This window comes from Desmodus rotundus, chromosome 3 (assembly GCF_022682495.2).
Source record: "Desmodus rotundus isolate HL8 chromosome 3, HLdesRot8A.1, whole genome shotgun sequence".
Taxonomy (NCBI): domain Eukaryota; kingdom Metazoa; phylum Chordata; class Mammalia; order Chiroptera; family Phyllostomidae; genus Desmodus; species Desmodus rotundus.
Window position 1 is genome coordinate 5,576,594 of NC_071389.1, and position 202,868 is coordinate 5,779,461.

General features: G+C 42.9%; 4 protein-coding genes across 11 annotated transcripts; all 4 read left to right on the plus strand.

Annotated features, from left to right (window-relative positions):
• Positions 1-11,490: 11,490 nt before the first annotated feature.
• Positions 11,491-150,493, plus strand: KIF1B (kinesin family member 1B). 8 transcript variants are annotated; one of them, XM_053920162.2, is made up of 49 exons: positions 11,617-12,011; positions 25,968-26,152; positions 45,843-45,919; positions 46,676-46,855; positions 50,277-50,342; positions 52,114-52,292; positions 54,767-54,878; positions 56,685-56,762; positions 57,454-57,519; positions 58,221-58,238; positions 61,199-61,274; positions 62,500-62,578; positions 63,357-63,499; positions 64,362-64,403; positions 67,086-67,297; positions 75,893-75,972; positions 77,092-77,167; positions 80,707-80,786; positions 81,297-81,403; positions 82,174-82,257; positions 82,483-82,663; positions 82,776-82,848; positions 103,750-103,843; positions 104,822-104,970; positions 105,597-105,775; positions 106,446-106,583; positions 107,757-108,005; positions 112,922-113,040; positions 114,013-114,098; positions 114,428-114,557; positions 114,739-114,901; positions 117,526-117,616; positions 119,858-119,976; positions 120,602-120,657; positions 122,690-122,798; positions 124,706-124,772; positions 125,425-125,509; positions 126,835-126,940; positions 135,597-135,711; positions 136,430-136,563; positions 137,395-137,456; positions 139,382-139,527; positions 139,710-139,949; positions 141,006-141,077; positions 142,919-143,040; positions 144,498-144,647; positions 145,016-145,208; positions 145,407-145,525; positions 146,069-150,493. In XM_053920162.2, the coding sequence occupies exons 2-49, from the start codon at positions 26,047-26,049 to the stop codon at positions 146,109-146,111; spliced, it is 5,451 nt and encodes a 1,816-aa protein (XP_053776137.1). In that variant the 5' UTR covers positions 11,617-12,011; positions 25,968-26,046; the 3' UTR covers positions 146,112-150,493. The 8 variants fall into 8 exon arrangements, with proteins under 8 accessions (XP_053776145.1, XP_053776137.1, XP_053776140.1 ...); XM_053920165.2 differs by having other exon boundaries at positions 11,618-12,011; positions 67,164-67,297; XM_053920163.2 differs by lacking the exon at positions 58,221-58,238 and having other exon boundaries at positions 11,618-12,011.
• A 9,269-nt stretch (positions 150,494-159,762) lies between these two features.
• Positions 159,763-175,066, plus strand: PGD (phosphogluconate dehydrogenase). The gene is made up of 13 exons (XM_024554213.3): positions 159,763-159,886; positions 160,553-160,628; positions 161,449-161,628; positions 164,302-164,367; positions 165,157-165,275; positions 166,748-166,817; positions 169,120-169,254; positions 170,684-170,873; positions 172,724-172,854; positions 173,080-173,213; positions 174,123-174,222; positions 174,323-174,445; positions 174,547-175,066. The coding sequence occupies exons 1-13, from the start codon at positions 159,879-159,881 to the stop codon at positions 174,664-174,666; spliced, it is 1,452 nt and encodes a 483-aa protein (XP_024409981.2). The 5' UTR covers positions 159,763-159,878; the 3' UTR covers positions 174,667-175,066.
• Positions 175,067-182,358: 7,292 nt separating this feature from the next.
• CENPS (centromere protein S) lies at positions 182,359-192,353 on the plus strand. Its single transcript, XM_024554214.4, has 5 exons — positions 182,359-182,498; positions 185,183-185,306; positions 185,962-185,995; positions 189,948-190,014; positions 191,894-192,353. Exons 1-5 carry the CDS (start codon positions 182,445-182,447, stop codon positions 192,032-192,034), a joined length of 420 nt encoding a protein of 139 aa, XP_024409982.1. The 5' UTR covers positions 182,359-182,444; the 3' UTR covers positions 192,035-192,353.
• Positions 192,354-196,524: 4,171 nt separating this feature from the next.
• CORT (cortistatin) lies at positions 196,525-198,168 on the plus strand. The gene is made up of 2 exons (XM_024554215.3): positions 196,525-196,944; positions 197,950-198,168. Exons 1-2 carry the CDS (start codon positions 196,687-196,689, stop codon positions 198,166-198,168), a joined length of 477 nt encoding a protein of 158 aa, XP_024409983.3. The 5' UTR covers positions 196,525-196,686.
• The last annotated feature ends 4,700 nt before the right edge of the window (positions 198,169-202,868 follow it).

The following is a 202,868-nucleotide window of genomic DNA, read 5'->3' on the forward strand; positions in this document are numbered from 1 at the left end:
TTTTTATTTGAGGCTGTAAATATGGTAAATTACACTGATTATATTTTGAATGTTAACCCTTTTAACCCTGGGAGAAATCTTACTAGGCAGGACATCACATATTATTCTTTTTATATATTGCTTGAGTCAATTTGCTAAAATTTTGTTAAGAATAGTTGCATCTATTTATATCTAATATTTGCATTGTAATGGATACTGGTTTCTGGTTTTCATTTCTTATAATATCTTTCTCTGGTTTTAGTAACTTCCCACTTGGTCTCTATATTTAAGATGCCAATTTCAAAGTCACTTCATCTCATGATTCAGTGATACGGCATTATAATTTATGATGCTCTTCATATATATATATATGAACACACACACATGTATTTCTTTTTAAAAATGTTTTCCCTCATTGTCTCTTCTTGGCATCTTCTGGCCAAGTTTCTCAATCTGGTCCTTAGTTCACAAATTCCTTCTTTGAATGCATTTTCCTGTTCAACCCTGTATTTCCAATTGGTTTTTCTAAACAACTGCTTATTCTATGCCTGTTCCCAATGGTCTCTCTTTGAAGATATTGATTATGCTAATTTGAAATATTTGTTCTGTCTAGTCCATTACTTCCACTTCCTCTAAGGTGTTTGCGTGACTGTCTCTGATTTATAGCTGTTTTGCTCCTTCGGCGTGTAGATGTGTAGTTGTTTTCCCATGAGCTCGTATTCCCCTGGCCGTTATAAACCACCTGGATGATAATGGTAATGTGGTGGGAGCCCTGAAGCTCAGACCCTAGTTTGTACCCTTCTGGAGAGTGTACACATGTGCACACGTGTGTGTGTGTGTGTGTGTGTGTTTGGGTTGGGAGCGTCTCAGAGTGCAGAGTTCCTGGCATTCAATTACAGGTCTCTGATGTCCCCATTTGCCTCTCACAGGTTACCCTGCCCTCCAAGAAACCTGTTCGCCTTCCCCAGCGCTGCTCTTTGCCTAAAACCTTGTACCTTGGTTGTAATGCCCTGGCCCTCAGGGAATGGAGGAAGGGAAGGGAAAACTTGGGGTGAGGCCGTCTGCTCCTCCCAACACTGCTCCTGCACAGCATGTTGCAGAGCCAGGGAGTGGTCACCGTGGGGAGGGAGAGGAACACAACTAACTCAAGAACTCATCTCTGGCCTCCCCGCCACCGACAACACACCCTGTCTGCTCCAAGTGGCCACTAGCTCTGTCCCAGAGACCAAGGACCTTCTGTCCCAAAGTCTGTAAGGTGCTCTCTGGAGAATTTTTGTCTCAGAGAATAAAGAGATGTGGGGCAGAGCTTCACTTCAGTCATTTCCAAATCCCACTCGATGCAGGGATGGACAAAGGGGGGGGTGGTGGTGTTGTTTCCAGAAGACAGACTCTGTCCTTTTGTATCATGTATCACTTTTTATGGTGGTTTAAATTATTTACATTGTTTTGTTGAAAGCTAAGCATGCTGGATAAATTGCCACCAATGGAAAGGTAGAAAATGGACAGACAAATGGATACAATGGGTTTTTTTTTTTTTTAGCACAATCCAGTCAATCTCCAAAATCTCCTCCCTATGATACCTAGAAACTCTTTTCATGTAGTATTGGGGGGAGACCTGGGTGGGCGGGGGGAGAGAGAGAGAGAGAGAGAGAGAGATGGTTGCCTGTCACCAGGTCTCTGCACACTCTGGAGATCATTTCTGTACCTCTAGGTCATTTATAAAATGAGCCTGTTACCCGTCAACCTTACATGGGTGGAAGGAAATTGCTGATGTATTGGCTTTAAAAAACCAAAACTTTGAGCTCTTATACAGAAAAACACATAAATAAATAGGCTTAGTTCTTAGCTACAAGCACAGTCAGCTATTTATATAAATATTATAGACTGAGATGCTGCGCTTCTCCCCTGCCTTAGAAGGCTGTGCTTCATCGTCCTTTCAAACCACAACCTCCTGAGGCCGCCCATGGTATGAACACAGACTTTATTTCCACTTGACTCCTTCAGGGTGATGAGAAAAGCTATGGCAACCAAGAGGCGTCATCCTTGGTTCTGTCCTTGCTCACTGCTTTGTGGCCATAAATCGGGGCGAGAACAACACTTAATTTAGAGCATTGCAGACCATTCCATTATGAAGACCCATTTACTCAAAATTTTGTGCAGATCCATTTACACAGCCTAGAGAGGGTAAGCACAGCCCTGGCTGGTGTAGCTCAATGGGCTGAGTGTGGGCCTGCAAACCAAAGGGTCACCAGTTCGATTCCCAGTCAGGGCACATGCCTGGGTTGCAGGCCAAGTCAGGTCCCCAGAGGCAACCACACATTAATGTTTCTTTCTCTCCCTCTCTTTCTCCTTCCCTTCCCCTCTCTCTAAAAATAAATAAATAAAACCTTTAAAAAAAAAAAAAAAAGGGATGAGCCCAGTAAGGTGAATGAGGTTGCTGGTTTGGGGGCATGCCAGCCTATGAGAGGCTCAGATATGAACTAGAAGGTCTGATGAGTTCAGAGAGTCTGAACTGAAGCTCCCGTTCCTACAGGGACAAGTATGAGCTCATTTGCAGGTTAGGATTCAATTCAAACCCCAGATCCCAGGTTTCATATTAGTTGATTTGCCTGGGAACTCAGTCAGGAAGGTAGCGAGTGAGTGGAATAAAAATCAAGTTCCCAGTTCTTCCTCATTTTCCTTTTCAGAAAATTGAAGACAGTCTCATTGGAAAAGGAGGGGAAAAAGGAAACATACCGTTTTAAAAGATAAGCAACTTCTCCTTCTCTGATTGCCAAACATGGACTAAGAGCCTGAAAGGGCTGCCAAGTAACCTCTTTAGCTACAAACTAAATAGATTGTCTTTTCTTTTTTTACAGATTGTGTCTTCTCATGGAAGTGAACACAGTCTTGGCCGTGATGCAGGCATGACCTAAGCTGAGATGGTTGCAGTAGGGAGAATGAGTTGGGTTGAGTCAACCACTCAGAATGCTACCTTGCTATTGATGAAATTCTAAATGCTTTTATTCCCACCTTCTTTTTTGTTTTTGTTGGTTAATACTTAATCCGTTTGTTTGTTCTATGTGTATAAGTGGTAGAAGGTGCTGTGCTTAGCATGGGGTTTGAAGTCAGTTGTTCACGGGTTTGAGCCCCAGCCCCACCACCACTTACTGACTGTGACCATGAATAAATTACTTCATCCCTATACAAGTTTCCCGTGGCTGCCGTAACAAATTGCCACAAACTGGGTGACTTCGAACAACAGTATTTTATGATCTCACATTTCTGAAATCCAGAATTCCAAAATCAGTATCTTTGGGCTGAAAAATCAAAATGTTGACCAGGTTAGGCTCTTTCTGGAAGCTCCAAGGGAGGGATTGTCCCGGCCTCTTCTGGCTGCTGAAGGTTGCCTGCGTTCCTTGGCTTGTGGCTGCATCACTCCAGCCTCCACACCCGTGGTCAGACCGCCGTCTCTACTTCTGCCTGTGCAGTCAGATCTCTCCCCGCCTCTGTCTCAGGGTTACAGGTGATTGTGTTGAGGCCCATCTTGATAATCCAAGACAAACTCCCCATCTCAAAATCCTTAATTTACGTCTACAAAGACCCTATTCCCATGAAAGTAATACTTAGAGGTTGTAGGGATCAGGGCCCTTATTGTTGGGGGGCAGTGACATTTTCCAGTCTCCACAACCTCCTGCCGTTTCCTTATATGTGAACTTGCAGCAATAAGGTGCCTATTTTATAGGACCGTTGTGAGGATCGAGTGAGACCATGGATGTGGAGTGTTCGGTATAGTTCTTGGTGTATAGTAAATGCTCAGTAAATACCCGCTACTATCATCACCATCATCAACACCTTCATCTATTCAAATTCTTCTTCTCTCTGGAGAGGAAGAAAAAAATCAGATAAATGAACAATACTGAGATGTTGGAACCTGAACCTACTTTAGAATTCATCTACTCTGATTGCCTTGTTTTACAGATCAAAAGTTGAAGACAAGAGATGCACACTTGCCTGGGATCCCACAGCTAGGTATAAGCAGGTTTCTTTCATCCTAACATTTTACATACCGGGACTCTGTAATCTGCCAAAGGGCTCTCTTACAGAGACAGGGAGAGAGAGTGTAGATACAGAATCAATGAGCTTGTTTTCTGACTTGAACATGACCATGGCTTTATTAGTATTCATATGATGGTGCATCAGGCATTCTACTTTACACCCACATCCTCATTTGATTCTCACCCTGCGACGAATAAATTAGACGTTATGTTCATTGTAGAGATGAGGAAACCGAGGGTCATGAGCTCAAGGACACATAGCAAGTGACAGAACTAGAATGCAAACCATCTGCTTGTAAAGGCCAAGTGCTCTCAGCCCTTCTCCATCCCCTCTTCCCCGTAGATGCTTTCTTTCAGCATGAATTACATATTCTTCTCAAGAGGCTGTGCCCGAGCCAGAGTAACAAAGTGCAGGTGGCCTGAGACACTGTCATCAGAGCCGGAGCTCTGGGGAGAGGTCTGTCTTCAGGACAGCCTCCACGGACTGGCGGTGGGGGATGCCAGAAACGAAGGGGTCACCTGAGACAGCGTGACTCCACCGAGCACCGTTCAGCCATGACATTGTGCTCCCAGCTCTCTGTTGTCTAGAATGTCCCCACTCTTGTGTCCCAGGGATCCCTCCTGGCAGCTGGAAGAAGCCCATTTCAGGCTGCGTCTTCTGCCCATGTGTTCCAGAGCCATCTGTCACAGCAATTCCCAGAAACAACAATTTGGTTTCTTTAATCATGGCTCTAAGACCAAAGTTAATTGATGCATGGGTGTTCCTAATTAGCAAAAATGCCTGTTATAGAAAAATGCGGCATAAACTGCAATTCAGAAGAGGAGAATCTACGCAGAGTGTTCTTATCTGGCCAAAATGATAGATTCCCGACTTGACCAGGGAGCAGCCGGGCGTGCCGCTTACAGCCCACGGCGGCAGCTGATTAAAGCAAAATCTCGCCCTGATCGTGGTGGTCTAAGAGAACACATCAAGTTAAAACGTCCCATTCTTTCGTCTTTCTGAAAATATCAGTGTTTGGTTCTTTTTTTTTTTTTTTTTAATCCTTACCTGAGGATACTATGCTCATTGATTCCAGAGTGACGGGAAGGGAGGGGGAGAGAAACACCGATGTGAGAAAGAGACACTGTTCGCCTCTCGCACACACCTCAGAGGGGGACCACACTGGCAACCCAGTCAAAGGTGCCCTGACTGGGACCTTTTGGTTCCCAGGGCCACACCTGCCAGGGCCGGCGTCTGGTTCTTGATTCACTGTGTCTGCATGGGCTCCTCAGGCCTAGGGAGACCTCAGCGGCTGTGCTAACTTGCAGTGTGATATCTATGTTACTCGATAAACTGATCTTCATTTAAATATAATTGAGCATTGGAGGAAAAGGAAAATGACACCAATGGACTTTGCTACTGCTTTGGGGACTTCAGAAAATGTGGACCAGGCAAAGACTCCCTTTTCTTTTCAAGGCTTTCTAGAAGACTAGAAACTTGTTTTCAAAGGTGCCACTGTTGCCCTTTCCTCAGCGTGTTTTTGGAATTACTCTCCTAAAATTGTGTTTCTATCCTGTGGCATGATTTGGACTATTCCAGCCAGTAACAGAATTCACTTTCTGTATCAACTTACTTTTTAAAAATAGCCCAAAATCATTTGGATCCTAACGTTGTTTCTTGAGATTGTACATATGCTTTTCAAAATTTTAATTTTTGTTGGAACAAGCCTTGCTTCTTCTAGCATTACAATTCCCCCACTTCCAATGTGTTCCTACCAATCTCGTTAGCTAAGGATTCAGGCAATCGGGCTTGCTAGAAGTGGTGGTGAAATATAAGTCAAGAGACATTGAATGCAGGTTTGAGGAACTTTCCAGTGAGTAAGATGCATGAGTTTTGTAACATCTATTTTGGCCGATTTTCTTTTCCTTCCTTCTGTGTTCTGAGTAGTTGAAGTCACCAAATAAAAACCAGGTCTCAGCAAACTAGAGGTTTGCTGTGCTCATCAGTTTCCTGATGGGGTGGCCTAACCGGTTCGAAAGTATCTTCCAGCGTTGAGTCTCTGATTCCAAATAACCTCAGCGTAAGTGGAGTCACCCTATATTAATATTAATGAGTTAGGCCAAATTGCATCCTGTTTAAGTATTCACTGAAAAATCAAAGTATGTATTGATTTATCCTGAGCTCCTTATTACTGTTCTTTAATACAGTGTTCACTACAACTTGTACACACATACTTATACCAATTAGACATTAATTAATTAATATTTATAAGGACTTTGTATTTTTAAAAAAGCAGATATTTTCTAGCTTCAACATAGTAGACTCCAGGTCCAAAAATATAAGCAGTTCCTGTTTTTAAATGTGCATGTGATCCAGGACTTAAGTACATGTGTTGTTACCTGACCTCAGTTAAAATAACTAAAACGTCTCTGGTATGGATAGTGCCACAGAGGATGGCAGTCTTAATTCTCCCAGAAATAAAAACGGGCTCTTCCTACCCTTTTTTTTGTCAGTGCTAGTGGCGACAGGTGGCAGTTTTGAATGAATGTGGTTGGACCCTGAGTCAGGAAGGTCAACTGTTTGGCCCAGACTTGGCCTTCTACAGTGCAGGCTGTGAGACCAGCTTATTTCAAAACCAGGTCACGGGGAGGGTTCTGGCTGAGGATCCCCGCCCACTCAGTCCCTCCTGCTCCACCCAGCCCTCCCCATCTGGCTGCTGACCCAGCCTGCAGAGGGTTGTATCATAGCCAGAATGCCTTGGGACAAATACTGGCTTACAATGATGATATAGATATATATTTTAATCCGTACCTGAGGATATGTTTATTGATTTTAGAGAGAGAGGAAGGGGGAAAGGGGGAGAGAAAGAGAGAAAAACATTGATTGGTTGCCTCCTGTAAGTGCTCCAGCTGGTGGAACCCGCAACCTAGGTATGTGCCCTGACCCAGAATCGAACTTTTGGGGCACAGGATGACGCTCCAACCACCTGAGCCACTGGGCCAGGGCAACGCTGAGATGTTTTTTAACAGGCAGTACAATATAGAGATTACCATAATGGTACCCACCACCCAACTCTATCGACCTTTGCACCTTCGTGTCATTCTCCCCCAAGAAATAAAATAACGACAGATAGAGCTGATGCTTCCTGGGTCCTGCTTCCTGATTCCTTTATTCTCTCCCTCCTGGGGTAACCTCTGTCCTGAACGTGATGGCTGTTGTTCTCACGCAGGTTTTTGTACTTAATTTTACGTGAATGTCGTCCCAAACAACATAGCATTCATTTGCATGTTTTCATCCTTTACATATGAAATGGCATTACTTGTATAATATATGCATTATAATATATCATGCATATATTATTCTGCAACTCTTTTTTCCCCCTCAGCTTTATGTTCTTGAAAGCTCATCATTGTGTTGGCTATTTACCTGTTACTTCTCAGCCAGGACCCACACTTCCAGAGTCTGTATTTCTCAAGCTCCTTTGACAGTCGGTTTCCTTTAGATTCTGCCAGTAGGAGGTACTGAGGTAAGGAATGAAGACTTTAGTTTTTCTTTCATTTTTGCTCTTTCCCTTCTTCTAGTGCTTTTTTTTCCTGACACAGCAACCTCTCCTCTACACCCTCAGCTCCAGTCCTGGACCCTCCTCAAGTCTCTGAGCTTCAGTAACAAACACCCCTCCTCATTTTTTCTCCCAGTGCTAGGGGTATATAGCACCTTCCTGCAGTTCTGGTCTCTTGAGTTATCATCTCTTCTTCTTTTTTCCTTTTTGCAACATCTGGATAGCCAATTCCTCCATTAAATCTCCCGTGTTTGTAATAACCACCATGTCTTCTATTTTCTAACTGGACCCTGACTACTGTCGATGTGTTGTTAAATGTAGCTCTGGATCACTCATTTTAACAGCTGCATAGTACTCCCTTATATGACTGCATCACGATTTATCCTTCCATTCTCTTGTTGATGGGCATTTCAGTTGTTTCTGATTACAGTGTTGCAAAGACCATTCTTATACCTGTTTCCTCATTTACCTATGCAAGAGTTTCCTTAGGGTAGGTACAGGAAGATGAATTGCTGGGTTAGAGGGCTGTGCTCATCTTCCATTCACACGCTTTCTTATATGTTTTCCAAAGTGGTTGTACCGTTCCGCTCCCTTCCATCACTTGGTATTGTTACACTTTCATTTCTCAGCATTTAATGGATGTGGCACGCTATCTCATTTCCAGTGAGTTAATCGCCTTTTCATACCTTCCTCTGTGAACTACCTACTTATATACTTTTGCATATTTTTCTATTAGATTATTTGTATTTTTTGTATTGGTTTGTATTATTGTAAGTTGATCAGATTTCTTTATATATTCTGAATAATTTTCTGGTTACATGTGTTGCAAATATATTTGTCCAATCTGTGGTTTGTTGTTTGTTTTGTTTTATAACATCTTTTGTTGTGTAGAAGTAAGTTCTCAAAAAAATATAGACAAATTCATCAGTTTTTTGTGGTTAGTGTTTTTTTTCTCCTGTTTTTCTTTTTTAAATAAATGTATTTTATTTTTAAAATTTTATTTATTTATTTTTAGGCAGAGGGGAAGAGAGGGAGAGAGAGAAACATCAATGTGTGGTTGCCTCTCATGCACCCGCTACTGGGGACTTGGCCCGCAACCCAGGCGCGTGCTTTTGACTTGGAACTGAACTGTTGACATTTTGGTTTGCAGGCTGGCGCTCAATCCACTGAGCCACACCAGCCAGTGCTCTCTTGTTTTTCTTTATCTCAAGCTCGTAAAGATATTTTATATTTCCTACTAAAATATTTAAAGCTTTGCTTTTCTGATTTAGGTGTTCAGTTCACCTGAAATTTATTTTTCGTGTGGTGTGATGTGAAGATCACATATTTTACCAGTTAAGCAATTATTCCAGTATCATTTATTATCATTCATAGTTTATCATTTCCCCACTGATTTGAAATGCCAGTGCTATCATATGTTACATTTCCATATGCATGTGGTCTGTTTCTGGACTCTGTTCTATTCCATTTCTGATTTGTGTATTCTTCTTGTGCCAATGCAACAGAGTTCTGATTAGTATGATGTTACAGATAACCATGCTAACTTATGGGCATGTCCCACACCTCATTTTTCAAAATAGCTGTGGGTATTCTTGGCTTTGTTCAAGCAAGTGAATTTTTTTAACGAATATGGAATAGACTTATCATTTCAATTTTACCATCACCTTGTCAAATTCCATGAAAAATCCTATTGAAATATTAATTGAACTTACATAAGTTTACAGATTCACTTGAAAAGAATTGACAGCTTTATAATACTTTCTTTCTGTCCAAAAGTAAAGCACAGCTCTCCATCTATTTAGGTCTTCTTTAATGTGTTTATTCAATACAGTTGTATATGTATATTTTTTCCATATTGGCCTTGCTCATCTTGTGTCAATTTATCCTTAAATATTTAATAGTTTTATTGCTATTTTTAATGGGATCCTTTTAAATCACTTTTTCTAATTGGCTATTCCTATATTGATCTTGTATCTGGAAACCTCATTAGTTGCAGTAATGTGGCTGTGTGCATTACGTTAATAGATCTTTTCATGTTGTTTTTTCCTTGTATTCCACGGATAACTCTACCAGGCCATGGCTAAATTCAATCTTCTAGTACTTTACGACTTTTAAGTGGTGCCTTTGTACAAAATCTGTAATCTGAGACACTCAGTGGCTCTGCAGAGTGACTTCATCTGTCAGAGGGGCACGAGCCTTCTGTGGAACAGGCTATTTTGGCCTCGAAACCTGGAACAGCTTTATCTGCTCATACTGACCCTTCTCTGTGTGCTTTTGGGCTGATTACCTTCACTATTTTAGATTTTTATTTAGTTTGAACTCCACTGAGAACTCAATGTTAACTACCATCCAGGTCTGTGTAACTCTCCATGGTGCTTATCCTAGTACTTAGAGCTGCAAGCTGGGAGCAGTTGGTGTCTACTGATGAAAGGAGGAGCTTCTGTTGACTAACCCACTGCAGTTTCATTTTTGTCCTGGCCTTCAGGACGTTAAGAACTGAGCGCTGTGCTCGATGGTAGCATATTCCCATGACTCTATTTTTAAATATTGTTTTCCTTTCTATGAACCCCCTTCATTCATACAGGCTTCCCCCCCCCAGCCTTTTATTACACATTATTCCGATTTTAATGCTATACGGTGTTATTGTTTGTATTCTGCAGTGTAAGCTATGTCAGATATGGATAGGTGGAGCTTAAATTCTAAATAAAGTGAGAAACGTTCGGTGAATTTTGATTGGATGCCGAGTGCGAGGACTTTACTTCAGGGTGGTTTTCCGAAATCCTGAGTGTAGAAAATTATTTTGGATGTTTCGGTTTTTATTCCAGCGATCTTCAACCCTTTTCACCTCATGGCAGAAATAAACTAATTACTAACATTTTGCAACACACCAAAAATGTATTTTTTACTGATCTGACAAAAAAAGTATAATTTCGATTCTTTCACGTGGGACAGCTATTCTTGTGTTGGTTGTTGTCATTTTAAAATTTGACAATGTAAGGGAAAAGAGGTCGGTACCCCTAAGTAGGTACTTGCATGTTTAGAAATTCTTGCATCACAGCCCTTGGAAAATCGCCGGTCTATGCTTATAAGTAAGGCTTTTCACACCCAATACTGTACTGAATTCCGGGAGGAGGGGAGTCTATTTTATTTTCAATTTCTCCTAGTGCATAAGAAAGCATTTCGCAACCTGGTAAAATACTGGTGCTTGGCGTGACAATTGCACATATTAACTTTGAATATTATATTTTATTAAGTACGGAAATGGTCGGCTCATGAACAACAGTTGTGGGCTTTTTCTTTTCAGCTGAATCTAAATCCGATTTTTAAAAAATCGCTACCGGATCTCACGTGTTTTCGGGGTTTCTGAATTCCAGCAGCCCTCCTTCAAGGGCATCTCCCAAGGGAGCTCAGCTCATTCACTCGCGAGCCGCACAAAGCTTTTTCTTCCTTTACTCTCCGGCCCTTCTCCTGTCTCCCAAGGAGACAAGCTGAATGCCCACTAAGTCACGCTTTTCCCTGACTGATTACGCCTTTTTTCCCAAGGTGGCGTGTGGGAGGTGTTGTGATCGGGCTCGAGAAGAATAGGCCGGGAAGCCTTCCGCCGGCGAATGCATTCATCCTTTTGCGTGTTTCAGTTCCGACTGCGCCGCGCTCTGCGGCTCCGACGTGAGAGATGTTTCCCAAACTGCCGAACATTCCGCACTCCACCGCCTCCCACACTGACCTCACCTCCTCCGCAGGCAGCTGGCCCCCACCAGCCCTGCCCCGCCCCACTTAGCCCAGCTTTGTCCGCTTACACTGCGGATCATCCGGTTGGCCAGGCGCGGCTGCTGCCGCCTAACGCCCTTCGGGGGTCACCGGGGAGGGGACTCCGAGCGCCGGCTTCGTCCACCCCGCACCCCAGTACTCCCACAATCGAGCCAGCTTCTAGGCCACCAGGGGGCGCCCGGCGTCTCCCAGCTCCCCTCCGCAGCAAGCCTTCTCAGCTCTCTCTGCAATTGGCCGGCCGCCTCGAGTCCTGCGCTCCGATTGGCTACCGCCACGTCAGTCGCGGACGCAGGGGAGGGCCGAGGTGACGCACGGCTGCTGGGCTTGGGGCGGTGTCCCGCGCCGGCGGCTGCGGGAGGATCTTTGCGAGGACCTACTCTGGGCAGTGAGAGGGCGGCGGTCCTGGGAGGCACCGGCGCGAGTCCGAGCCACTCCTCGTCCCCCGAAGGCGCCACCGCCGGCCCTTCGTTGCGCCCCGGTCTCCCGCGCTGCCGCCCTCCGTGGCCCTCGATGCGGGAGCGGGCCGCTGCGTGATGGGGCTGCGAAGAGGCGCTCTGCGGCTCGCGGCGGCCGCTGCTCGCGCTGAGGAGTGTCGGTGCTCGGCCCCCCGCGCCCCCGCGCGCCGTGGCGCCTGCTGACCTGGCCGGCCCGCCCGCCCGCCCGCCCGTCCGTCCACAGCGCGGCTGAGGTAAGGCGGGCGGCGGTTCGCGCTGCTGCCGCCGGGTTGCGGAGGGCCCGTCTCGGGGGGAGGGGCGGCCGGGCCGGGGTCCGGGCGGCGTCCGGGCGGAGGAGGAGTTGGGCGGGGCGGGAGCGACGGACTACGAGGGTGCTGCCTCGCGGGACCCCCGGTGGGGTCGGGGAGCCTCGCCCTCGGGGAGTAGGGGACCCTCCCCAGACCAGCGGCGAGCCCAGGGCTAGGGTCCAGCGGCCTGCTGGGTCCCCGCAGCGCCCCGCACCAGCCCTCCGCTTCCCTGCAGCTGCCAGGCGCCGGCTGTGCCCCGCTGTCTGTCCGTTCCCGCAGCTCTCCGCGCGCATTGCAGCTCCGTGCGGACGGCGCTGCTCCATTTCGAAGCCACCCTTTTTTGTGTCCCTCATCCCTCTCCCCCATTGTGGTTGGCACCGGGGCTTCGGCGGGGAATGCGGCGGCGCCCTTGTGCCAGATGGAGGCAGGAAAGGGCATGGGGTGACTGGGGAAAGCCGGTGGCGCGAGGACTGGAGAGGGGAGCGCGGCGGCGAGGGAGGGAGGGGGCTCGCTGGAGGCCGGCCAGCCTCGAGCAGGCGGCCGTGGTCGCGGCGCTCGCAGCCTGGGATTACTCTGGCAGCCATATTGGGAGGATGATCTGACAAATCCTTCAGGAGCCAAGTCCTGTTGCTGGAAGGCACCTAGTGACAGCCCTGGCAGCCTTCAGGGTGACTGGCCACACCAGAAGCCAGGCTGTGGGGGTTGGGAAGCTGCTCCGGCAAGCCAGTCATTGTTCAGGCAACACCAGACATTCCAGGCCCTCAAACCAGAATTCAACTCCAAAATCACTTTTTCTCCCTGGGGAATGCTTACTGAGCTTCCAAGGGAAAGTGTCTTCAAGATTCCATTCTTGCTGGGGTGAAATACTGAGTGTGTGTATTCATCTCCGACGGCCAGTGCCTTAGGCGCGCACAGCAGATCCGAGGACTGCTCAGGCCGAAGGACCGGGACGGGGCCGCGGCAGATGGGCCTGGATGGGTAGGTTCTCGGAGCCGCTCGGCCTCCAGTGATTGGTCAGCTGGAAAAGCCTGCCGGTGGGGGAGGCTGGCGGCAGCATTTCTGAGCGCGCAGGTTGTCATCTTCGTGGAATTTCGAGGTGGCTGAAATTAGAGTGTCAACAGATCCCTCGCTCACTGTTCCAGGCAGCTGTTCTGTCCACATTGAACATTTTGCTTTGTGTCACAGATGGGTCTGTATGAGCCTAATGAAGGTATGGTGATTGGATTTGAATAGCTCTTAAGTGATATCATGGCGGATGTTTTATTTAAAGGCTGACATTTTATCAGCTTAGCTTAGTCATAATCAAATCTTAGCTCAAGTTCTTTAAGAAGTGAGCCGAAGCTTTCTGATGAACTTGGTGTGGCTGTTGGGTTATGGGGGGTGTTAATGTACTGTTTAGGGAAGGGATGTGAGGATTGCACAGGGGCTGGCGTTGAGAAGCAGGTCTGGAAATGATCGCTGGCTGAGTTCAGGGTGAGCCTGTAAGTCTGTTTTTTCCTAAGTCCTAGGTGTGGACAGTGGCGTGCCTTCTTTGTGTCCCCTGCTTTCACTCAAAGTCCATTTCTTAACGAATGAATTCTTACAACTTCTTAAGTTGAAAAATTAAAAAAATTTCAGACAAGATTTTCTAAGAAAAATCATAACACTTTATATTTTACTATTAAGCGTCCTTTTTAAAACATGGATGAATCAAAAATGGCTTCAACAGAATTTTTTTTTGTATTAATAGAAGTACAGAATGTCCGTTTTAAAATTTCATGCCCCAATTAAGAAATACTTCTAAATATTAACTTTTTACAGTTACTTTATTGGTTAAAAATAAAAAGTCTGAAGACTTGTGGTTAAATATATATGCAGCATTTGTTAAAATCAGACCTGATTGTGGATCTGATTTGGAGGCAAGATTTTATGAATCTGTGCAGCTCTGCCCTGATGAATGTTTTTCCAAAATTTATCCAATTAAGTACAGCTTCTAAAGCTTAGAACAAACTGTTTTTCCTTTTCAGACCAGATGTGAATGCAGTTTTCCTTTTTTTCTCTCTTTCCCACTTTGAATTTGTGTAGGGAATAAACTCCCAAGGAGAATGCTAACAGAGTGTCTCCACAGCCAAAGCTTTCTAGCCCACTTTCCCTGCTGTCGGTTTGTCCTGGGTGCAAAGTAAAGGACAACAATGGGCCCCTGCCTCCGTTTTGTAAACCCCTTTCCAGGCTGCTAATCACAGCAGGTCTTTTCCAGGCCTAAGCATATCCCTTTGGTCTTGTAAGCTAATAGGATATAATTTCAGAAGTCACTGGAGTGAAAGGTATAGCATGTGTACTTCGTGTAGTTCTCTTTGAAAGATGGCCTTATTGGAACATACACTGGTGAATTTCTGGAGTCCACAAAAGAATGTGAATAAATATAGATACATTTAGAACTTATTTTCATGTAGCTCATTAGCATGGAAGAGAAATGCAACAGATGTGACTGTGATAGAAAAAAACTACAAAAGGTGCCTTGGACCTCTCTCTGACGTTTTGGCTAATGGTCCAGTGATTCATTTATGCTCACTTTTGTGACATTCATTACTAATTAATTGAGAGTGCACATAGAGATTTAATTCTTTACCTTCAAGGACCTTACAGTTTACTGTTTGTAAAGTTATAGTAAGATAAGGTAATTCCACCTTTTTTCTATTTTAATACAATTTAGTGTGCTGCTGCCCCTGCCGTGGTGATTTCCATGGTGTTCAGTCAGAGCCTTTCCCCCATATAATACTTACTATCTAATACTCAGTTGGTACTTCTGTAATTGTTTTGTGGTTGTTTGTGCATATATTTTAAGTCATAAGATTGTAAATAATGGATTTAAAAATATTTTTAATGATACCACATTATCTTTACCAAAGCATATCATTAATCTACAAAGGGGGACCCCCCAAAGCCCAGAATTTATTTATTAAAAATTGCATATTTATTCTTACATGTTCAAACTTCAGTCATCTTCAAAGTACTCTCCTTTTGAGGCAATACACCTACTGAGACATTTTTTTTAAAAGAGATTTTATTTTTACAGAGAGGGGAAGTGAGAGAGAAAGAGAGGAGAGAAACATTAGTGTGTGGTTGCCTCTCACATGCCCTCTACTTGGGGACTTGGCCTGCAACCCAGGCATGTGCCCTGACTGGGAATCAAACCAGCGACCCTTTGGTTTGCAGGCCCGCTCGCGTTCAATCCACTGAGCTACACCAGACAGGGCTATTGAGGCATTTTTGCCACTGCTCAAAACAGTGTTTGAACTTGTAGATTTTGATGCCTGTTAGTGCTTCTGCCAGTTTTTTGTTTCACCCCCTCCACATAAGCAAAACATTTCCCTTTGAGGACTTTTTTCATCCAGGGAAACAAAAAAAACTTGCTAGGGGTGAGATCTGGTGAATAGGGAGGGTGGGGCACGGGGGTCATGCTGTTTTTTGGTCAAAAACTGCTGAACACTCAGTACAGTGTGGGCAGTTGTGCTTGTAAATCACACATTATGAAGTGGGCAGATGTGTTGAAAGAGTTCTCAAAAACAATTCGCTGAAGCTGAATGCAGCCTCTCACAACAAGGCCAACTGGTGCACTGATCCAGATGGGTTCCCAGAACACTCACCTGGTGGGGGAAGCCTGAACTCTTGTACAAGGGGCCTACCCACTAGAAGATAATTCCAGTTTTGTTGGGTCCCCCCTCGTATACCATCCTCTACTATTGCTCTCTTTGATGACTTCGATACTTGACTTAGTTCTGTCTATCTGAATTTCCGACAGCATCCTGACAGATTTTAATGACTGTATAAGTAATAACAACACTAATGATAGAATAGCTTCCCCATATCAGGCTCTTTCTATGTGCCAGAGTCTTTTCTAAGCACTTTACACTTATTCGCTAATTTTGTCTTTACAACAAGCATATGAGGTAGATACTATTATCCTCACTTTACAGATGAAGAAACTGAAACGGAGGCTGTCTTCCTCAGGTCACTAAGGGTAGTAAGTAACCAACCACTGTGCTGAGCTTACTTTGTAACTACCCTTAACCTTGAAAATCCCTTGACTTCTGCCCAAGCAAACGATGGTTTCATTCTGTTCCAGTAACTCAGTATATTGGCTCCATCTTTTGACATGTCATCACCCTCAGATCTACTAAAGATCTTGAATTTGTCTTCAGATCTTAAACTCCAGTAATTTATAGCTCTTGCTTTTGTAGTCTCTTTCTGTGTGTTCTCCCAACTCAAGTCTCCTGGACCATCAGCCTTTTCTGGATTTTACTTGTCTTCCTTTTCTCTACTGTGACTTCTGGGGTGACTACTTCAGTTATTTTCTCGCTAGCATTTGCAGTTTTTAATTATTCTTTATTATTCTGCAAGACCCACTATGCAGATGCCAGCCTTGCATCATTTCTACCATCCATACTCTCCATTTTTAGTCTGTGTCCTGGAGAAACGTCACAGTACTGGGATTAGTGCCATGATCAGTATGCAGTCTGATGTCCGCCCTGAGTCTGTCTTGGGTATCTGTTGAAGCAGGTCTGCTCAGTTTTCTTCCCTTTCTCCACAGTGGCATTTCTAAAATCTTGACCACTTCATACTCAGGCCTCCCCTCTGCCCCATGCTTGGCATAAAACCTTACCTGCCTCCTCACAGGGAAAAGAAGGCATGAACTCTCAGTTTCCTCTCCATTTACTTACAAACCTCTCTGCCTTCTTTCTTACCTCTTTCCTCTAGTGTTAGAGGAAAGGTTACCCTCCCTGACTTCAGCTACTCCCTCGGCCTGTGGCCTGAATATCACTGCTTTCTAATTTTAGGGATTTACTGTATTGGTTACTCCTCTTTCCCCTTCTCACCGATCCCCACAGTTCCTTGAATACAGCATGTACATTCCCACCTTAGGGCCTTTGCTCTGACTCTCTCTTCTGCTTGGGACACTCTTCCTCTGAAATGTGCTCGGCTAACTCCTTCACTTCCTCCAAGTCTCACCACCTCGACAGGTCTGCCTTGACCTCATTCGTTGTGCACCTGCACAGCGCTGCTCCCACCACACTCCAGCTCCCCCTGACTTCGCTGTAGTTCGCTCCCACATAATGCTTCTTAACACCGAACATTCTGTAGAACTTACTATTTTAATGTCCTCTCTTCCCCTGTGGCAAGGATGTTTATCTGTTTTGTTCATTGGTTTATCTCAGACTTCTGGAACTGCTTGTCACGTAGTAGGTACTTAATAAATAGTTGTTGAATAAAGTACAGAAACTTGGGAGATGTAGGGGGAGGAAAATCCCTCCTTCATTTCTGTGTACTTCTAATTGTCTCTCTCCTGCCCCTCACAGCCAGGTTCTAGAAGCAGCAAGGATACCTGCATTTCTACTTCCTTGCCTCCTAATTACTCCCCAAGCCACCACAGACTGGTCCACTTCACTGACACTGCTTTTGCTCAGGTGTCCAGACCTTTATTGCTGAAAATGGGGCACCTGTCACACCTTTGCAGTATTGGAAGTGTTGCTCACTTCACTCCTCTGTTTGAACTTCATCTGTTGGTGTTTTGGGTGGGGCTAGTTTCAGTCTCTTGGGGCCCCTCACGTGGCGACTCACATGACTGTCAAATTCATTCAACACAAATTTTTGTATAACTTTATTTGTATTAAAGACTGACTTTGTTTTTAGGAACCAGAGTTTTGAGTACATACCATATTTCCAATGTTAAAGAGCAGAATAGGTTATTATAGGAAAGTTTTCTTTAGAACCTATACCGCTTACTGCTTATAAGAAGGATTTGAGCAGCTTACTGCAAATACCATATATACAGTGAGGCTGTCAGAATACGGAGGGAGAGAGAGAGAGAAACATTAATTTGTTGCTCCACTTATTTATGCATTAATTGGTTACTTGTATGTTCCCTGACTGGAGATAGAACTGCAATCTTGTCGTATTGGGATGATGCTCTGACCAACTGAGCTACCCAGTGAGGGCCTAGAAGAACATCTGTGTTGGGATTTGAGAAGCAGGGTTCCCAGCAGAACTGCCAAAATAAAATTATAGGATGTAGCTTTAGATATTGGAACAAATTAACTATCCAAACTTTGAGAGAAAGAAAAAATGAAAAAATCGTTCTCATTTAGAATAGTTTATTTTAGGCCATAGGAGCTATTGTTTGCTTGATACACTTCTTGTTTTAATGAGAATAAAATCATGTCATCAGTGAAAAGGAGGATCTTTGATTTCTTAATTGTAGTCATAGGACATGTGTCTAATAAAGCCAAGAGTTGTATCAGGTTATTTTACATGGTAATTAAAGAAAACAGTTGGTGAGCCTGACAACTACTTTACCCCACATGAGATTGAGAGTCTGGTCTGTCAGGAGCCTCTTCCTGTGCAGTCTGATTCTTGGCATTGAGTTGGAATGCAGAAAGAAGCTTTTCTGACATGTGATCCATTTTGAGCTTTCACAGCTTGGCTCGTAGCTGATTTTTATCTATAGAGTCAGAAACCAAGAACAGACAAGTAATTCATATGTAAAAATAAATTCTTGCATTTTGAAAGGGACCATTTTATCAGTATAGCCACGGTCAGTGACACAGTATTGGGTCCTAAAACCTGCTTGGTCCTCATGGAAACTGTTAGATGGAGAAATGCAGAACTTAGACTAACAAGGAAATTTTCATAGCATCTCAAAATGGACTTACTAGCTGCAAATATTTACTTTTAGGTAACCATTCTTTAAGTTATAGTTCATTCTTTAAAATATAATTCAGTGGGAAAGATTATCTTTTAAATAGGCTGCTTGTAGATATTGTAAATTTGCTGCTGTGTAGCAAATTGTGTGAATATTGATTTTTAAAAGACTTGGTTAAATTTTATTTTCACTTGTGACAAATGTACTGAGTAAAGTATCAGCGTATGAGAATTAAGTGAACTACTGACTTCATAGGGCAGAATGAAATAAAGGGAAAAATGAAGTATCAAGACTTTTTAGGGAGCAAAGAGAAAGAAGGTATGACTTTTGGCTCAGAAAGGGGGGCATTAAGGAATGCATGAATTAATGCTTCCTGCTTCATGGTGACATTTGACCTTGTCCTCAGAAGATATGGACTTAAATAATAGGTTAAGAAGGAAGATTGGGCTTCCAGGAATTGCATATTTGGTGTAGTAAGAGGGTGACTGCTGGAGAAGGAGGCTGAAGTTGGGCAGTGAGAATGGAGACTGGGAAAGAAGGTTGAATTGTGGAGGCCCTTGAATTTTTAGTTTATTTTCTGAGGCTGTGGAAACCAATTGAAAATATGTAAGGACGTGAAATGACCTCTGTTTTAGGAATGTAATCCTGGCCATCCTGGCTATTTTCTATTGAAAAGGGGTATGACAAAAACAAGCTAACCAGCACTAGTATTATTTTGTTCTTGTCTGTTCACTTTGCCGAAATGTCACCTTGAGAATGTCATCCCCTTAGGCTCCTAATAATCCGGGGTACCTCTGAAGACAAGTGACAATTGTATGAGATTAAAAAAAGCAATTGGGCAAACATTTAGAATAATTAAAATGAATTAGACCTAAATGTTTTTACTTTTATTAAATGTTTATCCCTTTATTGTTAGTGAATGCTTTTGGAATCTTGCTCCATTGCGCTTTCCTGAGGCTTCTAATTGCATGTCATAAGGAAGGAAAACTGGTCAGAGGAACAGTCTAGAACTGAGGCTAAGTGATTCATACTGTGTATTGTTGACTTTCCTACCTGCCTTTCTTCTTTTGGCTTTTCAAAATTTGGAAAATGTACTTTTATGCTGTTTTTCTTGTTTTTCTATAACTTTTAAAAAAGATTTTATTTATTTATTTTTAGACAGAGGGGAAGGGATGGAGAAAGAGAGGGAGAGAAACAGCAATGTGTGGTTGCCTCCCATGTCTCCCCAACTGGGGACCTTGTCTGCAACTCGGGCATGTGCCCTGACTGGGAATCTAACCAGCAACCCTTTGGTTCTCAAGCCAGCACTCAGTCCCCTGAGCCACACCAGCCAGGGCTATAACTTCTTTAAAATACTCTGTAAATTATTGTTTCTCACTAGAATTTATTTTTAAAAAGGTTTTATTTATTTATTTTTAGAGAAGGATGAAGGGAGGGAGAAAGAGGGAGAGAAACATTGATTGGTTGCTTCTTGTAGGCACCCTGACGGGCAGTGGAACCTGTGAGGCAGGCCTGGGCTCTGACCCTGGATCAAACTGGTGACCTTTTTGCTTTGTGGGAAGAAGCACAACCAACTGAGCTGCACTGGTCAGGGCTCTCACTGGAATTTAAACTTAACTTCAGATTTATATAATTACTCATTTAAAAAAGAGGATCAGGGAGTTTTGGAGCTGTAATCCTTTGATGGACATCTCTATTTTAAGAGAGATGCTGTTTACAATGGTAGGCAGTAACAAATAACACTTTCTATTGTCCACTTAACTGTAGTTTCCTATTATTGTATAAAATTTTACTCAGGAGATGGTTGCAGTTTTACTGTAGGACAGTCAACCAGAAAAAACCTCTTTAAGCTTTGATTGTTTTTGGAAAGTAATTTTAAAGTGTACATATCACGTCCAAAAAAGAATTACTTACTAGCTTTTTAATTAGGAAGAAATTTGAAATTAATTTTATTCTTTTTCCTATCTATTTTGGAAGAACTTTTTAAAAAAACATTTTATTTGATTATATTCAGAGAGATGGGAAGAGAGGGAGGGAAAGGGGGAGAGAAACATCAGTGTCAGAGAGAAATGTTGATTTGTTGCCTATTATATGTGCCCTGACTGTGAGTGAACCTGCAACCCAGGCTTGTGCCCTGACTGGGAATTGAACCGGCAACCCCTTTCACTTTGCCGGATGATGCTCGACCAACTGAGCCATACCGGTCAGAGCATAACAATTTTTTAATTCTGTCATCACTCTGTTAACTCACAATAACTAGAAATTCAACTAAAATAATCTTAATTTAACTGTTATATTCAAGACCCTGTGATGTAGGGGATTTAGAAATACGACTAAGATTCTGTTCTTGTCCTTAAGGAACTTCATATCTATAGTAAAGATAAGAAAAGTAACTTATTCTGCTTTAGGTAGGATCAGTGAATTGAAAAACATTAAATGGAGAAGCATTTGCATTTGGTTGGAAGAGCAGGGACAATCTACGAAGGCTTTAGAGATGTAGCATGTGAGAAGGTCCCAGAAAAATGATTGAATTTTGACAAAAACAGGAGAGAGGGAAGCTCACGATGGATAGTTGGAACAAAGGCATAGGGACAGAAAAACATGAGATGCTTTCAGGAAGCCCTCTGGTGGGTGGGTGTTAAGAAGTGTAGATGGAAGGCAGTATTTTATGGGCTAATAAAAATAGGTGGTTTATGTTGCAGAACACATTGAACGCTGCTGCAGGGAGTTTTGTCATTGCTTGGTAGACACTAGAGAAGCTTTGAGGATTTAAATGGACAATTGTATGAACAGACCTGTACTTCAGGAAGATGAGTCTAGCGATACTGTGTAGTGTGGATGAAATTGGTGAAAATGATAGTATTGTGTAGTACGGTTGGGTAAGAAGATTAACAGTCTTGGGTGAGAAGTATGGAGGTCCTAAAAAGGATAGTGATGGTAGAAATAAGAGATTTTATAGGTAGAAGCCATGTAATTTGGATGGATAGAGGAAGCAAGCTATTAGACTTGTGTGGGAACGGGAGAATGGTGAGAACATTAAAATAAATAAAAGAGGTGGAAGAGCCTCTGCTGCTGGAGGGAGGTGGAGAGAGATCTTGACTTTGGTTGTGTCAGGTTGAATGAAATGCTGGCAGGATAGTTGGGTAGAGGAGTCAAACAGTATATTGAAAAGTGTATGTATGGGGACATTAGATATTAGAGATGTTAGTGGTTTGCTTCCTAGTTGCAAATGCACAATGCTTTATATCTAAAACCTAGCTTTGTTGTTTGTTTGCGTGTCAGTCAGCAGCATTCAGCATTTTGGTAGGCCATAGATAAAACACAAGAAGTTGGTTTTTTTTTTTAATTTAAATATCTATAATATTCAGCCCTGGCTGGTGTGACTCAGTGGATTGGGTGCCGGCCTGTGAACCAGAGGGTTGCCAGTTTGATTCCCAGTCAGGGCACATGTCTGGGTTGCGGGCCAGGTTCCCTGGTGAGGGGCATGTGGGAGGCAACCACGGATTGATGTTTCTCTCCCTCCCATTCTCTCTCTCTAAAAATAAAATAAATCAAATCTTAAAAAAATATCTATAATATTCAGTAATTCTTGACATTTTGGCAAACTTGTTTCTTCTGTCTTCCCCTAACAAATTCCTTAATATCATCTGATACCCAGTCTATGAAATGTCTTTTTATAGAGTTTCCTGATTAAAAAAATGATTGCATTTGTTTGATAACTAGCATGAGTCTCTTTTATTATTACCCCCTACCCCAGTTATGCTATTTATTTGAAGAAACTGGGTGACTTGACCTATAAAGTTTTACATATTCTGGATTTGGCTGACTAATTGCATCTTTTAGGTGTCCTTTAAATTGTTACTTTGCTCCACGTATGTCCTGTAAACTGGTAGTTAACATTTGAAGCTTGAGTCTATTTGGTATTTTTTTAAGGGCTTGGGATAAGAATACTTAAAAGATGGTGCTGTGTTTCCTATTGTAGCACATCAGGAGGCACAAGCAACCTAGGTGTACCATGTTTAATAATATTAAATTTGATTCAGATGTTGTTAGCCCAGTCCATACACTATCATAATCTCACATCAGTGAACCTTTCATCGAAGACTTTTTAGCAGCTAATGATGATTGTTGCAGAGAGCCTTCATATCATTAGAGTTGGAAAATGGTGATACTCTGTCATTTCTTCTGCATTTATGATTAGCTGAAATTTTTCTGTAAAGAAGAACTTGCCCACATTGACTCTCTAGCTAGTCAGGAATATAGTTTATACAGGATATACAAATTGGATATGTGCTCAGTTCTTTTGTTTTATTTGCCAATCTTCAGAATAATGAGCTTTTAAAAAACTATCATCATGAACTCATGAATTTATATATTTTATGTCTTTCAGTCTATTTGCTGCATGTATGTATGTGTTTTTATATTTTCATTATCCCATCTTTTGTCCAGTAGGAGCCCCTTTAAGTTGGCATTGTGTCCTTTTGCCATGAACAATACAAAATAGAATGCAGTCATATAAAATGATAGCAATGTTCTCAAACTGTGTTTGGGGCTATAAATGCTCCAGGAAACTCCAGTGATTCCTGGAACGTTTGGGTAGTCATTTGGAAGAGGTAAGACTGGAGGGGGGCTATCAAAGAGAGGAGAAAATGAAAATTCATTTGACTTTTCATTTGAAAATGAAAATTATAGGGGAGTAATTGTTAGGAGGTGTGAAAGAACATGGGATAGTAAAGGAGCTTGACTAGAGCGAAGTCAAGAGTACCTTGACTTTGGTCTTGATTTTGTAAGCACTGGGGAATGAGAGAAGGTTCTTCAGTTTGGAAGTGAAATTGAAAGTTATGCTTTGGAAAGGTTAGCGTTGCAACAGGGTTAAGCAGTTGCGTAACACAGGGTTCTCAGCTGGAGATTTACATCATCTTTTTGGAAATTAAACAAAGAACCCATACCTGGAGCCTATCTCAGAACTGTCCAGTACCAGGTTGGGGAGTACAGGCTCATTTGCTTTTCTTTTTTTAAAAATTAAATTTATTGGGGGTAACAGTGGTTAAGAACATCATATAAATTTCAGGTGTACAACTTTATAATACAACATTTATATGTTTTATTGTATGTTCATCACCCAAAGTCTGGTCTCCTTCTATCAACATATACTTTCGAAAGGCCCTCATATGATTCTGTTTTATCAATCCTAACAAAAGCTAAAAGCTTAAAAATCAGTTGAGGTAGTAAATAGATTGGGATAATAGCAGGGGGAATAAGAGGAAGGAAGAGACAGAAAATGCAAATTTGTTTTTAAAGTTTTCCTATGGCATCTCATTAATAATGTTAACACTAATAAAAAGATTCAAGGAGAAGGAAACAAAGATGACTCTTAAGATTTGTGGTATAGGGCCAGATAGAAATAGGAGATTAGCAGAAATTGCTAGTTTGGGGAAGAAAGTAATGGGACATGCAGAGTGTTGAGATGATGGCTGTGTATCAAAGTGAACTCTAGGGGTTGAAAGGTGTTCTCTCTCTGCATCTTCATTCATTCTCTCTTGGCACAGTACTGTGCTCAACTTGTGACTGTTGGTCATGCTGTATTGATTGGGAAGGTTAAAAACTCTAAGCTTTCATTTGATAAATGTGATCACAATAAATATTTGATACATTTTTTAAAAGTACCATCTGTTTAATGTAAACAAAGTGGGAAAGGGACTAGAAAAATATTGCAGGTATAAAGAGATCAATATCAATAAATATTGTAATCATTTGAGACAAAAAGAAAAAAAATCAGTAAACCAGGCAAAGGACTTTAACAGTTTTTACTATTGGAAAATATAATTTATTAATTCATCCTTTCAAGGAACATTTATTTACTCGGTTTTTTCACCAGGTATTGTTCTAAGTGCTAGCAGATAAGATCTCTGAACATTCTGGTCTGGTGGTGGTGTGAGGGAGACAGACAATAGACATGTTTCAAAAAACAAGAATTTCAAATAGTGGTAATGCTGTTGAGAAAATAAAGAGAGTAGCTTTTGGTTTTTTATTTATTTAGGCTTTATCTTGTGGAAGATATTTGTGGTTGTGCAACTGGGGGTTAGCATTCCTAATCTCTACTTAATTATGTGGGAAATAATTGGTCTAAGTTTTTATTTTTAGAAAAGATTTTATTTATTTCTTAAATTGATGGTAAAGGAGGGAGAAAGAGAGGGAGAGAAACGTTGATATGTGAGAGAAATATTGATCAGTTGCTTCTTCACGTGCCACCAACTGGGGACCTGGCCTGCAACCCAGGCATGTGCCCTGATCAGGAATTGAAATGATCTTTTGGTTCCAAGGCCAGTGCTCAATCCACTGAGCCACACCAGCCAGAACAGGTTTAAGTTCTATTGGGGCTTTCTGATAATTGAACTTTAAAGTATTTTTCTTTTTTCTTTCTATTTTTTTTTATGGTCTTGAAGATGTTTGTATAATAATAGAGTACAGATTGAGATCTGCTTTTTCTTGTGGAAATTACTTATATGGGTTCTTTTCACAGAATAGTGTTCGTTTTGTTCTGTTGGGAGGGAAACGTCCTTTGAAAAACGTTCACATTTTTTCCTGTGGATTCATTCAGTAGTAAAATGTAGTGATTTGATTCTGCACTTCAGAGGATGGAGCCTGAGTTTCTTGGAATCTTTTGATTCTTTGTACAGGATGGTCGCTAGGGTCAAATGAGACACAAATGAAAGGGATCATCCAAGTTAAAGGAATCTCTGAATACTTAGAAGTTAAAGGAGCAAACTAGAACTCTTTGTCCCTTACTGTTTAAGAATATATCAGATAACTGAATGTTTCAACCTGCAATCAAAAGTATAGAAGGTTCAGTGCACTTCTGTAAAGTAAGTTGTTTTTACAGATGTGAATTTACTTGTGTAAAGAACTCTAACAAATAAAAGCTTTGTGTTTTTCATGTTACTGAAGATTGATTTGGAAAAACAGAGGGCAAGATAAGATACCTGTTACTTTACAGCTACATTTTTTATTACTACGTTTAGGGAGTTTTTGTATATGGTAAAGAGGTAATGGAGTAGGAAAACAAATTCGGTCATAATTTTCTATTTTATAGATTTACAGGGAGGAAAAAATGAGATTTTTAGAAATGAAAGCAGAAATAGTACTAAGATATAAGAGCTCTTATGCTCAAGTTAGCACGAGCTTTAATTCTGACTACTTTCTGTGGATTTTTTTCTTTAAAGGAAGCTCGAACATAAATTCAAAAGAAGATTTGATTCTTTCTTTCTGGACTGCATATATATAACAAGACCATCAATCAGTATGTCGGGAGCCTCGGTGAAGGTGGCTGTCCGTGTGCGGCCCTTCAATTCTCGAGAGACCAGCAAAGAGTCCAAGTGCATCATTCAGATGCAAGGCAACTCAACTAGTAAGTACATGTTGTTTTCGATCAGTTATATCTCACTTTCCTATCCTTCCTCCTTTCCCTTCTTGCTGTGATCAGAATAAATGAACATTTGGGTATTACCACTTTGAACTTTGCTATTTTGAATGGCCCATTAAATGCTCCCCGCCATGATATTTTCTCTACCAAATTTAAATATAGACTATTTATTTTGTTCTTTACAATTGAGGAATCACTGGAGAACTGAATTAATTAGCTAGTGTAATTAGGTTGAAATCTTAATGATAGTAAAGGTGTAAGCAATAATTTTTACTAATGATAACATGTAATATACCTTTTGAGTTGCCAAGATTCTTTTTCTTTTTTGACTTAAAATAGCACTTCAGCTTACCAAGATAGTCTTAAAACTCTTACAATATTTCTTTGAGTTGACCAATAGATATAGCTAGAATATGTAGCTATAGCTTTGTGAAAAAGCAGAAGAATTATAGATTCTTCAAGTTAATGCTAAATAGTTGGGGGAAACCGTACTGATCTCATCTGTCTGTGGGCCGTTTGACAGTGTTCTGTGTAGAAGATTATACCAGTGGGAAATAAAATTATATACAGGGCAGGACAAAAGTAGGTTTATAGTTGTTCGTATGGAAAATAATAATTAAGAAATAATACAAGAATGAAATCTGTGTTTCATGTACTCATAACTGTAAACCTACTTTTGCCCAACCCTATATATTTAAGATACATAATATGATGGTTTGATACATGTATACATTGTAAAATGATCACCGCAATCAAACTAATTAAAATATTCATCATCTCTCATAGTTATGGTTTTGTGTATGTGGTGAGAACACTTGAGATCTACTGTAGTCACCATGGTGCACATTAGGTCTTCAGAACTTACTCATCTTATAACTGAAAGTTTATGTCTTTTGATCAATACCCTCTCCCTCCCACCCCTCTTCCTCAGCTTCTGGTAACCACCATTCTACGTTACTATGAGTTGGACTTACTTACTTACTTTCTTTTTTTTTTTTTTTTTTTTTTTTGGTGATCCCTCTTGTGTACCTTTGAACTTTCTGCCCTGGCTGTTGTGGCTCAGTGGATTGAGTGCTGGCCTGTGAAGCAAAGGTCACCAGTTCAGTTCTCACTCAGGGCACGTGCCTGGGTTGGGCCAGGTCCCCAGTACGGGGTCTACGGAAGGCAACCACACATTGATGTTTCTCTCCCTCTCTTTCTTCCTCCCTTCCCCTCTCTAAAAATAAATTAATTTTTTTAAAAAATTAAAAAAAAAACCCCAAACTTTGAACTTTCTATTGCTTACACACTTCCTTGAACTTGGTAAATAGGACTAGTAATAATCTATCTTTTAATATTTAAAAGTAGGAGTCTAAACTGGTGATACCATTGTTTGTAATTTACATTTGTTTTTCAGTTATGCCAATGATTCTGTGAATTATATCCTATGAATTAATTGTAAATGAAAAAGAGATGCAAAATTCAGTATTGAATTATATACTTTCTTTTTCCTTTTTATTGAATTTATTGGGGTGACACTGGTTAACACAATTATACAGGTTCAGGGACACAATTCTACAGTATAACATCTGTATGCTGTGTTGTGTGTTCACCATCCCAGGTCAGATCTCTGTCCATCACCATTTGTCCCTCCAGACCCTCTTCCACTTCCCCTCACTCCCTTGAATTATACACTTTAACTGGGTGAACTTCATGGGATGTAAATTGTAGTTCAATAAAACTGTTTAAAAGGAAAGTCAGTATTGATCATTGGCTCCTTTCTTAAAGTTTGAGCTAGGCTTAAAACTGAACTAGAAAACAAATGTTTGTGTTCTTAAATGTCACTCATTTAAGCTATATTATTGTACTTTATTTTAAGCATTAAGTTTTATACTGTATTTAACTAATCTTTGCACAGGGGGCAAAGATTATTCTATATCGTTCCAATCTTCTCTGTATTGTACCAATTTTAGTATATGTGCTGCTGAAATGGGCACACTAAATCCTGATTATTGAACTAATTATTTCTCTCTGAAAAAATACATTTAATTATAACATAGTTTGGAGGCATTTTTGGCTGTTGGGATTGCCTTTAAATATAATGGTATATATCACAAGTTTTTTTAAAAGGTGGACTTTAGGAAATTCTGTATCAGGATCCAGAATTGATTTCAAAGATTTGATTGATTAATTAATTTTTTTAGAGCTTGGGGAAGGGAAGAAGAAATAGAGGGAGAGAAACATCAACGTGAGAGAGAAATATCTATCAGTGGCCTCTCGCTGCACCCCCCCCCCCAGCCTGGTACCAAACCTGCAACCCAGGCCTGTGCCCTGACTATGAATTGAACCAATGACCTTTCCCTTTGTGGGATAATGCTCAAGGAGTTAGAATTGATTTTTTAAAAAACTACTCTTCTCTGATATGTTTTGCATATTGAACTATCCAGGAGAAATCTCCAGTGTCACAGAGTGGTTTTTCATTAGTGGTTGGGATATCTGTTGCTACTTTCCTTATAGGGTTGGAAATCTTACTAGAAAATTTTAAGTAGAAAATGAATATTAAAAGACCATATCCATGAAATGTAAAAATCAATTTACCATATAATAAAAATAGAAAATTTTGTTAGTGTTAAGTAATGATGCTGTTTTTTCTTGATGACAAATCATGTTAGAATAACTACATCTTCAGTTGGTTGAAAGATTATATTAATTGTCAAGGTCAAATAACATCCTAATTTCCCCCCAGTTGTGATTTATTTTGTGAATATACAGTACATTCATTTACATAGTATAAAATTCATTAGGTACAACGAGTATTATAGTACTTCCTCTCACCCCATCACATAGTCAACCATTTTCCTCTCTTTAGAAACAGCTTATGTGAGATTTCTTTCCAGAGATAGTTAAGCAGCAACATCTTTTTCTAAGATTAGTGATACAGTATAATAGTAGCTTATTTTTCAGTCTTGACTGCACTAAATGTTTTAAATACCTGAATAATACAATTCATGTTGATAACTTGTAAAATTTGTTTCCTTTGAGATTTTAGCATGAAAGACTATCCATAATAAGTTAACAGGGTTTCTTTATTAGCAAGTATTTACTTTATGTATGTATGCTAAGTACCAAATATACTATCAAAAAAAAAAGTAATCCATTGATTGTCTAAAAGAATTAAACTATTAACCTGCCTAGTGTAGCTCAGTGGATTGAGCTCGGGCTGCGAACCAAAGGGTCTCCGGTTTGATTCCCAGTTAGGGCACATGCCTGGGTTGCGGGCCAGGTCCCCAGTGGGGCACATGGGAGGCATCCACACGTTGATGTTTCTCTTCCTGTCTTTCTCTCTTCCTTCCCCTCTCTCTAAAAATAAATAAAATCTTTTTTTAAAAAAGAATTAAACTATTAGCCTATGTAGTAAAATTAAAACATTTTCTTTAGTACTGGATAGTTATAGGAAATGGATATGAATTTAGGTCTGCTTGACTTTCTGATTTTGCTATTTTTTTAATCAAATGGATTAAATTCATTAAGAGATTATTGATGGATAGTAAAAAAAGGTGTTAAAGTCTCATTGCTTTTAAGATACATAGCTTTTTAACCCTATTTTCATTGTATTTTAAATAATGTCACTTTAGGAGGGAAAAGTAAAATTACCCAAATAATGATATCCACTTTGGGTGAAGGATTTAAGATGTCTTCACTTGTGGTTGCTAGCAAATTGAAGAAGAAAATAAGATTCCTATTTGAATACCTTTTTATGATGGGGCCATAAAATTTAGAATTTGTGAGGATATAAGTTTTATTCAGCCATTTTTGCTTATACCCCACCAGAAATCTCCAGAACTGCTGAAAATATTGAAATGTTTTTTGATAAAATATTAAAGAAGAAATGCCTGATTTTTATTAAAAGTACTTAATAATTTAGTGATTAATTAGGCCCGGATATATTCTACTAGTCCTATGAAAACTAATCTGTGGACTGCCCTAAGCACAGCACCGAACTACCAATTGTTTTTCCATCACATCTTGTCTAAAACTTTTCTATACGAAAGGCTGAGTGGCCGTGCTCTGCCTTGCCTTCTCTGCCTTGTCCTTTCTGTCTTTCCCTTCCTCTTTTGAGAGTCTACTATAATGTGTGTCTGTAGGGGTTACAGAATTGTATGTACACAGACCCTGCCCTTAGGGAGTTACTCGTTTGTGGTAGAAGAGACAAGACACACTAAAATAACCTCAGTACAATGTAAAAGTGATCAAAGTGATACTGACATTGAACAGGGTTTTTAAAAAGTGCAGATGTGAGTTTGGCAAAGGGCACGTGTAAATTTAATTGACAATAGGGCATTTCCACTAGAATTTAAACTAAACATCCAGTACATGTGGGGAAAATTTCAGAATTGTGGCTTATTAGAACTTAGTAGTGTTATGACCCTCATCTGGCTCTAACAGGTTGCCTATTGCACATAAACGTTTAGCAAGAGCAATTTGACTTTTAAATTTGCATTAGTCTACTGACACAAAAGTCTTCATTAGCTGAATCAGCCTTGGAAAAAGTAGGGCTAGTTTTCTAGCTAAATACTTACTTTGTCATGCCTCAGGGTAATTTTGGTTCCTTTGAAAGGTGTTTGTTCTTGGAAAGGCAGTTAGTTACCTAGTTGTTATCAGAGACTTTTTCCTTTAGGATTTTTGGCATTTTCATTTTTTTCTATTATTTTCTATTTCTGTTTTTTAATTTTATGTGGCAATTTATTAGTAATTTGTAATTTGACTAATATGTAATCCAAATAATTTCTAAGTGAGATAGTTTAAGTGAGCTGCTTGCTATATTTAGAAAGTAATATTGGTTTGTTTCGCTTTAAAAAAAAAACAACCCCAAAACACTGGACTTAAGATTGGGAGAGAGCATGTATTTTAAATCTAAAATTGTTGAAAAAAATGAAATAAATCTGCTGTAGCCACATGTGTTCACTGTATTAAAAGATTTCTATGCAGGCAAGCTGGCCTAGACCGCTGCTCAGAGGGATTATAGCTGATTGCAGATGGAATGCAGTGGAATGTTCCTGCCATAAGATCTCTTGAATAAGTAGAAGAGGGTGAAGGAATACTTTAGGGAATGTGCCAGATCTGAAAACTGAGTCGTAGCAGTTTTATTTAAGCACTTTCTGGTCTTACAGGAAATACTTTCCATGGCACAGATAAATGTTACTGCCTTGACATTTTTGAGACCCAAGTACATACACAAATGGCTTTGTTTAATAATATCCCATAATATTCCAAGTTTCTCCCACTTTAGAATCATTTTTTTTTGTCTTGTAACCTCCTTACCTCAGCCTTCTGCTCCATTTCAATGAATTTTTGTTGTTTCTGTTTAGTTAAGTGGTTAGATTTTTGTTTTCTCATCTTTTCTTGTTAGTCTTTAGTATTTTTTTCTTCTTTCATTAGTATTACCTAATTCTCACTTGCGTTTTAGTTTGGGTTTCTTTTCCTGGGGTCTATGTATAGACCTCTGAGTGTCTGTCAAGGTGAGAACACCTTGAAATCGTATGCAAAATGTCTTACTCATTTTCCTAGGGAGGGAGTAATCACTTTTACATTTTTAGAGAGATTTGTGCCCCCCAAAAGGGATAAGAGGCACTAGCCTTGAATCAGAATGAGGTCTCCCTAAGTCTTTTCCTTGGTAGGTCAGGCCTTAATTAGTTAGATCAGACTAAGATGTAAACTTCATAACATAGCATCCAAAGCGCCCTTCACTCTGTGGCTGGAGAAAAGGATAAGCCCAGCTCTTTTTAGCTACTATTTTTCCACCTCCACACCATGAGCTCTGGCCTGAGAGATGGAATGTCTAGTTTCTTTTAACTTACCCTTTGTTGGGATTCATTCTGTGAACTGTGAGATCATTCATGCCCAATCATATTTCTCTCTATAACTTCTACCAGTGTAGTGCATTTCTTTGGAAGTCACTAAGACTGCTGAAGGTTTGGGCATTTAAACTCCTAACAACACTCAGTTTTTTAAAAATTGTTTTAGAGAGAGGGAGAGAGAAACATCGACTTGCTGTTCCCCTGTTTATGCATTCACTGGTTGATTCTTTTATGTGCACTGACTAGGGAGGGAACCTACAACCTTAGCATATCGGGATGGCACTCTATAACCCACTGAGCCACCCACCTAGGGCAGCATTCATAAAAAAACCACACCAGAAGCAACTCAGTTTCCATCAGCAAAAGACTGGATAAATAAATTGTATTACATTTATATTTATTCACTCATTCATTCATTCATTCATTGTCAGTCAGTCTCAGTATGGTTTCTGCTTTCCATTCTTAGTTATAGGACTTCTGTTCAGATAGTTTTCAAGTGGTTCTCCAGGTTGATTTTTCTAGAGTTCAGTGGTCCTGGGAGGAGACAAGCACAGTGTTTACCTACTTCATCATCTTGACCAGAACTCCATGGTACGTTTATATACGTAATAGAATACAGCAAAGAAGAGTTACCACAGGCCTACACACAGACAGAAGTCATACATAAGTGTGGCTTCACATGTTGCAAAATAAAGTGATGTATGTTATTGATATAAATTTGAAAACATGTGCAGCTGTTCTCTATGTTCCTTACCCCATACACACGTGGATGGGGTAAAACTGTGAAGAAAACTAAGGCAATAATGACAACGTTCCGCATGCTTCAGAGTGGGGGGAGGGTGGAGAGGGTCATCAGTGGAACTGCAGAGGTGAGAGTCATCTTCTGTAACTGGCTGGGGACTACCTGGGCTTTTGTGTTGTTATTGTTTAGAGTTGGTAGAAATAAGATACGTGAAATTAGGCTTTGAGAGCATCTATAGGACATTCGATTTTTGTTGTTCAGTACGCATAGGCTGAGAGGCCACCAAGCTCTCAGAGAGTTTTTAGTTTTGTCTTAGAAATAAATAGTAAAAGCAGTGTGAGGACTGGTGATGAAAGCATTGAGGAGAGGCATCTAAGTAATTGAGGGGTAGGGCGAGGGAAGGTGGGAATGTCTGCAAAGTCCTCTTTGTTTCGGCAGAACAGAAAACCGTGTGGCCAGAGTTAGCAGAAGCTACCGAAATGAGGAAACGATTCACTACATTTACTGTTTCCCTGTGACATTGTTCTGGCCTGATAGCCGAGTTCCTTTTGTAACTGAATAAACTTGAGGAGGCAAAATGGATGCAGGGAAAAACAAAGCAGCTTTTACTTTTTAAATTGCCTTTTAGTGGAGGGAAGAGCATAATTAGTAATCATTAACAACAAAAATAATGAATACTCAAGCCAGGCCAGGCACAGTTAGAAATTTATAGATTTTCACTCATTTAATCCTAACAATAGTCCTGTGGCAAATGCTCACTCTTCTCCATTCACAGGTAGGTGATAGGGACTGACTGACTTGACTGGGGCCACACACCCAAGAATTTGGAGAACTGGAAAATGGACTGCTCTCTGGCTCCAAGCCCTCACTTTCAACCTCTGTGCTGTACCTATTGCCTCTCATTATAGTTATTGTTTTACTATTCTGTGTAGTAATAGTGAGTGTCTACGTCTAATTTAACCGTTAGATTAAATTTTATTTTAATGTTCTTTCTTGATGGAGGGAAATTATGAATAAAAAGGATATTGATATTAGTTCAGACAGCTTTGTTCCACTTAGATTAAAGAAGAACTAGGTCTTCCAAATAATCTCCTTTCAAATCATTCAAAATTTGCTTAGGCCCTGGCCGGATAGCTCCATCAGTTAGAGCATTGTCCCAGTGCACCAAGGATGGGGGTTCGGTCCCTGGTCAGGACACGCACAAGAATCGACCAGTGAATGTGTAAATAAGTGGAACAGCAAATCCATGTTTCTCTCCCCACCCCCTTACTCTTTCTCTGTTCTTCTGTCTCTTCCTCTCTGTCTCTAAAATCAATCAATTTTTTAAAAAATTTGCTTAGAGAGAACCAAGTTGGAAGCGTAGGTAGACACACTGCGCCTCCTTGCACAACCAGAACTGACAGAAAATCAAATGGCAAGGAAGTCGGACACCAAGGAGATAAAAAATAAACATTCATCCAGACCAGTAGGAGGGGCGGAGACGGGCATCCGTGGTGGAGAGGACTTCCATTGCCGTGGTGGGACCGAGACTGGCGGAGTGTGGGACGAAAGGGGCAGGCAGTCTGACCACTAGCAGGCCCTGCGGCCCCACACTCACGCATAGATAAACCGGGACGAACGGCGGGGAGCGAAGCAGACCCGAAACCCAGGGCTCCAGCATGGGGGAAATCCTCAAACCTGTGATTGAAAACGCCCATGGGGGTTGGGGAGGCAGCAGGAGAAACTCCAGCCTCACAGGAGAGGTCCTTAGAAACCCACAGGGGCCTAGAGCGAGCACAAACCCACCCACTCGGGAACCAGCACCAGAGGGGCCCAATTTGATTGTGTGTAGCAGAGGGAGTGTCTAAAATCCGGTGGAGAGTGGAGCGGGCGCCATTGCTCCCTCTTGGCCCCTCCCCCACGTACAGCATCACAGCACAGCCACCAGCGTTACTCCGCCCCGGTGAACACCTAAGGCTCCGCCCCTTTAAGTAACAGATGCACCAAGACCAAAAAAAAAAAAAAAAAAAAAAGGCGGCCCAAATGACAGAACACTTCAAAGCTCCAGAAAAAATACAACTAAGCGAGGAAGAGATAGCCAACCTATCAGATGCACAGTTCAAAACACTGGTAATAAGGACGCTCAGAATTGGTTGAATTTGGTCGAAAACTAGATGAAAAAATGAAGGCTGTGCTAAGAGAGACAAAGGAAAATGTACAGGGAACCAATAGTGATGCGAAGGAAACTGAGACTCAAATCAACGGTGTGGACCAGAAGGAAGAAAGAAACATCCCACCAGAAAAGAATGAAGAAACAAGAATTGGGAAAAATGAGGAGAGGCTTAGGAACCTCCAGGACATCCTGAAACGTTCCAACATCCGAATTATAGGGGTGCCAAAAGGAGAAGAGGAAGAACAAAAAATTGAAAACTTATTTGAACAAATAATGAAGGAGAACTTCCCTAATCTGGCAAAGGAAATAGACTTCCTGGAAGCTCAGAGAATCCCAAAGAAGCTGGACCCAAGGAGGAACACACCAAGGCACATCATCATTACATTACCCAAGATTAAACAGGAGAGAATCTTAGAAGCAGCAAGAGAAAACAACACAGTTACCTACAAAGGACCTCCCATAAGACTGTCAGCTGATTTCTCCAAAGAGACCTTCTAGGCAAGAAGGGACTGGCAAGAAGTATTCCAAGTCATGAAAGGCAAGGACCTACATCCAAGATTGCTCTATCCAACAAAGCTATCATTTAGAATGGAAGGGAAGATAAAGTGCTTCTCAGATAAGGTCAAGTTAAAGAAGTTCATCATCACCAAGCCCTTATCATATGAAATGTTAAAGGGAGTTACCTAAGAAAAAGAAGATAAAAAATAGGAACAGTAAAAATGACAGCAAACTCACAGTTATTAACGACCACATGTAAAACAAAAACGAGCAAACTAGGCAAACAACTAGAACAGGAACAGAACCATAGAGATGGAGATCACATGGAGGGTTGTCAATAGGGGAGTGGGAGGGGGAGGGGGGGGAAGGTACAGAGAATAAGTAGCATAGATGATAAGTGGAAAATAGACAGGGGGAGGGTAAGAATAGTGTAGGAAATGTAGAAGCCAAAGAACTTATAAGTATGATCCATGGACATGAACTATAGGGGGGGAGTGTGGGAGGGAGGAGGTGGGCAGGATGGAGTGGAGTGAGGGGGGGTGGAAATGGGACAACTGTAATAGCATAATCAATAAATATATTTTTAAAATTTTGCTTAGAAAGCAGAATTATTATTAACTGAGAGTTTACTGTTTATTTTTGACTGCATATTTATTTTATTCCCAGTTAATGACATTGTGACACTACAGAATTGGTCATTTTTCTCCCTATTGTATGTTTCTTTTTAATACAAAGAGATTGAGTATATAGTGAATACATATAGTACATTTATTCTGTTGATAAGATTTGGAGTCTAAGTTTGTTATTTTAAATTAATTAAGGAATGTTATGAATGTAGGTTTTTTGCTCAAATCTACCTTACGGCAATATGCTTTATTTACCACTTTAATATATTTCTGGAAATAGATTATTCTGAGTCGGGATGTGACTGCTTATGGGTTTTTGTTTTATGGTTTTGGAATATTAAGTGTATACAAAATACTGTCATTATGTGCCATTTTTCTTAATTTTGGGTGTAGGAAGCTTTTGGAAAAGGAAGTTTGTGCTGAAGATGTCATGGGGATCCAGTGTTGCCACACTGATATCTTAATTGTAGTTACAGGCAGAATCTTTAGTAGTTTGCCAACAACAGTATAATTACTACATAGAGACTTTGGGATATTAAACAAAATTATTCTGTAGACTAAAAGGCTTTTTAGTACAAATTTTGTTTTGACTGCCTTGTTTTCTAGGGCTTAGTAATTAAAACATTATTTCTGCATCTGTATGCTGAAATAACCAAGTTGGAAAGAAGGCAAGGAAAAAAGGGTAAAATTAAGGGACTTAATGGATTTCGTAAGGCTAATTTTGACTTGAAGAGAGACCCCAAGAAAGAGAAGATGGTCTTGTGGTTCATCAGTAAACTGAAACCTATGGAACATTTATGACAGTCATTTTAAAGGCATTTCATTTATCTTGGCTAAGGGTCTTCAAGTAAGCCTTTGCATGGAAGATGTTGCCCTGTTCTTCACTCTTCAGCTTTCCTAGGGTAACAACAGCTACAGCATGAGAAATAAAACGTTTGAAGATAAGAGGGGAAGGTGTAGGGAGAGGATCAATGTAGGATCCTCTTCCTTTGGACTTTGGGAAAGATACATTAAGATCTTCAGTTTTCAGGTTGCCTTTCTGATCTATGAAGGGGAACTTAAGAAAACAGCCTTGAAACTAGACAAGATCTGAATAGCGACAGGGAGCCAAGGCCCAGAGATGAGGGTGAGCAGAGCAAGTCAGGAAGCAGCCTGAACAAAGGCTCCTTCTTCTGTGGAATCCAGAAGATGGTTGTGGTAATAAGCGTTGTAATAGTAGCGGCTAACATAGCTTGACTTCCTCCTTGAAACATTCCGTCTCTTGGCTCTCAGGACCCCATGCCCTCCTGATTGCCTTCCTCACTCACAGGCCATTCTCCGTTCTTCCTCACCTCCCTGTGTCAACAGTGAACCAAGACTTTGCCTCTGCTTTTTGAGCATTTCCCTGTATCTGGAGAAGATAGACTCCCTAAGTGATTTCATCCAGGCTCAAGGCTTTAAATGTCATTGAAATGATGATGATTCCGAAATTCATTTCTCCAGCCTGGACCTCTCTGTAGATCTGTAAACTTGTCTGGCCAGCTGCTAATTTAACTCTACTTGAAAGCCTTAGAAGTACCTCAACAGAACTATTTTTTTTTCCCTCCCTGCCACCTAAAGTGATTCTTCCTTCCTTCTTAACTCATTATTTTAGTTTTTGTTATCAAAAATATTGGAGTCCCTCTTGCCTCTTCTCTTTTTTTTAATAGGCCACTCATAATTCAGCAGCCAGTCCTATCATTTCTGCTGTCACAAAGCTATTTTGAATCCAGTTACTTTTTACCATTTCTACTCTGGTCTAAGTCATTATTGTAGTAGCCTCCTGTCTCTTTGTTCCCACTCATACCTATGTAGTAGTCAGTCATGTTTTGGAAATGTAAATTAGATTATTTCACCCCCTCTGCTTAAAATCCTTCCTTGGCTTTCTATCTCTTTTAGAATAAAATTAAAAATCCTCACTTTGGCCACAGGGACCCATAGAATTTGGCCGCTGGCTAGCTATCTGATTTCACATCTCATCATTGTTTACCCCTCTGGTTACACTGGTGGTTGTGCCTATTCCTTAAATGTCATTCAGATCCCTGCTTAACTATCGCCTGCTGAGAGGTGTCAGTCTGTTCACTCTCATCTGAAATAACCACCCCTATTGCCCTTCCTTGGGCTGCTTAGTTTGAGCATTGTCCAATACACCAAAAGGTTGCAGGTCCAATTCCTGGTTATGGCACATACCTAGGCTTCAGGTTCGATCCCCCATTGGGGCGTGTGCAGGAGGCAGCCTATTGGTGTTTCTCACATTGATGTTTGTCTGTCTTTTTGTCTCTCTCTCAAGTTATTATTGTACCTATTTACACATAAGAAAATTGAGGCTTACAGAGTTTATGTGCCCAAGTTATAGATGTATCCTATAATAATACTGGATACTTAGGATGTATTTAGATAAAGCCTCTACAGCATTCTATTTCATTGCTAAAGTCTTTGACAATGTCTTCTTCTTCTTTTTTTTTAAAGATTGTATTTATTTATTTTAGAGATGGGGAGGGAGTGAGAAAGAAAGGGAGAGAAACATCAATGTGCGGTTGCCTCTCATGTGCCCCTTGTTGGAGACCTGGCCTGTTAACCCAGGCATGTGCCCTGACTGGGAGTCAAACCTGGGACCCTTTGGTTTGTAGGCTGGAGCTCAATCCACTGAGCCACACCAGCCAGGGCGAAAATGTCTTCTTGAAATATTTTGTACATCAACTCAAATTTTGATTATTGAATATTTGGTCAATTTGTAAGACAAAACTCAGGTTTGGATCAAGAGACACAATACTTTGATACAGGAATGAATGTTTTTCTCTCCCCATTCCCACAAATGCCACATATTGTAACTTACGGATTTCTGATGCCAGATGCAGCTCTCACGTCATTATACAAATGGCAAGCAAAAGTTCCCAAACACTCTGCAACTTGGGTTCTGTGTCATTGGTCTGCACACTTCCATCAATGCCTTCCTTTGATCCAGTCTCTACACCATAGCCTATAAATCTAATCAAGTCACTCTTGTGACTTCTCATTGCTCGGGTTCAGCTCCTTAAAGTCCATTGTGATTTGTCCCTGAGATTTTGGTGCTTTTCTACCCTTCGCTGCTTACTGCACTTAACCACAACTGCCAAACCAGTGCCTGGGTATCACATGCCTCTTTTTGCCTCAGGGCTTCCTAATGCAGTTCCCTGGCTTGGGATGCATATTGCCCAGTGGTTCAGAGCCCTGGCACCAGATAGTCTAGATTTCAGTCCAGACTCTGGCCTTGGGCAAGCGCCTTTATTTGTGTCTCAGGTGCTTCAAATGAAAAATGGAAATAATTGCACCTACTTCATAAGGCTATTGTGAGGATTAAGTGAGTGGGATGCATGTAATTCTAGCACAGTGCTTGGAAGGTAGTAAGCCTTCAGGAAGTGTTAGTTATTGTTATCACTTCATTTTCCCTAGCTATCTCCAACTTACCCTTCAGCCCAGCCTTCTCTGTTTTCACCCATCAGTTTACTAACTCAAAAAACCCCCCATCTCTTTTATGTTTCCTTTTATATGTTCCTGTTTATGTTTTAAAGAACTTTGTGCTTATCTAGCATGGTTCATGTCATAATTTTAAAGCATGTATTTATTTTCTGTGGTTATAGGTCTTGTCTCTTCCATTGGTTATATACTCTAGAAGAGTGAAAATAACTTTTGCTTACTATTATATCCCCAGCACAGTGTCTGGCACATAGTTTGAGCTTAGTAAATGTGCTCAGTAAATGTGCCCAGTGAATGAAAGTGCTGTTTAACTTTCTTTTTAAAATTGGATCTTGAGATCTTTTGCAATAACCTTTCCTTTTGAAAGATTGTTAGCATAGAAGCCAATTTCAGACTTGGGACACTTGGAGAGCAGAGCACACTGCGTAAAAGCACAGAGGACAAAGGGGCGGGGACTGTTGGAAGATAAGGCAGAAGATTAGGAAAACGGACTTGTCCAGTTGGATGCCATAGTAACAGAGTGTTTCTGTTGAAGGTTTTTGAGTGGTGCACCATCCTGGATGTAAATGACATTCAGCGGTGATTCAGTCAGTGCTTATTGAGTCCCTGCTCTGTTCTAGGCGTTGTTGGGTCCAGTGCTGAGTGCCTCACCCTTCTAACTGAATGGATGTTTCAGGGGAATTACTTGGGAAGGTGAATGTTGAGCATATTATCATTTATTTATGTCTTTTGGTGTTTACCACATGGCAGAGCCTCTTGGTGTGTGTGTCTTGTGTGTAAAGTCAGGAATCTTTTTTATACCTACAAAAGAATCCTTATGTAAGACAACCTCATCTCATCTGAAACACTGGAGAAAATTCTGCAGCAATAAATTTTAATAGTAAGATACCTCTGTGTGCCTTGAGATTTCATATTTTCTGCAAGGGGGTATAGGGTGCTCCTCTGCTTCTGACACTGGTGGGGTGACTGCCAATGTGTCTCTTCCTTATCTCTCCTCTCCAGATGGCTATTTCTTTTTGTCATCCCAGTTACAGGAAATTGGAGAGGGAGAAGTGGGGGGGAACAGGTGGTTAGTGAAGCTCGTGTCTGTGATGTTCCAGCCAAGGCAAGGGAGGGGTAGAGCTTGAGGCCTTTGTTCCCTATTCTAATTTTCCAGCCTCAATTTGTCCCAGACAAAGCCTGTGCGCTCATGACATATGATCCTGGGAGACTTGCTACATTTGTAACAGCCTTTACAATTTTATATTGATGAAAATACAGTTTATGTTGGATATGTTCATTAATTAATATAATTCCATTCTTATATGTATGCTTTCTGAAAAACAAGTCCTACACACTATTTTTAGCTCAATTGACTTTGATACATGAACCACTGCATTAATACTGTCCAATATTTTAATAGTATTCATTCATTAATACAATCCTATATTCTTTTTGCGAAAGTTGACAAAATTTGCTGGTATTTTATGTATGTATTACACTGGTATGCACTATTTTGGTTGTTCTTCCACTGCTAAAAATGGTACAGGATTTAATCAAATTAAAGTGGTACATGACACATTCATCTGAGTGCGCATTTGGTGTAGGGCAGGCAGCATAGAGGATCTACAAGGCATGGTCCGTGTACTGAAGGGGTTTGTAATGTGGTAGCGGCACCAAAGGTTTGATGGCACACCTGAAGGACCCAGGTATAGTAAGTACTTTGGCCCTTGCAAGGAAATAGAATTATTACGTTGTGCTTTAGCTTATTTGATTAGTTAGTCAACTTTTATCATTTTGGTTTAAAGACTGTGGAATACGGTTATACCCACCAAACTTGAGAAAGATTAAAAACAAGATAAAAACTTTTTCACCTGCTCCCTTTCCCTGGAGTGTTGCTTGCTCCAAGCTCTGGGCTCCTCCTAGACCCAGCACCTCTGTAGTCTCCCGCTGTCGCCATCATGCTCATCTACTGAGACCTCCTCAGCCACGAGGAGCTGTTCTCTGACATGTACAAGACTTGGGAGATCGTAGACAGGCTGTGCCTGAGGTGGAGGGGAAGATGGTCAGTAGGACAGAGGGTAACATCGATGACTCCCAAGGGCAAAGATACCGAAAGCACAGCAATCACTGGTGTTGATACTGGCGTGAACCATTATTTGCAAAGCAGCATGTCAAAAATTACATAGAGTCAATCAAAGGGATATTTGAAGAACAGACACCAGAAAGAGTAAAAACCTTTGTGATGGGATGTAGAACAAATCAAGCATATCCTTGGCTAATTTCAAAACCTACCAGTTCTTTATTGGTGAAAACACGAATCCAGATGGCGTGGTTGATCTGCTGGACTACTGTGAGGGTGCTGCAACTCCGTATGTGATTCTCCCTAAGGGTGGTTTAGAAATGGGAAAATGTTAACACGTTTGGCAGTTTGGATCTATCACTTGTCATCATAACTGTCTGCTGCTTTCCATCTACTCGTGAGATGTAGGACAGTGGGACTGATGTTGTCTTGAGCTCTTCATTTATTTTGACTTTGATATATTTGGAGGCATTGTTTTTAAGAAAAACATGTTATGTAGGTTGTCTAAAAATAAAATGCATTTAGACTCATTTGAAGAAATAAACAGAGCCCTGGCTGGTGTGGCTCAGTGAATTGAGCACCAGTCTGCAAACCAAAAGGTCACCAGTTCAATTCCTAGTCAGAGCCCATGCCTGGGTTGCAGGCCCAGTGGCAGGCGACCAATCTCGTGCGTTGATGTTTCTCTCCCTCTCTTTCTCCCTCCCTTCCCCCCTGTCTAAAAAGAAATAAATAAAATCTTTAAAAGATTGATTTTAAAAATAAACATAAAATAACTACTATTGAAAATTAACATTTGTGTAGTACTTTACATATTTAATCCTATGAACTAGGTATTAGCTCATTTTTCAAGAAGACATAAAAGTGAAACCATACCCAAGATCACAAATAATCTAAATATATTTCTTAATTTTGTTTATATGTTTAGAATAATAAAAGATACCATATATATAGGTACTGATGCTGGTCCTTTGAGTCTAAATCCTATAACCTTTCTATTAAATGTATTGTCTCTCCCCTACCTTTTTTATTAGTCATTAGAGAGATCCTATTTTTTAGTTGGGTTAAAGTAAGTGGGTTGGATCTCAATTTTTATTAATTCAGAAAGAAAAATTCTTTGGCATATTTGAAAACATTAATTCATTGTCTATGGAAGTACTAGTTAGGGCTTCTGATGAGTTCAAGTGCTATCATTAGTATTTTATTTTTACAAATTTTTCATTTGCAGAGTTCTGGGCTTTAAAATCTTTTATTAGGAAATAGTTTATTAAAGACAATACAATGTATATTAAAATACAAAGAATACTGTAAAACAAACAACCCTATAACTAATGGGTTGGCCAAAAAGTTTGTTTGGTTTTTTTTCCTGTAAGATGGCTCTAGTCGCTCTTAGTTGTGTTTAACTTCATTTGCAACAGTTTTGTTAGATTGTATTGTGACAGCTGTCTTATCAGCGTGCATTAAAAAAAACAACTTATGATAATTGGTGAATTTTTGTGTAGCCATTTTAATATTGAAGATGGAAGAAATTATGCATTTTTGGCATATTATACTTTATTATTTCAAGAAATCTAAAAATGGAACTGAAACACGAAAAAAGATAGCGTAGTTAGTATATGGAGAAGGTTCCATGACTGATCAAATGTGTCAATAGTGGTTTACAACGTTTTGTGCTAGAGATTTCTTGCTGGATGGTGCTCCATAGTCGGGCAGACCAGTTGAAGCTGATAGTGATAAAATCAAGGTGTTAATTAAGAACAATCAATATTATACCACACGAGAAATAGCTGACATACTCAAAATATCCAAATCAATAAAGTTATTAGTGAAAATGAAAAATGTATGTTATTTTACGGAAAAAAAATATCGACTTTTTGGCCAACCCAGTAACACCCAACCTAATGTATAGAAATTACTCATGCCTTCTGAGGCTTTCTGCTTGCACTTTCCCCTTAAACAGGTAACAACAACATTGAATTTTGCATTGTTCTAAGGTATCTTGTGTGTGTGTGTTTGTTGTTGTTGTTTTAAGGTGTCTTAAAAAATATCATTTAGGAATTTAGAATTTCTAAATGTTGTAAGTAAATTTAACCTTGTTGGACATAACTTATGTAAATAAGTTTAAAATTATATTTTGATCTACTTATTTATGTTAAAAATAAAAAAGGGTTTTGTATTTAGTGTCAGTTATTTAAAAGGCCTCTTGGTTTTGAAGTTAAAAGCTAGGAAAATTTATTAGTTTCAGAAGTTTCAAAGATCTGGGTGAAGGTATTATTGAGGAAGAGGAAAAGGATTTTATTTGATTTCATGGTGTAATTTTTATTTTTCCTTACTTAAGGAAAAGGAAACAAAGGTGTAGGATCTGAAAACTAGCTGTTTCTTAAATTGTTCTTGGCAGAATTAGTGAGTAGCTAAAAGAATGATTGAAACATGGCTTAAAAGATTTAGGAAAGCATATTTTTCTAGAGGTTAGAAGTATTTTTTTTTAATTTTTATTGTTATTCAATTACAGTTGTATGCCTTTTCTCCCCATCCCTCCACCCCACCCCAGAAGTATTTGTTTTAACCATGTTTTTGAGCAGTGAAGGTACTTCAGAGGTCATATCCTACATCTCATGTCCTCACTGTCATTATTGCTGAGCCACTGCACCTGGAGTCTGGTTCATGCAGTATGACATTAACATCACTTTTCTTGGTGGAGTTTGAATGTGGTCTCTCATGTCTTAAGAACTGTCATTCTCAAGTTCCTAGTTTTAAATGGGTAAGGAGAGTTTTAAACAATGCCTGCAGTATAATTTTAGGGAGGTAGTCATATATGTGTGCACACATATACATACATGTGTGCATATTCATAAAGATGCCTTACTGGCGATGGTTGCATATAGGGAATAAGCATTTAAGTGTCTTGACTCAGAGTGTGGGCTCTGGAGCAAAACTTTTCCAAGTTCACATCCTGGATTGGCACCAGCTAGTTCTGTAGTCTTGGCTAAGTTCTTTAAACCTCTTTATGATGGTTTATCTGTCAACTGGGGATAGTAAAACATCTACCTTATTGAGTAGTTGGGGGGATTAAATACGTTAGTATACAGAAAGTACTTACAGCGTGGAGTAAGTGCTCTGTGAATGTTGGCTATTAAGGTTTTTTGTAGTACCTTTTGGTTAGAAACATTCTTCTTTGCTTATGCTACCATTTGTGTGTGAGCAGATGTTCTTTCTAGAACCATGTCTCCTTGTCACATGATTATGAGCAGTGTGAGCCTTATTAATATTCTGTCAGCGTTTGAGGTTGGAACGTAAGTGTGCGGCTGTACCCGAATCCAGCAAGAGAGAAAACTTAAGTACCATAGCAACTGTTGCTATTTGTGTCCTGAGCAGCAGCTGCTCTGGATAGATTTATTTTTTAATCCTGATCTCACTGATACCCTGGGATGTGGCCCTGCCTTGGAGAAGTGGATTGGTCAGGATGTCTGGTCTTTGAGGAGATTTCACGAACACATGTTATAAGGATCCTATTCCATGTGAAATATGAGAGCCAAGGCTTTATGTGTGTGAGAAAGGGAGAGGGGCTAAGCCTCAGCATGCAGTCAGTCTCTGAAGTGTGCTGCGACTGGATTAATCACATGAGAAAGCACTGTTAATAGGGCAGTGAGATGTCATGCTTTTCAGTCAAAAAGTAATTTTACTGTTTGTAACATTCTACAGAAGATTTAGTGGTCTGTGATTCCACTGTATGCACTCATATACACAAATGTACACACATGCGTATATGATAATTTGTTATTAGTTATCAGCTGTGGATTTCAGAAATAAGACTATCTTTCCAATGAATGCCTCATTACCAAATGCTTTTCTGAAGTAGATAAGAGCTTTAAAAAGAGTTTGTTTCAAATAGTGGTTAGATTGATCCACTAATTTAGTAATATTTATTTCTGTTGTGTTGAAATATTTGAAGCCTTATGAAGCACCTTGAAATAGTACTGTGGCCCATTTCCAAATTTTGGCTACTGTCTTACTTCAGGTTCAGTCATAAAATACCTAATGATCACCTGCTGTGTACCAGCCTTTGTTCTGGAGCCTGGTGACACTTAGTGAATGTTATTGGTCTGATTCTTCTCAAATTCTGTATGTAGACCACCTATTAAAAATGTGATTATTTTTGGTTTTGATTGCCCTATTTAGAGTCAGTGGTGTGAATTTAGATTGGATTGGTACGGTCTATAACATCATAGTGAACTAAAGAACATGTAACTAAGTGACTCATAAAATCAAAACATTTTCATCCTGTAGGTATTGTTAACCCAAAGAACCCGAAGGAAGCTCCGAAGTCCTTCAGCTTCGACTACTCCTACTGGTCTCACACCTCGGTGAGTGTACTTGTCGTACAGCAGAGGAGAACTGTACGGTATTTGAAGGGTTTTGGACGTGTTTTGAAAGAGCCTGCAGGTCCAACGAGGAAAACAGTTTACTCACATCTAGGAAAATTGAGAGGGGGGCTCTTTGCAGTATAATGGTCAGTATAAGACCATCAATCTCGCTGGCTTCTCAACCTAAACTAGAGTTTGCCTCTGCATTTCTTTGTTAGGCGGGTTTTTTTCTTCTTTTTCCCCCCTATTTTCTGTTGGAATAAGAGATGTTTTGAACTATTGACAAAGCCTAATTGGCAAGGGAAGGGCCTAGGCAAGGGATTGGAAACATGTTTTTCACTGACAGCTGTGTTTATTGAAATACAGCCGCATACCAGTAGCGAGTTAAAAAAGTATCTGTATATATGCACTTGACATTTGACATCTTGGTCCCATTTTCCTCTTAAGAAAATTTTCTCAGAACTTCCTATGCATGAAAGAGTGATACTTGTAAGGTTATGGAAAATGAAATGTAATCATTGTTGATAATTTCATGTAGATATTTTTATGTATGGCTGACCTGGATAATGGATAATGCTAATAGAGTGTGTGTGTGTAAAAAGTGAGAAAAATAAACTATGTGTAGGGGGTACTTTAAAAATGTATAATATATTTTAGGTGACTATTCTAAAACACTTGTATTTATTATAGAAGTAATCAAATAAACATAGGAAAGAATATGAATAAAGTGTCACTTTTTTCTTTTAATCTTTACAGCCTGAAGATCCCTGTTTTGCATCTCAAAGCCGTGTGTACAATGACATTGGAAAGGAAATGCTCTTACATGCCTTTGAGGGATATAATGTCTGCATTTTTGCCTACGGGCAGACTGGTGCTGGGAAGTCTTATACAATGATGGGTAAACAAGAAGAAAGCCAGGCTGGCATCATTCCACAGGTAAGAAACAAACAATGAAAATCCTCTGTTCATCATTACCCGTAGTCTTCAGTGACTTTAACAATTATTTTTATTTAGCAAACATTTATTCAAGGACTGTCATAACATGCACAGAGGTAAATCACTTGTCCCTTTCCCTCAGAGGAAAAGACTGACATGTGTACATGTCTCCTTTAAGTGGGAAAGTTGAAGTTTTATAAAGGCTTTGCTGTGTATCCAGTATTATGCTATTTTACCTTTTGAATAGCATTACCAGCTTCTTCTAGAAGAGATAGATAGTATGTAAAAGAGCAGGCTGGGGACACCTAGTGAATATTGTCTGATTTTAAGTTCTGTGTAAAGGTCACCGCTTAAGAATGTGATTTTTTTTTCCCCTCACCCGAGGACATTTTTTTCATTGCTTTTTAGAGAGAGAGGGAGGAGGAGAGAGAGACAGAGAAACATTGATTGTTTGCCTTTTCATAACTCTACAATAGTTCTTGCATAGTTAAAGTTGCACCCCAACTGGGAATTGAACCTCCAACCTGGGTATATGCCCTGACTGGGAATCAAACCTGCGACCTTTTCGTCTATGGGACGATGCTCAAACCAACTGGGCCACACTGGCCAGGGCCATTGTGATTTTTTTGATTGCTTTATTTAGAGACACTTTCCTTTTATTGTATTAGTTTATCACTATCATTTTAAGCTTGAACAGTCTTGAGATTTCTTTTTTAAGAGCAGTTTGTCTTTTGATTTTGTATGTTTTGAGAATGGAGAGGAGTTGTGACATAGTTATTTAGAAGAAACTTATTTTTAAGTAACAGGAATGTGCCCTAGCTGGTGTGGCTCAGTGAATTGAGCGTGGACCTGCGAACCAAAAGGTTGCCAGTTTGATTCCATGTTGGGGAACATGCCTGGGTTTCTGGCTGATTGATATGTCTGTCTCTCTTGGACATCAATGTTCCTCTCCCTCTCTTTCTCCCCACTTCCCCTCTCTGAAAATAAATAAATAAAATCTTTTAAAAAATAAATAAGTAACATGAATGTGGTCTGCTTTTATTAATGATATTTAGAATTAATTTTAAAGGTTTTTTTTTGTTTGTTTGTTTTTTGCTATAGGCTTAGTGTGACCATTTCTATATTTTGAGAATAAAATACATAAGGGAGCAATAGCTACTTTTTCTAATGGATTATTAGACTATATTTTGAATTCAGCTATATAATTGAAATGTTTACTTATTAACAAAGATTAGAAAATTTTTAGAAAATATTGAAATACTAGCATATATGTTTTTTCTTTAAAAAATATATGTCTGGCTCTGGCTGGTATAGCTCACTGAACTGAGCGCCAGCTTGTGAACCAAAGGGGTACAGTTCCATTCCCAGTCAGGGCACATGCCTGGGTTGTGGGCCAGGTCCCCAGTAGGGGGTATGCGAGAGGCAACCACACATTGACGTTTCTCTCCCCATCTTTCTTTCTCTCTCCCTTCCCCCTCTAAAAATAAGTAAATAAAATCTTTAAAAAATAATTACTAAAAAATACATGTGTCTGTATTAAGACATAGAGTGGGGCAAGAGTAGGTTTATACTGGTTAATATAGAAAATAATGCAATACTCAATAAATAATAATACAAGAATAAACTATATTTTACGTACTCACAACTGTGAACCTACTTTTGCCCTGTCTTGTATACTTGGGATTGTCCTCTGTATATAGGAACAGCAATAGTTAAAATACTAATACATAAAATACTCTGAAGCACTCCCCATGTGCCACATAGGTCTAAGTGCTTTACAAATACTAGTTCATCTAATCCTCCTCATGTGACCCTAAGAGGTAAGTGCTATTGTCACCCTCATTTTACACATGAGGAAACTGAGGCACGGAGGTCATATCAGTTGCCCAAGTGGCAGAGCCAGAATCCAGTGCAGGCAACATAGTTCTAGAGTCTCTGCTATTACTATGCAGTAGTTCTTGGGCAACAAAATAATTGTAAATTATGCCAAGTTATACTAAATAGTCATTTATTTTATCCCATTACTACACTTAGTTTCTCCTTCCTTTTCCTTTAATTTGTTACTGGAATTCTTGTATAATTACCAACATATCTTTCCTGGTAGAATTTTATTTTTTTTACTTTATTTTTTTAAAAGATTCTATTTGTTTTGTTTTTTAGAGAGGGGAAGGGAGAAAGAGAGGGAGAGAAATATCAGTGGGTGGTTGCCTCTCCCACACCCCCTACTGGGGACCTGGCCCACAACCCAGGCATGTGCCCCTAGACTGGGAATCGAACTGGCGACCCTTTGATTCATAGGCGGGCACTCATCCACTGAGCCACACCAGCTAGGGCTCCTTTCTGGTAGAATTTTAGAATATTTTATTTTAATACAAAAGCTCCAATTTTTAAAAAGGTGATTATTATTTAGAAACTGCCATTTATAATAAATTTTAAATTCTATTTAGACTTCAAGAGAATCACAAAAAATAGTTCATTTTCTGAATGTATATTGATTACCTTAATGCTAATATATAGCAAATGAAAATTCAATAGATTTTTATTAATTATTTTTCAAATATCACATTTTAAATAAATTCAAGGGATAGATAGGGACAATGAAATTTTATAATTTTTCTGATCTAGAAAAATTATTGTTTTCTGTTAGAAATGTCACTGTGTAAACCTGACTTGTGTGGCTCAGTGGTTTGGGCATCATCCTGCAAACCAAAAGGTTGCTGGTTCGATTCCCAGTCAGGGCACATGCCTGACAGGTCCCAGTTGGGGATGTGTGAGAGGCAACTAGTCATTGTTTCTCTGGACATTGATGTCCCCCCCCTCCTTATTTCTCCCTCCCTTTCCCTTTCTCTAAAAATAAATAAATAGAATCTTAAGAAAAAAAAAAGAAATGTCACCATGTAGTGGACTAGCCTTTTACAAAAGGTTTGGGTCTTAAGACAGGGAGAAGTAAAGAGGAAGCTTTAGAGTCAAAATGATTCTTGAAAATACCTTCATTTACCACCTCCAAGTAGTATGTATTCTCTCTCTGTATTATATATGTATAAATTTATAATGTACATAGTAATTTACAATACATAGTAATAAAATTTATATATCATAATAAGTAAAGTATGTGCAAAATATAGCTTAATAGTAGTTTTACTGCCACAATAACAATACTGATAGTAGACTCACAGTTACTCTAGCATAGTATGAAGAGATGAATTCACATGAATTAAATGTGCTAATGATAAAACACTGTAAAAGACATAACTTTTCTCTTAAGTATTTAAAACTATTCTTTTATTTTACTCAAAGAATTTACCTTTGTTTTTGATGCTATTAATATTTTGAGAAGAAAAAGAGAAAAAGGCATATTAGTTTGTTTAGCAATCCTGGGTAACTTATTGCTTCTCTGATACATGTTATTCTGTTTATGTAGTTATGTGAAGAGCTGTTTGAAAAAATCAATGACAACTGTAATGAAGAAATGTCCTACTCTGTAGAGGTGAGTACACCTGCCAGTTAAAACCAGAGGCCTCCCTACTCCATTGCCTCGAATGTTGCTTTTAAATGACTCTAAATTATGACTGTGCTATAGATCACTTAACCACTCCCCCAGTTTTGTACTTTTAGGCTATTTCTAAGTTTTGGTTATAATGAATAATGTGATTAAATCCTTATTCATAAGTCTGACTTTAATTTCATTTATTTTTTTTGATGTATGTTGGTTGTCAAATAATATATTTGAATTTTAGAAAGAAGCCCTATGAGGTGGGTGTAAGCACTCATTCTGCCTTTGCTAACATTTAGTACTTTTGTTTTTAAATTTTTGTCAATTTGATAAGGGAAAATTTCTCACTCATTTAAATTTGAATTTTTTTATTATTAGTGTGGTTGAATATCTTGTAAATGATGCCTTTGTTGGTTTACCTGTTGGGATTGGAGTATTTTTCTTACTCATTTGTGTTAACTCTTTCCCTTTAATATTATTAATCATGTTTTTGATAGGCAGAAGTTTTGCAAACATAGGTAATCAAATCTCTTCTCCCTCCCCCGCCTTCATAGTTGCTTATATCTTGGAAAGTTATTCTCTATCCATTGTATAGCCCAGCTCTTTTAAGAAGAGGTTTATCGCCCTGACCAGTGTGGCTCAGTTGTTCGGTTACCATCCCGAAAAGTGAAAGGTTGCTGGTTTGATTCCCGGTCAGGACACATGTCTGGGTGGCAGAATCGGTCCTCGTCTGGGCATGTACAAGAGTCAGTCAGTTGATGTGTCTCTTTCTCTTTTCCTTACCCTCTCTTGACTGATTGATTGATTGATTGATAAAACCTTAAAAAAAAGAAATTGCTATTTCTTTAAAAAAGATTTATAGAATTACTTCACATATATATTATTTGTTAAACATTTCTACTTTTTTGTATGTGTTTTATGAAGCTATTTTACACACTCCCCCATTTTTCATATTTAATTTCATAGTCACTAATAGTATTAAAGTGTTCTGACCCCATGCATCTATGGGCAACTAATTTTTGATAAAGGAGCCAAAAAACATACAATGGAGAAAGCAAAGTCTCTTCAATAAATGGTGTTGGAAGACAGGAAAGTGACGTGAACGATAGCCTAACACAGTCATCCCGATGATGGGAATGGTCCTGCTGACAGAAGGAAGAATTCCTGAAGTATTTAATAGATTGTCTGAGGCTTCTTCCTTTCTAAGACTTGGATAGTTCAGGCCACACAATCAGGTTCTGTGCTGACCAGCCCTTACCTTCCTGGTAGACACATTTTTTTCGTCACGATAAGTCACATTGCAGTCAGTCTTAAAGTATTAGAGTTGTCAGTCTCTTTTGTTGTAACTGCTCTGGAATATTGATATTGTTCCTTGGTTTTGACACTAATTGAAATCTTGTTTCCAAGCTTTGGAGTAGGCTCTCTATAATGCCTAATTATTGAGAACAGCATACATTTAAAAATATTGACAACTGTTAAGTTGCTATTAAAAATGATATTTTTTCTGCCTAAGACAGGTAGCACCACTGTGGGTCGAGATAACCTGTTTACCTCCTTTTCCTTCCTGAAGTCAGAAAGCTGGTTCTAACCTACTCAGTGCTATCTGTGCATACTGTTAATAAGAGTAAAAGGGACTGGAACTATGGCATTTCACTTAGTAAAGGTGGCTGATCTCTAATTATAGAGCTTTTAATAAAAGCTGTAAAAAATCTTAATGTAGAGAATTTTTTCCCTAAGTCCTAATTCACTAATAATTTGTTTCAAGGTGAGCTACATGGAGATTTACTGTGAAAGAGTGCGAGATTTGCTGAATCCAAAAAACAAGGGTAACTTACGTGTACGTGAACACCCACTTCTTGGCCCATACGTTGAGGATCTGTCAAAGTTGGCAGTCACTTCCTACACAGACATTGCTGACCTCATGGATGCTGGGAACAAAGCCAGGTATGGTAGGAGGTCTTGGGCGCACTTTGAGGCCCTTTGTGCCCAGTGAAGGGCCTGAGACCACATACATAATTCTGAAAGTTGCTGTTATTGTAGAGCCCTCTGATTCTTTCGCTGTGCTGGAGAGTTGAGGGTGTCAGCATATTCAGTATCTATATTCTTATCAAAACAATGCACTGCTGAGACACAATAGAACTTTAAGTTTCACTATTAAGTCATGATCAAGTCATGCTAAAATGTTGCTTATCACATGCCTGATTGTTAATTGTGGAATAAATGAGTGCCAATAAAAAATACAAATTAAATGCTTTGGTGGTTACTAAAGGGACAGCTGGAGTATGAAAAATGATTCTGTGGGGGTACCTTTGGAGTTGGAGAGTTGGAGGGTAACTTGATAGACTCGTGCATAAATAAAGTGTATTGAGAGCGGTTTGTGTGATGGTCTTGCAATTTGTGAATGAAAGTTGTTGGTTGTTGAGAGAACCAAGATGGAGGCGTAGGTAGACACACTGCGCCTCCTCGCACAACCAGAACTGACAGAGAATCCAACGGCAAGGAAGTCCGACACCAAGGAGATAAAAATAAACATTCATCCAGACCAGTAGGAGGCACCGGGGTGGAGAGGTTTCTCGTTGCCGTGGCGGGACCGAGACTGGTGGAGTGTGGGACGAATGGCACAGGCAGTCCGAGCACTAGCAGGCCCTGCGGCCCCACATTTGCACAGATAAACCGAGAGGAACAGAGCGAAGCAGACTGAGCAGCCCAGGGCTCCAGCTGGGGGTGGGTGGGGATAAAGCCTCAAACTTGTGATTGAAAACGCCCGTGGGGGTTGGGGAGGCAGCAGGAGAGACTCCCAGCCTCACAGGTGAGGTCATTGGGGAGACCCACAGGGGCCTAGAGTGTGCACAAGCCCACCCACTCGGGAACCAGCACCAGAGGGGCCCAGTTTGATTGTGTGTAGCAGAGGGAGTGACTGAAGTCCGGTGGAGAGTGGAGCGGGCGCCATTGCTCCCTCTGGGCCCCTCCCCCACGTACAGCGTCACAGCACAGCAACAAGCGCTACCCCTTCCAGGTGAACACCTAAGGCTCTGCCCCTTTAAGTAACAGATGCACCAAGACCAAAAAAAAAAAAAAAAAAAAAGGCGGCCCAAATGACAGAACACTTCAAAGCTCCAGAAAAAATACAACTAAGCGAGGAAGAGATAGCCAACCTATCAGATGCACAGTTCAAAACACTGGTTATTAAGACGCTCAGAATTGGTTGAATTTGGTCGAAAACTAGATGGAAAAATGAAGCGTATGCTAAGAGAAACAGAGGAAAATGTACAGGGAACCAATAGTGATGCAAAGGAAACTGGGACTCAAATCCATGGTGTGGACCAGAAGGAAGAAACATCCAGTCAGAAAAGAATGAAGAAACAAGAATTGGGAAAAATGAGGAGAGGCTTAGGAACCTCCAGGACATCTTGAAACATTCCAACATCCGAATTATAGGGGTGCCAAAAGGAGAAGAGGAAGAACAAAAAATTGAAAACTTATTTGAACAAATAATGAAGGAGAACTTCCCTAATCTGGCAAAAGAAATAGACTTCCAGGAAGTCCAGGAAGCTCAGAGAGTCCCAAAGAAGCTGGACCCAAGGAGGAACACACCAAGGCACATCATCATTACATTACCCAAGATTAAACAGAGAGAATCTTACAAGCAGCAAGAGAAAACAACACAGTAACCTACAAAGGACTTCCCATAAGACTGTCAGCTGATTTCTCCAAAGAGACCTTCCAGACAAGAAGGGGCTGGCAAGAAGCATTCCAAGTCATGAAAGGCAAGGACCTACATCCAAGATTGCTCTATCCAGCAAAGCTTTCATTTAGAATGGAAGGGAAGATAAAGTGCTTCTCAGATAAGGTCAAGTTAAAGAAGTTCATCATCACCAAGCCCTTATTATATTAAATGTTAAAGGGAGTTACCTAAGAAAAAGAAGATAAAAAATAGGAACAGTAAAATGACAGCAAACTCACAGTTATTAACAACCACACCTAAAACAAAAACAAAAGCAAATTAAGCAAACAACTAGAACAGGAACAGAACCACAGAAATGGAGCTCACATGGAGGGTTATCAACAGGGGAGTGGGAGGGGGAGGTGGGGGGAGGTACAGAGAATAAGTAGCATAGATGATAAGTGGAAAATAGACAGGGGGAGGGTAAGAATAGTGTAGGAAATGTAGAAGCCAAAGAACTTATAAGTGTGACCCATGGACATGAACTATAGGGGGGGAATGTGGGAGGGAGGGGGTGGGCAGGATGGAGTGGAGTGAGGGGGGGGAATGGGACAACTGTAATAGCATAATCAATAAATATATTTAAAAAAATAAGAAAGTTCTTATTGTTGTGCCTGTAATGTGGAGCCTGCTGCCCCTTTTAACTTTCATCTATGAATTCCTTTGTCATGTGGTCACCTTTATGTTTATTTAGGACAGTGGCAGCTACCAACATGAATGAAACAAGTAGCCGTTCCCACGCTGTGTTTACAATTGTTTTCACCCAGAAGAAACATGATACTGAGACCAACCTTTCCACTGAGAAGGTAAGAGAACTTCAGTCTCTGGGCTTGAGTTGTGTAGAGTGGGGATTTTCAGAAGTCCCTCTTGCTACCCTCTGTATTTTATAGAGGGGATTTTTACTTAATGGAGGGTATTTTGTGCCTTCTGCTTATCAGTTTTATTCCACTCTAAACCAGTTTTGAGCATGGGTCCTAAGTGAAATTGCAAAGGAGAAAATAAGGTTAAGAAAAGAAAAATTAAGACTTTGGCTCTTGAAATCTTCTCTATGCAAGAGAGCTAATTAAGCAGTACTGTGGGGAGAAAAATCTTTCCTTTTCTTCTACTTGACTGGAACCTCTTAATTACTTTATTAACTTCTTTGCTGTGTGTATTTTTTTTTTTTTTGAGCTCTGTTACTGTGGGATTAAATGTTTAAGTAAAACTTGAGGCAGACAAGATGTATTTCATTCTTGGAAAGTGAATAACTGCACAGCAGTGCTGCTGTTCAAGTACTTTGCTTATTAATTCCTCACTTTCTACCGTCGTTACATAGATAGACTTCGGAATTAAGTATTTGTTTTAGACTCTGGCTGTGCCACTTTTCAGCAGTGTTACCTTGGGCAAATTACTTAATGTTTTTCTGCCTCAGTTTCCCCAACCTCATAGGATTCTTAAGAGGATTAAGTATTAATATAGGTTAAGTACATATAATACACCTTGGCACAAAGTAACCACTTAATAAATGTTCATTTTATTGTCATTATTGTTAATAATAAATTTATGTTGAATTCTAATCTGCCTATATTCCTAAGTAACATACAACTGGATTTTTAAATCTGAAGGTACCAGTAGACTTATTGTAGTGGGAGTTACAAGAGATCCTTCAAACATGACTTACTCATCTTATAACTGGAAGTTTGTACTTTTTGACTCCCTTAGCTCATTTTTATCTACTTTCCTCATACACCCTCCTGCCCCAAACTCCTGTCTCTGGCAATCACGCATCTGTTCTCTGTCTCTATGAGCTTCCCCCCTCCCAAGATGCCACGTATAAATAAGATCATACAGTATTTCTCTTTCTCTGTCCGACTTATTTAACCTAACATAATGCCCTCAGGGGCCATCCATGTTTTTGTATATGGCAAGATTTCATTGTTTTTTATGACTGGATGATATTCCATTTTATATGTACCACATTTTCTTTCTTTATTCATCCACCAGTGGGTGCTTAGGTTGTTTCCATATCTTGGCTGTCGTTAATAATGCTGCAATGGAACTATTATAAAGGACACATGGACAAAATCGGGGGGGGGGGATGGGGGGGGAGGGAGGTGGGTTCAGCTGGGGTGGGGGGGGTGGGAAGGGGAGAAAAGGCATACAACTGTAATTGAATAACAATAAAAAATAAATTTAAAAAAATGCTGCAATGAATATTGGAGTTGCATACATCCTTTTGAGTTAGTGGTATTTTGTTTTGTTTTTTAGATAAATATCCAGACCTGGACTTTCTGGATCATATGTTAGTTCTATTTTTAATTTTTTGAGGAACTTCCATACTGTTTTCAATAGTGGCTACAGAGTTTTACATATTTTTATGACATATCATTGTAAATATGTTTATCTTAAAATTAATTCCTTTGAACCAAGGTAGTTGCTATGAATTTTGTGCATGTTCCTTAAACTGACAAATAGTATATGTTGTTTTTGTCTTCTTATGTCATATAATAAGAGTCCTAATCAATATTTTTAGTCTTCTCCATGCCTTAATCTTTTAATTTCCTGCCTCCAAGTGTTTCCTGTTTCTGCCGTGCTTATTTTTGAATTGTTCCAATGATACTGTTCTTTATCAGGTCAGTAAAATCAGCTTGGTGGATCTAGCAGGAAGCGAACGAGCTGATTCAACTGGTGCCAAAGGGACTCGATTAAAGGTATTTATTTTGCTAGATAAATAGCTAAGTCAGTAATTGTTCTGTAACACAGGTCAGCCAACTATGGCCAGTAGCCATATCTGGTACACTGCCTGCTTTTGTAAATAAAATTGTATTAGGATACAACTGCATCTGTTTGTTTATGTATTATCTGTGGCTGCTTTCATATGGCCCACAAAACCTTTACAGAAAATTTCTGCTGATTCTGATTTATAACTTCAAAGAAAGGGTAAGTTATATAACATATTTATCAAGGAGGGCTTCATGGTCCAGATGAGAGTTGAATTGTCTTTAGAGGAACAGGCAGAATTTGGCTAGATGAAAGAAAGAGCCAGTAATGGGGAGAGGGTACACAAGATCCCGATGGGGTAACAAGCATGGACTCCTTCAGAGATACGCCTAACAAGCGCAGAGATTTCATGTTGGTGAATTCTGGGAAGAAGGCTACATCTGTAATTTTTTGGAGCATAAACGTCTCAAAGATACCTCGGGACTGTGCATTAGGCACATGGTCCTAGCATGTTATCAAGTGGAGAGAAGGGATGATTGAAGATCAAAGGAGATTTTTAGAATTTGTGGTCACAAATAAGCTAATAATGCTAGCATATGGCTAATTGTATTTTATCCATTATATATGATGTAGCAGTAGTAGAAATTCTTTTAATTCTTTCATATTTGGAATTGATTTCAGGAAGGAGCAAATATTAATAAGTCTCTTACAACTCTGGGCAAAGTCATTTCAGCCTTGGCGGAGGTGGTAAGTGTTATACTTCATTGTAAGGAAACATTTGGTCAGCAAGTATACTTGACAGGTACTTCATGATTGTTTATGATGGCTGCCCTTTTTTGGCCCTTTTAGGTAATCTTACCTTTCTTCTATTAGAGCTTTTTGATATGGTACAAAGTATGACACACTTTGTACTAAAAGTAAAGAGATTAAGGAGAATGAAAGTAAACATAGACCCTTGCAGGCTAGAGTAAGGACTAGGTCTTTACAAAGACCTATGGTTTGACTATTTTTGACCCTTATTTCATAACTCTTATAAAAAGCACAAGTATTTATTGCATATTCTTTCTCCATAAAATCTTTTCTAAGTAAGATGCAATACTTTTTGGAGTATTTTGAGCAGTTTGCCTTAGTAAATGCTGTTGATTTGGGTGCCAATAATGTATTTTTAAAAGAATTTATTCTCTTTTCATTCCTTAACAGTAGAACACTAAAGCTGAAGCAATTTTTAAATAAGGGGCTTCATTATTTATGTTAGAAGCTAAGGAAGTGTTAGTCGGGTGTGTTCTAATTTAGTTTAGTACCTCATTTGAATCTTTAAAAAGAATTAAGTGCTTTCTTGCTTGCCTGAGAAGTCATTCAGTTTATGCCTTAAAAATTACACACTGTATTTTCTATACGGAGGCTTATCCTATGATTTCATTCTCTCTCTCAAATGCTTTCATGTGTAGGATAACTGCACCAGCAAGGTATGGTGGGGTCTGACAAAAATGACCTAGCTATAGAATTAATTGTGATGGTTTTAGATCTTCAGCAGAGTGTATGGTGGCATAAGTAGGAATGGAACCTTCAAAAAAAGTTTTTATTGTTTGTTTTCTGGCTCTGGAATTTAGAATTGCTCTTTAGGGTGACCGTGAATCATGAGACTTAACAGCAAAGTTAATTTAGGGAACATGATGTGCTCTGGAGGAGGAATTTAGGATAAAGGAAAAAGAAATTTGAGGAAGCTTCTCCATTGTGTTATCTTACACAATTTCTTCTAGTGACCTCGAGGACTGTCTCTTAAAACAGTCAATAAACTACTCAAAAGGATGATAAAAGAAATTTCTTAAGGGCACCATTCTAAACCACAGCTGGCTTCTTGAAATTACTAGTATACTTTTCTGAAACCTCTTTGTGTTATCTTGTTTACTACCATGAAAAGTCATAGGTTATTTAAATGCTTTAAAATTTATTTTTTCTTTTTAGTTATATATAAAGTGCAGGCTGTAGAATCAAGTTAAACTAACTGCATCTAGAAAACATTATTTGAGTCCTTTTTAACCCAAATACAACAGATTTTTCTTTTCCTTATATTTCTATGGAAATACTCTAAAATTTATTAGTACCCTTTTGCATAAATAATAGAGTACCTAACAGTTTGTTCTGAATCACATGAGTAACATTGGGGATAGAAGCAGTATCTGTACTGAAATATTTTATGCTATATTTTCAGACATATAGACTGATTTATTCTCTATTTCTGCAAAAATAATAAAATAATGCCTTTTTTCTGTTTCTGTCTAGTATTAGAAAATGCTGCCTTAGATTTAAAACCTGCTATTTGATACACATTTATGGGTATTCTTCAAATATTTAATCTGGGTTCTGGAATCAAGAAGACTTAAAATTTAGTGATCATTCCAGCTTGTCCGGTTAACTCCTCAGTTAACTTCCATATCAATTAAAGGAGAAGTCTACAAAGTACTTATCTGTGTATTTCCCACATTGCTCTGTGCCACAATAATTCACAAATGACTTTTTATAATCAATTTTGTAAAACCCAGTTTAGTACTTTGCATCTATGTTACAACTGTAACAGATCAGAAATAAACTTTAGTTTTTAATGTAACAAGCATAATTTTTGGTGAACTAAGATGTATTGTTATTTCTACTGGGAAGAGAAGTAGGATTATTACCCCTTACATTTAGTAGTATTTCTTTTCAGAGAGGTTATTGATGTGAATACATTTTTTTGTGTAGCTATTGAAGCACTTACTCTTTAAAATTATGGATATAAGACATGAGATTCATCTGTTTAATAGAGCCAATTGAAATGAAGTGGCTAACATTCCAGGGTGTTTTCAAATAGAAAAGATTGAAGTTCTCTTTATGCATATTTATTTAGCTACTCCTTAATTTAGTCTAATCGACAGAAATGAAAATAGAACATTTTTGGCAAACTGACCCTGCTCATTTTTAGAGTATTGTTTGTAGCCATTGTACCTGTCATGCTTTAAATCTTGCAGCATCTTCAGTACTAACCATAGGCAAAGTGGAGTGAGTGGGGAACTTTAGAAAAGGATAAACCAAGGTCTTGGGCCTCAAGAATTTTGGAGAGAAGTGAAAGTTCCACTAGACTATGAATGACTGACTGGGCAGGTTCGGTCTGCCTTGAGGTCTGTGTAATTTAGAAACTGCTGTTGGAAATGACTTTCTGATTGTTGGAATGTGTGGGTGCAGTGGGATGAAATTGAGGGGATATTTTTGATAAGAGGTGGAATTTAAGTGCTGCTTGCTTACTTTCTTTACTCAACAAACTAGAGGTCAGCTACGTAGTATTCTTTTTCAGAGTAGCTGTGCTTTTGCAAGAACTAGCTCATCCATAGTCTAATTTAAGCTCAGATTATACCAGGAATGGATTATAAAACTGCCAGTGGCAGGGGAGATGTACCTCAGTGAACCCTGGCTTTCCCCTTGGTAGCTTCTTATCACAACACATCAGTCAGCCAGCAGACACTGGAATACATTTTGTAGTCTTTACAAATCTCCAGATTAGCTAATTATTTTCTTAGACCTTTTATTCCAACTCTAATGATTTTTTTAAGGCATAATTTCCACTCAAGGAAACCAAATGTGTATTTCTGTATAAGACTTGGTAGATATATAACAACCCACTTGATGATTTGGTGGCCAAGTAAATTCACTAACTAAACGAGTGGCTCGTACACATCTGGCCTTGAATGTACAGGATTTGTATTTGCCCCTCAGCAAAAGTAAAAATTGGTGTTTGAGGATTTGGTATTAGATGATATTAAGGAATTACTATTAATTTTGTTAAGTGTGTAATAGTCATGCAGTTATGTTTTTTAAAAAGTCCTTTTCTGTTACAGATATGTACCTGAAGTATTTATAGGTGAAATGTTGGTTTTGTTTTAAAACACTGTGAGTTATACATGATATGGACAGGATGTTAGATAGTAGTGTTTATTATGTTGATACTAAATTTCCTTAATTGGGTCTTTTAACTGTGTGTAAGGGACTGTCCTCATCCGCTGAGGGTTTAGGGAGTAGAAGAGTATGTTGTCTGCAGTTTATCCCAGAATGGTTTGGGAATAAAAAGTGTAGGGAAATGTTTGAGGGATAATTGGAACATGATTGGCAAAATATTGAAAATGGTTGGAGCTGCATGATGGATATATGGCACCTCACTTTACTACTCTCTAAACTATTGTGTGTATGTTACAAATTTCTCAAAATAAATATAAAAAGAAATAGTCCCTTTATTGCATGAGCTTTGGGTGTGCGGAAGAATTGAAGCTGTGAGTGTTAAATTTCTACAGTGAGGGTTCTACTTAATTTAATTTTCTTGGGAATTTTAGGCTGGTTTGCCTTTAATGTGAATTTTTTCTCCTTAACAACACTAAGACCATTTCTTTCTGTTTCATAGAGTAAGAAGAAGAAGAAAACTGACTTTATTCCCTACAGGGATTCTGTACTTACTTGGCTCCTTCGAGAAAATCTAGGTACGTTGACCACTGGTGTATAATTATCTTTTTGATTTAAGCTGGTTGGAGGTGTACACCTTTGGTTTTTTAAAATATATTTATTGATTATGCTATTACAGTTGTCCCATTTCCCCCCCCCCCTCACTCCACTCCATCCTCCCCACCCCCTCCCTCCCACATTCCCCCCCTATAGTTCATGTCCATGGGTCATACTTATAAGTTCTTTGGCTTCTACATTTCCTACACTATTCTTACCCTCCCCCTATTTTCCACCTATCATTTATGCTACTTTTTCTCTGTACCTTTCCCCCCACTCTCCCCCTCCTACTCCCCTATTGATAACCCTCCATGTGATCTCCATTTCTGTGGTTCTGTTCCTGTTCTAGTTGTTTGCTTAGTTTGCTTTTGTTTCTGTTTTAGGTGTGGTTGTTAATAACTATGAGTTTGCTGTCATTTTTACTGTTCATATTTTTTATCTTCTTTTTCTTAGATAAGTCCCTTTAACATTTCATATAATAAGGGCTTGGTGATGATGAACTTCTTTAACTTGACCTTATCTGAGAAGCACTTTATCTTCCCTTCCATTCTAAATGAAAGCTTTGCTGGATAGAGCAATCTTGGATGTAGGTCCTTGCCTTTCATGACTTGGAATACTTCTTGCCAGCCCCTTCTTGCCTGTGTTTAAATCAGGGGTTTCTCCCCTATTTTGTTGACTTCAGGACAGGAACTGTGGAGTAGTTATCTTCCTGACCACACACTGGCCTCAGACTGTTGCTCTTTCTTCCTCTTTGAGAACTCCATGCTCCTTTGAGGCACAGATAATCAGATGTGACTGACCCTTACTCATTTTTGCTGATGTTTTTGGACCTTCATTCACTGTTTCTGTAGCTCCTTTTCCTCCTTGATGATGAGGAGGGTGTGATCGGCTATGTCAAACATTGCTGATAAGGAAGAAGAGGCTGAGACTGGCCTGTTGGGCCGTCCCTGTCTCAGTGACTTCCACATCACCAAAAGTGGCCCTGGTGGAGTGGCTGAGGCCCGGATTGCTGTGGGAAGAGGGAACTAGGGCCCATCCAGACACCAGGATTTGATTGAGTACAGTGCCTGACATGGGGACATTCAAGAAATTTGTTGACTTTTGAATAAATCTTAGGATCTGAGGTTGTGCTCTCTGGTCTGACACATCCAACAAAACTTTTCTGAAATGAGTATGATTTGAAATAATCACGATTCATCTGTTTAGGTGGCAATTCTCGGACTGCAATGGTTGCTGCTCTGAGCCCGGCAGACATCAACTACGATGAAACACTGAGCACTCTGAGGTACTCCAGTTTGATCTCAACAGCTAAGTAGGACACAGTGCCACGTTAAGTCGTTCCGCTAGGCCATGTATTTTCTTATGCTGTATGGGTGGTCATTGATGTTAGCAATGATCCAGTCCTCTCATAACAGAGAGAAAGGTGGGGAGGGGAGTTTCTTATTATAATAGAATCGACCTGTTGATGGTTTTCACTTTCATTGGGAAAGTCAGGGACTTTTTCATAGGAAAGGTATTAAAATTGTTCAAGTGAGATTTTTGGGGTAACTTTTAGGTAATAGTGAGAATTTCTTTAAACTATTCATTTCTATAAAAAGAAGTGTCCCTTGTGTTTATCATTATAGAAATGCTCAAGTTATAAAAAGTAATATAATTATGAGTACAGGTAGCATTAAAAAAATTAGTTGACAGTTTGTACTAATAAAATATTTCTATACATGAATAGGTTTTATTATTTTAAATCCGAACATTCTATTATTCTCCTATTAAAGATACGTTTAATATGCTGAAGGGAATACTATATAGACTGACAACTCACTTTTGAGTTTGATTCCTTTCTCTGGTATTTATTTCCTTTGTGAACTTTACTAAATCACTTCAATTCATCTGCATCTCTTTCTTCATCTTCATAAGGTACTTACTATAAAGCTTTATACAACTATATTATTGTTAAGGATGCATATGTGTGAATACTCAAGCTGTTTACTTTAGATATAATGGTATGTTATTTATGAGGAGGAGAGCATATGAGTAATGGCAAAAATGAATCTTTTTGGATCTAGATATGCAGATCGCGCAAAACAGATTAAATGCAATGCCGTTATTAATGAGGACCCCAATGCCAAGCTTGTCCGTGAATTAAAAGAGGAGGTGACGCGACTGAAGGACCTTCTTCGTGCTCAGGGACTGGGAGATATCATTGATAGTAAGTGAATTCAGGAGTAATTCAAAATTGAATCTTCTTCTCTTCAGGGTTCTTATATTTAAAATTAGATTTAAGGGACTTGAAGCTAGATGATAGTGAAAGGGTTTTTTTTCTTAAAAACCCAATGAAAATGATCTAGGATTTTTTAATGTAGTATGCAATGCACCAGGATATCCATTTGGACTTATGAAATTAATTTTTCATGAATAGATCACCCCTCATATTTTTATTAGATTTCTGTTAGATTATATCAGCAGTGAAGTTTATTTGGAATGTTAAGCTTATTCTCACTGAGAAACTAATCACTTCATAAAAATGGTACTTGAAATTTTTGTTTTTGTGTTCTGGATTTCTCTGGATTAACGAAGTAGTAGTGATTTATGTGCTATTGCCCCCCACCCTGATCACTGTGAACCTACAAAGAGGAAAATACCCATTTCCTCTCAAGTTCAAGAATTAGGCTTTCAGAGACTATTATCTTACAGTATGTCTTGAAATGAATCTACTTACGTCTGATTAGACATACTGTCTAATCAGAAGTTCTCTTAAGTGAATTAACTAGATTATTCAGATAGAATAGTATTGGCTTTATTTAATGCAGCATATTTATATTTTTTGATTGTAAAATTAATGTATTATTTAGAATTCTAATAAGCTTTTTAAGGCCACTTTTGGCTTTATAGTTTAGTTTGTCTTATCAGCACGTGATTTTAGATGAATACAGTTTGTAAAATGATAATATATTCTAAGTATTAATATTTTCATCTCCCCAAATGCCAAAATACTGCTCTGTTCCTTCTCTGTGTCACTGCTGAACCTGAACTTTGACCCTTCTTGTATTTTCCCTCCTGCTTACCTTCAGTTGATCCATTGATCGATGATTACTCTGGAAGTGGAGGCAAATGTTTGTATTTCATGTATCGGTCATTTCCAGTACTCTGATTTGCTAATCTGCCTCTGCTGGATTAGCCTTAAAATGAGCTTTGCATGCCAGCAGTTCTAACAGTGAAATCCCAGACAGAGCATACTGTATATAGATTAAGAAATGTTCCTGTTTTTGCTCTTCTACATTTAGCAAAGAAATCTTTGCTGAATTTCAGTTTGGTCTTGAATAATGTCAAGAGGCTTAAGAATCTCATGTTGCTTCTACTCTCCAGTTTTTCTATTTATCTGATTAAACTGAATCCAAGGTCACAAGTGATGATAACAGCAGTTCACATTCTAGTACTTGGATATATTATCTCATTTAATCCTGTCAGTGACTCAAAAAGTTTTATTATGCCAATTTTACCAGTAAGGACACAGCTACCTGGAGTGGTTGGCTGCTGAGATCCCATGGTTTCTGTGTGGCTGGGTTGGGTAGTGTAAGTCAGAGCTCTAGCTTTTAATCATCATTACACTTTTTCTTGCTGTTAAGATCCTTCAAGTCTGATTATTTAATAGCAAAATCCTTTTTACTTAGCTGTGTAATTCTGAGCCTTAGTGTATATATAATTAATTACAAACAATCACTTCCAGTTGGTACGATTGTAACTGAGCTGCTTTGTGAATGTTGGATTAGCACTCAGACTGTTCTTAAGCTAAGTTGGTGTCGTTTGTATCATGGGCCTCAGTTTACTTGATAGTTAGGTAAACATTTTATTTTCATGAATTACAAAGTAAATGTTAAAAAATTAAGTGAATAAAATTTGTGCTTAAAATGAGGACTTTTTATAAAGGATCACACATTAATCTTTCCATATCTACTACTAAATTGGTGATATAATTTCTATCCTTTTAAGATAATTTATCAAGGAATTGTTATCTTACAAGAAATGAAGAATATTGATTTTGGGGTGGGTTAAGTTTTTTATTTTTATTGATTTGTTAGCTCGACAGAATATGAGGAAAACATAAGAGCAACCAAATGTAACCCTGGCTGCTGTGATGGAGTTAGGCCTGGAAGGCACTAAGGCGTTCTAATGCAGAGTGACTCTTGGACTGGAACGGCTCTGTCTGAGATTTCCAAAGCTGAGCGACACTGGTGTGGGAAAGGCACTGTCTTATTCTTGCTTTTGTGCTGCAGGAGGTGCTGCTGCCAGCTTGTTGCCTCCCTGTTTCCTGACCAGCTGTGGCATCTCCCTGAAAGCTCTGCATGACTTAAGTTTTAATTCTGTATTGTGCAGGAAAGCAGCCCTGGCCACTTCTGAATTTTCATTTTGATCGACTACTCTTAGTTCCTTTTAGGGCCTGCATGTGTTAGTTGGACCTTCTATCTCCGTCCTTCTGTTTTCTCCCACCTTGCTGCCATCACCTGGAAGCTAACTTTTTTGCTCCAGTTTCTATCTCCCTTTTAAAACTTGCTTGTTTTCCTATGTTCTGTATTTGCAGATGGTGGTTTTCAAACTGTCTTGAAGTGACCACTAGTTTTAAGGGGCTTCAAGCACTGACTTTGATTAATTACAGAGAGTGCTTATAATATTTTTTCTGACTCTTTGTATTAACCCATATCCTTTAAGGAAAACTTAGTTTTTATATGAATTTTAAGCAATACAGATTTTCTCAAATTTAAAAATGAGCTGATTTTAAAATAGGAGTGCACTAATACCTATGTTTTTTCTCTGGTGTCTATTTGAGGATGATTAATGAAGGAAAGTACAAATGGCAAATTATTGAATTTTGTTGTTTATGGCTTGTGTACCAAAACTAAGTTGAAAAGCAAAATCTACACCTCCACTGCAGATCTTAGTAAATGAAAGTATGCCCCTAAAACTTGTATTTCATACTAGGAACTTGGCTTACCGGTGACTCATGGTCATACTGTTAGGAAAAGTAAGAGCCTCACTTAGCAAATACTCAGCCTTATTTTGTCGTTGCTTCAATAGATGAATGTAAACTACATCAGATTCATTCATTTGCTAATTGTTCTTCCCTGTTGAGGCAAGCAGTTGGCCCCAAGTTCTTAACTAGGAATTATACAAAATTTCTGTCATTTTTACAATTACTCTCCTTTTTAAAAAAAAAAAAGGTATATTTAAAAAATTCTAGTATAGTTGAAGTGTTCCTTAACAAAATATACTAAGTGCTCAGATTTTTGTTTTAACTCACATTTGGGGGGAATTTTTGCTGAATCCTATAAAACAGTGGGCCAGGCTGATACGTACTATTCTTGATAAATAAGTGATCATCATTTTTCTCTTGCTGCAATAAACTACTGGTATTTGAGAGTTAGTGTAAATCTAAGGCATTGTAGATTTGGAACCATAGAAGGAATAGAAGGAATGTAGCAGCGCTACTTAGGAAGAATGCCTAAGCCTTATCCTTTGAGGCCCTGGTTACCCCTACCAGGTACAACAACATTAACCTATACGGCAATTTTTTAGTTTCTAAATTCAGAATTGGTTCTTAGCCTCTGGGATACCAGTATTAAAGACAGACATGTTTTAGAACTGCCATCTAGAATAGTTACCACTTGTCTTTGTATTATAACATGTCTTTGTCTTGGCACTTTAATGCTTTCCTTTCTTACACTGGTGTTCCTTCCTGTCTTTTTCCTTCTCTGTTCCTTTCCCTCTTTTCCACTTCTGCCTTCCCTTCTGTCTCCCAGATCTGAAAGATTTTCAGAACAATAAGCATAGGTACTTGCTAGCCTCTGAGAATCAACGCCCTGGCAATTTTTCCACAGCATCCATGGGGTCCCTTACTTCATCTTCATCTTCCTGCTCACTCAGTAGTCAGGTGGGCTTAACATCTGTGACCAGTATTCAGGAGCGGATCATGTCTACACCTGGAGGAGAGGAAGCCATCGAACGTCTAAAGGTAAGTTAATAATTCATACTGAATTAAAGGTATTCCATGTAGTTTCACAAGGCAGAATTAGGACTAAAAATCACTGAGATTTTGGTTCAGCATATGGAAGAACTTTTTAACTTTTAGAGTTGTCCTCAAAGTGAAATTTGCTGCTTTGTGAGATAGTTAACTTCTTTTCACCAGGATGCTTGAGTCTGACATGGCCAGGCAGAGTGGGAGAGGTGCATGGGTAGATCATAGATTGGCCACACCAAGTAACTGATAAGTAGATAAGTTCATTAGTTCTGCTGTAGTTTATAAGTCACAGTGAAGTTGTTAGTTAGAGCTCTGGCCAGTGTGGCTCAGTTGGTTGGAGCATCGTTCCATAACTGAAAAGTTGCCAGTTTGTTTCTCTGTCAGGGCACATACCTAAACTGTGAGTTTGATCCCTGGTCCAGGCACATATGGGAAGGCAACCAGTTCATGCTTCTCTCTTGCATTGATGTTTCTCTCTCTTCCTTCCTCTGTCCTTTCCTCTTTTCTGAAAGCAATGAAAAAATGTCTTTGGGTGTGGATAAAAAAAGAAAAGAAATTGTTTAGTTAGAATTCTAGTTGAAAACATTTGGTTTCATTGGAAGAATTTTATGTAGAGACATGCATGTATTTAGTACAATGAATACACAATCAAAAGACAGTTTGAACATTCGCATAGTTACACCAAGTTTATTCTGAGACACGTGAAGTGACATCTTTGGGATGTCCATGAAAAGCCTTGGAACCTTGCAGTCACTGTCGTGGAAGGCCTGCCTCCTCCCGTGCGCATACACATGGGGTCGGAAGCCTTAGCGCTGTGTACTTGAGTCCTGCATGCGCAGGTCACCTGGCATGGCACCCAGCTTTGCTTTCCCAGCCTGTTGCTGGCTCAGGCAGGGCCTTTCTTGCCTCTCCATGAATGTGAAAGTCAGGAACAGCAAAGCCTTCTGACTCACGGGTTCTTCCTTCCCCCTCAGTGACTACAATGAGAGCAGACTGTCACCTGTGATGCCACTCATCAGGTCACTGTGACAGCATCACAAATGCTTTTCTTTCCTTGCTTGTCATCCAGGATGTTAGTTTGATCCATAACTCTTGGCCTCTGTGTTCAAGAGTGCCGGGATAGGGGAAACAAGGAGGGCAAAGACACTGTGTGAGGAGCTGGGAAGCTGTCAGTCATCATGCTGCCAACCTAACAGTCCTCTTTGCATCCACGACTGCTGCTCATTTAGGGAGTGAGGAGGAGAGTGACACACTTTGACAGATTAATAATTAGAAATGCCGGACCTTTTCACCACTAAAGGGAATTAAGCTTGGTAACTGAAGATGGCAAGTGCTTTCATTTCATTTTTCAGGTGAGGCTGAGAAAGATTTTCTTAATCAGCCTACCTTTTCCCTTGGCATTTCACTCCTAAAATAAGGTGCTTTGGAAACCAAAGGAATAATCTTGTCTCTTCCTCCAGAACATATTAGTGGAATATGGCTGACGTTCTGAAATACCTGGCAAAGCGAGAGGGAGTGAGAAATCCTTTCACGTTGCAAGTTGAAGGGTAATTTCTGCTGATGTAAAATTGACTTTGAAATTTTACTAAAAACACTGGTGAAGCTCTGGGCAGGGAGACTTGACTCATGTATTTTATCACGGAGGCATCAGTGACAAAGTTGCTGTCACTGATGCTCTTTGGGAAGGAAGAAGGAAATCTTCCACTTACTATTTAATATAAAATGTTCTTTTTATTTGGAGATTTTGAATCTTACTATTTGCTTATTAAAGCCTTAGTGTACAAATGAGATAATACTTTCCTTTAACATACATCTTGGTGTAAAGAGAAAATTATTCCTACTGCCAAATGGGTCCAACTGAAAGTAATGTTGAATGTTAGGAGTCAAGACATTAACCAGACTCTGAAGAATTAGGTCATCAGTGTCTTCCAAATAGTTTCTAGGGAATAATACTGCCATTATTCAGCAAACCCTCCCCCCAGCCTTCCTACTTTCCACCGAAAACAAAACTGTTACTTTCATCAGAAAGTAATATTGTTCATTTCTCTGTTTTAATTCTCCTTCAAGCCAACATAAATGAAATCTTTTATTTTCCCTACCTTTAGAAAGCAACTTCTTTGCATTGAATCTTGAGTTTTTAACGCAGCATGGTAGTTCACTGAAGCATAAGCGCGTTGGTTCTGCTCTTATTTTGTGAATGGTGAGAGTTCCATTTGGAAGATCTGCGTTTTAATGCTGCTGGCAGGTAACATCTTGCATCCACAGCAAGGCAGTTATATGATAGAAATCCTTGAGAATTTTTCGGTTTTGGTTATTTCATTGTTGAGTGTGAAGTAACTGCGTTCCTAAGACATGACACTGTAGGGAAAAAAAACTGTGATGGTAAACAGTTCATTTTCCCAACATTTTATTTCCCTTTGCTTCTCTTTTTGATTTTAAAAAAGTGATCAGTTGGTATAGTGGTATAGTTTTACATAGGATGTTGTTCCTGCTTTGTTTATTGATTAGTCTGTTTTCATATGGAAGAGGTCCATCCATGTTACCCCATCATAAATATTTTGAGCCCTTTATAAACCTCTGGCAAAACAGAATGACATGATTTCAGTCTTTCGTTGCAATTCAAACTGAGTTGGAATGTATGTACCTTTGACTTAGATTCCCATTCAGTAAGTTTTAAGATGTGTAACTATAATCAATGTGTGGTGGCTCTGGTGTATGTTTATTAGTCTGGCATCAAAGTGAGCACTGTGAATGCCATTGCTTCGGCTTAGACTATAAATATCCACAAATACCCACTGCAGAAGCATGCAAGGGCAAATGCTCTGCTAGGGAGCCCAAGGGCCCCACACTTGGAACTCACTCATGAAGCATGCTGTGTTCAGTACAGTAAAACCTTGGCCATCTGATGGCTTTCAGGAATGTTCCATGTATAAGCACTTAACTTTTAAATATCACAATTTAAACTGTGATTTTTTTCTTCGTGGAAATTTTTCATACTTGTTTTATGGGTTTCTCTGCCACCATAACTGGATCATGGAAGAGAGTAAATTGTGTTTAGCTGTATAAACAATTATTAACCAGTGCTACATAAACAGCTAGACATGTATGATGCGAGACTGAAGTTGAATGGCACCTTTGCCCAACGTTCCTTGGGAGCTTAAAAAAGGTTTCTGATGTCAGTCTGCTTTTCAGAATTTTTGTACGTGAGTACCTGCAGGAAGGAAGGACCCTTTAAAGATTTGTCTTCTCGGCTCCTCATTTCTTGAGCGTATATTCCCATTTGGGGGTTATGGGCAGACTGGACACCAGTGTGCTGGGCCTGCCTGCGGAGTGACCAGATGACGCAGAAACTGAAAGCTGTTGTCCTGTTGGCATCTCCATCTCATTTGTACTAAGCTTGTTGTTCGGGCTTGGAGAAAGAATATTCTTCACTCTTTCTTCATTTATAGTGAGCTTTTTTGTCGAATATTTTCTTTAAAGCCTACCAATTCTGTTTTACTTGAAGAAAAATCGCTGAGAGTTAGGAAACCCAGTTCTAGACCTGGCTCAGGAGAAGTGTGGCCGCAGGTTAATTGCTTACTTTCCCTTGTCCTCAATTTCTTTGTCCCTAGAATGGTTCTGGAATAAATGGTTTTCCCAGGCTTTTTCCAGCACTCAAGTTTTGCTAATGTGATACTCAATATCATTTTCTCTAATTTTTCTTCAAAGTTTTTAAAAACAGCTTTCTAAACAATACAAGCATTTCAACTTGAAGCTATATTTAAAAATAAAAGTAGTACCTTACTCAGCTTATTCATGAAATCTCTTTTCTACAAAGATATCATATTCTGATTTACCCTCCAGGTGGGAAGTCAAATTATTGATGCCACAGTAGAGTTGGCAGCAAAATGGTAAATGGGCTCTTAAACAGTATCTTTGCTCCCTTAGGGTGAGTTTATAGTTGCCCCCAAATGGATTCCATTAATACAGCCAGACAAATCACTACCCTGACATGATCTTTTTCTGAAAACCAACCAGAAAGAAAATGTATTTTACTCATGGGTCACTTTGTATTCCATAATGAACGTCAGTGGCTTGTGGGCCGCACTGTGTTTAATAAGCACTAGTATAACTGCTCTGGTTTGGTCAGTGGCATCATGTTCTATTTCTTCGTTTTCAAAGTTGTCGTTTTGAGACTGTAACGGTTTCTACCCAGCTGTCATTAATAAACCTTAATATCATGTAGGTTATGGTGCCAGCTTATCTTGTACTGGCCACTGCACGGTCACTTGCAGGTGCATTTAACACGACCCTGATAGGGTTGTGCTCTCCAGTGTGTTTCTCCTGACTCCTGCACTCCTTCGCTTGTGCAGCTGCTGCCGTGACTCTTCACTCTCGGCTCTTTTACATGCTCCTGTGCAAATGCCAGACACCTAGGTTTATGGTATTACGTATTCACAGTTTACTTCTTTGTAATTACGTTTTGAGATCTGAGAGGCTTTTACAAAATAGTCTATTAAGTGAATCATATTATTTTTTGAACTGTTAAGTCTCTCTCTCTCTTTTTTTTTTTTTTTTAAGATTTTATTTATTTCTAGAGAGAGGGAAAGGGAGGGAGAAAGAAAGGGAGAGAAATATCAATGTATGGTTGCCTTTTTCGTGGTCCCCATGGGGACCTGGCCCGCAACCCAAGCATGTGCCCTGACTAGCAATCAAACTGGCGACCCTTTGGTTCACAGCCCACGCTCAATCCACTGAGTAAGTCTCTTTTTTAAAGATTTTATTTATTTATTTTTAGAGAGAAGGGTAGGGAGGGAGAAAAAGAGGGAGAGAAGCATCAATGTGTGGTTGCCTCTCATGTGTCCCCTACTGGGAACCTGGCCTGCAACCCAAGCATGTGCCCTGACTGGGAATCAAACCAGAGACCTTTTGGTTCACAGGCCTGTGCTCAGTCCACCAAGCTACACTGGCCAGGGCTTAAGTCTTTTTTAAAAAATATATTTTATTGAGTATGCTATTACAGTTGTCCCATTTTTTTTTCCCCTTTATTCCCCTCCACCCTGTACCTCCCTTCCACCAGCGTTCTCCCACCTTAGTTCATGTTCATGCATCATACATATAAATTCCTTGGCTTCCCCATTTCCCTGTCTATTTTGTACTGTTCTTAACTTAACTTCCCCATCTATTTTGTACCTACCATTTATGCTTCTTATTCCCTATACCTTTTCCCTCATTCCCCCTCCTCCCCGTCCCCGCTGAAAAACTTGCACATTATCTCCATTTCTGTAATTCTGTTCCTGTTCTAGTTGTTTGCCTACTTTGTTTGTTTGTTTGCTTAGGTTCAGTTGTTGGTAGTTGTGAGTTTGTTGTCATTTTACTGTTCACATTTTTTATCACCTTTTTCTTAAGTAAGTCCCTTTAACATTTCATATAATAGGGGCTTGGTGATGAGGAACTCCTTTAACTTGACCTTATCTGGGAAGCACCTTATCTGCCCTTCCATTCTAAATGATAGCTTTGCTGGATAGAGTCATCTTTGATGTAGGTCCCTGCCTTTCATGACCTGGAATACTTCTTTCCAGCCCCTTCATGCCTTTCTTTTGAGGAATCAGCTGACAGTCTTACAGGCACTCTTTTTGTAGGTAACTGTCTCCTTTTCTCTGGCTGCTTTTAAGATTCTCTCCTTCTTTTTAATCTTGGGTGATGTAATGATGATGTGCCTTGGTGGGTGCTTCCTTGGGTCCAACTTTTTTGGGATTCTCTGAGCTTCCTGGACTTGCTGGAAGTCTATTTCCTTTGCCAGATTGGGGAAGTTCTCCTTCATTATGTTTTCAAATAAGTTTTCCATTTCTTGCTCTTCCTCTTCTCCTGGCACCCTTATGATTTGGATGTTGGAATGTTTAAAGTTGTCCTGGAGGTTCTTGTTTTTTCTTTCTGTTCTGGTTGAATGTTTATTTCTCCCTTCTGCTCCAAGCTGTTGATTTGAGTCCTGGTTTCCTTCCCTTCATTGTTGGTTACCTGCACATTTTTCTTTAATTCACTTTGCATAGCCTTCCCTTCTTCCTCTATTTTGTGACCATACTCAACCATTTCTGTGCTCATCCTGATTACCAGTGTTTTGAACTCTGCATCTGATAGGTTGGCTATCTCTTCATCGCTTAGTTCTATTTTTTTTCTGGAGCTTTGATCTGTTCTTTCATTTGGGCCATATTTTTTTGTCTCTGCATGCCTGTTACAGTATAAGGGGCAGAGCCTTAAAGGGTATTTGCCACAGCGGGGCAACCCATGTTGGTGTATTGTGATGCTGTCTGTGGGGTAAGGGTCAGAGAGGGAACAATGCCACTTGCTCAGCTCTGGGCCTACTTTCAGTCACTTCCCCTACTACTACAAGAAAATTGGGCCCTTCTGGTGCTGATTCCCAGGTTGGTGGTATTGTGTTCATTCTAGGACCCTGTGGGGTCTAGGACCCTCCAGCAGACTCTCCTGTAAGGCTGGGAGTTTCTCCTGCTGCCTGAACCCCCATAGGTTTTTAGAGCCAGAGGTTTTGAAGCTTTATTTCCCCTCTCTGGAACCCTGGGTTGTGTGGTCTGTCTCACTCCCCAGTTGTTCCTTCCAGTTTTATCTGCATGCAAATGTGGGACCACCTGGTCCACCAGCTGCCGCCTGCCTGCCTGCCTGCCTGCCATGGTCCTCCAGACTCTTGATTTGCCACGAGTCCTCTCTCCCCTGGCTGCCTGTCTCCACCCCTCCTACTGGTGTGTGTGAATGTTTCTTCTTTAACTCCTTGGTTGTTGAATTTCCATACAGTTCAATTTTCTGGCAGTTCTGGTTATTTTTTGTTTTTAAATTTGTTGTGGTCCTTCTTTTGATTGTGGGAGGAGGCAATGTGTGGCTACCTACGCCTCCATCTTGGCCAGAAGTTCTTGTTAAGTCTTTTTATCCTTAATCACTATCACTATTATCATCATTATTATTAGCTCAGCACTGTTATCATCATCATCTAAATTTCTCATTTTGTTTCCATGCCTGGCATATTCTCCTGCTTTTTGCATATGCTCATCTTCTGTTTTGGTTCTCCCTCTCCCTGCATTAGTCAGTTCCTGCTTGTCCTTCATTCATCGGCATGAGCATCACTCAGCCCCGACTCACCCACACCCCAGCATCCTTTGAGTACTTCAGTTCTAGCACTTAGCACACTGTTCTCTTCTGTTGTTGTTGTTTTGTGTTTGGGGGGGGTACCATACCTACTCACAATATTCAAACATGTTGCTCTAGCCACACTGTTGTTGTTCCTGGAAAATTCTGGGCATTCCCTACCTATTCCCTCACACACTCTTGTAGAAGCTCCTGCTCACATGGAACCTTGTCAGTGAGCCCTGTCGTGACCACCCCGCTCCACGTTGCTCCGTCACTACCCTCCCCTGGCATTCTTTTCTTCCTTTGCTTGATTTTTCTCCAGAGCACTTACTACTATCTGCCATACTATATACTTATTGATTATGATTGATTATTTGAGTCTCTTTACTAGAATGTAAGTCTCAGGAAGGCAGAAATTTTGTTCTCTGCCATCCCTTTGGTTGCCTAAAATAGGGCTTGGCATATAATTGGGTTATTGGGTTATGTACAGTTATTGAATGGAAAATCATCAGTTATTTCTCTCCTTGGTATACAGTAAACTCCTTGAGAACAGGAAAGATGTTTTATTTCTTTTTTTTTTTTGGCATATAATAAATACTTAGCAAGAAATTGTGAGATTATCACTTCAGTGGCAGAATGCATTGGTTTGTGTTTAGAAGGTATTGTGTTGTAAGGGAGGAACAATATTTTTCCTTCTACCCTTCTAGGATCTTATCTGTGGCCCCAGTAACATAAGGAAGATTAATAATGAAAAGCATATAAATTTATTTAATAAAAGTTTGACATGACACAGGAGTCTTCATAAGAAGTATTAAACCTGAGTGTTAAGTTTGATGAAGAGTGAAAAGCTTTGCAAAAATCTGATGGGGCAAAAGGAGTGTGAACTAAGAATAGTAACTGGGGGAAACTTATCCAGGCCTATTTGTTCAGATTCCTCTCGGTGTTTCTCCATCTTCAGAGGTGTGGATACTACTTTCTTCCAGGTATAGGGAAGGCACCTCTCTTGAGGCTCTAATAACCTGCTTCAGGAGGAGATCCGAGTCCTTCCTGCACACATATCATTTTGCAAATTACTTCAGCTTAGAATATTTGGTATGCCAAGGCGTCATGGTTTTTGGGGAGCATGTTCTGTACCCCTTAGAGTTATGGCAAAATTGTAGTGATGTGGATGTCAGAAATTGTGCTTTGCATTTTGGAGTGTTAGATTACCCTTTCTCCTGTGCACACACACACACTATTAAGGTATTTTTATTAGAACTTAAGAAAATTAATATATCTGGGATTGATTTAGTGTTAGGCCTAGTCTTTATGATTCTTTTTTTTATGTATTAAGAAAGGGGGAAAAAATCTCATCATATTAGATTCTGCCTTAGGTTCTCAAAGGGCATCATCTGCTTCTTGCTGTCCTTCCTGGACATGCTATATTTAATTATGAGGCTGTTTGCTACTTTAACTGTGGTTTTCCTCCCGTAGGAATCAGAGAAGATCATTGCTGAGTTGAATGAAACCTGGGAAGAGAAGCTGCGTAAAACAGAAGCCATCAGAATGGAGAGGTTAGGAGGTTAAACTCTGGGACTTTTCTAGGGAATTTGGATTATTTTTATAGTAAGAAATGATAAAATAAAAGTTAAAAACAAAGAACTTTCACCCTGGCTGGTGTGGCTCAGTTGGTTGGAGCATCGTCCTGTAGACCTAAAGGTAGTGGATTTGATTCCCCCGGTCCGAGCACGTACTCAGGTTGCAGTTTCAGTCCCAGTCAGGGCACATATGGGAGGCAACAGATCGATGTTTCTCTCTCTCTGTTTCTCTCCCACATGGATGGTTCTCTCTCCCTCCTTTTTTCTCCCTGCCTCCCTCCGTTTCTAAAAAGCTATGAAAAACTGGGAGATATTGAAGGATACAGTTTTTAATTTGCAGAAAGAGCGCCTTTGATAAAGGCCCAGATTTAATTTTCTGATTATTGTCTTTCAAAGTTTTCTAGAACCTCTTTGGTAAGAAATGAAGTAGTTTGAGTTGCAGACTTTTAAAATCCCTGTTCTATCTCTACCCTGAATATGCGCATAACTCAAAATAATACCTTTGCTATTGGATTAAACATTCACTTTTGAAATGTTGGTTTCTCACTTTTCTCTTCATAGAAATGAGGCAGAAGTGAGTTCCAATGTATTGATACAGTAAATAAATCAAACAGACTTTTTTATTAATTATAGAGATTTTAAGGTAGAATTGTTGAACCAATATTACGTTGGACATGGGAACATAATGGAGAAAACTCACACTTATAGCTAATATTCCATCTATCAAAGTTACTTTCTGATTCCTTACTTAGATTTTGAGGAAATAGTGGAATTTTATGTAGAGCCTGAAGGAATATCCCTTTCTTCTTTTTTTGTAAATAGACATTATTATGATTTATTGTCTACCTCCAAAGTCAGATGAGACAAAGTTCTTGTTTAGGTAAATATAACTTCACCTAACATAGGAATATAATTTATTTTGAATGTGCTGTTTCTCTTAAAAATAATTTTTCTAATGATGGCATAAGCAGATTTTGACTTTAAATATGGATAGCTTTATTTATTTTTTGCTTTGCTTTATTTTTCAATAAATGTCAGGCTGATTTAATCAACGTTTTGGTATTGGTGTTCTGATGTGATTGTTGTTTTTTCTAGAGAGGCCTTGTTGGCTGAGATGGGAGTTGCCATTCGGGAAGATGGAGGAACTCTGGGGGTTTTCTCACCTAAAAAGGTAAACAGAAACACTTTTCCTTTGTCTAGTCACTGGAGCACTTCATGTCTTTCTGAGCTGGCTCCTCATCCCCCCTTTTTTAAATCTTGAGATTTGGCTTACTTAATTTCAGATATTTCTGATTTTATCTGACAGTACAAGGGTAGCCTGTCATGTTTACTGATTACAAAGTAAAACCCAAGGCAGTAAGCCTGTAACTTTTGGTCATGATTAGGTGTGTTTAATCATCTTCGTTGTTGCGCTCTCTCAAAATCCCACCCTACCCTCACATACCTTGCTTCAGCTGGGCTACTCTTTCTGTGCAGATCTTCCCACAGATGCCAGCGACCCTGATTTGTCACTCTCCCCAAGCACTTTCAGCTGGTCAGTTATGTTTAGAAAAACAACCGCTTCAGTTTGTTTCTGCAGTTTGTTTCAGACAATCATGCCCTGAGCCAAACAATGCCCGTCCTCACCCTTCTGGCCTCTGCTCCTCTCAGTGACACAAAAAGGCTCCAGCATTACCTTCCTACTGCACAATCCCAGTTATGAACTAGTAGATACCTTTTAGTTAATTAGAATAGTAAGGTGTGGGGTTTTCTGGTTTTTTGTTTTTGTTTTTGCTTCTTAGTTGTTAGATATTGGAAAATACTATCCAATATCCCTCCCTATAACATATTTTGTGTGCTTAGTTGTATAATAATAGAACATATATTAATGTACAAAGCACATACTTCATACCAATAACAAATGGTCCTTCATTTCACATGACCTCAGGTTGGCTCTTTGAGACTTAAACACCTTCATGTAAGGGTCTGATAATGATTTCTCTAGGTTAGCATAGAATGGGTAGGAATTGGTACTTTGGATTTATGTAATATAAAATATTCCTATGATTTTTGTTAGGATTCTTTTGATTAGGTTTCTCACATAACTTTTTCTGTATTTTTCAGACTGTAAGATGCACTCCCCCCGCCCCAACTGGGAGGAAAATGGGGGTGCATCTTACAGTCCGAATGTAGCGTACCTGGCTCGCTGGGGTGGGTGGGGGGCGGCGGTAGAGTGGGGTTTTTTTCCTCCTATTTTCCTCCTCTAAAACCTAGGTGTGTCTTACGGTCCAGTGCTTCTTATGCCAGCAACCCTGATTTGTCACTCTCCCCAAGCAATTTCAGCTGGTCAGTTATGTTTAGAAAAACAACCGCTTCAGTTTGTTAGTCCGAACAATACGGTATATGTTGTAAAACTCAAACAATAGTAAAACTCTTTTATATGTTTTTATTGTCTAAGGTCAGTGATTTCCACAGTTTAAAGGTTTTTCCTCCAGTGTGACATTATTTATTCAGATATATTACTTAAGATTATAGAGATTGTAGCAGTTATGGGTTTGATAGAATATAGATTATGCTTTTGCATGTATCTGAATATATACACACACAATCATATATTTTAAGATATTTTATAACATCTTTCAGTGTTAAGAACTGTGGGGAAAATTTTTATATAACATCTTGTAAAAATATGGTGTTTAACACCAATCAGAAATAACTTAAGTTTTGTGCCCTGCCTGGTGTGGCCCAGTGGTTGAGTGCTGGCCTGCAAATCAAAGGCTCACCGGTTTGATTCCCAGTCATGGCACATGCTTGGGTTGCAGGCCAGGTCCCCAGTCAGGGGCACGTGAGAGACAACCACACATTGATGTTTCTCTCCCTCTCTTTCTCCCTCCCTTCCCCTCTCTAAAAATAAAAAATAAATAAAATTTAAAAAATATATAACAAATTTTGTGATGTAAACAGCACAGAATTCCAAACTGGCAGCTCTGTTTTCAAACCTTTTTCTTCCATTTTACCCATCCTGCTTTAACTTTCTAGACTTCCTGAAGAAACTGACCATATCCAAATTCACTTTTAGAACCTATTTTTGATGTGTTAACTTGACTGGGGTAATCATTGCCCAATATGTGCATATATAAATTGACACATTGTACACCTTTTAAAAATCACATTCAACCTAAATAAATCCAATTTTTAATTGTCAGTCACACCTCAGTGTGATTGAAACTGGGGGGAAATTCTTTTAAGGCAAGAAAAGAAGAAAATAGAACCTGTTTTAGAGATTCCTTTTTTCCTTCGACTGGTCGTGGGGGCTTTAAAGAATGCTGCCCAGAGAGGCCTCTGACTTTCTGAAACCAGCAAAGCTCTCAAACTGCAGAGGCAGAAGCTAGTTGACAAGATGGAGAGGTTTTTCTAATTTCTTTTTAATAGTCTTTTGTGGTCCCTTTTCTTGACTCTCTCATCTGACTCTTTCATTTTTTCACATTTGGTGACATTATCTTGAGTAGATTTTGACCCCAACACCATGTGACTTATTTTTGGATTCCAGTGGGTTATTTTCACCAAAGAAGGTTGGTTATTTTTAAGAGATTTTAGAAATAGTAGACTTAAATGAAGAGAGTTTTTACAAGATATGTGTGTTGACTGAATGTCAGTAATTCTCTTCTTTAAGATAAAGACTAATAGACTAAATACAATAACTGGGATCACGGAAGAACTGATAAAACTTACAGAGGGAAGTGATGGGTGTGGGGACATTTTTATAAAGTCACTGAAAAATTAAATATTTATTGGAATTGTAGCGGAGGAAAAATAATCTCCCTCACCCTACCGAGTTCTTGGCTGAGAGCTCTGTAGTAAAAGATAGAGTAACAGGAGAGAAACAAAGAGAAGTTTATTAACCTGTCTGCCTCATGTGTACATGGGAGATACCCAGGAAAAAATGAGTACCTCCCTGCTGTGGCTTAGAATTCAGACTTAGATATTACCTTTTTTTAAAAAAAAAAAAAGTTTAAATTGATTTTAGAGAGAGAGAAACATTGATTTCTTATTCCATTCAGTAGGAAAAGAGGAGTAGGCAAATGGTGTCTAAGGGGGAGGAAGTGGTTTTTGGGGAGATGGACAGGCCCTTGGGGAGGAGGGGACGGTGATAGTCAGTGGCAGAGTCTGTCTGGGTGTGGGATCGGCTTCTGGCCTCCTCTCGGGTGATGAGAGTCCACCTGGTCATAAAGCTCCTGGGAGGGACTGACGGCCCCTGAGCCCCTCTCGGAGGATCTGTGTCTGTGCAGGTGAGGGGGTGCAAAGAAAGCTTCCCTGCACACTGGCTGTTTTTCAAGTGCCTACAGCTCCAAATAATATGTCACCATGGCTTATTTTGGGGGTGGCGTATTTTGCTACCCTTGAAGACTTTTGTCCAGGTGTTTATTAAAAATTATGATTACCCATCCAGAAAATCAGCCTGTTCTGATTTATCTTTTGTGTTCTGAATGTTTTGACTTTATCAAGAACTGGATCTTGTTCTTTATCTCAGAACTCATATTTTTAGATAAACTGCATTAGTGGAGTTTGGGAAGGCCTGAACAGAGTATTTTCTGTTTATCGTGGCCCTGCGTGCATCTAGAAGGGAGGCAGTCTCTTTTCCAGCCAATGATGGTAACCCAGGATGCATCAGCTACGGGTGTCACATCTCTCTCAGGGCACTTGCTTGGACTGATTTCTAACCTTTTTCAGACCCCACATCTTGTTAACCTCAATGAAGATCCGCTGATGTCGGAATGCCTGCTTTATTACATCAAAGATGGAATTACAAGGTATATTTGTGTCTTTTGGTCACTTAATGCTTTCTTTTCTCTTAGATGATTAAATAAAGGGAAGTCAGTTGTTGAAAAAATTTGTTGTAATGATTTGCTGTTTTTCCCATCTGAAATAGTTACAAACTATCCTCTCTTTCCAAATTATGTGTTTTAGCCAGTGGAACCAGTTAACATGTAGTTTTTCCCTAAAGGACCCTAAGTAAAATTTTTTCCTTCTTACATCTCAGTGTGAATTAATTAGGGAGATTAGTTCACTTGTGTCTTTTTATAATGCTCTGTGGATTACATTGGTATATAATTGTTCCTTGGTTTCTTATTCTGATGTAGGGAAGTTGACCGTATATGAAAATAGAATTTACAGTTGAAAGCCTCTCAATTAAAAAAAAAGGGGGGGGGGGATACCTTTTTTGTACATACCAAAGAATATTCTTTGGGAGAAAGAGATTCATTGTTTGTAGCGCTCTTTGTGTCTGAAATTTCCATGGGAAACACTTTCCCTGTGTTCAGGGTTGGCCAAGCAGATGCTGAGCGGCGCCAGGACATCGTGCTGAGTGGGGCTCACATTAAAGAAGAGCATTGTATCTTCCGGAGCGAGAGGAACAACAGTGGGGATGGTGAGAGTTCTTGGCTTAGCTTTTCTAACTTTTTATTCTATATTATGAGAAATCCAAATCCACAAGATTTGCTATTCCCTGTCTCTTTCAGTGATGCTTTCTTATACAATCTATTACTTGAAAATGGAGAAACCTGGGCTGCTTATAAATGCAGGGACAGTCAGAGCTACTTTACATGAAAATAACCTGAACAAAAGGAACCCTTTGTTACTTCCAAGAACTAAGCAGGACATAGGCAATTAGGCTTGGTCTTGAATGTTAATTATTTGATAGACAAGTAAGAAGGGAACACATACCCAGGGTAGTGGGAGATTTGAAGGACCTCCAGCCTTAACGCAGTAGAATTTATTTTTATCTAAAAAATGAAAAAGTCAATCTTATATTTTGTCTGGGTTATTAACAAAACAACAATCTAATAGTATTTTATGCTATATAATTAATTCCTTCCTTGATTAGAATATTAGCTTTTGCTTTTAAGTTTCTAGTTATGACCTATATCTCACACTTAAGATTTCTGATGGTTTACAGTTTTATAGACTGAACTGTCAGATGTCACCAAAACTGAGATTTCATATCTTCTTCTGAGGTTTGTCAAATTCATTTAAATGTTTTATCTTAACCATAGCCCTTGTTGTGGATCCTAAAGTAAGCTGTTATATAGATGCTCAGCCACTAGTTTGGCTACAGGGATCCACTGTGAATCTTCATCGGTTTTCCGTTATTGTATTCCAGTGGTTTGTGATGCTAACATTACTTTGCGTTCCTCTTAGTTATTGTGACTCTAGAGCCCTGCGAACGCTCAGAAACCTACGTAAATGGCAAGAGGGTGGCCCAGCCTGTTCAGCTGCGCTCAGGTGAGACTGGGACAGGTTTGAAGTCTTCAGCAAAGATCATGCAGCTTGTGTGAGCAACTCTATAATTTTTGAATCTTTGTTTAAAGGCTAAAGTGATAGCATTAGGATTCATGTTCTTGTATAATTCTAAAAGCTGTCTTTTTGCATTAGAAAGAGTGAGGTCAGTAACCTAGGTACTGTACATTTTTTAAATGTTTTATTAACCCTGTTTCTCTTTTGTGCTAGGAAACCGTATCATCATGGGTAAAAACCATGTGTTTCGTTTTAACCACCCGGAGCAAGCACGGGCTGAGCGGGAGAAGACTCCTTCTGCTGAGACTCCCTCTGAGCCTGTGGACTGGACATTTGCCCAGAGAGAGCTTCTGGAAAAACAAGGAATTGATATGAAACAGGAGATGGAGAAAAGGTAATGTACAAATATGATACGGCCCACATAACTATCACTTCTTTTAAACATATATAGTAGCATATATGAAACAGCTTGGTGATTTCACCATGTATTCTTTTTTCTCTCGTAGGTTGCAGGAAATGGAGATCCTGTACAAAAAGGAGAAGGAAGAAGCAGATCTTCTCTTGGAGCAGCAGAGACTGGTAGGAATCTATCCTGAATTTTCTGTTAGGAAAAGGGCAGCTTGTTCTCACACCTTCTGTCCTCACAGATGAGCACATGTCCACATGGCCTATCCATCTCTCACTGATACTACACACTATTCTCTCATTTTCTTAATGGAGAACGAACTTACAGCTCCTGGTAGCCTTAGCCTGAAAAACTGTCCATAAAGGTACTATTTTGTGCCTTTTATGTCTTAAAGTCAAATCTTCTGGCAAAACCAAGTGCTATAGGCGGGAGCTTTTCTGGTAGCCTTTGCCTCTTGATAGTGATTTTTGAGTGTGCATCAGTGGTAGTTCTCTTAATAATAATTACTCTGCATATTGAACTTGGTGGGCGTTTGCCTTGGTTTTGTTTCTGATCACCTGATAGTACTAATTCTCTGCTCTTGGGCTGACCTGGGGGTTGTTCTCGTGCTGGGTAGACGTTTCTCTTTTCTTTTTTCTTTTTTTTTTTTAAGTTAAACTGTCTGAAAGTGTTGCTGCACAGTTGCATGTGTTAATCCTTTTCTGTTCCCCTGCATGGAGTCTGCATCCTCAGTAAGGGTCCCCATGGCATTCTGGATGATAGTGGAAGCAGGGGCTGTACAACCAAGGCAGATAAGAGAGGGAAGCCTGGTGTTTCTGGGTTCAGAAAGGGTTTGGGTGAGGAGCTGAAAGTCCTTCTAAGGTTGCATCTTATAGAGCTAACAACTTTAGCATTTTATGGTGTTAATTTTCTAAGTTTGGTAGAAATAATCTCATGAATAAATAAGTTGATCCATTAAGTAGATTTTCCTTTTTGAAGCCATCCAGTTTTGGTTAACAAAGCCCTGATTGTAAGAAGCTTCTTGGCATCCATTTGATAGGTAAGGAAAAGGTATAGCAAACCTTTAAATACTATAGGTGCAATTCAGGAATTTTTCAATTTTTAAGATTCATGGGCTTCTTTTAAGATTAGGGTGTATTAGGAAGAAAGCTGGAATACTGGTTTCTTCCCTTAGCATAAAATACAGCATGTAAAACATTGCATGTAAACTACAGCTTTATGGCCATGCTCTGCTTTGGAGAAGAGAGGCTATTGCTACATGGGCCAGAAAAGCCAAGGGCTTAAGCAGAAGCAGCCTTTTCTAGGGCAGCTCAGTTCTCAGGCTTGGCAGCAGGTTAACCAGTTCGTTTGTTATCTTGGAAATTATAATAAAGTCCCCCAAAAGAATGCATTGTAAGAATAAATCAAGTGTTTGGAGCAAGATAATAGCAATGCTATATATAGAGTCTTTTAGGAGGCCTAGCTGGCATTTAGTTTTTAATAAAAACAAAGATTTAGCTACAATGTGATTATGGGCTTAAAAAGTTTATGACACGTAAAGGAACCTTTTATCTTAATAATGTAGTATATATAATCTAATAACTTGCCTCCGATGGTCTGTGAGAGATCAAATGAGGACGGGTATAATTAAGCTGTATTTATGATTAACAGTAATGCCTTGTAATTGTATAGTGCTTTATAATTTACAAAGAGCTTTAACATCCATCATTTTTTATTCCTGAAACAACTCTCTTTAGTAGATGTGTATATAAATAAAATGAGTGATACTTTTAAAATTTAATTTATCTTTTTTCATCACCATATACGTCCCTATACCCTCTTCCACCTTCACCCACCCTCCTCCCCCCATCCCACTAAAATGAGTAGTATTACCTGTAGTTTATATTCCCTCCAGTTGAGGAAACCAAGGCAAAAAATTGCTATCTTGCCTACTCTTGAATATTTACGAAGTCATGGGTCTGCGGCCTAAACTTGAGTCTTCTGATGACTTACTTCACTGTTCTGTTCAGTAGAGCAGTGCTTATCAGCCACCTAAGAGTCTTGTTAAAATGCAGGTGCTGATTCAGCAGGTCTGGGGTGGGACCTGATTCTACACTTCTAACCAGCTCCCTGGGGGTGCCCATGCTGCTGGTGCTAGGACCAACTGTTGAAAAACTTGGTGGGGAAGAATAATGATGTCTGGTGTTCTCCGTAACCAAGAACTGGGGATTAAACTGGGCTCTGAAGTCAGATGATGACCACTCACAGAGGAAAGTAAATGTCTATAGGACATATTAGTTTCCAGGAGACATACTTAGTCTGTAAGTAATCAGGTTCTGGTTGTCATTTGCTCTGTGCATTCAAAGCAAGCTAGGATTTTAAGAGCAGATCCTTAAAGCAAGGTGGTTGCTTTCCTCCCAAAACTCCAACTCTGCATTCCGTTTGAATTTCTTGTCCTCAAGAGGAATTGATTTCTAATGATTTTGCCTGGAGTATCTAGCTGTAACAATATTGAATAGGAAATGAATTTTTATGATCTTATATTGGTCAACCAACAGATATATTTCAGATGTGCCCTGTGAATAAATATTGAGAGTATACAAAAAATTATTATTCAGTAAATATTTTAAAATATTTATTATATGTAATCATTTTTGCATAACGACAGCATTAAAAAAGTTTTCTGTTATGATAGTTCCCCATATGCGTCATACTTGTTACATTCTGTTGTAGTTAGTGCCCTACTATGCACCTGGTCCTTTCTGTACTTGCATTTTTACACATGTGTTACAGGTATCTTCTCTCTTCTCTTTGTATAAGCTGCTTGCAGAGTCTCTTCAGGAGGCCTACTTTGCATTTGTTGTTTAAGGAAAGCAGAAGGATCTTTTAGTGAGTTGGCCAGACCTGAGTAGTTTTTTTAACCCTTTAATAAATCTAAATATCTTAATTTTTTTGACATAAGATAGAATTTACATATTGGCACAGAAACTTTGTATACAGCCCTGGCTGTGTGCCTCAGTGGATTGAGTACTGGCCTGCAAACCAAAAGGTCACCGGTTTGATTCCCACTCAGGGCACATGCCTGGATTGTGGTCCAGGTCCCCAGTTGGGTATGTTCAAGAGGCAACCAGTTGATGTATTTCTCATGCATGCATCGATATTTCTCTCCCCCTCTTTCTCCCTCCCTTCCCTTCTTTCTAAAAATAAGTAAGTAAATAAATAAACAAACAAACTTTGCATACAGACTTTCTACTATGATGATCATTATGTGACGGGGCTATGTTTGAGCTATACATAGAAAACATAGTCTACTGAGTCAAAATAATTATTTTAGAAAGAGAGGAAGTTATGGCCACTTGATTTAATATGAGTTCTTTTGGATTTATGTAGACCTTCTTATTTATTTATGTTTTATTTTGGAGCTTAAGGACTTTTATCTCTCAATTATGATATTAAAACAATGATTAGAATATTCATTATCCTAAATTAGCTAGTAGTCACTTTATCCTTAAGAAATTTTAAAAGAAAAAGGAGCCCAGAAAAGGAATTTTAGTTGTCATGTATGTAGGAAGAATCAGAGAGAGTTTGTTTTGTGAAACTCAGTTTCTGCATATTTGCAAGAAAACCTTTTTTACAAGTCAGGTATACTTTTTTTCCCTAACATTAATAATCACCTTTTATCACTTAAAATTAGCCATTCTAATTATTTAAACTAAAAATGAAAAGAAAAAAATAGTCTAGAATCTATAAAATTTAGCGTTATCTGCTTTTTATTGCTGAATTTTCAAAGAAGTGGGGGTTATAAATTGGTTTAGTACCCATTTATAGATCAATAGAAATAATACAAATCAGTCTATGGCCATATCACCCTGAACGCACCCGATCTCGTCTGATCTCGGAAGCTAAGCAGGGTCGGGCCTGGTTAGTACTTGAATGGGAGAAATAATACAAATCAGTAGCAACAACTCAAAATTCAGGGGCCAGTTGTTATCTTTGGTTAAGGTTATTTCTTTGTTGTTCCCTAGAAAATAATTGTACACAGGACTCTCTGGTATGGACAGCAAGATACTATTTATCAGTTCTGATTTTAAAAAACTTTACTAGAGATAATTTTGGTGATTACAGCCAAGTAAAAGAGACTGTTAAGTAAAAAAATTTTCATTTACTAGGCTAGCTCGAACTTTCTAGTGAGTAGTGTCCTTTCTTGGGAACTTTTATTTTCTGAATAGAAGTTCTTTCTTAATCTCCTTCATCCTAGGGAATTGTAAATCCAATGTTGCTTTCATTTAGACCCATGTTGTTAAGCTTTGCTTGTGTTAGTTAAGTATAATTGGTTATTATCAAGTAGGTTATTATCCAAAATCAGGCTGTGGCTTTAGCCCTAAGTAAACTGTTTTGAAAAAGAAGTAATGATGCAAAGATAGCTAGAAAGAAGGTTAGGAAAAACATTTTAAAATGGATCCATTTCACATAAACAGTGAAGTCATCGTGTTTTATAGGAAGAGTTGTCACTTATTCTCAAATAGCTAGAAATGCCATGGGTTTTTATAGAAAGCATCTCTAAGTTGTATTTATTAAAGTTTTACTTGGGGAATTTGAAATGGTGTTTAATGAAAGTACATTTGTCTGGCTTAATTTATGTTCTGGAAGTTTGTTCCTTAAAATTTTAGAGGTGAGGTATTTATTGACTTAAGTGTGAAAACATAATAGCAGACCCACTTTAGGATCCTTTTATGCTTTCTTATTCTCTGGATAACACGTCTAATTGTATAAGTGAAATGATCGATGTAACATGACGCAATAAAATAGCAAATCCAACATATACTCACAGAAAGACTAGTTTCAAAACCTTCTTTTCTTCCAGAAAAACAATTTGGTTTATGAGAACCTCACATGGTCTGCTAATAGAGATTCTTAGCATTCTTAACATCGTCCCTATTTGCTTCTTTTTCTACTTTCTCATCTTCTAACTTTTTTCTAGGGCTGCTCTTTTTAGTAAAGCTAAACAAAACGTGGCATCCTACAGCCTTACTAACCTTTGTTAATCCGCCTGCTCGTCACATCTTGTATGGCATCTGTGCTCACTCATGGGGAAAAGAGTTTCTGGAAGAAGCAACAGCAATAACCAAGGCAAATGTGGGGAAGTGGCTGCATGGGTGTTAGCATGGATGGGGCGTAGGTTTTACTTCATTCTCTTGAGATAGTGAAGATGTTATTTTATGCCATTTTGTTGATAACTTCGTGTGACCTTAGAGTGAGAGACTCACTCATGGTGTCAGTCTTCCTAAGAAATTTGCTTGGAGATTTCATCACCTATGCTAGAAAGTGAAAATTTGGGTTAGTTTTACTAAACAAACTAATGTTTATAATAATAATAGTAATCTATATATTCATATGTATTAATAGACTTGCACATCATTTAGGGTTTTTGTTTTTTGTTTTATAGGGGTTTTGTTTTTAAATTTGGTTAAGGCTTTTTTGCTTGCTTTTCTTCGACTTGATTTTCGTTTTTTACATTTTAATTTTGGTTATTTTGGGGCCATTTTTTGATTTTGTTTTTCCAAAGGACGCGGATTCTGATAGCGGGGATGATTCTGACAAGAGGTCCTGTGAAGAGAGCTGGAAACTGATTACTTCTCTGAGAGAAAAGCTACCTCCCAGCAAGTTGCAAACCATTGTTAAAAAATGTGGCCTCCCCAGCAGTGGGAAGAAACGAGAACCTATTAAAATGTACCAAATACCCCAAAGAAGGCGCCTGAGTAAAGATTCCAAGTGGGTCACCATCTCAGATCTTAAGATTCAGGCTGTGAAAGAGATTTGCTATGAGGTTGCTCTCAACGATTTTAGGCACAGTCGGCAGGAGATTGAGGCCTTGGCTATTGTTAAGATGAAAGAGCTTTGTGCCATGTATGGGAAGAAAGATCCCAATGAGCGGGACTCCTGGAAGGCAGTGGCCAGGGATGTCTGGGACACTGTTGGTGTAGGGGATGAGAAGATCGAAGACGTGCTGGCCAGCGGTAAAGGTGGAACTGATGTAGATGACCTCAAGGTTCATATAGACAAGCTGGAAGACATTTTGCAAGAAGTCAAAAAGCAAAATAACATGAAAGATGAGGAGATAAAAGTCTTAAGAAATAAAATGCTCAAAATGGAAAAAGTCTTGCCACTGATTGGATCTCAGGAACAGAAAACCCAAGGAAATCACAAAACAAAGGAACCTGCTGGTGCTGGTGTCAGTAGCATATCTGAGAATGATGTAAGTAAAGGAGACGATGGAGACCTTGAGAAAGAAGAACGTGTTTCCCAGCTGATGAACGGGGATCCAGCTTTCAGACGTGGACGTCTGCGTTGGATGAGACAAGAGCAAATCCGCTTTAAGAACCTGCAACAGCAGGAGATAGCAAAGCAGCTTCGTCGGCAGAACGTACCTCATAGGTTCATCCCTCCTGAGAATCGGAAACCCCGGTTCCCCTTCAAGAGCAACCCTAAACACAGAAACTCTTGGAGTCCTGGGACACATATCATCATAACAGAAGATGAGGTTATAGAGCTTAGAATTCCAAAAGCTGAAGATGGAAAGAAAGGAAATAAGGAGGAGAGCCAAGAAAAGGGTGGTAGACCAGCTTCTAAGGATCCCCAGTTACTATGGGGCTCTCAGGGCACACGAAGTCAAGATCACATCCAAGTTAGCAAGCAACATATTAATAATCAACAACAGCCACCTCAGTTACGCTGGAGAAGCAATTCTCTCAATAATGGCCAACCAAAAAGTATGCGTTGCCAAGCATCTTCCTCCTCAGAATCTTTAAACTCCCACACTGGTCACCCCACTGCTGATCTGCAGACTTTCCAGGCAAAGCGCCACATTCATCAACACCGTCAGTCTTACTGTAATTATAACACTGGAGGTCAATTAGAGGGCAGTACTGCGGCCAGTTGTTGTCAGAGGCAGACTGACAAATCCAACCACTGTAGCCAGTTTGTAACACCTCCACGGATGAGGCGACAGTTCTCGGCGCCCAATCTCAAAGCTGGTCGAGAAACCACGGTATAAAACTTACTGGACAAACTTGAAATCCTGGTGGAGGAAACAGGCGATGGTAGCTTGATTTGAGTTGGTTCTAGCCTTGGCCTTTGAGTCCCTACTATTTACATTATTTGAATGTTGTGTTCCTATGGATATTAACTGATTTTAATATGGTCAAAACATAAAACACTGGTAAATGTTTCAGCACCTCCCTTTTGTTTGTACACCATAATGGGCAGTTTCTGGAATTTTGGACAAAACAACGAAGCCTCCCTTTTTTCCCCTGAGGTTTTACTCCTTTCTTGGTGCCTAGATAATATACTTACATGGACTGGTCTTGTTTTAGTGTAAGTTTATTATGTTTTTATAACACCTGTAAATTGATCTGATAACCAGGAAGGCCTGCCTCTTGGTTTATGCAGACATTCAAAGGGGGAATTTGATATGTAGTATTAAATGTCTATTATTTCCCCATAAATGTTAGATGTTAGTGTAAAAATAATAACGTGACATTATGTGGACACAGCTTTGGATTTCACATCCATGTGTGTTTTTTAAAAATATATAATTGGACTTTAAAAATATATATAATTTGACTTTTCATAAGCCAAAACTAACTGTCTTTGGACATATTTTATAGTACACAGCTTTGGATCTTCCACAGAACTTCTGTATCTTACTCTTCTACATGTTACATAGAACTGATTCAGTAGGGTTTTTCTTTTGACTATATAATTTGTCAAAATACTGAAATCTTTAAATTGGCACCATATCTGGATTTTTGTCGTTTGCTTTTTGAAATTTAATGTTTAATTTACTAGTTCATACACACATTGAACTATTCACCAAAATCATGCCAACAGAATTACCAGCAAAATACTTGTATACCCTGAGCAGTATGTGTAAGCCTATAGGGAGGTTATTTGGTGGAGAGAGGGAAGAGATGGGACATGGGGAGAAGGCTACAACATATGGCTGTGTGCTGTGTATTTTCAGTAGATGATGAAATAATGACATAGGTTAACTTTGGTTGAATTTAGAATAAAGGAGATGCTGTATAGTGAACTGTTCTTTGGTCACCAGTAATAATGCCCACAGACATTCAAGCAAGCAAAGAGAAGTCCTCATGATGAACATTTATTGTATAAATACCTCATTTTTACTATTTTGTGGTCTCAGTTTCCCTCACTGGAGAATACACTAAAAAATATGGATTTTAATGGGAAGAAAAGAATAGTTTTCTACTTCTCTTGAATGTGTCAGAAACTTTCTTAAGACGCGATATGAAGAGCCAGCAACATCTGCAATTGACTGACTTCACTTTGTTGAAGATTCCCAAGTCCCACTAAGTCATCAGTCAAACACTGTCTTCCAGGTGGTGTGAAAAATTGCAGCCAAGATAGCACTTAGCATTCAAGGAAGACTTAAAGATTGTGATTACGTAGTTTTTTTTTCCTTTTCCTTTGCTTATGGGCACTATGCTTTATTAGAACATTTTTAATCATAGTATTTTTTTTCTTTGCTTCTAAGAAAATGCTTTCTTAATGCACAGAAAGTTGCTTCCAATTAATGTTGGGGGGATATTTTTGCTTTCGTAGCTATAAGAGTCCTAGTCTTTAATTGAGGTGTTACGGCAGATTATTAGGCATGGGCGAATGATGTTTGTGATGGCTGACGACTTGAGATGATGATCTCATGTGCTCTGTGGTGTCAGTGTACTCAGCAGGTTCCTTCACATCAGTCACTTCATAGCATCTCGTGAAAACCCCGTTTTTGTCCTTCTTTATTCTTAGACAAAGATATGTTAACTAGTCTTTTCTTGCAAAAAAAATCATTCTCTAATATTAGTAATGATAATTACTCAGCTTTCACCTTTGGAGCAAAACTGGGTTCTTATTTCCCTAACTTGAGATAACCTGAGGATACTTTTATATATATATATATTTTTTTTTATGATGGCCTTTTCATCTCATTATGGGCAGATGCCTCCACTTCCCACTAAGCAATGGGAGTGAGTTTCTACTGGTGACCAGGTGACACTGTAGAATGAAAAGTAACACAGTATTTTCATTTGCAGTTGTGGGTTGTGATAAGCACTATACCCATACTGATACTCTAATAAAGAATTAGGTTTGTGTTTGTGCTTCATCTGCTCATCAAGGCGCCCTCATCTTGCTGGAATGTTTAGGTATCAAAAGGAGCCCTTAATTTCAGATGACCAGGAGGAAGTGAACCAAGGTGTGATTGGTTGCCACATATGTCCCTGAATTCATGCATTTGAGAGCATGTGGTTGTGTTTTTAAAAGTACTTCATTGACTCTTTTTACTAAGTAACTTGCGCCATGCTTTCGTGAACTATTTATATGGCCTATATTGCCATTTGTTTTTTAATTTGACAGTATTTCTCCCTAAGCTTAAATATAAGACCAAAGAGAAATGGTCATCATTTACCCATTATTATATTATTGAAGTATTCCTAGCTATTATCATAGCGAAATGAAAAAAAGTGCTTTTGCTATTGAAATTATATAATGATCTGACAATAACGGAAATGTAGAAGAGTCCTAATTCATTGGTATAATTTCCAAACCAGAATGGTATTCCTTGGGGAGTCAAAGACATTCTTTCTGCTTATCTAATAAGTCTAAACCAAAGGGTTTTTCCTTATATATTTGCTTCTAATTCTTTGTAGTGCTTGGTATTGTTTCTTTCACTAGAAACGCAGTGAAGTGTTCTTTGTTCCACTGAAGTGACTTGAAGTGACCTCTTATGCTTTAGGTGCAGGTTGATGCTGAAACAAAACAAAACAGAGTTTGCCACACCAGTGCCTGCATTAAACACTATTAGACTACAGGAAGTTACGCAGATTTCCTCTAGTCAGCTGCTGTACCCCTGTGCCTTACTGGTGCTCTGCAGACTAGCCTTAATGATTTGTACAAAAGACTGGGAGGAGGGGAAGCTGCCATGTCCTGGTTTACCTTCATGAAGATGCCTTCTGAGGCACAATGCAAAGAAAGCATTTGTTCTCTACTGTTAGAGCCATGTTCTGCGTTATGAGCAGTTTTTATAATTCTCCAGTTTATGTCATTCTTCCGGGATTTTATAACCTGCTCTAGATATGTAGTTTGAACCACTCTAGGTTGTGAAATGTATTGGTTTCCTCCCATCATTACTGTAAAATCTTCTTACTAATGAACGGTGGACTTCTCCTTCAATTTCTTCTTTTTTTTTTTTTAATGGTTAAAGATTGTTTCTGAATGTAAGATCTACCTTATCAGAAAAGGAGAGTTTGTAATGTTAAAAAAATAAAGTCCTCATTCAATAAAAGTCGAATTCATCTTTTAAGAGTGTGATTTTTCTCTGATATGGGGGAAGGAAAAATGAAACAGGGTGATGCTAATAGGCCTGATCTTGACTTTGATTTATTGCTTTTGCTTGAAGGTGATTCCAAACCAATTTTTTTTTTAATTTCTACATGATCTTGATTCACTTAAGCTTTTGCTTTTGTTATCCTCTTCTATTTATTAAAATTTTATCTTAAAGGGGATCTATAACCTCTATGCTACATTTTACTTAAAAACTTTTCTAGTATAAGATGAATGAGGTGATATCAAATTATCACTTTCTGATTTATTTGAGTTTACCTTAAACTCTGTTTTCAATTTTTAAAAATTAATCTTGATTTGAAGCTTTTAAAAATGCAATAAATTCAGTTCCCTTCCTTTGCATAGGAACTGAATTTTTAGAAAGCTTTGAGTAACTGTTTAGCTTTTCTATTTTTTTCTTTAACCACTGCCTTTCTCCACCCAGAGTATTGGTGCTTTGCTAGAGGTGAAACAGGACAGAGCAGAAGATTTTTCTGGAGTGGACCATCAGTCTTACTGAACATTTGGACATGACATTTTTTATATTGAAAAAAATAGTCATACATTGTGGAGTAGAACATAAACCTACATGAGGTTTTTTTTTCCTCATGAGTTTTTAGGGAAAAAATGAAATTTGGTACTTGAGAGAAGTGTTATGCTTGGATTAATTTGCTACAGGCCTCACATTCTTTCCCTTCAGGTACTTTGTATTTTTCTGCTATTGGAGAAACTGATGGAAAAGTTGCCAAGACCTGACCACTGCTAGGGCAACACAGGTGATTCCAGTGCAGTGCGATATGTGCAGTGACAGTTGTGTGCACAGGATGGGAGCGGAGAGAGTGGGAAAAGGTTTCTGAAGGACCAAGCCCTGAGCCAAGAGCAGAGAAAGTCCCAAACTACGACTGGGAATTTATCCAAGTGAAGAATGGCAAGGATGGGAGGAAGCATGTCAGATCTAGGGAACTGGGAGTAACTTGGGGTGGTCTGAACACCAGCTGTGTCAGGGGTGGTAAAAGATGAGGGCAGTTGGGTGGACAAGGACCAGATCTGGCATGCTAAGGAGTTAGGATTTTATCTTAAACATTTATTTATATTAAATATGTTGTCGGGAAGCTATCATAAAATGATTGTATACAGGGAGATTGCATTATTGGATTCACCATTCCGAAATAACCGAAGTTTGGGTTGAAGGATGTGTTGGAAGCAGGCAAGGTCAGAGCCAACTGCTCCAGGTGGGAAGTTGCACTATGAACTACATGAGAAACTGTGCTGTCCAAACAAAAACAGGAAGAAAGGAGAGACTCTGATAGAGTATTTGCAGGTAGAATGAACAAATTAGCTAGCGGGTGGGGTAAATCTGTGCATACAAGCCACAAGGTGATGAAACTCTTGCTTGGATTGTGGTTGTCAAGTAAAGTAGATGAGATCAAGACAAGACTAAGACATTGGGAAAAAATAGAAGCTGCTCAGTCTTAAGAAGAGGTGTTGTGGGACCTCTAGAAGGATAGACCTGAGAGTGTGTTACACAGCTGCTGGTGGTGTGCAGGTCGAGGTGTTGATAAGAACTGGGTCACTGATGTCTCCGGACTGTTGCTTGCTAATTTGCCATTAAAAGAGGAAAACAATATTAGCAAAAGGAGCCAAACCTCAAATATAAAAAACAGCCTAACCAGATAACCCAGAATGGTGAGGTCGATTTTACCTTAAATACTACCTCCTTCAGAGATGCCCTGTTTAATTGTGGCCCCATCATCTCTCACTTAGCATATTGCAGTAACTGCCTCACTTGTCTCTTTGCTTCTGTTCTTCACCCATATACTCCATTGTTCATAGCAACCAGCATCATCTTTTAAAAAATCAGATCAAATCAGTGCCCTCCAGTGACTTCCCATTGCACTTTAAAATCTGAATTTCTTATTTTATTTTAATTAAATCGATTGGGATAACATTGGTTAATAACATCATACAGATTTCAGGTATACAACTTTCTGGTATAACACCTGTACACTCTATTGTGTGTTCACCACTTGAAGCCTTGTCTTCTTTTATCACCGTATATTTGATCCCCTTTATCCTCTTCGTCTCCCCCCCCCCCCGCCCCGCCCCGTTTCCCCTTGTTCTCTGGTTACCAGGAATCTGTTGTCTGTATTTATGTAAAATCTGAACTTATCGTAGTTTTCCATGTCTCGGCTTCTTGCCTGCCTCTCTGACTTCATCACTTAACAGTCTCACACTGTGAACACGTTGGCCTTTTGTTCCTTCAACATACCAACTTTGTTCTCACCTCAAGGCTTTTGCACTTCCTCAAGACTGGAATCCTTTCTTGTCATGTTTAACTTTTCCAGGTCTGCATTCACGTGCCACTTGTCCTTTCCCAGGCCAGCTCTCACTGTTTTCATCATGATAACATGTAGTAGTCTGTGGACTTGTTTGGTTCTTCTATGAGAGCGTAAACTTACCTCAAAGACTCTCTTGTTTGCTTCATGATTCATCTGTGCACATTGCCCAGAAGGGTGGCTTTCAAACTGTAGTGTGCATCAAAATTCCCTAGGGGCCTAAGAGAACACAAATTGCTGGGCCCACTCCCAAAATTTCTGGTTCGGGAGGTGTGGGATGGGGCCTGAACACATTTGCATTTCTGTTCCCAGGTAATGCGGATTCTGCTGTATCAGCAACCACATTTGAGAACCATTGGTCTAGAACAGGATTTTGCAAGCTTTTTGTAAAGAGCCAGATAGAAAATAGTTTAGGCTTTGTGGGCCCTTTTGTTGGACCTACGCAACTCTACCATCGTAGCAGAAAAGCAGACACTGACAGCATGCAAAAGAACAGACGTAGCTGTGTTCAATAGTTAAAGCTGTTTAGGAAAACAGGCAGAGAACTGGATTTGGACCTGGCCATAGTTAGCTCGGTCCTTGATCTAGAAAGTAGCCACTTTTGGGAACTGTTCACTGGAACATCAATACATGACTGTGTATCTGAGCTGGAAGACAGCTGTGTGCCAGATGCTGGTGATTCAGTGGTGAGTGACAGGTCCCTGGCCTTGTGAAGTTAGGAGAATTGCGGAGGAGACAGCTACTAGACAGTCACACCAATAGTTATACAGTACATTTGTGCCGAATGATGGGGAGAAAATACACGCTGCTCTGAGAGTTTACAGCCAGGTGCCTCAGGGAATGTAAGGCGGCCTTTCCTTGCTCTCAGCTAATGATCTGTTTTGTTCCACTGGGAGAAAGAAGCAATCAGAAGAAAACTTCCTTTTCTTCCCACTTCTAGTTCTGCAGGCACCCACACCCACACTTGGCCTTGCTCCTCTCTCACCCGGCCCTGTTTCTGCATCCCATCTATGCCACCTTCTCAAGGACATACTGTACATTTACCCCTTCTCTTTTACAACCTCAGTTTCTCTCTGGATTTTTCCTGTCAGCATGCAAACATGGTTTCATTTCACAAGCTCCCAAAAAAGCCCCTGTTCCCTGTGAGCTGTCACTTTGTTTCTTAGTTTCTTCTTACAGGAATTCTCGAGTTTTCTGTATTATTTCCCATCTGTCCATTGTTTCCTTTTATTGTGTCTTCTCCCCATTCTTGCTTGAACTCACTCTAGTCAGACTCTTGTTCCCACCTTACCACTGAAGCCACGCTTATCAGGGTCCAAAGATATTCGCAGTGACAGTTCCAGGGGTGTTTTCGCAGTCCTCATCTTACTAAGTCTGGCATTTGACACAGTTACCTGTTCTTTACTTCTTGGGACACTTTGCTCACTTGGCTTCTCACTTTCCTCTGACCCCACTGACTGCTCCTTCACGGTCTCTGTGGCCACAGACATTGGCTATTTCTGTATCTGTCCGTTCTTTCACGCATTTCTGTGGCTCTTCTGTCCATGTTCACACAGATAGGGATGAAGATAAAACTCAATGTGTATAGAGCCAGTAAACCTTTTACAGGCATTAGCGCATTGAATCCTCAAGTGCTTCTCTCTGTGAAGGAGGTGTTGTCATCTCGTCTTACTTACTGGGTTGGCCAAAAAGTCCATTATGTTTTTACTATAAAATAAAAGATTTTTTCACTTTCACCAGTAACTATTGATTTGGATATTTTGAGTATGTTGGCTATTGCCCACTATTGGCTTCTAGTGGGTAGAGGCCAGGGGTGCTGCTAAACATCTTCCAATGCATAAGATAGCCCCACAGTAAAGGATTATTTTGCCAAAATGTTAATAGTACCAAGAAAGTTTGCAAACCACTTTGGACATGTTCAGTCACAACACCTTCTCCATACACTGCATAAATCTTTTTATGTGTTTCAGTTGTGTTTTTACCTTTTTTGAAATAATAAAGCATAATAATATGCCAAAAATGTGTTTTCTTCCATCTTGAATATTAAAATGGCTGCACAAAAACTCACCAAGTTTTATTTATTTTATTGTTTATTCCATTACAGTTGTCCCAATTTTTCCCCCTTTTGGCCCCCTCTACCCAATAAGTTTCTTTTATAAATGCATGCTGATATGGCAGCTGTCACAATACAATCTAACAAAATTATTTCGAATAAAGTTAAAGGCAACTAAGCACTACTAGAGCCAGCATATGGAAAAAAACTAAACAAACATTTTGGCCAACCCAATATCTACTGGTAGTTCTTCTTTGATTGGAATAACACCTACCCCCCAAGATCTTAGCATGTTGGCTTAGATCTTTGATTAAATATCTCTACACAGACTTACTTCCCTAACCACCCTTATAAAAGTCTTCCTCTCATTCCTCTCTTCTCCCTATTAACCCCTAACATCTACCTTTCTTCACAGTACTTCGCTGTGCTGAAGTCTTACTGTACAGTGTCTGTTTCCTGTTTATTGTCTTGCTCCCTCACCACTGTATTCCTAGCATCTGACACACAGCAGGGGTGAAAAAGGTATTTGTTGCCTGGATGGATGGATGGATGGATGGAGGTTAGAAGAGTATGCTCTAAAGTCCAATTGTCTGGGTTCAAATCCCATTTCCAATACTTGCTAACTCTGATCTTTGGAAAGTTACTTAATTTCTTAAAATCTTTTTCTTCTTTAACATGAAGATAATAGTACCATCTTCATAGGGTTATTGGGCAGATTGAGATACTCCATATTAAACATTTAGAGCAGTTCTAAATGTAGGCTCACAGAGTAAGCCTACACACAAGGATGGGCTGGTGAGAGAGAATATTCTAGAAGAGGGAACAGCCAGTGCAGTGCCTTTATAAATATAGGACATGTATTAAACTAGCTAGGACTTCAATAAACACAAAGGGCTACTGATAAATATATTAATTTTAGCGTGCTTTCCATAATTATCCCAGTTTTCACCATGCAATCTGCAGAACGATAGTATCTGAATCTCTTTATCCATTTATTATAGGAAAATTCAACACTTAGAGTTTTTCTGGTGACATACAAGATACCCTTGTTGGAAACTCATATGCAGCTTGCTTTGAGGAAGAGGAGGCCAATTCAGGAAATGGTGTTGCTGTTTGAACTACAGCTAGAGATAGAAATTTTTCCTGATCAAATGCAGTTAAAGTTTTAAGTCCATAGTGTTATGGGAGTCTTTTTTATATCACTTAATGCCATTAAAGCATTAACTGTCAGAATCTAAATATTTTGTTTTCATTGGTAGTTTGACCAGGTTGTAGACCTATTAATGAAGAAATTCTCAAATTAAGCCAGTCACAAAAGCCAAAATTGTATGATCCTAGTTAAAATATATACTTAGGGTAGTCAGAATCATAGACAGAAAGTAGAATAGTGGTTGCTGGGGGAAAGGGTGGGGTGGGGTAACCGGGGGGTGGGCAATCAGTATTTGATGGGTATAGTTTCAGTTTTACAAGATGAGAAGAATTCTGGAATGGATGGCCTTGCTGATTATACAACATTATGAATGTATTTCATACCACTGAACTGTATACTTAAAAGTGGTTAGATGGTAAGTTTTATGTTATGTGTACTTCATTTACTACAATAAAATGAGGGAAAATAAAAAACAAAAGTTCCTCAAGATATTAACATTTTTTTCACCTGATGATTTGTAGGTAAACCAATAGTCTTAATTCTTTTTGTTTGAAGAATCCCATAACATAGGCTTTTTAGGGAGCCCCCTCTTTTCTTTTGAAAAAATTGAAAGCTACCCAAAATCTAAAAAATTATACTACAATGAATCTTTGTATATCCATATGTATATATTTTTCCTGAATTATTTGAAAGTAGGAAAGACATGACAGTTTACTCCTAAATACTTCTAAGCATGTTTCCTAAAATCAAAGGTATTTCCTTGATATCATTGTCCCATCTAAGAAATTTAATATTGATTCAGTATCATACAATATACAAGTCTATTTTCAAATGTCCCTAGTTGTCTATAATAATATGTGTTAAAGAGTGTGAGTGTGTGTGTGTATTACAATCCAAGATCCAATCAAGGTTTATATATTGCATTTGGTGTTCATGTTTCTTTTATTTATTTTACTTATTTTTTATTTCTTAATATATTTTGCTATTACAGTTGTCCCATTTTTTTTCTCCCCCTTATTCCCCTCTGCCCTGTACCTCCCTCCCACCAGTGTTCTTCCACTTTAGTTTATGTCTATGGGTCACACGTATAAGTTCTTTGGCTTCTCCATTTCCCATACTTTTATTCTTAACCTCCCCCTGTCTATTTTGTACCTACCATTTATGCTTCTTATTCCCTGTACCTTCACCCATTCTCCCCCTCCCTGCTGAAAAACTTCCACGTCATCTCCATTCCTGTGATTCTCCTGTTCTAGTTGTTTGCCTACTTTGTTTGTTTGTTTGTTTAGGTTCAGTTGTTGATAGTTATGACTTTGTTGTCATTTTACTGTTCATATTTTTTATCACCTTTTTCTTAAATAAGCCCCTTTAACATTTCATATAATAGGGGCTTGGTGATGAGGAACTTCCTTATCTGGGAAGCACCTTATCTGCCCTTCCATTCTAAATGATAGCTTTGCTGGATAGAGTCATCTTTGATGTAGGTCCCTGCCTTTCATGACCTGGAATACTTCTTTCCAGCCCCTTCATGCCTTTCTTTTGAGGAATCAGCTGACAGTCTTATGGGCACTCTTTTTGTAGGTAACTGTCTCCTTTTCTCTGGCTACTTTTAAGATTCTCTCCTTCTCTTTAATCTTGGGTGATGTAATGATGATGTGCCTTGGTGGGTGCTTCCTTGGGTCCAACTTTTTTGGGATTCTCTGAGCTTCCTGGACTTGCTGGAAGTCTATTTCCTTTGCCAGATTGGGGAAGTTCTCCTTCATTATGTTTTCAAATAAGTTTTCCATTTCTTGCTCTTCCTCTTCTCCTGGCACCCTTATGATTTGGATGTTGGAATGTTTAAAGTTGTCCTGGAGGTTCTTGTTTTTTCTTTCTATTCTGGTTGAATGTTTATTTCTCCCTTCTGCTCTAAGCTGTTGATTTGAGTCCTGGTTTCCTTCCCTTCATTGTTGGTTACCTGCACATTTTTCTTTAATTCACTTTACATAGCCTTCCCTTCTTCCTCTATTTTGTGACCATACTCAACCATTTCTGTGCTCATCCTGATTACCAGTGTTTTGAACTCTGCATCTGATAGGTTGGCTATCTCTTCATCGCTTAGTTCTATTTTTTTTTCTGGAGCTTTGATCTGTTCTTTCATTTGGGCCATATTTTCTTGTCTCTGCATGCCTGTTACAGTATAAGGGGCAGAGCCTTAAAGGGTATTTGCCACAGCGGGGCAACCCATGTTGGTGCATTGTGATGCTGTCTGTGGGGTAAGGGTCAGAGAGGGAACAATGCCACTTGCTCAGCTCTGGGCCTACTTTCAGTCACTTCCCCCGCTACTACAAGCAAATTGGGCCCTTCTGGTGCTGATTCCCAGGTTGGTGGTATTGTGTTCATTCTAGGACCCTGTGGGTCTCTCCAGCAAACTCTCCTGTGAGGCTGGGAGTTTCTCCTGCTGCCTGAACCCCCATAGGTTTTTACAGCCAGAGGTTTTGAGGCTTCATTTCTCCTCTCTGGAACCCTGGGTTGCGTGGTCTGTCTCACTCCCTAGTTGTTCCTCCCAGCTTATTTGCATGCAAATGTGGGACCACCTGGTCCACCAGCTGCCGCCTGCCTGCCTGCCGTGGTCCTCCAGACTCTTGATTTGCCATGAGTCCTCTCTCCCCTGGCTGACCGTCTCCACCCCTCCTACTGGTGTGTGTGAATGTTTCTTCTTTAACTCCTTGGTTGTTGGATTTCCATACAGTTCAATTTTCTGGCAGTTCTGGTTATTTGTTGTTTTTGAATGTGTTGTCCTTCTTTTGATTGTGGGAGGAAGCAAAGTGTGGCTACCTACGCCTCCATCTTGGTGGTAGCGGTTTTCATGTTTCTTTTATCTTTCATTATATTGTTGTTTTTGAAGAGTCTAGGCCCCATTCCCATTAGATGGCTTGTTTCCTCAAGATTAGATTTAGATTTAACATTTTTGATAATAATGCTATAACAGTGGCATTGTGTACTTCTATTGCATCACATCAGTAGACATAACATGTCAATTTGTTCTATTATCGGTAACATTAGAGTTTAATAAATTTAGTTAATATGATGCTTCCTACTTCTTTCTTTTTAATAGGTATCTAGGGTGACACTTGGGATTGTGTGAATATTCTGTCTTCCATCCACCTCTCACTCAATTGTTTTAACATTTATTAATGACCCTTGCCTGATTTGATTACTACATCTGGGGTGCAGTATAGTGATTTTCTAATTGTCATTCCCTCTGCATTTACTGATTGGCCTGAGCTCGCTCTCTCTCTCTCTCTCTCTCTCTCTCTCTCTCTAGCTCTCGGTTAACAAGAGCTTTCTCTCTCCCCCCCCCTTCTTTCAGTATCACTGTGGACTTGTGGAGTCTTTTCATACTAAGAAAGGGCTATATTCTTTTTCTGTTATTCTTATTAGACAGTGGGAATCTGTGTCTTTTTGAAATGACCCCATTGGTCTTTGAATACTCTGTGCTTTCTGGAACAAGGTATTCCAGGCTCCCCTGTACTTTCCTTGTTCCAAACCTGTAACCAATCATTTTCCCAAGGAATGTTGGTTCCTTTTAGGGGAAATCGTATTTAGAAACCAAGATCTGGGTGCTAGGTATACTTAGAAAATAAACTTTTAAAACAGATTGCCTGTAATTTTGATAGTATGTTGATACCATTTAAGAAGACTTCCTACCCTGGCTGGTGTGGCTCAGTGGTTGAGTGCTTACCTGCGAATCAAAGGGTCGCTGGTTCCATTCTTGGTGTAGGGCACATGCCTGGATTGTGGGCCAGGTCCCCGGTAGGGGGTGCATGAAAGGCATCCACACATTGATGTTTCTCTCTCTCTTTCTCCCTCCTTTCCCCTCTCTGAAAAATAAATAAAATCTTAAAAAAAAAAAAAAGACTTCCTTATGTGTTTTGAAATGGGTCATCATTTGGTCCTGTGTATATATTTTTTAAATGTCTTTTGAAGTATAAATCTGTTGATGCTTCTTTTTTTCACTCTAATCCTCACCCAAGGACATACTCACTGATTTTAGAGAGAGGAAGATAGGGAGAGAAACATTAATGTGAGAGAGAAACATCAATCAGTTGCCTCTTATACACTCCCTGACAACACGGAGAGTAAACTCATAACCTAGGCATGTGCCTGGACTTGGAATTGAACCCATGACCTTTTGGTCCATGGGACGATGTTCCAACCATGTGAGCCACAGCAGCTAGTGCTGGGCAGTGTATTTTAAAATGGTATGCTTATGCTATGATTTGGTATTTTGCTATGCCAAGGTCTCTTTTCTTAACCTTACTTGTTTTATTTTTAAAAAACAGCTTTTTTCACTAATACTACATGGAACATTTTCAGATATTTTCTCTCAGTCTCTCCCCACCATGTAATTTTAATATCTCAGATATGTGGTATATCTATTTGCATACCGCATGTATGTTTGTGTTTTACATATAAAAAAGTACTTTTTTTATCCCTCAAGTATGATTTTTTGCTTTCTTCGGGGTTATACCCTCGTTGAGAATGCATGGAGTAGATGGAGAAATGAAGGACAAAACTGATTTGTATTATAACAATATATTTTGTATTATAATAGTATATTTTAAAATACTAACTAAATGCTAATAGCACTGTGATCTTTTGTTTGCCTGAAGGCTAAGCTCATCCTACAGCTGCCAAGATAGTAATATTTCGTCCATATGGAAGGGAGTTCAGAATCAATGGTCCTAATTTTTTCTCGTCTAAACAGCTAGATAATAGTTGCTGATATACTTAATGGATTTACTCTTTCCCAGTATTGCTTTTCTCTGGAATTGCTTGATGTGTCAAGGTACTACTTAAATGTATTGCAACATTTAAGGGCCACATACATTTTCCCCCCAAGTCCCCCCTTTCTCTACCACAACATCACATAAAGAACTCTTCTTGCATTTGAGAAAGTAGAGATTGCAGTTAACTTTTTTTTTAAGCATTTACAAACTACACACTGTCTCTTGTGCTTTTTGGGTTTTCCCCCTAATTATTTACCTTTATGTCTCTCTTTTTATTGTTTCCTGCCTCTGTCTTCTCTTTTATTTTCTTTTGCTATCTCTACTTTTCCCAACATTCCTTTCCTTTTCCGCTTATCTCCTCTCTCCTACATGTTGTTTCCTTTCTCTTCCTTCAGGACTATGAGAGTAAATTGCAGGCCTTGCAGAAGCAGGTTGAGACTCGATCCTTGGCTGCAGAAACAACGGAAGAGGAAGAAGAGGAAGAAGAAGGTGAAATCTAGTGACTGACACTTTCCTGTGTATATCTTTTGAATCCATATTATCAAATTCATCCTTTATTTGTGACCATAGTTGACCCTACCATTTATTGACATTTTACTGTACCAATTTGAAGATGATTTTCTAAGGATACTCAGTGCTGAGAATCCAGGCTGTATTCTATAAGGTCGGAATGGGACTGTGATCCTCAGAACACAAGATTTCTGAGTGTAGTCTTCATATAAATCTCTTGGGCAATTCACTTATACTGTCCAATATTAATGTCCATATTAAGTTCATATATTATGTATATATTGCACATAAACACAGAGCTCAGTCTTTGTTAGTATGTTCTGTTCTATTTTCTGATTTATGGTTTATGTCAGGGATTTTCCATTGAGGACTTTGGAACATATCAATGTATATTAAATGTACCTCCCTTAATTCTTCCAGAATTTCTTAGCTGAATTAAGGCTCTGTTAGTTGTTACTGCCTTATATTACAGTATAAACATTTGTCACATTTCACTTCTCCTCTCAACTTCTCAGAAATTTCAGGCTCCAAGTTAACTTTGAAGCAACTCTTAATTTATGTACTGAATTCTTTATTTTTAAATATATAGGTGAAATAAGACCTTTTACCCCTGTACCAGGAAGAAAAATAGATTATATGGCATTGTACATATACTAGGGGTTTGTCTACATTATAATCCACGCATTAGAGGTTATCTTTTTTTAAAAAAGGAAGAGAAATCTATCTCTTTGATTTACTGTTTTAAAATAAACAGAATTTTTAAGAAGTTTTCTGAAATGTATATCATAACTGCTTCCTTAATATCAACAGAATTTAGCTTTACTAAAAATAAGAAAAACAGAAACAGCTGACTAGAGAAAAACTGGAAAATACTTGCTAAAAGAGATGAGGTAGAGGAGGATATAATTTCCACGTACTTATGAGATCACCATTAAATACACTTCATTGTTCTTTCAGTTCCTTGGACTCAACATGAATTTGAGCTGGCCCAGTGGGCCTTCCGAAAGTGGAAGTCTCACCAGTTCACTTCTTTAAGGGACTTACTCTGGGGCAATGCTGTTTACCTGAAGGAGGCCAATGCCGTCAGTGTGGAACTGAAGAAGAAGGTATGGACAGAGGGAGGACAGGGGCCATCCAGAGGCAGAGCTGAGCTTCATGGCGCTCTGGCGCTCATCTTGAAGTAACCTGTCCCTTGGGTGAACTCAGCTACTGTTTGCTCTCAAACAGGTTTATATGTGCCTTTATTTAGTATATGTGCCTGGAATATAATAGGTACTAATTACATGATTATTAAGTGAAATTTTTAAAATAACATGTTTTCTCCCTTATTTTATAAATAAGGAGACTGTATTCCTGATGAGCTGAAGAAGCTTGTTGATAGAAATATGCTTCTCACCCTGGCTGGTGTGGCTCAGTGAATTGAGTGCCGGCCTGAGTGCAGTTCAATTCCCAGTCAGGACAAGTGCCTGGGTTGCAGGCCAGGTCCCCAGTAGGGAACCACTGGGGCAACCGCACATTGATGCTTCTCTCTCTCTCTTTCTCCCTCCCTTCCCCTCTCTCTAAAAATAAATAAAATCTTCAAAAAGTAAGTTTATTAGCTCTTAATCACAAACTCTTTGTCAAACATATACTGTATGACTTCTTTTCCATTGGGCATGATTATATCGCCTTGTCTCTGAAGCTTACATGCTGAAAACAGGCCATTTAGCTCTGGTTTGTTCTTTCTGTTTAGGTGCAATTTCAGTTTGTGCTGCTGACTGACACGTTGTACTCCCCTCTACCTCCTGAGTTACTTCCCACCGAGATGGAAAAAACTCACGCAGACAGGCCTTTCCCCCGTACCGTGGTGGCAGTAGAAGTCCAGGATCTGAAGAACGGAGCAACACATTACTGGTCGTTGGAGAAACTCAAGTATGAAGTGTTACTCATAAAGCCAGTTTTATTTAGGAAATAGTATTGGGCTCAAGAGGGTGGTCCCTCAAACTCTGCTGTCTGAGTTGCTGCTACTGCTTCCTTGTTTGTGCTTGTAAATGCTGTCGCTGGCCAGTGATATTACTCTCCGTCCGTTTTCGTCTGAGTGAGTGAATCCCACTCGGCAAACACCTTTGTCATTTGTAGATAGGACTTATATTTACCCTTCAGAGACTCTTATATTTTAAGTGTCCCAATTTTTTGGTACCTATTTATGTCTTAGGTCTAGTAATTATTGATCTTTCCCGCCCCGGATCTCGGGATGACCAGTGATAAACAGGAAAGTTATAAAGCAGCTTCCTTTGCTTTTAGTATAATGAGATATTTCTCACTGCTTTAGTATATTTGAGATACACCATTGAACAACATTTCTCCTAGGACTCAGTAGAGGTTAGGTGGCCATTCTTGACTTTTGGTGGCTGAACTCTAGACTCAGATACTTTGGATACTGTTTTGGTTTGTGTACTTTTAGCCTTCCTTTTATTTAATATCATTAAGTGACGGGAGCAGCTTTTTTTTTTTTTTAAATTTTGCATGGAACATACTTCCAAAGTGAAATGTCAGTGCTATCTTATGATATTAACCCAGTGGATTTCCGTTTACTCTGTAGGCAGAGGCTGGATCTGATGCGAGAGATGTATGATCGGGCGGGGGAGATGGCCTCCAGTGCACAAGAGGAGAGTGAGACCACGCTGACTGGCAGCGACCCCTTTTATGACCGGTTCCATTGGTTCAAGCTTGTAGGGAGGTAGGTGATCATTTCATTTGACATGTTCTTTTTAAATAATAAATGGTTTTATTTTAATTCTTTAAAATTTGAGCAAATTTTACAGAAATAAAAGGCATATCCTGCCGCCCCATTTACAATCTGGTCCACTCCTACACAGCCACTCTGTCATTTGGTGTATTTCCCTTTGGGTTTTTTCCAACACGCATATTTGTTTTAAGTCACAAACTTTCAAAGTAATTGACGGTCTTCCCAGACTCTCAACTCACTCACAGAAGGTCTTAGAGTTGAACAGGATAGATTCAAAGGAAAAAGAAAACCTGTGTCTGTCCCCCGCAGTTTAATATCGCGGTGTGACTTACAGCTTGTCAGACTGCACCCTCTCTGACCTGAAACGTGCTCATTTTTTTTTAAGCAGTAATCTCACTTTAGTCTTTGCTGGAGAGAGTTAGTTGCAACCTTGGTAGTCCTTTTGAGCCTCTTTTTTGTATATGTATTTCAACATTTAATGAAAATAAATACTGCCCTGTGAGTCCATATTGAGGCAAGTTCTTAGAGGTTTAGAATTTAAAAAGCAGAGAAATGTAAGTTTTGAGCTTAATGGTTTCAGAATTTAAGTTATTTTTCAATTGCAAAATCTTCCTGATAGTTTTAAAGGACCTGGGTAAAAAAGGAAGAGCTGTAGTCATAGTATTTTGAAACAAGACGAAGTCTTTTTCACTCTACTGTGATAGTGAATGTTTTTAAAGAGATGATTGGCCAAACAGGTTTGCTCACGCAAGGTACATCTTCGCCTTGCCATATACCAGTTCATGCGTTTTGTTTTCTGCCCCTAGACAACATGGGAATTGGAATAAAAAGTTAGACATTATTTTACTTAATATTGAGTGGCTCCTTTGAGGCCTGGCTTCTGATCTTTTGTACAAACCAGAGAATACAAACATTTCAGGACACATTATTTACCTGGGATATTCTACTTATGTGTTTCTTTTGCTTTTTTATTCTAAGGATCAGTCCTTGTTCCCTTTTATCTGAATCAGATGACTTATGCTTATTTTATCCTTTTGCTTTTCACTTGCTTTTACTGTGTTGATTCCTCAGTGGATTCTGTGCTGTTGGCACCTGTAGCTTCCTGTTTAACCAACTATTCCTCTCTCCTTGGCTGTGTCAATTGGCGTCTTACCTGGTGTCTAGCTCCCCCATTTTCCATGGCTGTGTGAATGAGCGCCTTGCCGACCGCACACCCTCCCCCACTTTTTCCACGGCCGATTCCGACATCACTGAGCTGGCTGACGAGCAGCAAGATGAGATGGAGGATTTTGATGATGAGGCATTCGTGGATGACACCGGCTCTGACGCAGGGACGGAGGAGGGATCAGATCTCTTCAGTGACGGGCATGACCCATTTTACGACCGATCCCCATGGTTCATTTTAGTGGGAAGGTTGGTGAGGTTACTGTGAGAAGGGCAAAAAGGGACCAGCTCTTGCTCTAAAGAGGCTCCTTGTACAATTTTGGATGATCTTGCTTTAGCCAATTCAATTCGTGACAGGCTGATCTGGCTAGAGAGTGTCCTCAGGCAGTGTCTGTGAGGTTCTGGGTCTACTCGGTGCAGCACAGGGCAATGTATGAAGACTCTATGGGGGGGGACCCATTGTCTGAAATTGCCCAGTAATATTCTTCTAAAGCAGGAAACCCCACAGGAGAAAGTGATGAAGGCTTAAGAGTAAAAGGTTACAGGGTTGAAGAATGTCATTGTGGACCAATGTTTCCTTTTAGTAGGAATGTGAGTAAGGAAGCAGAGGTGACAACTTGAGAAAGAGAGCAGAGCAAGCCCAAGGTTAGGCTGAATGATTTGTGGCATCAGCAGGAATCAAGAGGACGTAAGTGGAATTAGGAGTAGCATTAGATTTTCCTTTTTCCTTAGTCTGTGAGTACAAAAAAGAATCAGAAACCGAGCTTCCTTTTCATCAAAAATGGATGCCTTTCTTTGGCCAGTTTCACTGAGCCTATCTGTAGATCTTTGGCTTCTGCTAAAATTTTACCTATATGCTTTGTAATGATGAATTTCATAAAATTATCTGTTGGCACCATCAACAACGGGTATTTGTTCACCAGTACATGAAACTGCTTTGTGGTGAGTTTAGTTCACCAAACCGAGGCATTGTCCCTGGCTCCATCTGTCAGTGACGCGGACTCTCCTGCACACGCTCCTCACGCTGGTGTCTTTGTCTACATCCAGTCTTCATGCTGCAGTCATTTTAATTACAGATTCAATGAGCAGCACTCATTGGATTAACCAAAAAGTATGTCCAGGTTTTAAGGTATTAAATTTAATGTAATGGTGGGTTGGAACCACATATTGTTAAACCTTTTCAAAATAAGGGAATTTTGTCAGCCTTCAGCGGATAAGCGCCAGTTATCCAAAAATTGAAGTGCAGTGGTGTCCTTACTCAGTAGAAACATAAGGTTCTGACACTTAGCTTGGAGTGTGGTGTTGGCTACCTGGTTAGAACTAAATAAATAATGTAGATTATCACTGTTGAGGAAAGGGGGAAATGAAAGCTCTTGAATAGAAACAAACATGACTCAATTATGACTATGATTTGTAGTGTTGGTCTCAGGGTTTTACAATGGCAAAGAGACATTTATTCAGCGTAAAGGGATTATATAACCATGAATCTTGTTTTCTACTGGTGTATTGCCAGTAACAGATGCTTAGAATTTCAGAGAAGCTGATTTATATTAAAATTGAGGAAGGTAATTCTTTGTACAAATGATGGGACCATGATGCTCTCTTTATTTTATGGCTGTGTATGTCCATCAGCACATTTCCATCCTACACTAAAAGGGTCAGAAGTTAGAACCAAGTGTCTGTCCATAAACTGCTTGGTCCTGGTGCCAGTTGCACAGCTTCTAAGTCTGCTCGCTAAAGTTCTGCGTTGCCACACATGGGAATGGGGAGTGTCGTTACTTGGCTCGGTGGGAAGAACACTGACCTAAATAAAGGTCAGGAGGAGCCTGAGTCCTGACTTTGGACAGGCAACTTAAACTGAGCCCTGATGGGCCCTCAAGTGTAAAACGAAGGGTTAGGGGGAAAAGAGCCATACGAGTCTTTTTTGTCTTTCAGATTCTGTCATCCACACTAGCAAAATGAGGTATCCTGGATGAGACTTCTGCCCAGAAGCATTTGTATTTTGAATCAGTTGTATAGAAAACTTAAGTCCAACCCCACTTAATGTGGAAACTTTCTGGCTTAAGATACATGTATTATTTTCTGTTTTATTCATTTTAGTCATAACAGTTTTAAGTGTAGATATAAAGCAATTGATTCAACTTTGACTTTCAAATGAAATATTTATGGCGCTAATAGCTCAGGAATTGACCTTTCCATTTGTTTGGGTTCCCGGGTTCTAAATCCTGCTTTGGCTAGCAAGAAAGAGGTTAGAGGAGTAGGGGAGATCATAGCCCTCAGTTAAGTGAAGGAAAGCTCTCTATTTCCTTTCTTACTACATTTCTAATCTATGAACAGTTTATAACAGTGCAACATCACCTGGTTATACAGTGGTCATTGTACATGTAGGAGAAGCAACTTCTTCCCTATTCTTGTGACCCACAGGATTGGGTTTCCTCTATTGGCATATAACTACAAATACAATTCACTTGTAAAAATTTCCAGTTTCTTTTGAAATTCCATTTGTAAGTTTTGTTCCACTGAATTTTTATATGAGAATTAAAAAGAGCTTGTCCCTTTAGCTATTCTCTTATAGCATGCTGGGATGTTATGAACCATCCATCATAATGTGGGATGACATGTAAAATATTTATTCTTCTGAGTTAAAAGGGGGCAAAAGATGTTATTCTGTGACCTAACTACCTGATCTGACATTCTTTCTGTAACTAGAACCATAATCATGCTGATTTTCCTTATCTTTATGTTGACAAAATTTGTTTCCCTTTTTGATGTAACTTCACAGAACTTCTGCTAATATATCCTTTACATCTTCCTGTCTTTCATCCCTGTTCTCCTTCAGTCTGCTAGGTCAAGGCATAAGGACTCTCACGAATGTGGGGTAATTACTAAAATTCTAGTTCAGAAACCTCAGAGCAGAGTTTTTATACGGCACTGATACCCCTGCCACTACCATAGAACTGTAGAACCCTCTTTTCTAAAGAGAGAAGGCTGTAACAATACTTCTCTTCTTCCACGTGTGGAATAGCCACTGCCATAGGCAAAAAGGACAGTCTTGTCTTCAGTGTGTGCCCCAACAGTACTTCATTGTAATGTGCGCGTGTGAACGTGATATGCCGTGCCTTCAAGTGGTAAGCTCTTTAAAATTAAAACCAGGCGTTCCTGGTTTTGAATAGCTATTTTCAAGTATAAAAAGATAACTATTACAAGTTACGCATAGTTACAAATCTGAACGTGTTCCATGTAGTGAGTATTCATTATGACTAGTGCTTTGAAAAATCAACCTAGTATAAAGTTGGACGGCTTTGCTTCTCTATCTCTGGTGGAACCCATTTTTCTGGAAAAATCTTCTACCTTAAAGATAGAGAACAGTTCATTTCCCCATTAATTTGTGTACTTAGATGTTGAATCACTCACCAGTGGCCAGCAAGACCAGACAGACATGGTTCCTGCCCTCATGGGTTTACAGTCTGGTGGATGAGACAAATAATTACATAGATAAGTAAATGTAGGTCATAGCAATTCTGGAGTCGTGTGTGTTACTGAGATCATATAACATTGGGGAGACCTGTCATGAGAGACTGGTGTTTGGAATAAGACTTCAAGATGTGGAATAAAGGCATGAAGTAGGTAGTGGGGTTCAGAGAGGACTCCACTCCGAACTGGAGTGAGCACGTGCGATGGCTCTTTGTGGCCAAGGCATTGAGAGTGGGCACATCTGGCTGGATCGCCATTAAGAGATGAAGGTGGTCTTGTTCTGTGTGTTCACTCACTTTGGAAGTGAAATTATCCATTTGGTACCTTAGGCCAAGTTCTTAGTCTTGAAACCGTGTCACAGTAGTTGGTGTTTAAGAGTCTTGTTAAGACTTTTCATTTTTTAATTTTTTGTACAACAAAGCTTTAACTCTCTGTTTCTTAGCATTTTGCCCTCCCACCTTTGGAGCAGACTGAAAGGGAAGTAGATATCATTTGATCTGATTTAATGTTCATTTGCAGTTATTTTGTTATACTTTCATTCGTATTTTATTTATGCTCTTAAAGTCTTAACATTTGTTTTTCTGTGGTGTATTTTGTCAATTTTCAGAATTGTTTTCATTACTTTGAGTTGAAATCCTAAGAACCCATTCATCTTCCTTTTCTGTTTTAAAGCAGATTTTTCAGAGCAAGAAAAAGCAAACAGACATGTGTTGCGTTGTTATATTTGATTTCTCAGTGCACATGTTTACTCTTTGTCTTGTCTTGTGTTCAAAGATCAGCATGTATCAAGTGGGAAGACAGGAGTAACAGTAGGAACTCCATTCGATTTCTTACTCACTAAGCTTTGTGATCACCAGTTTTTATTGCTTTAAAAAAATCAATAGCTACAAATAATGAGAAGAAAAGAGAATACAAATGTGATAGGACTTTGTCAGTTCATTTAAAGTAGAAAATATTAGATCTGTAACTTACCTTTTGTGTATACATTTCTCAGTTAGGTTTTGGGTCTTAGCAGCAGAATCAACCCTTTAGGTATCAGCTGTCTTCTCCCTTGGCATTTATCTTGATTCCCATCCAGAATTTCCTGTAAGCTGGCTACTCAGAAACTTCTGGCTACACAGCCTTCCCCCACCCATATGAGTCAATAACCCTGCCTAAAGATAATAGTCATTTTTTGGAGTAAAAATAAAGACCCATAACACTGTGACTTGAAATCTGTTTTAGACCTATCTCAGTCACATTCTTCTGCCTTTTTTATCTCCTGATTTCTGTTTTATCTTTTGGGAAAAAACAAAATAAACCTCTCCATAATTCCTTACATAAAAGGTTAAGTTCCTTAATGGGCTCCCTTTTCCCTACCCTTACAAGTATTTATAGACTAGTATCTGTAATGTCTACTTCCAATTTTTACTCTTCTACCTACAGCAGTAATTTTTATAGGAAGTAATTGATTTGATATGGATTAAGTTAGTCTCTTGTCAACTGTTACCAAGTATTTGCATTTGTTTATATGTTATCTGTGCTAAAAAGCAACTGGAGGGAGTCTGAGAGTACAGAGCAGGGAGAGAGGTAACCTTAAGACAGGGCCTAGACGCCAATCCAGTTTGACAAAGGTGTTTTCAATAAATTTGACAGCCAGCTTCTCTGTCTGTGGGACGCTCAGGTGTTTGTCTCCCGGTCTCTGTCTCCAGGGCATTTGTTTACCTGAGCAATCTGCTGTATCCCGTGCCCCTGATCCACAGGGTGGCCATTGTCAGTGAGAAGGGTGAAGTGCGGGGATTTCTGCGGGTGGCTGTACAGGCCATTGCAGGTAGGTGGCCTTCCTCCGACCCGAGAGCTGTGGATTCTTTGCCGGGAGACAAAGCAGGCAGTTCTGTGTGGGCCACGCTACAGTTGCACATGCAGGCTGCCATGTGTTTGTCTGTCCTAGAGAAAGCTTTTATTGCTTCCTTTCTAACTGTTGTTCCCAAGCACCAGAAATAGGTTCTGTTTAGTCTGGGCTACTGCTTTTGGAATAATGGGGTAAAGGGATTTCCTTTAACTTGAAAGACAACTCTTGGATTAACTTGATAAAAGTCATTTGCATTTAATTAATGTATATTAATTGCTTCAGAAGTAATAAAGTATTTTCAGGACTTTTTCTTGCCTAATTTTTCTCTCAGGATACTTCTAGACATTTCTGTTCTTTAGCTATTATTTTGTAATACATGGACCAAGAATCTCATACTTTTCCATGATCCAGCCTACGTTCTGAGGGAAGAATATGGCCATTTCCTATAGTTTTTCTGTTTTAATTTCTAAATGCTATGCTGTGTTTAGTGACTTTTCAGCTTTTCTCCATGGAAATGGGGAAACATAATCACCGTAATCACCAGTGTTGAGTTTAGGGAAGTCTCCACAAGTACAGTCTAATATTTTTAAATATTTATTGAGTGTTATTGAATATAATCTTGCCAAGTGAAAGGATCAATATTTTTAGATACGACATTTGAACAATATCAAGAATAAACTGATTCTTTACTAACGCGTCTCATTTGAGCTGCGGGGGTTGGTAAAGGTAACAGAGTAGAGTTGAAAGCAGCTCATGCTTTCAACCTTCCTGCTTAGTTTTCTTTCTTAAGCAAAAGGACTTGTCCTTTGGTGTCTCCCCCTCTGTTAAAGTCCTCAGAATCTAAGGTCCCACTGCTTCATTATGTATTGTATTATCCAGTATGAGTTGTCCTCCCTCTGCCCCATAGGCAGTCTCATTCAGTCTTTGCTTTTTTTCCCCGCCCCTGCCTAGCGGATGAGGAAGCTCCTGATTATGGCTCTGGAATTCGACAGTCAGGAACAGCTAAAATATCTTTTGACAACGAGTACTTTAATCAGGTGAGAAACCTTCCAGGAAGAGGAACACCTAATGGAAGGAGAAAAAAGTAGACCGCTTTGTAAGAAGGATGTTCAGCACTGGAGAACAATTCTTCTACGTAGAACTAAAGAGTATAGGCAACCAGAGAGTGTTTAATAGAATATGGGACGTATCTAAGAATTAAAACAGCAAGTTGTATTTTTCTAAATTGCCTTTTCTCAGGCAGCTCTTAATCCACCTAATTTTACGGTCACTAATATTCGTTAGGCAAATAAACAAAAGAAAGGAAACTGGGGGAAATGTATTATTGTACTACTTTGTCATCTACCACTCCCTGCCTTATTTTCAGAGTGACTTTTCTTCAGTTGCTATGACTCGTTCTGGTCTGTCCTTGGAAGAGCTGAGGATTGTGGAAGGACAGGGTCAGAGTTCTGAGGTCATCACTCCTCCAGAAGAAATTAATCGAATGAATGACTTGGGTGCGTAGACACAGTTTACCCTGATTAGGGATATCTTCAAAGAGGAAAAGTAATCGACCATTGTCAAGGAGATAGTCACTTTTCATTCACTAGGAATGGGAAGAATGTCCCACTCTCTCCTCTTTGAAGGGTGTTCCGTGCATTATTTGAACCAGATATGTGTTTATTTGACCCTCTTTAGACTTGAAGTCAAGCACTTTGCTGGATGGGAAGATGGTGATGGAAGGGTTTTCTGAAGAGATTGGCAACCACCTGAAGCTGGGCAGTGCCTTCACTTTCCGTGTTACAGTGTTGCAGGCCAGTGGGATCCTCCCTGAGTATGCGGATATCTTCTGTCAGTTCAAGTAAGCCGCCCCTTCGCTCTGCCTATCTAGCTCTTAACCCAGATGACGTCCTCTGCTTTACGTTTGTGAGGTACTAACACTCCCAGAAATAACTGCTACCCATCTCTGACGTAAAAAACGCTTTCTTCACTCAAAATGGGACTAGGAACCAAAAACCTACAATGAAGTGAAACAGCGTTCACGGGTGGGAGGGGTGTGGCCATGCCTTCTGCTAGAAGGTGCTGTTGGGACTGTCCCTCCCTGCAGCGGATATGGGCTCTGATCCGGATAAGCCTATTTATTAGTTTTTTTAATGCTCTTTATGCTGAAATGTTTTATTAATCTGAAAGCAATGAATTAGTATTTAGTTACTAATTATGCCTAATTAATACTTGGGAAACGAAATTTAAATAACATAATAAATAGTAATCTTCTACCTCAATTGAAAAGAAAAAGGTAGTGTATAGAGAAGATGTGACAGGTTTCATTTCTCACCCACTTAACAAGCTTTTTCTATCCCGTAACCCTCTTGACTCTATATTGTAGCTGCTTCCTTCTCGTGATCTCCCTAGGAAAACACTCTTTTGAGAATCTTAAGTTTTAATACCTCCAAGCATCAATATATCTTTGTAGTATTTTAAAAGGGCCACGGTACAAGAGAATGACATCCCATTTCTAAAGCCCAGTTTGCCAGTGGTGCCACCAAAAGGCTGCTTCAGAGTTCTGCCATCCTTCTCCTTCATTATGTGGTCTTCCTAGGTGTCCTAATATAGTCTACAAAGCATTGCTTTTATGTAGAGCTTAGCCAAGTCCTGAACTAAATGTGATTGATATATATGTAATTTTCTGTAACTCATCATCATTAAAATATTATCCATCTGGTACTATTGGTTTTGCCCATTTAATGTGTTTTTACTAAAAGCTTCAAATTTAGAGTGGGATGGAGTTGGCTAGGTGAATCAGTTTTTTGGAACTTTCACTATTCTGCTCAGGCAACTGATGTACAAACAACTCAGCACAAGGTCCAGCACAAATAACGCCCCTGTTTTATTACAAAATCATAAGCATGCAGTTCTGTAACCTAACAATATCACCCTCCAGCACACCATATGACAGTTTAGGTGAAATGTTAAATTAAAACTATAAATTATTACACCCCTATTATTACCCTACCAACCACACTCAAGCAGGTATTACTTCTGCTGGACCTTGTGTTTAATGGGAAAAACCTACATGGTTAACCGATGTCTGAGGTGACAGTAGTATATTGACTTTTGTCCTAAAACCACCTAAAAAGAGCAGCGTGTCTACCTGGCGTTAGCTCTGGAGGGAAGGGCATGTTGACTTGTGTTGAGAGAAGACTCAGATCCTTTCTTGGTTTTTAGAAACTCTCACCGGGCCTGCATAGGGAAGACACAGTTGTAGAGCAAAGTGACTGGTTGCACGTGTCACCTGTGTGGAACCACAGGACAATTGCACTTGCTCCAAGCAGAGCATTGGAGGAGTGTAGGTCAGGGATCACCCACCTCTGCCGGGTACAATGTGTAGTCCTCAGACTCAGTGAACTGATTTAGAAGACAAGGAGCTCATAGTCCTGGTCTCTCTACCCCCTATTCAGAGTATTCTTTTCCTTTTTTCTTGTGGGAATGTGGGGTGTCCTTTTGGTGGATATTTCTGACAGTAAATCTTAGTATTGAGGATGCTTTAATTCTTTGCTTCCTTTTATTTCAGACTTGTAATGGGGAGGGAGAGAAAGTAATAAGACCTCACTATTTGTGAGAACAAACATAGCCCACTGATTCGACAAATAGTTCAGGAGTATCTTCTATTATTTTAAGCCTGTGGGAGAAACTCGCTGTCTTCTGGGGAGACAGGCTTATGGATACATTATTACACACAGTGAAATCATCACTATTGAGGAAAAATAGGTTCCTAGTGCTGTGGGAACACAGCACTATTTTGGTGAGTTAGGGCAGACTTTTTGCAAAGGGTGGAATTTGCATTACTCGTAGCTTGGTCTGAGAGAGACTCCTAGGCAAAATCCACAGGTTTTAGTATACCCTGTAGAAGCTTGTATCTGCCAAATCTTTTCTACACAAAACAATTTCATAATTTTTATTCTCAGTGAAAACCACAAAGGAACAGGTGTTCACTGAATTCACTCTTCACGCTCTCTAAGGCATTTCTGTATGTACGTTCACATAACTAAATGATCAGGGCCAGTGCATTTTTTCAGTCATTTTTGAAATAAAATCTAAAATGCTGAGTGATATGGAAAATGTTTTGACAAGATCATGTAAATAATTTGCTCAATTAAGGACTACTTAAGTGGGTGTTTCTTTCCATACAGTCCGATTGGAGCTCTTACAATATTCAGGGGTGTCAAACTCATTTTCACTGGGGGCCACATCAGCCTCGTGGTTGCCTTCAAAGGGCTGAATATAATTTAGGACTGTATAAATGTGACTCCTTAACTAGGGGCAAGGAGCTCGGCGCTGCCACTGGGTAGAAACAAGGTGCTGGGCCGGATAAAACAAGGTGGAGGGCCGGGTTTGGCCTGTAGGTCTTGTGTTTGCACCTGTGATATAATTTATCCTGATGAAACCGTTTAATGAAAAATTCTCTTGTCTTATTTTTCCATTAAGCTTTTTGCATCGTCATGATGAAGCGTTCTCCACTGAACCCCTCAAAAACAATGGCAGAGGAAGTCCTCTGGGCTTTTATCATGTGCAGAATGTAAGTGACACAGACATTTTTGCCAAATGCATTGTGGGTTGGTGGTACCTTGAAGTGGCTGGTGTGGGACTGTCATGTGTGGGCTCCCTTGGGTTTTCTCAGCCCAGGAAGGATGCTAATCACAGCACTGTGCGAGGCAGGCTGTGTGGGGAGAGTAGACAATGGAGGGAGTGGACACAGCAGCTGGCCTTCTCTGAATTACAGTGGGGCCCATAAGTAGTGTCCACATTAATCTGCCAATAAAATTTTCCATCACTTTGAATGTAGTGCAGGGGTGTCAAACTCATTTTCACCAGGGGCCACATCAGCCTCGAGGTTGCCTTCAAAGGGCCGAATGTAATTTTAGGACTGTATAAATGTAACTACTCATTAACTAGGAGCAAGGAGCTTGGTGCTGCCACTGGGTAGAGACACGGTGCTGGGCCAGATAAAACAAGGTGGAGGGACAGGTTCAGCCCGCAGGCCTTGTGTCTGCCACCTGTGATGTAGTGAGTTGTTTTAGTGTTTCCTTCCTAGACAAGTAAGCATTTTTGTATGAGTTTGTTAAAGTTAATATATTTATTGTCCTTAAAACTGTAAGGTACTAACCTTGTTCAGTTGCAAATAAGATAAAAACTATTAAATACCTTTGTAACTAAGATTCAGATTCTTTCTTCCTTGCCACTGATACTATGATGAATCCATTAATGCCCTTTACAGCTCTTTCATATTTGGAGTAAGAAAACAGACCTCCCATCTCTTCTGGGAAGGTTCACTCAAACTCTACTCAGAAGTCATCATGCTCATCACAATAGCTAACAGTCACTGAGAGCTTATTTTCCATCAGTCACTGTTATCAGTGTTTTTGTGTCTTAACGCATTTAATCCTCACCTTTACGCCAGAGACTATCTTAATCCCCATGTTACCGCTGTGATAACAGAGGCACAGACTAGTTAAAGTCACCAAGGTTACAAAGCTAGAAGAGGCAGAGATGAGTTTGAACTCAGACATGTAGCTCTGGCTTCCCGGATCTTCACCACCACATGAAATGGTTTCTCATTCTCTCGTTAGCCATGTCTACTGTCTTAAGTACAAGAGGAAAGGACAACTCCAGAAGTGGAACAAGCGAACACAGAACACACTATTTTGTTTTTATTTTTAATTGTATAAATATGAGTATGCATGTATCCAATAAGCATTGATTGGCTACTGTGCACAAGGACTGTGCCTGGTATGCTGGGGAATGCACAGATGAATCACAGGATTATATCCCCGGAGAGCTCACAGTTATGATGGGGAAATAAGATGCTCATTTAATCAACAGTAGTACAAGATCTAGAGACATTAGAAAGGTATTCATTAAATGCCATGGGAGTAGAGAGAAGGCAAAGTAATTTCCATTAACAGAAAGGTACCTTGAGTTAACTTTTTTTTGTTGGGGGTGGATGGTTGGGTATAGAAAGGAAGTAGGGGAATTTCTGGGAGGATATAGTTTAAATAGAAAAGGTGGGTCACCCCTGGCTGGGTAGCTCAGTTGGTTAAAGCATCATCCCAGTACGCCAATGTTGTGGGTTTTATCCTTTGTCAGGGCACAAACAAGAAGCAACCAAAATGCATGGATGGGTAGAATAAAAAAATCTCTCTCTCTCTCTCTCTCTCTCTGTCTCCCTCTCCCCCCCACCCCTCTCTCTCTCTCCCTCTCCCCCCTCCTCTCCCCCTCTCCCCCCTCCCTCTCTTTCCCCTCTCCTCCTTTCTTCTCTCTGTCTAAAAATAAATAAATAAAATTCTAAAAAGGTGGGTGAGATTTGGCATGGGACCTGGCACATGGTCAAAAGTCATGTTTTTCTTAGTGTTGTTACTATTTTTGAGCTGGGCCTTGAAGTCTAGGAATGACTTAGAGGCGTGGAGATGTGGAAGGCCTTGCAGGGAGGGCTACAGCCTGGGGCCATCTTTACACGCAACAGAGAGGGGAGCAGGTGAGTTTGATTAAGCTGAAACAGTAAGTGTGTGAGGGGCAGCAGGGGGCAGAGGTCAGTCAGTTCAGGTTGGTGCTGGAGGATCTTGAATGCCTGAAGCTCAGTAAAGTTACTTCAGAATGAAAACCAGAGAGGAGACCCTAGCTTATCTTTGTGTGGGAGGCCTGCATAATAGAACACCCAGCACATACCGACTACTCAAAAGTGTTAAAGTTCTGATCGCAGCAAAACTGTTTTTTTATGATAAATCTTTCCCTAATCTAGCTTGGCTTTATTCCTTGTTAGATTGCAGTGGAGGTCACGGAATCGTTTGTGGAATATATCAAAACCAAGCCTATAGTATTTGAAGTCTTCGGGCATTATCAGCAGCACCCACTTCACCTGCAAGGACAGGACCTTAACAGGTTAGGGCCAAATGAGCGAAGATTTTTGTTGTTGATATTATTATTGTTGTTATTGTCATTTGTGGGAAAGAAATCTTTTGAGGGATTAAGATAACTAAATAACAGTGTATATGTTGCCCATTGTTCCCTCTTTAGAAACTTCACCACCTTTCCTTCTAAGCCACCTAATCACTAATTGTAGGTGGAACAAGTTGAATTTTTCCAGGTGATCCTGAGTACTATTTTTGTAGGAAGAGACTTTGAATAGGACCGAAAGGTGAGGTGACAGGGATATAACATGAAATTGTGTGTAATTGCTCCTAACCACCCAGAACTTTATGAAGCATAAGCTCTTAAGTGGAGACATCAAAATCGGTGAGGAGAGCAACGGTGGGGACTTTGGGATGATGGCAGAGTGTCAGCATTAACAGAACACTTCTCCTATTTCATTTATTAGCTATGACTTAGAAGACTTTCAGTGCAATGTCTGAGCTTCAGTTTTACTCTGGAATTATGTCTGGAATCTGATACTATGCTGGAGTTGAAAGTACAAGTCATCTGTGTTTAAAGGGGACATAAATATGCCAGTATTATTAACGTGACACTCTTTTTAGTCTCTGAGGTCTTTGTCTTCCTTCCTTTGCAGTCCGCCTCAGCCATCGCGACGATTCTTCCCTCCGCCCATGCCACTCTCCAAGCCAGGTGAGCTCCAGCTGCATTCTTTGCGTGATGTTCTCTGTGTGAATACACCTCTTATTCTGAATGACTTCAGATAAAAATCATATTCAAATTCCTGCTCCATTTCTTTGTATCCTTACGTATTCTTCTATCAGGAACTAGAGTTTTTGGCTCCTGATTTAAAATAAGAAGTAAGAAACAAGAGGACTCTGTTACCGCCAGTTCTCTGGTCGTCTTATTGTCAATTTTCATAAGCTCCCTGTTCCTAAAACTCTCCTTTGTGTGCAACTCCCCGTAACTGTCAGGTGACTGGGCATTTCTTTACACTTTAAATACATCCTGCATGTTCATTTATCTTGTTTTGATTTTTCTTTGTTTATTTTCATCCTTTTCCCTCATTGCTCACATTCCCACCCCACCCTGCGTTCATTCTCCACCCTCTGTACTCCTCATCTCCATCCTGCCTTTAGACCATGAGAGAAAGATTGAACTGTCACGATATCTCGTGTCTGGCTTTGTGAATGTGCGTGTGTTGGACACATTTTCTGAGCGCGCCAGTGTACTGGCATCCTCCACTGCTGCCACCTTCCGGGATGGGACTGACCCTGTGCCACCTCTTCTCTTTCTGCCAGTTCCCAGCTGCCAGAGTGAGAGGGTACCTAAACCAGATGGTTAGTAGCTAAATTAGCTCTGCCTAGATGTAGAACCATCCTCAGGGGCTTGTCCTAAAGCCTGGCTCTCTGTGTGAAACACCGACCTTCCTGTTTGCTACCTGAGCTGAATGCGGAGTTCAGCACAATGACAAGATCCTGTCACATTTGCCTCAGATTTTAGGAAGCACCCTGTCTACGTGTGCCTCTTTCACCGCACCCTGGGGGTGAGGGCTGCTTATATTTGTTCATTTGGTGTCTTTCAATTAGTATTTTTAACTTTAAGGATTTTTACTATTACATGGTTTTGTCTTTGTTTTTTAATGCTTCTGGTTTTGCTTTCTGACTCTTAGATGACCGCCAGAATCAGTAACACTGTTTTCCTCCTGACGGGCATCACCAGCTCATGTGGGATTCAGCCTGGATGGGCAATGCTGACAGGCTGCCTGTGCGAACAGTGCCGTGTTACTCATAAAGCCCCTCTAGCTCTGTTGTGTCAGGGGACCCTCATATTGCCTTTTTGAGATAGCAGGTGGATTATTATGATCTACATTTTGTAGATGAGACAGATGCCCAGAGGGTAAGTGACTCAACCAAAGTCACATAGCTCTTTAGTGGTTGAACAATAATTAGATCCCACGTCACTGGACTCTCCTTCCAGAGCTCTCAGGTTCTGAGCAGAGAACCCTGTTTGCATTGCCAGATTTCAGAGTTTCTATGTTGTGTTTCAAGATGCCCATTATGTAGAATCTGAAATTATTGAAATACTGTGTTTTGGCTAATGTATTTTATCATAATGTACAGTTAAGAATATGGAATTTAAATCTGAAGAAAATGTGTAATGAGAGATATACAGAATCCTGTATGTAGAGGTCATACCTATGGTTCCCAAACTTGTCTGCACATTGGAATCACCAGGGGAGTTTCAAACCTCTCAGGGGACTGAATCCCAGCCTTAGAGATTGTGATTTAATTGGCCTGGGGTGCGGCCCGGGCTTTGCCATCTTTACCATGCCCGGGTGATTCTCGTGGGCAGGCAGATTCACAAACCACTGGGTTGGAGGGTAGGTCTTTCCTCTCCTATCCCAGCTGTGAGGCACAGGGCCCTGTGAAAGGTTTCTAATGGTTTTTTGAGCCCATTCACTCTGCACGAAACCTGTTTTCTTATCGTTGGATACAGTTGTGGAGAGGGAGAGGGATCCTGACCCTCCCTTTCCTTGTTCTCTGAATTTAGAGGTTCTGACATAGTTGATGTTGAAGTTTCTCTGGGTCTCCTGCATTGAAACCTATCCCCTGACTCTTGCTGCCTTTCCCAAGTGTGTCCTTGAAGGCTGACATTCGAGAAGCATATACTTTTACTGAGTAGACTTGGATCAGATTTTTACTTTTTCTAAAACTTTTAAAAGTTCCAGCCACCAAGTTAAACACCATGAGCAAAACCAGCCTTGGCCAGAGCATGAGCAAGTATGATCTTCTGGTTTGGTTCGAGATCAGTGAACTGGAGCCTACAGGAGAGTAAGTCCAGGTTTCTAAACTTTTAAATAAGGCAGAGTGTTGTTTTTTGTTTTTTTTAAGAAGAAAAAGGCAAAGTTTTTCAGAATTACAAATTGTAATTTTGACTCTCTCTTCTTACATTCAGGTTCATTAATCATTTTCACTGTCAAATTCAGTTTTGAGTTGAATTTTGGTGGTCTTGATATTATTCTTTGAATCAGGTGTTTGTCAGAGAACTGACTATTGGGTTGGCCAAAAAGGTTGTTTAGTTTGTTCTGTATGATGGCTTTAGTAGTGCTTGTTGTCTTTAATTTCATTGGAAACAATTTTGTTAGATTGTATTATTATAGCTGGCTTATCAGTGTGCATTAAAAAAAGAATTTATCAAAATTGGTGAATTTGTGTGCAGCCATTTTAATATTGAAGGTGGAAGAAGATATGTAACATCTTTGGCATATTATGCTTTATTACTTCAAAAAAGGCAAAAAAAATGCAACTGAAATGCAAATAAGATTTGTGCAGTGTATGGAGAAGGTGCTGTGACTGATCGAACGTGTCAAAAGTGGTTTGCTGTGGGGCTGTCTGATGCATTGGAAGATGTTTAGCAGCACCCCTGGCCTGTACCCACTAGAAGCCAAATAGTGGGAGATAGTTGACATACTCCAAGTATCCAGATCAATAAAGTTATTGGTGAAAATGAAAAATGTCTTTTATTTTACAGAAAAACCTAAATAGACTTTTTGGCCAACCCTATACTTAGTATAATAATTTACCTTCTTGTTAGCAACAGCAAGATCATGGTGACTGGCACTTTGTCAGGAGGGAAGACAAACCTACATAGTGGGCTTTATCAGCAGTAAAGCAAAGGGAGTCAGAAGCATTTGCACATGATATATTGTCAAGACTTGCGTTAATAACCTCAGTGAGTATTTACCTAGACCAAGATTTCTCAACCTTGGCGCTATTTGCGGCCAGGTAACTCTGTTGTCAGGGTTAATCCTGTTCATTGTGGAATAGCCACAACCATGGATTCTACCCACTTTATGCCAGTAGCACCTCCCCTTCAGCTGTAACAACCAGAAATGTCTTCAAACATTGCCAAATATTGGACCACTGCCCTAGGAAACAAAATCACTCGCAGTCGAGGACTATTGTCCTAGATCAAAATAATGAGCATCAGCTTACTTTCACTGTATGAGCTAAAGTGGTGAATGTTGTTGTTATTTATAGTTATCTCTACAGTACTTCTGGAAAAACACAAAAAAGGCTCCCCTCGTGAAACAGAGGCAAGGGGCTCTATTAGTTAATGCAGAGGGTAGGGGATGAGTGTTACCCTGATGATCCTCTTTGTATTGTATAAACGCTGAGTACCACTGCCATTGCGCTCACCCCCGTGGAGCAGTTACTGAGTTCCTGCTCTGTGTGAGGTGTGGCTCTGTCAATCCTGTATGGAGTTGTCAGAGACGTTGCTTTAGGGACTGTGACTGCGCATAAACAGGTCTATAATGTGATTGTAACTTGCATTATAAGAGAGAGGTAGTTACAGTAATGATTTCTACAGAGTTCATTTCTTTCTAATTCTTGTAAAATTATCTAGAATCTAAAATGATCTCTTATCGCCTTGCACTTGCCATTACGGTTATGCGTTATCTGTGGAATATCTGCTGTGCAAGGGGCGGGGATGGAGTGAGAAGACGTTACTGTCCTTTGAGCACTTCAGTCTAGTAAGGGTGAAGAGGCGGACATGCGAAAAGGTTTACTAGATGCCGATGACTGTGTGATTGAAGTCCTGGGTGGGGAGAAAGACATGGGGCGGGCGGAGTTTAGGAAAACAAAGACCACTGGGGGAAGACCTTGTCGGTAAAGTAGCACCAGTTGGCAGGAACGTTGTGTCTAACTTCTTTCTCTTGCATTTCTGTTTTTTATAGGTACATCCCAGCTGTGGTTGACCATACAGCAGGCTTGCCCTGCCAGGGGACATTTTTGCTTCACCAGGTACTAATAAGGGAGCAAAGAGGGCCTAGGAAGAAACACAAAAATAAAAGTTTCGAATAAGAAACATAACTGTGAATATCTGCTTTTCCTTTTCATTTCTAAGGGATTTGGAGAGGGGGGGACATTGTCCTATTCTTTTTTATTTTCTTTTTTTATATGTTTTTAATGTTTCTTCCTCAGACCTTAGCTTATACACACCTTTGCTTTTATATATAAATATAACGAGTTATTTTGATAAAAAATTTTGCTTCATTCAGTTACTATAATTTGTTCATTTTCCATGTCATTTCATACAATTTTCATTTTATGATGTTTGGGAACTGCTTTCACAGCCAAAAGTTCTTAATGGAGATAGAGGATATGAAGGTTTCAGTGGACGAAAAATCTGGCCATGAAATGTAGGAATGTAGCTGTGGACAGAAGAGCTGAGAGTCTCGTGCTCTGTGACACACAGTCTGGGCATCTATTCTTAGTGGCTCTTCAGTCCCTGACCTGTGTCCCGTTGTTCAGAATAACAGTGTGGGCGGCACATTTCCCCTCTCTGCCTACCCCTCTGTCCTGCTTTTCCCGGTACCAAACAATCCGGAAGGCAACACACAAGAGGAAGTAATAGTTTGCCCTAGCTAAAATACAACCCTGCTCCGTTATCTAGGGCATCCAGCGAAGGATCACAGTGACCATTATCCACGAGAAGGGAAGTGAGCTCCATTGGAAAGATGTTCGTGAACTGGTGGTAGGTGAGTGCATTCCTTCAGCTGAGGACGGAGCCAGGCTTTTTAGAGATTAAATTCTTCCTGTTGGGAGCCCAGGGAATGTGTGAGACTGTACCGGAGAGCACAGAGGCTGTGAGGTTGAAACTACTCCTTTTTCTCAGCTCCATCATTAGGGATACGTTATTCAGCCATTATTTTACTCAGCTACTGTGGGAATGGTTCCGTGCCGGAAGTCTGTGCTCATTGTGAGCTTGCCCGTCATTTGAAGAGACAACATGCATGTGTACAAAGCAATTCAATACATAAGTACCAAAATGAGAACAAGTGAAAAAGATCTGAATAGGTTCCAGGGAAATTAGAGGGGGGTTGTTTTGTTTTCCACACGTAAACATTTAAAGTAAGAAAGTCAGGAATATGTCTAACATGCAAATGGCTAGCAACCCATAGGCAGAGTGGAGAAATTAAACTAAGGCATAGTGAGAGGGAAACCTTGACTAAACGGTCTAACCTTTAGAATAGTGTGGCAGGGGTTCTGAGCCTTCTCTTGCCCTCAGCCCGTTGGCAGTGGTGAAGCCTCAGAATTATGGTTTTTTGTTTGTTTGTTTTTTTAGGGTTTTATTTATTTCTTTTTAGAGAGAGGGGAAGAGAGGAGAAAGAGAAGGAGAGAAACATCAATATGTGGTTGCCTCTCACATGCCCCCTACCGGGGATCTGGCCTGCAACCCAGGCATGTGACTTGACTGGGAACAGAACCAGCAACCCTTTGGTTTGCAGGCTGGTACTCAATCTACTGAGCCATACCAGCCAGAGCAGAAATAAAGTATTTAGGATTACAGAGAGAATTAATAATATTGAAACAGAATTGTTACAATACTAAACAAATTTGTGACCTAAGCTCTTCTATATTGCTGCATTAAGCAGTAGGTTGAATTTCTATAGTTTCAAAGTAGAGATGAGTGTGAAGATATTTTATATTAGTGTGTTGTGAAAGCATCTGTGATCTCTATGGGGATGGAGTCACAGGTACTGCTGATTCTCCTGTGGTTTGTCCCTGCCCTTCATGACTGAAGGAAATGCTGAATTTCAGTTAGAGGTTCATGAAAATAAAGTTGGAATATTTTTTTCCTAGTCACATTCACGGACATTTTGAATCCTGTCCAGAGACCCCTTCGGGTGTCTGTGGACCAGGCTAAGAACCCCTGGAAGGAAAATTATACTCTCTCCTATCTGGGACAGTGGTTTTTAAGCTTTTTCAAAATTAATACTTATATGGAAAATTACTACACAAAATTGAAGAGATGTTTTCTTTTTTAAATGTACCCATGTTCTGGTTTCTTTATTTCTTTTAGGCCGGATTAGGAATAAGGCTGAGGTCGATGAAGCTGCAGTGGATGCCATCCTCTCCCTAAATATCATCTCTGCCAAGTATCTGAAGTCTTCCCACAACTCCAGCAGGTGGGGCACCTTAAGGAGTGTGACGAGTCAGCCCTGTAGGGCTGATTGATACACTGTTAGATTCCTCATTCGTTAGTGACTCCCATTTAGGTGAAGAAACTAATTCCCTTCTCACTTCAAAATCCTATTTCTTCTCCTGCCCCTGCCCTGCTTCCCAGAAATAAGTACATAAATAAGGGGAGATGTATGTGTATGATTAGTGATCCTCAGAGAGTGGAGATGTTCTATCCTGTGTGGAGTAGATGTAACACGGTGGAAGAGAAAAAGCAGAAAAAGAACGCTATTAACATGCTATCCAGTGGTGTAAAAAGTACAAATTCATTACTGCTAAGACTAAAAGTTCTTTCTGTGAAGTGGTGGCTGTGGAGAAGGTTCTCTGAATCCTAGGTGTCCTGGAAACATGACCTCCCAGGTGCGGTGAACCCTCTTGTGTGTAGTTGTTGCTGCTAACAGTATAGGCTGCCTTTTAATTTTAAATTAGTTTTCCTAAAAATTCCATTTTTAATCAATTGATGACAGACACTGCATAAAGTACATAACCATTCCACTTTCCTCTGTCAAACTGGAAATTACCTGCTGGGCCCTCTTACCTCCCCAGGAAAGGAGCTCCGCCATTGTGCACAGAGATCGTTTTGTTACATAGCTAAGGGCTGGGAAGGAAGCACGTATATTCTGACATGGGCTTAGAATGCTGCCTTTGCATTACAGGGCTTCTCCCTGCTTGTCTGCTCCTGAAGAACTTGCTCACAGCTATATTGGGAAGAGGGAGAGGAAAAATAAGAGAATAGGAAAAAACAGAATTAAAAGTTTGGGCTAGGATTAATTTTTTTCCCATTATTTTCTTGTGTCATAGTTTTGCATAGGAAGGAGAAAAAAGAAACAAGCGTCTGCTTTTTGCCTGTAAGAGTCACTGGCAGCAGCTATCGAAAGAGAGGACAGAGGTTCAAGAGGGTGTGTATGTATGGAGATGAGTGGCAGAAATGAGGGAGGAAGCGTTGACCCTCCCTGGCCTAGTCCCCGGGCAAAATCTTGAGCAGTACCATTCTCTCAAGTCAGCACTAACTCCTCATAATGTTTTGAATTCTGCTGGATGTTCATAGCGGATAATCAGCGGCATTCACATTTTCTTTGCAACTATGAGAGGTATATCTTAAATTTCCCTAGGGCACCTAGCAAAATACACAGTATTAGGTTGAAATGCTGGTTGTGCTAAACTTGCCTACATTAGAATTACCTTGAAAAATCCTTTCTTTCGTGCCCAGCAGCAAGTCAGATGCTGTAGGAGAAGAATTCAGCTTTGACAGAAGCAGCTTATCTTTCATGATAGAAGCTTAGTGTTAATCAAAAAAGTTGGCTAAATCAAGAACACTTGAAATATTTTTGTTTTAATTTAAACTATGTAAATGTACATTAATTTGTCAAGCTCTCTTGCTGTCTGGTCAAGGCCTTTCTTCAACTGTAGGGGCCTTTATTGGATGTCTGGTTGTCTTTCTTGCAAAACCACATCTATAATTCATCGTCTGTGATTTTCAATTTGGTGGAACAAGAACTAGAAACCTGTGAAGAAAATCTTAAGTGCTGACTTCTGGTCAAGATGCCAGCATAGGTAAACACGGCTCACCTCCTCTCATAACCACATCAAAGTTACAACTAAGTTAGAGAACAGCCATCACTCAGAACTGTCAGAAGTCAAGTTGAATCTAAGTCCCACATCTACAGAATGAAAGAAACCACATCCATCCAGATTGATAGGAGGGGCGGAGACATGGAACGAGCTGGTCTCACATCCACATGTGGTAGATAAAAATTTGGGTGGGATATATCAGGAGTGAGGAGTCCCAGCCCCACACCAAGTCCCCCATCCCCGGCTTCCAGTGCCAGGAAGATAAGTCCCCACAACTTCTGGCTACAAAAACCAGCAGGGATTGAGTCAGTGGAAGAAACTTCTGGAGTCCCAAGCAGTTCCCCTTAAAGAACCCACACAGACTTAACTCAGATCCACTCCCTGTGAGCTCTAGTACTGGGGTAGCAGCTTGAAGGGCACCAGTGGCATACAGGGGGGAATTGAAATGTCGGGTATCCAGGTAGGAGCTGGAGGACCGTTTTCTTCCAGACAGAAAGGTGGGAAGAGGCCATTGCCCCTTTTCAGAGCCCTCCCCTGACAGCCACAGAGCCAGCAAGTGGGTGCCATATCTGAAACCCCATCAACCTGGCTAACACTGTTTGCCCCACCCTGGAGATCACCAGACTCCAAGACTTTGTCCTGCCCAACTTATGGGCCAACCCAAACTGTTAACCCTGACTTTTCCATGTGAATGGCTGGTTTGAGCTTATGCTTCACAACTTCCTAAATCCTATCAAATAATCAACAGTTGCCTCAGTGAGCCTCCACCCCTGTGCCTCTTCCTAAGTGGCCCAGGCCTGGCACTAGTGGCAGCCAGCCTAGATTCACAGCCTGGCTTTGCCTGGGAATCTCCAAGCCCAGCACAAGTAGCAGCCATCTCAGATTGATTTAGAGCTCATGCATTGTGGCCCTGGGGAGAACACAGGTGGGGGCTGACCTTGTCCTGTATCACCCGGGAAACCCTAGAGCCTGCACACCCAGTGGTCAGCTATAGTCCATGTTGGAGCACCATTACCCTACTCCTGCACAGCTGATCCTCCATGGAGGGCAAAGGTTGCTGGTCAGCCCTTACAGCTGATTGGCCTGAGAAAATCCCTCCCACTGACCTGCCAACAGCAACCAAAGCTCAACTACAAGAGGAGGTGTACTCAGCCCACACAAAGTGCACACCTCAAGTACCCAGCTTCGGTGATGGGGGCGCTGTGCCACTGGACCCTACAGGACACCTACTATATTAGACCACACTACCAAGACAAGGAGTCATAGCAGCTCTATCTAATACGTAGAAAAGAATATAGGGAGACTACTAAAATGAGACAAAGACACATGGCCCAAATGAAAGAACAGATCAAAACTCCAGAAAAATAGCTAAATGAAGTTAAGCAATCTATCATGCAGGGCTCAAAACACTGGTTATAAGGATGCTCAAGGAACTTAGTGAGGACCTCAGCAGTGTAAAAAAGATAGAAACAAAGGAAGACAACTGTACTTGAATAGCAATTAAAAAAAAAAGAAATGAAGGATACATTAATTGAAATGAACAATTTACAGGGAAACAACAGTAGAGTGAATGAAGCTGAGAATCAAATCAATGATTTGGAACATAAGGAAGCAAAAACCAGCCAATCAGAACAACGAGAAGAAAAAAGAATCCCAAAAAACGAGGATGATGTAATCAGCCTCTGGGACAAGCTCAAGCGTTTCAACATTCTCATCATAGGGGTGCCAGAAGGAGAAGAGAAAGAGCAAGAAATTGGAAGTCTATCTGAAGAAATAGTGAGAGAAAACTTCCCTAATTTGGTGAAGGAAATAGGCAGGCAAGTCCAGGAAACACAGAGAGTCCCAAACAAGATGGGTGCAAAGAGGCCCACCCCAAGACACATCATAATTAAAGTGCCAAAGGTTAAAGATAAAGAGAGAATCTTAAAAGCAGCAAGAGAAAAGCACTTAGTTGCCTACAGGGGAGTTCCCATAAGACTGTCAGCTGATTTCTCAAAAGAAACTTTGCAGACTAGAAGGGATTGACAAAAAATATTCAAAGACCTGAAAAGCAGGGACTTACAGCCAAGATTACTCTGTCCAGCAAAGCTATCATTTAGAATCAAAGGACAGATAAAGAGCTTCCCAAACAAGAAAAAACAAAGGAGTTCATTATCCCTAAGCCATTATTATTATATGAAATGTTAAAGGGACTTATTTAAGAAAAAGTGTGAACAATAAGCCCTGGCTGGTGTGGCTCAGTGGATTGAGTGCCGGCCTGTGAACCAAAAGGTTGTTGGTTCAAATCCCAGTCAGGGCACATGCCTGGGTTGTGGGCCAGGTCCCTGGTAGGGGATGTGTGAGAGGCAACCACAAATTGATGTTTCTCTCCCTCTCTCACTCCCCCTTTCTCTAAAAATAAATAAATAAGGTATTTTTTAAAAGTATGAACAATAAAATGGCAGTAAATATGTATCTATCAACAACTGAATCTAAACAACAAACTAAGCAAACAAGTAGAACAGAGGGCATTTTGATGGTTGCCAGATGGGAGGGGAGTGTGGGAGAATGGGAGAAGAGGTGAGGGGATTGAGAAGTACAAATAAGTAGTTACAGAATAGCCATGGGGATGTAAAGTACAGTATAGGAAATAGAACAGCCAAAGAACATATGCATGACCCATGGACATGAACAATGGTGGGGGGATTTCCCGACAGGGTAGGGGGTGCTAGGTGGAGGGCAGCAAAGGGGGAAAAAATCAGGACAACTATAATCAAAATATAATTTTAAAAAATCTTAAGTGCCAAATCTTTTATTATTTTCCCTTTCTTTTACATTGACCTCACCCACACTTAACTGTTCTTTACACAACTCACCATTATCAAATCTTTTTTAAAATGGTCACTTGAGTTTTACACTTAGTTGTGATTCACACTGAACAAAAATTATTTTTGCCCTCATGTCTCATTGATTTGCCTAATATTTAATTAAATTAGATTATTACATTAACAGATATAACTGCATGAACAGGTTTGGGACCAAATATTACTGATACTTGATAAGCTTCCAGCTCACCTCTTTGGAACAGATAGTTTGAATATAGGAGAAATATCTCTAGTTTCAAATATTCAATGAGAAATGGACATCGGTCTTTATATTTTAGGGATGTGGAAAACTTAAGTCAGTGTGGTAAGTCACTAAATGGAGTTTGGATAAGAGAACTTCTGTTCTGTTTGCCCAGGGTTTAATGTTGGCAGTTGAGCTTACAGAACTGCAGTTTGGGTGTGTTATGTATGTAAGCTTTTCTGATACATTGATGCTGGAGTGTGACTCACAAGGTTCATTACTCCTTTTCCTCCAAGTCCTACACTTAACGTTACTTACCTTACTGACTTGTTTCCCCTTAATCCACAGCGGCTTCCCACCATTTCCAATGCTTAGTCCCCTCCGAAAGAGATGCTAGTAGAGGCGGTCTCCATATTCCCTCCCGTGCGCAGCATTTTCTGTAATCGCATGTCTCAGGAAAGGACTCATGCCATTGTTGTAATTCCTCTATAAATTGTGTGCCATGGAGTTCTCTGCTAATTGTCCACTTGAATTTTGCTTAACAACATATTTGTCTTTTTTATATATTCTCTTCTACTTTCCTCTCTTTGTTTTGTTTTTTGTTTTCTGTTTTTTTTTATTTTGCTGCACTAACAAAAGCTTTTTCTATGTTTTTGCAGGGTCTTTCTTGATAAGGATATTCCTAGGTATTTTCTGTTTGCTTTTTTGCACATAGAGGTTCTAGTTGATCAATGCTCTATGTCTTGTGTTGCTTTGACTGCTATTTTCATTCAGCGTTTCCCCCACGCGAATCTCAGCAAACCTGGAATAGAGAGAAGCTATTCTGCACCTGTTGCGCCCTGGGCTTTCTGGTGTGTGCAGAATTTCACATACACCTTCTTAAAGGATTTGTGTGATTCTCCATTGTTTTCTCATCCCATTTACTAAACCTGTCCATTTTATTCTTGTGCCCGCCAGGGTTTTCCCTTCTACATTACAAAACAGAATGTTACTCCCCTCATGTCATAGAGAATCTCAGGCTTTGTTTTCTCCTCTCTTAGTCTGTTCTCTGTCAAAAGCTTGAAAAGTTTGTTGCTCTGTATGTAGCTTTGCATAATCATTACTTTTTTCCTTTGTTTTTGTCCTAAATGGTAGTAGAGACCAATTTAGCTATTTGGGTAGCTGAGTCTGTGAGAAATATTTATATTGTTAAACTTTTCTCCTTTCAGGGCTGCTTGTCTCATCTATTTACTTTCTTCTTTTGAATATTAAAAAAACAGTGAAGGAAAATTTTCCCATCTCCCTCTTTATTCAATTTAGGGAAGAAAAAAAAGGATACATGGCAATATGGCCTAAAATGCATTAGTGGTTTTTTTTTTTAAGATACACACACACACAACCATTGTTCAGACATTTGAGAAATCCATTTGAGATCATTTTCTAACCATGGTAAGAGGAAAAAACGTGTCTCCGGATTCAGCCCTGTGTCTAACTCTGAATTCTCTTGCTAACCAATTCAGTTGACATTTCTCACCTGTCTTGATTGTATGTCTTACAGCCACCTGTCAAAGACTGCCAGCTTTGGTGGGAATTCCAAAAGAATGTGTTGCAGTAACTCCCAAGCACCAAACCAAACCAGACCAAAAAGAAACCACTACCCCCCGCCCCACACACACACGCAATATCCCAGAAGATTTTAGTGGAGTCAAAAATTCCTTTATGGGCCCTGGCTGTTGTGGCTTAGTGGATTGAGCATCAGCCTGTGAACCAAAAGGTCACCTGTTTGATTCCAAGTCTGGGCACATGCCTAGGATGCAGGCCAGGTCCCCAGTTGGGGGCGTGCAAGAGGCAACAGGCGATCAACCAATGTTTTCTCTCTTGCTCCCTTCCCCTCTCTAAAAATAAAATCTTTAAAAAGAAAGAATACAATAAAAGATATATATTTATATATATATATATATTTATATATATATATATATTTTTTTTAATTCCCTTACGGGCCCTGGCCTGATAGCTCAGTTGGTTAGTGCATTGTCCCTATTCGTTAAGGTTTCAGGTTTGATCTCCAATCAGGGCGCATACAGGAATCAACCAGTGAATGCATAAATAAGTGGAATATCAATTTGATGTTTCTCTCTCCCTCTCCCGTTCTTATCCCCTTCGCCTCCCCCTTCCTCTCTCTCTCAAATCAATTTTTAAAAATTCCTTTATGTTAGGCAAATTTCTACCAGTGAAATTTTCTCCTTAGGTTAAGGGAAAACCTGAAAACAAAAATGTGAAGAGGTTTCCTTACACCAATTTAAAACATTTGCTGCGTTTGGAAGAGAGTCATGAAGCCAGGCAGTGGGAGGCGCTACGGTGCGGTTTCAGATTGCAGGCGGCAGTGAGAGGAGTATCTATCAGGGTCTCCACAATAACAAATGCCCTCCCTCTAAGAAGGGGGCTTCCTTCCACTTCAGCAGGGGTGTATTCAGACCTTGTGATGCTTCAGGCAGTTCCCATTCTGCCTCCACAAAGAGAGATGCGATAGAAGAGCAGTCTCAAGTGACAGAGCCCTCAGTGGCTTCCACTGAAGTAGTGGAAATTGCCACCCAGTATTGAATTTGTCTCAAACCAAACTAAAATGGAGACTTGATCAAAACAGGGCATTGTGGGTGCATAAAGGGTTCTACGCTGAGTCCGGTGTGCTCAGGAGCCATGGAAAGGCTTCCATCGTCCTTTGTCATGGTTATTATTTGGATCTCTTGGTTGTTTTTTCCATCTTTGTCATGTTGGTTGTGTCTACATTCCTTTAGTGGTCTTGTGGAGAATTTTCTCGATCAGCACACGCTGTCTCCTGAAAAACCAGATGTTTGAGAAAGTATCAAGTACTTCAAGAAGACTTAGATCTAGAAGCAGCTACAAACTGACATGATCAGGCTTCACACACTGGCACTTGGAGGATGGGGTGTGGTTAAGGAGTTCTTTTAGAAGTGGATTGTTCTGTATTGTTTCTAGAGAAAGAATCATAGGAACAGTTTAGAGATAAGATATGTCAGCTATTTGTCATAGGAAGCCTGAAACAGACAGCACCAGTGGGAAGGAGGCAGGAGGAAGGGATGGCGCAGGGAACAGGTGTCGAAGACTTTGGATGAATCGGGTGAGATGTAGAACACATAGAGAAACCCACTCTGCTGGGATGACAAGGTGTCTTCCCCGACATTTGTTTCCGGGTCTGGGAAGGAGCCTGCACAGTGTTGGGAGATGATCTGTAGTGCTGCTGTTACTCAGTCCCTTGCTTCAGATGAGATATGCTGGACTGGAGGGTCAGTGTCAGTTAGAGTCTGTTATTTTACCCGTGGCAAAAAAAGAAAGCTATTAGAACAACTTTTTAAATCAAGCTTCTAGTTATTTAAATGTAAGATTGACTTTCAAGTGAATTTTTTTTTTGAAAACTGACAGATAATAGTTGGCTAGCTTTGTGATTAAAAATCATTTACTAAAACATCAGCTAAGAATAACCTCTTGCTCTTTTATTTGAAACAAGGTTGTCTATACTTTTTCCTTGATGAATTCTCCCAGATAGGTTTGTGACATTTCTGAGGCTCAGCAATACAGGATTGTGATATGAAGACTGCAACTTACAAATTACTGAGTATTCGCTTCCTGCTCTCAGATGAGCGTTCTTAGTCTTTCTTCTTTCAGTATTTGTCCATACTCACTTACCCTTTCCATCTTAACCCTTTTGGTCAATCTCACTGTTTTTATGTTTTAGGCAGAGGAGAAGCAGACTCATTCCCCGCCTCCCCACCAGAAAATTGCATAGCTAAGTGTCCCTCAATGATGGGTGGGGGCAGGGGGAAGGCTACCTTTTTCTCCCAGGAGGTAAAGGTTCCACTCTGCTGTTAGATTTCAGTAAACTGAAAATGTTGATTGGCATACAATCCTGTAATGTAACTGACAGTGACAGTTTCTAGACTGAGGTGACTTCAGCTTCTTTTGGATGACTCCTTGCCTTTCTGACCTTAGGACCTTCTACCGTTTTGAGGCCGTGTGGGACAGCTCCCTCCATAACTCCCTTCTTCTCAACCGAGTAACACCCTATGGGGAAAAGATCTACATGACCTTGTCGGCCTACTTAGAGGTGAGAAGACCCAGAACTTGAGTTGCTACAAACAGGCAGCCCTGAACCATGGGCAGGTTGCCGCAGGAAATGGGTGGGAAAGACTCCACTGATCTCCTTTCTCCCTCTACATCCTTGAGTTATTTATTTTATTATACTTTACTGAGTGTTCTGATTATATTAGGTCTGTTCCTGGTCTCTTTTTAATCAAAAAATCATATGCCCTTTCTTAGAGCTTTAGCTTTAGTAGCCCAATCTTCAAAGAATGTATGATTTTAAGAAATCTTCACCCCCTGCTTTTGTAGTTTTGAACAGAGCCTAGTAGTGGTTAACAGTACAGACTCTGGAACCAGCCTGTGTTGAGTCCAAATCCCTGTGCTGCCAGTTACTCTCTGCATGTCCTTGGTCAAATGACTTCATCTCTCTGTGCCTCGATTTCCTCATTTCTTAAGATGGGACAATAATAGCATTTACCACGGAAAATTGTTGTGATGTCATGGAAAAGGATTTAGAACAGTGCTTAAGTAATACATATTAACCATATTACAGAAAAAACTTGTGAATACTAAATGTACCTGCAAGGAATGTCACCTAATCTTGCCCATATTATCCACGGCATGGCTGTTGAAATAATTGGTAGAGCTGAAATCCTCCAGTCCCCACGTCAGGGACCAGCATTCCAAACGTTGTGGTGCACAGACTCTTGTCACAGATGCTTTCTCTGCCTGTCTGCTTTCAGCTGGACCATTGCATCCAGCCGGCTGTCATCACCAAGGACGTGTGTATGGTCTTCTATTCCCGGGATGCCAGGATCTCACCACCACGTTCTCTGCGCAGTCTCTTTGGCAGTGGCTACTCCAAGTCACCAGACGCGTAAGTTTTTGAGACAGGTTTAGCTTCCAGTTGGTTTGCCCAGTAAAGAGTCAGCAGAGCCCTAGGTATCCCTCGCTTGCTGAACACTTCCAAAATAGTCTGCAAGGACTGAACTTTTTTACAACAAAATATCACCATTATTCTAACAGATTACCATTGGGATTTTTCTTCTTTTAAAGATTTATTCATATTTAAGATACACAAAAATATATCAGGAATAACACAGCGAATACCTATACATCACAGCCAGCATAAAATACAAGTATTACTAATAAAGCAGAAGGTTCAGTACCCCTTCCTAATTGTTCCCCCCAGAGTTCGATGTTTATCACTTTGTTCTAGTTGGACTTTCCCCCTCCTTTTCTCTTGTAGTAAGAAAAGGCACATTTTTAATTTTTGTATTTATAAGCTGTCTAGTTTAATCATTCAACTTTATTCATCCTATTAAAATTAAAATGTTCAAAAGATTGAGATAAGGACAGATGTAGGATGTAGGAAAAATATATACTTCTTAAGTTCAGAATAGGAAAAAAATAAGATAGTTATATTTGAGGATGAGTTGCAGTCCCTACAGAGGAGACAGTGTTTTGCAGGGGTGTCCAACCTTTTGGTGTCTCTGGGCCACACATTAAATACATTGCAACATGTAATCACAAAAAAATCTCGTAATGTTTTAAGTGAATTTACGATTTTGTGTTGGACTGCGTTCATAACCATCCTTGGGCTGGACCGCAGACCACAGGTTGGACCCCCCCTATAGTAGAGAGAATTGAGATTTTCCTGTTTCTGTGCTGTGAGATATTAAGCAATTGTTTGTTTTAATTCAAATAGCAATCGAGTCACTGGAATTTATGAACTCAGTTTATGCAAAGTGGCAGACACAGGTAGTCCAGGTAAGATCGTATGGATGGGGGAATACGATATTTGTCTTTGCGTATGTTTGGAGTGTGTTATGTCCAAAGTCATAACACATGTTACGTGTTATGACTTTGTGGGGTAGATACAAACTTTTTAAGATACCAGGCATATTTTACAAGCCAGATTTTTGGTGCTGGAACTTATCTTTTTCTGAGTTACAACACTTCAGTTCATGACATGCAATACAATTATAAAAACTTTAAGTTTTTCAAAAGCATCAAGAAATTTATGTTTTTTAACTGTATCAACCAGAAACTTGATCAAACAAAATGTTACCAAGCTCTGGAATATTATTTACAAATTCAGGTGTGTTAGGATGAATTTGGCTTGGACAACTTCACAACCATTTTGCTGTCCACCTTAGCCGCAAAGGTAATGTGGCAGTTTCTCTTTACAGGTAATGTCAACGTAGAATTTGAACCGCCTGTGCTCTAGAACACAAATGAAGTTGAACTTTCGTTCTTTTTGATAGGTCTTTGGACTTCTTTTCCTTCAACTTGGTGGCCTTAAGCAGAACTTTGGATTTTTTTTGTTTTTGTTTTTAAACTGGGATATGGACAAAAGTCAGGGTTTCTTTCTGTTTGTTTAAGATTTTATTTATTTATTTTAGAGAGAGGGGAAGGAAGGGAGAAAGAAAGGGAGAGAAAGATCAGTTGGCTGCCTCTCACACATCTGCTACAGGGGACCTGGCGTGCAATCCAGGCGTGTGCCCCAACCAGGAATCCAACCAGCAGCCTTTCGGTTTACAGGCCAGAGCTCAATCCACTGAGCCATGCTGGCCAGGGCAAAAGTCAGGGTTTAAAAAAAAAAACATTTGGTTAATATGAGTTGGAATCATTTTAAAGAGCATATATGGAAAGAGGTCAGGGCTTACAGGTAAGATTGAGATTTTAAAAAACGAAGGCTTTGAGTATGAATCTGAGTCCTAGTAGCAGCTAATTATAGTGTGCAGGGAGTTTCTGGAGGGATTTTTAAAATTAACATAAATTCATGTGTTTTATATATAAAAGCAGTTTAACATTTTTAAAAAGTAATGTGCCCTGGCTGGGGTAGCTCAGTGAATTGAGCGTGGGCCTGCAAACCAAAGGGCCACTGGTTTGATTCCCAGTCAGGGCACATGCCTTCGTTGTGGGCCAGGTCCCCAGTAGTGGGTTCATGAGAGGCAACCACACATTAATCTTTCTCCTCTTTTTCTCCCTCCCTTCCCCTCTCTCTAAAAATAAATAAATAAAATCTTTTTTTAAAAAAGTAATGGGACCTGGCTGGTGTGGCCCAGTGATTGAGTGCAGGCCTGCAAACCAGAGTCGCCGGTTTGATTTCCTGTTAGGGAATCAAACGTGCCTGGGTTGCGGGCAAGGTCCCCAGTAGGGGGTGCGTGAGAGGCAACCACACACTGATGTTTCTCTCCCTGTTTTTCTCCCTCCCTTCCCCTCTCTAAAAAGTAAATAAATGAAATCTTTTTTAAAAAAAGTAATGGGAGGCGATGGGGGTGAAAGCCACCCATATCTACCATTCTAACTGAACTACTTAAATGTGGGATGTGGGGGGTGTGTACGTGCCTGTGTGTAGTCCCTTCCCACTTTCTTCATACAGGTGTATTTTTATGTATTTGGCACCATAGTGTACAGACTATTTTATCTCTGTTTTTTGCTTTAACATGGTAACTTTTTCTCAAGTTGCATTGCAGTTTTCATAATTACCAAAGAATATAAAACTCAGTTTTAAAAGAAATTCAGAGAGTTGCTCTGGGGAGAGGGTGATGAATTGTTATTAACTAACAAGATTCCATGTATTTTGAGATCAAATCTAAGTTCACCATGTATATGAATTACTCATTCATTTTGAGGTAAAATTGGAATTGAATTTTTCTGAAAAAAAGAGTTGTTTCCTCTTGTCTCAGGCATGCAGAGGAGGAGAAGAAAAGTCTTGGATACATCAGTGGCATATGTGCGGGGAGAAGAGAACTTAGCAGGCTGGCGGCCCCGCGGAGACAGCCTCATCCTTGAGCACCAGTGGGAACTGGAGAAGCTGGAGCTCCTACATGAGGTAGCCCAGGGCAGGAGATGCTCAGATGAGCTCTCAGATGAGCAGGAGCCCCCAAGTACCAGTCATCCAGTCCCACCTCTGTGTGATCCTGGCTTTTCAGTTTTGATCACGATGAGGCGTAACACTGTACTTACAAATCTTAATGAGCTTTGTATTTGTTGATTTGTGGTGGTGGTTCTTAGGTGGAGAAAACCCGCCACTTCTTGCTGCTGCGTGAGAGACTGGACGACAGCATCCCCAAATCCCTGAGCGACTCGCTGTCCCCCAGCCTGAGCAGTGGGACCCTCAGCACCTCCACCAGCATCTCCTCTCAGATCTCAACCACCACCTTCGAGAGTGCCATCACACCCAGTGAGAGCAGTGGGTACGACTCAGCAGACATCGAGAGCCTGGTGGATCGAGAGAAAGAACTGGCCACCAAGGTTAGAAGCCCCTCCCTTGGCCGAGCATTTTCCCAGTGAGACTCTCAGCTGATCTGTCAGTTCTACGTTCATCTTTCCTGGAGGGCCTGTGCTAACACTATGAATGTAGAAATACATAAAACTCAGTTTCTACCCTTAATAAGTTTGCAGGCAAGTGGTGACTAGCATGTGATAGAGGTGTATGTCTAGGCATTGTGGGAGCCAGAGAAGAGGCCTCCACAGGGGGGCACTTGTGAACTGACCTTGGAAGGAGGCACGAGGAGGGAGCCAGCCATCCTGCATAGTCAGGGTGTGGGAGTCCCGTGGGGGACCAGAGAAGGAGTTAGCAAGGTGGGCCACCGTAAAGGGTCTGTGGACCATTCTAAAGAGTTTCCAGTGCCTTGGGAAGTAATGTGGAAGTATTTTAAGCAGGTATTTGTGTTTTAGAAAAACTTCTCTGGCAGCATTAAAGAGGGTGGATTTGTGGTAAAGAGAGAGACTAGAGGCAGAAAAATCTCTTTACTGCAGTAACCCAGATGAGAAATGATAAAGGTTTATCTAAGTCAGGTGTGTGGAATGAAGAGGAGGGAGGGTCATGCTAGAGAGACTTGGGAGCTAGAATTGGCATTCCTTGTGTCCTAGACGAGGGAGAAGGCAGAGGGGTCGTTGAGGATGACTCCCAGACAGATGAGAGGGACTTAGTGTCTGTTTTGTTTTAATAATCAAATGGTGGTCTAATTGATTTAGGAAAATAGGTCTATCCAGAAGTCTCCGTGCCTTTTAGTGCCAGGGCAAATTAGGGATGAAAGGGATGCTATTGCATTCTTAAGCACTTCCAAGCTATGGTATTGCAGTATTCACTTTTATAGATTTGAGAGTGGCCTTTTTATCCACTCATTTTATCTTTTTTATTAGGCATATACAGGCTCCCTTGCTGTACGTTTAGTTAATTTCTAGAGCTGTTGAGCAGCATCTGACCTCCACTGTGGGTCTTAGGCATGTGATTTTCCCTTCTTGCCTTGCATTCAGGACTTCGTTTAACCACAGAAACTTACACTGCCCCTTTCTCTTCCCTAGTGCCTGCAACTTCTCACGCACACTTTCAACCGAGAATTCAGCCAGGTGCACAGCAGCATCAGTGACTGTAAGGTGAGCAGCTCAGACTTTCTGTCCCCAGCTTATACTGCTTTTAGGCGGCTTGATGTGGTGGTAGCATGGCATTTGAGGATGTGTGACACACCTGCTGTTGTCCCTGTCAGGTTGTTCAGAACACTGACCTCTGAAGAGAAAAGTATGTACTATGTCTCTCAGAGTGAAAATCAGATGGGAACTATTTTGGCTTTTTCCTGAATCCCTTGGAGAATATTCTGTAGGGGGTGATGTGTTAGTGTATGATAGGTCACAGGAAGTCCCAAGGTTCTTGGTGGCATAAAATTCTGTTGCCTTCCACAAAGAGTGAGGTGAACACTTTAAAGAACTTCTGGGTCATTCACTCTATTCTAGTCACCTTGACCTTTTTGCTATTTCCGAAGATACTTGAAGCTCATTCTGCCTAGGGGGTCTTTGTAACCTTGCTGTGCCTTTGCCCAGAGTAGTCTTCTTTCAGATGTTCCCATGATTGCCTCCTTTATGTATCGCCTTTGCCGTTCAAATGATGCCTCCTTAACAGCTCGATGTAAAGCCAACAGCTCCCTTAAACCTTCTAAACTCCTCCCCTGCTTCATTGTTTGCAGTAGCCCTCATCACTGCCTGACCCTCCTTGATGTGTGTGCTGACTGGTTTATTGTCTGCCTTCTCCACTGAGAATGTAAGCTCCAGCGGGGCAGGGCCTCTCCCATCTTAGAACAGTGCATGTTGTCTGTCTGGGTGCTCGGCCACGTAGACGGGTCACTTAATTAATGCAGGAGGGCAGTGGCAGTATAAAAAGCCAGCCTTGCCTCTTGTAAGTGTCTTGATTCTGACACTCAGGCCATAAAATACTTATTTTTTTTTTAATTAAGTACTTTTGAATTGTATTGTTGTTCAAGTACAGTTTTCTGCCTTTCTCCCCCCCAACTCCTCCCTACCACCCCAGTCATCCCCGCCTCCCTCCCCTGTTTCCACCCCCACTTGTTTTTGTCCATGTGTCCTTTATAGTTGTTCCTGCAAACCCTTCACCCATTTCCCCCCATTATTCCCTCCCCTCTTCCCTCTGGTTACTGTCAGTTTGTTCTTAATTTCAATGTCTTTGGTTATATTTTGCTTGCTTGCTTGTTTTGTCGATTAGGTTCCAGTTAAAGGTGAGATCATAGGGTATTTGTCTTTCACCACCTGGCTTATTTCACTTAGCATAATGCTCTCTAGTTCCATCCATGTTGTCGCAAAGGGTAGGAGCTCCTTCTTTCTCTCTGCTGCATAGAATTCCATCATGTAAATGTACCATAGTTTTTTGATCCATTCATTTACTGATGGGCACTTAGGTTGCTTCTAGCACTTGGCTATTGTAAATTGTGCTGCTATGAACATTGGGGTGCATAGGTTCTTTTGGATTGGTGTTTCAGAGTTCTTAGGATATAATCTTAGCAGTGGAATTGCTGGGTCAAAAGGTGGTCCCATTTTTACTTTTCTGAGGAAATTCCATACTGTTTTCCATAGTGGTTGCACCAGTCTGCAATCCCACCAACAGTGCACTAGGGTTCCCTTTTCTCCGCATCCTGTCCAACACTTTAGTTTGTTAATGATGGCCATTCTGACCTGTGTGAAGTGGTATGTCACTGTGGTTTTAATTTGCATCTCTGATGGCTAGCAATACTGAGCATCTTTTCATATGTCCCTGGACCCTCCATATGTCCTCCTTGGAGCCATAAAATACTTATTCGTAAGGCTTGTTTTCTTGAATGACCTGAAGCAGAAGATTAATGAAAGTGAGGCCACTAGTTGTCAAAGCTTCTTATTACAGAGGGAGTTTTTCTCCATCTGTGTCTCACGTGCTGTGTTCTGTTTGCTTCCAGTTGTCTGATATCTCTCCAATTGGACGGGATCCCTCGGTGTCCAGCTTCAGCAGTGCGACCCTCACGCCCTCCTCCACCTGCCCCTCTCTGGTAGACTCTAGGAGCAACTCTCTGGATCAGAAGTAGGTACCGGATTTCACTGAGAGAAGCTAATCTAGGGACCCAGGGAAACACCGGCCTTCCTCTAGCTCGGCGGTTCTCAACCGAGGGCAGCAGCATCCTGCTAGGCAGCAGTTGGAAATGTGTAGGAGCCTTTTCTAGATACCACAGTGACTGGGGCAATGCTGCCAACATCTTTTAACTCTACGTCCTCTAACTTTCTGCACCAAGTCATTGCCTCCTCTTCTCATTCCAGTTCTCTCAATTGTCCTTCCATTCCCACCCTGCTCAGCTACCCAGTCATACCAGATATAGGAAGCCCCGTCTTAGGGAAAATTATTTCAAAACTACTTTGGAAAAAACGTTTTGATGACACATGAAATATGTAGGTAAGAATAATGGAGACAAATTTAGTCTGTATTCCATGAGTTTATCACTACAGTCACTTCTTTGCAGTGCACCATCAGACTCCTTTCTTTGCCCTGTCTCCATTCCTTACGCTCACCTGCCAGAGCCCGCCTAGTTATCATCCAGCTGTCTCTCTGAATGTTCCAGCACTCACATAGTTGAATGTGGCTAGAGAAAATACCACAACCAGGTAATGGGACTGATTCTAGGATGCCACTGACTGTAAGACATTATTCTGTGTGCCACTAAGAAAGAAAAAGCACTCCCACTAAAAGATGACACACTACTGATTGTAAGACGCACCCCATCTCGAGGACTGGTAAGGCGTTGAACACAGCAGGGCACAGGAATTACTTCTCCCCAGCAGTGCTGGACTGGTGCGGGGTGATGTGTGGCACTGCACCTCCTGGTCATCGGGAACTTCCTGTTGGTCTGCTCTCTCTGCTGGTCCCTTCCGGCAGTGGTTCCCAGACGTCAGTGTGCATCCCCTGACAGCCTTGTTAAAGTCCCGAGGGCTGAACCCCACCCAGAGTTTCTGGTTCTGCAGATCTGGGTTAGAGCCTGAGAATTTGAATTTTTGAGTAGTTTCCAGGTGCAGCTGATGCTGCTGGTCAGGGGACCACACTGAGATTAGTTTCTTTTTGTAACCTCTGAAGTTGAATTTGGAATTACAGTCATACTTCGGTACTTGCTGTTTTCAGAACTCGTCAAACCCTATACCTACCGCGTTTTGATGAGAAAAAAATGTCTTAGTGCTTGGCGATTGCTCAGGACCTGTCGCACTGCTAGAACTTGCATGGGTCACAACACCGCCCCACGAGAGAAAGTTTCATTGTTCAGTACTCGTCGGTCAGTGCTCGTCATGAGTTCTAGAACGAATTAACGACGAGTACTGAGGTACCACTGTACCTTACTGACACCAGTTTGTCTTCTCAGCTGAGCTCTCTGACACTGGTGTTTGCAGGGCCCCTGGTGTCAGGGAGAGGCCTTGTTCCTCCTGAAGAGATGGTTGTACACGTTATGCCTTGACCTCACTGAAGCTTTTGTTACCCCTAACCTCTGTCTTTTAAAGGACCCCAGAAGCTAATTCCCGGGCCTCTAGTCCCTGCCCAGAATTTGAACAGTTTCAGATCGTTCCAACCGTGGAAACACCCTATTTGGCCCGAGCGGGAAAAAATGAATTTCTCAATCTTGTTCCAGATATTGAAGAAATTAGACCAGGGTGAGTACCACACAGAGATGCCAGGTATAAAAACAATCCAGCAAGAAGGTGCTTTCAGCTCCTCCATGAGGTCTGTGCTACAGCACAATGCACGTGGATCTAGGGGGACGCCTTGTGCTGGGTTTCTGCTCCAGCTGTATCTGGTAACGCGCCCCAGCCCAGCTGAGCATGTCCTGTGGCGCTTTGTTTTCCTCTGCCGTATTACTTTGGCAGATAAAGTTCTAGGCCAAATAGATCATTTGCCTCTTTTGTTCACATGAGGGACTTGGCCTAGGTGAGACATATTTTGATGGTCCTCAGGTCCTGATTACTTTCTTTTTGCGAGAAAATAACCTTTCTTGTATTGTTTTTTTTTTTATCCTTTTTAGCTCAGTGGTGTCTAAGAAAGGATACCTGCATTTCAAGGAGCCATTTTCTAGCAACTGGGCTAAACATTTTGTTGTGGTCCGTCGCCCTTATGTCTTCATGTATAACAGTGACAAAGACCCAGTGGAACGTGGCATCATTAACCTGTCCACAGCGCAGGTTGAGTACAGTGAGGACCAGCAGGCCATGGTGAAGGTCAGTCCTGCCCTCTCTTGGCTCTCCATTGCCACACACACCCTCGCCTTTTGAGTTCTGGACTCCGTTGTGTGGGACAGCATCTTTCCTGCATATCTGAACCTTCAATATAAAGTGCTGTATGCCCTATGAGTATGTCAGGTGGCCTCCATTGCTCATAGCCTCTGTAACTTTCTCATCTACCTGCGTCTCTTTCAGACACCTAACACCTTTGCTGTACTCACAAAGCACCGTGGAGTCCTTTTGCAGGCCCTCAATGACAAAGACATGAACGACTGGTTATATGCCTTTAATCCACTCCTTGCTGGCACAATACGGTAAGAAGCTATCCCTATGTTTCCTTCCCCTCCTTGGCTTTTGGTCCCAAGGGCTTCCAATATAAACAGAGAAGGAAGTCTTGTTGCAAACAGATTTAAAATAGAGGGAGGACAGGAATGTAAGTGGTTGTAGGGTGGTGATGAGGTCTCAGCTTCTCATAAGGTACCAGCTGGTGTCCTGAGCAGGAAAGGATACTGGTCACATTCGCACTCAGTTGATCTCCTGCTTTGACTCTTTGCTCTCAAGGGCTCTGCAGCCAGGGTCTATGGGCCTGAGTAAAGGGAAGATTGTGAGGACCTTAATGGTCTGCCAGGCAATGTTCGGCCCTATGATTCAGCCTCAGGTCCTATGAAGGGCTTGTGTTCCAGGGTCTGCTAATGGGGAAGATCAGAGCCCAGCCTGTTTCTTCAGGGAGCCTAGAGACCTGGCCCTTGGTGTAGTTTAGGAATGAATCCAAGGAAGGAACCCTGGAGGAAGAGACCTATGAGGGCAACACATATGGATCCAGTTTTCTAACCTGCCTCTCCACGTGTCACCCATAGGTCAAAGCTCTCCCGCAGATGCCCGAGCCAGCCGAAGTACTAAGAGACTCTGCTGAGCGCCCTCACTCGCCTTCCAAGATATAAAGAAAGTGTTACCTCTCATTTCTCTTTGTGATTCTTGACGGTTACTCTTGTATGTAATCCTGTGGCTTAACTACTTTTCCCTCCTTGTCCAGCACTTTTTCTAGCTCCCGTTCCCCATATCCATTGCTCTGTGCTCTTTCTTTTTTCCTGTGCTGAGAATCCTGTTAGTAGCATGTGGCCTAACAAAAGGGGGGGAAACAAAGCAAAACAAACTAACAAAAAACCCAGAGGGGAATCCAGTGAATCTCCAAATTATTTTTGGTATTTTTGGCTTCCTTTTGTATAATAGGTCCCCATTGTGACCACCTCTGATGTCTGTACTGCTGTTTTTGGATATCTTGGTCTTTTTTTTAAGACAACATAATACTTTTCTCCTTTTCTGTATTCGTGATATCACTTTAATTTTTCTTGGGTGGCTTAGAGACAAAGGGAGAAAACATCTGGCCTTTTTAGAACCTGAGAGGAAAAAACTTACCTTTTCCCCTTCTATTGCCTTTTCCCACCACTAGTTCCTACATTTTCCATTCAGGGAGAAGGTTGTAGTGAACTCAGCAATGGAACAGGTATATTTTCTGAAGTTGGGGCTTATTTAGAGATGGTTATACAGTCTTCAGTTAGTGGGGGAGAGAAGGGGAGAGGACTCTTTCGCAGGCCTGAGACAGTGGCTGCTGTTGGCCTTGTTGGAAGGGAAGAGCCAAGGTTTCAGAGGAGCGTAGGATGCGGGGGTGGGCCATGGATGCAGGTGGTCAGTAGGGTGCTTGTTGTGGCTCATGGCAGGATTCCGGTGAATTGTGCTCCTCCACGGGAGGGAGCCTCTTCTCTCTGTCTCCATTCTGTTCTTGGCATTAGTGATGATTGCAACAGTGTGGAGACATTCCAACAGTGCAGTGTCATACACAGATGTCCCACAAGGGGGAGTGTTTCACTTTCTGATGAGGAACTTGGCCATTGTCCTTTTAATTGTGGTAATGCTGAGTAATGACCTTGTGATTGTTGTAGCTGCCTTTGATCAAAGAATATAGCTTTCAAGTATAAACTTGGAAGTCTCCTCTGAATCCAGTGGTTATTTGCAATAATCCTTGTCAAACTGAAAATACTTCCAGTGATGCCTGTCCCCCTTATACTCACAAATAAGCAAACATGGCAGGCTTTGCTTTCTGGATCCCTGGATTAAAACCAATGGCCTCCCCCCACCGAAATGAAAACAAAAGCACGTCTGGGGGGTAGAGAACAGGGCCCAGCTGAGCCCTGGCCCCAGTGTTCTGTTGCTTGCGTCCATCAGGCCTCTCCTTGGTTCTCTGTCGGGTGTGGAAACTTTGCCAGGGGAGAAAGGAGGAAGCTGATAGTCTCCCCTGATAGGACAGGGACAGCTGCTTCCACAAGCCAGCGTGGAAGATGCTTTTTTTCTTTCAGCTGCCAGCAAATTTTACAGGAAGAGAAGAAAAGGCCTCCGAGTTACTTAAGTTGTTTTGCCAGTTAGTCGACGTGGGATGTTCTTACCATCCTTTACCTCCCCTGCTCAGACCTCTGTTTGACCATCCCTCGGGCATTCAAGACAGTATCTGCTTGTTCCCACTCTGGAGACTGAGGGTCCTAAGCCTTAAGGTTGCTGGCTCTCAGGTGCTGGGGAACTGGGTGGCTTTGCTTCAGACAGCAGAGGGCAAGGGCTATGTGCTCTGCAGGGGAGTTGCTGGGCAGGCTCGTTGTCACCAGACCCTTGCTTCTTTCCGATGTCCTGGCTGGGCTCATCGCAGAACAGGGTTCCCATCAGTACGCATTGTAATCGCCTTGCAAAGAGGGGGAAAGCGAGGCAGGGAGAGTTTAATAAAAGAAAGGATAGAAATGGTGACCTTACCTGAAAAGTGGGGAATAAAAACTCTAGTAGATTATTTTAACTTTCTTCTCCTTGAACATAGGTCACTAACAGTAATGTTACTTGTTTTCTAAGTGATATTTTAATGGACTTAGAGGTTTCTGCATTGTCTAATAGACACAATATACTCTTGTGGTGTATACGCAAATCTAGGATCTGTCCGTGCTTAGAGACAGCTTCCTGGACTGGAATTAAATCTAATTTCAGGGAAATGAAATTTGAAGGTTCCTGTTAGAATTAAATCATGGATGCTGCTGCTGATTCAAAGTTTGGTGCAAGGACCCATGTCTGTGTGACAAAAGATGGGGAGGCTGTGGGACAGGAAAACCGTGGGTTATGCTGAAATGGCTTGTTTCTTCTTCTGACTCAACACTGTCTCGGAGGGTCTTTGCGTTGGAGGTGTCAGCTCTTGGAACAGGCTGCACTGGGCTGTTTGTAACCTTCCGCGAGTCAGACCGCTTCGTGAGAGAGCAGGGCTTCCTGACAGGTGTGCCTTCTCCCAGCCGGGGGGCCTCTGCCGCTGTGGCTGACAGGTACAGACAGCCTCTTTTGGTACCCCTCTTTCTCAAAGGGCCCGTCTTCACATTTGAGTTGGAGCAGTTTCAGAGTTGATTTCCCCTTTCCGGACAGGTTCATCCCCACTTTGAAGCTCTGAGAGACGGTTTATGACAGGAACTATTGATGAGGCTTTGGCTGAAGCCATAGTGTCAGGGAAGTTTAGGAATGAACTTAACGTTTTAAGAAAACCACCTTTTTGAAGGTTTTTAAATTTTCTTCCTAAAATACTTCTTTCAACAAGCAAAAAAAAAGGCAGTAAGAAAACTCTTACACAAATTAAGGAGAAATGAGTACTAGTTAAAAGCAATCATCTGCTCTCCTCCTTCCCCATCCTCCTGTCTCCTGCCAAAGCAAAATACGGCCTCACAGCCCGCACCAGACCAGTGGTCACACCCTCCTGCCTGTGCCTGCCTGGGGGTCAGCCAGCTCTCAGGCCGGGCTGTGCGGGGTCAGCCAGCCCCTGCACACAGCCAGGAGTTCAGGAGGCTGCCGCTGCAGCCGGGAGGGCACCTAAATTGCAGTACATTGTTAAAACAGGATGATGGCAAGGGAAAATGATTTTTCCCAACCAGGAAACCACTATGATTTTATCAATATGTATAATATTTTTTCTCCTTCAGCTCTGTAGAACTTAGAGAGCTGCTCATATTTTTGATGGATTTTTTCAGCTCTTTTAAAATGAAGGAATAAATTAAATCATTGTGAAAGGTCTTTTGGGATCTAAAAAGATGACGACTTCACCTGGCACATATTTCAAAGCAAAGACTTCGTGGCCTGCTGCTTGTTCTCTAATTTGCAGGGATATTTAACTTTGTAAGGTATTTGTATATTTATACAGCTGTAATTAATTGCACATTGGACTGGAAAAGAGCGGACGGCCTAGCGTGCAGCACCCCTCGTGCTGTGTGTTCCACTCGGGTTCTGCGGGGCGGCATCGGGGCTTGTCTGTCTGTCTGACTTGGGTCCTTCATTTTTCCTTTTGGTTCCCTTTTTAAAATGTGACTGTTAACCTGCTCCTTAAAAAGAATTCTAATTCTGCTGCTGCTCTCAGAAGGAATGCTGAATGTATTTTCAATAGGACTCTAACTCGTGTGTACTGCATGCAGCTGTCCACCGTAGCCAACGATGATTCAGCCGAGTGTGTGGCCAAACCATTACTGTGTGAGGTAGGAATGTATTGATTTGTGTTTCCTTAGAATTGAAGTATCAGCTGAGAGATTATCTGCTTTTGCTGTTCAAAAGGCCATTTATGAAATTTGTATTTGAACCCCATAAAAATCTTAGGAAAGCCTCTAATCATTTGAAGGAAGAAATTAGAGTTGATACAGATTTCATGTTAAAAACTCACAGCCAAACGGCTATGCTCAGATGGGAAGTCTGAGCTGAGCTTGGTCTCTCGCCAAACCCTGGCTGTCCTGTGTTGTTTTCATGTCTTCGAGTTACCTTTTTTTCAAGCTGCGTAATCTGGCATCAGTTCACTTGAGGACTCGATCACCCTTCTCACGCTGAAGGCAGCGTCTTAGATTTCGTGGCTCTCATGTACTTGTCCGTTGAGATTTCAGGTCTCGCGTCGCCACCCTGTGCACTGCAGCAAAACCCATGAACATAAGTGGCCTTTCTGAACCAAGACTTCGCAAACTGATCTCTCCCCGGTGAAGGAGTTGAGCACATTAGCAACAATGTACATTATTTCAGGTTTTCATTTCCATGTTTTATTATGTAAATATTATCTGATGTTTGGAGCTTGGGTATACAGAATGTAAATATAGTTCTTGTATTTGTACTAATTCTGGTTCTTTTGCTGTATAGCCCTAGACGTGCAATGCAGACATTATCTAACTGTGTATGGCAACCTTGCATCACGGAACTATTAGTGAACGAGGTCGAATAATAAAGGTACAACCAGTGCACCAGAAGGCTCTCAGCGCATTTGTTCTTCACCTTTTGAACGGTAGCTACGCAGAGGTTTTTCGTGATTCGTGAAGAGACGGTGCTCTGGCCTGCATGTTCCTTTCTGGTCATTCTGAACACCAGTTACTGTGTAACCAGGAAGGCTAATGAGGTGCTGGTTCTTTGAAAGTACCTTCCTCCCGAGTGTGGCAGTGGGTATTTTAAGTAAAAGATTTGTCTCCACACCCTCCCCCCCACCCCTCCCCATGCCTCTCTTTATACACCTACCAATGAGTCTGTAATGGTGGTGGGATTGGGTGGGGGGCTGAAAATTTCACCGTAGCAGCTTAACTTAACAAGTTCCCATTGTAAGCAGAGCATGCACAGTGACCACTGTCCTGGGTGTTTGGAGAAAAACACGAAGGGAGGGAGAAGCAGCACTCGGGCAAAAAGCAATGATGTGCTCAACACACACCCAAGTACCTACCTGTCCCCGTGCTGTCTGGCTGCTGTCCCTGCTCTGTGGCCCTCCCATTCCAGTGGGGAGGACATTCAGTACACAAGTTTACGTTAAGTGGTATATATCGCAAAGAAAGCTTAATACAGGGTTAGAAGGGGTGGGAAGGAGGCATCCTTCGTGTGGTCTGGGAAGACCCCTCCCGGAAGATGACATTTGCACAGACTGTGGAATGAAGGAATGGGTGAGCCATGCCAATTCCCTGGCAAAGAGTTCTCCAAGCAGAGAATTCAAACCCTTAAGGCAACAGCATTCTCTGTAGGTTTCAAAAATAGCAAGGAGACATCAGAAAAGGGCCAGGGCTCAGGTAACTCTCATTTCATTAGAGAGAAGTGGGAAGCCAGTGAAGGGTTTCAAGAAGATGAGTCACATGATCTTATAGTCATGCATTGCTTCACTGTGGGGATGGGTCTGTGAAATGCACCGTTAGCCATATCATCACTGCGAACATCGTAGGGTGTACATACGCAAACCCATGGCGTAGTCTACTACACACCTAGGCTGCGTGGCATACCTATGCTGTATATGCGATTTGTCATTGACCTAACCGTTGTTAGGTGGTGTATGGCTGCGTGTATTTGTTTTTTATTGATTTTAGAGAGACTGAGGAAGGAGGGGAGAGAGAGAGAAACATTGATTTGGTTGTCCCCTTATTTACAGTTGATTCTTATATGTGCTCTGACCAGAGATCAAACCTACAACCTTGGTGTGTCGGGACAACACTCTAACCCTCTGAGCTGCCCGACCAGGGCAACTGCATGTGTGTTTTAAAAGACCATTCCGATTGTAGAATGGAAAATAGCTGGGAGAGGAGCGGGGACAAGTGGAAGAAGGAAGACAAATTAGGACACTGTCACCCTAATATTCCAGGGAAGAAGATGGCAGCTTGGACTGGGTGGGAGCAGCAGCGGCAGGGAGAGGTGGTCAGATGTAGGGTGTGTTTAAATTAGAGCTGAAGAACTCTGAAGCTGAAGAACTGCATGCGGAGCCGGAGAGAAAGGAGAAGGGTAACTCAAAGGATGTGTGCCTGAGCAGAAGGGACAGCGCGGCAGTGCCCTAAGGTAAAGAGGGTAAGAGAACACTTACAGACTAGTACTGAGTTAAGAACTTGATTTTGGTCCTGTTCACTTCCAGATATCAACACTTCCATCTGAATGTGTAGTCAGTGAGGCAATTGGATATGCTAGTTGAATTCAGAGGGAGAGGTTGGGGCTGGAGACGTATATTTGGGAGTTGTTGGCGTGGAGGTGACAGGTGAGTAGACCTGGCAAGCGAGTGTAGCTGGAGAGAACCAGGGCTTGTGTCTAGGAGCACTGCAACTGTAGGGGTCAGGGGGAGAGGACAGTCCAGCGAGGGCGAGTAGCCTGTGGAGAGGGGGTGAGACTGGGCAGCCCAGCTAATGACGTATTTGAAGATGGAGGAAGTGGCAGCCGTGCGGTGCAGCTGATAGGTTAGAATAAGTGCTGAGCAGCGACAACAGGGAGGTGTGGGAAGTTTGAGGGAGCCAGTGAACACCATCACTTTTTCCCAAATTCAGAGCCAACCAAGGAAAGAGTAAGGCAAGATGGCAGATCAAAATACCACCTGTATTTACTGTGAAAGATGTGATCGGCGAATGGGGCTTGTGTCGGTGGGTAAATGGATTTCCTGACACTGGACCTCAGAACTAGAGGGTTAGAAGCAGTGCTCCCCGAACTCGATTGTGCAGCAGACTCACCGGGGGGGGGGGGGGGGTGTCTGTGAAATAGAGGTTCTGGCTGAGGAGGCCTAGGGTCAGGCCGGAGAGCCTGTGTCTCATATACTCCCAAGTGACGTCGCTGCTGCTGCTGCTGTGGGGCCCATGCCGAGCAGCAGAAGTACAGAAGCACAGTGGAATACCATGTGGCCCCGAGGCAGCTGAGGTTCTCGGAGACGGGGGAGGTGGCAGCCGTCCCTGCCCAGGGCCTCCTTCCAAACTCACAGGACCATCCTCTCTCTCCTGGGAGTCTGTGAGGGGCTGACAAGTCAGGAATGTTCCAGTAAGGGAGCTCACTATGTGGGAGGAGATGTCAGCCATGCCTCTGCCCCCGCAGGGTCTTGGTGAGCAGAGCGTTTTCGTTGAGTGGTGCTGAAAAAAGCGTAACTGGAGCGGGTTCAAGAGAAAACAGGAGAGGGGGTTGAAAGAATGAGTACAGATCATTCTTCCAGAGGTTTTTACCGTCAAGGGGAGAAGAGGGGACGTGGGGTCAAGGAGAGGTTTTGTTAAAGGAGCTAGCCCAGCGTGTGTGGATGCCGGTGGAGTGAGTGAACTGGAGGGGAAGCCGGAAAGGGGGAAGGGAGTGATCCCCTTGAGTAGGCCGGTGGGGTGGAGCCGACACACCAGGGGCGAGGTAGGTGTTCAGTCCTCCAGCAGCACTTGCGGTTCACCCACAACAACAGGAGGCAGCACTGAGTGTGGGCAGACAGCGCCGAGGGGCCACCCCCCTCCTTGCTCCGTGACAGGAGTGCATTCGAGGCGTCGTCTGGTCACTGTCTTCTCCAGGACTCCGGCTCCCTGGTCTTGGAAGTTACTTCTAGGGGTTCTATCAGACCACATCATCCTGCACTCCTCTGGGTTCTTTGTTTGATAAAGGGCATTAATTTTGATAAAGCTGGTTGTCCTCTGTAACTAGACCCCATCCGGGGTCACAAAGGTTTAGTCCCTCACTTTGGGTCAGCCTCTGTGAGTCGCCATGTCTCTCAAAAAGTTGACACTAAAGCATGTCAGAAGGTCCCAGGGAACGGTGCGCTTTTCCTGCCTTGCTTTTCTATCTGATTTTCTCTGTCATTCCACTTCTAGTTGGGTGGAGAGATTTTTCCACTTTCCCTTAGGCACTCCCTGTCTCTGCACAGTCATAAATTTTTAGAATTTCTGAGCACCCGGCACACTTACCTGGCTTAGAATATTTGGTCTCTGGGTTTTCACAAAATTACTCTTTCTACCTAGCATGTGAATGAGTCACTTGAGTTCAGCTGCACCAAAATGAGTGGCTGAGTTGGGATTTTCTAATCTGCCCCAACTAGTATGTTACACACCCTCTTATGTAAGTCACACAAAGGACTCAGCCCTGGGATGTTTGCACAGAAGGGCTGTTTTTGTAGAATTCCTGCCCATGCTTTGGGCTGGGACTGGGGAATTAAAGCAAGGTCAAAGGTTGTTAAGATAAACAGTAATGTGAGTTGACTTCCTTAAGTATTAGAGGCCAAGCATTTGAGGATTTTCTAAAAACTAAAGGTCAGCGTGAAGCTCTAACTCAAGTAAGCCAGGGCTTTGCTGTGTCGATATCTGGGCGGGGGGTGGGGGGTGGGATGGGGGGGGTTACTTACCTTTGTCCCAGCCCTGAACTCCCGAACCCAGGTTGCTACAGTTTTCCAACAATCCTGGGACCTGGGAGGCAGTATTTTTTGCTGGTTGTTAGCACCTTAACCAAGAAATAAAAAAGCAGTATAGCATGTAACATTAGTAATAGAAGAAAAAAAAAAACTGGCTGTTTGATTAGATATTTAAATGTCTTCCTTAAAAGAAGCCTACTTCACAGTAACTTGAGTGTGTCCAGATGTTCAGTCACCTTGACTCAGCATAACTTCTCCCTTGACAAATCTCAGACTAGAGCAATCAATTTGTTCCTGCAACAAATCTGATAGTAGGCTTCCTGGTAACGCAACCCACAGAAAGAGGAAGTAGTTGCAACAAAGCTGAAAGGTGTGGGAGGCCCTAAGCTCTTTTGAAGGGAGCTACTGTGTTAAGTTGTACTTGTAAAATGTCTACAGTGCCTTCCAAAACTAGCCTTTGAAAGTTAATTTCAGTTTAGCTTTGCGCTTCAAGTCAGCTGAACATGTCTAATGCACCTACCCCCAGCTTCACTGGGAAGGTCCATCTGCGTGTCTGTGCTGATGGCCTGCTCCTCGGGTCAGGAAGGAGTGTAGGGCTGGCGCTGGTGGACCTGGGGTAAAGTTCAGTCCTGCCACTCACTGGCTGAGAAAGCCTCCGTGCGCTGAGTTTTCTTTGTCTTATTGGGTAATACTAATAGAGATATCTTAGAGTTGTCACTATTTAAAGTGACAGTTTGAAGCTTATAAGCAGTAGCTTGTGTTGACACGGGGAAGGGAGCGGGACCGACGGGAGGTGGAACCCTTGCACTCAAGGGGCCTGTGGACTCAGCCCCTAGAGAAGGGCAGGGGCTTGGGGCTGCTCCCTCCTCGTGTCCCTTTTGAAGCTTCTCCCTGCATTTTCTGCTTTCGGATTTCTCGCTTGCTACAGGGCTGTGTGAATCAGGCCTGTGGAGGAGGAATGCCAGAGGAGGCGGCACGAGGCTCACGCTCCGTTTCAGCGGGCCCTGTGATCAGTGCCTTCAGTAGGAGTCCCCCAGCCCCTGACCACTCCCTGGGGACTCGAGGAAGGCCTTCGTCACAGACCAAAGGACTGGGCCATGGGGGGTGTACTGGCTACGGCATAATGAACAAATAAGAAAACATAAAATTGGTAAAAATGACTAAAAACATTTTAAGGCTCTTGAAATCAACCAAAGACAAATTAAAAGCCATTTAGGGAAAAAATGACTAGAGCTTCAGGTAAGAGCAGTGGAAGCCTGTAGCCTTCTTGCCTGGGACTGCTCCCTCTCTTGCTCCCCATTCCACCTCTTCTCTGTTGGTAAGAAAAGGTGTTTACCAGCCCAGGACTTGGCTCCAGAGGGTGCAAACTTGATCATGTTTGTTTGGGGGAGCTGGGAGGGGAGGAGACCTCTACCTCTTCTGTCAGCTAAGACTAGCAATGTTGGTAAAAAATGAATGGGGAAAAGTCACGACTTGCTAACCTGAGGTCTCTATTAGGCAAGCAGCAGGCTAGCCAGAAATTTCACAGGGAGGCTCTGGAAATAAAGAATGCCACACCAAGGACTAGAGAAGCTCTCAACACATCCCTGGCTGACTGGGAAACTACATGGGCAGCAGAAGTTCCAGCAAGCCCAGCCGGAAGTAAAAGCCCAGGAAACCCAGGGAAGCAGGTGAGCTGTGAATGCTGTTCTAACGCGCACACAGACACACAGTCTGCACCCGACATCTTCCCAAGTTATCAGCTGGCAGCTGAGTTAAGGAGACAGAGCAACTCACAGGAAGCCAAGCTAAAAACAAACATTTAAAAAAATCTGAACAGAGTACCAAGATGTGAGGTGGGAATTCTAGAGGACAGGAGAGAAGAGAAAGGCCAGAAGAAATTATTTGAAGAATTAATGGCTAGAAACTTAGAAATGTGCTGAAGAACATTAATGTACAGTTCTAACTCTGTGAACCCCACAAGGGTAACCACCAAGGGATCCACACCTAGACACATCATAAACTGCTGGAAACTAAAGGGAAGGTTTCCAAAAGAGCAAGAGGAAAACAGGACGTGTTCCAGAGGACGGTGTGATTAGCAGCTGACTGCTCATCAGAAACAGCGAAAGCTGTAGCCAGTGCAATGAGCTACTCAAGGCGCTGAAAGCAAAACACTGGTAACCAAGAATTTTTTATCCAGCAAAAGCATGCTTCAAAAATAAGGGCAAAATAAAGACATTCCCAGATTTAAAACAAAAACATAACCATTGAGAGAGAGTGCTAGCAGACCTGCCCTACGAGAAATACTGCAAGTCACACAGGTTGACCCCCATGACCCCAAGCTCAGACTGAGGTGTGTGTTCCCAGGCATTGTATTAGGATGTGCTGGTGCCCGCTATTTAGGGTGACCTGAAGGGGTACAGAACAGAAGGTAATGGCCACGGGGAAGAGGTTAAGACACCTGGGATAAGTGTGTGGATTGGGAAGATACTGCAAAATTCATGGCTATGTCATTGTCAAGTGGGAATGTTTTCTATAGCAGACAATCCAATTAATGGGCCATTTTCTCACCAGTCTCGGCTGGAACTAGGGGAACCACTCTGGCTTTGCAGGAAGCTGCAGAAGTGTTCATCTGCCTCTCTGGCGGTTCACAAGGAAGCCTAGGGGCAACTGTTTGCTTCAGTCCTATTTTCCTCTAGTTGATAGCTCTTCTTTCTGAGTCCTTTCCACTAAAAAGACAGATACTAGTATACAGGTACTACATACGAGACACAAGGATTCATCGGTTTCATTGAACCCCAGAGCTAGCTACTATGTGAGGTCATTCCTGTTTTACACACTAGGAAACTCTGAGATTCAGTAACTTGCCCCAAATTGCACAGCTAGAAAGGAATGAAATGGGAGCCAGCTAAGGTCAGTGCAACCCCAAAACTCACTCCTTTCTGTCTCCATCAGGCAGCTTCCAAGAGGAACATTCCAGAGCATTCAATCTGACCTCGAAAACCTGCTGTCCTATCACTGAATCCCCTGTTTTATTGAGGGGGACTTTGGAGTGCATCTAGCCCGTCCCCAGAGGGGCGGCTCTGGTGTCTCGTGTGACCCAGCGAGTCTCGGCTCTACGTTAGATCAGTGGTGCTCAAACCGGTTGCTTTCAGACCTCGATGCTCCTAACAGTTATTGAGGACCCAGAGAGCCTGGTTTGCGTGATTCTCTTTGTCTGTATTTACCCCTTAAAAAATTAAAACTGAGAAACTCGAATGACAGTTTCCCAAAACAAAAGGAAAATCCAGTGAGATAAGTGGTGTTTTTGACAATTTGGCAAATCTAATGTCTGGCTTAAGGCAGCATAAGTAGGTTGGATTCTTGTATCTGCTCCCACATAAAATCTCTGATATCACATCATGGAGCCTCTGGAAAACACTAAATTAAGAGGAAATGAGCATGAAAAAGGCAAAGATGAATGAAAACTGTGCAAATACTTTTGTCCCCAATTCTCCGCGAAAGGGTCTCAGAGACCTTCGGGGGCCCCAGACCACCCTTTGAGAATTGTTTTCAAAGGTGGTCCATAGACCATCCACAATCAGAATCACCTGGGAGTCCTCATAAAACGTGCATTTCACTGCCAATCCCAGACCTGTGGTATTGGAATTCACATTGAAGTAGCTTCCTTACACGCTGGATGGAGCTGGGGACACTTGGTTGGGGGGGCTCTAAGGTTCCCATCAGTCATCAGAGCTGAGTGACCTTATTATCCTGACACCTGTTGCCTGTTGTGGCAGAGCTGGGATTAAGACCTAGGTCCCAGCATGGGGCTATTGCCTGGCTGTGACACGGAAGTCGCTTCACTCTCTCTGGTTTGCTGGGCTTACCTTTCACCATCTTCGTGCTCCTTCACCATGCAGGGAAGTGCCGAGGGCAGCCAGACACCCTGCCTATAGCTTTAAAAATAAATGCTGGGCTTGCTTACAGTTCTCTATTTCTGCAACCAGCAAAAGCAAGAAGAAAAGGACTGAAAAGACAGGTACCTCTCTTCGCCTCAGGAGGAAGCTCTGTTCTAACCTCGACCCCACCTGGATGTGTGTACCGTGAGTCAGCCACAGCCCAGCACCCCCTTTCCAGGATATAAGAGTATAGAAAGAAAGGAAGTGTAAGGCCTGGCTGGTACAAAATAGGAAATTATGGAAGCAATGCAAGAAAAACAAGTTTATATAAAGAATCTATAGTGAAGAAAGTCTTACAGGAGAATACATACAAGATAAAGTAGATTGTGGTATCATTTAAAATGTCAGAGTAACGTCCCGTTATTGCATTAAAAAAACACTGTTGTTCTGATTTAACACCTAACTTCCAATAGGACAAAACCACTATAGTGGGACATTTGCTACCATCAAAGTATCTGTTAAAACCTGTATTACAAAGTAACCTGTGCAATGGGTGTGATGGAAATAGCACCGATTGCACAGGTTACCTGAATCAGCCACAGCGGGCCCCTAACTTGCCACGAACTAGCTGTATGGCTTTTGTAATTAACCATCTGTTGAACACTTTATGCCCAAGCAACTGTTAGGTGACACAAAGCAACAACAACAACAACAACAAATCCTAAAAATCCTGGTGGAGCTAAGCCTCCTTCCCAAGCATCTGTTGTAGGAGGCGGCAGGGTTCAGTGCTGATGTCAAGATGCCTGGGCACCCGGGAGAGTTTTGAGAAGGCACGCGGGACGTGGCATTTATAATGCCCTGGGCCGACGGCTCACCATCATTTGGCCTCTAGTTCCAGAGCTGTAGGGGAACGGGTTCAATGACAGGACCTCCGAGCCTGGCCTATCATACCTCTACAAGCACATATCCCGTCGTCTCTCTCGGCTCCAGTTTCTTCACCTGCAGAAAGAGGCTATGTTTCCCACACAGGGTCGTGTGAGGACCAACATTTCCTGGAACCCACTACACTTGCCCAAATACCGAAAGAGTAAACCTCAGTCCCTGCCTGGAGTTGAAAGATATGACGCATAAGCCCCACGTGCACGGCAGCTATGGGAGGAAGGAGGGATGGACACTCGGACAACAGGCGTCCAAGCGTCTGGAACACTGGAAAGTGTGGCCCACCCTGACCCACCATCCCGCACGGCGCCGCAGAGCAGAGCCCGGCCCTGCGTGTCCTCAGCCTTGGGCGGCTCCACCCAGCCCCCTCCACCTGTCCGGGGACCCTCTATCCCGACCCGCGCGCCACCCCCTCCGCGGGTCCGGACGCCCCCAGCCGTCTATGCCAGTCCGGGCGCACCCTGGGCGATGTCATCGATGTGCTCGGCGCTCTCCTGAGTCGGCCCCCGGAGTGGGCGGGTCCGTTGCCTCAGGTGGTGTAACAGGCGCCAGGGAGAGCCAATGGCATGTCGGTACAGCTCCACCCCTTCCCTCTGATTGGCCAGTTCCGGAAAGCCGCGGCTGTTGTCTCGGCAGGCGAGCTACAGTGGAACTAAGCTTTGGTCGTCGGTGCTGTGCGTTCCGTGCTCTCCGCCTGTCCTCGCTCCTGCCGGGTCAGCTGCCGCCCCCGCCACTGCCATGGCCCAGTGAGTGACGGCCCGCGGGAACTTTCCGAGAGACGGTTCGAAGGGTCGAGCCTCCCCGACGTCGGCACCGGGAGTCGCCTGAGTCCGGCCTCGTGGCTCCCAGAGTCCCGGATCTCTGGGGTCTCAGCCCCCTCCGGCTTGGGCACCAGAACTCTCCGGATGCCGAGCCAACCCCGCAGCCTCGCCTTTCTGTCGGACCCAGCCCTCTGCCTCTTGCGGCTGCGCGGGAGGATCCCTGTTGCTAGAAAGGGCGGGGGTGGGGGACAGGCTTGGCTGAGGGAACCCAGGGCACGATCCGGAGGGGAGGGGCTGGACGGTCGGCAGCTCTGCCAGCTGGGGCTTCTTCCCTCTGTGGGAGACGGGGACGCCTGGAATAGTCGTTGCCAGATAGATTAGAGCTTACGTGCTGTGAATACTCTCCTACGTGAGAGTTTAGTTCATCCCAAGAGAACCGGAGGCCCCCTGAAGTGGCAGAGTGGGGGGTGGTCTGTCTGCAGTTTCACGGAAGGCTGCATGCCTGGGTTGTAGAGTGTAAAAGGGAGTAGGCGGCAGAGAAGTTAAGACAAGTTATTGCTCAGCAAAAGCTGGAAAACTCTGGTTCCCTGAGGTGGAATGGATTAAGTGGAACTTACACACTTCTCTTTGTTCCTTTTTCTGGTCTTTCAGAGCTGATATTGCCCTGATTGGACTGGCTGTCATGGGCCAGAACTTAATTTTGAACATGAATGACCATGGCTTCGTGGTAAGTCACAGGGGACACACTCTTCTCTCACGGGTTCTTGGTGTGCATTAGCCTGAGTGCTGGTGACTGGCCGGTGTCAAAGATCCCAGAGAGCCTGGAGCCTACTTCTCTTTATGTGTGCCCCGCCTGTGGCCGCTTATGACAACTTTGCAAAAGGAGGAGAAGCACCGCTGTACACGTAGGTGTGGGAGGGCTAGTCCCACAGTTCTCAGAGGAAGAAGAGTCCGGCTAAAGGTGTGTGCAGTTCTCTAAGGTCTGCAGCCTGAATAAGCCTGTCAGTTCTAGAGGAGAAATCTTAGTGGGTGTGCAGAGCTCCAAGTTTGTTGCTTCAGGATATCAGGGGAGAAGGAAAATTTAGGTGTGAATATGAAACTGGCTTAGATACAAGGACATCAGTGACAGGGATTATCAGTGACAAAATTTTTCAGTCTGGAACCAGCTGGTTCCAGATTTGCATTCTCACCAGCTAATGACAGACACTAGGCCGTAAGGTAGTTGACCTTTGTTTCTACGGGGTGGGGCAAAAGTAGGGTGCCGTGTAGTGAAGGGGTGAACCAGAGTTTAGGCTTGTATTATTACTGTATTACTTTCCGTAGGAACAACTGGGAACCTACTTCTGCCCCACCCTGTCTCCAGTTCTCTGCCATTTCGTCCCCTGAAAGTCACTTTACAGTATCAGTCAGCCTGTGGGTGGGCAAGGCCAAGGCAGAGTCCAACCTCCCCAAAACCTTGGGCTGAGTAGAAGTTTCATTGTCATTCGGTCCACTGTCTGAGGGTCTTGTATGCCCTTGGTCTCTTGATCGGCTTTTTGCCCTTGCAGGTCTGCGCTTTCAATAGGACAGTCTCCAAAGTCGATGATTTCTTGGCCAATGAGGCCAAGGGGACCAAAGTGGTCGGCGCCCACTCGCTGGAGGAGATGGTCTCCAAGCTGAAGAAGCCTCGGCGAATCATCCTGCTGGTGAAGGCCGGGCAAGCTGTCGATGATTTCATTGAGAAATTGGTGAGGCCGGCTCTGCGCCCAGCTGCTACCTGCGTGACAACCTGTCTCATTCTTTCCTTTAGCTATTTCTTTTCTTTTTACTTAAGACATTTTCCCCCTTCAGTTTCTGGGTATGAACTGCTCCGTTCCAACAAAATAATCACTTAAATGGTTCAGTGTTGGTTAACTTGATTGCCACTAATTAAGTAACAACGTATCTTCAGGTGGTAATAATTACATATAAAATTCTAAGGACATCAAGAAACATTCCCCCCCCCTTTTTCTTTTTATTTTTAGAGAGGGAAAGAAAAACATTGATTTGTTTATTTATACATACATTTGGTTGATTCTTGTATGTGCCCTGACCAGGGAGCGAACCTACAGCCTTGGCGTATTGGGATGATGCTCTAACCAACTGAGCTGATTGGCCCAGGGCTCTAGAGATGTTTCACTAAGAATTCATTAACAAGAGTAGAAACAACACAGACACGGGCCACTTAATGACCGGGGTACGTCCTGAGAAATGCACCATGAGACAGTTTCCTCACCGCGGGAATGTCACAGAGCGCGCTTACATAGACCTGGGTGGTCTGGTCTGACCTGTCACTCCCAGGCTGCAAGTCTGTGTAGCACGTACCTCTACAAAACAGCATGAGATCGAATCAAGCACAAGAGAAAATGATACAATCAAGTAGAATGAGTACACTCGAAAATAACCACACCAAGTAGTAGTATCGTAAATGCACAAACCAGTAACATAGTCATTTGTCATTCAAGCGTTACATTCCGTACACAATTGTGTATGTTGTGCTTTCATACGACGGGCAGTGCCAGTTTGTGACACCAGCGTCAACACAGACACGGGAGTACGAGTTTTGCTAAGATGCCCGTGACATTAAAAGGTGACAGGAATTTTTCAGCTCCGTTATTTTCTTTAAAAATTTTTGTACTGATAATTTTAGAGAGGAAGGGAGAGGGAGAGAAACATCGACTTGTTCCCCCCATTTATGGTCTCATTGGTTGATCCCTGCATGTGCCCTGACTGGGGATCGAACCTGCAGCCTTAGCGCGTCGGGACGATGCTCTGACCAACTGAACTACGTGGCCAGGGCTCCATGTGAGCTTACGGGACTACTGTAGTATATGTGGTCTGTCGTTATGCAATGCCTGAGTGGGCCACATCAAGGACGTTCAGAAAAACTTCGTTCTGATTGTGTATTGCGAATATTTAGTGCTGTTCACTAATAAACCTTAGTGTCCAAATTTGGAAACAGATTTTATTTTTCTCGGTGTTCCTATAAAGCAGCAGTTCTCAAATCATTGTGAAATTTAGTATAAGTGACAAGAGATCCCCTTCGGGAATCCTGGGGACCACACACTGGGTACTTATCTTTGCACCACGCAATTTGTTGGCTTTTGGAAGTGTATCTTTTTTGGAGGAAGACAATTATGAATCTGGGCTGTGGTGGCCATGCCGGGGCAGGCGGGTGCGTGCCTAGTGCCAAGTCCCCCAGAGGCCTGAGAGGCAGGCCTCAGCTGTATGTAGTCTGGTCCCTGATCATCAGCCGCGGTGGTGTGGGCTTCATGGAGGTGCTGCGCCTGGTTCTTTAACACGTGGTAGTCTGGCGCCTCACTGAGGCTTTCCTCCCCCGCAGCCCCACTCCCAGGGCTGGGGGATAGCGGCCCGTTCCTGTGGGTGGTCATCACCACCTCTCCCTTGCTTGTGGGTTGTCCGTTCTTGTCCCAACTTGTTCCCACCGAAGCCCTGCTGGCCACTCTCCCTGGGCTGGCTGTGGCAGAGGCGCTGCTGATGGGGACAACAGCAGCTTCTGGTCGAAGCTCTGCCACTGTAAGCTGTTTCTGGGGTGTCTGTAAGGCCCTTCCGTCAGCATACCCCTGAGAAAAGGGCGCCCCACATTAACTGGAGGAATTTTCCTCTCCCACAGTGAATGGAGACAACCTCATTGCTGGTGCCCTGTGGCCTTGGGGTGCTTTTCCCTGGGGGAGTACATGGGTGGAGGGGAACTAGTGGAAATTATTTGTTTAGATAGTGCAAAACCGTTCTGCAGTAAGAGCCCTGAGAAACCCAGGCACTGGCCATCCGAAGGAATGTCTTGTGGGAAGTGTGGCGATGCTAAAAGCAGGGGACGGACCTTCCTTCTCTGGAGGAGCGGTGTTAACACTGTGTTGTTGCTGCAGGGGAGGAATTTGTAGCCACTGTGTTACCGCTTTTAAGAAAAGATGACCTAGAAAGGACAACATTGTGATAAGGACATAGCAAACTTGTGTAGCAAGCTGCCAAGCTGCCTGTGATTAGCTAGAGACAGAATGGACTGGAACATGGTAGATTGTTCTTCAGCAGAGCAGGATGTTCCATGGCATTAGCTGAGCTTCGAAGGGGGCAGCCGAGGACGAATCAGAACGCCAGCCTGGCAGGCGTGCTCGAGGAGGGCGGTCCTGTCAAGGCCTGGTGGGCACGGAACCCAGGCGGGCGGTGATGTTGGATTTCAGAATTGTCCGAGCGGGTTCCGTTTGCTATGTATGGAATCTTAGGGTACTTCCAGAGAAGTGTCTCAGGTGTGGGGAGTTCTGACTGGGTTTGCTAGCCTGAAGCTTTTACATACGGTCTAGTGTGTTTTGCCGTTTTTGTCTTCCATGTCCTTGGGCCCCCTTAATGCTGGTGTCGGGTTATAGGTGCCATTGCTGGACACCGGTGACGTCATCATCGATGGAGGGAATTCTGAATACAGGGATACCACGGTAAGTACCCTTCAGTCCAGTTCTCCCAGGCTCTGAGAACGTTTTAGCAAAGGGTCAGCGTCACACCTGGGACAGAAGAGTGGCCTGGCCTTCCGTGGGGCACAGTCGTGCCCAGCCTGTGTTTCCCGCTTGGCGGAGGAGCTTCTCTCCCATCACTCACAGAACTCACGTGACTGCTGCGTAGTCACAGCAGGCTGAGAGTTGACGTGAGCCCCCTTTCCTCCCCCCCGCCAAGGCCCGGCCTGGCAGGACCCCCAGGGCTGAGCGAGGCAGGTCCTCCTTGCCCCAAACCGACTCTTGGCTGAGCCTTAGCGAACAGGGCCTCTTCCGGAAAGATGAGAATGTGTGGCTTAGTACTGCCTTCGGGGACAGGGTAGCTCTCTTAAACTTCATGGATTTTTCTTTTTCTTTTTTTAAGATTTTATTTATTTATTCTTAGAGAGAGGGAAAGGGAGGGAGGAAGAGTGAGGGAAAATTGATCAGTTGCCTCTCGCACGTGTCTTGACTGGGGACCAGGCTTGCAACCCAGGCATGTGCCCTGACTGGGAACCGAACTGGTAACTGAACTGGTAACCTTTCGCTCTGTGGGACGACACCCAGCCACCTGAGCCGCACCGGTCAGGGCGGATGTTCCTTTTAACTCCCAAACCGAGGGGATCCCATTTCTTTAGTGACTGGGTTTCCTCGGACCCTTGGGTCGCTCCCTCTCCGTACTTGTCACCCCTCCTTTTATTCACTGGGAGAAACTTACTTTGTGGAAGCGTAACGAGCCCTTTTTCCCCCATATAGAGACGATGTCGAGACCTCAAGGCCAAGGGAATCTTGTTTGTGGGGAGCGGTGTTAGTGGTGGAGAGGAAGGGGCCCGGTATGGCCCGTCACTTATGCCCGGAGGGAACAAAGAAGCCTGGTGAGTGCCGCCTTTCAGCACAGGGGGGCCTGGCTTTGGGAAGGGGTGAGCCCTGGGCCGTTCTGCTGCCTGACCGCCCGCTGCTGTGGTGACTGCTCGAGGGAGATAGGAGATGTCTGTGTTTTGTTGCTTTGACTTAATATATGCGCATATTCCTCCTGTGCCTTTTCTTCCCATTATTCCCTCCAAGACTGATTCTGGAAGTTCTTAATAGGCTTAGAGGGTCAGAGCTCCGAGGAAGCAGTTCCGAGGCCGTCCTGTGACCTGTCTGGCTCTAGGAGCCTCGTCTGCCTCTTTAACCGATGTGTAGTCCTAAACTAACTTGACCTAATAACTCTGAGGCCTCTCCTGTCACTAGGAATGAAGTGGAGATTTTTTGTTTGACTTGGGAAAAAACAAGTTTCCCACTGTTCAGTGTGCTGTCTGCGAGAGGAAGGGTCGGCGGTAGGAGGGGAGGTGCTCTGGGGAGGGAAGGGAAGGGCTGTGTAAGACGTGGGGTGGGGCAGAGGTGTGAGTAACCAACCATTGCAGGACTTCGAGTGGGGGTGCCCGCTGCTGGGCCAGCAGGAAAAGGGAAAGCCAGCGGAGGCGTGGGGCAGGAGAGAGAGAGCGGAAAAGGAGGGATCCTTTCGAGGGAGACGTGGAAAGGTTGTTTTCGTTTCTAAACGAGGGTGATTTCTAAGCACTCTAGAATTTTATCAGGTCTTAAAGTAAGGGGGGATCAAACCGGTCCCCAAAGGTGGAGACCTTACTGGGGAAGGTTGTTCTTTACTCGCTCTCTCCCATGAGCACTCCTGGGGGTTTGCGCCCGGGGGATGAATCTAGAGGCAGAGGCCTTCCTGCTTCTCGAAAGCTTGAAGATACTTATCTGGGGGCACTTGCCCAGTGGGCTGTCAGAAGTGTGGACGACACACGTGAAAATATTTGACCGGCAAAGGGGCTCCAGGTGCTCGTTACGCACTTTCTCACGTGGTCTGGCGGAGGTGGAAGTGGCACTTTCACCTGAAACACTAGGCAAAAGATGAGTGAAGGGCTAAGGTGTAGAACTGTCTTAGCTCCCTCATCCTGAGTGCTAACTGGACAACCTGTCAGATTTTTGTGTCTTCACCAAAAACTTTGCGTGAAAGGCTGTGTGGGTCACCAGTGAGGAGGACAGGAAGGAAAGCGCATCGGCAGTTGTTATGTCTTCCTGGGGGCAGAACCATGCGGGGCCTGGTGACAGGCACTCTGGCTGATGAAAGGGGGTCTTGCAGGAGCGGCCCCGCCTTTTTGTCTGTGTACTCAAAGCGGACAGTGTGCAGCCTCCGACTGGTTTATCTTGAGGTCTGGGTGCTTCATTACTTTTTTCTGGGCATGACCACCACCCATGGGAAAGAGAGAAAATTGGAGTGGGGGCAGAGACGTCCCGTAGTATGTCATCGAGGTCCCCACCCCGCTCCTCGGCCGCTAACCTGTGCGCTTTCTCTCCACAGGCCCCACATCAAGATGATCTTCCAGGGCATCGCCGCCAAAGTAGGGACCGGAGAGCCCTGCTGTGACTGGGCAAGTGCCGGGCTCCCCTTCCAGCCAGGCGGGACATGGCACGGCTGTGACCAAGTGCACAGGGCCACCCGGGCCCCACCTGGGTCCCAGTGGGTGGCCTTGTGGCACAAAGCTGCTCAGTCTTTTAAGTCGCTAACAACTGGGACCTAAAATGCACACCCTTTACAGCCCATGTCCTTGTATCTGAATGGGGTGTTCACAACCTCGAGGTTGATTCTCAGAGCAGCCCTCCTCAAATCCCCTGAAAGATGGGTTCCTTAAAGGGGAACAGGAAGGATGGGGGGAAGTAAGATTTTTTAGCCATGTTTCTTCACAACTGAGGAAAGAATGTCAAAATCAAAAGTAGGGTTTGCTCACCTTGGTGGTGGTCTGTGCTTGAACAGAGGAGGCTGTGGCCTTTGGCCCTGAACGTAAAGGTAGCCTGGGCTCGTCACATATACCTGTCCTTCCTGTGCCTTGTGCTATTAAAATAAATTGTATCCCTTATTGCAGCCTTACTAGGCTAGGGAGACCCAGGTTGTAATCCTGGCTCTCTGTGAACTAACCAGGTGATGGGAGGCGAATCACCTTCCCTACGTGGACTCCCGTTTTCTCACCTGGAAATATGGGTGGGAGTGGACAGGCTCCAAGGTTCCTTTAACTCCCAAGTGCCACTCATTGCGTATCAGCACCGTGTGCCATTTTTGTTCTATTAGATTCATTTTCCATGCGATGGAACAGGGACTGAGGTGGCTGAGGAGCGAGGCAAGCCCTCCCCCCGGGCCTTGCGGGGCCTGGCGCCTTTGGCTGTAGCAGCAAATAGGGTCCTTGACCTCACCAGTGGCCCCTGAACTGAATCATGTTCCGCTTGCAGGTGGAGGGTGGCCAGGGCTGTGATTCAGAGCGTTGGCTCATTTTCTCAGTAGCGTGGAGGATTGGGAAGGGAGCTCTCATTCCCTGACAATAGAGAACTTACAGTAAAAGCACAGTAACTGCTTGTTAGATACACTTAGGACAAAATCAGGAAGAAGAAAACATTTGTTGCCCGTATGTACCGTATTTTTCAGACTATAAGATGCACTTTCCCCCACAAATGTGGGCGGAAAATGGGGGTGCGTCTTACAGGCCGAATGTAGCTTACATTTACATTGGTGAAATATTATATTACTTATGTTATTAAATATTTTACCACATTTTTTTGCTTCTAAATTTTTTTTGTATTTTCCTCTAAAACCTAGGTGTGTCTTATAGTCTGTGAAATACGGTATCTTGATCAATTTGGGTTTCCTTAGTCCCAGGGCATTGAAAACACTGGTGTCCACACAAAAAGCAGGGCCTCTAGTTCCTTTTTTTTATTTTTATCTTTTGGTTCATTTTTGAAGTTAGAGGAAGGATGAGGTGAAGTAAGATGTTATTAGCCAAGTTATTTCATGGCCACGAAGTGTCAAAACCAGAGCAGGTAGATCAGCAGTGGGAACAGACAAAGGAAGTTTCTGACGTACACGGCCCTGGTGGCGATGCAGACCCAAACTTCCGGTCCGCCGGGCAGGTGTCCCCGTCGTGGAGTGGGGTGCATGGGACTGCAGAGTCTGCTGCCATTAAAAGTTTGGCCCCTGTCACTCCCCTTGTTCTGGTTCCTTGCCCACTAGACAGTTTTCAGATAAAGGGGCTTCCCACGTAGCTTGTCTGCGGGACAGAATGTGTTGACTAGACTGACCCGTGCAACCACTAAGTCCCACAGTTAGACTTCTCATCCCACATTCATAAACTGCACCGCGGTTGGTACATCTTCCCAGCTCTGTTACAGAATCAATACTTTGACGACTGAGACCCCAGCAAGAACACAGTGCTGCGTTTTTACAAGGTTGTGAGCCAGACCTGGGGTCGAGGGGCCTTTTTATCTCTCAGTAGCCGTTAGAATCAACTATGATACATGTGTATCTGTTTAAAAAGTACACGTGATTTAATTAGCCAACTTGTCGCCTCCAATGGCTAGAAGAGTGGGAACTTCCCCCTAGCAGTGAGTGGGGAGTTGCTTTTAATAACAATGAGAAAAAACAGAAATGTAGGCTAAAGAGCTATAGGTACTTTCAGTGAATTTGGGGAGTTTGAAATCTCTTTGGAGGAATGAATTTGGAGTCAGTTTAAACTAACACTGGATTGAAGCTTGCATTGCATTTTTATATGTTGAGTCTTACTTTAAAATACAGTCAGTATTTGCCTCCCACTTGTTCTGTTTGGGGCCAGAGTCTCGCTGAAGAATTTGGTGTGGGCCTTCTGGGCCTGCTCTCTGACGGCCTCTGGGTGCTTGTGTCTCTGACAGGTGGGAGAGGAGGGAGCCGGGCACTTCGTGAAGATGGTGCACAATGGGATCGAGTATGGGGACATGCAGCTCATCTGCGAGGCCTACCACCTGATGAAGGACGTCCTGGGCATGGGGCACAGCGAGATGGCGCAGGTGGGTGCGGGCCCTGGTGCTCGTTCTTTCTCCTTTGGTCGTTCCGGTGGCCTGGATGGACTCAGCCTAATGTAAGGGAAGCGAGCAGGCTGTTACAAGACTGCCGAGTACGAGCTAGTCCCTAAGCCAGCGGTTCCGCCCCTGTGGGACCCTGCCTGTGTGTGGAGCACCGCCCCTTTGCAGGCGTGCCTCGTTGGGCCCCGCCATGGTGCCGTGTTGGGGGTGCAACGAAGCTGCTTTTCTGATCATACTGGGGCTGGCTTTTGACAGCCAGCCTTTCCCCCAACATGTTATTGTGGAAATGTTCGCACACAGTGGGGGTGAAAGAACTTGACAGCGAACACTCATGCAGACTCCGTAGATTCTGCCGCTAGCGTTTTACTGCACTCGCTCTGTCTGCTCTGTCCCTTCCCCTACTGGTTTAGTCTGTTCTCAGTGCATTTCAGAGGGAACTGCAGCCATCAGTAGCCTTTTCTCTAAAGGCTTCGGCATCGACTAGGTAAACATTTATGTTAATTGAAACCACGGGAAGGTAACCACGGTTGTTCACCAGGGAAACCTTCGAGTTCTGCTGATCAGCATTCTAGCTGTCCTTCTTTTCAAAGACGTAGTTTCCTAATTTTTACATTTGTGCCATCCCCACTTACTTCGTTTCACTGGCGTGCCCTTACCGTTCTTTCCGAAACAATTTAACTTAGTTTTCCTTTTTATTTATTACTTTAAAATGTATTTTAAAGAGAGAAACATTGATTTGTTATTCCACTTATTTTATGCACTCCTACGCCTTGACCGGGGATCAGACCTGCAACCTTGGCGAATCGGGACGACACTCTCACCAACTGAGTTACCTGGCCAGGGCCAACTTAGTTTTCATAGAAATGGTGCTTTTGTGGCGTGTGTTCATGTTTAATTGGTTTACGTGCCATTTAGTGTATTCATTCAGTATATGCATAGGAGTGCTTTGATACATGCCAGGCACTGTTCTGAATGTTGGAGATGTAACAGTTAAAAACGCAGTCCCTGCCCTTGGGGAGGTGGGGAGACAGTTGGTTCAATACAGAACATGAAACCAGTCAGCACTGTTATACAGGAAAGGACACTGGCATAAGAGGTGCATCTAGGTCAGGCAATCAAGGAAGGCGCCCTGAGGAGGTGACAGGTACAGGCGCCCACACGAGGCGAGGTGAGGGGAGAACAGCTGGGGTCAGAAGGGCAGCACAGCACAGTTGTGGTCAGAAAGCACAGTTGACCCTTAGTCAGCAGCAGCCTCAGCAGGTGGGAGCAGGGGCATCGGCTGCACTGGTCGGAGGGAGGTGGCCTGTCGGCCTCGAGTGCTGAGCAGACCGAGCATCGGCCAAGGCTGGTGGGGGTGGGGGGGGCGGGAGCCCTGTCTAACCCTGTCTAACCCTGTCTCACCTCCTGCACGTAGGCATTTGAGGACTGGAACAAGACGGAGCTAGACTCGTTCCTCATTGAAATCACGGCCAATATCCTCAAGTTCCAAGACAGCGACGGCACTCCCCTGCTGCCCAAGATCAGGGACAGCGCGGGGCAGAAGGGCACGGGGAAGTGGACCGCCATCTCGGCCTTGGAGTACGGCATGCCCGTCACCCTCATCGGTAACGCGCGGCGGCTCTTCACGGGACCCTTTGCCTCCCCGTTTCGATACCTTGCTGCCCTGGGGTAACTTCAGACCTGTCTGTCTCACCCAGTTGGGTCTTTGGGGTGGTGTTAGTGATCTCGGGATCACTAGGTGAGTGAGTTAATCATAGTCGGTGACCTGAATCTTTTTAACGGGCAAAGGAACTAGTTTTTCATACAAAAGTTTACAAGGTAACATCACGTCAGTTTATGTACGTGGCATTTATTCTTTTTGGCCGAGGTTTTCCTCCCAGATATTTAAAAATTAAAATGTTACCTATACATTTCAAGCCCCTTAATATTCTTTTCCTAAGTTGCTTCCCTTCTTCTTCTAGGGGAAAACTCTCTCGAGGTGAACGTGCACCCTTTCTGTCCCTGTTTTTTATCTTATATTCACAGCGAAGCTCAAACTCAAAGATGCACTGAGAAGGAAATAATAAAACAAATAAATGACAACTAATAACAGGACTAACAGAACTACCAGTAGATTCTTTAAAGTAGAACAGGTACACCTCTGGCAGATTGAAAGGGAAAGTGGAAAAAGGCGCCAGCGCTCCGCTCCCGGCTGGATGGCTCCCCTGTAACAAAGCAGAATCTTGTTCTCCCAGAGACCCTTGCCTTCCCCAGCCGAGCTCCCGCCTCCATGACCTGGGTGGTGGGAAGGAGGTTGCTTGGTCCCGCTCTGTAGAAGGGAGCTGGCTGCTTTTTAGCTACTTTGAGTGACACCATAGGTGGAGAGCAAGGAGATAATAGCTAGGAGCAGTTTGTTCATTGCTGACTCAAGTATAAGAATATTAGTCTCAAAAAGAATTCTGCCCTCATTTTAGAGGCTGTGCCCTTTCCACCAGTTGAAGGCCAGCTCGGGGTGCTCCCTGGGTGGGTGCCCTTTTGTCTGCAGAACTAAGGGGGAGCCAGCTCTCCGGCTAACCCGGTTTCACCACAACTGCCTCCTTGCGCCACTTCTTACAAAGCTCCTGCCTGCAAATGCTCAGTCACGGTGCGTGAGCTGCAGGAGCCACAGGCACCGACTTTATCCAGATCGTAGTCCCAGTTGTCAGTCAGCAGGCAGCCTTTTCTAAGGGCTGATGCTGGAGGACGCCGAGTGTCTGAATACCGAAGTCCTAGTTGAAATGTTTCCCATTCCAATGACATAACTCTGCGAAATGCCGATGGCGACCAGGGACACATTGAACACTAAACTGGAGGCGCGCCTCACCTCACTGCACCCCAGAGGTTGGGCTTTTTACAAACGGGAGGCGAGCCCTCCACCGGCAAAGAGACGATGGCTCGCTTCACTGAGATGCCCGCCTTCTTGCGGGGTCTGGAGCCGCATGCGTAGCTGCCGTCTGCCTGCGCAGGAGTTGCTAGACGGAGGGCTGCCTCTCCGTAGTTACTTCACATTGAGGGGTGCTTCGGAAGAAAATAAACTGAGTCTTTTAAAAACTAAAGTCCTTGCACCTGAAATTGAAATTTTACTCATGGACCAACTCTGAGTAATTCCAGATAGTGATTTCAGTACTTTCTTTGTTTTTTTCCCTGAAAACTCCTCTTTGAATTTCACATCAGTATTTGTGGTCAGATGCCTGTATTTCTGTTGGAAATTGACGTGGAGGTTTAGTTATCGAGTTAACTGTAGAACTTTTATAAAACTTTGTGATCCAGGTGAAATTTTGTGGCCCGAGGTTGAGACTTTTAGCTCTTAGAACCACCGAACATCTCGCTCCCTTGCTGTGTCCCTCCCTGTCTCCAGCGTGTGTGTCCTTTGTGTCCTCTGCACCTCTGTGCGGACTTGGTCACATGTTGTCTCCCCCGCCTGCCCCCCACACAGGAGAAGCAGTCTTTGCCCGGTGCTTGTCATCTCTGAAGGACGAGCGGATTCAAGCTAGCAAAAAGCTCAAGGGGCCTCAAAAGGTCCAGTTTAAAGGCGATAAGAAATCATTCCTGGAGGACATTCGCAAGGTGAGGCGCTGTCCCTGGGAAGGCGGTGGGAATGGGGCTGTTTCAGGAGAAGAGATGAGGCCACAGGGTGGAGATCGGATCGAGGGCAGCTTCCTTGGTCTCGTTTGCAGCCTTTTCCCACCCCCTTGTCCTTGTGGGGTCTGTGCAGCTGCTTGGGGTGGGGCTAGTAGGCACCGGGGTCCCTGTGCTGACGCAGCGCTAAGCTGTCTGGGTGCCATCCTTTAGGCCCTGTACGCGTCCAAGATCATCTCTTACGCCCAAGGCTTTATGCTCCTGAGACAGGCAGCCACTGAATTTGGCTGGACCCTCAACTACGGTGGCATTGCCTTGATGTGGAGGGGGGGCTGCATCATCAGAAGGTATGTGCGGGCGGTGGGGGGGGGGTGCCTGCCGGGCTGGAGAGTGGGGGTCTGAGGGCACTGTGGACTGTGTCCCTGTAAGCGGTGCCCCCTTTCCTCTCAACGGGTGCATGGCCACAAAACCCGTATTGATGGTCACGCCCGTTTTTCCTGTGCGGCAGTTGTTCTAACTCTGGGGTTGGCCAGAAAGTCCATGTAGTTTTTTCCGTAAAATAAGACACTTTTCATTCTCACCAATAACTTTATTGATTTGGATATTCTGAGTATGTTGGCTATTGCCCACTGTTGGCTTTTATGGAGTAGAGGCCAGGGGTGCTGCTAAACATCTTCCAATGCATCAGACAGCCCCACAACGAACCACTCTTGATGCGTGTGATCAGTCACAGCACCTTCTCCACACACCGCACCAATCTTTTTTTGGGTTTCGGTTGCGTTTTTACTTTTGTTGAAATAAAGCATAATGCACCAAAAGTGTTATATATTTTCTTCCATCTTGAGTATGAAAATGGCTGCATGAAAATTCGCCAATTTTGGTAGGTTTTTTTAAGTGCACGCTGATATAATCGCTGTCACAATGTTAATCTAACAAAGCTGTTTTGAGTGAAGTTAAAGACAACTAAGCGCGACCACAGCCACCGCACAGAAAGAACTAGACGGCCTTTCGGCCAGTGCAGTAGATTGTCAAGACCACCCTCTCCACAGCGCTTCTGCGAGCGCTCTGTGCCTCTGGCCTGCCTCCCCGGACCTGGGCTCTGTTTTCAGTGAGCATACAGCCGGCTCTCAGGGCTGAGAAGTGTGACTTTGTTCCTCTCTGGGGTGTGCATCAGCCTCCAGCTTCCTTCCCCTGCTTTCCACCCGGCAGCCAGCCTGCTGTAGGGTTCATTGACGTCTTCCCTTGGATTATTTCAGCGTATTCCTAGGAAAGATAAAAGATGCGTTTGACCAAAACCCAGGGCTTCAGAACCTGCTGCTGGATGACTTCTTCAAGTCAGCTGTCGAAGACTGCCAGGTGGGTGGCCCCGAGCCGGGTGCGGGACTGTCTCTGGCTTTGACTGGGGCATCTGGTGGAAGCACTCACCTGGGCTGGGGGCCTTGTGCTTCCCGCGCAGGACTCCTGGCGGCGGGCAGTCAGCACGGGCGTCCAGGCGGGCATCCCCATGCCCTGCTTCACCACGGCTCTTGCCTTCTATGACGGCTACCGGCACGACATGCTGCCAGCCAACCTGATTCAGGTGAGCTTCCGGAGGAGGTAGTAGCTGTGAACCGGGCCGGCACCCAAGGGCGGCCGCGTGCCTGCGCGTCATCCTGACCCACCTCACTTCTTGTTCTCCAGGCTCAGCGGGACTACTTTGGGGCTCACACCTACGAACTCTTAGCCAGACCAGGAAAGTTCATCCACACTAACTGGACCGGCCACGGGGGCAGCGTGTCATCGTCCTCCTACAACGCCTAGCAGGCCTGGGCCACGCCCCGCAGTCCCACAGACAGGACATTCCACTCGCCACTCAGCCCCGCTTCCACGGGCCTTTGCCCTGCTTTCTGCGCAGATCCTTTAAAGTAGTGTCGTAAGAGACTCCTGAAAAGTCACCGATCTCACCTGAGGAGCGGTTCGTGCCCCCTGCCCTTGCCTCCTGGGACTGATGGGGGGTTGTCCCGTGCTCCGTAGGAGGAGCCAGCTCCTTGAAGCAGTCGCTGTCCCGTGTCCCCGTGGATCGGGGAGGCCCTGAGCTTGCCTTGATAGAGAGATCACAGAGAAGGGAAGGGACCTTGTAGAATCTGCTCATATTGGATCCTTTTTATCATGCAGCTGAATTCCCTTTTCCTCCACGTAATAAAAGCTACGTTATATTTCAGCTTTTCTCCAGACTCTCGAATTCTCTCACCTCCGCCACTCTGAGCCGAGGCCCACTGGCACGTGACATTTCCGTCAAGTTTGCTTCCTTCCAGCCTTGTCTTTTCCTCTGAAAAAAGAAAGATTCCAGAGTAAGGCAAGAACCATCAACGTTAGGATAGTGATTAACTCTGCGGGAAAGGGTGCGAGGCGGCAGGGAGTGCCCGGACAGGGGACGACGGAGTGTGTTGGTAATTTTTTTCCCCTTGGACAGTAGGTATGTGGATGCTCGTGGTATCATTCTTTCTTTTTTTTTTTTTTGTAAAGACTTTATTTATTTATTTTTAGAGAGAGAAATAGAGGGAGAGAAACATCAACATGTGGTTGCCTCTTGCTTGCCCCCAACGGGGGGGCCTGGCCTGCAACCCAGGCACATGCCCTGACTGGGAATCGAACTGGCGGCCTTTTGGTTCGCAGTCCAGTGCTCAGTCCACTGACTCACACCAGCCAGGGCTATGGTATCATTCTTTGTGCCATTTTTTTAAGTGTCAGCTGCTTTATAATAAACATTTGAGAGAATTACACTTAAATTCTCTTGCCCGTGCCGGTCCCGGTCTCTGTGTGCCTCTCAACCAGGCCCATGGATCTGGTATGGGAGTGTTGGCAACCTAGGCGTGCTCCTGGAATCGGGCCTTTTCCCTTCATCTTACTTAGAAGGTAGGCTGCATACGCACGTGCTGTGTGACCTGGGTGCCCACGGGGTGGTTTTCCTCTACTCTGGGAGGTTTCCCTGGAGGGCTTCAGAAAGTCCTAGAGGAGGCCTGAGACTGCAGCCAACAGCTTCCTTGTTTCAACAGTTCGTGTCTCTAATTTTACCTCTGGCCTCTCAGAGGAATGCAGGGGCCGGGTAAAAAGACCTGGGAGATAATCTGCCTCCTCCCACCTCCCATGCCCACCAGCAAGCCCTGAGAGGCGCTGAGTCGTAGCTCATGACCCAGGATTCTTTGTAAGGGTTGTGAGCTCCGAAGCACTTCAGTTTTTCTCGAAGGTTTATCTGCTGTTTTATTCTGATCGAGTAGGTCTGGGGCTGCATTTCTAACGGGCTCACAGCTGGCTCCAGGCTGGTGGCCGTGCTGCCGCAGAGGCGCGGGGCCCAGGGTGGTTATTCTCGCATGGAGACTGCGGGGTTCGGATCCTGGCTCTGCTGTCTTCTGGTGTCCCCTTGGGCCAGCTTTTCAAGTCCTCTGAGTTTCCCTTTCTTCACTTGCAACGCAGGGTGAATAACAACTTTCTCAGTCATTGTGACAAGCTGCGAAGCTTTATAAAGTGCTTCGCGTGGTCTCGGACACACGATAGAGCATAACTGGAAGCTGAGCCCTGGCCCGGTGGCTCAGTTGCTTAGGGCGTCATCCTGCTGTGCCAAGGCTGTGGGTTCGGTCCCCAGTCAGGATGTGTATGAGAGTCAACCAACGCATCAGTGAGTGGGGGAACATCACATTGATGTTTCTCTTCCCCTCTCTCAAAAAAAAAAAACTAATAAATGGAAGCTATTTTTATTGTTAAAGTGAGGCTGACTAGGTCCTTGGCGGGGCCCCTTTTTCTTCTACATGTGCCTGTGTGCCTTTGAATGTTTACCTGCCACGACTTATTTGAAAACACATCAATAGAAAGCCCCTTGTTAGCTCTGTAAAGGCAGCCAGGCCTCCCGGTTAGAAGCCTGGGGTCTGCGGCCATTCCGCCTGGGCTCAGGGCTTAGCTCCCCCACCTGCTCACTGTCACCTCCCGTTACTTCCCCTCCTGGTGCCGTCCAGCTCACAGGGCTGTTTGGAGGGTTAAACTAGTGCTGGCCACAGTGACTCCCACTTAGGGTTTGCTGTTTCTTACCCACCTTCTGCTGACGGCGAGGCAATCCAATGATTCTCGAAGTGGATGGAGGTGGGCGGAGAGGCGTCCTGCCCCCGGCCGAGCCGGCCTTGTCCAGCCTGACTGCACAGGGACAACCTGGGGCTGTTCCAGCAAAGGGCCTCCTCCCTCGGCGGGAGTTGTAGGTCTCAGGACTTCAGCCACTTCTTTCTGCCTTTTGGGGACACAAAAGGGTTAGTTATAAAGACGTAGATCAGGCAAGAGAACAGGCAGGATTTCTCAGCAAAGAGACTTCAGGCAGGGGACTTGCAGGAGTTGGCACACATCCTTTGAGGCAGGCGGGGAGTCCGTCTTTTTAAGAGAAATAGGGAGACTTCCAGAATATATGCACACCACACAATGACGACGTCTAGGCCAGTGACGACGACGTGTGTGTAGGTGGTACCCCACGTGCCGCCTGGATGTGCAGCAGGCTGTGCCATCTGGGCTGTGTACGTGCCTCCGTGATGTTCGCACTGCGAAGTCGCCTAACGACACGTACGTGCCCATCGCTGAGTGGCACGTAACTGCGTTCTGTGTTCAGTGTATGTGTTAGTACATGTATGTTCACCGTCTAGTAATCTTTGCTGTTCCAGTTCCTCCTCTACAGCATATAACCAAACTCAGTGGCGTAATGTAACCACCATTTTATTCTGATTCTGTGGGCTAGGAATTTGGAAGGGAGGGGGGCGCGGTGTGGGGACAGCTCTGTTTCCCAATGTCTGGGGCCTCAGCGCAGAAGACTTGAAAGCTGGGGGGTGACCCCTTGGCTTGGATCACTTGGGGGTGTCTGTCTTCTCAATTCACCTGGTGGTTCATGCTGGCTGATGGCTGGGGCCTCAGCGAGGGCTATCAGCTGGAGAAGGCACAAGAGGCCCTGGGCTACCTCAGTGCACGGCAGCCTCAGGCTCAGCACACGTCTTACGTGGTGGTTCAGGGCTGCACAGGGGGTGTTCCAGCCAACAGAGTGGACACACATTGCCTTTGAAGACCTAGCCGTGGGTGCTTCTGCTGCATTATATCAGGAGAGGGTCGTAGCCCCCAAATTTAAGGGAAGGAGGATTAGAGTCCACCTTTGATGGCGGAATGGAAAAGTTCTGGATAGAAGAGTGAGTGGGTCAGGAGACACTGTGTTTGTTTGTTTGTTTTTTGTTTTTGTTTTAAAGATGATCGGCCATATGTGCTCCCCTCGAACAGGACAATTTGTTACATGGGGAAGTTGGGGACCCTGGACCTATTTAGGGGTTTTCCTGAGTGTCTCCTATAGTATAAACAGCAAGTATAAGAATGTAGTAGCCCTCAGAGTGTAGGCCAGGCACTATTTTCTTTTTTAGATTTTATGTGTTTATTTTTAGAGAGAGAGGGAGGGAGGGAGAAAGAGAAGGAGAGAAATATCAATCGGTTGCCTCTCCTATTTGCCCCAACTGGGGACCAAACCGGCAACCCGGGAATGTGCCCCGACTGGGAATCAAACCAGCGACACTTCACCGTGCAGGGTGATGCCCAACCAACGGAGCCACAGTGGTCGGGGCCGCCAGGTGCTGTTCTAAGTTAACTCCTTTAATGCAACACCCTCTGAAGGAGGTACAGTCACTCCCCTGAGTTTACAGATGAAGCAGACGGCTGTTAGGTAACTTGTCCAAGGTCACATAGCCCCTGAAGAAGAACTGGAATTTGAACCCTGGCAGTCTGGTGCCGGAGTCCACGCACTTAATCGCTAGACCGTGTTACTGTGCAGCGTGTACAATTCATTTACTCGTCGCCATCTTTATTGTGCACCTACTACGTGTCAAGCACTGGGTCGGGTACCATTCGTCCAGTGGTGAGAGAAGTCGAAAAGTCCTGCCCTCCCGAGCTTATCAAATGCGCACGTCAGCTGATGGAGACCGACTTCTGAACCGGCGTTTCTACAGTGCAGTCCCAGGGGAAATAAATAATCACCGTTGTTGAACTAAATGTGGACGGTGCCCAGCTGAATGCAGTCGAAGAGGATTCAGGAAGCCCGCAAACATCTTCTTATGTATAGCAAGAGCAGAGACTCAGACGTGAGGCTGCCGAGATCAAATCTGGCCTCCACCACTTGGGAGCAGTTTCGCTGCGGGCAAACCTCTTTCACCTCTATGACCCTGCTTGCTCGTCTATAGATGGGGAGGGGGGATGATGGTACCTTCCTCCGAGAGCAGTCAAGATGGAAAATGGGTCCCTAGAACAAAGTCCGAGCATGGCGTGGCTCAGTGCTGACCTCCAGTGGTCAGTGTGTATACCTCTCCTCATCCAGGAAAAATATTTCCAACCAAAGAAACTCATTTTCTGGAATGCAATACCTCAGCCCTGGGCCTTTTCCTTCAGACTCTAAAGTACCTGGATATTTCACAGGTCTCACCAGAATGATGTTCTGTTGCCCTGGGAAGCAACTGCTCTAAAATGAGACAATATGCAAGCCACAGAGCATAGAAACAGCCTGGGAAATAATTGCTACTATTTCTTCAGCACTCATGAGAGCAATTTAAACCTCACACTTATTAATCCTCACTGGAGAATGTGTTTATTGATTTGAGAGTGAGAGAGAGAGAAACATCGATCAGTTGCTCCTGTATGCTCCCCAACTGGGGATCGAACTCGCAACCTAGGTATGTGCCCTGACCAGGAATCAAACCTGCAACTTTTTTTGGTGTACAGGACAACACTCCAACCAACTCAGCCCCCTGGCCGGGGCTACACCTCGCACTGAAGCCTCACAACTACTCTGTGCGGCTGGTACTGTGATCCCCATTTATGAATGAGGGGACTGAGGCCTGGAGAGGTTCTGTGACTCGCTCAGGGTCACAAAGCTAGTGAGAGAGGCTGGGCTCTGAAGCCAAGGCCTGGCCCTAGGGCTGGAACTCCTCACCCCCTCACCACACCACTCCATGCGCCCAGCCCACCTTCTCCGCCCCCTGCCCCCAGCTTGCTGCTGGAGACCATCAGACAGCTGCCTGGGTTAGGGAGCAGGGCAGCTACGGGAGGGCAGAGTGGCCCGGCTAAGGCAGGGGCAGCAAGGTAGGGCGATTCTGCCAAAGGTCTGTCTTGCGTGGCACTGAGGACTGTCCCAGGCCATGAGGCTGGGATTCCCCCAGGGAGCAGCGGGGACCAGAGGCCAGAGGCGCCTGTCTCTCAGATGCAGTGGAAATTGGCTGGAAGACCGGTTCCTCCAGAAAGAGGTCCTCTGTCGTCAGACCTCTGCATGCTTTGGGGGCTTGGGGGGACTTAAGAGGACGAGGAGAATGAGGAGTAGCTTATATGCTTATCTTTAATTATAAAAGAAATATGTGCTTGTTTAAAAATGCAGACTACAGAAATTTAAAACGTGAACAATGTGAGAGCCCTTATCTGCTTTGTCTTTGACCCATCACTCAGAAATTAACTGTCATGTATTCTTCCAGCTGTTTTTCTAGTCCTTTTAAATATCCCACACCACCACAGGAGATGCAAATGTTTTTTTTTTTTTAAGATTTTACTTATTTACTTTTAGAGAGAGGGGAAGTGAAGGAGAAAGAAAGGGAGAGAAACATCAATATATGAGAGATACATCTATCACCCTGCCTCTCACATGCCCCCAGCTGGGGACGTGCCTCACAACCCAGGCATGCGCCCTGACAGGGAATCGAACCGGCGACCTTTCGGTTCACAGGCCAGTGCTCAGTCCACTGAGCCGCCCCAGCCAGGGCCAAATGCCTTTTTTCTTAAACAAAAGATTATTTGGTTCATACTGGTCTGCAGGTGGTTTTCTCTTACTCAATGTCATGGAGAACATCATTCTATAAACTGGCAATTTAAATACATTAGAGGTTTGTGTTTCCAAAAACCCTTATTTTGAAGAATAAAATCCTTATGTGAGTAATCAACCCCAACACCTTTGTGTATTGAATCTCTGCCTCCTCAGCTGCCACCGCTTGGGATTCAGCTGAGATGCGGGCGGCTGTCGGGGAGGCACTGACAGGAAACCCTGTATGATTCCTCACCCGCAGCTCCTCACTTCTTCGTCTTGCCCTGACTTTTTCCGTGGACTGAGTAAGAGGGAGGTTGGCTGTATATTCTTCCAATTAAGCACAAATAAACATAAACACTGACCCCTGGCCTGGCAGTTCAGGTGGTTGGAGAGTCATCCTATACACCAAAAGGCTGTGAGTTCGATCCCCAGTTGGGGTGAACATAGAACCATCTATACGGGGGGGGGGCAACCGATAAATGTTTCTCCCTTACGTTTTTCCCTCCTCTCTAAAAATCAATAAACATACCCTCGGGTGAGGATGTAAACAAACAACAAACAGACGTGATGAAAACTCAAAACTCGTCCCTTACGCTACCACATTGTACGTTTTTCTTCCATCTACATTATCGACATCCTCCGCCGTGGCCGTTTGAAACTGGCAGCGGTGGGAATGTTGACACCACGGGAATGGGCAAGGGCTCCAAACCAGGGTTTGATTCGCTGTGGACTGTCTACTTCAGTGATGGGGAAAAGGTCGATTATGCAGATTAGACTTGAATGTGTGCCTCCTCTGGAGCCTTTACATCACAGGTGCAAACACAAGGCCTGGCGTGGGCTGAATCCGGCCGGCCCTCCACCTTGTTTTATCCCACCCGGCACCTTGTTTCTGCCTGGCGGCAGTGCCGAGCTCTCGCTGAACTGTTAAGGAGCAGTTACATGTACACAGTCCTAACATTACGTTCGGCCCTTTGAAGGCAATGGCGAGGCTGATGTGACCCCTGGTGAAAATGAGTTTGACACCCCTGCTTTACATTGTGAATAGCACAAAACATCCAGGAAAGACTGTTCCCATACGTGAACACTGTTACTAGATTAAGCAAAGAAGTCCCTTGCTGATGTCATTGGGACAGGAGTGAAGCTCCAAAAAGTGACGTTGGGAAGGTGGGAAATAACTGAAGAAAGTTTGGAAGCAGTGACAATCCAAGGTTGGCTTTCATTGTTTCACTTTTCTTAAATATAAAGGAAAATCAGTCAACGTTTGTATCAAAACTATACTCCTTTGTTAATGGCAACGAGGTGAGCTGAGACGTATTCTCTGAATGGGATAGTAACCGAGCATTTATCCACGGTCTGGTTTTTTGACCCTATTGTTGGTGGCAGATGGATAAAAGCTCGTTTTGCAAGGAACATGTAAGTTAGGGTTGTAGAGCTATATGGAAGATACAATAAGAAATGGTGCGAGACACTGCTGTCCCTACACACACTCGCTTTCTTTCCCAGCGCTGATGAAGCACTGTGCGAGACACCGAGCTGGGTCCCGGGTCTACCAGGCCCAATGAAGCACAGGAGGGGCCGGAGCAAAGGCCCTTTCCAGAGTGGCCGCCAGGGGGCGCGCCCGAGGCAGCGTGGAGCTTCGCGCTTTGTCCCTCAGCGCGGCCCGTCGCCTGGCGCCGCGGCGGGAAAATCTGACTGCGCCGGCCCGTTGGCTTCTTTACGCACTCGCGCGCCCGCGGCGGTCTTCGCTGTGATGGAGGAGGAGGAGGAGGGGGCCGAGGAGCAAGAGCGATTCTCTTATCAACAGGTACAGGAGCCCCGCATCCCGGCTGGGCTGGGGCGGACGGTGTCGAGTTTCCGGAGAGGAAAAGCCCCTGAGGCCTCGCGCGTTCTTGCCTCGGGGTTCGCCTCCCATGGGTAGGGGCGCGCCCTGACCAACTCCAGCGACTGCGCATGCGCCTGCTTGGTTACCGCGCGGGGGGGCGAGTCGGTTTCCACGGTAACGGGCTTGGGAGGCGGGTTTCTCCCGGAGAGTACCGCGTACCCTGCGGCTGGGGCTGGCTCTGTGGCTTTGCGACAGCCTCGGTGTCCCTTCTCAGACAGGGTCGTAGTGATGATGGGACGTGAACATTACAGGGAAACCAGGCAAAGCACCTAGCGTGGTGCCCGGTGCGCGGCAGGAGCCCCAGGTTGTTGGCTTGGCCACCGTAAGCGGTGCGGTCTCCATCCTGCAGGTCGGCCTCGGAGCGGGGTGCACACCGCGCAGTCCGGGTCCGGTCCGGAGTCCCCTCTGCGGTTTTACGTTCGCCTGTCATCCCCGCAACGTGAGGACGGCGTTGACTTTGCCAAACTCAGTTTTCTTATATGGGAAGTTGGGGTAGTTGGGCGTCTTCAGCCCTCACTTTAATCGGCCCGGGCGTGAGTGCAGTGTGGCGGAGTGCTGAGAACAAAACCGTGCGCTGTCGAGCGGTGGAAAGCAAGAACCAGGTGGCACCCTCCGAGAGGATTAACTGAAGGGACACGCGAATGAGCTCGGTACCTGGGAGTTTCCTGCCCATGAAGTGTCGCATTTCGGAAGCTGTTTACCCATCCCTTTTATTTTGAGAAGCCTTCAGAAAAAGTTGCAAGACCACTGTACTCAACACCCATATACCCCTCACCTCCATTCACCAATTAACTTCTTGCAATTTTTGCTCCTTTGCTCCTTTTCCCCCTGTATTACTTAATAATTAATTGCAAATATCTTGACACTTCACCTTTACATTTTAATACTTTGGTATGTGTCTCCCAACCTCCAACATAATCTCAATTATTACACTGAGGGAGTTCAATACTGACGAAATTCTATTATCATTAGATAATGCTCAGTCCAAATTCACATTTCCCTGGTTGTCCCAAAGATGTTCCTTTAGTGGTCTTTCTTCCTTCATCCAGGACCGATAGAGGACCATGCGTTGCATTAGTAGTCCTGTGTCTCTGGTCCTCCCTGGAACGATTCTCCAGCTCTGTCTCTCGTGACACTGTAGGTTTGAAGAGCCCGCTCATGGCAGAGGTGTAGTGGGAGACAGATTCTTGGAGATCAGGGCCAGGCCTTTTCATTTCCGTGTTCTCCGCCTCTGGTACCGAGCCTGGCCATCCGCAAACAGTAAATGCTTACTGATTCAATGAGTAAACCTGCAAAGATGGGCTGAGAACATTTTTTTTAATTGTCAATTAAATTTACATAGGTTTCAAGTGTACACTTCTGTGGTACATCATCTGTATGTTGCTTTGCATGCCCACCACCCAAAGTCAGGTCTGTCGCTATATATTTGACCTCCTTTACCACCTTCTGGACTGAGAAATGTGAACCTTATCCTCAGGGGTGAGCGGGTTGAGGATCATTCACTGATCATTCACTAGGTGGATAGCCCTGAACAAAGCCGATGAGGTCCCACCCTTGAGGAGTTCCCGTGTCTGTGGCGTGGAAGAAGGCTTCCAGCGCGGTCCAGGAGGCTCGGGAGGAGGAGGGACAGAGAAAACTGGCTGGAGCCCTGTCCCTTTCTCTCACTCCTGACCTCCACACATACCTAAAAAGATGACTTGGAGGTCTTTATCCCCTCTAGGGTGATGGTCCTTTCGTCTCCTCCCACCGAAGCCTGTTTACCTAGTCTAAGGAAGGCAGGTGCCTCATCTGCCTGTCCCTTACTCCAGGGCCCTGGGCTTGTGTTCCTGCAGTTCCTCCTCATCTGTCCTCGACTGTGAACAGTGCAGTCTTGGGTTCAGCTGTCACCACGCCCAGTTCAGCTCTGTCTCCAGCACAGAGATGGAACACAAGTTTGTTGACAGGAGAGGAAAACCTTGGTTTAGCTGGTTTGGCTTCTCTACTCCTCTGCGTGGTGAAGAGAGATGTTTTCCAGGATCTTACCCTGTTGCTGAGGAGCTGGGAGGGTCCTGCGAGGCCAGCTAGCAAACCAGCACTCAAAGGAGGGTCAGACGCGCCCTCGGAGCCTTCCCAGCCTTGTCCTGGTCACCCAGCCTCCGTCACATGCAGCCATGGGGCTGCAGGGACTTGCAGCAGAGGGATGGGGTCCTTTCGCATTTACTTGATTAACCCCCACCCAGGCGAAAACTCCCTGTCTGGCGTCTCACTGTGCTTCCCGAGCACCCAGCACGCGCCTTTACTCAGTGGGAACCTGGCGCACGTTTGGGGACTGAGTCGAGGCGTGCAGATCCGTTACAGGTGCCTCTGATTCTCTCAACGCTGACCTGCTCCCGTCATTCCTCGTCCTCACTTGACCTGAATCATAGCCACGAACCAGGAAGTGATGTTTCTACAAGTCCCACTCCAGAGGGCCTCGCTAATTTATCAGCACACTCGAAAAGTCACTGAGCCATCATGGAAAGGGCAGGAGTTAGGCTGAGCAGAGCCTCTCCTTGGTCTTAGTTTTTTAAGATGTGAAAAGCTCTTACTTGCAACCCCCCTCCTGAGGCATTCTGGTTTTGTTTCAGAGGCTGAAGGCTGCCGTCCACTACACCGTGGGCTGTCTTTGCGCGGAGGCCGCCTCGGACAAGGAGGTGCAGCTCAGCAAGCAGACCGTCGCAGCCATCGCGGAGGTGACCTTCCGGCAGTGCGGTAGGAGGCCCTGGCCTTCCTGTGTAGGCGCAGAGGCAGGGGCTGGGGGGTGGGGTGGGGGGGTGGTTTCGCCTGGAGACATGGGTGGCGGGTGCCGCGGGGCGTGTGGCCTCCAGGCAGAGCGCTGTCACCTCGCCCTGTTGGTGGGACTGTCTTTTCCTTGGCTGTCAGGTTTTTCTTGGCTGTCAGGTTTGGGTAGTTTATGAAAGGACAGTTTTCATCTGTTACACTAGCACTGGGGCATTAGCACCTTTATTTTATGGTTTTAAACTGCCCGGAATATTAGACATTAAATTTTTTATTTCCTTGCTTTATAACATTTTTATATCACCCGCAGTTTATTTGACAGCAGAACTTGTGGCAGAGGTATTTGCTTGACTTCACAGGAAATTGATGTCCTCACAAGCCCTAACTTGTCCCAGAATGTAAAGTCAGGGGGTGGTTTCTAGAGTGGAAGGCGTCGCCCCAATCACTAGGAAGCCCGGAGTAGGGGGCTGGGGTGCCAGAGGTCGAGGCGGTCGCGGTGAATCAAAGGGCGGAAGGTCGGTGCCGGGCCGTGCGAAGGGCTTGCGCTTGCTGTAGGGATGGAGGCTTCGCTTGTCCTGACGTAAGGCCGTGGTCAGGGGGCTGAAGCACATCTCTTTTTCTCTTTCAGAAAATTTTGCCAGAGACCTTGAGATGTTTGCAAGGTGGGTGAAGAGCTTGATTATCTGCTACTGTGTGTGTTTGCGTTCTATTGATACTCTCCATCTGGTGGTATATTTCAGGAGAGCGTTAGCTATTCATTTTTTTTTTGGCATTTTGTGGAGGCTCATCTCTAATCAAGATTCCACAAGAATATAACATCTGCTGTAATCACGTCCATTCAGACTTGATTTGGCATTTTTTGAAGTTTTCCCAGTATTTTTTGTTAGAACTGAAATCATTCAGCTCCAGGTTAAAAAGGCGTGAATGATGTCTCTAGGACTCTGAATGTGTGGGGCACGGGTGCTTTTGAGACTGTTTCTGCGGGGTGGTGCTGTGCGGGGGGGTCTGGTCCCTGCGGGGGAGTGGGCTGCCCAGCGCTGCAGACCGTGATTGCCGGCAGGTGGCTCGGGTCCTGCATTTGCCTTGTTTCCGGTGACACATATGCTCCCTGCAAAGTGGGTGACTTGCTTTCAGCTGGTAAAGCTTTAGCTTTTGCAGGTGATTTATGCTCATCTCTTCAATTAGCGCCTCAGGTAATTGAAAACAATTGCTACGAATTGCTTTTATGAAGCAATTTGAATGACTAAAGCCTAAAAGGGCTGCAGCTTTCTCGTTTGCTACGACTTCTGATTTGGAGCCAGCCTCCCCGCCCCGGGCACTTTTCACCTTGCTCCCAGGAGCTCTTTGTTTCTCGGTGAATTCGCCGAGTGAGTTACAGCAGCAGGTTCTCGGAGGGCAGGCTCTAAATCTTTCCTCCTCTTGTGTGGACGAGTCCCTGAAAACTGCGCCGCATCTTCAACTTGGCCCGAAGGGATAAGATAGTGTTAGGGGTTACTGATGGGTTCTTCATTGTTGCTTCGGGGGCTGCCCCTCACCCGTGGCCCCTTATTCCCCACCCCCTGTGTCTCCTGTGAAATGCCTTTATCACTTTACTTGCCATTTCTTTTCTTTTTTAAAAATACAACTCCTTTCCATTACAAAGGGAGACATGAAAGTGTGAGTGAGTGGACAAGTGATCTGACTTGAACTTGAAGCTTTGTCAGGGCTGAGCACCCCCGCCTGAGCACGGCTGCCGCTAGAGGGCGGCTCTCCGTCGCCCGGCGACCTGTGCGTCATAGGAGATCCTTGGCGTCTCTGGCCTCTGCCCGCCCCGAGTGTGCCCTGGTTGTGACTTGTGTTTTTGCCATTTCTGTGTTAGCTGTGGGACAAGACAGTTGACATCTTTAAAGGCTTCTGCAAAATATTAGAAATAAAAATGAAATTAGAAATATTTAGCATTGTGATCATCAAGCTTTCAGTTCCCCCGTGTTTTTATAACTACACTAAACGGCTGATTCTCTTTTCTTGGGTTCCGACGGCAGAGTGGGGTGTGTGTGTCGCTGAGTCCGGAAGCTCCACCAGGCAGGGCGTCGTCTTCTGAAGAAAGGGGTCTGGGTAAAGGCTGTCAGCTGCTGTTCTCCGGGGGCGTGGGGCTTGGGGGGTGACTGCGGTCTCACCCACTGTGTGCGGTGCCGCCGCCGCACGCCCACGTGTCCCCGACTGCTCCTCACACTTGCTTCCGAGAGCCCCGAGGGAGCGCAAGAGCAGATTTTCCTTGACGACCCTTCCTTTGTCTTAGTTTTACGTTAGTTTTCATGATATTCCGGTCCTCATATTTTAAAAATCCTGTTTTAAAGTTTATCACGGAATAAAAGCAATATTCCCAGAAGGTCAACTCCGTTTATCTTGTGGCTCTGGGCTTCTCCTGCCACCCAGTCTCGACTTCCAGGACCGTGGTCGCTGGGGCGAGTCTGAGATGCACACCGGCTGGGCTTCTCACAGCAGTCAGGTTCTAGAAGTGCTGAGCAGTCTCCGTGGGCTGCTTGTCACGCTGCTCCTGTGAGGGAATACATTTAATTCTGAATACTGAATTCACCTACAGACTTCAGAGAGGTCATCTCTCAGTTTAAAGGTTACGGATTTCCTTTATTTAGCTTTGAAATCTCTAATCCCCTGGTATTGCTAATGTAAAGATGGGGTGTTTTGAAGAAAATAGATATTCTGTATTAAGTAAACTCTAGGAACATTTTGGGAATAACCTTTAAAACCAGTGCTGCTAAAAGTGTTATATTAAAAAGTCGCTTTGGCCCTGGCTGGTGTGGCTCAGTGGACTCAGTGCTGGCCTGCGAACCAAAGAGTTGTCAGTTCAATTCCTAGTCAGGGCACAGGCCTGGGTTGCCGGCTAGGTCCCCAGTGGGGGGCATGAGAGGCAACCACACATTGATGTTTCTGTCCCTCTCTTCCTCTCTCCCTTCCCCTCTCTAAAAATAAATAAAATCTTAAAAAAAAAAAAAAAGTCGCTTTGTTGTTTTCCCAGGAGTGACGTGCTGGAGTCAGAGGTTCGCCTTAGGAGAGTCTGTGCCATCTTCTGAAATGGGTGTTACCCCCAAGACAGGCAGGTGCTGCCGTCACGATAAGATGACAGGTGATATCTGGACATTTAGCAGGACGTGAAGGAATAATTTGGCCAAATTGTGGGGCATAATTTCTGTGTGACTTTGTCTTTAATTCAGCCAGTATTCAGTGTTGACCTACTATGTACTGGCCACTGGCCACTCTGCTAGTTACTGAGGATACAAAGATTGCTACCTATTCCTACATCCAAAGTTCTCCTTATTTTTGGAGGAAGTTAGAAATGGCAAGAAAAGGTGTAGTTAGAGTAATAAATTATTGAATAGAGCTTATTATCTGAAATTACCTTTTAAAGCAGAGATAAGGGGATTGGAATGAAAATTTGAGTCCAACTTGTGAGCAAGAAACAGCCCCCAGCATAAAGGGTGTTCTTTGCTCCCCCTAGGCTGTCTGTGGTCAGGGACTGCATCGCCTCCGTGCTGGGCGGTGGCGTGTTAGGGGCATCTGTGTGAGCGTGTCCTGCAGTTGGGCCCTGGGAGAGGGGCTTCAGGGTCTTGGTCTCAGTGAAGCCATGCCTCATGGAAATTCTCTCTCCCTCTCTTTTTTTCTCCTTACCCGAGGATATTTTTTCGTTGCTTTTTAGCGAGATGGGCAGTGGGGGCTGGGGTGGGGTGGAGAGAGAAACATCGATTGGTTGCCCTCTCACATGCATCCTGAGCAGGGGTGGAATCTGCAGCCTGGGTATGTGCCCCAACCAGGAGTTGAACCTGCGAACCTTTGGTCCACGGGATAATGCTCCAACCAACTGAGCCACACCGGCCACGGCTAATGTCTCTTTTAAAACTGCATTTATTGCCCTGGCCGGTGTGGCTCAGTGGATTGAGCACTGGCCTGTGAACCAAAAGGTTGCTAGTTCGATTCCCTGTCAGGGAACATGCCTGGGTTGCAGGCGGGGTCCCCAGTTGGGGGTGTGCAAGAGGCAACTGATTGATCTTTCTCTTGCACATCAAAGTTTCTCTCCCTCTCTGTCTCCGTCCCTTTCCCAGTCGCTTCCCCTTTTTCTGAAAATAAATAAATAAAATCTGAAAACAATTATTAGAGACAGACATCGATTTGTTATTCACTCATTTTTGCATGTTGGTTGATTCATGTATGTGCCCCGACCGGGGATCGAGCCTGCAGCCGTGGCGAATCTAGGAAGCTCTGACTGACTGGGCCGTTTTCTCTTTTTCCTGAGGCTGTGCTGTGACCTTGCTGTTCCTGCTGTGTTTGCTGGGACCAAGCAAGGCCCTTGGGGAGGTTCTGGCCTCAGACCCCTCTCTGTGCTTGTGTTCCTCGGGCACCCTTGGCCCTCGGTGGAGGTGAACACCGGGCTTGTGTAATGGGTATCTCGGCTAGTCACTGTATTCATCTCTGGGTCACTGTGGCTTAATGACTGTAATCTGAAAAGGTGGCTGCTTAGAGGTGCTTGCCAGCCTGAAGCCTGCCCGTGAACTTTTGTGTTTCATCAAAACTGTAAATACTACCAAACATTTTGGTGAATTGTTTCTGCCCTTTCCACAGGCATGCAAAAAGAAGCACAATTAACACGGAAGACGTGAAGCTCTTAGCCAGGAGGAGTAATTCACTGGTGAGAGATGAATTTCTTTCCTCACTCCCCTTTCCCATCAGAATACATTATTCCCAATTAATCACTTCTAGCCATGAACTAAGTCCCCAGGGCACCTTGCATTAAAAACGAGAGATGGTTGAACCATTCAGACCTGCCCGTGATTTATAGTCTTTCTTTCACTAAGATGGATCTTGCCAAGCCAATTTGAAATTTTCTAATCAGCACTCTCTGGATTCCATAGTTTGCCTGTTTGTAATGTTTCAGAACTTCGGCCCCATGTTTCATCTGCAGGATGACGTCAGAGACGGTCATAGGCAGGAGTGTGTGGGGGTAGTTTCGTTATGGCCCCCACAGTTTTCCTGAGGGGCAGGTGTGAGGACTGTCTGCGCAGCTGAGATGGGCCGACAGTTTTCTGTCTTTTCAACGGAATCTGGAAGTCATCCTGGCCAGGCCTCATTTCACAGGTGATGCTGTGACTTTCCCAGCCTAGTGGCTGGGCCGATGGCAGATCCGGGACTCCCATGAGGCCCAGCCGTGGAAATACTTTGTGTCCCTCCTTGTAATGTGAGCTGCACAAAGGGAGGGGGGGTTACCTCTTTTTTCTCTGCTCCACCTGCTGTGCCTAGAATAGAGCCTGGCACACAGTAGGTGCTGAATGAGGAGTTGTTGAATAAATTCCTGTAGCACCTGACCGTTCACAGGGGGCCTTTATAGGTACTTAATATGTATAATCTAACCCTCACAGCCACCCTATGAAGGTTTACAACGACATCACTTATTAGCCCATTTTACAGGCCAGACCCCTGGAGTCGGTAACTTTCCAAAGTTAAACATGAAGCTCTCTGGTTGACCCCTGAACCTTAGCCTTTAAGGTCAACCCTGAATTAGTGCTGTTTCTACTGGGTTCTTTTTGGCCTTTGCTCTTCTAGCATCCTTTCCTCAAAGTTGAAGTCGAGGTTAAGGATGAGAGCTGAGAACCAGGGCTGAGGTGCCTGGCGGCGCTGCGTCTCGGTGGAAAAGAGACTTCTCTCTTTGTAAACTGTGTCATCCTGTCACTTGGTCGGCTGCACTGCACAGCTTCTACCCTCGGCAAAGGGATAGTCGGTGCAAGTCCTCTCAGGGTGTGGGCTGCGGGGGGGGTCTGCTGATGCGTATTTGTTTACTTCAGAACACTTTTCGTTTTGGACTCTTAATTTTCTCCACCTGACAGAAGCGTATGTTAATGAAGACACACAGCCAAATTTGCACATTTGACTAAATTCTCCCTTAAGGCAGGGACCTTGTCTTGTTTATTTTGTATCCCTAATATGTGGTACATAGTAGTTGCTCAACAATTTCAGATGGATAAATTTAAGCGGATATTAACCACATTTGTGCTTTGTAAAGTGGATTTGTGATCGGCATGCCTTCTGCAAGCTCCAGGTGTTAACTCACTGGTTACTCTAGGAACTCCCTCCTGTTTGGTGGCATCTGTAAGCAGCAGGGAGTTGCCTTTTGCAGTTGATTACTGCTATGAGCAAGAATCTGAAGCTCTATTTAACTGTAAGGAATGTGACCCAGGCTTGTCCACCCAAATTTTTTAGGTGGGAGTGGTTGGGAGAGGGTGTAGGGTTTTTTCCCTCCCCCTAGACTTATAAAATGACTTTACAACCAGATAAAAATATAATTAAAAATTCTTTTCTGGGCCCTGGCTGGCGTGGTTCACTGGATTGAGTACTGACCTGTGAACCAAAGGGTCGCTGGTTTGATTCCCAGTCAGGGCACCTTCCTGGATTGTGGGCCAGGTCCCCAGTAGGGGGCGGGGCATGAAAGGCAACCACACATTGATTTTTCTCTCCCTCTCTTCCTCCCTTCCCCTGTCTCTAAAAATAAGTAAGTAAATAAACTTTTTTTGTAGCTAAAATACATCACAGAGAAAAATGAAGAGATTGCCCAGTTTAACATCGAACGAAAAACAAAGAAGAAAAAGAAGTTAGAGGCTGAAAACAAAAATTCGGTGGAGCCCGCAGAGGCTGGAGGAGTGGAAAGTGAGAATTAAACTCTGTCACCATTTGGGAAAAGCAGCCCTCAGCAGGTAGAGCCACCAAAACATGTATTGCCACCAAGGGAATTTTGAAGGAATAAGGGGAGATTAAAAAAAAAACAGCAAAGAGGCTTTTTGTGCTGTATTCTCCACGTCACTGACTGCAGAAGCTAGTTCAATGAGAGAACTGGAAGCTCTTAAGCCGAATACTCCTGTCCCGTGTCTTACTGCAACTTGTAAGAAAGGTTTCTGTTTGAATGGTATACATCGGAAATTATATCTACTGCAATTAATAAAACTGTGTTAGCAGTAAAATATGGTTGATTTGTTTTCAAGCAAAAATCCTAGTTATTTCTTTATCCTTTTACATAATTTTCCAGGCTGACAATTCCTGAAAGATGATAAAACTGTATTTATTTCGTGCTTTTAATTACCGTTGTTTTAAACTCATGTCACTTGGGATCACAGGTGAAAAGGCTGATGCTGGGAAATGGTCCTTTTTTCTGTTTAAAGGAGATTTTTTCCAGAAACACAGTTTACGGGATTTTTCCTCAGGCTGTTTTGGGGGTGCTTCCAGGAGCTCCAGTCCTGCTGTCATCTTCTTGGGGTTTCTTAGAGGGCCAGGGTGGGCTGTTTCCCTGCTGGGGCAGAGGGGTACAGAGAAGGGCCTGGCGCTCACAGAGCCTGTTCTGCGTGCAGGCTCTGCCCTGGGCGCTGCCCGTAGCGCCTCGCTGGATCTCCACAGCTGGTTCAGGGGTGTGTGGCTCCTGTCCCCGTGGTTGCGGTGAGCAAGCTGAAGCCTGATGAGGGAGCCACCTGCCCAGGATCTGCTGACCAGTAGAGACTATATACATTCGGGGTCCTGACTCGAGAGGGGGCAAGAGAGAAGAGGGTGTGCACTTTTGGATAAAATTTTTACCATTGATGCCCAAATATGGTTATGATAAGACACCTCACAGTCTGACTGTCAGAGATGCTCAGCTGTGGTCCTAGTAAAGCCTTTTTTAGGGGGAGGGCAGTGTCTTTATTTAAAAAAAGTTTTTTTCATTGTGATTTAAAAAAAATAGTTCATTTTTTATTGTATTTTTCCATGACCATTTATCTGCCCCCCATACCCTCTTCCACTCCCACCCCCATAAAGTTTTGAATTTAAACATTGATGTCAGCTTCTGAAAATAACTAATCACGTGATCTCATGTTAGTTGTAACATGGGTCACATCAGTGAAGGAAAAGGGAATCGTGAAGCATTCATTCTACCCTTGAAGTGCTTTCCAGCCAAAGATCTGTGTGTTGGTTTCTTTTTTTAATTTTATTGTTTCAATTAAATGTATTGGGGTGCATCGATTAATAAGATCGTACAGGTTTCAAGTACGAATTTCTGTGGTGCTAGAGCTGTGTGTAGCCCTGCGTGCCCACCCCTGCAGTCAGGCCGTCCTCGTCCCCATGTGTCAGGCCCCCGCCACACTCCCACCCTCTGTGTTACTTTCATTTTCAGATAAGCTCTCCTTAAACTCTGTGTCAGGAGGAGTTCAGAGACTCGAGACTGGACTGCCCAGAGGTTGACGTAACCGGGCTGCATCCTGGTTGTGCCGCGCTCGTGGCTGACTTTCTGAAAGGCGGTGTTCTCCTCAGTGGTGTAGGGTTAAAACACCTGCAGTGAGGTTACATGGGACAGTAAGAGGAAATGGGCAGAACCATCAAAATGCATCTTAGCCTTACAGATTTCTGTAGCCCTGAAACTTGGTACACACATGACTGAAAGTGGGGAACCTGTGTGGGCCACGGTGTTCTGTCTGCTTGGGGGTGTGGAGGGCCTCGCCCTACTGGCTTGAGGGTTCTGACGTGCGGTTTCCTAGCCACGTGAGCAAGTTGACTTGATGTTCGTGTAATCTTCTGCATTAATTAGCATGTTTATGTACGGGCTGTTTCTATTTTAGACGCGTGGTCTTACATTTTTCAGGGAGTGTAACACGGGCGGTCGGACTTTGTCAGGAACAGCTGGCTTCACTCCCTGTGTTCTCGTGAGCTGTGTCTTCCCCGTCACACACCCCAGTCAGGGGTGCGCTTACTCTGGACGTCCAAGTCCGCGTCACTCGGCCTTTTTGTGTCTGTCGTTGGCGACAGTGGCAGAGAGGAGTGCTAGAGGGCTCTTTTTCATGGGCTCGCTTCCTCCGAGCTCTGGAAGCTCATCTGAGCTTCAACTAGACCTGCTGGCCGTGTAACCAGACGATTGGCCATAAAAAAGCAGAGGTCTTTGAAATAAACGTGGCCTGGCAACAAAGGTGGGGGCAATTGACATTTTCAGTATTTGTTGTCTTCCTTGTACGCCAGTTCCTTAGAAAGCTCGAAATGAAAGATCCTGTGTTACTTTTTGTTACTGAAATCACGAGCCAGGCAAGCCTTAGCTCCCTTTCTGCTCACAGCTGCTGCTGGCGTGCGCTGGGAAGGGTTGGCCCTGCCACGCACGGCTGACCTCCCGGAGAGTTCATCGGGGCCTGCTGTTCCCTTCACTGAGCTGTGCGGTCTGGAAGGGACCCCGAGAGCCCGTGTGGGCCGACTTCCCGCCAGTGGGGAGCCCCTTGCCCAGTGTTCCTGAGGCGTGGTCCCCCAGGCTCTGCCGAGCTCCCCCAGGGACAGGGAGCCCTCTCTGTTCCTGGACATGAATGATTGTAGGTTTCTTCTCTTCACAGAGAAAAGTCTTCCACCTTCTAACATCTGTCCAGGACCTGTTCTGCCCTTTAGAAAGAACAGTCTTTGTCTTTCAAAATAATCCCAAACTGAATTCCTTTTCCTCAAAGTTCCTATAGCCCCTCTTTTCAGAAACACACATTCTCGCATCAAACAGTAGATGATGGGCTTCCCAGAGGCGCCCTTTGGGCCGGTGAGCGGCGGCCCCTCGGTGCCTGTGCAGCACCTGCCATCGTAGGTGCCCTGTGAAGACTCGCAGCCTGGACTCCACGATGCGCTCGGGGGATGAGTAGGAGCCCTTGCTGAGGTTACTCGGCTGGAACCGGGGATGTCCATAGCGGGGAGCCCTTTCTACTGGGGAGGTGTGGAGTGAGCACATCTTCTGGACCACAGTCTCAACGCGAGTGCCTAGTGTGCGTTGCACTTGTGCTAGGGGCTGTATGTGACCCCAACCTGGTGCTGGCAATTCTGTGAGGTAGGCAGCACAGTTCTCTTGTCCACTTTTGTAGGTGAGGAAACAGGCCACGGAAAGGTTAGGCAAGTGGCAAAGCCAGGGTTTTGGTCTAGAGCACTCACCTTGAAAAGCTAAGCTATGTCGCCAGTGCCTTGAAGACAGCCAGTAAAAAGAAAACAGGAAAGCCTCCCCAAAGGACCCTCCCCGGCACACTTAGGCTCTGAGAAGTGCTGGCCTTCCTCAGGTTCACTTGTGGAGCGAGCTGTCCGTTCTTCGGTTGCCTTACTTCCACTTAGAACCTTGCCTTGGGTATCAGTCATCTTTAGTGGGTTTGTGGTGGATATTTCAGATTTTAGGGGCGGTCTCAGCTGGGGGAACAGGGGCTATGTGTTTGTTTTTGTGATTCTGAGACAGGGACCTGTGAGGAAAAGCCAGGAGGGGGCACAGGGGAGTCCCAGACTGCCAGACTTCTCAGCAGTGGTACTGTCCTCAGGAAGAGTCAGCCCAGGAGCAGGTCAAGTGCAGGCCCTTCAGTAAGAAGTGTGTTTTACACCTGACACTCACACAAAACAAATTTACTCTTACTCCCTGTGATGCACTCTTAATTTGTTTTGTTAAAAAAAGTGCTAGTTTAGCTCTGGCTGGTGTGGCTCAGTGGGTTGGAGCGTTGTCCTGTACACCAACAGGTTGCGGGCTTGACCCCTGCTCAGGGTGCTTACCTAAGTTGCAGGTTCAAGCCCCGGTAGGGTACATACTGGAGGCAGCTGATTGCTATCTCTCACATAGATGTTTCTCTCTCCCTCTCCCTTCCTGTCTCTCTGAAAGCAATGAAAGAAATGTCCTTGGGTGAGGATTAGAAAAAAGTGCTAGTTTATGACCCACTAGTGAGTGGCCAGTAGCACTTTGAAAACCACTGGACTTGAGCCTGGCTACTCTGGGGTCAGCATCACCTGGGTGCTCATTAGATTTACGGGACCGTGGCTGCTCCTTGTACCACATCAGAACTGGCATTTTAGTCTGCATTTTAGTAAGGTGATTTGGGTTCATGGCTCAGTTTGAGAAGGCCTGGGCCGGGGGACAGTGTCCGGCCTGCTGGGCTAGGGAATGGTCATTGGGGTGGTCCTCGCCTGAGATCTGGTGAACCCGGGGGACACACTAAGCGGCTGCCTGAGCCCTCGTTTCGACCTCCTTTCTTCTGCCCACCGCAGGTTCTGTCGTGCTCTTCTATGGGCAGAAGTTCCGATGGTAAGCTCCTTACCCAAGGCTAGATTTATACCACGTGAAATCACTCGGGTTTGTTCTCTCGGCTTCCTGCTTGCTATAGACATGATTACGAGGAAGTGGAACTTCTTCGGAAGCAAGTGCACGTGAATTGCCAAGGCAGAGCAAATCACAGGCAAAGACCTGTGGCTCTGATGAAGGGTTAAGTGCCACCCAAAAGCGCCTTTGTGGGCACTGATTGCTGCGGCATGTGCGTCACCACTTGAGTGGGGAGGGGGAGGGGGGTGCAGGCCGTACACAGGTATGTATACAAAAAACCAGCTGCAAGTTGAGCTAAAAGTACCTGCCCTGCCCCCAGTCTCCAAAGAAAAGACCCACGTCCACAAAACCCTGATTTCGGGGCTGTCAAGAAAGATGAGCCGCCGCAGAGCTGGAGAGGAGTGCCTGTCAGGCCGCAGAATGCCGCCCCTCTGCCTGCTGCTGCTGCTGCTGCCGCTTTCAGGGGCCACCGCTGCCCTTTCCCTGGAGGGTGGCCTCACAGGCCATTACAGCCACGGTGGGGTGAGTAGTCCCTGTCTTGGCCGCACGCGAGCCCCCTTTCTGGCTGTCTTGCTGCCTGGCCTGCTTGGCCACGCCTGTGGTCTCCCAGCACCCACGAGGCGGAGTGTGCAGGCCCGGCTGCAGGGCTGCACTTCGTGGTGCTGCCCAGGTGCTGTGAGGCGCACGCAGACCGCCAGTCACGCTTAGCTCTGAGACTCCTCGGAGTGTCCTCGCGCTGGCGGGCCTCCGTCTGCTCCCCTTTGCACGTTAAGTGGTCGTACCAGTCTGTTACAGAGCGGTCGTGGAGCTCACTGCAGGGCTAGCCAGTCGTGCACACACTCATACACACACACACGTCTAGAATCTTAATTTATGTACACAGCGCCTGTTCTCACCGGCTCAGATGAATTGTGCTTTTCATTGTGAGAACTTGTAACTTCATGAGGTGATTGATTCTTCTTTTTCCCATTTTGAAAAAGTTCCAAGAAGAGTACATAAAATTGACCATTAAACATGGATTTTTCTCTGAAATTACCAGATGAGTTTCAGACAAGTCATTTATCATCAGATTACTCCTAGACGCTTTCTAAGGAGTTGGAAAGACCAGGGAATCATGTCCCAGGCTGATCTGTGTCGAGGAGCAATTTGTGGACAGCCAGGGGTTGGGGCAGAGATGGCAAAGCCGTGCTCCACCAGCCCGACCCACCTCGGGGCTTCTGGGTGGCCAGCCAGTCACTCCTTGGGGAGAACGGTAGGTCTCCAGACCTCTTTGAATCAAGGGCCTCAGTGCAGATATGTGCCAACTAAGCAGTCTTTTTCTCTCCTGATTGAGAAGTCTCAGCTTCCCTTTTCTCCAATTAGAGCAATGTGGTTAAAGTGCTCTCTTAACTGTCTCACCCTTTCAACAGGTGCGGGATTTATTATTCCGGAACATTTTTTTTTTTTTGAAGGAAGGAAGGAATTATCTTTTAATGCTGGCTGAGCCAGACGGTTGATTTTTCTTTGTCCTCTCCTTCTTTCTAAAAGCATCGGCAGGAAGTGGCAGAAATAAAGAAAAACAGCCTGTTGACTTTCCTTGCTCGGTGGTACGAGTGGACCTCCCAGGCCAGGGCAGCACCCTCCGTAGGTGGGGACGCCAGGGAGGTGTCCAAACGGCAGGACGGCCCGCCCCCAAAGCAGTCCTCTCGCCCAGACAAAGTGCCCTGCAGGAATTTCTTCTGGAAGACCTTTTCCTCCTGCAAGTAAAGCTCCACCCGCGTCCCTCGTCAAGGAAGTGTGACGATGGGCCCAAATAAAATGTATTAAGCAGCTGTGATCTTTCTTCTTTACCCAGTCGTTTTCTTGCTTCTGTGTGATTTGAGAAGTATTTTTAATTTAAGCTCCAGCAATGCCCAGTGCTGGATGTCTTGAGTAATCTGGAACCCAAAGTGAGTACTTCTGAAAGTCTTTTGTGGGTTTTGCTCTGTTGTACTCAGTGCAGCCGCAGGGCTTTCCCTCCGCCTTTGCTGTGTGCTCCGTGGTGGTCTGTCCTCGTCTTCCTTTCTGTGACTCGGAAGAGCTGAAGGCTACATATTTAAAAGTTCAGAATAACATCTTATTTCAGTTTATATTGATATGAACTAATTAAAAATATTTCCCTCGTTTTAAAAGCAAATTTTTAATACTGCCCAAAGAGCAAAATGGTATTTTTTTAATAAAGATTTTACTTATTTTTTAGAGAGAGAGGAAGGGAGGGAGACGGAGAGGGAGAGAAGCATCAGGGTGTGGTTGCCTCTCACATGCCCCCTACTGGAGACCTGGCCTGCAACCCAGGCACGTGCCCCTGGGAATTGAACTCGCGACCCTTTGGTTTGCAGCCCGCACTTAATCCACTGAGGTACACCAGCCAGGGCAAAATGGTATATTCTTCATGATTTAGCAAAAACTTTAATTTAAAAACAAATGTCATCCTATTAAACAGGCATCATGCTGACATGTTTATAAAAGCTACATCTGAACCAGCTGTTACACACATACTTTTAGTTAGTAAATCAGTAATTTGTTGGAATTCTTTCCGTGGATGAGTGCTGCAGGCTTATTTCAAACCAAAAGCTCAGCAGTGCTGCTGCCCGGCCTGTGGCCCACTTGCCTCAAATTCTAATCCAAGGACCTGCGGAGTCACGGGGTCCGGGCCGTGTCTGGAGACAGGAGCACGTGGGCAGATATGTGTTACGTGTATGATTGCTATGTGTCCACAGTCCTCAGTGATTTCCCACGGAAGTGACAGTGAGTGATGGTTATGGGAGGGGTTATGTTTCCGTGGCGCCCTGCAGAGCAGCTGTGGAGCCCCTGTGGGCGGGGTTTCAGTCTGCCCAAAGGAAGTTAGGAGCAAGCACGTCGCTCCTTTTCAAAACCCTAATCAAATTTTAATTCTCCGCCATAGCCCCGAAGTCTTTGCTTGGTTATACATGATTATAACTTGTGAATCACAGATTCTGAAGCAAACTTCCAGGGTGATGTTTTCAGATGCTGAACTTCAAAGCATAGATTCTTACCTGGAATCAGGCGAAGGCTGGCTGGGGGACACTGTGACATCCTCTCTGATGCCAGGGGGACAGACTCGCAGAGTCTGACTGCTGAGCGTTCCGTCCTGTTTTCCGCAGAGCTGAGCTTGTCTTCCTAGTCACCAGCTGAGTACAAGTGTGATGTGATCGAAGAGCCTCCACAGCATCCGCCTTTCCAAACACGGCAGCTTCCGGAGACCCGGAGCTGGGTCAGCACATCGGTGGAGGTTGTCTGCCGGAGAGACCAGCTAACCTGCAGAACTTTGGCTTACAAGATTTTTCCAGGAGAAAAGCATGGCCGTTGTTTTTCAGTTTCAATGGAGGTCGTACACGCACAGTCCTTCAGGCTGGGATTTTAACTTTGAGCTAAGTAATATTTGGAGGATAATGAGGGGAAGCTAATGATACTGCTGGGCGATCCATCCAGTCTAACCCTGCCTCAGTTCAGGGGAATTAATAACATGTGAGCTGCCACCAGCTGCTTGTTAGACTAGATTAATAAGCTCGTGATTAACAAATTAGCTGAAAATGGGTAATTAGGGTAATTTCCTACCGCCAGGTTTTTGGTAGACTTTTCTTAGTCTACCTTTCCGTAGTTCAGTCTAGTCGAATGTGTCGATCTGGGACGTCAGCACCTGGACTACTTCTGACTCATTCTCTTTCACTTATTTCCAGCATTTATCACCAGAATAGATCCTTATAACTGCTGAGAAAGAATTGTGACATAAACTTGCAACAGAAGTCCCTTCCTACCGTGCATTCAGGGCTGACGGCAAACCAACCAGGCTTTCGGGAATCAGGCCAGGAAGCTCATGGGAGACACAGCGTAAACAACTTGATTTGATAGCAGCACCTGCTGAAGGGGTGACCCACATCTTACTAGTAGCAGCTGCTTCAGTGGCGATACATACGGATTCCATTTGGAACAAATCAGAAGAGGAAAGGTCATTCAGGCGGTAAAGACAAGGAACTTCTCTGTTTCTAGATTAGAAAGGAAGAGGCAAAGGGTAGCTGAGCAACCCACTATTTCGTTTCTCATAACCTTCATGAACACTCATTTATCCTTTCCTTTATAATTAAGTAGTTAAGTGGTCAAAAATACATGTTTTATTAAAATAATTATAAGCTGGATAAAGATGGAGTTTCTTTATAGTTCTTGTAACATGGTGCTGGAGAACAGCGAAGAAATTCGTGTCTGCATTAACCTGTCGGTTTGCTTCCTTGTAATGGTGCGAGTGTTACCGGATTCAGGTCAGGTGAATACCTAGCTCTAGGGCTCTGCCATCTGAAAGTTGAATGCGCCTCCTGGGGAGTGAGTCTAGTCCCCTCACCAGAGGCCTTCAAATAGGATGGGGGGACCCCCCGGTCGGGTGGCGTGGAGGACAAGGCAGTAAACATGTTCAGACTAGATCATTTTAAGGTCCTTAAAAACCTCAAGTAATAAAAGACACAACCAAAATAATTTAAGGCAAAACTCTACAAATACAATGTTGAAAAACCCTGAAAGAAAAAAAAAAAATAGGAAATTAAACAGCTAACCACCACTCTGGTTAGCAAAGGCACATTAATAATTCTTGTATTAATGCAGGGTATTTTTTTCCTTTCTCTCTGGAAGATGAAAAATCCATTAGTTTTTTCCTTTTGCTTTTACCCAGAAATTAAAGGTTGGTAAGTGGCAATTAGCACAGCTCCTGTCAAAGCCAATTGCCTAATGGGGACTGACACTTGACTTGTGGTGAAAGAAGGGGACATGGCTAATGTCGAGTTTGTTAGTCCTGGCTGCTTGCTTTGACATTCTTTCTCCTACCGTAAAACGGGCAGGTCCTGCGTGCTCCTGTTTTTACAGATTGCTGTGCTGCTACTTGTCTGCGTTAGAAGGACCGGACGCACAGGGGTGGAGGGGGCAAAGGGTTACCAGGGGCAATGTCCTGTGTTTGCACCGGCTCTCACACCTTGAGGCTAGAGTTTGCAGAGGGTCTTTGCCCTAGACACCCACAGATAGGCATCTCCTGAAGACACACCCTGTCTCTACTCCTGCCCCTGTCTCTCTGTCCCTGGGGAAGTGAAAGGGAACCACTCTGTGGTCTGCTAGGCTAGGCACTGTGCACCTTCTCACTCGTCATTTGACCCTTTCCATCTTGGGTCCTCACACTAGCCTTACATTTTTGGAAACTTAGGTCTTGAAAGGCTAGACTCCACATGGGTTTGTCTTACTGCAAAGCCACAGTACTTTTTCTGTTCTCCTATCTGTGCAGCTGAGATGCTTGGTGAGTTCAAGTACAGAATACCAACCACCAGGCCCCTCAACCAAAGCTCCACAGTGCATTCAACAAAAATAATTTAAGAAAAGATTTTTAATTCAGTAGAGCAAAGCTGGAGACGTTGCTGGTACTGGTCAGTAGAAATACTGTTCTGTAGCTTCCTTTATTGTTGTGCTGACTGTACAGTGTTCGTGCGGCTTGCTTACTTCGCCGTACCCCACCAGTATCCTGACTACAATCAGAGATCTTTTGGGCCCTGGCTGGTGTGGCTCAGTGGATTGCGTGCTGGCCTGTGAACCAAAGGGTCACCGGTTCAATTCCCAGTCAGGGCACATGCCTGGGTTGCAGGCCAGGTCCCCAGTGGGGGGCATGTGAGAGGCAACCACACATTGATGTTTCTCTTTCTCCTTCCCTTCCTCTTTCTCTAGAAATAAGTATAATCTTTTTTCTTAAAATAATTCTTTGGGCAATTATGTTGTAGACATATGAGGCCTTTTCCGGTGGGAGTTGGCTCCAGCGTATTACATCGGTGTAACAAAATCAGTGATCGGGATGTAGAAATGAGTGTGTAGACCTAAAAGAAAATGTAAGTGGAAGGAGCACTGGGATCAGAACCGACTTGCCTTTGAACCCTGGCCCCAGCTAAGTCACTGAACCTTGCTGAGCACTTCACTCGGGTCTGAAGTCAGAGGCAAGGAGCTGCACACGCCCTGCCCAGCTCACTCAGTTTTGTGAGGCCCCGGTGTGACAGGTGCCCGAGCGGGGCAGACTGCAAACCGCTACGGAAATCCTCCACGGGCGTTACTGCCCCGTCGGGCGCTTTGAAAACGTGTGGGGAAGCTTTCAGCTGTCTCCGCACCTGAAGGCTGCTGCTGGCATTGGGTGGGTGGGGGTAGGAGGTGGGATGCCTTCCAGTGATTTATAGGGTGATTCCTTGCAATGAAGAATTGTCCCAGGTCCCACCTGACTTTTTAAAGATTTTATGTATTATTAGAAGGGGGAAGGGAGGGAGAAAGAAAGGGAAAGGAACATGGATGTGAGAGACATCAGTCAGTTGCCTCTCCTTGTGTGTCCCCTTCCAGAGACCAAACCTGCAACCCAGGCATGTGCCCTAAGAGGAAATTTTCAGTGACCTTTCGCT

Excerpts from the sequence above, each read along its gene's own strand:
- KIF1B (XM_053920162.2), top strand. The coding sequence starts at position 26,047 with ATGTCGGGAGCCTCGGTGAAGGTGGCTGTCCGTGTGCGGCCCTTCAAT. Across the intron at positions 75,973-77,091 it reads GAAGCCATCAGAATGGAGAG|AGAGGCCTTGTTGGCTGAGA; the intron begins GTTAGGAGGTTA and ends TGTTTTTTCTAG. Across the intron at positions 120,658-122,689 it reads CATGCCACTCTCCAAGCCAG|TTCCAGCCACCAAGTTAAAC; the intron begins GTGAGCTCCAGC and ends AACTTTTAAAAG.
- PGD (XM_024554213.3), top strand. Across the intron at positions 165,276-166,747 it reads GGAGGGAACAAAGAAGCCTG|GCCCCACATCAAGATGATCT; the intron begins GTGAGTGCCGCC and ends TTCTCTCCACAG. Across the intron at positions 174,446-174,546 it reads TGCCAGCCAACCTGATTCAG|GCTCAGCGGGACTACTTTGG; the intron begins GTGAGCTTCCGG and ends CTTGTTCTCCAG.
- CENPS (XM_024554214.4), top strand. The coding sequence starts at position 182,445 with ATGGAGGAGGAGGAGGAGGGGGCCGAGGAGCAAGAGCGATTCTCTTAT. Across the intron at positions 185,996-189,947 it reads GACCTTGAGATGTTTGCAAG|GCATGCAAAAAGAAGCACAA; the intron begins GTGGGTGAAGAG and ends CCCTTTCCACAG. Across the intron at positions 190,015-191,893 it reads CCAGGAGGAGTAATTCACTG|CTAAAATACATCACAGAGAA; the intron begins GTGAGAGATGAA and ends CTTTTTTTGTAG.
- CORT (XM_024554215.3), top strand. The coding sequence starts at position 196,687 with ATGTATACAAAAAACCAGCTGCAAGTTGAGCTAAAAGTACCTGCCCTG. Across the intron at positions 196,945-197,949 it reads GCCATTACAGCCACGGTGGG|CATCGGCAGGAAGTGGCAGA; the intron begins GTGAGTAGTCCC and ends TCTTTCTAAAAG.